General features: G+C 44.6%; 1 protein-coding gene across 2 annotated transcripts; it reads left to right on the top strand.

The window, feature by feature from the left end:
- Nucleotides 1–72,138: 72,138 nt before the first annotated feature.
- DCTD (dCMP deaminase) lies at nucleotides 72,139–275,053 on the top strand. Of its 2 annotated transcripts, XM_078678925.1 has the most exons (6): nucleotides 72,145–72,294; nucleotides 80,897–81,008; nucleotides 103,282–103,417; nucleotides 216,513–216,629; nucleotides 226,536–226,632; nucleotides 273,860–275,053. In XM_078678925.1, the coding sequence occupies exons 1-6, from the start codon at nucleotides 72,239–72,241 to the stop codon at nucleotides 273,939–273,941; spliced, it is 600 nt and encodes a 199-aa protein (XP_078535051.1). In that variant the 5' UTR covers nucleotides 72,145–72,238; the 3' UTR covers nucleotides 273,942–275,053. The 2 variants fall into 2 exon arrangements, with proteins under 2 accessions (XP_078535052.1, XP_078535051.1); XM_078678926.1 differs by lacking the exon at nucleotides 216,513–216,629 and having other exon boundaries at nucleotides 72,139–72,294; nucleotides 273,860–274,076.
- The last annotated feature ends 13,305 nt before the right edge of the window (nucleotides 275,054–288,358 follow it).

Below are 288,358 nucleotides of genomic sequence, written 5' to 3'. Positions count from 1 at the left end.
TGGTTCAGATGCTCCGTCCATCACCACCCCCTTTTGTACCGCTTTGGCCGTCATAAGTGTGGCAGGGTATGCTCAGACGTGAGTCCCTTGCTCACTTTGCCACTGGATTCAAGCAAGCCGGGTTGAAGACAGCTGGAATGCCAGAAACTGGTCCTCGGAAGCTTGTTTCTGGTCCAGGGAAGGCATGGCTTGGCAGTTCGGGCTGGACTGTTCCCTTGAGGCACACGGTCAGACTGATTTGCATATAGCCATGTCTGAACTGGGGTGGCAGAGTGGGCTAAGGAACGGTGATGGATCAAATCCAGATCTTTTGACTGGGTGTGAGTGTTTGATTGGTTCAGATGCTCCGTCCATCACCACCCCCTTTTGTACCTCTTTGGCCGCCATAAGTGTGGCAGGGTATGCTCAGACGTGAGTCCCTTGCTCACTTTGCCACTGGATTCAAGCAAGCCGGGCTGAAGATGGCTGGAATGCCAGAAACCGGTCCTCCGAAGCTTGTTTCCGGTCCAGGGAAGGCATGGCTTGGCAGTTCGGGCTGGACTGTTCCCATGAGGCACAGGGTCAGACTGATTTGCATATAGCCATGTCTGAACTGGGGTGGCAGAGTGGTCTAAAGAACGATGATGGATCAAACCCGATCTTTTGACTGAGTGTGAGTGGTTGATTGATTCAGATGCTCCATCCATCACCACCCCCTTTTGTACCGCTTTCGCTGCCATAAGTGTGGCAGGGTATGCTCAGACGCGAGTCCCTTGCTCACTTTGCCACTGGATTCAAGCAAGCCGGGCTGAAGACGGCTGGAAAGCCAGAAACCGGTCCTCTGAAGCTTGTTTCCGGTCCAGAGAAGGCATGGCTTGGCAGTTCGGGCTGGACTGTTCCCATGAGGCACAGGGTCAGACTGATTTGCATATAGCCATGTCTGAACTGGGGTGGCAGAGTGGGCTAAAGAACGGTGATGAATCAAACCCAAATCTTTTGACTAGGTGTGAGTGTTTGATTGGTTCAGATGCTCCGTCCATCACCACCCCCTTTTGTACTGCTCCTTCCCAGACGTGACAATCATGGACAGATTTGTTCTGGCTAGGCTTCGGTCGGCGCTTAGAGCTCAGTTCCTGGAATATCCACTGGAGCCTCCGTCCTTCCCGCCACTCACGATGATGATAGGGAGTAGCAGGGGGGTTCACTTAATATCCCAACTTTACAGTGCATGTGCTGACTTAATCACACTAGACGACACCAAGGTGCGGAGAGCATGGGAAACAGACTTGGGCACCACAATATCCGACGAACAATGGACGGCTTGCTGTAAAGTGACGAAAGCAGTATCCTTAAATATTAGACACAAATTGATTCACTTTAAGTTCCTCCGCAGAATATATGTCACCCCAAACAGAGCACATAAGATAGACCCCGCCAGATCCCATCATTGTCGGCGTTGCCAATTCCCTCACGCAGACTTCGCACATTTAGCCTGGAAGTGTCCTCACATACATACCTTTTGGATTGAAGTTCACCACGTATTGGGCAAGATGATGCAGGTGCCGATGAACGCCCTGCACGAGATTGCACTCCTGGGATACGTCGTCCAACTCCCTCTCAAGGTTCGCAGATTTGCTGCTATCGCTCTACTCCTGGCCAAAAGAGAGGTAGCAATACACTGGGGTGGTAGGAGGGTTCCAACCAAAAAAGGATTGGATGCAGAGTTTTGCCTCCTGCTCTCTGAGAAGTGACCAGTATGCCAACACAATCCCCCGTCCTCCAGACCTAGGGACGTTTGGGGTCCCTTTAGGACCTTTTTAACAGCACAACAGCAAGATCCCACCACGCAGGAAGAACAGGGTATCGTCCCAGCAGGGGTTGGCTAGTCTGACACGCACCCTACAATGCTACTCCTGAGAATAATGCGCCCACTACCTGTGACTTGGTCTACCTCTATTTCAGAAGTAAACTATCGGGTGGAGGGAGTGGACGGTGTATAGACACGCAATTATCATGTCGCTCAAGAAGAGCCTTGAAAGCATAGTATGTACATTTTGGCACGTCACATTGCCTACTGTGTATCGAAAGTACCCAACATTGAACTACCTTGTGTTTGGGCCTGTGATGTTAGCTCTTTGTAAGCAGTGCCTTGCTTTGTCTTTAATAAAATGCTAAATAAAGTTAAAAAAAACCTGTGTGTAGTGAGATTAACATACACATGATATGAACACGAGGGAAACTGCTTTTGGACATGCATGCACTAACGTGAGATAATGCATGAAAAAAGTCATATTCACATTTGCATTTTGAAAGAAACGAGAAATAATGCATGACTAAGCCGCATCTTGCATCTTACTTTAAAAATAAATAAATAATGCCGCTTTTGCCTTATGCTTCTGCTAGGAAAAACATGAACAGGGGATAGTGCAAAGGTGGGTGGTAAACAGTGAAAAGTGCATTATCACATAATTAATTAATGTTTATGTTCTATTTGCTATAGGATGGGTCTTCATTATTCTTAAGTTGGCCTCATAGATGAGGAGCTGGAGAAAGAACGAAAAAGTCATGACAGAGCAGACAGAAGTGCTGAGCGCTGCAGAGAAGGTGTAAAGGTTCAAGGCTATGCAGCCCAGAGTGCATTGTTCGCCTGCCAATGGATGAAACTAGCCGCAGGACCCGAGAAATCTTCAGGGATGTTGCTGAAAATTATGTGTGAAAATGTTGAAATGTATCAAGTATTAAATCGTTTGAATGAAATCAAATATTAGGTAATGTGAAAGGATGGAGAACAATAAACATGATCAAATTATGAATGCAGTCACATTGGTGTGTTAGACCACTTCCTAAAATCCACCAATAGGCTGTCGTATTTTGGGAAATGTTTCAACTAATGTGGGATGGACATGTAGGTTTTAGGGTATAACTGGGGTGCTTTTGGGGGTGTGGTTTACCCTTTAGGCCGGATGGAGAGAAGAGAGGGGTGATATGTCACTGTCCGTAGGTTTGCAGAGTGGCTTAGCTGCTTCTGTCCCGTTTCTGTCCCTGAAATCTTTGTTTCCTGACTCTATCTTAGGGGACCCCCACCATTACCTTGGCCAGGGGGTGGTATTCTACAGATCTTTCGGGTATGTTTTATTATTCTGACTCATACTTTGCATAATTATTTGCAAATGTATTTTTGTCTCTGAAAATGTATGTCTCTTCATCTATCCACTCCATCATATATATATTGTTTCACATTATTTTGTTGAAACTGATGTCTCTTAATCTATTCACTCCTTCAACTGCATATCATACATTGAATAGTGAGTTTGACAAAGGTTGCATTTGCTGATGTTTTCTCTCCCACTTGTGAATTTCATTGTTTGCATTTGTGACCGTATGCAATGAGCATTTAATTGATCATTTAAGATAAACTTTATTTTTCATACGAGAGTCTGTGAATATTTAGCTGACTTGATAGTTAATTAGATAGTACTATCATTACTATCAACTATTCAACTAATTGGTCCATCGACCAAGAGGACAGAAAGTTTATGTATAGGTTTAGGTATGTAAATGTAAATGTAGTATACTTGTAAAGCGCACAGCTGCCCCAGCAACGGGGCGTCCCGGCGCTGTATAACTCTGGGGAACCCGTCCTGGCTTTCCCTGTGGGATGGTCCCTTGCTGGGAGTCCCCAAGGTGGAGCCAGGCATCCCCGGAATTGGTGGGGCCGTTGTGGAGATTAGGCAAGCTAATGCCCAGAGTTGCTGAGTGGAACCCCTGATTAGAGTAAGCACCGAAGCGAGAATTATCGAGTCTGCTGACCAAGGTCCACGACCCTGCCGCGTCGGGAATTGAACCCTGGTCCCAGGCTGACTTCTGCTCTCAGGCCTGCCGCCTCTAACCAGTGAGCCACACTACTCCACAGGTATGTATTGAGAAATGTCAAACATGAATCTGTGAAGGGAACTCATTTTGACGTCATTATAAAAATTGACCACCGGCGCATCAGGGATTTGCGTGAATGTGTATGGGCCATTTGAATGTTATTGAGTATTGATCCCTGATTAGTTGTGGCGAGCGCTTGATCAGTTTTCTGGTAGCAGAGGACGGTTTAATTATTGATTAGTTTGGTAATGATTATTGATTAAATGTTCTTAACGTGAAAAATTAGTGTCCTGTTCTATGTTGTCTAGAAGTTCAGGTACGGAGTTACCTGAGGAATCCCAGGAATGGAATTTAACCTGAACTAGGCAGATGAAGAGTGTGGATAAAGCAGAATTACTTTGGCTGTTGTAATAAAACCAAAGCTACGAAGGGCTGTAGGTGTTATATTGAGGGAAAATTGTGTATGTGAGTAGAGTGTCTGAAATAGCGAATGGTCCACTTCCGAAACTCTGGCCTTATCCCCAGAGGAGTACCAAGACCTCTTTTTACATCAAAAAGTCTGGCTTGTGAAACTTTAGCCTTATCCCTAGAGGAGTACCAGGGCCTCCCTGGGCCTGATTGAAAGGTAAAATAACGCTTGTCGTTATTCTTACTTTAAGTGAAAGAATTTCTCTTTGGAAAGATGAACATTATCTCTTTATTTGGCAGAACAGACAAGGTAGCATTGTTTTGTGTTGTTGCTAACAGAAATTTTGATTAAAAAAACGTAGAAAATATTGCTATATTCTTTTGTAAAGGGAGTGTCAGTAGAAGGAGTAATACCGACGTCAGAAAAAGCTGCACTGGCATTGGTCAGGCAGCGGGCATGTACTGAGCACTGATTGGTTGGTTGGTGTGAGCCGCACTGAAATTGGTTGAGATAGCAGATACGTAGAGAGCCGTGATTGGACGGTTGGTGTGACTTGAGCTGGAATAGGACGAGAACTGACAAATAGAATAAGTATATATACGGAAAGGTTTCCTTGTTTGTTTCTGAGATACATTCATGTAAAGAGTCAGAAAAATGAAGTTGCTTAAGAAAATAAAGAATTTCTTTATAAAAGACAATCCAATTATGACTAAAGATGGAATTCCTATTCCACCTCCAAGAACTCCTGCTTCTTTTATGATGTTGGAGCGAGGATATCATACGTATATGTAGTTAGAGAATTGGGTGGAATATACGAAGGATGATGGAGTTATAGCTTTCACACAGTATGCTTCATTTAATGTACGGATATTGCATAATTTGAGAAAACAAATGAATTCACTAGAGCCGTATCCCAGACTTACACAGTACGAGCATTAGAGGAATGGGAAGTGGAGGCAATCGAAAGAGAGAAATATAGAGGTAACCGAAGATACAGAAATATAATGTTTGGATATCCATTTGAGAGTAGGGAAGATAAGCTGAAAAGATGGAGTAGAGCTGTTATAACAGAAAGTTTGTACCCAGTTTTAGTTGCTGATGATCAGACAGGAGGCAAGTGTAAAGAGAAAAAAAAATATATAGAGACTTCAAGTTTAAGGGATGATCCGAATGATTATGATGATTATGAGTTGTTAGAGGATATCATATTGCTGGGAATGCCCAGAGATAGAGATGTCGTCACGGAGGCGGCGCTGGAGCACTGGGTACAAGCCGAGGTGCACACACCGGGAGACCTATATACTGAGGGGCTATTGGTTCCTTTTGAAACTTTGGCTGCAGACACGGGACTTCCGGCAGGGCAGTTCCTCCTGCATGCAACAATCGTGCACACCATTAATGCGCGCCTGGCGTGACCTCTCCAGAGAGTTGCTGACGCATTCGCTGGTGCAATACTTGCATGTAATGGGAAATGGCTCCCATGTGGTCCATTGGCTAGCGCAGGCACTGCTTGCCCATACGCAGTGCTCCTCTCAGAGCCTGCGAGACAAGTGGGCGGTGAACAGGGGACGAGCATGGACAGATAAGGAATGGGCGGTAGTGCTAGCCGGCGCCACGAATTTCCAGCACAACTCCCGATTCAAGCTTATACAGCTTTATATTATACACCGCGCATATCTGTCGCCTGATAAAACTCAATCGATACTTCCAAATCGCGACATCCGCATGCCCGAGGTACGCACTTGTAGATGCAGACCTCTTACACATGCTATGGTCCTGCCCTGCATTACAGACATATTGGCACTGTGTGACAACTTCCCTTGCGGAAGGAGTTGGCAGAGAAATGCAGCATAAATGGGAGACGTGCATATTGGGTCTATATAAAAGGACGAAACAAACTAAAGTCTCCTCTAGATTCTGGGACCTTGGGCTTATCACAGCGAAGAGATTAATTACTAAGCGCTGGAAATGCAGCAAACCCCCGCAAGTGACGTACTGGCGCAACTCTTTTGATAATTGGGCGAAAGCGGAAAGTGCAACCCTTCATAGGGAGGAAACGGCGGGACTACGAAAATACCACATAGCACAGTCCTGGGATGACACCCTGAAGGCTTTTCACCAAGCATGCCTTCGAAGAGGGGCTCATTAGGCATGCCCTTACTAGCCTTGCCTGGGGGAGTGGCGACACCGGGGACTGTGGGCCTGTGCGATCTCTTTGTCCCTCATGCCTCTCTGCGGAACACTTTTGTAACACTGCATTGATGTGTAGCTGACCTGGATACCAGCAGCTTTACTCCCACTGCGCTGTGAGCCTGATGCTGGTGTTGCACAGGACAATAGCCCTTCCCTCCTCGACAGATCCTGAACACAGTAACAGCATGTTTCCTGGCCCCCACACAAGCTATACCCCATGATTAATGTCACACTCTTGCAGTAGCACAACTATGATTTCATTATTAGCTTATTATTCTCTTTTTCCCTCCTTTTTTGTTTTCCTTGCTTTAATTATCTTGTGTCTCATTATGGTTTTAGTTTTAACGGTTGTTATAATGTTATGAATATTGGACAATGTACACACTGCCCCATAACTACTTGCATATGTCAATAATGATGTTTCGGACGATCCGTCCTATGACTGTTTAAAGTTGGAGGCCAATAGAGGCGCATAGATAAGATCACATCTTTTGCATTGCATCACTAGGGACCATGGTGAATGGTTAATAAGGCCATGATGCTATATACTCTCGGCAGTTCATCTTGGTTTACGAACTCCTTTGGTCATCCTGCACCTTGGGCTTTGTTGTGGTTTACTGTTTCCCGCTGCATCCTCCTTTCCTAAATGGACCTACCACTAACCGGATACAGGATTCCTCAAATGACACGTCCTCGTGTGCATCTTTGGTTTGTATAGTATGAAACATGTGTAATACTGTGGAAAACTATAGTTTATGCTTAATATTACTGGTTGGCTACCAAATGTAATGTTACATTTCTACGGTTATTTATATGGTATGCACTGTGAATGCAAAAAAAAGAAAAAGCAACAAACAAATTAGTTGTTAGAGGATATCATGACCAAAAGACCTCCGCCATATGAAGAAAATTCAGGGGAGGTGACTCTAAGTGCCCCACAAATGGGAACCCCATTAACTCCACAAGTCACAGAAACAGCTAGAGTAGTATGAGAAAATGAAATTAATTTGCTGAATAAGGCAAGAAAGAGCAGGTCCAGAAAATGAATCCGTTAAGTCTGAATGCAGAAGCATTGATGGCACCAGTAACAATTGGTCCCGTAGTCCCATTGCATGGAGAAAAGCAGAATCTGTCAAAAGTACATACGTTGTCAGTTGCGAGACGCAGTGTCAGGAGTGGAATGGTGACAGTAACGAATGAGAGTGGACAGGCTGATCCGAATACTAAATTTTTAGATCTTCCTGTTTGTGAGATGATAATAGAATCCCCTAAAAGAAGTATACAAATAGAACCAAGGAGAATAGGGCAGAGTGTCACTCCAATGGCAGGGAGTTAAGCAGGTCCTTCACCAGAGGAATTAAATAATTGGATAAAGAAAATGACTAAGCCGAAACCTCAACCACAGAGTATAAATGTGAGTCAATTAAAAGTAGATTTGGAAGAGATGATTATCGGGACAATAAGCCCAGACAGATTAGGGATTTACCGACATGAAGAACTGTTGTTTTTGTGTAAAAGTATTACTTGGAGAGCGAGGAATCTTCATGAGAAAATATCAGAAGCTACTAGTGAGTATGGAATAGACATAGAGAAGTCAAAGGTATTGCAGAAATCATACAGATTGGCCTTTACTGACAATGATCTAGAGAGTTTGAATGCGTTTGCAAAAAGGTTGCAAATAAAAGAATTGATGAATATTTTGAAGAAATGGGGAGATGTGGAGCAATGGAAAGGTAGATGGACGAGAAAGAAAGAAGAAGCAGCTTGTAAAGGAGCGTCTATGTTTCCATTGAAAGAGAATAAGCAAGTTGAAAGGGCGTGTCCCATGAGGGAGGTTACAGGTGGTGGATCTGTTCACGTACCTTAGACCAGACAAGATATATTATCTTTTACAAAAGTTTTTCCCAGGTCAAAGGAGAAACCAGGTGAGTGGTACAAACAGGTAGAAAGTGTGTGAACGTTTCAAAGGTTTTGTTAAAGGATTTAGATGGGTTGTTTGAGATTGTCCTTCCAGCAGATTTGTGGACAGAGTGTAAGATCACTGTCAATTGGCCAACAGAGGAAAATCCTAGAGAACCTAAAACAGGTGCACCATCTGAGGAGGTGATGAAAAACTATAATCAGGTAATCACTTTCTTAAAAGGGAAAATTTCCCCTAAGGAAACAGATTGGGTTATGATTGACAGGACGACCCAAGAACCAAAAGAGTCAGTGCATGCCTACTATAAAAGACTGTTGCAGGTATTTAAACAGTACAGTGGGTTCAAGAATATTGAAGACAAGGATATGGGACATTTTGTGTATCGTTTTGGGTTTGGATTGAAGGTGGAAATTAGTAATATGATTCAGCAGCATTTGATTTGTTGGCAGAGCAAAACAATTTACACAATTTTGAGGTATGCAAAGTATTGTAGTGATGACATTGATTCGAGACATAAAAAGTTAAGATAGAAAATTATGTGGGCTCAAGTAAAGGTGGCAGAGCAGCAAGGAACAAATAATAGTTCTCAAACAGGTTATGCGATGAATGGTCAGAATCAAAATGTTCAAGTACCCAGTGGGTGTAGAGGAAGAGGTAAAATGAGTAGAGAAGAAGCTAAAAGGAAATGTCCATGTCATACGTGCGGAAAAATTGGACATTTGAAGAACGACTGTAGATCTGCTCAAAAGAATAATGGGGTAAATCAAAATTTAAATCCGCAGATGCAGAATGAGGTGGTTGTGAACCAACAGCAGCAGCAGCAGGTAGTTACTCCACAGTTACAAGTGCCATAAGCTCCTTCGCCAAATAATGTGAATGCATAAGTGCAGAGGTACAGTGCGAACACTGGATTTTACGAAGGTGATCAAGTTGGTAAGAATCAAAGTGTGCAAATGGTTCGGCAATACTGATTGCAGTGCAGTGAGAGTGATTCAGACTCATCTCAATGAAGGTGCCTGAGGGGGGAGGAAGACTGCGTACTTGGCGCATCCTTGGCGGTAGATCAGTCAGGTCCATTTGTTGCCAGAAAAGTGGAAGGTAATGATATTACATTCCTAGTGGACACTGGTGCTACACATTCTACTGTGAGAGAAGCAGAAATTCCGTACCTATCCCTCTCGGGAGAAACTATCCAAGTTGTAGGAATCTTGAATAAGCATATTAGAACACCAGTCACAAATCCAATAGAAGTTCATATCAGAAATTTCAGAGACATGCATCGGGAGGGAGGATAGGAACCGTCTCCTCTAACTGGAGAGTTGCTAATTGTTGAAGATGCATAGTATCTAAACGTGTTGTGAGTCTGCGCGGATAGGACATCTCTAAGGGAAACACTCTCTCAGGGGATACTGGCTCACACAAATCAAGAACTGCTGTGGTTGCCCAGTGGTCACTGCCCTCATATTTTGCCACCTCAAAGCTCTTAAAGAGGCCAAAATTCCAAAGGGATGTGAATATATAATCAATAGGGCCCAAAGAGTGGCCCTGCCGAGATGTCACTACAGCTGGTGAATCCTTTTTAAAACGTCCGTTTAAGTAAATCAGACCATGACTTGTCAGCCTTTCACTCAGCACTTTGGCCTCTTTTTTGATGGTACCTGCTGGAAACTGTGCTAAGGGAATGTTGTAGGAATCCAACACTTCCTCCAAGTGTTGGTCTAGCTGTACAGGGAATAAACGAGGATTTACTTCCCCCGCCATTATTATCACTGCTTCCGGGTATTTTGCCATCAAATGCTGGAAAGGGGATACAAATAATTCCAGCCAGTGATTCATTTGGCGATGATCTTCTTTATGAATATATACATTTATAAGTAAAAAATAACTGGGGACATTTTTACCCACAACCATTTCCACAACAGATAACTGCAGACCACTTGAAACATTTATGACCTCCAATGGCATCTTAATCACCTTGGTCGATATTAATGTTAGTCGACCTGCAGATGCTCTCCCCATACCCCGGAAATGACCTTTGCTATTCAGGGTCATAAAGCCTTCGACTATCTGGTCCTCTCTTAGCCAAGACTCCTAAAGGAATACCAGATGAAAGGGTTTCAAACTTTCTTCCAGTTCGCCGCTGTTCCTCAAGCGTTCAAACCCATGGATATTCCAACCTAGGATTCTTAGATTTTGAGAGGACTCCTCATTCTAGAGTGGAGTGGGCCTTATATTCCAATCTCCTTCCTCCGGCAGGTGTTGCAGTAGGGAAAACCTATTTCTTTGAGGCCCTGAAAATTGTCGAAATTGTGACCAGCAAAAAAATCCAGGCAGAAAAACAGTTGTTAGTTGTGGATGAATTGGAAAAGCAGCAGGACCATTTACCCAACTCCAATTGGATTTTATAGAGCTACCCCCCTGCAATAGGCTGAAATATGTGTAGCCAAATTGCTTTTGAGAGAACTGATTCCTAGATTTGGATTTCCAGTCACTTTAGAGACAGATAGAGGAACACACTTCAATAATGAGATAATTCGGATGATTTCTGCAGCATTAAAAATTGAAAAAAAGCTGCATTGTAACTATCGACCTGAAGCATCTGGAGTGGTCGAGCAGATCATTGGCACTATAAAATCTAGGTTAGGGAAAGTGTGTGCATCCACAACACTGAAACGGCCTGATGCTTTACCCCTTGTATTAATGAGTCTTAGAAGCATTCCTGACAAAAAAACAGGATTGAGTCCTCATGAGATCTTAATGGGAAGAGCAATGAGACAAGCCTTTATACCAGCGGACAAACTGAATATATCTGATGACCTAGTGCTTGATTATTACAGAGGATTGGCTGGTGTGTTCTGTGTCTCGCCAGGTTGGAGAAAATGCCACTACAACACAGCGGAATCAAGATCATGATCTGAGTCCTGGTGAATGGGTTCTAGTCAAGAAACACATGAGGAAATCGTGTTTAGAACCCAGGTGGAATGGACCTTTCCAAATCATACTGGTGACAACAACAGCAGTGAAGTGTGGTGGCCTGCCAAACTGGATTCATGCGAGCCATACCAGACGAGTCCCAAGTCCACTTGAAAGAAGAGCAGCAACTGGTAAACCAAAGTCAAAGACCAGAGGCTGAAGTGTGTGAAGCTAAAGAATCTGGAGTGACAGATTTTGAAGAACAAACAGATGATGAGCAGCCAAGCACAAGTCAAGTAGAGTGGGCACCATCTACTGGGTCTTGTGAGACTGTTGTTGAGCCAGAAGAAGGTGAGTTCACAGTTGAACCAAGAGAAAGTGAAATTACTGTTGGATCAGCAGAAAGAGAAGTTATTGAAATCCGCCACCCTGATTGACAACCTCGCCAACCTCGGCCTCCGACAACTCGTCACCGAACCCACCCACGCCGCCGGCCACACGCTCGACCCCGTCTTCTCTATAAGCACCCACATCGTTTTCAACCACACCAACGAACTCCACTGGACCGACCACCGCGTCATCCACTTCACCTTCAAGAAATCAACCACGCATCACCACACCCAACAGCTCCCTCGCCGCTGCTGTAGCAAAGTCACCGAAGACCAGCTAACCTCCACCATCGCCCAGAACCCACCCACCGCCCCCACCGACACAGACACTTCAGACAGTAGATCAATGACTGCGCCAACACCCTCGCCCCGTCCAAGAAACCCTCCATCAACCACTCCAGCAAGAAAGCCGCCTGGCTCTCCGAAGAACTCAAGACCTCCAAACGTACATGCCGGAAGTTGGAAAAGAAATGGCTCCACGACCGCACTCCAGACCGCCACGCAGCCCACAAGGACGCCATCCGCAGACATCACCACCTCATCAGAACAGCCAAGAGATCCTCCTTCAAAGCCCGCCTGGACAACAGCGCACACAACAGTAAAGAGCTTTTCCACATAGTAAAGGAATTCTCTAATCCCAGCGCCAACACCAACGACATCCCGCCCTCACAAGACCTGTGCAACTCACTGGCCGCCTACTTCCATCGCAAGATCGCCGACATCCACAACAGCTTCAACACCTTGACCACCCCAACTACGGCAGAACCCACCCCGAACACCACCTGCACTAACTAGCTGACCTCCTGGTCCTGCGTCAACGACGACAAGACACGCAAGATCATGAACTCCATCCACTCAGGATCACTGTCAGACCCCTGCCCACACCACGTATTCAACAAAGCAGACGCATCCATCGCACCCCAACTACGGAAGGTCATCAACATTTCCTTCGACACAGCGACTTTCCCTGATAGCTGGAAGCACGCCGAAACCAACGCCCTACTCAAGAAGCCCAAGGCGGACCCCAAAGACCTCAAGAAATTCAGGCCCATCTCCCTGCTCCCCTTCCCGGTGAAGGTCATTGAGAAAATCGCCAACATACAGCTGACCCGCCACCTTGAGGACAACAACATCCTAGACCCATCCCAGTCCGGAGTCAGATGAAACCACAGCACTGAGACAACCCTCATCGCCGCCACAGATGACATCTGACGCCAACTTGACAACTGCGACACTTCTGCCCTCATTCTCCTGGACCTGTCAGCCGCCTTCGACACGGTCTGCCACTGCACACTAAGAACACGCCTCCAAGAAGCCGGAATACAGAAGAAGGCCCTGGACTGGACCACGTCCTTCCTCTCTGGCAGAACCCAGCGAGTCCGTCTCCCACCCTTCCACTCCGAAGCCACTGACATCATCTGCGGCATACCCCAGGGCTCATCCCTCAGCCCGACCCTGTTCAACATCTACATGGCCCCCCTCGCACAAGTGGCCCCCCAGCACAACCCGAACATCATCTCATAGGCCGACGATACCCAGATCATCCTCTCCCTCACCAAGGACCCACACACCGCCAAAACCAACCTCCACGAGGGAATGAAGGCTGTCACCGAGTGGATGAGAAACAGCCGCCTGAAGCTGAACTCAGACAAAATGGAGGTCCTCATTCTGGGCCCCACCCCCTCTGTGGGTCGGCTCCTGGTGGCCGTCCCCTCTGGGAACAGCTCCAACATCCACGGACCATGCACGCAACCTAGGATTCATCCTCGACTCCTCCCTCTCCATGTCAAAACAGGTCAACGCCATCTCCTCCACCTGCTAGAACACCCTCTGCATGCTTCGCAGGATCTACAAGCGGATCCCGACCGAAACCAGAAGAACTGTGACTCAAGCCCTCGTCAGCAGCAGGCTGGACTACGGCAACACACTCTACGCAGGAATCCCGACCAAGCATCTATGATGACTACAACGCATCCAAAATGCCTCCGTCCGGCTGATCCTCAACCTCCCCCGCCGCAGCCACACCTCCTCCCACCTGAGAGACCTGCACTTGCTCCCCGTCAACAAGAGAATCACCTTCAAGCTCCTCACCCACGCACACAAGGCTCTCCACAACACCGGATCAGCCTACCTGAACAACAGACTCAACTTCTACACCCCCTCCTGCCAGCTCCGATCCGCCAGCCTCTCCCTTGCCGCCGTCCCTCGCATCCAACGAATGACCTCCAGTGGCAGATCCTTCTCCTTCCTCACCACCAAGACCTGGAACACCCTCCCCACCCATCTACAGCAGACCCAAGACCTGCTCACCTTCAGGAGGCTCCTCAAGACCTGGCTCTTCGAGCAGTAGAACCACCCCCCCCCCCCCTCAGCGCCTTGAGACCCTCACAGGTAAGTAGTGCGCTTTAAGAAGTTCTTTGATTGATTGATTGATTGATGTTACTAAAGAAACCCTGAATACTAATATAGAACCAATGGATTGAAGCATTCTCCATCATGATAAATCAATTCGTGATTTCTCGTTAAATGTGTTTACTAAGTTGTTGTACGAGTATATTAATACCATGAATGTGAGTGATTGTTATGTGTGCATGCAATTACCTTTGTCTGTCTCAGAGGGGGTGACTTATCATCACCTGCCTTTAATATATGGTGTGTCTTGCAGTGTTCTAACCAGCCTCTTTTACCTGACAGGGAAGCTCGAGTATCATTATTCCAACATAGATTTAGTATTTCCAGAAATACCTGTTATAAAGGAGCTGAATAAGGTTTTAAGTAGTAAAAATGCACGTTATATGGGAGAGCATTTCCATATTACCAAGACCCTAGATATAGAAAATGCTTATAAAAACAATCTAACATGTAGTTTGCCGGTTGAAGAAAAGGTATTTATAGAGATGGTAGAGAATAGAAGGGAAAGCTTCCAGAGAAAAGCTGCTGAACAGAAATCACATGGGCTTTCAGAGAGGGAAATTATGAGAAAGGCGAGACATACGCTGCAATGTCCCTGGACTGGTATCAAAAGGGAAAAATCTGTTTACTTAGATTAAAAACTAATTATAACAATTATTTCATAGGTACTAGTAAATGTGAGCATACTTTCCAGATTACTGGAGGTTGGGGATTGAAGGGTGGTACTGATCCTGTCTTCCCAGGAGTCTATTATGTGTGTGGTAAGAAAGCCTATTACAGGTTGCCTGCACATTGGTGTGGTAGTTGTTATTTTGCAATCATCTTTCCAAAGGTCTACCATGTAGACAGAAACAATAACAGACTAAGTGAAATAAAACAAGGACTTACACATAACAAGAGAGTGAGTTTCTCAGAAATAGTAGGTGATATTTTTGGTGCACTGATACCCTCAGTTGGAGTCGTTCTGAATTGCCATAAAATTCTAAAGTTGTCCACAGTGGTTGATCTTTTATCAACAGATAATGCTGGTGGGTTCTTGATGTTTGACACAGAAATGGTTGCAATCAGATCAATGGTTTTGCAAAATCGATTTGATATCTTATTGGCAAAAGAATGTGGAGTCTGTGGCATGTTGAAAATCCAACACTGCTGCAGTTATATCCCTGACAAAAGTATAGGTATTGAGGGATATATTAAGAATATTATGAAATTACATGAAGATTGGACCCAACTGGAGGTTGACCGTGTCTGGGAGAGACTTGGTAAAAGTTTTCTCCTCTGTAGGTAAATGGTTTCGTACTTTTGGAAGAAGCTTAAAAGGGAAAATAATAATGCCAATCATTTCAGCAGCCGTAGTAGCCTTAGTAATAATAACAGCATATAAATGTAAGTGGAAGAGTAGAAGAAAAGAAGTGACAGAATCAAAGAATCAAAGAAGAGCAAGAAAAAGAAAAAGAGATGAGATAGAACTAGAAGATATGAAAGGAGAGTACTACGATATGATGAAAGATTTAGACGAAAGTGCCATAAAAAGAGAGAATACTGAATTTTAGATAGATGAAGATGGCACTTGGTATAGTGGATATTTTATGATGGCTCCTAAAAACCATCAGAGGGGGGATTAACGGAGCAGGATTTCGCAAGAAAAGAAAAGAAACCTGCTCAGATTGACACCCCCATAATACATACTAACGGTGTGCAGTGAGATTAACATACACATCACATGAACACGAGGGAAACTGCTTTTGCACATGAATGCACTAAAGTGAGATAATGCATGAAAGAACTAAGGGCCCGATGTAGGTAGCCCTTTACCGATCGGAATCGGCCGAAAATACCGATTTTCGGCCGTTTCCGATCGGTAAAGGGCTATCGAGATGTAGGGGCACATTTTCGGTAATTTTACCGAATCGTTATCATTTCCGAATCGGTAAAGTTACCCAATCGGTAATATTTACCGATTCGGTAATGATGACGATTCGGTAGAACTACCGAAAATGCCATGTAGGTAGCCAATGTTCCATCAGCACATGGCCTACAGAATCGGTATTTTACCATGGAATACAAATCCATGGTAAAAAACCGATTCCTGTGTACATGCACATCTGTGCATGTACACATGTGCCATGTGACAGACAGACGTGCCCTTAGGGCATGTCTGTGTGCCACATTGCACACATGCCCGTTTTGGGGGTGCTAGAGGGTGTCAAAGTGACACCCCCTGCACCCTTGTGAATTCTTTAATTACCGATTCGGTAAATACCGAATCGGTAATGCCTAATCATTCCTATGGGCTTCAAAGCCCATAGGAATGAATGGGCATTACCGATTCGGTATTTACCGAATCGGTAATTAAAGAATTGTTAAGGATTCGGTAACGAATCCAGATGTTGGGACCTACATCCCATTTACCGATTTTTGAATACCGATTCGGTAGGATTCGGTATTTCAAAATCGGTAAATGGGATTTACCTACATCGGGCCCTAAATCATATTCACATTTGCATTTTGAAAGAAATGAGAAATAATGCATGTCTAGGCCGCATCTTGCTTTAAAATAATAAATAATGCTGCTTTTGCCTTAAGCTTCTGCTAGGAAAAACATTAACAGGGGATAGTGCAAAGGTGAGTGGTAAACAGTGAAAAGTGCATTATCACATAATTAATGAATGTTTATGTTCCATTTGCTATAGTGATTTGGACGGGTCTCCATTATTTTTAAGTTGGCCAGATAGATGAGGGGTTGGAGAAAGAACGAAAATGTCATGACAGAGCAGGCAGAAGTGCTGAACGCTGCAGAGAAGGTGTAAAGTGTCATGGCTATGCAGTACAGAGTGCATTGTTCGCCTGCCAACGGATGAAACTAGCCCTGGGACACGCGACATCTTACAGGGATGTTGCTGAAAATTATGTGTGAAAATGTTGAAATGTACCATGAAGTAAATCGTGTGAACGAGTAAAATATGAGGTAATGTGAAAGGATGGAGAACAATAAACATGATCAAATTATGAATGAAGTTACAGTGGTGTGACAGACCACCTCCTAAAATCCACCAATAGGCTATCGTAATTTGTGAAATGTTTTAATTGATGTGGGACGGACATGTAGGTTCTGGGGTATAACTGGGGTGCTTTTGGGGGTGTGGTTTACCCTTTAGGCTGGATGGAGAGGAGAGAGGGGTGATGCGTCGCTGTTCGTCGGTTTGCAGAGAGGCTTAGCTCCTTCTGTCTCGTTCTTGTCCCTGAAGTCTTTGTTCCCTGACTCTATCTCATGGGAGCTCCACCATCACCTTGGCCATAGGGGTGGTATTCTACAGATCCTTTGGGTTTGTATTATTATCCTGACTCGTACTTTGGATTATTATTTGCAAATGTATTTTTGTCTCTGAAACTTATGTCTCTTTATCTATCCACTCCGTCATATATATATTGTTTCACACTATTTTGCTTAAATTGATGTCTCTTAATCTATCCACTCCTTCAAGTGCATATCATACATGGAATAGTGAGATTGACATAGGTTGCATTTGCTGATGTTTTCTCTCCCTCTTGTGAATTTCCTTGTTTGCATTTGTGACCGTATGCAATGAGCATTTTATTGGTCATTTGAGATAAACTTTATTAATCATATCGAGAGTCTATGATTATTTCGCTGACTTGATAGTTAGTTAGATAGTACTATCTTTAACATCAAAGGAAAGAAAGTTGATGTATAGGTTTAGATATGTATTTAGAAATGCAAACACAAATCTGTGAAGGGAACTAATTTTGACGTCATTATAAAAATTGACCCCCAGGGCATTCATGTCTGCAGAGCTTTATAGGCAGGGAATGGAGAACTGGATATCACATCAAAGCTGCACTGACCATGTTAGGGAGAGTTTTGCAGAGGCACTCCTATACTTCAATTTAGCCAAACAACTCTTCTTTTCATATTTTTGACATCTGTTCTTCTATTACAGAAGTGCCCAGGGGACGGGGGCAATAGGTGTTTGCATCCACTTCGTGCACCCTTGGGTCACTTTGATATCACAGAAGGGGCCGCAAATGTTTGTACGACCCCTTCTGTAATACAGATAGTGCTGGCGCACAAGTAGTGCCAGCGCTATCTTAAGATGGCATTACCTCATATTTTTGCCTCTGTGCCGCATTGTAAAATGGACACAGGTGTAGAGACAAAGATGCCTTTAGGAAACGCACTGAAAGTGTGCCACCAAATGGTGGCACACTTTCAGTGACCCTCCTAAAGGCAGCCCTCTGGAGGGATGAAAGAGGGTCCCATGGACCCACAGACATCCCCTTGCTGGTGGGTGCAGTGATTCACTAACTTTGGGAGTTTTCCAGACGGCCGAGTAACTGCCATGCTGATAGACAGTTTTTCAAAATACCCAGTAGTCGAAGTAATTGCATCTATGTCGTTCTCTCACCTGCAGCCAGTTCTTGAGAGGACATTTGCACTCTTTGGGTTACCCCATGAAATCAAGACAGACAATGGACCTCCATTTCAAGGAGGAGAATTCAGAGATCTACTTGCCCTACTCGGAGTCCACCATCATCGGATCACCCCACTATGGCCGCAAGCCAATGGCGAAGCTGAACACTTTGCAATGGCTGAACAGTCTGACCCTGAAGTTGCACTTCAGCGTTTCCTGCGTGAGTATCGCAGCACCCCGCACTGCACGACACAGAGATCACCCTGGTCCCTGATGCTGGCCGGGAAACCACCGGCACACCCTTCCTGTAGCTGATGGTTGGGAACCAGCGCCATATGACCCTAGCAGTACTCAAGCATGACGAGTAGTAAATAATAAGAGGGCTAGCTGGTGGAGGAGAGCTAAGACTGCGTCATTATCCCAGGAAGTACTGTCTTAGTTCGAAACCATCACAGCGGAGGGAAATGCAGAACAGCATATGAACCTGGGCCATGGACCATTTGAAAAATCAATGACACAGCTCAGCGATGAGAAGAAACAATTACAAGAAACATATCCTGGTTCAAAAGAATCCGATGCTCAGGCAGAGAGCGAGACTGTCCCAGACCTGCGAAAGGAGGAGAGGAGCCGGTTGAGGGCACCCCATCGCACTCTGACGAAGAGCCAACCGTGGAAAACCATCCTAAACCTCCTACCCCAGGGCCTAACGTGAAAACTACTGGTGACACCTTGCCACATCACAGCCATGCTGAGGATCAAAGGTCCCGCCAACAGAAGTTCAATCTGAGGCCCAACCCCAATCCCAGTCAAAGACTTAAAGACTTTGTGTGTTAAATTGTTTTATTCTGGTGAAACACTAACTTGAGAACGGATATGGTGATCGGTGCACCGCGCAGACGGGACCCAGATGATAGCCCAGAAGGGCTTGCATACTTTGTATCACTCTCTGGCCAGGCGTGGCCAGAGAGCTTAAATAAACAGGGGAGGTTGCTTTGGACGTCTGGCCCACACTATTGTACAGAGTGGTTGTGTACTTTATTTAGCTCCGCAGGTCATGGCCTTTGAATGAAGAGAGGTACTCCACAGTCAGTATTAAGTAGAGATGATCTTAATATTTCACTTTTTGCTGACAACATTTTGATCCCACTGACTAACACTAGGGCTCCTTCAGACCAACTTCAGGCATTCTGCACTGTCTCATGATTCAAACTGAACATGGCTAAGAGGTGCTGGCTTTGGCATCTGTCCTATTTCATTTTAACCAGAAGGACTATTAAAATCTGGGGTTCAACTCGGGTTCCACTTTAGGGATGACACATAGTGCAAACATCCCACCCCCGGTAAGGGAGATTAGGAGGGATTTTCAGAGCTAGCATGGAAGCTCCTCCTCTGGCATGGTTGTATTGCTTCCATAAAAATTAATGTACTGCTGAGGGTGCTATGTTTGTTTTAGGCTATCCATTTGAGGATTGGACAGGTGATTATCTCGCAGCTTCAACACGCATGCTCAGAGTTCATCAACAGAGGCAAATATGCATAAATAACAGCAAAGTACACACAGTGCCAGTCCCTCCTCGCGAGGGGATTTATCTAGGAAATATCATGGCAGAAACCAAAGCCCAGAACCCTCAGCCTGTCATGTTCCCCTATTATATGGGAATCTCAACTATTCTGGGATGAGCTGGAAAAAAACTGTGTCTCACGCATCTCCCAAGCACTTATACACCGTTGTTTGTGAACCCGGACTTCACGCCTGGCTTAAACAGGGAGTCATTGACATGTTGGAAAGAAGCGAGATGTATTGATATAGGAGCTATGTTCCACAATAACAAAATTAAGTCCTTTGAGCAAATGAAGGATTATGTAATGGGGGGGAAACAAGTGGTTCAGATATGACCAGGTGAGGCACTGGGTCAAGCCAGGGAAGGTTAGGGAGGGCGCTACGCGCCTCAAGGGTCTCTCCAGCGCTAGGCTTGAGGCGCAGGTGGGATACGAGAAAAAGCTGAGGATTGAAATCCACCTGAGAAGTGGGATAGCATATTTAGATTCTCATACCAAGCACTTTCACATGTGCAGGGTAGGGAAGCACTTCTTCAATGGGATTTCACCACTCACAGGCTCCATCTAATGAATAGTGACAACAAAGACTGCTACTGGAGTGGTATGTGAGCAGGTCAGATAATTGACACACATATATTATGGGAGTGCCCAGAACTATCACCATTAAGGACAAATGTGATGTAGGATATTGAGGACATAACCAAAACTATAATACCCAGTCTCCGCTTAGCATTTTACGAGGTTGGATGGTCAAGACAATGAAAGAGAGACAACTGCACTTAATGAACGCCATTTTGCTGGTGGCAAAATAGTGTATATTAGTGGTTTCGGGAAAGACACAGCCACATTCCATTACGGACTGGTACAACAGACCTTGACAGATATTGGGGATGGAGAAGATCACGGCTGCACTTTAGGATGAAGACACAGATTTGAATTGACCTGGGGACCACTCCTACTGCTATTCGCTAAACATTTCAGGTTGTGGAAATGCTTGAGAACGCTCACAGCTCTCCAGATTGTAGGGCGATGAGTAGGTCTTACTGACTAATAGGACACATAAGGTGCAGATGACTTGGCTCTTTTTGTACTTAGGCTGTCCCGTCATGCCAGCATTGGGGAGGGAGAAATTTGAGGGGGGTTTAATTTCCGTTGCGTTTTCTGTGGTACTTTTTCTGTTCTTGATTTATACTTTGCTGCATTTTGAACAATCAATAAAAATGGTTTGAAACTTTTGAAAAATTGCAACTTGAAAATAAGGTTTTGCTCAACTATTGTGCAACTTTAAATACTATTTCTCTAAGGCACCGTTTAATAAAAGAGTTGGATGCTTGCCTTGTATTTAAAGAAAGACAAATTAGTACACCTTTAGTTATATGGCCAAATTTGCACTAGTGCAGATTTACAACTTTTAGGAATTATCAAGGATTTATAGAAGTAGGTCTGAAAACAGACTCTTCGCAAATGTTTGTGATATCCCCTTTTGCATCAGTGAATATGCACATGTATATTTGCTCATGCGAAAATCTGCAGAGCAATGGCAAATTCAATTTCTCTACACCCAGTTTTTTTCACCACGAAAAGCGTTTTACTCCTGCCTTTGTCAAGAGTAAATATCCAACCTTTTCCAATGTGGAAAGAAATTTGAGACAAATTGGTGAATCACCTTACACATGTAAATTTGTAGGTGTTCACAGACTCAAATGGCATTCCAAAGCTGGAGTTACCTCCAAACACTGTATGGCCCTGATTAATATGCTGTACAGCACTGCCTGGGAGGTCAATCTGCACCAGTAAAAATGGTACAGTGTGGAAACACCCCGTCAATCCCATTCAATTATAAATGAATCTCCATGGAATAAGGATACCCATGCAGATCGAGTTTTACTGGGTGGCTACACGCAGAATGCCCATTTCTGTGGGGATTAACACTCACATTTACCACTTCCTCCAAGCAGTTGTAAATGGGAGTGTGAGGGCTGTTACAAGGTGAGTTGGAGAAGGATGATCACATAGGGCCGACAGGGCAGCCTGTAGTCTGGCAAGGGGGAACTATTTCGTGCTCCTATGTTCCAGACCTGAGGGTTGGGCCAGGCTGCAATGTAGCCAGTTTCCAAAGTGTTTTTAAAGGCCATATTCTCTTTCTGGTAATATGACACCCATTGTTCTTGCAAATCAGGCTGCGAGAACATAGGCTCACTTATGAAAGAGCATAGCAGAATTCCATTTCTTCTTCATTTTTGTTTGGATAAATGCTAGAGAAATCATTCAAAGTAATTGTTGCCGCTGTTTTAAAAATCTAATTTAATGGTGGAATAAGATTTTTGATAATTGGTTTAATACCAGGTCTGCCACTCTCACACGTTGAGAGGCCAATACACATTTGTGGCTGGAGGTGATGCATCTGTTGACCAGAAGACTGTAGCCTGGCCTCTGAATACAGGAAGGTAGAGTTGTTGTCAACAACTGGACATTTACCAAAGTTTAGCCATCCAGAAGAGGTTCAGGACAGCTGAAAAACAAAGGACACCTTAACACTAAACACTGCTGATCTCAAAAGGGGCTGACAGGATCTGCTCGGATTCATTCCCAGAGCCCTTCCAAACACTTTGACTACAACCCCAGCAGGAGGGAGAAGGAGTTCAGGCCCTGATAGAGGTTAGCCAAGCTCATCTAACTTAGGAACTGGCTAGGGGCCTGCCTAGCACTCTTCTAAGGAATGATGGGTTTAAACATATTAAATGTAGGGTTTCTGGAAATTGTTTTACAGTAAAGTGAAAAGGAATTTTGTGACAGGAGATGGATACAGGGTGAGAACGTATGCAAGTATAGGGAGGAAAAATCCTCCAAATCACTAGTTAGTCTAAATCATGGGTACTCACGAACATTTTCCCGGGCCGAAAGGTTTGGTCTTTGGTGTGACCGAGGACCGCAGTAATTCCATTAGGGTGGTGGATGGGGTTGGGGGAGGCGTAAAGAGGATGTAGTGGAAGCAAAGCAAGTACATCTTTTGGCTGAACTGAATTGCATAATGTGGAACTGGACAACCTGGGGTGCAGTACACCCTAGTTACTTCCCTTCTTTAATTGAAATTAACCTTTGAAAAAATGATTTCTGTTTATTTAACATTTTTGTAATGTTATTGCTGATTACAATGAAAAGCAGCCCAGTGCTGCTGTTGCCCATGGGGCAGCGCCTAAAGATCAGGGGGTATGTATGCAGCCCCTGGGCCGTACTATGAGTATCACTGGCCTACACGATAAGACTGGCACCTCACCACAACCTCCCCAGACATTACTGGCCTTGGGAAGACTACACCTTAATAAAAAAGGCCACACTGTGAGAAAGAACACTCTTGACTTCAAGGGTGCGCAGCTGCTGCAGCAGACTGGACCCTGCAGGAGCCCTGATTTCAGAGAGATCCAGTACCAAGAAGCCTGTCCTGTAGACCTGGAAGCTGCAAGATTGACCAGAAAGAACTCTCTCAGCTGATGGAAAAAAGTGGGATTCCGGGATTTTTTCAACTTCTGCAGGACCAGGACAAGGTGATGATGCTTGCCGAGAGAGGGTGCACATATGTCAGGCATGAAAATCATGTCTGTCCCACTTGGAACTTTTTGTTGTGCTGAAAACAGATTGAGCACTACTCTGTAGTAAAAGTATCTGGTGTTTTGGAACCCTGCCTGACTACAACTTACAACCTTGCCCTGCTGCAGAATTTTGAGAACCAAAAAAGTGACTAAGCTTGAAGGTAAAACTTTGGACTGGTGCAACGTGGCATATCCACCCCAGTGACTAAGCTATCTTGGCAGGTACCAAAACCAATAGTTCAGGAGGAGCTGTATGACAACGTGCTCAACTTTGAGGGACCCTCATGTGCCTTAACATTGCTGACCTGACAATGTTTTACTTACATTTCTGAGAATAGGTCCTAAGGTAAATACTTTGCCTGGGATGGCTCACTTTGTTTATCTGACCTCTGCTACTGTGCAGTCAGCATTAAATAATCTCTAGTTCCTCGTCCACAGAGGGGTTTACTTTTTCAAAGCATTTTTGCCTTAAAACTTTAAAAATTAACATCCCTGGATCCCCTTATTCAATTATGATGATCTTGGTAACTTTTTATTAAGTTCTTTTTTCATCAAAATTGGTTTGAAAATGTTTTTGTGTTGTGTTCCATATTTACGAATTTATGGTATGGCTTGAATCTAACACACATTTGTCTGGAGAATTCCCTATTCTTTGTACCAAAGTTAGCAGGCGTTCAGCAGAGTTTCTTTGGGACTTGTTTTGAAACCTATCCAGGATGTGTTTATTAAATTGGTAATTGGTCCCCCTTCCTACATTAATAACCCACTTTCTAACAGAAATGAAATCACTTGTCAGCACCCTCTTGCATCACATACAACATATCAGATGCAGCTGATGATCTCGTCGGACTGGTTGCATGATCGAAGAAATATTTATCTATAATGGGTGCTGCAGTATTTTATGAGATAACGAAGGAAACAAAATATACTTTCCGATCCTGCTGAGACAAATGCAGTGTTATATTCTATCTGCTGTGCCCCTTTGATATGGGAGAAGGACAGAGTGTTTATATTCATAAAGAGTGGATTGACACAAGGAATGAAGACATCCATATGTGAAGATGTTCCTGCTGTGACACTTTCTGAGTGCCAACGAGAAAGATCACACTGTACCTCCTCCTAAGCTAGGACCTTCAACAAAAGATGCCGGCAGCTCCAATGTAGGGCAAAACTAGAACATAATTTGAAAAGGATATTGTGAGAAAACCTTTTTTTACTATTTTTCCAACGAAGTTGAATATAAGGGGGAAGGAAAAAGATAAACAATGGGCCATTTACATCAAAGCATGAACGTTATTACTGAGGGCAATTGGCCAACTGCTTGTTAGCTATGTATATTGTGTTTTTTAATTAACAAAGATTTAAAAAATATGAATTCTTATATTTTATTTTTAAGTGTTAGCTCATAACACAATAGCACATAGTGGTATGTGTTCTATCGTGTGAATGTGCCATACATACGAAGCATATGGTGAACTCTAATGAGAACTAAGAATAGGCTAAGGCCCTTTGTAATGTACAAACACAGCACAAAGAATAATTTGCATCACAAAGACAGACTAGTGTACTATATGAACTGAAAGGTGTTAGAGCTCAAAAAGGGACTCAACAAATAAGTAAATGGAAATTTGCACTTCAATCAAGGATTCAGAAATAAGATTATCTACAAGTGTAACCTTAGTGAACGCTAACAAAATTGTACAATGGGACTAACTTTGAAATAACTACTAATATGTGCAAACTGATCCAGAAGTGCATAAAAGGCAGCCTTGATTACAATTATGAGACAGATAGAGTGCCCAACAACATTGGAGGAAGGAGATAATATGTAGTACAAAAGGCGGCATGATGTGTGGCTAGACTAATGAGGAACTCTACAGGATCCACAGGTTCGCTAACAGCTTCCTACAGGACCTCTTCCAAGAGCTTGAACTCACAAAGGCTGTGCAGAGAAAGCAGCCATCTCCAACTAATATCCATGCCAGTGTTATTTTTTTTACATCTACTAATCCTCCTGGAGCTAGGAGACCGCAGTGGACAACGCAGGAGGAGTATTTCAAAGTGTAATGTCACACTCCACGCCTCATTTTCTGAGGGCCAAACTATGTTGAAACACACATGCTGAATTACTCGATGTTAAGAAGGATTTATAAAGCAAACCAAGAAGATGATGGACGGAGCGCTGAAACTTTTCAGACACCCACTCCAGTCACAGATCTGGGTTGAATCCATCATTTTTCTTTAGCTCACTTTGCCAACCCAGTTCAGACCCAGCTATATGCAAATCAGTCTTGAACCTACTCCTTATGGGAACAGTCCAGCACGAACTGCCAAGCCAGTACTTCACTGAACCATGTCTGCCGCAACTGCCCCTGATGGCTACAGCTCGCCACCAGGAATAAAATTAGCCCAGGGTTTTCATAATTGGCCCAAAGGGACCCATATTATGGCATTATAAAGAATGGCAACCTTTGACCAGATTGCTGATGTATGAAACGTCTGTCTACAGAGACAGGAACAAGACAAAAAACTCATTAGAAGGATGATTGCAGACAGTATCAACCATTTTGAAATAAAGGCTTACATTATTGGGCCAAAGGAATTAGAATTCCTTCAGAAAAAGAACCCAAGGACACCGGTATTTTATGTCCTACCGAAGATGCAGAAGGACCCAAATGAACCTCCAGGGCGCCCTATTATATCTGGGTGTGACTCCTTGACAGAACCTGTTGCCAAGTATATTGATTATTCCTTGAAACCATTCATTGAAAAAATTCCAGCACACCTTCAAGACACAACAGCTTTTATCAATAAAATAACATCTATTGAATTCAATGAGACCAACCAACTAATGGTAACGATGGACGTCGTGTCTCTGTACACACAGATACCTCAAGACCAGGCACTAGAAACATTGTAATTTTTTCTAGACCAAAGGGATCAACCAACGAGAGTTCCAACGGATTTTATTATGAAACTTGACAAATTTGCTCTGCAGAAGAACTACTTTCAATTTGACACTGAATTCTATTACCAGATCAAAGGGGTAGCCATGGGCTGCCCCTTTGCACCGGAGCTGGCCATATTGTTTATGGGTCTATATGAGAATAGATTCATACACAATGACAATCCTTTTGCCGAACACATCACAAAATAATGAGGTATATTGACGACGTGTTTTTTATTTGGTCAGGGACACAGGAGAGGCTGAATGAATTTGTGGCCTGGCTCAATGTGAGGTCAATGGATATAAAGTTCAGCCACACGGCATCAAACAAAAGTATCACCTTTTTGGATGTTCTAGTGTATGCGACAGAAGGGACATTGGGCACAACGCTTTTCCGCAAACCAACGGATAGAAATAAAGCCCTACATTATACGAGTCATCACCCCAGGAGCCTTAAACAAAATTTGCCATTCGGACAGTTTTAAGGATTCGAAGAAACTGTTCTAACAAGGAGGAATATTTTATTCATGCAAATGGTTTAATGGAAAGACTTCTGGAAAGGGGCTATCCAAAAAAGCTCTTAAAACCTTCTCTAAGAAGGGCATGGTGGGTCCCTAGGGAAACATTACTACAGAAAAGAACAAGACAAGATCAAAAAAGGATTGTTTGCGTTACTACCTTTGGCCCTAATACACACCAATTACGGAAAATAGTCATGCAAAATTGGCATTTAGTCAAAGATCTACATGATGACCCACGGGAACCACCTCTTTTTGCATATAAAAAGGAGAAAAGCGTGGCAAATTACATCGTGAGGGCAGCACTGCCCCTTGAACCAAACAAAACGTTAAGAGGAATGATGAACTTACCCCCAGTGGTTGGTTACCACAAGTGTGGGAATTGTGCTTGTTGCGAGACAACAGAGGAAGGGACAGTTTTTTCCTTTGACAGAATTCATTGGAAGCATGAGACTTTTACGAATTGTCAATCAAAAAATATTATCTATGGAATTTGGTGCCCTTGTCCCAAACTATATATTGGCAAAACAACACAGGAAGCTAGGCAAAGAATCACGCAACATAAGTCTAGGATACGAAGGCAAGTACCCAATGCACCATTAGTCCACCATTGGCAGTCACACCAACATAAAGAAAACGAACTACGATGGACCATAATTTCGAAAATTGAACAGGACCCACGTGGAGGCAACTTAGAGGCCAGACTGGCACAACGTGAAGCGTTGTTAATAATGAAGTACAATACAGCTATGACTGGTCTCAATGAGATCTCGGAAATCTTTAGGGGCACTCCTGGCTAGATATGCCAAACCCTCTGTATCTTGGACACATACTAATTGGTCAGGTGATTTTGTCAATCCCTCATCATACTTCTGAAAATATTGAAACAAGTCCGAGAGGTCTGTCCGAATCACTCCATATGCCACAAAGCAGAATGTTCACCAAATTAAGTAGGAGTTTGTCCATAGGTGATCAAATGCCTGTCTTAATTACTAGATGATTATATCTAAGGACAAGCGTTTCTTCACTAGTGCAGAACAGCCTTTGTGACTGTTTGATAAAGCTTTAAAAGGATTGACAAGCTCTTAATCCTCTGCAGTTTTCAAAAAAATCGCGATCACGTGACCGCGTCTAGAATCAGAAAGCGAGGACGGCTTTCCCAAACACCACTCCATGGGAGAGAATGAGCGGAGACGCCGTCTCACACGTAAGCCGCCTTACAACTTGTTCTGGTATGCGCAGGAGTTCGGAGTCGATAAAAATATTCAAAAACCAAAAACTGATCGTCACTCCATTTTCCCTAACAGGAATTTATATGAGTTACAAGCGAGATGTCCCCCCGTGTCTAGACGTAGTGCGATTTACATCGAGCCCCCGGCGGAGACCGATAAAAGTGAAAACTGGGTAAGACGCCATTGCCAGCAAATTCTGTTATTTATGCGTTTTAAAATGTACTAAATGGGTAAACTGACGAGTGCAACATTACCCTGTTTCAGGAAGCTTCATTTCAGCCACAACATTGACCAGGTCAGTGCAATCCACATCCGGGTGGCACATTCTAGCTTATGGACAAACCAGGTGGTTCTTTGTTTGTAACATGTGTATCGTCACTGTGTTTGTAATTGAAGAACTATTGAAATAATCACTACACTTCCCACACGAGATACCAATTTTACAGGATTAAAAAGGTAGGCATGCTTGAGTTGGTGGTTAGCTTTGTTCTTGAAATACCACATGTTAGGTGATCTAATGTAGGTGACTTGTACATTTTTGTCTTTTTAGCAACCTTTTGGTCCTGAGGAGATTCCCACAATAGGGGATTCGAAACGCATCGGCCACTTCTGGCTGTTTGTCATTGATTAACAGTTTAAAAACGCTGCTTGGATGAGATAGGACTAAACCCTGACTGATCTTGTCTTCACGTTATTTAATTTCTATGACTAGATAAACACGACTTATGACTTTATATGATCAAACAATTTTGTGATAAAGGGCCACATTTCCAAAGGTTTAGAGTTTTTGATTGGGTATGAAAGCCGAATGCCTGGAGAGAGAAAGGATTATGTGTATGTGTTGTTATATTGTAAATTTGTAAAAAAATTCCTGTGCAATTATAAAAAAAACTGTATGTCCTTGTATATATGCACAAAAATACTGTCTTTTGAAAAAGAATGAAAATATTTGAACTAGTGACTATAAATGACTAAAATAAACTACTGACCTAAGTAAAAGCGGTGTGGTATGTTTTACTCGTACCATTGTCTGATATAAAAAGTGTCAACTGTAGTCCAGCACTGGCATATGTGTTGTTGTTTACATTGATTTGACTTAGCCTTGCTGGTTAAGAGTCAAGACCCTGTGTTGTTGCTACATTATTAGTAGGGCTCCCGGTTTTATGGTATTTATTTTTTTGACATTTCCGTCTGTATTTATCCATATTTATTTTTTGCTAATTTAACCTGTATTTATCCATATTTATTTTGGGTTTTGTGGAAAAATGAAGCTGAAATTAGTATATTTCCACGTTTATTTAACAAATAAATATGCACTCATGCTTGAATGCCTGCCAGATTTCAGTGATATGAACACCCGCAGAAGATAAATCAATGCACTTATATGAAAATATGCACATTTCAGTATCAACCTTGTGCATATCTACTTTTGTTAAAGTCTCTATACTAAAATCCCTTTCTTTTTTAACACCCTCACTTATCAATTCACACAGCTATTGGTCTAGCGGTCATGGCAGACAGTATTTAGAATTTCTCAAAAAGTAACCCAATTTCTGTTTTTATCCACATTTAAAAATAAATACAGGTAAGAAAATAAGTGTTTTCTGTCTATATTTATCTGTAAAAATCAGTAAAAACGGAGGATAGAGAATCTCAAGTATTAGCCACTGTTAAAAAAAATTACAATCAACTTCCCATAAGTCTTAAATATTGGACCTGCCATTCTTGGCGTGGTTTCCCCTCCCAACTTTATGCCCTCAATTATCCTGTTTTTTTCTGACTTTGCTGCCCACAGGACTCTGCACACTTTACGCCTGTTAACCAGTGCATTCCTGTCTCCCTTAAACATGGTGGAACTGGCTTACACCCAATTGACACATTTAGTTTATTTGTAAGTCCCTTGTAAAATATTACTAGATGTACCAGGAATCTGCAAATTAAATGTTACTAGTGGCCCTGTAGCACTGATTATGCCTCCCACTTAAGAAGCCCTTTTAAGCATGTCTCAGCCCTGCCACTGCGGCTTATGTGTGCAGTTTGAAATTGCCATTTCAACCTGGAAAATTAAACCTTTTGCTGGGTGTAAACCTTCCATTTTAACACATGTAATTCACCCCTAGGGTAGGCCCTACACAGCCCAGAGGGCAGGTTGCAGTGTATTTAAAACCTTGGACATGTATGTTTCATTTTTACATTCTGGTAGTGAAAAACTCTTAAATTTGTTTTTAACTACTGCAAGGACTACCTCTCTAATAGGATCAATCACCCTAGGGGGTATCCAAGAGCTTGGAAAACATTAGATTATCTTAATACATTAAATAAGTTATAACTTTCAATTGGGAGCAAGTGGGAATATCAAGTTTGGTATCTTAAGAACTGTTATTTTAAAACCCTCTTTAATGGTAAAGTCGGATTTTAATTAACAATTCTGAAAATCCTACTTTTAGAAAGTTAGCATTTTTTTGTCCTAGCCATTTGGTGCCTGCAACATGTATCCTGTGTCACATGACTAGGTATAGCTGGAAATTGGTCTTTTTTGTTTATTACTTCCAGACAGTGAGACAAATGGGGAATAGGTTCTGGCAGGATGGACTGTTTCTCTTGGACTGAGGACTACCAGAGTGACTCCGAGCGCAAATTGGCTGGCCTCCTGATCAGAGCCTCAGGGACAAAAAAAGGTTCCAACAATCTTGAACCTTGCACCTGGACTCTGCCTGCTGTGAATCCTAAGCCCCCCCAAGTGGTGCCTCCCCAGTGCTTGACTTTTGGGAGTGAGGAAGATGGTGTTCTGAAAGCCCAGTTGTGGTCCCCATTGGAACGGACGTGAAGCCTTGCAAAGCCTTGTAGCACAGCTGCCAGCCTCATTGGAATTGTCACTGAGCGATGCAATGCCTCGTTACCCAGCTGCCAGGTTCATTGGAACTCACGCAGAACAACGCAAAGCCCCACCAGCCTTGCCGCACAGCTCACCAGAACCGATAACGAGCGATACAATGCCTCACTGCACAGCTTCATTGAAACGACCACTGGGCAATGCAAAGCCTTGCAAACCTACATCCCTACGACCACACCATGGACATAAGGTACAATCTTCAGTGGGTCAAACTCGGGCCAGGAGTAAGACCATTCTGTTTTGCGGGTCACAAATTAAGATTTTTTGTGACTTGCAATTTGCGACTCACAAAAAGGAATACACTGATGTGTCTCAGACACATTTAGTGATTCCCAAATGGGTCGCAAATGACCTGCCTCATCAATGTTCATGAGCCAGGTCGCACTTTGCCACCCATTGGGAATTGGCTACAATCACAGGGATGGTGGTCTGCTGGAGACATGTGTTTGCTTTTTGAATAAAGCACCTTTTTTTTCCAAATGCAGCCGGTTGTCCATAAATGAAAAAGTAATGCTTTTAAAAGAAAAAAATGAAAAGTTTTCTTTTAATTTTTTAAGGGCAGGCAGTGGTCCGTGAGACTGGGAAGGGGTCCACTGGGGACCCTTCCCCGTTTGCGAGTGGCTTACCACCTACTTGAAGTAGGTGATAAACTGTGATTGTTTGCAATGCATTTGCTGTCGCCAAATAATCGTACATTCCCCTGTGATTCACTGATAGGAAGGGATGCACTTGGCCTGCCCCTTCCTAATAGCGACTTGCCAACCCTGTTTTGCGAGTCAGTAATATGTTACCGGCTTGCAAAATAGGGTTTGCACATGCTACAACCTTTTTTAGTGGTCGCAAAAGGCCTGATTATCCGTTTCCAACTGCTAAAAACAGTCATATATCTGGCACTTGGTCCTGTGTTCTGCCTGCGCTCCATCATGTTCAGCTTGAACTTGTGACTTTATCCCAGTTTCGTACAACCAGATAACCACAGTTGGGGCTTGATGTGTTTAAGAAGTATCTTTACCTAAATCTGTAAAATTGCATACCCCCAGTTGTACGGATAGGATTTTTGTCGTTTTGGTCTCAAATAATGTATTAAACTTTACTTTTTTTTAAATTGGTGTAGGATTTTTCTTGTGCTGCTTTTTCACTTTATTTCTGTTCAAAGTACTGCATAAATACTTTACACAATGCCTCTAACATTTAATTCTGACTGCTTTTGTGTCAAGATACCAGAAGGTTGAACACAGGGTATTTGTGGTTTGCTTGTATTTCCCCCTGGCAAGAACTGTGGTTGCAATCAAACAACAAAAGAGGGTCCCTGATATAGCTAATACTAGGTAGAGGAGGCAGGGAAAAAGAACAATCAAGAACAGAACCTCTCCTAGACACACAGTACTTATAAAGGTGGTACATCCAAATTTTAGTATATATCAACACTGTCCCAAATCATTAGAAAGTCATTATTCTTATTTATTTTTTATCAGCTTTAACAAAGGCAATATTCATGATCATATTTACAAAAATTCACAGTGAAACATATACATAATCAGTAAACCTCCAAGTATCCTAAAGTCACCATCCATTCTCACACTCAATCCCACAATCATACACACTACCCAACATAGTGCAACAATTAAATAACAGAAAAACAGAAAAACAACAAAACAGTGAATATAAATAATCACAAACGACCAAACTAGCAGGCGCCGACACACGTTTTGGAAAGGAAGGTGATCCACAGTTCCTTCATCAGCGCGCAAATATACTTTCAAATTGTAATTGTAATTCTGAAGCTTATAAAGCACATGGTTACACTTACCAGTGTGTCCCCGCGCTGAATAAACCGCTGAGGAACCCGTCCTGGCCTGTTCCTGTGAGGCACCCAACTCCTGGGCACCCCCCTGGTGAAGCCAGGCATCCTTAGCGATTAGGGCCGGTGTGGAGACTAAGCAAGTTATTGCCCAGAGTTGCAGTGTGGGACCCCATGATAAGAGTAGGCACCGTGCCAAGAATTATCGGGTCCGCGGACATTTGATCTCAAGACCCTGTCACGACGGGAATTGAACCCTGGTCCCGGGTTAGACCTCTGCATCAGGGTCTGCCGCTCTAATCAGTGAGCCACACTCCTCCACATAAAGATTCCTTCTGGAGTGTGGAATTTCTTCAACAAGTAGTCCAGACAATAACCAACCAAAGGGGGCTCAGTCTTGAAAAAAGCTATGTACAATATATATTATTTTCAAAAATCCACATAAAGCAATGAAGGGCACTAGGTCCACTACACGTTCAGGGGCCTTAAGGAAAGTTCTGAATGTCCCACTTTCTAGGGATTTAAACGGGCCTTCCCATGATGGATCACCCGAATAATGACTGGAAATAAGGAGAAGGATAAGGGCGTCAGAGTACAAAAGTCATCCGCATTCCTTCTAAAGAGATAATGGACGGGTATAAGGCAATTCCCATCACATCAACACCGTCACCGTCCGGAGACTACGAGGTACGGTCAGTGCCACCAGATATATGTTTCAATCCCGCTATACTCAAGGGCTGGTAAACTTCCAAGGCTCAGATAGATCCTGAATCGTCTCTCTACACCTGCAAAAGTCCAGGAGCACGAGCTGTGGTTGCTGCTTGAGCAGGGCTTCACCCCCCCCACCAACCAGCAACCCAATTTCTATAGTTTTCTATTGTCTTCTACACTCATAATTAATAAACCTTTCTCAATGCTGTCATAATTAACAAAATAATTTTTCAAGCCTGAAAACCCCCACCTCTAGGCGGTTATAGAAAGTTTGTGAGTCCAGTTCAACACAAGGACTAATATTCTCAAAAAAGTACAAAAGCCTCTTTGAGAGGACAGTATAGGGCGGCAGCAGGCCAGCATTTTGGGGGTGAGGGGATGTACACTGTCTGAGGGAGGAAAAAAGAAGTAAGAACCATTTGAAGATCGCTGGTAAATGTGGTAAAAAGTGTGGATGCAACATAAGATGTGGCAAAGGCCAGTGTAGGGAGCCGGCTCTGCATATACTATACCAAAGAAAGGTATAGTGTACATAGAGTCCAGTAACGTCCCCGAAGGTATGGCAGAGATTAAAATAGATAATAGCTGACTCTCAATTTAGTTGTAGCTGGGCTGAGCAGTTAGGCTTATCAAAGGGTAGTGTGAATGCATTTCCTGTAGACAGGCACACATACTCAAGGATTAACTACAGACAAATGTTTTGCAAAATTATTACTGAAGTTACTTTAATTTTAGGAACCAAGTTGAATTCAGTTACAGGTAAGTAACCTTTTCGACAGGTAATAATTTAAAAAAGCAGTAGAAATACATTATGGTCTTGAAAAAAACATTGGTGTTGGTAATCTGAAACAGAAACATCTAGTACTTGAAAACGATTAACAGTTGATTATGCAATAGATAGAATCAATGAAATCCTCCGAATGGAAAATGGGGTTATGTATCAGCAGGTAAGTATGCAACTTACTTTTCTAGTCCTCAGGAGTTTTAGCCCGGCCCTGGGCAACGGTTCGTTTAAGGTAGGCACTGCATCACCCCCCGGCACGGGGGCGGCCAGGTGCAGGGTTCACCAAGCAGGGCACGTCTGAGTTTGGGGGGCAGTAGGCAATGGCTACGTTGACCACCCCTTGTGAGCCCCTTTTCTTTGGGGGGGGAGTCACATCTTCGTTCCTATTGGGCCTAATTCTCCAATTCAAGATGGATAATTTCTAAGACAGGGGTTCACCTCAGCTCCTGGTGACCCTCGGGTGTGCCAGGTTTAGGCAGATACTCCTACTCTGCTTACTAATTTTCCCACCTGTCCTGTCACCAAGATTGGGGCCTGGACAGGGGGAGGGCATCTCCACTAGTTGCTAGTTGGATCTGCCTAAATCAGCATATCACAAGGTGAGAGCTTTGAGGGTCACTGCCAAGTGTTGCTGTTCCTACCAGGGGAAGGTGTAAAGCACCTCCACCCAAAGCGGGCTTTATTCCTGAGTTCTGGGAACACAAAGGCTCTCACCTCATGAGGTCGGAAACCTGTCTGGTTGTGACTGGCTGGCGGGGATCAGTCAGCCATTACACTAAATGTTGGTCGTTTTTAAGGGGGCATCTCTAAGATGCACTGTTGTGTGCATTTTATAATAAATCCACCACTGGCATAAGTGTGGGTTTATTATGCTGAGAGGTTTGATACCAAACCTCCATGGTTTCAGTAAAGCAATCGGGGAGCTGTGGAGTTGGCAGCAAGAAACTCCCAGCATGTATATTCAAAATGGGTTCACTGTACTTACAATGACTGTGGATGGCACAGACACCTTAGGGTAGTGTTCTTCAATCTGTGGGGTGCGCCTCCCTGGGGGGGCACACACTCCACCCTAAACTCCTACCATCGTTTCCCACGTCGCAAGTCCGTGGGGGGGAGGGGTGTGGGGGGACATGGAGGGGCTTCGGCGGTCACGGAGGGTTGGAGGGGAAATGGATAGGTCACGACATGCCCATGCTTTTTTTTAATTTCAAGGGAAAGTTTGCCTCCCTTCTGGAAAGAGATAACCGTCCCGGGAATGAGTTAATTGCTAGAGCTGGAATGGGTCGGCTGCAGTGGGAGGCAGGGAGTCTCCTCTGCTATGAAACCGAAAGCAAACGAACAGACAGTCTACAGTGGACTGTCTGTTACTTTGTAAATTGGGATACCCTAGCACACGTAATAATCAAGATACAACTTTTCAGAGATAAGTAAATAACACAACACAATTGATGGATTATATCAATTCTTTTCTTCTCTTTTAATCAGTCTTCCCGAAGTTCGTGTTTCACGTTTTTCAAAGCCAAGTCAACACGTGTTTCGTCGCTTCTTGTACAAAGTAGAACATGCGACTTGTTCACTGCTTGGTTAAAACATATATGATACATTGTGAGAATTTGATATGATAAAATAAACTTTGAAGCACAAATTGTAAGAAAACTATCAACTGTGCACCCCAGGGACATACACCAAGTGTTATTCATGTGGTCCAAAAGTTAGAATACAATGCAAAAAGAAATTATTTCAGTAATGCATGCAGTGCAACATTGTATGCTAACAAAAATAAGTATGTCAGCATTCAACAAGTGCTCATGAATTTTATGTTGGTTATGTGTTTGGCATTACCAATATATGTGATCCTGCCTATCACCAAGAGCACTAATAATCACTCGGTAATGAGAAAATCGTATTCTGAGTGGAACCAAATCCTTACACTCCCTATTTTTAAACACCGAAAAGCAAGTGGAAAAAGCATAGTATAACTCTAGTAACTAAATGGAAAAAGCCATACACAGATCTGTACGTATGATCATTAATAACTTCTGAAATTGCAAAAAACAAGAGTTGTATCTCTGTAAGAACCTTTCAGTCAAAGAGGTTTCAAATAATCATAAAATTCAAATTATCATAAAATTCAAATCGAACAAATACCTCTCATATGGCGATAATTCCAGGCCACATGGTCCCGTGGCGTGAGTTTACACTTTAAATGTCCCCAAAGGTACAGGAAATATTAGTCAAAAGGCTGATAGCCAGGAGTGCAGAATCTAAACATAAAAATGAAATGCCCAGTATTACTAATAATTTCATCCCAAACACCGTGAATTCCAATAGTGGCACAAATTAAAACCAAACAAAAACCGTCTCAAATGGTAAATTAGAAAGAGAATGGTGCACATTGCACGTAAGCACAGTAATGATACTATTGTGCCAATTATTGTACACTGTCCAAACTCCTACGCGCTTCGAGTTTTAGACAAGCATTGTATAGACAGGTAGAATTATAGTCCTGTTTATATTATAAAACTGTTGATGTAAACATAACAAAAAGATAACAAAAAGCGGGGCAATCATCGTGTTAGTATGTACTGCCCCGTTACCGCAATCGTTGCCACTGGAAAAATATATACTAGTAGGTAGACACCCAAAGTCAACATCGGTGGTGCCACCAACAAATAGCGCCCTATAATGGCACTAATCCAAAGTGTATGTTGTATTAGCGGAACGTGATAAAACCGCATGACCCATTCTCCTTACCTTATTTCAAAGTGACAGGTGCCTGTCTCGCGTTCTCTGTCTTCACGCCGAGTGCTTGAGTGCGAGTCTCGGTATTCGTGCCATTGTTTGGGAGTAAGAGGTTTCCCAGGAAGAGCTCGTGACCACGTTGAGCGTGATTACGTGTGAAAATTATTGCGGGCGCCATCTTGGAATGGTGATATCGGTACAAATTTACTATTGAATCTGTGTTTTGTTTATAATTAATCCGATTTGGGCATTAAAAATGTGCATCATTGAAAGGTTTATCTGAAAAAACAAGGGGCCCCCTGTAATAAGGATATTACCCTAACAAGGACAACAATTTATTTGAAAAAATATATTTGCACCGGGCACAGTGCTAGCTATTTAGTTGTGCAGCAGTCATACCAAAGATATGTGAACAATAACAAACGTCATGCTTATCTTATGTAAAAATATATCTTTTTTATTTCTTTTGCTCTTTTTTTGTATCTGGTGATTGATATCAAATATTAGAAGAATATATATACATATACATCAAAAAAATATGTTTTTCTTTTTCCTATTTAAAAAGACATTTCATATCAAATCCTTTTCTATTGTAACCACAAAGACAAAATGAAGTTAAGGCCAATTCAGTGCAAACAAGAGATAAACACAACTGAATTTGCTATTTCATTTATCAGATACTAATATATAGATGTACAATTATTAGTTAACAGTTATCACACTTGTAAGCTGAACATATCATGGAGAGAAAAAGACGGGTTACTAAACGTTATTGTCACCAACGCGTTTCGGGTTTGAGCCTTCCTCAAGGTGTTCTGACCAGTGGTATACTACAATAGAAAAATAATTCATTTAAAAAAAAAAAAACATACCATGAAAACGACTGCTAAGGCACCAACTGAATAAACATATATAGTTTAAGTTATATTCCCAACCCCCCATATAGTCGAGGTAGCTATAAAAATTAGGTTGACAGCCCAATCAAAAAGATGCAAACTTCTCATTCATACTAACAAACCCCATACAAACTATTACAGCATCCATACTCCATCTTATTATATAAGGACCCTAATTTGTCCAATAGGTCTCACGTCTATCTATCTGGAGCCTCTTGAACTAATTACAAAAAAAATCCAAATGCTGATGTAATTGTCTCTATCTTAAGGTAAGAATGAAGGATTATATTAGTTTAGCAAAGAGGTCAGATATTGTAGTGAGGCCAATCGTATCACACAGGCTCACTATTCACTCCCCCTTTAGAATAACACTAGGTTAAATATCTGACTTATTGTCTTTTTTCATGGATACCCAAGGTGCCCATATCTTCTTACCTAAGAGATCTCAGTTATAACTGGAATTAATAGTTCAAAAAAGTACTTTATTCGGTTAAAAATCAATAACCATAAAAGCAACAAATAGAAAACATTTACAGTGATAGAAAAAACAGCTATTTGTGTAAGGAGAAGTTATCTCAGTTTTTGTAGTTCACGATATACACAATTTTAAATTTCATCCATACAAATTGATTTCCGGAATTTAAAAACATGTTTAAAAAACTCTAGTAGTGATGCAACAATAAAAACAGTGTCCATTTTTTGCAAATCTAAAAAACGCTGGGCAACACCTATTTAAATTCATCTCTTTTAAAATAGGGATAATAAATTTCCTACGAGGCAAAGTATAAAATTTACAGAAAAATAAAACATGAATATCAGATTGCACGGATAATTCATCACAAGGGCATAGACACAGTTCATTTGACCAAGAGTTCATTTCAGGAAAAGTCAGTAGCCTAAAAACAATATTAAATCTAAAACGTGTGAGAAGAAATCTTTCATAATTAGACAAAGGGAGGCTAAGGTATGGCTGTAATTTATCTCCGGATAGGATCAACTGGTGCGAGGAAACCGTCTTTTTCTTAGTTTCCTCTAACAGTCTTTTTACCCTCAGGTGCTCCATACACAACTTTTTCAATAGTTTTCTAGAAATATTTACCATTGTAGATGGATCGTCATAGTATTGTAAGCGGTCAATTTCTGTCAAAAACATTCTGACGTAATTTAACCACTTGAGACCATTTACATTTTCAAGTTTTAACACATCCTGAAGTATGGCTCGATTTAGTACACACTCATTTGTAGTCCATACCCTGTGCCACTGGAGAATGGGCTGAATTCTAATTGTATCTGAAATATACAGCTGCCCCAGCTCCGCGTGACAAATAAAAGTCGCAGTACTTTCCGGTATAGACAGGATATGTGGCATAAACTTGTTTTCAACTATTTTGATGGATTTTATATTGGAATACCCCCAAAGGTCAGCTCCATACAAAGCCACCGATACACACGTTGCATTATAAATAGTTAAAATTTCCTTTATCGTTTTTTTCCCCAGTTTTTTTATAAAAACTCTTTAAGGCCATTGTTGCCTTTGAGAACAAGAGCGTTCTTGCCTTCACCGCACTTGCCCAAGAACCCGTCTCATGGAACAGGATTCCTAAATAAGAGAAGGTAGATGTTTTTTCTAATGGAGCGTTATTTATATACATCGTTTTCATTTGCTTCTTAGTACTCATTCCACAATTCATGTAAAAAGTCTTGCTACAGTTAATTTTTAAGTCCAAACTGAGCATAAACCTATTAAAGGATATTATCAATTTTTGCAGGGCCATGGGGGTACAAGCCATTAACACAGCGTTGTCCGCATACAAGAGTGCAGGGATAGATCTTTTTCCAACCATGGGCATATCCCTGCACTCTTGCAGCAGACGAGGCTCCAGGCCGTTTATGTAGATCAGGAATAAAAAGGGCGCCAAAACGCACCCCTGGCGTACACCACGCCCTATCCCAAAAGACCTTGTGCATTCCCCCCCTTTTCCATAGCAAACAGTAGCAGTGGCCCGTGCATACAATTCCCTCAAGAAACAAATGATCGACTCTTCCATGCCCAGCCTTAACATCAGATCCCATAATTTATAGTGAGACACGCAGTCAAAAGCCGATGTAAGATCAACAAACGTGAAATAAAGACGCTCCCTTTTTATCAATATATATTTCTGCTGGACAAGAAATAAATTTAGGCCCTGCTCAGTTGTTCCTATGCCCTTTTGGAACCCGAATTGTAGGTCACTTATTACCCCATTTTCCTCTGCCCAGTTTTGTAATTTAGCTAAAATGACTCTGCCGAGGATCTTTATAGATGAGTCAAGAAGGGATATTGGCCTATAACTAGCACAGTTTTTTCTATCTCACTTCTTATAGATGGGAACAATGACTGATGTAAACCATGATGGACCCCTTGCTAATGCTGCGTTAAAAAGCTGTACAAGCATTGGGCCCCAGATTTCACTGCTAGCTTTATACAGATCTGCCGGAATCCCATCTGGGCCAGCCGCCTTTCCCCCCTTTGTGGCTTCCAGACTCGTTAGGACTTCGGGTAGAGTTACCATTAACTTTTGCGCTTCGTCCCCTTTCTCATTTATTAATTTAAGTCCTGTATCAGTGGTTTCATCTAAGGACATGTAAAGGGTGGAGAAATGTGCAACCCAATCGTCTTCATCAATCGCAATTTCCATGCGAGCTTTGGTGTTATCATAGGGGAGAGGGGCATTTACCACCCTCCAGAAAGCAGATATATCTTTAGATTGTGAGGCTGCACACAATTCTTCCCATGCCGCCCTTTTTATGGCATTTTTCCTGTTTATCAATGCCCGATTGTAACATTTCCTTAGGTTACTTATCTGAGAAGTATCCCGGGGCACCTGGTGGATTGCATGTTTAAGATCTGTAAGGGCCTTGGTACATGTCTTATCAAACCATCTTTTACTATTCTTAGGCCTATTCCTTAACTCCACCGTCAGATTCTCTTTAATAGTAGATGCAATGATGTTAAAATGCGCTATTATACTTTCGCTCCTAGAGTTTTCATCCAGGCAGACGTTAAAACTATCGGCGCAGGTGTTTACCAGCTTTACCAGGAAATCCTCGGGGACTACCTTGCTCCACTTAAGTGTATACCCGTTTTGCCTTCCTAGGACCACATCCGGGGCAGCCTGCATTGGGGCTGGTCATTTTGTCGTGCCACGAAGGGGTTCTCAAACTCAAGTAATTGTGGTAAATGATCACTAATTGGTGAGTCAAGAATCTTAAAACTACCTATCCTATGGCCATAACCATTTGAGCAGAGGCTAAAGTCAATAGTGGTGGATGCTCCCCTACCAATAAATGTTGGCACAAATGGTGTTGGTCGGTGTGCCATTTCATTTGCGTATCCCAAATCATAATGAAATAATAACTCATTTAGCAGATCCCCGGTTTGAGTATGATTAAAATGTGTAAGATTAATGTCCTGCTCCAACATTAAACCACAAATGCCTTTTTGGCCCTTTTTGCATAGTGGACAGTTAAAATCCCCCCCCATAAAATCATTACTTCCTTCTCCTTACTATCTATTTCGCTTTGTAAATCATTACCTAGCTTTTTCAGAATATCCCGAATCGCATTACTCGGGATATTATTATAAAAGTTTACGATAATGATACTCGCTCCCCTTTTAGAATCTATCACTAATTTATGGTAGAAACTACATTTAGAATAAAAACGTACCTTCTCATAAACTAAACAGTTTGAGAGATACGTAATTAAGCCCCCCTTGGGTCTCCCATAGAGTTCTCCTATTGCTGGCGTACAGTATGTTTTATAGCCATTTAGATGTATGGGTTCTATGGCCCAAGTTTCTTGAAGGGCTAAGATATCCAGGCCATTTGTGACAGTTTCCCAGGAAGGATTTACAATTTTTTTGTTTTAAACCTGCCACATTCCAAAACAGCAAAGAGCACATATCTTTAATTTGCTCCACAACTGACTCGTCCATACTAACAATTCCCATTTCCTTCCCATGTTTTACAGATATTGTTTTACTATGGGTTTTAGTGACTACGACAGTTTGTTTACTGTTGTTCCTAGTGTCTGCTCCCTTTTTACAAATATTATTCTCCTCCCCCTAATTATTTCTCAGTTTTTTAGTATCAATGCCATTTAATAACCTTTTATTGCTTGTCCTTTTTACGCTTATATCAGGCATTTCCTGCGATACGCTACTATCCGTTGGTTTAGAGGGAATGGATAAAAAAGGGGAGGACTGTGGGGCCTCTTCATGCACTGTATGTCAATCCACAGCCTCTAGTTCACTAAACCGGTTATAACAAGGGACAATGGGTGGGACATACTGTGGTCCCAACCATTCTCCATAGTGCTGCTGGTCACCATGATGTATTCTCCCAGCCCTTCGCTGAATTAATGTCCAACCATCTTCTGCTCGCCCCCCCCCCAGCCATTTTGGTTAGAATCCCTATGCAGGTCAAGCCCCAACCCTCCCCTGGCATAGTTGGTGCCCCTCATCCAACTCCATCTATTATCTGTTTGCTGTACTGGCGTATAGAAATAGGAGAGTGCTGTGGCCACGATTGTTGCTCCATTATTTCTAGGTGCCCCCAGACAAATATGTTCCACAGTTCGTGGATCTTCAAAAGTTATGACCACACAATCTCCTTGAGTTCTCTTTCTATTATATCCCACCCATGGAACCCTCTGTACCATTAAGATGTTACTAGTTATTGTTGGTGGAAGAGGGTGATTGGAACTTAACCAATGGAGCACCTTGTTTTTGAGTGCCCAAAAGGGTTCCGTGACTTGAGGAGCCAATTCGGTGACCCCAGTCAAGATTACCACGTAGGGGCATGCTTCTGGTGGTAAGTTGATGTTTCTACGCTTTTCGGTCCTGTCTTATTGGACTTTATCCGGGCTATGAGTGGGTACATTGAGGCTAGCTGGTTTATTTATCTTAGCCTCAGTGGCCGGAGTGGATTTGGCACAAGTTTTACTTGTTACGGGGTGAGTGGGGTTTGGCAGTGGGGTTTTCGGAGCTACTTTTTTACCTTCAGTTTGACATTTTTTAAGTATTTGGGGTTTGTTAGCAGGTAAAGTTATGTGGGCTGCTTTTTTAGTCTCGGTAGTATACCGTGCTTTTATATCCTTATGTAGCTCATTAAGTTGGATTTCTATCACCGATAGCTTCTCTTCTAAAGGAGTAAGTAAGGATTTAATTAATGTCTTCAATGTGGTTATTAGAAAATCTTCCCTTTCTACACTGATACCTGTACTATTGGCTGTGGTATTAGCTGTAGTACTGTTAATAAAAATATCAGCTAAAGTGTCATCTAACACGGAGTCATCTGGAATAATCAGGGGCAAGGTTCTAGGGCCAACCTCTTCCTTCCCTGACTCCTCCCCAGGGACTTCCCTCGCGGCTTCTTCACTAGTATCGCCTCTAATTTTGCTCACAATTACTGATGTTGCCTTCTTAGTAATAGTATTATTATTTTTGGTGCGCTTAGTTTTTGGGATTGTCCCCTCCCTTTTCCCTCCCATCTGATAGTTGCTACTTTCAGCCCCAGTATCTATCTGTGTGGCAGTCACAATGTTCCCCGATGGTGCCAAGTCCTGAGAGTCATAAGAAATAGAACCCTGAAGAGCGGGCTGGGTAGAGGTGATATTAGGAACCTCTACATGTGTCTGCAAAATGGTGGAGTTACTTAAGACGTTTTCCGGACTACGAGCCACGGCAATGTGGCCAATAGACGACCTCTTAGCAAACGCCAAGTCTTGAGAAACCCTTCTCTCCAGTAGCACAATCCCTTGATCTATCAATGAGTTCGTGCGTACTATAAAATCATCAAGAGTTCCCGTCAGCTTTCTCCCTCCGGCTGCAGCCTTACTTCTTGTTTCGCGAGTCATTATCTATTTAATCAAAACGCAATTAAATAAGAAGGGAATATGTCTTAGGAAGGCTAATTGTATAAGGACAAAGTGATAAGATCCAACCATATACAGATATCGACAGTCTAAATGTACCATTAGTTCAAGATTAAAGATGAGCTATAATGCAATGTCAATAGCTCCCAATGAAAATCAGAAGCTTACAGTTCCAGGGTCCGCTAGCGAAGTTGACCAGGATCTCTGGCCCAGGCCAGTCTCCTCAGGCCTCTGAGGGCCACAGAGGGCCCGCCCTTTGCCCGGGCTTAGCCCCGGGCGCTCCCGCGACGCTGGTGCTGCCGGTGGCTTCAAAGACGCCTCCGGGCGCTCCGACGGCACTTCCGGTTCTGGGGCACCTGGGAGATGAAGTCTCCCCCGCTCGGCGGCCGCGTTGGTAACGGCAGCGGCGGGAGGGAGACAGGGCAAACGGCAAGACCTCGAGTAGCTGTGGCACGTAAGTGCAGATGGCCCCTTAGTTAGCAGCAACTGGAATTAATATCTATATGCTGGATGTTCTAAAATCTTCTGTTAACAGAGAGTAGTGCAGTCCAAGGGCTCGTCGTAAAAACAAGTACGTATTTTCATCTGTAAAGATTGCCAAATAGAAATGAATTTAGTGTCTCATATCATTGTGCATGGGTTCCCAGAATTCTCACTACCATCTATCCTAAATGGATGCTTACCCGATTATATGGCTGCAAGGGACGTGAATATTCTTTCTATTTAAGGTCTTCATTATTTGAACATGAAAACTTATGAAATGGTCATCTCACATCATGTACCTGAAATAATAGAAATATAAAGATATTTTATTTGCTCTGAAATTGGACACTTTCCTAATTAGATCTAGGACTAGGGAGACTTTTTGTGTGGTACCATTTAAACGCTTACCTCATGGATATTTTCCAAACTCTTTCATAAGCTGGAGTTGTTTCCAATATATTCGTGTTGCTTAAAACCGCTCATAAATGGTCCCTTGTGTCCCTGGATTCCGAACAGATTATTATGATACCTAGGGCTAGATGTAGGTAATTCCCATTTACAGACTCTTAAATACCGAATTTTACCGATTCGGTATTTAAGAGTCTATAAATGGGAAGGGGGCAGATTTAGGTAATTTTAAAATCTGAATTACCAAATCTGTAAAATTCGGTATTTACCGATTCTGTAAAAACAGAATCGGTATTTACCATTGATTCCTATGGGCTTTGAAGCCCATATGGATCAATGGGAAATACCGATTCTGTATTTACAGAATCGGTAAATACCGAATCCTGCAAGGGTGCAGGGAGTGTCACCCCAAGTACAGGCTTGTGTGACATGTGGCACACATACATGCCCGCAGGGCATGTCTGTGTGTCACATTGCACAGGTGTGCATGCACAGATGTGCATGCACACCTGAATTCGGTATTTTACCACACAATAGGATTGTGTGGTAAAATACCGACTCTTAAGGGCCTGTGGCACTGTAAAGTGTGCCACCTACATTTGTAATTACAGAATCGGTATATTTACCGATTCGGTAATTTACCGAATCGGTAATTTTACCGAATCTGTAAATATACCGATTCTGTAATTTGCAGCCCCCTACATCTGAAAACCCTAATACCGGTCGGAAACGGTCGAAATCGGCCGTTTCCGACCGGTATTAGGGCTCCTACATCTGGCCCCTAGTGTATAAAGAGGTATTGGGAAAGATCAGCCTCTTTTGCCATGTCCCTTAACTATTAAACCCTTCTATACAACCTATCAATTCGTTCTTGGACTTAAATCTCTTGGACTTAAATCTTTTGTGGGTGCCTATATGCATATAGCACAAAATCTATGCATATCTTTATCAGTGCATATAATGGCACATGGAGTCTCATCCTAAACTCTGCGCTGTACAAAGTGCTTGCTAGACAAAAAATGCCAAGAGTCATGGCTCGTACTTATTAATGTGTACGATGCGCATTTGTGGTATAAATGAGCAATACTGAATGTAACAGCTTGCCTGCAAGCATATAGCGTAGCTAAAAAAAAATTGAGATTTAACAAAAAAAGAACCATGTCTCGCCTCGTGGCGTCATTAGTTATAATGCTTGACAATGTAGCTACACTTTGCGATTCAAATGAGGCGTCCTGAACCTGACATCTTTGCAATAAAAGATTAGCTACAAAATATGATTTAGTCAAGGAGTTCTTAACCTTCAATAACAAGCATTTACAATGCAACGGTTTCGCCTTTGGAGAAGTTAGAGCTATTGGCATTGTAAATGACAAAATTTGTATTTATGTGTTGGTTTTGAAAACAGATAAATAAATGGCATTGTCATTTACATTGCCAATAGCTTAATCTCTCGCAAATGTGAGAACTATTGTACCCTACGGACGAGCTCAGCAGACAGCAATTACTACCACACACACACACACCCAGAGCCACACACACACACCCAGAGCCAGCCACACACACCCAGAGCCAGCCACACACACCCAGAGCCAGGCACACCCAGAGCCACACACACACACCCAGAGCCCCCCACACACACACAACCAGAGCAGTCACATACACACACCCACTGGAGCAGTCACACACACGCACACTGGAGCAGTCACACACACACACACACACTGGAGCAGTCACATACACACACACACACTCTGGAGCAGTCACATACACACACACACACACTCTGGAGCAGTCACATACACACACACACACTCTGGAGCAGTCACATACACACACACACACACACACTCTGGAGCAGTCACATACACACACACACACTCTGGAGCAGTCACATACACACACACCCTGGAGCAGTCACACACACACACACACACACAGGAGCAGTCACACACACACACACACACTCTGGAGCAGTCACATGCACGCACACACACTCTGGAGCAGTCACATACACACGCACACACTCGGGATCAGTCACATACACACACACACTGGAGCAGTCACACACGCACACATTCTGGAGCAGTCACATACACACACACATACACACACTGGAGCAGTCTCACACACACACACACACACACTGGAGCAGTCACACACACACACACACACACACACTCTGGAGCAGTCACACACACACACACACTCTGGAGCAGTCACACACACACACACACACACTCTGGAGCAGTCACACACACACACACACTCTGGAGCAGTCACACACACACACACTCTGGAGCAGTCACATACACACACACACACACACACACTGGAGCAGACAGAAACAGGGGGCTTGGAGAAGGTTCATGATGGATGGACTGAGGCATCAGGCAGTAGTTGGGGGGAATCTGTTAGTGAAGGTTGAAAGTGATCACTGCCGCATGTCTTGTGCCCACCAGGTCGTCCACCAGCCTCTGCAGTGTGCATGTTGACGTGCATACATCTAGGAGCCTATATCGCTGCCGGACTGTGCCGTCTCCTCGGCACGCCGCTGGTGATGCTCCATGGTTGGCCTTTTCTGCTCCGTAAACAGGCTCCACGGGAGAGGGTCGGGGAGGTGTGTGGCTCGCTGCCGGCGTGTGCTTGTAATTGCCGAGCCTCCTGCCTGCCTGCTCTGAAAGCCAAGCCAATCCAAGCCAAGAGAGCCAATTCGTTGGCTTGCCCGCCTGGTTAATGGTTCAGTGTATCCACCTCAATCGGTACTACGTTCAACTCTGGAGATAAGCAAGAGCCAGTCTGTCGTTCCACTTCCATACAACACGGCTCTTCTTTAGCGGATGAGATGGCGAAATGAATGAATAGCTTGCCACTCGTTTCTGCGGTGGTCGGTGGCTTCTGTATGCGCTTAGGCAAGGACACCGCAGCATTCGGTCACCTCAGATTGAGTCAGGGTACCACTAAAGAGGCACGTTCACGTGAAAGAAAAACACAAACTGGCTTTGCCAATGCTTTTTCTAGGTGCAGACAAAGCCGGTCGTGTGTAATGCTGCAGTGCTAGGACACATGGCCTTGCTGAGAGTGTATAAGATGCTGTTCGCTTGGATTGGGTGACTGCTAACCAACCTCTTTCCTCGCTGGTCAGGTCTCCGAGTTTATGTCAAGGAATTCAATAAAAAGGACGTGATGTTGTTTACTTTTTAAACATTCAAGCTGCTTTTACAAGTGACTGCACAACACAAGCGCGTGTCCCCCCGCCGCCCCCTGGCTCTGGATTGCTGCAGTGCTTAGCTGAGCTCAGCATGGCCTTGAGTGTCCCTCAGGCCGCGCTCCTCTGCAGACACTGCCGCTGGGAACCCTGCAAGTTCAAGGGCAGGACACCCGGCCTCCCACGACACCTACTTTTACATAATGACATTTCTTGACCCCCTTAACATTATATTCTTCTGACTAAACTGTACTTTGCGCACTGTTCCTGAAGAAATGGAACAATTCCTCCACAACTGCCCTCATTTGGGTGACTCCATGCTAGCAGCCCTGCATTTTAGATGCGCACGGACGGTAAACAAATACACATGTAAAAAAAAAAAAGCCTCGCTTACCCCTCCCGAGCGACTCTCTGCTTGAGGAGGAGGAGGCGGAGGATGAGGAAGATGATGAGGATGAGGTGGCGGCTGCACGGTGCAGGCAGGGCAGGAGGAGCAGGGCGAGGGTCTGCAGCAGGCAGAAAGAGGACAGGGCAGCCCCGCGCAGCTTCATGGCAACAACAGCACAAGCAGCGGCCCGGCTCCCGCAGCTGCTGCAACTTCAATGAAGGAGCATTCCTCTGCCTTTTTTTTTTAATTTATTTTTTTATTGATTTTATGTTGCAGACAAAACCATCTTAAATTGTTTACACTTTACATGGATGAAATACATTATACCAGAATCCAAAAAAGAAAGAGAAGAGCTCAACAGTAAAAAGGAAAAGAAAAGAAAAAATGCAATACAGCAAGAGAATATTTAGGTTGTTTCCTCATGAATCCATTGTTGTATCGGAGCCCAGATTTTCATCCCTAGTTGTTTTTTCTTTCGTCCCTTTGTTGCATATATAGCAGATTCCAAATTAAATTTTGCTAATAAGCGAGCTCTCCACGTAGAGAACAATGGTGGTTCCGGATTGATCCATTCGTGAGTAATACATGCCCGAAATTCGGCCATCATGATAAAGATCAAGTGTTGTGCTCTGTTTCTACAGTCTCTATTGATAGTCCAAATAAAATCAGTTCTGGTGATAATGTTAATTTTCTCTCTGTGATTTTTTCAATAAAAAGTTGAATCTCTGAGATAATACTTCGTAATTTAGAACAAGAAAAAAACATATGTAGTGCATCTGCTCCAATCTGTGTACATCGGTTACAAGTTATACCAACAGTAGCCCCCCATTTCATGATTCTAGCTGGTGTGTGATAAAGATCAAACATAACCATATAATGTTGAGTTCGTGATCGTCCTGTGATTAGGATAGCATTGGCTGTCTTAATTGATTCTTTCATCATCAGGTCATTTACACCCAATTTCTCCTCCCATTTACGTTGAATCACTAAGAGATCATCTGAAAGGAATGTTATAAAAAGGTTATAAAAAAACCTATTTTTCTTTTAACGTAAAGATTCTCTATCATCGGGATCATTTTTAATCCCTGACGATCATTAAGGGAAAAAGATCTTAAAAAACTAAAAATCTGTAGATATTTAAAATAATCATGAATAGTGATTCTAAATTTCTGTTGTAGTTCAGAGAAGGTAGATACGGTGGTGGAGTTAGGCGAGTATAGATCATTCAGGTAGTATATACCACTAAGATTCCATCTTTTCATCACCGCATCTCTAAATATGGGAGGAAAACATTGTGGAGAATTTAAGGGAGTATATCTCGTAATTTTTGGAATCCCCGCCAGTTTTTTTATAATTCTCCATACTTTATAGGCTGCCGATATAATCTTGAATCTTGTCTTTTTATAGTAGCTTGGTTCTATTATTCTTAAAAATTAGTTATTCGCTTCCATACCTAGAACTAATTCATATATCGATGGGGAATGTGCATATGATATGGGGGTTTTATTACCCACAATTAAAGGAGATATAAATGGATACACTGTGGCCAAATAATAAAATAGAAAATACGGAGCTGCCCATCCACCTCTATCCCTTGGTAAGATCATTTTTTTATAAGCTCTCCTGATGCCTTTATATCCCCATAAGAATCTTCCTGTCATTCTATCAAGTTGTTTAAAATAGTCAAGCGGGAATTCCAAAGGAATAGTTCTGAATAAGTATATAAATTTTGGAAGAATCAGCATTTTTAGCACATTGTTCCTGCCATGTAAGGATAAACGCAGATGATCTATTCTTTCCAGAGTTGAATTGGCCTTTCTCAGGATAGGATCAAAATTAAGATTAGGAATCTTCGAGATGGGAGTGGTTAATTTAATCCCTAGATAAGTTGCTTCGGAAACTATATTATTAAGAAGCGGGGGATTTTGACCCAAGTAGATTATTTGTGTTTTAGATAGGTTTAATTTGTATCCAGAATAAAAACCAAAATTTGCTGTTAATTCTTCGATTCTAGGAAAAGCCCTTTCAATATCCCTAGAGAGTACTACCAGATCATCTGCGTAGGCAAGGGCTCTATATTTGATACCACCCACTTCCACCGGAACTATGTGCTCATCATGATTTAATTGATTAAGGAGGATATCAATATAAATAGCAAAAAGGAGAGGGGAGGATGGGCATCCTTGTCGTGTTCCACGTTGGATAGGGAATAAAGCTGATTTCGCAGTCCCAATTTTTACAGCTGAGGTTGGGTTTTTGTACAAGGCTCTGAAGGCGGTTATAATCTTTGGACCGAAGCCCTTTACACTTAATAAATCCCAAAGATAGGGCCATGCCACCCTATCGAATGCCTTTTCGGCATCCAATAGGGTGATCCCTATTGAGGTTTTAGTTCCCTCAGCCCAATCCATGATAGCAATAACTCTCCTTACATGATCTGCAGTGTCTCTGCTTGGGATAAACCCATGTTGCCAGCGAAATATGATTGTTACAATTATCTTTGATACTCGTGTGGCTAATATGTTTGAGTATACTTTGCTGTCAGTGTTTATTAATGAGATTGGTCTGTATGACGCTGGGTTTAATGGATCCTTATCCTTCTTAAGAAAGGTCATTATTAATGATTGGGCCCAGATATCCGGTGGAGAGCCTCTCTGTGCTTCATGAAAAGTAATAAGTATGTCTTGTTTTATGAGGTTCCTAAAAAGCTTATAAAATTCCAATGGTATACCATCGAGTCCCGTTGCTTTTCCTATTGCTAGCGATGTTAGTGCCTTTTCAATATCTTCCCAGGTAATTTCCCTTTCTAAATCTAATCTTTGATCATTAGAGAGAGATGGTAAAGCATTATCTCTAGCAAAGTTCATACATTGTTGTGATGAATAAATATCATCTTTATATTGATATAATTTTTGATAAAATTGGCGAAAAACTTCCAGTATTAAATCTGGGTTATTATGTATCTGTCCTGTTGTATCTTGAATTGCATCTATTGTATTAAATACTTCTTTTTGTCTGGTTCTCTTAGCCAGAAGTTTCCCTGCGTTTTCAGCCATCTCATACAATTGAGATCTATAGGTTGCTATTTTTTCCGCCAGATTGGAAGCAAATGATTCATATAAAGCAGCTTTATGAATTGCCAGGTTTGTTTCAATATCTGATATTGATTGATTTTGACTAATAGCAGTTGCTAATTTTTTTCCCAGAGTAAGATATTTTTGTAACCTTGATCTACCTTTTCTCGTATAATTTTTTGTTTTATAATAACATATGATAGTGACTCGCCTCTAATCCCCGCTTTAAAAGCATCCCATATATTCTGAACCGAGGCAGTTCCTCTATTAATTTCAAAAAATTCTTTTATCCACTTTACCATCCTGTCTACGTATTCAGAGTCAGCTAATAGTTTTCGGTCGAATGTCCAGGGCCTTACATTGGGGATTGATAAGCTAGTTTTTATTTCAATTACGATAGGATTATGATCCAATATTATTCGTGGATATAAATCAAATTTAGTATCACATAATAGTGTCTTCTTAATAAAAAAGTAATCAAGGCGCACAAACTTTTTATGGGGAAAAGAGAAAAAAGTAAACCCGGGTATTGAAAAAAAATGTTTTTTATAGGCAATATCAAATAAGCCATGATCTGTTATCAGGGAATGAAGAGCTTTAAATGATTTTTTTTTTTGCCCCTTGATAGTCTATAATGTTACGTAAATTTCTATTAAGATCTATATGAATATTGAAATCTCCACACAATATTAATGATGGAGCCCAATTGGCTAATTCTAAGTTTAAGGAGTGCAGTATATTTGGATCATCTGTGTTTGGGGCATAGATCGAACAGATGGTCCAAATTTTACTATCAATTTTTAATTCCACTATCGCCCATCTCCCATTTTGATCTGCTTTATTACGAATCAACATCCCCAAACCTTTTTTAATTAGAATTGCCACCCCTTTTGTCGTTGTTCCTTGTGAGGTGCAGACTAACAATTTCATCCCCAAGTCTTCATACGATTGTCTATCATTCCACATAATATGTGATTCTTGAATACATAAAATATCTAATTTCATAGACTGTATGATTTGTGCAGCAACACCCCTCTTTTTCTTATTATTTAAACCACATATAATCCAGGAGCCTATTCGTAATTTCTCCATTCAGTCAATATTATTCAATCTCCCCTTCAGTCCCCCCTCCATGCTTAAACAATTTATAATAAATATGGCTACATAAATTTTATTATTCATATTGTGTCTCCGTATATATCTCAAAACATCATAAACAAGTAGAGAACAAAGAAAAGCAAATTAAAAGCAAAATTTCCATGTAAACCACCTTTGGTAATTTCTGGTTTCGTTTGCAACCCCTTTTTTTTCCCTCCCCAACCTCCCAGAGCTCACCCCGAGCCCACCCCCCCACTTTCCCTCCCCCAAACCATCCGGGCAAAGGGACTTATTAGTCCCTCTCATGATGATGTAATAGGCGTTTCATGTCTCGCGTCCCGTGGCTCCACCTCATTTTTTCTTTTTTGTTCCAAAACAGATCCCATCATCCCACCATGACTAGCATACTTAGTATCTAAGCAGTGCGCTACCAGCAACGAATATACAACCATCATGCCACACTAGTCAGTATCTAAACCAGAAAACAAAGTTGATGCTGGTAGAAAGAAAGAAGAGAACATAAGCACAATACCTAAAGAAAAGAAACCGAAAATTTATCTTTTTCCCCAACACGTGAACCGATGTGGTATTATGCTTAGACTTATGGTTATATTGAATCTTTTTGGAACATATTAGACCATTAACTTAGAAACCGGCTACAAATTATATATAGACCCCTCCCCTTTTTTTAGAATACAGTAGACTCTGCTCTCTCTCCTTCATAATGAGAGTAATAATTCTTTAGCTGCCCCCTCTGAAGTTAGAAAATGCGTGCGCTCTTTATAAGTGATTTTGAGCTTTGCAGGATTTAACAAAGATGCCTGTGCTCCTTTGGCCAGGAATAGAGGAATAAGCTGGCGAAGTTGCCAGCAAAGCTGAACTGTGACATGACAGTAATCAGGACGAACAAAAAATTCAACATCTTTACCCTTGCGTTTTCTATTAGGCCTAGCCAGGTCATATAGGGCCTCCCTAGCTAGAAAGTTATTCAAAGAAATCAAAACTGCACGAGGTTTAGAAGCTGAGTCTTGTTGTTTTTTTTTAAAAGGGAATCTGTGCGCCCTCTGTATCTCAGTTTCCCATCTCCATTGTTTTAAGTCAGGGAAGGCTTCTGAAAAAAGGTCTATAATATACTGTCGTGGATCCGCCCCTTCTTTTCCTTCCGGAACACCAAGGACTCGAAGGTTGTTCCTGAGTGATCTATTTTCCAAATCGACCAGCTTCCAGTTGATGTCTTCTTTTATTCCTTCCATTACCTTTATTTGAGAGTTTTGTTGAGCCATTGTATCTTCCAATTGAGAGATCCTGGTTTCTGCTTCCGTTACTCTTACTACTGTATCATTGGATACTTTCATCACTCTCCTCAAATTATTTTGCAGTTTTCTTACTGCCCCTTGAGTGCGAAGATCCTCTGCTTTTGTCTCTTCTCTGTGATGCAACATAACTTGATAAAGAACCTCCAACGTTATCTCAGGTACATCAGGCCCTTCTTTGGTTGTTATGGGCGCAGTAGAGGTAGAGATAGAAGGAAAAGTAGACCCATTATCTTCTTGTATTGGCCTATTAGGAGACTCCTCAGGGTCAGAGTCATCTGAATTTTCTGAAACATTTTGGCCCGGATCTGAAAAAGATTTTTCAAGATCCCGTAAAGATTGATCCCCCCTTAGTACCTCCAGGTCTTCCATACCATCAGAGTCTAGGGCTTGTGAGAGATCAGTCATTGAGTAAAAATTTCGAGCGGAGTCAATGGAATCTACATCCTCAATTATATTAAGTGAAACTGAATCTGGCTGTTCTAATGTCTCTGCTGTTTGCCCATTTTCCATGATAATTGTGTCATTAGTAGATATCTCGTAATCAGGTGCTTTATCTTTCATTATATTTATATTGTCGGGGCTTTTTGAAGAATTAGCTGCAGTACCAACTTTTTTTATAAACATGCCAGGAATTTTTGGAATAGCACCTTGCCTACAACTCCCAGAATTCAGTGTGTTTGGCTCTTGTAAGTTGGACACTACTTCGGTAGATACAGCGGTAGATAAAGTAAGCATTTCAGCCACATTTCTAGTCATGCATGGGGTTTCACTACACACTGCGTTAGTTGTACTCACTATGGCAGCAGATGATGAGTCTGTTACTCCCCCAATTACTTGAATATTTTCCTGTATAGCTGCTGTGGCTGCTCTTGTTTTTGGTTTTTGTTGCCTTTGAGCGCCGACTGCGGGATTCTTTGGCGCCATCTCTAACTCAGGAGACTCCTTTTTACAAAAAGACTTCTTCTTTTTGTCTGACCCCACAAACGAGCTGTTTTCCGTGCTCCGACAGTCCCAGTGAATTACACCGCACAGGTGTGCCGCTGGAACAGAAGGAGGGGGAGGAGTGCGCCGGGCGCAGCCACGTCGAACAAAGGGACCGTGGATAGCCTCTCCACGGGTCCGGTCGCTTTCCTACCCCCGCAGGTCAGCGTTCGTCTCCGTGAGTAAACTGTAATTTCCAGCAGCAGTTAATTCCAGCAATTAGATCAGGTTTCCTCCGTATCGGGTTGCACTAAATAGCAAGCCGGTATCAGTGTTCTTCACCCAGTAGAGCCTGCAGGGACGCGAGCTTCCTTCACGCCGCTCACTCGGACACTACTGCGTCCGCCATCTTGCCCCGACCCGTCATAAGGAAAATACACCTTTGAGCATTCCTCTGCCTCGCAGCTCGGACAGGGATTTTTTTTTAACTGTAGAAGGAAGTGAGGTTGGACGGATGTGGGCGGGGCCAGCGTGTCCTGATTTTGACTGCCAAATAACAGCCTTGCGTATGCGAATACACCTCAGCTCCAAAGTAGAGACCAGAGGGGCAGCTAATTGTAATCTCCCCGTACAGGGGCGCTGCAGGCTGCATCGGCAGATTGATTTGAGGCGGATTTTTGAGGTTTCTGTCTCTATTCTGCCTGACATATATTGACAGTATGCGTCCCAGCCCCTCTGACATTTTTTATCAACGGCGTAGCTCAGACGTCACCCGAGTATCGAGAGGGGGGGGTAGCCCTGCTTGTTAGCATTTGACAGGGAGGAAGAGGGAGATTAAAAAATATAAATCGAGGGATTGTATTTTCACCATTGACTTCTATTCTACTTAAGTGAGGCAATTCCAGGCGGGTTAAACAAGTCAGGTCCCGGGCCGGCAGCCAATCACAGCGCGGCCCGGGAAATGACGTCACGGGGGTGTCCCGGGCCTGCAGCCAATCACAGCGCGGCCCGGGGAATGACGTCACGGGGGTGTCCCGGGCCGGCAGCCAATCACAGCGCGGCCCGGGACACACGGCAACAAGGGGCGGGACTTAAAAAAAGAGTCAGAAACGCCCACGATTCACGTTCTGACCGGGGAAAAAGTGATTGACACTGATGTCTTCCAATGGCTAGCCTCCATTTATGGAGCTAGCCAATGGAAGACAGAGGGGGACCAAAGCCCCATATGTAGGACATAAGATTTCACCCTGGGCGGAGCACTGCTTACGCAGTGCTACGGCCAGGGCGAAACTTAAAAAAGGTATCATCACGTTTAGTGGCATTATTCATCGCAATGCCTGAAATGTATGAAAACATGGCTATGCCTAACAATTAGACTGGGGTTTTTAAAAGAACATAGCAACATTGCTATATTTAACGATTGAACTGAGGCATTCTAAACCTTGACAACGTGCTTGTGGACACCTGTGCGACCTGAAGTTGTTCCAAACTACCTAGTCTGTTGCAACCCCCTGATACAAAGTTGACTTGCTGGAAAACAGAGCTATCGCTGAAGCTCGAACCTATACATTAAACTGCACATTTAGTATGCTCACCTGTATTTTTTTTTTAAAACGCACTGCCGGTTACGCTGGCTCAGCAGTGGGCCAATATTTAGAACCGCCCAATATTTCGAAGGGTTTATAGTAGCTTACGCTGCCCAACAAAAATAACGTAATAACGTCATCCTTATTCGCCTCACGATCTGAGAGACGGGTATCATTGAAAGGTTACCATGACATTTTTTTAGTCAATACTAATTCAAAGATTGTGAAAACGGCTAAAAGGCGAAATCTCCTTTTGAGGTGTGATGCGAAGGAGGGTATTAATAACCCTTAACTGTATCTAGTTTCCTATCGTCTCATAGTCTTCTGATAATAAAAGGGTATTACCACCTAGTTCTTGAATATTGATTATGAGTATGTTCTGTCCACTAAATAAATAGATTGTCAGTGACTATGCAGTGTAAGTGACATAGTCTCATTGGTGCATTTGACAGTCTTAGTCAAGTGGTACATATGCATAATTAAAAAGTACTGTAACATCAGATTACACTATGATTGTCTTAGTCAGGTGGTACATATGCATAATTCGAAATACTGTAACATCAGATTACACTGTGATTTCATTTTGTACAAAACAGTATTCATACATTATAAATACCCTGAGAGGTATGTTATCTGCCCAAGAAATAATGCATCTCGTGATCGATGTTCATCCCTAGTTCAGTCGCTTGTAATTTGAGTAACCAAGATGCTTCTTTCCTACGTAATTGTAGTTCCCTATTGCCCCCCCCTTGGGTGTCTGGGCATGTACTCAATCCCAAAGAAATCCTTATGTGGTCCTTGTGCATGGCAGTCAGCAGTGTGTGTTGAGATTGGGTATCTAGCTTCACCCTGTTTAACTGCCCTCATGTGCTCCCCAATTCTGTCACGTAGTGGTCTAATGGCACTCCCCACATATATTTTGTGGCATCTACACACTATTATATAGACTACAAAGTTCGTGCTGCTGTTAATATTAGTTGTGGTAGAGTATCGTTTTCCTTCGGGCCATTAAACTCAAGTTTTTTGTTTAGCGCCCATTTGCACATTGAGCAGCGGCCACAACTGTAAAATCGAATCGAGAGATCAGTCAACCAATTGGCGTCTCTTCTTGGTGTGGGGTAACTGGGACTAAGGATGTTCTTGAGGCACATTCCTCTCCTATATGTAATCTCCGGTTTGTTCCCAATTGCACCAGTCAATGTGTTGTCCTCTTTCAGAATGTGCCAGTGTCTATTCACACTCTTACTAAGGACACTTGACAGGTCGTTGTAATTTGTGATCATTCTGATTTTTATGTCTGTTTGTCTTTTTCTAGTGTGCTCACTCAGGGTATCTTTTCAATCAGTTTGTTCAATCCTCTCCAGTGCCTTACCTAGAGTACCTCCAGCATAACCTCGTTGTTTAAACGTTGTGTCATTGAGTCCGTACAGGCTCTAAAGTGTACTTCAGAGCTGCAATTGCGTCTTGCTCGTACGTATTCTCCAAAGGGGATCGCGTCAATCTGATGTCTGGGGTGGGCACTTGAGGCGTGCAAGATAGCATTGCTAGCCGTGTTTTTACGGTATAGTCTGCTGTGAATTTGATCATCCTTGATATATAATTCTATATCAAGGAATGCTATCTTTTTTTTACTGTATTCGTAGGTAAACCTGATGTTTGACGTGTTATTATTAAGATGGTTGACAAAGTCTGTTAATGTTGTGATATCTCCTGTCCAGATCATCAGGCAATCATCGATGTATCTGCCCCAAAATAAAATGGAGTCAGACCACCTTGAGCCAGGGTGGCCCCAGATCCACCTCTCCTCGAGCCAACCCATGAAAAGGTTGGCGTACGAGGGCGAGAATCTGGAACCCATGGCCACACCCTGTTTTGGTATATACCATCTGTCTTGAAACAGAAAAACATTATTATCAAGAATCAGTTCTATCATTGATATGAGCATCTCGGTATGTCCCCAAGTGCTTTCTGATCGCGTACTCAATATTTTTCTTATAGCTGTCAATCCACACTCCCTTCTAATGCTAGTATAAAGGGCAGTTACGTGCAAGGTTACCAATGTCATGTCTTTACTCCAAGAAATGTCAGAGAGGAGACCCAGAACGTGTTTAGTGTCACGTATAAATGATGGTAAGTTACACACTAAAGGTTTTAGAAAGATGTCTACATACTGAGACAATTTTTCCGTAGGTCCCTCGATCCCTGATATTATGGGCCTACCAGGTGGAAACTGAAGGTTTTTATGTACCTTAGGCAAGGTGTAGATACACGGATATTTAGGTCTGTCAAATCTCAGAAAACTGTATTCTTCTTCATCTAGTAGGCCCATTCCATATCACTGTTTGAGATGCCTGTTAATGTGGTCACTTAAACTCCAAATTGGATTAGTCGGAAGGGGTTCATAGCATTCTACATCCGCTAATTGTGAGAGGATCTCTTTCTCATAGTCTGTGTTAGTCATAATAACAATATTTCCCCCCTTGTCCGCCTCCTTAATGATTATATTTGTATCATTCCTAATCTCTTTCAGTGAGAGTCTCTCGCCTCGTGTCAGATTGTCATTAATTACTCTATGTACGTGTCCCTTAGTGTCGTGTTTGTCCAAGTCATTCAGTACAAGTTTATAAAAAATGTCAATGTTGTTGCCAGAGTGTAGTGTGGGAGTCCATTTCGACTTGTTCTTTAAACCACTAGGTATTTGTTCATTACTGATCACATCTAAATCACGCATAATGATATCAGTAGTCACAACCTCATCTTCGCAATTAGTAAGAGATAATAAAAGTCTGGTGTTTAAAATTTCTTGGATAGTGATTTCACTTAGCACACATTTTTGCTTTTCAACATTCAGACCTTTATTAGAATCCTTATTTATCATGAAGTGTTTTTTAATTTTAATTTTCCTTTGGGGACTTTTAAAGTGTAAACTCACGCCACAGGACCATGTGGCCTGGAATTATCGCCATATGAGAGGTATTTGTTCGATTTGAATTTTATTATAATTTGAATTTTATGATTATTTGAAACCTCTTTGACTAATAGGTTCTTACAGAGATACAACTCTTGTTTTTTGCAATTTCAGAAGTTATTAATGATCATACGTACAGGTCAGTGTTTGGCTTTGTCCATTTAGTTACTAGAGTTATACTATGCTTTTTCCACTTGCTTTTCAGTGTTTAAAAATAGGGAGTATAAGGATTTGGTTCCACTCAGAATACGATTTTCTCATTACCGGGTGATTATTAGTGCTCTTGGTGATAGGCAGGATCACATATATTGGTAACACATAACCAACATAAAATTCATGAGCACTTGTTGAATGCTGACAGACATATATTTGTTAGCATACAATGTTGCACTGCATGCATTACTGAAATATTTTCTTTTTGCATTGCATTCTAACTTTTGGACCACATGAATAACACTGGGTGTATGTCCCTGGGGCGCACAGTTGTTAGTTTTCTTACAATTTGTGCTTCAAAGTTTAATTTATTATATAAAATTCTCACAATGTATCATATATGTTTTAACCTAGCCGTGAACAAGTCGCATGTTCTAATTTGTACAAGAAGCGACGAAACACGTGTTGGCTTGGCTTGGAAAAACGTGAAACCCGAACTTCGGGAAGACTGATTAAAAGAGAAGAAAATAATTGATATAATCCATCAATTGTGTTATGTTATTTACTAATCTCTGAAAAGATTGTATCTTGATTATTACGTGTGCTAGGGTATCCCAATTTGCATTGTTCTGTTGGTTTTCCACAGATTTTTAGGGAGGCAGGTGGTTCTCCCGATCCCTGTAGCACCGTCACAAATAGTACCATTTGCAAAAATAATTGATAGTGAATATCCCCTCAGCGCCTACAGACCTATTACCCATACCACCATCCCTTTCTAAAAACTGTCTGTTACTTTCTGTTCCGTTTCATGGCAGAGGAGACTCCCTGCCTCCCACTGCAGCTGAAATGACTGTCCCCGTTTCTGTGTGCTTGGTGAAGTGGCATAAGACAAAAATATGCCCCCCCCCCTTCAGAATGTGTGGAGAGGCCCCATAGTTTCACATTTGCTTATTGGTCTTGGGCTGAATTTGATGCCACCTGAAAGGATGAGGGGCCCCTTGCACTGCAGGCGTTGAAGGGGCCTGTTTTGCGCCCCTGGCTTGGTGAAGTTAAGCTGCTTAGTCTGGGTGTATAATGTAGGTAGGGACTGTTCCATTTGCTGGATAAGAATGGGAAGCATTGGGGCGAAACACTGAGATGGGCAAATGATTTGCAAGATACAGTTAGAAAGAAAATGAGGAAGGAAATGGCCAAAGGTCTGCTGAAGGACATTTTGATGTCTGCTTGTTGAGTGAGTTAATCATTTCACCCCTTAAGGTGGTGGTCAAAAGAAGAAAGTGTCCATACAGGCTGACTGACAACCTATCATGGCCTGAAGCACAGTCACTCAATGAATGAATGAGTACATCTGCCAGCAAAACTGAACAATGAAATACATGAACCTGTCTTGGATAGTGGGGATGCAGTGCAGCTGCTGCTGAAGCTGCTGCTGAAGCTGCTGCTGCTGAAACAGCCAAGTGCAGCATACATTCCACCTTTACCTTGTTCTGGTTCACTCAGCAGGTGTAGTTGAAGGGCTGGAACACGGGGACGAGGTGTTTCCAAAGGGATGTTCTGTGTCAAGACTACTTTTATGGCAGTTAAGTACTTTCAGGCAATTGTTTACAGTGATCTCAGGATCAGGACAGTCGATGCACTACTTCGACAAGTGCTCTTGGGAGGTACGTGAGGCAAAGGCTGGTGCAAGTATCCTGCAGGTGTTTGAAAAACACCCAAACATTTTTAGTCCCAGAGAAAACTAAGAACTCAGACCAGCAGACGAAAGCTCAGCTCATAATTAATGTGAAATGGTGGATGAGTGAGTAAGTGAAGGGATGGGTGGATGGCGGAGTGGATTAGTGAAAGGGTGAATGAAAGGGTGAATGGATGGATAATGAGAGAAAGGATGGATGGGTGACTGGGATGATGGATGAGAGAAAAGGTAAATAGATGGATGTATGGATGGCAGGGTGGTTGATGTGCGAGTGAATGGGTGGATGGATGAGTGAAATGATGGATGGATTGATAATTGAAAGGGTAGAAGGACGGATGAATGAAAGGGTGGCTGTCAGGATGGATGGATGAGTGAGTGAAAGGGAGGTAGATGGACAAAAGGATGGGTAGATGAGTGAAGGAGTGAAAGGGTTGATGGATGAGAGGAAGGATGGATGAGAGAGGATGGATGAGTGATAGGGTCAATGGATGGATTCATGAGTGGATGAGTAGATGGGTTGGCCGGTGGATGGAAGGCTGGATGGGTGGCTAAGAGAAAGGGGGATGGAGAGAGAAATGGAGGATGGATGGATGACTACAAGGGCCAATGGGTGGAAGGGTGAGTGGTTGGATGGATGAGTAAGTGAAAGAATGGCTGGATAGGTGAAAGGGTAAATGGCTGGATGGATGGACGAGTGTACGGATGGATAGGGTGAAAGGGTGGATATAGGGATGTATGAGTGAAATTATGGATTGAAGGATATATGATGGATAGGTTTGCAAATGGTTGAATATGTGTGGCCATGAATGGGCACACAGATGGAAGGACATGGTGAAATGAATGAATGGTGAAAGACTGAATGATGGATGAAAGAATGATTACACCTTGTAGCCCCATTATCTTCAGAACATTGACTTTCACATTTATATGAGTCATTGTCTTTATATAATGTGTGTGATGTAAAGCACTGCGACACCCTGCCGTACATACTTGGGATGAGTAGCACTATAAAAGAAATCAAATACGCATGAGGGACGGTCTATGCGAAGATGAGGGGCACCATTGGAGGGTGGTAGCAAGGCTGACTGGCCGCACCGCAAATCAGGTGTTTCCCTGGGAGGCTGGAAAGGTGGGGGCGGGTTTGTTACTGGGGGCTGACACTGCAAAGTTCCTTGTAGATCCAGCTTTTTTTAGGCAACAATAAAAGCGGCATCACCTATATTCAGGTGTGGTTCACCAGGGTCTAGTGACTAATGACCTGCTGAAAGATTGAGTTTTGGGCTGTGTAATAAGCCTCTGTCATTTAATCACACCCACTCACAAACCTGCAGTATCTATACACACGTATTGTGTTGGACATTATTTGCCGGATATGGCCCGGGACATGAGGGTGGCAGTCGATTATGTGGTGTACGAGATTCCAGAAATTTGTCAGGTGGTGGTGGTGGGGGGCGGGGGGGGGGGGGCTGACATGGAAAAGGAAAAAAAATCCGCTGGGGGGGCTCAACCTACAAAAGTTTGAAGACCTCTGCCTTAGGGGCATATTGCTAATGCAGCTATGCCCTCACCTCTGGTATGGTGCACCCTGCCTTAGGGCTGTAAGGCATGTTAGAGGGGTGACTTACCTATGCCACAGGCAGTATTGGTGGGCATGGCACATAGGTATGTCTGCCATCTCGACTTTTGGGTCGGCACCTAAACACTCAGCCTGCAATGGCAGTGTGTGGGTGTTAAGATGAGGGGTCTCTTAAGGTCGCATAATACATGCTGCAGCCCTCAGAGGCCCTTTCTGGTTGCAAGGCCCTTGGTACCAGGGGTACATTTACAAGGGAATTACATGTGTCCCAGACGTGTGCCAATTGTGGAAACAAAGGTGCAGTTTTGGAAAACAACACAGTTGCTGGGCCTGGTTAGCAGGGTCACAGAACACACTCAGTCAAGTTGGCATCAGGTATCTGGCAAAAAGTTAGGGGGTAACCATGCAAAAAGGGGCCCTTTCCTACAGCCAGTTTTATTGATTGTGTGTGGTCAAATTATAGAAACAGTTGCTCCGTATGATAGTGTTTGGGTTGAAATAAAATTTTCAAACCAATTGTACTATAAATGGGGATAAGGTATCTTAGTATGTGTGCGCTGGGGAAAGGGATTCAGGTTGGTGCAATATAATGAACAAAATAATGGAACGGCTTGTCTCTATGTTGGCAAAAACAAATCGAACTAGAATTTACAAAGCCAAAGGCTTTAATTTGCCAATTGTCATCCTCAGTCTTTTAAACAGCTAAAGATCAAAGTTGGCTCAAGCCCACCTGACTAGTAATCGCAGGCCTTCACAAATGCTGTTTATCACATTAAAGCTGGCCCTGTTAGCTTTACCAGTAATGACGAACAAAAGCGGCAAAAACGATAACATTGCCAAGCTATCAAACAAGACCTACACAGAAAGAATTAGGGGACTATTCGTACTCAAAAGGCAAAGGTAAATTCGGAGACCATTTGGAGTGTGTGGACTTAGTGTTTCCCTAGTACTTCCTATCTACAGTTACTAGTGGCTCCTTAGTAGTTCTTATCGATTCTTACATAGAGAACACAGAGTGTGTTTTCTCCTGCAGATTGTAAGGGGCTGCACATCATGAGACAATTTAGTCCTTTGAAAGAACTCTCTCTGGTACCTGAGCATGCATAGCTTAGCTGACATGGAGAGGAGATGACACACACTTTGTTGATGATCCCAAAGCCATTTTCACCACTTGCTTGAAAAACGTGTGCCTAATGACCGACCCCTTGTATGCAACTATCCCCACTGGGTTTGTCTGGTGATACCTGCCCATGCCTCCACTCTCACCATTGGCTGAGGCGAAGCCCCAGACTGCATACATCAGTTACATTGACCCTTTTGTATGTGAGGGTGCTGTTTTAGTTAAAACCAAATGCCGCAGCCATCAGCAGCACTAAAGGTTTTTCGAGGCAGTCAAGAACATTTTATAGAGACCAAGCCAGTACGTTTTGACAAAAATTACAAATCGGGTTGATAGATTACAGGTCATGGTGTTTGGCGATTGATGCAAGCACACATGAGTAAGGAGTACTATATATTGTTAATGCAGAGTTAGGGGGCAATTTGCATTCCATAGGTGGATCAGGAAGCAGGTGTAGCTTTCCTGTCTTGTTGTCTCTCAGTACGGGGGGAGTTAGACTTTCACAGCAAGCTTGAATGCAGGGAGAGGAAGAAAATCTAATAAATATGCAAATACATTGCCAGCATCTTGTTGGTTTCACTAAACTTCCCATATGCCAACATTTTGCACAGGGCCAGAGATGAAGCATTAATAAGGCCCTGGTGTCCTACTAGCAAAAGACACACTATTGATGGATGGAATGCAGAACAAATAAAAAACATTCACCTCCAGTCAAGAGATCTGGGTTAAATCCATCATTCTTTTGCTCACAATGCAACCCCAGTTTAGACCGGGTCATGTGCAAATCAGTCTAGACCCTGCGCCTCATGGGTAGTCGAGCCCGAACTCCAATCCAGGTCATCCCTGGACCGGAAACAAGCATCCTAGGACCGGTTTCAGGTTTCACCCCTCATCAGCCAGGATAGCTTGAATCCAGTGGCACAGTGAGCCCGGGCAACCCCAGTAAAGAGATCTGGGTTAAGTCCATCATTATTTTGCTCACCATACCACCCCAGTTTAGACCTGGCCATTTGCAAATCAGTCTAGATCCTGTGCCTCATGGGAACAGTCCAGCCTGAACTGCCATGCCTGGTCCTCCCTCGACCGGAAACAAGCATCTTAGGACCGGTTTCCGGGTTTCATTCCTCATCAGCCAGGATAACTTGAATCCAGTGGCACAGTGAGCCCAGGACCTATGTCTGGGCATACCCAGCGCACTTAGGGTGAGAAAGCAAAAGACACACAATTGATGGATGGAATGCATATCAAATCAAAACATTCACTCCAGTCAAGAGATCTGGGTTAAATCCATCATTCTTTTGCTCACTATGCCACCACAGTTTAAACCTGGCCATATGTAAATCAGTCTAGAGCCTGTGCCTCATGGGAACAGTCTAGCCCGAACTGCCAAGCCAAGTCATCCCTGGACTGGAAACAAGCATCCTACGAACGGTTTCAGGGATTCACCCCTTATCAGCCAGGACAGCTTGTATCCAGTGGCACAGTGAGCCCGGGACCCACATCTGGGCATACCAGGCCTGTCCATCAATAGTTCTTTTTCCATTTGTCACCCTGGTGTCCTACTACACTGAAATCCAGTTGTCTCTTGTTCTGATCTGATAATCATAGAAAGAAACCCTTTTTTATAGTTCGGTTTTGAAACTTACATTGTCTGCCACTTGCCTTGACCTAACCCATACCTGTGACCACTACCGTTAGCCCCTGTTAAACAATACCTTGCACCTCCATGCCGATAATCACAGTGTTGGTAACATCGCCCTATGACAGCGGGATATTCAGGCAACTCTGGATTGGCTTCTTTTATTAAAGGAAGCCAAGCATTGTTGAATGCAGCGCTAGCCATGTGTTTTGAGAAGGCTAACATGCCATCTGCTTTCTGCTTGAAATGTTTGACCTGAAAGCCGTCATATCATATTTAGGCATTATTAGCAGGATCGAGGTGAGATTTTCCAAGGCGGGGATGTTAGAAGAACAGCAGTCTTCATTTCCCCCCCAGAATTCAGCAGGCAGAAGAACTGGTTTGAGGTGGCTTCATTTTTCGAGTACCTCTATATGCAGTTCTGCAGACACAGCCTTTGTGTGGAGTGATGCTCTTCACAGCAGGGAAATATCCAACCTGGAGCACCAACAATAGAGGCATAAAGAGGTGAGAAATATCTGCTCCTGGCTATGAACAGCCACAAAGAAAGAGACCAGGAAGGAGATGAAAGGGTGGTTTTAAGTAAAAGACCCTTATCGCTCTGAACAGATTTCAGCCCCCTTTGCCCCTCTATTTACCAAGTTCCAGTACTACAGGTCGTATTAATATAGGATCCTTCTCTCCTTTGGTCTCGCATCAAGGCACAGGTCTCCTCCCTCCTGCATCTCTAGTGATGCCCTGCCTGGGAAAACAACATCACCCTCATCTTGTGCACAGGAATAGGCTCAAGACTTTCTAAAATGGAACCTCCAGGGTTTAATCACCCTGCTTTGTTTATAAGTACAATGCGTTAATATAGCAAAATTCCTCATTTGACTAAAGGCATTTATTAACAGAGATAAATTAAACAAGTTAATATAACATACACACGTGATGCACAATTTGTAGTAGGCAATCACAATTAGCCAGTATAGATGAGTTATCATGTTGCAATGAATTTAGTTAGCTTAAACAATGATGCCATTTTCAATGCCAATTTTACACTTTAGGGCTAATCGGACAGTTCACCTATTCATGCAGTTGTTTTCCATGTGATGTTTTTCTCTTTCTTCCTTCTGCAGATGCTGCAATTTTCCAGCAGCCTTCTGTTAGCTAGTGAATAGGCATGTTTTATGTGTGAGACAAATGACAATAAGGTTCTCACTGGGAGTAGAGGAAAATGGTAGGAAGCTCGACTTGTGGGAAGAGTTATCTGAACCACAAGATTCTGTTCAAAGTATTGAGTCAAGGACATGGTGACTCATCTAGCATCTACTAATTTCCACTGCCAGAGTGATATGGCTTCATGCCTATGCATTCCTATTCCCTCATAAGAAACCTTTTGGTTTTCTGAAGGGGGCACCTTACTTTGCTTAAAATAAAATGTTATTCTAACCAAACCCTCTTTAATTTAACTTAGGGATTTTCCTTTATGGAACATACTTGCTGCATATTCTACATTCTATTTGCAATTCAGTGATGCTGACGCCCCTTGATGGCTGCTCAGCCATGGAGCAGTCGGAACCCAGATTGGACTCTTGCTGTTTGGTGCAGGACATCTGGTATCCCAGGTATTGGTGCTGCACAGCTCTGGATGGCCCTAGTGTCTTCACACTCGATTGAAGGGCAGATCTGACCCTTCAGAGTATGGGTACCTCTTCCTTGTCATCTTCGGTGTGTCCTGGGCAGGGGAGCTGCAAGGCGGTTGGCCGGACTCTGTTCTTCAGTGCCTGCAGACCTCAGCGGAGTTGCTCTTCTACTCCAAGGGAGATTGGAGGTGATTTCCGAAGTGCTGTAAGGCTACTTAAGGCTGTGGTAAATCTCCAGCTTGCAGGACGAGTCACTCTGTTGCGATAGTCAAGAGAGTTAAGAGCAAACAGGATTAACTGCAAAACGTTCACAGTTCTTCTGCAGTTCTCACCAGGCAGTGACTCTCCTTTGCTCTTCTTTGGATTCATCGAATCGTAGTTCTTGGTTTCAGGGGTGCCACCTAAATTCTCAATTTAGGGGCGTTAACAGGAGTGACAGGTAGCAGCCAATGGGCTGCCTACCTTTAGGGTATACACCCTCTATATATGACCCCTTCTGGTGGGAAGTGGGCATAACTGTGACACAAGCAGGCGAATTCCCTTCAAAATAAGATTGAAGAATATGAAATGGTGGTGTTCACATCAATTAATGTACCTTAGGGGTGGTGCTGGCATGGTGTGGGACACACCTCCTAAACATTACTAATTTTCCGACAAGTTTTACTGCCAAAAGTAGGGTCTGGACAGAGTGCGGGCATCTCCACTATCTGGAAAGGCCAGAGCCACATAACAAAGGCAGTGGAGTCTTTGAAGAGTCCTGCCCTGGAATGCAGATCCTGCATGGAGGAGGTGTTAACATCTCCACCCATAGCAGGCTTTGTTCCTGACCACTGAGAGTGCAAGCTCTGACCTCATGGGGTCGGAAACTCGTAATGAGGAAATGAGTATAGAAGGGGCATGGAAATGAGTATAGAAGGGGCATGGAAATAAGTATAAACAGAGTGAAGAGGTGTGGAATCATGAGGTTGGAAGGTCAGACAAAGGAAGTTTGTGAGCTAAGCAAAGAAGTACTGTGAGTGGATTGAGATGTAGTAATAGAACTCTGAGGTAGGGGCAGTGTGAGAGGCATTTATGAGATTAAGGAAAGATCCAAGGGTGGGAGGAGATATATAATGACAGGGTGTACATTGAGGGCAAAAACAGTAGGATCAGAGTGAAGTTGGGACAGTGCCAGGCTGCGTGAGAGGTCAGGAAAAAGTACATTATTAAGGCTAAAGTGATGGTTATATGTACAATGAGGGTGTAAAGTAGAGGAGTAAGGTCAGAGTTAGAGTGCAGGGTCAGAGTGAACACTTAGGATCATAGAGGACCCTATGATTGGTCAGTAAGTGTGGGGCAAAGGAGAAAATAATAGTAGGCATGTTGCCTGAGATTTGCATTATCCTGAAAGGACATACACCTACCTGAGATGATAGTCACTTTGGAGGTGACCCTACAATATCTCTGCTGCATTATTCGGCAAACTGATTAACGAGGAAAAGGCAGAGTGAGAAGGCATCGAATCTCTTGCCTATCATGCTAGTAATTGTGCCATTATTAATGTGCAATACAGGCTTAGTAAATTGATGTATGTATTGAGTGGGTTCATACATGCACAATACAGCATGGAACCATTTATGCATATACTGTCTAGGTCAACGGGTCCATTTAGAATATGGTAGTCTCCTGTCACTGATGCTTGTATTGCCTAGGGTGTTATGCATGTAGAAAGTTTCATGAGCTCGGGTGTGTACACAGGGCTGAACTGAGGATGGTAAGCTTACCTTTATCAATCAACTAGCAGCCCGTCCCGACGTTGTCAGGGTATGAATTGCTGACGGCCAGTAGTATATTGTTTTGTAGGATTTCGTTTTGATAATATTTCTTATCTGTGACAGGCCTGGGAAACGCTCTGATTCGCAGTGCACTGCTGATGCACTTAAGAGTGCGCGTTCAGTAGTGTGTGAACTCGAGTTTCCCTACTTTATTTTTCCTTGCAATATTATATAGCGCGAACTCGACAACATGGCATGAGGACAATATACATTACAGAAGAACACATTCATTTGAGGTAGGCACGGGGAGACAAAGCGATTTGACTGGAATCACAGGATGTTGAGCTGATGCCGAGAGTCGATCGTAGCTCCCCAGCTCTAAAGTTCGCAATTCTAGAACTTGTGGCGGGAGGTGTGTCTAAAAGTGTATGTCGGTGCTGGCCATCAATGAGAGAGACCTGTGCATTTTTCAAATCGGTGTTGAAAAAATATGAGTATGTTGCTGGAGATGTGGGTCGCCGTTCCACCAATGTACTTACCGGGGAGGGTAAACACCCATTATTCCACAACTTTCTTTCTGTATAGCATCACTCTGCATACTTTCATTACGAAAGTACCATGACTCCGCAATGCCATTATAACGCATGGCATTACATTTTATATGCTTTTACCACGCATACATTTACAACGAAATTTGTTGTAAATGCATGAATGGTAAAAACATGTTTTCTTTTTAATGTTTGGATAAGGTAAGTATTGGTATAGGGGTATATGTTTTGGGGTACTGAGATATATGTTTTGGGATGTTTGGGTATTTTAAGGGTTCAGATATAGTTTTGGGTTATGGGGTACAGGGGTAGTTTTAGGGTTTAGGGATATGTATGGGTTTTGGGGTACAGGGGTATTTTTAGGGTTCAGGGCTAGGTTTGGGTTTTGGGGTAAAGGGGTATTTTTAGGGTTCATGGGTAGGTTTGGATTTTGGGGTACAGGGGTATTTTAAGGGTTATGGGCTACGTTTGGGTTTTGGGGTGCAGGGGTATTTTTAGGGTTCAGGGGTAGGTTTGGGTTTTGGGGTACAGGGTTATTTTATGGTTCAGGGCTAGGTTTGAGTTTTGGGGTACAGGGGTATTTTAGGGCTCAGGGGTAGGTTTGGGTTTTGGGGTACAGGGGTATTTTAGGGATTCAGGGCTAGGTTTGGGTTTTGGGGTACAGGGGTATTTTATGGCTATGGGGTAGGTTTGGGTTTTGGGGTACAGGGGTATTTTTAGGGCTCAGGGCTAGGTTTGGGTTTTGGGGTACAGGGGTATTTTTAGGGTTCAGGGGTAGGTTTGGGTTTTGAGGTACAGGGGTATTTATAGGGTTCTAGGCTAGGTTTGGGTTTTGGGGTACAGGGGTATTCCCGGAGCTGGAATGTACGAACCTGGGAAGAAAAAACAATGAAATATTGGGCACAACGCTCTCTTTTTTTGTTCCATAATCCCGCGCCCCGCACACGCCCACACCCCCAGCACATGCCGACAGCACACGATTTGAGACATGGCATGAAGGGCGGAACGTACCAGACGCCCCCAGCGTTTGTCACGCCCCCAGCACACGCCCACAGCACAACGCAGACACGCCCACAAGGGACTACTTTGCTGGCACGGTTCTTTTACCTTTTAAATGTATATGGTGTCCGTCTGCATAGCCTATATCCTTCTGCTGCAACTTCCCTTTCCAACGCTGTATTGGGTGTTGTGATTGGTGCTGTGGTTCCTGAGATTACCCGCCTCAAAGGTTTGGGCTCTCTCTTTATTATATTAGTATAGATCAGTCAGGGTTTTGAAGCGCTCTACTCACCTGTGAGGGTCTCTAGGTGCTGGGGTGGGGATTGGGGGGGGGGGTGGGTGGGGGTTAGTACATGTCTGCGGTCATCCGATGAGCCAGGTCTTGAGATCCTTTCTGAATAGGTGCAGTGTCTGGCTTCAACTGATGCAGAGGGGGAGTTCGTTCCAGGTCTTGGCTGCGATGTAGGAGAAGGATCTGCCACCTGCTCTGGCCCAGTGCATGCGTGGGACCATGGCTAGAGCTAGGTCGGGGGAGTGGAGGTTTCTCATGGGGTCATGGAAGGAGATTCCTTTGTTGAGGTAATCGGGCCTGGTGTTGTGGAGGGCTTTGTAGGCACATGTGAGCAGTTTAAAGTTTATTATTTTTTCGACGAGTAGCCAGTGGAGGTTGCGGAGGTGTTAGGTGATGTGGTCATATCCTGTGATGTCAAGGACAAGCCTGACTGTGATGTTCACTAAAGATCTGGGGTTTGCGCAGGAGTGTTTTGTTGATTCCAGCGTAAAGCGAGTTTCCGTAGTGCAGTCAGCTGATGATGAGTGCGTGGGTGACGGTCTTCCTGGAGTCGGGGGTGGGGGGAGAGGATCCATTTGAAGGTCATGCGGAGTATGCGGAGAAATGCACCTTGCATTTACACTTTCGAGGTTTGCTGGAGGATTTTGGGGTTGGTGCTGTAAAGTCTCAACAGGGCATGTAAAGGATTGTTTGTAGCGCCTTTAAGAGGCATAGGTGTATGAGTTGTACATTCTACTGCATGACAAATCAAGGGTGCGTCCAGTAACATTTAGTAGATGGGCGTGATGTGTCACTAAGAATGACATACATAAAACGCGACAGTGTCACACATAAGCCCAATCAATCATGGAAATGTCACACATAAGCTAACTGAAAACTTGACAGCACTGCACAAAGTAACGAGCAAATGACATGCATTTTGCTTTCTTAAGACTACATAACTGGTCGCAATAACTACTTAATCACCAATCTTAGGGTCCGGATAACGTGTACTTGCCGTAAAGCCCTGCAAAGCACCCCTCGGAGTAGTAAGCGCCATATAAATACAATTACTATTACAAAAGCCATTCAGCTGTGTGCAGCAATCTAGCAACGGAAGTCTTTCATTCATATTATTATCTCGCCCATCATCGTCATCATGTGGGAGACTGCCTGTTTCGGCCGTTTTATTCAAAGCGAATAGGGCTTGCTCAACAACCTGAGTCTGACTTGAAACTCTTTCGCGCGTTTGTAGAATTGTCTCTCGCTTGCTTCTTTTGGGCCGTGGTAGAGCCAGCATGAGCGACCATAAACACCAGCAGATGGGCCTAGACGCCTGCCAGCATCAAAACGGGTAATGCGCTCGAGAATCGCGTCAGGGATGAATGATTCAATAATACACTGAAGAACCCCGTTTTACCAGAGCTTGAGCTCCGGCGTTTACGGGGTGTGAGGCTACTTTTAAAGACATGTGTACGCGATTGTCAGCTGCACATGTGTTTTTACTTCCGGCTTTTAAGAGTGAATAAAGTATATAAACATTAAAAAGCTAAACTGACAAATGTAAAATGCTATGTAAATGTCAAGGAATTTGAAAGTGGAGGCTAAACATTAAGCTGGTATCTTTAGCTTGCACAGAACCTAGTATAAATGACTGGTAGCTTCCAATAATTCACTGTAATATGCCAATAAAAAAGACCATTCCGTAAGAGTAAAAAGGCAAAGCAACATGCAAGAGTTTAGCATATGGCTTCATCTTTAAAAGTCAATTATTGAAAATTTTAAATCAAAGTTTTGTGTTTCGTTGATTAGTGAGGGAAGTCAAATGTTGTCCTTGGTGTGTTTGTTGTGTTTTGTTTTGTAGTTCAAATTGCTTAGATTGGGTACTAGAGCTTCCAACAGTGATTCAGTGGAGCTTCACAGAAATCAAAGGGTTAATAACTTGCTGTTTAAGTCATTGTTGTTCTTCTTAAAACACTGGAGGTGAAAAGTGGAGGTAAAAAGTGCAGAGCCCTTTCAGACTGGAGCAAATACATATCCAACAAATTAGATGTATTTTAGCACTTTAGGCCAACAACAGCATACTTTGATGACAGACAGCAATCCCTCAGATTGCAGAGAACTAATAGACTCCGGCCTTTGTGCAGATCATACCGGTGCTGGTGTCAGACAATATTTCCTCAGTAACAGAGAGCTGCTAGGCTCAGGCTTCAGAATTTTATTTGCGAAATGTGTTGGCACAAAAGCATCCACTTGGGCATGTGGGTGGATTGTAAAATGCCTTTCAATGGGAAATGAACTGGCACAGAATGATCTTTTTGGGCTTGAACATGAATTGTTTGTGTACTTATGATAAATGAATTAAACACTTCACGTTCAAATATCATCAAGGGTTTGGAATATTATTAACGGTAGCCACTTGCCCCAACTGTCTTTATATAATAATAATAAACAGCTGCAACTACTGGATGCTGCTAGACTTCTGAAGCAGGAAATGGTGAAGTTAAAGTCTGCAGTCTTCACTGAAGGCTAGTAGGTCCTCAGGAGGGATGCTGCAACAGTGCAACAGGGGTGGGGCTTCAAGGTACATCTGGACCAGGACAGGACACAGGTGTGTGAATCATTCTGCGGTGGTGGGGGTAGGTTCAGTGCTGAGGTTGAGGTGGATGGCTGCCAAGAAGCGCCAGCCCCCCGCCTTTCTCTCTTGTCGTGAATGATCCATAATGTTTTATTTTTTGTTGCTATTGGATAGTGATGAAGTATGTCAACTTTGCTCACCTCTACCTGTATATTCTATGCCATTGTTTATATCTGGCACCGTACATGGTAACGTCATGTGTCATTTTATTTGTATGAAGCCCAAATGATGTAGTTTTTAAACGACATGGGAAGTGCATGGGTAGGAATTATGGTTCCCTATAAAAAAAACTTTATACCTCTGAGTGTTATGGCCAAACCACCCCTTATTCTGTGTTACAACTGACACAGAAAATCTCCTTCGGGCTGGACTGTACCCATGAGGCTCAGGGTCAGACTGATTTGCATATGGCCATGTCTGAACTGGGATGGCAGAGTGGGCTAAAGAACGGTGCTAGATTAAACCCAGATCTTTTGACTGGGTGTGAGTGTTTGATTGGTTCAGATGCTCTGTCCATCACCACCCCCTTTTGTACCGCATTGTTTATATCTGGCACCGTACATGGTAACGTCAAGTGTCTTTTTATTTGTATGAAGCCCAAATGATGTAGTTTTTAAACGCCATGGGAAGTACATGGTAAGGAATTATGATTACCTATAAAAAAATATATACCTCTGAGTGTTATGGCCAAACCCCCCGTTATTCTGTGTTGCCACTGACACAGAAAATCTCCTGACATTATACCCTTTTAGGAGCATGTTGAGAACTACGGATCTTTTACATTCATGGACAAAAGCAGTAGGCAGGTATGTCTCCTTATTGTTTGGATACAGAAAGTTTAATATGCCTGTTCCCGGGTGCTAATGCCCTGCATCAGTTGTACAGGACACAGGCATATCGTGGGTGGTTACACGTTTTTCCACTGTGCCACTGAAATAACATTAGATCTTTCTTGTGATATAAAAGTATGCCTACCATTTAAAATACTCTTTGTTGAATAATATGTGTATTGTAGCATACATTCAGCACACTAACCAAATTTGTTGCGCTTACTAATCCTTGTTATTGTTTTGCTTTTTACTGTGATGCATGTGGGTGTGCACGTTTAGCCTGGGAGAACTACTCTATGCCAGTAATTCACTTGCTGCAGAAATCGGGATACCTCTTTTACTGTAGTGATGCCTTTGTTGTAATTCACTGTTATATCTGTAGTGTTGCATTTGAATATTTAGTTGTGTATTGCTGTATTTGGTTAACTGTTGTGCTAGTAGTCTGATTGTGTAATACTTAATTTGGTGTTGCTGAGATGTATGTCAGTACAACGCGGTTGTTTTCAACCCGGTACTTTACATCGCAGATTTTACAACGCAAGTCGTTACAACAACTTGCGTTGGAGGGTGTGGATTTCGGAATCTTATAATTTTATATTCCAACACCAGTCCCCGTAACAGTAGGGAAGGTGTTGGAATATAAAATTACAATATTCCTTATCCCACAGCGCCATCCAGCGCAAGTCGTAGTAACGACTTGCGTTGTAAAAGACGCGTCGTAACTGCACTGCGGGGTAACATCTGCGTTGTAAAGGATGTTCCCCGTGTTGCTGTGCAGTTCATTGATGTCCATAGGCAGTTACTTGATTTTCCAATCTATTTTGTTTTATCTCTAACCTTTTAACGTCGAGCAGTTCTGAGGCATTACCAATCTGTGGTAAACCTTCCCAACCATCTACCTGTCTAGGCGGCTTTGCCATTGTGCCTGTGTGACATCTTGCTTTATTGTGTCCCTGGGACACTTAAACAGAGGCAACCCTCTTGCTTCAAATGCACATTTTCCTATTGTCTCCCTCTTCTGTGCCCACATCTATGTATTTTCATGTCTGCAGTTCCTTAGACAGTCTGACTCTTTGCCAGCCTGTGCCCACTTAAAAAAGTCATGACCTAGTGTTCTGCTGGATGACAATGCTGAACTCTTTGTAAGAGGGACTATACGACTTCAGCAGTGATGGGTGCCCTTGTCCAGTCAGCCTACTTGCATGCCTTATTGCCCTGCTTTCAGTATCTTGAGAGCCAGGATTTTGCCTATGATGAACAGTAGAGAACCACTCTGAAACCTGCTGCAGAATCATGTTGATGACCCTGTCTTAAAAAACAGGCTCTAAACCTTTGCAAGCTTTAAGCTGGAGCTAGCAGCAAGATGCAGCAACTTCTCTCCCTTGTTAAATTCTATTTTAATTCAGATTACTAGTTTTATCAGCACTTTTCATAGCTGAGCTTTTTTGTAGGACAGTGATTTCATGTGTGTCATATATTTTCATAAAGGCTACTTTGCGCATACTGTTTTTTATTAATCACTTTTACTATGGGTAGAAGCCTGGTTAGAGTAGTTGAGCTCTCTTTGCATCATGTTTACTCATGCTAAACCTAAAGTAATGAAAAATAATGATCATGCACCTGTTCATTTAAGTGAAATCATGGGAAATAGTTCCTTGCTGTACCCTTACCCCAAAACAACCAATGTTAATGTTGTTCTTGATGAGTTTATCTTTCTGAACGCATGGTTGGCAAAATTTGGTTCTTAACGTGGGTATGGTGATCACGGGTATAAAATAAATCCAGTGTCTACGGCAGGGGATGAGGATAGTAGGGCAACTGTATATTATCAGAAATACAGTTCTGCTCCTCTGCTTTGTTTGTACGCGAGTCCTGTACAAACATTGATTCCAGCATTACCCTGTCCAAAAACTTAAGGACCCTGACCAGGAGCAATCCTATAGAAAGTGGTAACTGGAAAGCAGAGTACATGTAATGTAAAACAGTATACAGATCTTTGTTCTACAAGACCACAATTTGAATGAAGCAGCAATACTCTATTCATGCCTGTAGATAACAGTTGGATTAAGATCTACTGCTACCAATGCTTTCCTTGTAGAAGGGGAGAGTGAATGCATGCATGAGTTGAGTGACTTCTGAGAAACCGTTGTCATTACTCACTGAATTATGTTGTCGAAGAGTTGTGTGCTTTGAACTGGTCCATTTGAAAGCACGACTTTTTTTGAAGCTTCATTTGGATAAAAATGTAACTAAAAAACCTAATGGCACCTGATGGGGGCATAACTGTTAAACTCGCTGGGTGTTCACCTACCCATATGTCTCTGGTGCGGAATCCATCTGAAGATACTGAAGATTTGATGCCTTTAAACTGAAGAAAACGTAAAAGGGTTCGCAGCTGATTCAATAGCATTTCTGGCATGTCACTTGCTTCCAGGGCTGGATTGACATCCTGTTCTTGTATCTTGAGTAAAGAGTCTACAGAGAACATGCTCATCCACGTGCTCAAGGCTGTAGATGTACATTGATGGCACGTTTTATTGAAGGGAAAATATTTTGGGTTTAGTAGTTCAACTGAGGAGGCTCCATTTTGATATTTAAGCACTTGGATGGATTTTTAGACTTGTAGTTGTCTGTTGGCAGCTAGACAGTCTATAAAACACTGAATTCTAAATGTATTTTTAGATTATTAGATATAGTATTTTTCACAAAGTGCAGGAACAGACATAATAATTACCGAAATCGCATTAGAACAAATGTGTCCAGAGCAAGACCAAATACGTATACACAGAAGAGCTGTTGTTAGACATGACATCTTTTTGCGTGTTTCCACTGTCTTTTTGATTTCTGACCTCCCGGTTTTGACTCTATTTTTGCTGGTTTAGTGTCTCTGCGCACTTTCTCACTGCTGTTCAGTGTTAAAGTGCAAGTGCTCCTTTTGTAATTTATATTATGGATTGGTGTTTCCATGATTGGCACATTTGACTTACTGGCAAGTCCCTAGTAAAGTGCACTGAGAGTGCCAGGGCCTGTAAATCAAATGCTACTAGTAGGCCTACAGCACCGATTATGCCACCCACAGAAGTAGCCCTGTAAAAGTAACTCAGCCCTGCCACTGCAGAGTACGCGCACAGTTTATAACTGCCATGTCGACCTGGCAAGTGCAGCCACTTGCCAGGCCCCAGCCTTCCCTCTTCTTACATGTTATTCACCCCTAAGGTAGGCCCAAGGTACCCCTGTGGGCAGGGTGGAGTGTATGTGAAAGGTAGGACATGCCCTGGTGTGTATGACATGTCATGAAAGTGAATACTGCCAATTTTTTTTCACTATTGCAAGGCTACCTGTTCCCATGGGATAGAATGGGGAGTTTGCCTATAACATCTTATAAACATAACTACCCCTGGGAACAAGTTAGGGAAATAAAGTTTAGTGTGCCTGAACTTAGAATGTTAAAATGCATCTTTTAGTGAGGGTGATTTTTACATTCTGTGTTTGAAAATACCACTTTTAGAACGTAGGTATTTTCTTACTCAGTCATCCAATGTGCCTCTGCTAGGATGCGTATTGACTGTCTGACTTTGGCTAGATTTGACGGCTCCCCAGGGAGCCAAGACGCACATCTTGGGAACCACTGCTCTACAGGCTCTGCGCAATTACATTTTCTTTGATGGCCAGAAGGAACAAAGTGATTACTCATAGTAAGCTTTGTTGGATTCGGCCTTCAATTTTGTTGGCCTGTGGTGTTTTTTATGGGAGAAAGCAACCAAACACATGTAGAAAACAATACGTGAAAAATATTTGCTCTTGTCAAATTTATTTATGAAAAAGAACTGCGTGAGCCATTTGTAACTTCACAATTTGATCTGGTGTGCATACAAAGATTTTTTTTGACTTCTTAAAATCGGAAATTAGAAAAGCTCAGAATATCATGTAATCCAAATAAACGTTTTGAAATGCAATGCTTTTTGGTGAGGTGTATGAAGCACACGGCTAATTGAAGAGACTCTTGGTACTTTGAAAAAATAGTGGTATACATTTGTCCACACCTGGTATTACTGTTTGCACAGTGCTACATTCATTATCACCAAGCTTTCAGAGTGACTGAGAAAGCAGTTTCGAATCTGAATCACTTAACTTCTGCCTATGTTCCTTTTTTTACACGGTTATCTTTTAATATTTTCACCAGGCTAGCTTTATAGTGAAATAGGAAGCCCCACAGACATTGAGCAAAAAAATCGGATTCATATATTTTTTTTATTTAGAGTAGCGATCGTGGTTTATGAAACATTTATTTGGTAAAATTATAACCTTGAAATTGAATTGGATATTAAGTTGAAATAGCGTAGTCGGTATAAGGAAATCGGTTAAAAAGGCAGAGGGAGGTATCTTAAACAACAGATGATTGAACGATTGAATAAGAAACTCCAGTGGTTAAAGTGAGTGGTTGAAGAATAATAGAGGTGACATAAGACAAGGGCGAGACCTAGTTTTTAATGCAGAAGTGGTAAGGATTTACAAAAGCGCAAGTAGTAGGCATTATCTCATACACTCCCAGGAAAAACTAGAATCGACAAATAATTGTCAAGTTGCAGAATAGCATGAAGACATAAACATTTTGTTATCTTTGCATGAAAGTAAATATTGTATATGCTTGAGTTTAGTAGGTTTATGTAAAGTTATTTGCATGTACACTATTATGTACTATGCAAAAACATACTGCGATATAAATTATGAATATATCTTGCAATAGTGCTAAAAGCGAATAAAAACATTAAAAACGTGGTAAAGGGGTTCACCAGTTTTGTTAGACTGTAGATTTAGTATCAATATGTGGTCAATAGGAGTGAAAATGGTTAGGAGGATTTAAAAAACACTTCCATATAATGAGCTATATTTGAGAGCCGGTGATGATGATGGGTAGTACAGTGGTAATTAATTAGAACCTAGAAATTTGATGACGAACTATACTAAGGATCACAGTGATTGAAAGTTGTGCTTGGCTGCAATTGAAGCGTTTAGCCAAAACTAAATAAATGATAGAGATCACGATTGTGGGGTTCTTAAGAAATGTAGGACCTAACACCACGACTCCGTAAGAAAAGCCTTACAAAAACAGACAGGATGAAAAGGTTGGCGTCCCAAGCTCCTGTGTAAGAAATATTGGTGAGATGGGAGGGAAACCCATGATCGTATGGAGCATTCGAATTATTTGGAAAAGTCATAATTCTCATACTTGTCAAATGTTGCCTACAGATCAAGCAAAAAAGAATTTCATTTGATATTAGTGTGACGGGAACAAGCGAGGTGCTTTGTAACTAAATTCAAACGGGCTAAGACCTTATTAATGAAGGGCGAGCTAGTTAAAAAAAAAAACAGTTGGTGATAGACAAACCATTCTAAAACCTTTGAAAGGCTAGTAATAATAATTGCAGTGCTAAAATTGAAAATAGTGTTATGTTTAAACATATTGAAGTGAATCAGTAGATATTCTATTTATGCTGTTGTATAGAACGTAATGAATGCCAGGAGAAATTTGGGATGTTGTCTGGTCAGTAGAGGCAGCAGCTGAATTGGCATGACAAAGAAACGTCAGAGAGTAATGTCTTCAAATGGCAATTTGGAGAGGAGTGGAAGCGTGCAAAAGGTCCAAATACTTTGAATGGGTTGAGGAGAAGCAAACATAAAGGTACATATAAAGTAGAGCTTAAACGTTTGATGTGAAGTAGTGGGTGATCTTGGCAGACTCTCCTGAAGACTGCCTACCCAGATTCCAAAAGTGGTTTTAGCTGATTAAGGACTGAAGACAAAAATGAGTGAGATGGGATGGAGCAAGAGATAAATTAAGTTGCATAAATAATGATTTTCAGCATAGTGCATTGACAGATCATTGATTGAGGGTAAGCCAGAATAGCAAGCACAAAAGAGTGACATTTTCTAACACCTTTTCAAAGCTTATTGAGCGTATTGCAGATGGACTTGAAAGCTCTTGTAATCCATAGATGCAGGTTTGTGAGAGCAGAACCTGATTCTAGTTTGTGGGAAAGCTAGTTAGTTTGTTAATTTAAGGTAAGTCAATGAGCGCATCCTCAAGGAGGAAGGGAAGTTGGTGGAGTGTAAATGGTAATGTTTGATTGATCGTAGGTCTTTTCGAGAGCAAGATAACGAAAATCAATGTCAAGCATGCAATTAAAAATCTTGAAGGTTGTTAAAGATCCACAACCACAATGAGTGCAAAATGACCAGAGACTGATTAGTCGCTGGGGACCAGCGAAAAGAGACTGGCCCATAATTCCTTCAAGAAGATTAGTCGGCTCAGTTTTGATTGCAGCTATTGTGAATACTCGCCGTGTAAGCTAAGGCCTAAAAATAATGTAGATTATTTTATGCAAGGATGGATCTTTTTAATGTTTCTCAATCCTCATACTTATTCAGAATGGAGTGTGTGCAGGGGATTTGATTCGATTTTTGATATGTGCTCTTATTTTTTACAGACTTGGATCCCAAAACGTATGCAAAAAACGTGAAGATTATTTGGAATGGCCTGAATATTTCATGGCAGTTGCATTTTTATCAGCACAGAGGAGCAAGGATCCAAGTTCTCAGGTAAGGGGATTGTATGCTGCAGTTAAACTCCTCAGTTGCAGGATTTGTCAGCCCAGGTAGGTTTGTATCCAATCGGACTGAATAATGCTACAAATAAAGCATAGTGTTATGTACCATATTGACATGGTTACTAAATAGTTCTATTTTTATAGTGCTCTTGGGATGACGTAGTGCTTGCCCCTCCTGACCCAGACCACTACTCAACCACGGAAGTTTGGTTCTCTTGTTCGCTAGGTAATTCAAGGATACGTCCTGATCTCAGGACTTCAGGAAGTATCCTTAAAAAATAAAATTAGTAATGCCACTGTATGTGCGCTGAGGCTGTGCTAACCAGTAAGGTAAATGTCCGTGCTACCACAATATATCAAGCCATTTTGTCTGCCAAACCCCTTTTCAGGAGAAACATTTTACTTCAAAAACATTGGTGTGCATCCCTGCATACCTGTATGAAATGCTGCAATTTTGCCTTATTTAGTTGTCTCCTTTCTGTTCAGGCAAAAGCATTAGCATTCAGTATAACTTTGTGCATGGCAGTCGGCACGCTGTGGGAACTATTTGTATCCAAGGCAGGAACACAGATACTGATTCCTGATTGTTGTATTGTCAGACGTTTGTCCTGAAGGACCGTGTGTCTCGGTCTTAACTATCTTTGCAAAATACTCTCCTAATTTAATAGACTTTCACAGGTATGAATGCCTGTGCCCCATTACCTTTTGGTGATCATATGTTTACATCACACTCACATGTTCTGATGGAACATGTGCTGATTTGCAGCTGTTATGAAAGATGAATGTATCCAAAATTACTTGTAATTTATTGAAATCAGAAAGATGTCTAAGGTAAGGGTTCTAGCAAAAACCGAAATTTGCACATCTTTACCTTAGTATGGTCAGTTTTGTGTTTTCCTCAAACTGCTGATGATGGGCACGGTATGGCATGCCCAGTTATTGTCTTGCTTCTGTATTGTATGTTTGTAGAGCTAATTTAAATTCATCTGAACATCCTCTTAATTTAAAAACCTTTGAGTGGCCTCTCATTCAGTAATCCCATATCTTTACAGGGGATAGTTGCATTTTTGTTGCAGCTAGCTACTGAAAGGTGCTGGTAGCACTTTTCTGAACTTAGCTGCTTAGTTTGGTTATTTTTTTTTGGGGGGGGGGCGTGGTTCCGTGCATGGGAAAAGGGCAAGGGAATAGCCTAATCCACTATTATTATTATTATTATTATTCTGAGTTTTGTATAGCGCCTGGTTACCAATAGGCATCCCAGCGCTTACCAGAACATAACACTACTAAGAAGATGCAGGGATTAAACGGAAAACAAAGAAGTTTTTAAAAGCTTACGGAAACGAAGAAGACTAGCTTCCGAGCGCAGATGTAAGGGCAATGAGTTCCACAAGGAAGCCACATTTATTGAGAACCTTCTGCCACCAGTTCTCGCCTTTTTCACCCTGCCAACCTGAAGGAGATGTTGGTGGTCAGAGCGAAGTGAACGAGAGGCCTTGTAGGGCTGGACCATCTCATCCAGAATGGGTGGACCGACTCCGTGCAGAACTTTGTGGGCAATGCAGAGTGACTTAAATTTCACCCTGTCCCTCACAGGGAGCCAGTGCAATGCCCTCAACGCGGGACGGGCAGATTGACGCCTAGGGAGACCCGTCAGGAGCCTGGCAGCCGCGTTCTGCACCTGCTGCAGTCTGTTCAGGGTAGATTCGGGTGCGCCCAGGAATAGCGCATTGCTGAAATCCAGCCGCGAGATGATAAGTCCCTGGATGAGGAGCCTTCGGGTGGCCACTGGGAGCAAGGGCAAGATCTTCTGGGCTGAGCGGAGCAGGCCAAAGCACACGCCAGCGGTCTTTTTGGCGTGGGTTTTAAACGATAGGTCCTGCTCCAGCCATACCCCCAAGCTCTTGATCTCCTGCTTGGGGGGAGGCATCGGACCCAGACAGTCTGGCCAGCTGCTGGGGGACAAAGATGGAGAAGAGTTCCCCAGCAGCATCAGTTCCGTCTTGGAGCCATTTAACTTTAGGGCTGAGCTGCACATCCACGTGTAGATCTTTTCAAGACATGAGTGCAGCCGGTCGGGATGGTGCGCCGACTGGGAAAGGCCAACCACCAGCTGAGTATCATCAGCATAACTGATGATTTTAATACCCAGCGGCCGTACCACACTCTCCAGGGGGGCCATATAAACGTTGAATAAGGTAGGGCTCAATGAAGAGCCCTGTGGCACACCGCACTGGAGAGGGGTTGACGATGATTTTTCCTGTCCTTCCCACACCTCAAATGTACGACCTTCCAAGAAGGAAGCGAACCATTTGAGGGCCAGACCCGTGACCCCCACCCCCGACAGCGGTTGGAGAAGCACCAGATGGTCCACGGTATCAAAAGCAGCGCTGAGGTCCAGGAGGATCACTGCCACTGATCCCCCCGAATCCAGCATGCTCCTCGCACTCTCCACGACCGCCAGTAGGGCGGTGTCAGTCCCCTGACCGGGGCGAAAACCCGTTTGGGAATCGGCCAGGAGGGAATTGGCTTCCAAGAAGTTCGAAAGGCGACTGTTCACCAGCTTCTCCGCCACCTTACTGATACCCGGCAGCAAGGAGATTGGCCGAAAGTTGGCGAGATCGGCGGGGTCGAGGTTAGGCTTTTTCAAAAGAGCCTTAACCACCGCCCCTTTCCAACTAGGGGGAACTACCCCATGGGCGAGAGACAGGTTTATCAAGTCCGTCACAGGGCCGACGATGGTAGATGACACCTGTTTAAGATACTTAATAGGTGCTGGATCTTTCGGGGAGCCACTCTTCATAGACCTCAGAACTGCCAAAACTTCCTCCTTAGTAACCGGACCAAGGGAGGCCAGCTCCACTAGACAACATGCTCACAGGTTTCAGATTTGCAAGTGTTTGAAAATACTCAAAATTGAAAATACTCAAAATTTTCCAAATAATGCTTCGAAACCTACACGGATCTTAGCTTTCTAGATTTTTTGATTTGTTTTTGCATGCCAGAGTATCCGAAGGTATAGTGTGCAGGACAGTTCCCGGAATTCTTTCGAGAGGCAAGTAAGACAAGGTTGCCACATTTTATCAAAGGGGGGAGGCAGTCTGTGGCTAGTGCAGTTAGCTTTTCCATTCACAGCAGTTCCCATAGGTTGCTTAGCCAGTCTATATGTGTAGTGATGTTATTGGTACCCCATCTGGGAAGAAGGAGCTGCTTGGCTGCACCCAATAAAGCAATTGTGCGACCTCTGCTGCATCGTAATGGCTAGGTAAGCGGGTTAGGGAGGCCCAGGAGAACGTAACTAGGGAACCTAGTAACCTCAGTGTCAAATATCGCATTCACTGAATCCAGGAACCCCCCCCCCCCCCAAAAGGATTCCATTTTGGGGCATTCCCATAGGAGGTGGGTAAGGGTGCCCGCTGGCCACATTGGGGCCAGCAGCTGCCACAGTAGGATCCCAGGTGGCAATCCTAGCTGGGTGGGATACTAATAATTTGCAGTTTTAAAAAACATTACTTTACAAGTGGTCCTAAGGGCTGATGTTCATGCGCGGTGTAAAATGTTGTTCCATTCCCTATCTGTAAAGGGGCATCCACACTCACCCTCCCATGTAGCCCATGCAGGTGACTATTGGGGAGTCTGGGGTATGATAAGAAAGTCATAAATGCCAGACAGGAGTTTTTGTCTTGGGTGCAAGTGAGAAGCCAATGCTGAAAAGACGTGAGTAACCGACAGGCGTGAGGTCTGAGCCAAGGCTGTCACCCAATGTGCCTCGGTCAAGTACTGCCATCGTGCTGTGTCAGGGGAGTTATAAGCCAGTTGTAGTGTTGGGCAGTCCATAAGTCCCTTAGTATCGAAAAATCCCCAATTCGCTTGGAGTTGACCTCTTGCCAAACCTGAAATCCCGCTCCCTTGGCCGCAGACGGGAAGTGTGGGTTGCCAATCACTGGCTTCTGTGGGGACAGGGGCATGGACAGGTCGTGTCTCAGTTGTACTGTGTCCCAAACCCCAACTGTCGCCCTCACCACTAGTGACACATAAACTCCAGATGGCCAATGGGTTTCGGTAACCAGGGGACCTTCCAGATATGGTTTGCCGCAATCAGCTGATCAATAAAGCTCCAGTGTTTTCTCTATGTGCGTCTGGGACAGTTTCACTGTAAAGCGCAGTTGCGCAGCTTGATAATAGCGGCGCAAATGTGGTATACCCAGCCCCCCGCTGACATTGAGAGGGAGGCATGGGTTTCGGCCCAGATGAAGTCCCAGATAAGAGTGCGTAGCTTATCCAGCATAAATGGAGTAGGCTGGAGAGGGAGGGTTTGCATTACGTATACGATTTTGGAGAGGAGCGCCACCTTGACCGCAGCTATATACCCGAGCGAAGAGAAGGCCACGACTCTTCCAATAGGTAAGGTCTGATCCTGTGATCGCTAAGACGTTGCCATAGTAATGGGTAGCTGTGGCTGCAGTTGTGGAGTCGGTCTGTAGTCCCAAGTAGGGCAGACCATGATCTGCCCACTGGAAGGGGAACTATGTGCTAAGCCGGGCCTTCGCCAAGTCTGAAACAGTCCTGTTGAGGAAGGAAGATTTTGGTAGGTTAGTTTTAAACGCGGAGGCTCTACTGAATGCAGCTAATTCAGTCATAACAGCTTCTAGGGTGGTGTCTGGGTCAATGAGGGTCAGGTGCACTCCGTCCGCGTATAACATAATCTTATGTTCCCGTCCACCAATCTGAATGCCTTTTATTCGGGGGTTGCTCCGGATCCGTTCCGCGAATGGCTCCATATAAAGTGCGAAGAGCAAAGGTGACGAGGGACAGCCCTGCTTGGTGCCCCGGGTGATCGCAGTTGTTTTTGCTGATTTTTTTGGACCACCTACTAACAATATACTTTCCTTTGAATGAACGGGTCTGACATACAATGTGTAGCTGAAAATTTCACATTTCTATTTTTCATTTATACTTTCATTAGTTTTTAGTTCAACTATTAGTTTTTTGTAAAAACTATGAATTATATACACAAGTGACCCTTTTGCTGAATTTGAAATGTAGTCTGCTTTTCAAAAATGCATTGCTCTCAGTGTTCACCGGTGGGTATGATACCTGCTTCGACCACAAGCTGCATTAGATAGTACATTTCTCCTATTTTAGTTGATTCTAACACTTAGAAAAATGCAAAAACTTATGTGAAAAAAATATTTCTATAACAACTCTGCTCGTTTCTAATAGTTTGGAAGATAGTGCAATTTCTTTTATAAATGTGTTCGTAACAAGCAATTTTTAAGGAATTGAATGCATGAAATGTACAGCAGTGTCCCTTTCATTCATCTAATAGCCTAGCGAGAAATTTGCAAGAGTGTGAACATCAAAGGAACTTATACATAATAATTATGTTTGTCATAATTAACTTTAATGATGAGCTACATAAGTGTATTTCTGCAGAAACGTCTCTAAAATCTACTGAATTCAGGTCTTTGAAATGATCTATTGTGGATAGATATGGCAGTAGAGATTGAATTGGAGCAACTCCAAGAACTCCGAACCACTGTTCCCCATAATAGCAACAATAATGTATCTGACATTCAGGGAGTCAAACTGCCATTAAAATGCTGCCTTTTTTGGTGGCGTGTGTTAATTCACTGGCCCTTGTAAGCAGAACGCAAACATTGGGGGCAGGAGCACAGTTACGACCCTTACTTGCTCTCTTTTCATTTGCTCTCGGAGAAAAAGAATCCCTTCATAAATCCAGGTAAGGTCCTCAATAGCATATCCAAGACCCTTATCCATCACATATTTTAAATGTCTTCCTTTATAGAGATGCACCAACACTTTCGCCAACCTCTGAATTGGAAACAGGTAACTTCAAAACTGTTGAGAAGCAATTAGTCCTATTACAACTTGTTATATACTTAACCCAGGTGGACTATGTCAAGTATATAACTGTCTTGCAGCTCAATCTATCAGGGCTATCCACCCAGTTGAACTAAATGGCACACAAGACAGCAAATGCTGGCAAAAAAAACATGCACAACATAACATAATAAAACACATCAACAAAAGAGTGACAGCAACTACAAATTCATAAATGTATGATCCCTCAACGAGAGCCACAAAAAGCAGGATAGGGTGAAAAGAAAATGAAAAAGATTTTTTTTTCTTATTTAAAAAGAACCCTCACTCGCCGACCTAGTCGGTGACGTGCTTCATCATTGGGTTCTACTGGAGCAACCAAATGTCACCCCAGTATGCTACTACGCCTGTAATACAGCGGAGCTGGATTTTTTCTATATCAAGAAAGTGCCAAAAGAAAATGTGCTAATGTGAGTGGTCCTAGGACTTTATGAACCCCAAAGGAATCCATGTGCCTGAATGCTAGATAGCGCTCCAAGCCTGTGAATGTTCTGTGATGTCATCTAGAGTGTTGATAGGCACTCTGCCCTGGATGTTCTGTCAGTGGCAGTTGCTGCTTGTGCCTTGGCTGTGCCAGCTGGGACGGCTCTCTTTAGCCTACAATAAACTCTACAGTTGCCTACTCCAGTGGTGTCCTTCATACATCATTTCGGCTTATATGTTCTTTTTGTTATCATGGTGTTTTAGCGCGGTTGTCCATTCCGTCATCTGTGAAATAGTTTTTTCTAGACTGGAACGTGTGGGTTCAATCTCTAGTGGAAGAGGGGATGAATGTTTTGGTCGAAAATCCTGTAATAGTTTTGGATGGAATTATTATTGTTTAACGGTGCTCACTCCCACTGTCCCTATGCCCCTGAAAGGATTCCTTTGTAATAGTTAATTTTCAGAGCTCATGCAACAAACAATAATCACTTCCTAGTTAAAAAAAAAAACGACTGACTTCATGGTCCTTACCAATTATCACGTACCTCTCAAATATACTGTAGGAAGCTATATCTCCATATAGCGCATCAAAATGAGGTACACTGTGCAGAGAGTCCAGGTAAAGTGCAAAGGCCAACTCAAATGCTCACATTTTTGGTAGTGTGGGCGAAGTGTGGGCGAACAGTTAGGCATTTTAGAGGGTAGTGCTAAGCATTAATGACGCACAAAAGCGGCAGCAAATGAGGTAAGTACTTTTCGAGTTATGAATTTTTTCAGTTTTCAGAAATGGGTACATAGGGTATTTTCTGGTTCAGCAATGTTATCCTATGGAGGAAAAACATGCATTGCATTCAGGCACTTAGCAGCGACTTGCGGGGCTGTTCTCCTGGATTTGAGGTGAGTATGGGGCAGGGTCCAAAGCCACACCAACAGGTCACCTTGGGAGGTTCTGGGGAATCCAGGTGCCAAGGGGTGTCTCGCATCTGGTGTCCCATTCGCTTTAATGGGAGAACGGTCCGGTCAAAAAGAGGCTGCAAGCTGGGACTGGGGTACCCCCAGGGGAGCTTGACTCTTGAGATCGACAGGCACACAGGGACACCCTTGGACCTCTTCTCCTCAGGCTGTGGTGCCCTGGTACACTAATTTCTTTTTTGGGCCGGATCTGGTGCTGGAGTTTCTCATGGTTAGAGGGGGACTGCAGAAAGAGGCTGCAGGTGGCGTCTGGAAGTCCAGTCTGGGCAAACCCAGTGTGGGCTCGCTCTTGTGGGTCTGGGGACCATCTGGCACAATCACCTCCCATGGACTCCGTTAGGAACACGAGTGAGAAGAGCAGTTTCTTCTTAGCACACCGCTGAAGACTGCACGTGTTCTGCACTCCTTGAGGCCAGCCTTCCGAGTCGGAACTAGCTGCCAGATTCCTCCTCAACCACAGCCACTTAGCACCAGCTCCTCCTCCATTCATACTGTAAGCCAGCCCTGCCCCCAGCCATTTACTTGCATGAAGCTATGCTGATTCCACCCTGGTCCACAACAATAGCTCCCACTACATGTGTGCTCTCTAAGTCAAGAAAATAAACGAGCCGAAAGTGAAGGTGATCTCCGCCTGTGGTGGATGTAAAATCGGGCGTTTTTAGTACTAAAGAACTACCTACATGGGAACAATGTCCTTCATATAAAATGACACTTCGCAAGGGCGTGAGTTATAGATGGGGAAAAAAAGGCTGTGCCCAATATGTAAGAGGGGGCAGCTGGCTCATAATGATCATTCATAATATGTTGATGAAAATCATATAGGAATGGTTGTCTGAGCTAATCCCAGGTGAATGGTGTGCAGAGTGGACTGCGAGGATAGGCAGATATCCTAGCCATAATGGGTGCATTTGAGAAAATTAGGCTAATGTACCACATTAGCGCCCCATCCGCGCCGAAGGTGCGCCAAAGGTAAGCCCGTCTGCGCTCGTCCGCGCCTGGACCGCACCCAGCGCCAGACCCCCTGGCCCCCGCCGCTCCCAACCCTCTAGAGTCACATACGATGCTGCTACTCTCCACGCCCTCAACCCCGGACGCACCCCACTATGCTGCGAAGCTACCCCAGGATGTACCCACGGCCCATTCGCCTGCCTCTCCTGCAAGTTCAACTGCTTCAGGACCCTCACCAAACCCACTTCCTCCACACACAGCTCCGAACCCATCCGCCTGAAATGCATCCTACTGAACACTCGCTCGGTCCACAGACACGCAACAGAACTCTGGGACCTAATCGACACTGCGTCACCTGACATCGCCTTCCTTACTGAAACATGGATGAACGCATCTGCTGCCCCCGACATCGCCATAGCCATACCGGACTCTTACAAGATTATTCGAAAAGACCGCACCAATCAAACTGGAGGAGGCATCGCCATCGTCCACAGAAACACCATCAAAATCACAACCAGCTCCGATGACAATCTTGCTACCGCCGAACATCTCCACTTTCAGATCCACACCGACCCCAGGACCACCCTTAGAGGCACCCTCATTTACAGGCCTCCAGGCACCCGTTCTCAATTCAGCGACGACATCACAGACTTCGTCAGCCCACACGCCCTCGCCTCCGAGAACTACATTCTTCTAGGAGACTTCAACTACCACCTTGAAAACAGACTCGACAGCAACACCACCACCCTTCTGGACAACCTGGCCAATCTCGGACTCAAACAACTTGTTGACACCCCCACTCACACAGCCGGACACACGCTCGACCCTATCTTCACCTCCAGCAAGCACATCTCCTTCGATCGCACTACAGCTATCCACTGGACGGACCACAGCTGTGTTCACTTCAGCTACAAAACCACCCTGACCCACAACCGTCCACAACCCATTCCCCGGAGAAACTGGAACAAAATCACCACCGACCAACTCCTCACATCACTCAACCAAAACCCTCCCACCCTAGCAATGGACCCAGACCAAGCGGGCACCAACCTCAGGCAATGGATTACCCACAGTGCGGACGATTTAGCACCCCTGAAAAAGCACCAGTTGAAATCGTCCAGCAAAAAGGCTCCCTGGTTCAATGATGACCTTAAAAAATCCAAGAAGCTATGCCGCACCCTGGAGAAGAATTGGAGAAAAAACCCAACCTCACACAACATGGCTTCCCTCAAGACAGCCACCCGCAAACACCACCAACTGATTTGATCTGCCAAGAAATCAGCATTTAAGGACCGTCTCGACAACAATTCTCATAACAGCAAGGAACTCTTCAATATCGTCAAAGAATTCACCAACCCTACCGCAGCATCCAACGACATCACTCCCTCCCAAGACCTCTGCGATTCGCTATCCTCCTTCTACAACAAAATTGCCGACATCCACAACAGCTTCAAGAATACTCCCAGTGATCAACCCGCCCCACCCCCTTCAGATCCCACTCCTCCAACTAACAACCTCAGCGCCTGGAACCCAATCACCACTGAAGACACCATTCGCCTCATGAAGTCAATACACTCTGGCTCGCCTTCTGACCCCTGCCCGCACCACATCTTCAACAAAGCTGACTCCATCATCGCACCCCAACTCCGCGATGTCATCAACTGCTCTTTCAACTCTGCCACCTTTCCAGAAATCTGGAAACACGCCGAACTCAGCGCCCTTCTGAAAAAACCCACAGCAGACCCCTCAGAACTGAAAAACTACCGACCCATATCCCTCCTCCCTTTCCCGGCCAAAGTCATCGAGAAAGCCGTCAACAGCCAACTCGCCGCCTTCCTTGAATCCAACAACTCCCTTGATCCATCTCAATCCGGATTTCGAGCCAAGCACAGCACCGAAACCGCCCTCATTGCGGCGACCGACGACATCCGAGCACTCCTGGACAACGGAGAAACAGTGGCCCTCATTCTACTCGACCTTTCCGCCGCCTTCGACACTGTCTGTCACAGCACCCTCATACAACGCCTCAACAACATCGGCATACAAGGAAAAGCCTTGGACTGGATCATCTCGTTCCTAGCTGGGAGAACTCAGAGAGTCCGCCTCCCCCCATTCTACTCAGAGGCCACCGAAGTCATCTGCGGCGTACCTCAAGGATCCTCACTCAGTCCCACCCTCTTCAACGTCTACATGAGTCCTCTCGCCTCTATCGCGCGTCAACACAACCTCAACATCATCTCCTACGCCGATGACACCCAGCTAATCCTTTCCCTCACCAAAGACCCCAACACCGCCAAAACCAATCTTCACGAAGGTATGAAAGAAGTAGACGAATGGATGAAACAGAGCCGCCTAAAACTCAATTCAGACAAAACGGAGGTGCTCATCCTAGGATCCTCCCCCTCAGCTTGGGACGACTCTTGGTGGCCTTCCGCTTTGGTCTCAGCACCCACACCCACAGACCATGCACGTAACCTTGGCTTCATTCTAGACTCCTCTCTCTCAATGTCCAGACAAGTCAACGCCGTCTCGTCCTCCTGCTTCAATGTCCTTCGCATTCTCAAAAAGATCTTCCGCTGGATCCCCCTCGAGACAAGAAAGACTGTCACCCATGCACTGGTCACGAGTCGACTGGATTATGGCAACACACTTTACGCCGGAATTACAACAAAATTACAAAAAAAACTCCAGCGCATCCAAAACGCGTCAGCAAGACTCATACTAGACATCCCGCGCCAAGAGCACATCACCGGACACCTAAAAAACCTCCACTGGCTTCCCGTCAACAAAAGAATTACTTTCCGCCTTCTTACCCACGCACACAAGGCCCTTTATAATCTAGGACCCGAATGCCTCAACACCCGACTGTCCTTCTACAATCCCACCCGCCAACTAAGATCATCCAATGAAGCCCTCGCCGCAGTCCCGCGCATCCGAAAATCCACCATGGGTGGCAGATCCTTCTCCTTCCTGGCTGCCAAGACCTGGAACTCACTCCCCACCCACCTCCGCCTTACTCAGAACCACATCTCCTTCAGGAAAGAACTGAAAACCTGGCTATTCGACAAATAATGAACCCCTCCCTCTAGCGCCTTGAGACCCTCTGGGTGAGTAGTGCGCTATATAAATGCCCGAACTTGAACTTGAACATATATTTAAGTGTTGCTAGATTATCTCTAGAGGACTGAACCCCAGGGGATGTTGTCATTTAGTCCAGACACATATGTGGCAAGTCTATAAATCCAGCGTTGCTCTTTCTCAAAGAGGCGTTGTTGTATTTTGGGCCCTGCACGAACCTGTTCGATGACGGTCCACTCTATGTCATTGGGGGTGTGATTCCTTTCTAAAAAGTGATCTGTCAGTTTTGTAGCACTCTTTCTGCATCGGATAGTACTGCGATGTTCGCATATCCTTTGTTTAATCTTCCTGCATGTCATACCCACGTATGATATGTTGCAGGGACATTTGATGAGATAAACAATGTTGTTGCTGTTGCAATTGGTGTGTGCCAAATGGTGCCATGTTTTTCCGGGCTCCAGAGACAGTGTTTTTGTGTTGCTGGTTAGGTGGCACACACTGCAGTTACCACAACGAAAATGGCCCGCAACATTAGGGAGCCCCCATGTTTTTGTAATTGACTGGATCTTGTTTTGATTGGTGTCTTTAGGTCGGGTATTCACTAGGGAATCTCTTCGGCTGCAGGATTTTTTGAATGAAAACAGGGTTTTTTTCCAGTGGAGATTTCCTGTGTTTAGGATAGACCAGTGCTCGTTGAAAGACCTAGTCCTCAGATTTGATGCTGTGTTATAGGTGGTTACGCATGTGAGTGGTATGTCTTTATCTTCAGTTCTTTTGCCTTCCAACAGCGCCAGGGTTGGTTGCGCGCTCTCTTTTTACATTTCTGGATTATCTTCTTTGGATATCCTCTGGTAGTTAGTTTCTCGGTGAGTATCCCGGCTTGTGTATGGTAGTCATTTATTTTACTGAAATTTCGACGGGGTCTCAAGTATTGGCCATAAGGTACATTTTCTCTAAGTGGACGCGGGTGGAAACTCTCAAACCTCAATAGATTGTTTTCAGCAGTGGGTTTATGATAGGTTTTGGTTTCAAGGCGGTTATTCTCTTTGGTTATGGTAATCTCTAGAAAAACCATGGTGTAGTTGTCTATGGTGTTAGTGAATCTCAAATTTTGGTTGCAGGTGTTGATCCAAGTGATGAATTTGTGGAGTGTTTCTATTGGTCCTTGCCAGATGGCAAGGATATCATCAATATATCTCTTCCAAAAACTGATGTGGTTATGGAATGGATTTTGGTAATTCAGTATGAATTTCTGTTCGAAATCATAGACATAGAGTCCTGCCACGCTGGGGGCAAAAATGCTTCCCATGGATGTCCCCCCTGTCTGTAGGTATAGGGAGCCTTCAAATTCAAAGTAGTTCCTTTTCAGTGCAAGTCTTGCACATTCTAGGATAAATTACTTGGTTGTATTGTAGGTCCATGGACTTTCATTGAGAGTTTTTTCTAGGACTGATATGGTATCGTCCTGGGGTATGCTTGTATCCAGGCTTTCAATGTCGAAACTAACCAAGATGGTGTTTTCATCCACAGTGATGTCGCAGACTCTTGGTATCCTGTAAATAGGTGGAAGTTGTTTGTACAAGAGTTTTCAAATAGAAGTCGCAAAAACGGGACAGAGCTTCCAGTAGGGAATCAATCCCGGACACAATCGGTCTTTCGGGGCGGAGGGATCTTGCCTTTGTGCATTTTGGGCAGGATGTAAAAATATGGGATCCTGCCCTCCGAGTTGCACAGGAAGTCCGCTTCCTGCTTAGAAATTTTGCCCGCCGTTTCTGCAAGATCCACCAAGTTTTTAATTTCCAGTCTGAGTTCATTGGTTGGAATGGTTTGTAAGGGTCTGTAGTTCCAGTTGTCATTTAGAAGTCTGAGGCACTCGGAACGATAGGTTGCTTTGTCTAGGACTACCACTCCACCACCCTTGTCGGCTGGTTTTGCTCACTAGGTTTTGCTGTTGCTCGGTCCGGCTCGAGTTTTGCTCCTGGTGTAGCTGCCGACCGGGTCGGAAATTAAAAACTTGGTGGATCTTGCAGAAACGGCGGGCAAAATTTCTAAGCAGGAAGCGGACTTCCTGTGCAACTCGGAGGGCAGGATCCCATAGTTTTCCATCTTGCCCAAAATGCACAAAGGCAAGATCCCTCTGCCCGGAAGACCGATCGTGTCCGGGATTGATTCCCTACTGGAACCTCTGTCCCGTTTTTGCGACTTCTATTTGAAAACTCTTGTACAAACAACTTCCACCTATTTACAGGATACCAAGAGTCTGCTCAGACTACTACGCGACATCACTGTGGATGACAACACCATCTTGGTTAGTTTCGACATTGAAAGCCTGTATACAAGCATACCCCAGGGCGATACCATATCAGTCATAGAAAAAACCCTCAATGAAAGTCCATGGACCTACAATACACCCAAGTCATTTATCCTAGAATGTGCAAGACTTGCACTGAAAAGGAACTACTTTGAATTTGAAGGCTCCCTATACCTACATACAGGGGGGACATCCATGGGAAGCATTTTTGCCCCCAGCGTGGCAGGAATCTGTCTATGATTTCGAACAGAAATTCATACTGAATAACCAAAATCCATTCCATAACCACATCAGTTTTTGGAAGAGATATATTGATGATGTCCTTGCCATCTGGCAAGGACCAATAGAAACACTCCACGAATTCATCACTTGGATCAACACCTGTGACCAAATAAACCAAAGCCTATCATAAACCCACTGCTAAAAACAATCTATTGAGGTTTGAGAGTTTCCACCCGCGTCCACTTAGAGAAAATTTACCTTATGGCCAATACTTGAGACTCTGCCGAAATTGCAGTAAAATAATTGACTATCATACACAAACCGGGATACTCACCGAGAAACTAACTACCAGAGGATATCCAAAAAAGATAATCCAGAAATGTCAAAAGAGAGCGCGAACCAACCCAGAGAGGCGCTGTTTGAAGACAAAAAAACGGAAGATAAAGACATACCACTCACATGCGTAACCACCTTTAACACAGCATCAAATCTGATGACTAGGTATATCAACAAGCACTGGTCTATCCTAAACACAGGAAAGCTCCACAGAAAAAAACCCTGTTTTCATTCAAATAATCCCGCAGCCTGAGAGATTCCCTGGTGAATACCCAACCTAAAGACACCAATCAAAACAAGATCCAGTCAATTACAAAAACATGGGGGCTCCCTGATGTTGCGGGCCATTTTCGTTGTGGTAACTGCAGTGTGTGCCACCTAACCAGCAACACAAAAACACTGTCTCTGGAGCCTGGAAAAACATGGCACCAATTGGCACCCACCAATTGCAACAGCAACTCCGTCGTTTATCTCATCAAATGACCCTGCAACAAATCATACATGGGTATGACATGCAGGAAAATTAAACAAAGGATATGCGAACATCGCAGGACTATCCGATGCAGAAAGAGTGCTACAAAACTGACAGATCACTTTTTAGAAAGGAATCACACCCCCAATGACATGGAGTGGACTGTCATCGAACATGTTCGAGCAGGGCAAAAATACAACAACGCCTCTTTAAGAAAGAACAACGCTGGATTTATAGACTTGCCACACATGTGTCTGGACTAAATGACAACATCCCCTCGGGTTCAGTCCTCCAGAGATGATCTAGCAACACTTAAATATATGTGGTCCATTAGCCTAGGTTTCTTAAATGCACCCATTATGGCTAGGACATCTGCCTATCCTCGCAGTCCACTGTGCACACCATTCACCTGGGATTAGCTCAGACAACCATTCCTATATGATTTTCATCAACATATTATGAATGATCTTTATGAGCCACCTGCCCCCTCTTACATATTGGGCGCAGCCTTTTTTTCCCCATATAGAACTAGCGCTTAGCTATCACGCCCTTGCGAAGTGTCATTTTATATGAATGACATTGTTCCCATGTAGGTAGTTCTTTAGTACTAAAAACGCCCGATTTTACATCCACCACAGGCGGAGATCACCTTCACTTTCGGCTCGTTTATTTTCTTGACTTAGCGAGCACACATGTAGTCTTTTGGAACCGCCGGGCCACCGTTCCCATTGCTCCGGCGGTTTCCATAGTATCCTAGCATCACGTCAGCCACGTGGCGCTTAACCACGCTCAAACCCGGAACTCACCGACTCATAACGCTACCGTCTGCAGTCTCCCACTGCTACGGGGAGCATAGGACGGCGTTTAGGCATAACTGCCTTCTTCTTTCCACAGAAACAGTGAGTCTAGAGAGGCCGAGTGATTTACCGGCGACACGGGCTAATCCATCAGCGGTTACTGTGAGTAACGCGTTGTCGAGCACCCTGCTCTCCGACGCGATTTTCACCCGTATTGAATTTAAAATTTTGTTTTCCCTTTTTTCCCTTTCACCATAACAGTACTTGTTTCATGAGGAAGATGCCTGATCCTCGCCTCCATGAAGCATAAGAAACTCGCAGTTCGAGTAAGATTTTACCCTTTGTCCTTGTACCCTCCTCCCGCAGCCGTCATCCTTTTACGATGCTTTATTGACTACTCATTTAACAATGCATGCTATGGAAACGTTTACACAACTGTACGTGTGCGTTGATAGCCACTTTTCTAATGAATGTAAAAGTGACATAATTATAAATTCACACCCACTTTCGCACGAATATTGATCAGTGTGTATTTGAGTGTGAGAAAACTTAATCACAGCCGATTGAGCCTTTCTTCAGAATATACCTTTTACAATCCCTGCAAACTTGGATCACAATGCTAGCTCGTGCCAGCATTTTTTGCCACCATATAGTATGCACTCTTTGGGTTGTATTCCGCCAGCATGAAGGGGAGCGCATAGAGCATGTTGAATACTGAGAAACAATACTACGTTACAGGCTGGTTTGTGATTGTTCTCTTTTTTTCACAGGTTTCTCCGTTTTTCCTCGCCTATGAAGGCTGTGAGGACACAAACTGCAAGCATACAGTTAGGTGTTAGGAACCGAGGGTTGGATACACCTTAGCGAGTGTATACCGCCCAGGTTCTGCTCACTTGGTCTTGACGAAAACCTGGTAGATTCCATCACAGGTGGAAACATGTAGACCTCTATTTTACATTCACATAGATACTGTTGGTCAATTTAGCCAACAGAAGTATCCCGCAACTGATTTTAACATTGTCCAGTAGCTTCAGAATAAAACATTTTTTTCAAGAAGTTATACTCGGTCAATTTTTAACCTCACTTTTTTTTTGCACCACATTCACAAAAAACAACCCGCTCCACTGTAGTCAGGTGTCGCAGCACACCCGGATGGCACTCGGCTGTCCGGGTACCCGATGATGAAGCATGTCACCAACCAGGTTGGTGAGTGAGGGGTCTTCTAACAAAAGAATATTTTTCTTCTGTTACTTATCCATCTCCCTACATCCCATTCAGGACCATTGACTTGGTCCAATGGTGATACTCCTTCAATTGTTTATATAGATTAGGGTCCAGGAGTACCTCCCTCCATTTTCGTTGAAAATCCCTTACTCTCTCTTTTTGTTATTACGAAAAAATCAAAAATCCATTCACACAGACTCGTCTAGCAAGCTATGGTCAAACATTGGCTCCTACTGTGCCTGCACCAGGATCCTCTTGTCTTGCAACACCCTGCCAATGTGCTTACTGAAGTTCAAGGGATTAAACAGGGAGACAGGTTCCTTAAGGAAGAAGGCCATCACTTAGGACTTCTATGGACTAAGAATTTATGACATCCACAGTATCTGATCTTCAGGGGTTGCATAAAATGTTAAACCAAGCCCTATATCACAAATTTAGAACCAAGTACCACCTGTACTACCACCGGGCTTATTTATTTAGTCTCACCATATCCCCTTACACTACACCTCAGAGTCATTTACTTGGTTCTCCGATTGATCTTTGAACCGCGCTGAGAGGGTCGGATATATGGAATACTATCTAGTTATCTAATGAGGACCAGCAACGGGTAACTGACCTATAGACTTGTAATTAAATTAATTCATGTATATAACTCTCAAGAATAGGCTATATAAATACAAAATTATCACAGCAAGACCAAACCTCCTGAAGAAATTCAGTAGTACTAGAATCAGGCAAACCAATAATTCAGTTAGAGCTTTGCAAAATAGTAAGATTATTATCTACTGACCAGAGATCTCTATATTAGAATTCCCATCCCTCATTAATACTCAATTGGAATGCCCAATCAATCTTTGGAGACAAGGCATAGAGAGACTGAAACGGGATTTAAAGATGGTTAGATTTTATCAGTAAATTGAGAAAGTAAATCAATATCAGGCATTTGAATTTAGGAGTGCAGAATATTCAAATGAATCTCTTTTGGCCCATCAATTACCAAAGTTCTAAAGGAAGAGTTCAGGAAGGGGCATGAATTGTATAAGCTCTTCCCCAAAGAGGGAAAGAAGTCTGGGAATAGCGCACACAGCATATGCATAAGCCAAGAGACCCCACAAGTCCACAAAGGAGCAAGATCTCCTAAGAGAAGGTCTCCAACTGCAACTGCAACAGCAACTGCGTCTGCGTGCATAACTTTCTTTTCCCACAGCGTATATTAGTCCACCAGTTCCAGGGTGACACCTCCTGGGTCACCTCATCTGGTCAGACCACTCAGTCCATTGGTCAGTTCTTATAGGGTGATTGTCATGCAGTATAAAGAAGACACATTTTGTGGCAAATTAGGTGGTAATTATCACGTAAGCTGTCGAACCATTCAAGTTATGAACCATAGTCTTTTAGCAAAGGCACAAGAGTGTCTCATGGCAGATGTTCCCAAAGTAACAAATTAGTAGCGAGTACTAACATGAGCATGGGGAACACTTTCTTTGAAACATAGTTTTGTCTTACATTGCAAATTTGTGAAGTCTTTCCATAAGAACGGAATCAAGCAATAGAAAGAAAATGCAGGCCCAAATTGAATTTTGTTCAAAAATACACAATATAGAATGATGGAAATAGACAATACATTGAGTCTTTAGAACTTTTACATATTGCTTTTGAAATCATTGCACTCATGAAACATCTTGGTATCATTGTGATTAACAGGTGTAACTATAACACATTACTTAATTTTCGAAATACCAACATGTAAAATCATTTCAAAATCTGAGGAAGCAAAATCGTTTCGAATAATTCTCATTAGTACATGTATGAAGATTATTCTGTAGAAGTTTCAGAGAATTTGGAATTATTATAAACTTCCAGCAACCTTCTTTCTTTCACCGCTTGGTGCACATTTTCACGTATGCAAAACATGGAGTTCAAATAGTAGAGTCCTGAAATACACACATAACGTCATCTAAATTACATTAGTTTAATGAATTCTTCACATTTATCATTAATTATAGGAGAATGGGTAATTCAATCGCTATAACATAAGAGTCGTCACATTCACATTTCTATCTCATTTTAAAAGAATTCACTATTGCAATTTAGTAAACATGAACCTGTTATTCAACGTGCAGTTTTGTCTAATCTACACGCTTCTGCATGCTTTTACTATGCAGTAATTCAGTCTTTTGATGATCTAATTCGCATTATTCCCAAACATATAGTGAGCACAAGATCGGTTTTCTGTGTCAACTAGGGATTTAGCAGTTTATCTGCTTCATCGGGTGTAAACCCTAGACACAAGACTAGTGCCTTTTAGGCCTAGTGTCCATAAATGTTTGCCTCTTAATTACAGAGCCTTCCTCCGCAGTCAATGGTAAGCAAAAGTAATTTGAAAAAGTGCCCTCAAGTGAATAGAAGGTGGCATGTTTGGTGCTTTATAAAGCAAAATGAAAAATTGCACTTATATAGCGCATAACTACCCGGAGGCCTAGCGGCGCTTTTGACTGATTACTGTAGCGAGCTCCGGGTGATTCAACACGCTTTTGCGAACAGATGGGTTTTCAAGGCCTTTCTGAAGGACATCCGGTTGCTATTCTCTCGAAGAGATAACGGGAGAGAATTCCAAAGCTTGGCCGCAGTTTGGGAGAAGGAGCGACCGCCCCAACGGGCTTTGTTAGTTTTAGTTGTAGTTGCTAGATGTAATACGCTGGAGCGCAAGGCTCTAGACGGGGCATAAGGTACAACTATGGGATGCAGGATAGCCGGGCCAGTACGGTGGAAGGATTTGTGCAGAATGCACATGGCCTTAAACTGCGCTCTAGCCGCTACTGGGAGCCAGTGAAGTTCTTTTAGAGCTTTCTTGGCTGATTGCCAGCGGGGAATATTATACAGTAGTCGAGCGGCGCAGTTTTGCGTGACTTGAAGCCTGTTGGTCACTGCTGCTGGGACTCCTATGTATAGGGCATTTCCATAATCCAGGCGGGAGAGTATCAGGGCCTGAACCATGACCCTCCTCGCCTGGAATGGAAGCAAAGGAAGCACTTTGCGGAGCATTTGTATTAGCCCAATACATGTGGAGGCAGTTTTGGTGGCTTGAACCGAAAAGTCAAGCGCTTTATCAAGCCAGATTCCAAGGCTCTGTATCTGAGGTTTAGGAGGGGGAGGAGGGCCAAGACATGTGGGCCAGATAGATGCTAGGGCGGACGGAGAAGGGTTGCCCAGCAACGTGATCTCCGTCTTCTCCCCGTTGAGTTTGAGACAGGAGGATTGCATCCACTTAGCGACAGCCTCTAGACAGGGACCTAAGGTGTTCGACGACCCCTCAGAGTGGTCCAGAGAGACCACCAGTTGGGTATCGTCGGCGTAGGTGACAATACGCACACCAAAGGGATGGACTATCTTTTCTAGAGGTCGCATATAAGCATTAAAAAGGGTGGGGCTTAGGGAGGAGCCCTGGGGGACCCCACAACTAAGTGGATGTTTGGGGGAGACAGTCTCGCCTTCAAACACCTGGAAGAATCGCTCATCCAGGAAGGTCAGCCATTCCAGGGCCGCGCCCGACACGCCCAAACCATCCAAACGATGTAATAGTATGGCATGGTTGACTGTGTCGAACGCGGCACTGAGATCGAGCAATATGATGGCCGCCTTTCCTCCCCGATCCAGCACAGCTCTGGCTTCTTCCGTCACCGCTAACAGAGCAGTTTCAGTTCCGTGCTGAGGACGGAACCCCGTCTGAGATGCGCGGAGCAGATTGTTGGACACTAAATAATCTACTAAGATGTTATTGACGTGCCGCTGCAGCAGTTTGCTCATCCAAGGAAGCAGGGAAATTGGGCGATAGTTGGGCAAGTTGTTCTGGTCCAATGTGGGCTTTTTCAGTAAAGCTTTAACCATCGCGCACTTCCAAGGAGCTGGGATGGAAGTGATGGAAGCATTAAGGACGTCCAAGATGATCGGACGAATGGCGTCAATGACCTTTATGAGAGTCTGCGGGGGTGCTGGATCATTGGGAGATCCAGAAGTAATGTTGGGAATCAATTTATCTAATGTGATGGAATCAAGAGGTGTGGAAATTTGTCCAGCAGACAGGGGACGGGAAAGTCGGAATCTTTTGTGGTAGTGAGTTCCGTGTCATCATTACCTGTACTGAAAGAGGAATAAATGACATGAATTTTCTGGGAGAAAAAAATAGCTAAATTATTACAACGGGTTTGTGCGCCGTCAGATGACAGTCGCTCCTGAGAGGGAGAGATTAAAGATTTACCTATTTTGAAGATTTCTTTAGGGGCGTTCGCAGCCAGATTAATTTTCAATTCATAAAACTGGGCTTGTGCGGATTTCATTTCATTTTTGTAGAGCTTTATTGCGGCTCTGTACTCTGCCTTCTTCAGTTGAGAACCGTCCTGCCTCCAGGCTCTCTCAAGTTTGCGGCAGGATTGTTTCCTTGTTCTAAGGGCGGGAGAATACCAAGGAGTGACTTTGGGTCTTATTATGGATTTCAGGGAATTCCTCTGGAGAACCTGATCAAGGGTCCTGGAAATCCAATTGTCAAAATTGACCGTGGCAATATTAGGATTGGTCGCCTTCTGGGGTGGATGTTTAGTGAGAGCCGATTCCCATTCAGAGAGCGGGAGCGAGGCCCATTTTCTTCCCCAGTGTTTATTGTGATTTTGTGAGGTGGGGGGAGAGCTTATGGACCATGTGAAGGGTATTAGAAAAATGATCAGTCCAGGGCAATGGAATGGGTATCTCGACAATTAGGCTATCTAGATTACTATAAATGTGTGATCTAGGAGGTGTCCCTTGCTGTGAGTCTAGTGAAAGCCTTTTTGGCGCAGGTCAATAGCCTGAAGGTTAGATCGAAGACTATTGGCTACTGAATCATGGGGATCATCTAGGTGTAGATTTAAGTCACCCAGCAAGGTAAGGTTTGCCGAGGTAAGTACTAAATTGGCGGCTATATCCGTTATATTAGTGACAAAATTACTAAGCGTACCAGGTGGTCGATAAGCTAGGATGCCAGAGAAGGTGGTGGTAGGAGAGAATTCTAAAATGAAGTGTAGGCTCTCGCAGGCTGGTATGGTGGATGAGGTGACGCGACATCTGTAGATATCTCTATAAATGATGGCCAATCCACCACCTCTGCCTGTCTGGCGATCCAGTCGCTTAAGAGTATAGCCTTGGGGGGTGGACCATACTGTGGTCGGGTCACTTTCTAACTGGAGCCATGTTTCTGTCAGAAAGAAGGCATCGGGATTGAGCTCTTCAATCAGCATGGCCAGTTCGGTGTGATGCTTCGGTAAAGACCGACAATTGAGGAGAAACATTCTCCACTTATGTAAGGGGTGAAATATAATATAGTTGTACAGTATGTGTGCAATTTCCCCATTATCAATAATCCTGTTCACTCCCTTTGCCAATAATCCTGTTTACTGTCCACATACATTTTCTATCACACACTTTTAAAATAATGTATGTGCCCTTGTTCCTAACTATCAACGAACATCTTTAGGTAGTCATAATTTGTATCTAGATAAAACATTTGTAATATTTTTTAATAGTTTCATTAAATTCTGTTCTCTCTTAGGTTGGAGCTTGCATTGTGAACTCTGAGAATAAGATTGTTGGAATTGGATATAACGGAATGCCTAATGGTTGCAGTGATGATGCTCTTCCATGGTCAAGGACAGCAGCAGATAAACTGGATACAAAATATCCTTACGGTAGGCCAATCTGTATGGGCTCAGTTATTTAGTGTTTAAAATGATTGCTTTAGTTATCTTGCTTCAGTCTCCTGCTTTTAGACAAAGATACATTGTCAGACAATACTCAAAGCTGCAATTGAAATTCCATTCTGAAGCACCATCAAAAAAGTATTTGCAATGCAATAGGTCTCGCATTTACGCACCTTTTAGCTGTTGGCATTGTAAATGACAATGCATTCTATTTATGTTTTAAAATCCAAAACATAAATAAAGGGCATTGTCATTTACAATGCCCATAGCTCAAACTTGCGTAAACGCAAAACCTATTGCATTGCAAATGCTTGTTTGCTAATGGCACAGGGAATCTTGGAATATTTGCTTTCCAGCTTTAAATCGTGAAGCTGGAGTCCGATATCATCACAGTTTTAAAAGAATGAAACTAACATTTTTTTTTGCATTTTGATCTTAGACATTACTGGTGTGGAACCCTCCCAGAATTTTTGAAGTCAAACATTTTCTTAAAAAAAATAGTTTACGTGTTCTTTAAATATACAATTTTTCATCTCAAATACAGACTCTCAATGTTGGTAGGCATTTTTTTAACCAATCAAGATCTTAAAACTTAGAAAGTTGGTTTGCTCAAGAGAGCTACTTGCAAGTAGTTGGAGAGCTAAAAGTATCTCACAAGCTAATTGTTGGAGAGGTTAGGGATAGATTCAGGGGTTTTAACATGTGATCTACCGTCCTGATAAGAATAGGCCATCTCATCCGCCCCACAAAAAAGTATAGCAATAGAGACTGGCAGTATTGGGATCACAGTACACAATATGACTGCAAATCAAGCTTCTGGAGTGTGGTCCCATCAATTCACCTGACTGGAATTAGGGGGTGACCACCCGGCGGAAACAGCCGTTACATCGCAACTTTTACAACGCACTTCTATTACAACGCAACTTTTACAACGCTGGATCCATTACATCGCATGCCTTTACAACGCATGACATTACATAGCAGATGCTATTACAACGCATGCCATTACAACGTAAGTATAGGTAAGTATATAATTTTATTTAACATTATTTAATTATTTTATTTAATATTAAAAATAAATAAATATATTGGGTTTGGGTTTTGGGGTACAGGGGTATTTTTAGGTTTCAGGGTTGGGTTTGGGTTTTGGGGTACATGGGTATTTTTAGGTTTCAGGGTTGGGTTTGGGTTTTGGGGAACAGGGGTATTTTTAGGTTTCAGGGTTGGGTTTGGGTTTTGGGGTACAGGGGTATTTTTAGGTTTCAGGTTTGGGTTTTGGGGTACAGGGGTATTTTTAGGTTTCAGGGTTGGGTTTGGGTTTTGGGGTACAGGGGTATTTTTAGGTTTCAGGGTTGGGTTTGGGTTTTGGGGTACAGGGATATTTTTAGGTTTCAGGGTTGGGTTTGAGTTTTGGGGTACAGGGGTATTTTTAGGTTTCAGGGCTGGGTTTGGGTTTTGGGGTACAGGGGTATTTTTAGGTTTCAGGGTTGGGTTTGGGTTTTGGGGTACAGGGGTATTTTTAGGTTTCAGGGCTGGGTTTGAGTTTTGGGGTACAGGGGTATTTTTAGGTTTCAGAGTTGGGTTTGGGTTTTGGGGAACATGGGTATTTTTAGGTTTCAGGGTTGGGTTTGGATTTTGGGGTACAGGGGTATTTTTAGGTTTCAGGGCTGGGTTTGGGTTTTGGGGTACAGGGGTATTTTTAGGGTTCAGGGCTGGGTTTGGGTTTTGGGGTACAGGGGTATTTTTAGGTTTCAGGGCTGGGTTTGGGTTTTGGGGTACAGGGGTATTTTTAGGGTTCAGGGCTGGGTTTGGGTTTTGGGGTACAGGTTTTTTTTTAGGGTTTAGTTTTAAAATACAATCTTTTATTTTAATTAAAAAAATTAATTTTAATAATTTTATTATTTATTAAAAATAGTTCTTTATTATTAAAAGTTCTTTTAAAAATAAACTTAAAGTAATATATGTACTAAATAATTATTTGAAAACAATTTAATTTATTTAATTAATTAAATTTAAATTACTTACATTTAAAAAAAATATATATACTTACCTATACTTACATTGTAATGGCATGCGTTGTAATAGCATCTGCTATGTAATGTCATGCGTTGTAAAGGCATGCGAAGTAATGGATCCTGCGTTGTAAAAAATGCGTTGTAACGGAGTGCGTTGTAATATATCGCGTTGTAACGTCATACATCCCCACCCGGGCAAGTATTTGAGTTTACTGTACAGTCATGCTTTCAATGGAAGATACAACTCAAAAATACACACACAGTTCAACACTATGGTTGATTAAAGTTGAGGTTTATGCTATGGGAAAAGCACTGGATTTCTTACTTGCAGCATCACTCTGTGTACAATCTCCTGGTCACAAGTATGCATCCCAAGAATGACAATCTCTCAAGTCAATAGTACACAACATTGAGAAACCTTGCAAAAAACCCTGTTTCATAAACATCAACAGACAATTCAGTTTTGTGGTGTAAGCTACTAACACAGCCAAGCCAGGTCGGTTGACTAATGCATGCAAGCAGCGTTCTGTCTTGGAACTCATGTCCCCAGGTTAAAATCCTGGCAGATTCACGCAGTCTTTCATGCTTCCAAAGTTGATAAAAATGGGTACCACTTCACAGAGTAGTAATAATACATTATTTGCCAATAGCGCCAAGAGAATACTCAGAGGTGAACATCAGCTCTACAAATACATCTTATATAAAAAATAATTGGGTTTCCAAAGCATGTAAGCTGTAACAAAATACGTCAACTGAACCCACAAAAGCCTTCAAGCCATTTGCCAATTTCTCCACTACCAGTAACACAAAGTTTTTGCAGAGTGGCCGTACTACATATATACAGAATACACTGCATCAGGGACCACCTTTTCTTAATTTAAGGCTGTTGTTTCCAGTCCGGAGCACCGGCACTCAATTGTCAAAAACATAACTTATGACAGTGCACTGCATGGTGATGCTGTTGGTCTAGTTTAGAGCTCAGCACAACAGTTGTTTATTGATTGAATACACATTAAAAATGTGCCACCTGAGGCATTCTCCTAGCTTTGGAGGCGTGGAATGATCCTAATTGTCGCAATTTTAGGAGTGTGATGGTTAGTTGTTGTGTTGGTACGGTCACTGGAAATGCTGGCTGGGGCAATCGGTGGTGCAAGCTGCACTGGCCTCATGACAAGGGCCCTAGAACTTTTTTCACAAATTAAGAACTGAGGACAGCGCCTGACTCGCTAACTCTTCTGGATTACCTCTGGCATGCTACTGATGACAAAAGTCACTAGCTTAAAATATCTTAACCCGCCAGTGCCATTTGACACTGTGAAACTTAACAAGCCAGCTAAAAAAAAAACACACAAAAAAAGACTTGAGGGCTATGTGTGCCTTACCAATTCGGTTTGGTTGTCCTATATCTTAAACTGCAAGGTGTTAAAGGGTCAGTAGAGCAGGAGGCGGGCAAGTGGTTATAGGCACAACAACACAAGGGAAGTACGGCCCTGGCATTTATTTATTTATGAAGTTTTATATAGTGCGAACGTGGCCCACGAGGGTGTTGTTCATTGCAGATGCCACAGTACAGGAAAGGCTTGGGGAAAATTAGTGCCACAGAAGAGAATGAGGAGAGGAAGGTTGCACAGCATTAGGGCACAAACCACTGGAACCCCAGCTTTGCGAGGCAGCAACTTTACTCATTTTGAGCTGGCCGGTGGGAGTTGGCACAATGTAGGTTGGTCTATTGGTTTAAATGGGCTCTTTAAGTTGAAAGGAAGAGTACATATTTCTGCTGCAATACATGTAACGGGCCAGTACTAGCACTTAAAAGGAGCAAAGAAGCACTCTAAATAGCAAGAACCTGCACTTCTATAATTCTATTTAAAGCACTGGGTGCTTCCAGGATTCCCTCCTCCATGTACAATGATGAAGAGATTTCCCCCTTGCATCTCTACTGTGTAGTAATAACACACAGTACTGCAGGAACTTTAAGGATGAACTACAGACACGGTTAGCTCCGGTACTTGCACCCCTAGGGGCAAGCACTTTCCCTATAATTTGGGAAGGGCTGCGTAGCATTATTGTAGCAATTCTGCCGCTGTTCTGAGGGGCTAGTAGAATCTCCCATCCTCTCCCCTGTCCACAAAAACATAAAAGTGTTCGGGTGGGGGAAACATGGCACAGTGAAAAGGGCAGCCCGTGGTCTTTCCGGTACTTACAACTCCAGGATCCGGTCCCCTCGTCGGACACCGGCGCGGTCGGCAGCACCCCCTGGTAGAACGGCACTAACGTGCTGTAGCGGCACGTACAGCTCTCCATTGCTCCGCGCAGGCCACCCTCGCTCACCTGCCCGCGCACATTGAAACTGTAACTCGAGTCCGACTTTAGGATGCGGACTACGCTAGGGCCTCTGTCACCCGTTCCCTCCGTGGGTACCAGTGGGCCCTCCCCGTCCTCAGCGGACCCTCCACCTCCTGGTCCACCATCTTCACTTGAGCTGTGGCGGCTTGTTTCAGGGGTAGACCGGAAACGACGCCGCGAGATCTACACCCGCTGCTGAAACGCTGTAAAGAAAGTGAAAGCGCGCGGAAACGCCGTGCCCCCCTTGTGCTGAAGGGCCGTAGGGAGTGAAAGGTTAAAGCGCGCCATGGGCCTGATGGAGACAGGGAGGGAGCGAGCAAGAGGGAAAGCGAAAGCACGCCATGCCGTGAGCGTGCACATCGGCTGTCCGGGCTCAAGCTAAGATCGCCAGAGAAGACACGCCATGAGCTTGCACATCGGCTGTCTGTGCAAGTGCACATCTCCTGTCCCCCTTCAGAAACCAAGTCGACGACAATAGATCTCGCCAAGGCAAGCAGCACATGCGCTGTGTCGCTAGGCAAGACCTAAAAAGGCCTGGCCCAGATTTGCTTTATATGTATGAGCAGAGGTACGTGGAGGGGAAATCAAGGAAACTTGGTGGTAGAATGCTGTAATTCGTACTCCTGGGAGACAAAAATGTGTTACAGCCAGTGAGAATGTACGAGAGGTGTTAGTAAGGCCTGATGCAAGGGGAGAGCAGGGATTATGGAGTTTCCACTTGGGCCTTGTAATTCTGTGACGATACCAGTTGCTACATTAATACATTTCTTTACATTTGTCCCAACGCAAGCTTCCAGTTGGCTGTAGTTTCTCGACTTTCCCCATAGCTATATCCTATTGACTGATTTCCCCAAATGACGCCTGTCTCACCCATTTCAAACTGTGTAAGATATTTGCATGTTTCTGTTCTCTCATGGTGTTACACAGAGGTCAGTTCAACTGTCTGTGTCTGCCATGGCCCATTCCTTTCTCCAAAGCAAATAAAATTGCCTAATTTAATAAATGATTGACATCTCTTCAGAAAACCATATATTGAAAGAATATAAAACTTATCTTGTTCTGGCAACAACCTGAACTTAAAAATGTTTAGCACATTTTCTGCTTTTGGGTACAGTCTACTGACCAACCCAAATTACTTCATGCGAAGATAAGATGTTCTTCAAAGAAACATTTTATCTGATAACTGTTTTCCTGCCTCCACCTGGGATGTTACTCTCATCTCTACTAACTTTTCCTTATCAAAGTAGATTTGTCATAACTTCTCCGGACTCATTTTTCCCCTTTTTCTCAGTGCAGTTTTAAGGTAGTTTGTATCCTGGGTGCAATTTACTGCCATGGAAATCGTTCACTAGCATTTGTGAATGAATTACATGTAGCCATGAAATTTTACATGCACCTTTTCAATGATGTACATGTTACCAAGCGCAGTATTAATAAAGTACAAGAGGAATAAATAATAGTCAACCCATCCAGAACACCCTATAAGTTCAGTCAATATTGTGATCAGAATTCAGACGTATATCCAAGTTCTTATATTGTAAAAAATAATTTCAACAATTAAAACCACACCTTCAACAGTTGTCTTTTCTCTCAAAACATTTTCTGGCACTTATTTTTCTCATTCGTCTTTTTGCCTCACACGCACCCAGTGATCATCAGAGGAGAGTATTTGCTACATTCACTTTAGTATATGAGAGAGACATGAGTTAGATTGGATGGGTGGATAATGGAGGTCCAGGGATGGGTAAGGAGAGAGGGTGTGCAGAGGATTTTTAGAAGAACATAAATGACTAAGCCAATGTGAGGATGTGTAAGATGAGGCAAAAACTGATAAGGAGTGATAAGACGAGAAATGAGGTGATGGGCAAAAAAAGAAGAGCCTCGGCACAGAGTAAAGGAGAGGTTTAAGGAGAGGAACTTATTTTCTAAGAGGAGGGTAGGAAGGAATGGAGAAGACTGGTAATGAGTGAAAACTGTTGACTACTGGAGGACAGGATAGTTGGTGATTGCTAGTGTGGCGAGGAGATGAGTGAAAAGACTGGGGGAACAGACTGAGTGAGGAGGATGAAGGATGAATGGGGAAGGAGAGCTGTTGTGGTAAGAAAAAGACGATTGAATGATTAAAGGAAATGAGAGGATAGGTCAGTACCCAAATAGATGTATGAGGAAAATGAGTAAAGTGAAAAGGTACAGTAATGATGGCTAAAAAAGGGAGATGTGCAAACGACAGGACATTTAGAGGGCAGGGAGAGAAGAAAGAATAGGTGAGTAGAAGATGGAGCTGGCAGTAAAGAAAAGACATACATGATGAGGGGCGAGATATGGGTAGAGGAAGAGAAGATGGGTAAGGAGCACACTGATTAGTAGAAAAGGTGTTTTGAGCAGAGTCAGAGAGGAGGGGCAGGTCAAGGAGCAGAGGTGTGGTTCGCTGAGTAGAGTGGTTAGAGACTAAAGTGGAGAGGAGAGGATGTGATCAGTGAGGAACAGGATAAGTGAGGGAGAGGATAGATGGCTTAAGATAGAATTGCAAGACTGGGGGAAGAGGATTTTGTATGCAATTATGGAATGGGGCAGAGGAGCATGGGAAGTGAAGGCAAAGTGGTTAGAAAGGTGAACAAGATCGAGGTGATCAAGGTAGGGTGTCATGAGATGAATGGGGAGGAGTGCATTAGTGTGGAAAAGGGGACAGGACGTTGCAGTAGCTTAGAGCTTAGGAAGGATGTATAGGTTAAACACAGTTGATCGTATGGGAGATCTAAGGATAATAAATGAGTAAGTGGAGGATCAGAAGTTCTGATCTGGTGTGTGAGTACTGGATGGATATGGTTAGGAATAGTTTAGGGAAAGAGAAGAGGTTTTTTATATGCTCCTCTTTTGGTGGGACCTCATCTCTTTATATGTTAGTTGCCTTGTTTAAAAATTCATTCTTCCAGCTAAACCTTCTATGTGAACTTTCGTATGTTGATTGGTGGATGCATGTTTAATGAGATGTGTGTGTATGCGGGCTGTGAACAAAATCTGAATGGAGCAAGATAGAAGTTGTATGGGCATGATCTTTATTATTTAATCTCGCTGTTGGTAGGAGGGAAATGAACAGGCACAGTCCAATTTGAGGGAGCAGTTGTCTGGCTGTGTTGTTTGTTCTTTTTTGTTCCCCTCCCTGTGGAGCACGACTACACTCACTCGGAAGGACGGTATATTTTTTCACAAGTTGACAAGCTGGAAAATTACATTTTGAGTCCTGGTACATCAAATTAGCAACCTTTCATGAAGATTGCAAGTAGACTTCTGGGTTTGATGCCTGCATGACAGAAAATCCATAAATAAGTACATCTTAGCACAAGCTGTACTACAAGAATGTCTGTTTCAAATGCCCTATCTTTCTGAAGATGCCATTTTGTAATAGATTACAGGAAAGCTGTTCCCAAGTAAAATAGTATACTAGTCCTCTATAAATGCAAGCCGTTGTACTGACCAGTATGCATACTAACAGTTAAATCCCAGTTAACTTTACATTATGATTTCTAAAGGGTTGTACATCATGACATTTAGTATGTATATCACCCGATTTTAACTAATGTGTCTTGTTTAGTGGCGTTTAAAGCATAAATGGGAAGGGGAAAAATTGCTTGAAGCCCACCCTCTTGCCTCATTTCCCTCTAATTTATGGCATACAGAGATCCAAGCCACCTCTTGTTGTATCCATGCTTCTAAATGTAATTGGCTGGAGCTGAGACTCAGTTTCTTTGATCAGATAAAAAAAGTGCATGTGTGGGAATAATTTGTGTAGAGGATCCTGGGTTAAAAACTTATGCCCCTCATATTTTTTGGGGGGAACTTACAAGTTGTGACTATAGACATTCTGGTACTTGACCAAAGGAGAAGCCCTGGGTATTTCCAGTGATTTAAAATGTGAAAGGTAGCCTCTGTGCACACAAGGTGACAATTTAGGTCTTTCAGAATTCCTTATCCAGATCCAAACCCTGGGGCACTAACCCTACAGGCTTGCCCTTTTTCATTGGTGTAGGAGTAAAAGGAAGCAATGTATAGTGAATGAATTAATGCACACGTATATAGCGCATGGCTACCCAAAGGCATCCCAGCGCTTCCTGTGACACCTTATCATTCACCACTGCTCATGGAAAGAGAAAGGTCTTCAACTGCTTCCTGAACCTGAGATAGTTATGTTCAAGACAAATATGGTAGTAGCTGTGACAGAAGGGTTCTGCCCTCTTTTACTGTGAATAGGTGGTAGGGTGCTGGATTTGGGTTACCAGTTCTACATGCAGACAATGTTTCAGATGTAAGAATTGATCCTCTAGATCCAGGGAATGCCTGATTAATAAAACTCTATACAGTTGTGGTGGATTCTGCGGAACTAAGTATCCTCATTCGTTAATCTTTATTTCGGCAATTTTGCCATAAAAGATACAGCATAAAATCAATGCAGATGAAAAAAATCAGACATCACTGCTACATCAATAGCGGGGTAGCACACAGGTACAGGCTAGTGGTTCTCAAAGACAAGGCCCCAATACACAACAATAGAAGCGATTTAACACTAACGGCTAAAAATCTTGCATAAAATGACATAATACATAAACATTTGTTACACTAACTGGTGCATGGTCTGGATCAAGATTGGAGTGCCCTAGAAATTAGAAACATTCTCTTATGCCATGCTGTTTCGAGAAATTTGGCCACTGCAAAGACAGTTGCACTTGAGAGGTCAGTCTTAAGTATTCTGAAGGCCTCGGAACAGTTAGCAAACCCTAGATTTTTACAAAGTGGAATTATCCAAAACCTTCTAGCAGCAATGTAGGCAGGGCAAAAGAAAACTAAATGCAATTCGTCTTCTAGGCTACAATTGCAGCCGGGACAATTTTCCAGGGAGTGCTGATTCCATTTACTGGTGAAGGCTCTTAGCGGGAGTGTGCCATACCGCCATTGCAGGTATAATTTCCTGACAAGATTCTGGAAAATGTCGTCTAGAACAGTCTCAAACTTGTAGCAATCTGTGACCCCAAGGAAAATATTAGTTGTGAAACCTGGGCGTGTACCCTGTGTGTGGGATGCAAGATTGCATGCGTGGAAAGTTGCCACCAGATGTTTGCGAGATAGTCCCTGACTCGCCGATTCAGGATCACTCCACAGGGTCGGAAGACCCAGCCGGGCAAACTCAGTTTTTAGATATTTAAACCACGGGATGTTCTCTATAGTAGGAAGAGCAAGAATTTCCTGCAGTTCCTGCCTATAGTTGGCTAACTCAGGAGTGGACCATAATCTTCGCCAGAAAGTTAAGGGCTTTACACCCAGTAGTTCGTCCAGAGGTTTCAAACCCAGATCCAACCTAAGAGGCAAAAGGGGGGTGCTAGCCGGTAACTTTAGGAGTTGTCTAAGAAACTTACTTTCAGCAGTGACTAGATCTTTTTTGCACACATGGCCCCAGAGTTCACTACCATATAGAATCGCACCTCTGGCCTGGAGTCTATAGATCTCCAGCGGGGGGCCTATCGGTCTAACAGATGATTTATTAGAATTAACTAGCCTGATTATTCCCCCTGCTATTTGAGCTAGTTTGAGCTGGGACTTAGCTTGATGATCACCCCATTCCAATTTGTCGTTCATGGTCACACCCAGATACTCAAAAGTGTAGACTCTTTCTTACCTGTTCAGGCCTATAGAGGGGTTAGGGCGTGTTTTTTTGTGGGGGTTAAAAATCGTATACTTGGTTTTGAGAGCATTAATTTCGAGACCATGCTCTCCACAGAATGCCTCAAAACCCTCCAAGATACGCTGATTCCCCATTGGGGATTTCGACAGCAGCAGGGTGTCATCCGCAAACATAATTGCGGGCACCCTGCTGCCGCCGAGCCTTGGTGCGTCTGTGTTGTGGATCTTATTTAGATGATCAATTACCCCGTTGACAAAGAGGCAAAACAGGGTGGGTGCTAGGACACATCCCTGCCTTACCCCTCTGCCAACGGGAAATCTTTTTGAGAGGCTGCCCATCCTCCCGCACCTAACCTGTGCATAGTTGTGAGTGTGCAAGCGAACAATGATATCTAAAAGATCGAGGGGGATATCCAGGTTGGAGAGTACCGTCCATAGTTTACTCCGCGGAACCAAATCAAAGGCTGCGCGGAGATCAACAAAGACGGAGTAGAGTGTACCGTCCTGCACCCACACCGTCTTCCAAAAAAGGAGGGCCAAACGAAAAATGTGGTCCGTAGTTGAAACCTTACTCCTGAACCCAGCCTGGAACGTGCTTAGGATTGAATGATCTATCATCCATTCCTGCAGGCGGTCAAGTATCAGCCTCGCGAAGACTTTTTGTGAAACGTCGATGAGGCTGATCGGCCTGTAATTGGCTGGGAGCAGAGGAGAGCCCTTCTTAAAGATAGGGACAATCTCTGCCCCCAGCCAAGTACTAGGGACCGCCATTCCCCCAAGGATTGCATTGAAAACTTTCAGTAGGTAGGGGGCCCAAACCCTGGGTTGATGCTTAAATAGATCTCCCGGGATTTTATCTAACCCGGGAGCTTTACCCGATGGCAGCTTAGATATTACATTAAGAACCTCCCCCAGCGAAAATTGCATTGCCTCGACACCCTCCGAAGTGTTAGAGTACGCGGTTGGCCCACCAGAAAATGGGAGGTGATCAATCGGTAGCCCAACATGGAGCCTAGCCAAACCGGGGATAACCTCTTCATAAAGACTACGAAAATGGTCCTCCCACACCCCAGCCGCTATATTGGCCTCCATGGCTGGAGTCGGCTCGGCAGACCCTGTTCTCACTATCTGCCAGCATTTACGAGCGTCTCTGGTCTGGAGAGAGGCCAGCATGTTTTCCCAGTTGGAATGGTCCCATTCCACCTTTGCATGGTGGATTACTTGCTTCAATTCCGCCCTCCTGAACTTGATAAGCCCTTTGTCCCTGGGGTGCTTCAGTACAGCGAGGAGGTCAGCCTTTGCCCTCCTACAAGCTGAGTTGAACCAGGAAGCTCTTTGCCCCCTGCGGGGCCCTTTCCGAGCAATTGGATTTAGAAGTTCCGCAAGAGTGTCCACCAGCTCCGTGTGGAGGGTGCCCAACTTGGGAAACAATTCTGCTGGGGAGGATTGAAAAATAAGGGCCCGACGCGTTCGAATGTGGGGAGAATCCGTGCATAGAGCTCGGAAATGTGGGCGGGATTGTCCAGGAGCTTGGCCCACCTCACTCTGCGCCTGTCATTAGTTAAAATTAGTTTTGGATCCAGAGATCCCTCTGCTGGCTGATCACCCGTGGGACCACCGGGCGAGACCAGCGAAAGAATCAGCGCATTGTGGTCGCTGTCAGTTCTTTGCACTACTGCAAAGTCAGAAACCTTATTCCAGTCAGATGTCTGAACAAGGATATAGTCCAGGTGAGACTCCTGCCCTGGTTTATTTAAGGTGGGTTTCGAAGGAGTGTCACCCTTGGTACGGCCATTACAAGCCCTCAGGGAATTGCTGAGGGTGAGTGCCAAAATTTGGGTTGCTAAGGGTGACCATGGCTTTGCTGGAGGGCCCTCTAATTGCGGAATTCCCCACTGATCATCCTTCTCCAGAAGTGCTCCCTCCAGAATTAGGGTTAGCGGCTCAAACTGACAGTTGAAATCACCCCCCAAGAGGATCCTAGCAACCTGAGGTATTGTGGGGAGAAATAGAGAAAGCTTGTCGAAGGTGGGTGAGGGCTTCGTTATTCCCATCGGTCTGGAATACACATTTATCAGCGCGAGTTGAATATTGTTTGGCCATTCCAACAGCACGCACTGAACATCCAGAGAGTTAGTTTTAAGGACCCTAGCCTTGCATCCCAAATGGGATGCCACCCATATGCAAAGACACCCATATGCTATTGCTCCGTCCCGTGTCGAAATCTCGACCAGTCGGGGTTGGGACTAATCCACTATACCGATTCCCTGCCCCCCAGAATTAGGTTTGTAGTCGCAAATAGTTTGTGCTACTCTTCTGTCCCTAAAATTGACCACCACGCAGTCCCCTTCCGCTTGCTTGTGTCCGTAGCCCACCCAATTCACCCTTCTGGCTCCTATAATGTGTCCATCAAGGCCCTTCGCAAGGGGTCTGTTGGACTCAAGCCAGTGCATAGTTTTGTTTAATAAAGCTTGGGGGGATTCATTGTGACCGGCCTTCAGTGTGGGTACATTTATAAGGACAGCAACATACGGGTGGCAGTCATGGGGCAGGTTCACTGGGGGAGATTTAGGGACAGTTTTGAGGGGTACGGCTTTATGGGCAACGTTTGATGGTTGTGTTTGCGGGTATGTAGGGGGATGAATAAAACTGAGAGTTTCGGCAGGGCGGGCCTGAGAAATGGCTTTACCTTTGCCTGACCCCTTAGGGGTTCCCTTTGTTTTTACTGGGCCGCTCCCCCCTGACAGCTCAGCCCGACCCGGCGGTTTGGGGTGCTTAGGGATACTAGCAAGAGCTTGCGCTCTTTGACCAGCACTCCCCGAGGGAGCCCCCAGTGACACTGCGGGTGCACTGTTAGTCGGCTGAGGGGTTGCTACACTGGCCACAGGGGTTACATCAGGCAAGGCGTGCTGGGACACCGTGGTAGTACTGTTTGGGGAGGTCCCTCCCTGCCCCTCCTCCCTAATCTTGGAATGGAGTTTGATAGGTGCTTTCAGCGAGAAGACGCTATCCAGGGTTGATTGTTCAAGCCTGTCTAGCCTATCTCCCAACCCTACTACTCTGTCGGCAATCGGGGACAACAGTGATTTCAACAACCCCTCGGTTTGTGTAAAGGTAGCCGGGGCACAGGAAGACAAAGGCTGGTGGGTTGGAAAGAGAAGGGCACTTACATTTTCTACGGTGGAACCCATCCCCTTAATTAGAGAAGAGGAATTTGTTGGACATTTGGAACCTAAGCCCTTTGATCCCTGTTTCCGTGCTTTTTTGTACAGTTTCAGGGAGCTCCTTTTAAACGGGCTAGCAATCCTTTTCCTTTTCCTTTTAGTATATCCCGAGATCTTAGGGACCGACAGCGGTTTACCCAGAGACTTAGGGTTTCCCGCTGGAGGAGGGGTGGACACAGGGCTGGTTGTAGTAGCAGGGGAAACAATAGGAAGGGGTGCCTCACCGCCATCAACCTCGGGAGCGTGAGTAGATGATGCAGCCAAGCTTTCCAATCTGTCAATACTAGCCCTCAATGAAACAAGCCGTGGTTCGTCGGATACAAGAGGTGAGGTTAAAGCGGGAGCAGAATTGCTTATGGGTGACTCTACCAGAACTATAGAGCCCAAGGATGATCTCTTGGACGGATTTAGCTCCAGCGAAAGCCGCTGCTCCGTCATAGCTATCTCCTTCTCTATGACGGCTGCTACCCGTGTAATGAATTTGTCCATGGTACCTATGACTCCGCTTGGACACCCTCCGCCACCTCCCCTCAAGCTCTTCCCTGAGCGGGTGGTCATTAGCTCGAGCTATAAAGGAAGAGCAGGTACTCTCACTAGTGATAGTAAGACCACCAACACTGTGTGAGTCACTGATGACAGAGAGGTGGCCCAGCCCAGCCTCAGACAGCCCCTGACTGCCCGCCCTTTGCCCGGGCTTCGCTCGGCGTTCCGCTCGCGTTCCGCTACGCGCCCAGCGTGATGTTAAATAGGTAGCGTTGCGGGCGGGGGGCGTGGCTTCGAGGGGGCGCGGCCAAGATCTCCGTGGCTGTGCAGGGACTCCTGGTTTAACGAGTCCCTGCCTGTCACCGCCCTTCGCACACACGCAAAAGCTCCTCCACTCCACCCGAGTCCTGGATAGCGGCAGCACCAACAGCGCGTCAAGCCCCTCGCCTATAACCGCGCTGCGGGCGAGAGGTAGCGGTTATGGCGGTATCCCTCTAACGTGAAGGATAAAGGGCAGCACGGGAACGTCAGGTCAGCTCTCCCACCGTAAACCTTGCTTCACTTGCTTTTAAAACTCAGCTGGGTGGGGGGCGTGGCTTCGAGGGGTCGCGGCCAAGATCTCCGTGGCTGTGCAGGGACTCCTGGTCTAACGAGTCCCTGCCTGTCACCGCCCTTCGCACACACGCCAAAAGCTCCTCCACTCCACCCGAGTCCTGGATAGCGGCAGCACCAACAGCGCGTCAAGCCCCTCGCCTATAACCACGCTGCATTTACAACTGGTTTGTTTACCTGTTTAGGGGGTAAAGCCCTCTACTGCTTGGGGTTTGTGAATTTAGTAGGTTGGGATGTAACTTTTGGGACATTGGGAGTACGCGATGTCACCAAGGCTGTGGGTGGCACAGCCCCACTCACCAGTCCCTTAGTTGGTCCATCATTATTACAAATTGCAGACTCAATATCCTCAAGCCTTTTCTCAACCCTCTTCAGCCTCTCTATTATGGGTAGGATAAAAGACCTTATTAGGTGTTCCATACTATCCAGTGAGACGGCAGAAGGTACTTCCTTTATCAGGGAGTCAGCAGGGATAACAGTTGGAACAGTAGTGTTCGTACCCTTTGCAATTGTTGCCAATGGTAGGGGAAGTGCCGAGTTTAACATATTTACTGGTGCGGCCACTGTTGCCGGGGCAATTCTGGTACTATACTTTAAAGGTTTCCCAAAGTCGGAATGACTGATCTTGGGCTTTTGCGGGCCCCCCCCCCCTTCCGTCTTCTTTTGCTTGGTGGAGGGCCATGGACCTTGGGAGGCACCAGTTTCTTCGACTTATTTTGAGCAGGTTTGCCCCGGACGGGGGTCTGGGTGGTCGGGTCGACATCTATGCTAATGGGACTAGGAAAAAGAGTATCACTTATAGGCTGGTCAGTGAGGACCAGGGGCGTGGGAGTGGAATCTCGTAACAGGAGTGGGACACTCTCCAGGGATAGAAGTTCTTCAATGCTACCCGGACATCCTACACGGGGGGCAAGGGCGTGGAGCGGGAGGTCTGTGGAAGCCCTGTTTTTCATGCATTCGACAGAGCGACGGGACTCTGCCAGAGAATTTTCCCTGTCTAGGTCAATGGGGACCCTTGTGAAATAATTGTCAAGTGTGCCATTATTCGTCCCCCCCGTCTTTTCTGGGAGAGCTTTGTCGGGACTAAGGGCCATAACAGACAAATACACCTACTGTAAGGTCAGTAGATGAGGTGAAAGAGCGTAGGCCCAGCCCGGCCTCACTCGGCCTCTGAGGGCCTAAGAGGGCCCGCCCTTTGCCCGGGCTTAGCCCCGCGCTTCGGCCCACGCGCGTCCCGCGTGCGCGTGGCCCAGCCCACTTATGTAGGATGAGGAGGTGGGGTCGGGAAGAGGACCAGCTGTGGCAGGTTGATGGCCGCACTGCCCGCTGGTCCTCGCAGTCCCGCAGAGGTCCGGTGTTCAAATCCGCTAGCCCACAAGAGTCTCCTCTGGCGAGCGGCTCCCGCGAAGCGGGGGCCGCGAGAGGTGGGGGCGAGTTCAGGGAACAGCAGCAAGAACACAGCACTCCCGCAAATGGAGCACTGCAGCAACCCTCAGGACAGAGCAAAAGATCCAACGACGCTCACTCCCCTCGGTGAATTTAGTAGAGCCGGGAGGTGGGGGCGGGAAGAGGACCAGCTGTGGCAGGTTGATGGCCGCACTGCCCGCTGGTCCTTGTAGTCCCGCAGAGGTCCAGTGTTCAAATCCGCTAGCCCACAAGAGTCTCCTCTGGCGAGCGGCTCCCGCGAAGCGGGGGCCGCGAGAAGTGGGGGCGAGTTCAGGGAACAGCAGCAAGAACACAGCACTCCCGCAAATGGAGCACTGCAGCAACCCTCAGGACAGAGCAAAAGATCCAACGACGCTCACTCCCCTCGGTGAATTTAGTAGAGCCGGGAGGTGGGGGCGGGAAGAGGAACAGCTGAGGCAGGTTGATGGCCGCACTGCCCGCTGGTCCTCACAGTCCCGCAGAGGTCCGGTGTTCAAATCCGCTAGCCCACAAGAGTCTCCTCTGGCGAGCGGCACCCGCGAAGCGGGGCAGCGAGAGTTGGGGGTGGATTCAGGGAACAGCAGCAAGAACACAGCACTCCCGCAAATGGAGCACTGCAGCAACCCTCAGGACAGAGCAAAAGATCCAATGACGCTCACTCCCCTTGGTGAATTTAGTAGAGCCGGGAGGTGGGGGCGGGAAGAGGACCAGTTATGTCAGGTTGATGGCCGCAGTCCCGCAGAGGTCCGGTGTTCAAATCCGCTAGCCCGCAGGAGTGTCCTCTGGCGAGCGGCTCCCGCGAAGCGGGGGCCGTGAGAGGTGGGGGCGAGTTCAGGGAACAGCAGCAAGAACACAGCACTCCCGCAAATGGAGCACTGCAGCAACCCTCAGGACAGAGCAAAAGATCCAACTAAGTATCACCTTCAACTCAAATGCTTCAGATTCTGTGATATTCTCTTACATCAAAACTGAACCTTAAGGCTCACTCCATGTGCTGTAGACAAATGCTTAGCTATAGGTATACTTAAGAGAGTGTTTAGTCTGGGATCTGTATGTGTGTAGGAGGTCTGTGCAAGATAGCTGCATGCATCCGCAGCTGGGTGAGTGGAGTTCTAGGTTACTGTTTTGTGCTAGATTTTCAATTTTACTGAACTGTAATAAATGCCAGGTTACAACTGTACATGAATGTGTCAAGAGGAACAATAATATCAGTCTCATAGGGACTTAGAACCACAACAATAGGTAGCTAAGTGCCTGATATATGATGTCCCTGGCATGTCTTGTATTCCGCTGTGTAATTTGTGTCATATCCCTCCATCTGAAGATCAATTGCAATCAGTCGTATGAGTGTAGGAAGGCCAGCTTCTATTTCAAAACCTCTTTGTTTAGTGGAAAGCTCTGTCTTGCAAAGTGATAAGACTAGCATTTCGAAATAATCTATGTCCCAAGAGACCTCAAACTGGAGGAATTAGGGTGTAGATGGGCACATTGACGGACACAGTAGTCATGCCTGGTTTAAGGATCCATTGAATTCCGCCCTGAGAGTCTAGGTTGGCACCACTGGCTTCTGCAGTTGGGACCAGGCCTCCAGTTATTTATTACCTGTAACATTTTGCTGATGGAGAAATTGGGTTGTAATCTGAGGATCCCTCCCTTATGTGAGAGATGGTATGATCTTTCATGCAAGCAGATGTTCCTAAACACTTCATCTGGAAACTGAAGGGGTGATGGTGTGGTGTACAGTCACATTGCCAAGGAGTCTGTGACAGCTGTCTGCACATGCCCTATCAAACCCCTCTGCCCCACCAGCGATGTGGGTCCCAGTCCTGCAAGCTGGTTCTATAAAGACAGTACCTCTGAGATGACTAGTAGCTTGGCTGGAGGTCTGCAGGTCTTTTCAAGTTGGGTATTTAGACACTGTCAAACCTTTGCTTTCTGTAAGCTTTCTTCTGCTCAGAATCCAGCTCTTGGCATGTAAATCCCGTTATCTTTTGCCTGAACAGACTACTGATTTGGTATGCATTGACTTAAATTATCTGTGGTCTCTTACACATGCATGCAAGAAATATTAGTTATCCACAAAAAGTCACTTCCAATTTACCAGTGAATTATTCACTCAATCCGCCTATTAGACTGTGCAAACATTATGATAAAAAATGCTACTTATGCCACTTGAAGAATAGATTAAGATACATTCCATTTATATACCTCTTCAAGCAGGGATCCAAAATATGTCCTGTGTTGTTAAAGAGGCAATATTATACCATTTGGATTTCATTTCCTTAGAGATAAGTGAGGAAGTGTCCTGGTCTTTCTTTGCAATATAGATATCCTGGTAGTTGCATGATTGAACACCTGCATGATTCTTATATGTCTATCCTTGTTGCAAAAGGTAAAATACATAAACCCTCTGAAAAGCATGTAGTTTCTTGTTTTGGCGTCCAAGCTTTTGTATAGCAGCAAGGTCCAGCTTATACTGCTTTGTCTTCACAACTTGTATGGCCATTGCAGAGCTGGACTCCTCCAGACCTTTATTAAATATGTGTAATGAATCTTCCAAGCATTTAACTTGTTTAATGTTGTGAACCGACATCAATATCTGTGTGTTGCTATGCTACTGATGTGGTTGTTTATCATTTAAAAACTGCGTTTGCCAGCCTTCTTGTCAGGAGACATTGGATGGCTTTAGTGATTAAGTGTTTGAAGGAATTGAGAAGAAGTCCTTTACTAGACTATTCTTAGTTGTTTTTATAAATTCAGAACCGTTAATTAAAATTTTGAAGTAGACATCTATACCAAACATTGTAGGAGTACATCATTCTAACAATATAATTGCTCAGCAATATCTTCATTGAATTTATAAAGTCTTTCACACATCAATGCAACTTTTATGTGATCAGCCATGGCAAATGTTTGAAGTCCAGAATAAGAGAGAGAGACAGACAGAGAAGACCAGAGAATTGGACGTACCCGTGGCTGCTCGTAACAGGGAGAAAGCTAAGATCATCCGAAGCCTCTTCAACCCACTACCCGTTATCCTGAATCGGGGGGGAGCTCAACAAAATAAAGAACAGCACGGGGAAGGGATCATCCTTTTCATTTTAAGGGTCCCCATTCAAAAAATTGACTAAGATAATGGTCTGAAGTCCCCATATCCGGAGGGCAAACTACGAGACGTAAGGGCAAGTGAACACCCCCTGCGACTCTACGTAATCTTCTATGATAGATCGAGTCTTAGGTCCAGTTGAACGAGGAAACGGCTATAACCCAATAGAAAAGATTCAGATCCTCTAACATAAGGAAGGATCTTTGTCTTTAACCCCAAACGATTCCGAATTGTCCTGAGGAAGGTGTGCCAACATCCAAGGGCAGTTACACCGAAACGCGTCGACGCTTTTTTGTCTTGTAGAATTCAAGCCCAGGGAATCCTTGATGTCTTGAACATCGTAACATGGGATTAATGTCTAAAGTACTGTAAGGGCGTTTTGAATCTCAAAATTGTAACAACAATAGATGTTGTTTTTAAATAGGGGTTTTGCTTTCTTTTTACTTTACTATTGAAAGTACGTGTATGTTTTAAATAATGTTTATTAACTTTGATAGGACCATGTTGACACCTTAGAATATGTATTCTTTTCCCTGTTTCATCTCTGTATAACAACGTATATGTTTTAATATTGTTTTTATTGACTGCACAATATAATGATTTTGTCTTTGTATGTATTATGAAATTGATTTTGCAATGAATTCCTTCCTTTTTACTCATACATTTTTAATAAAAAGACTGTGAACGGTATAAATTAGTTGGTGACCAGTGATTCAAATTTTACCTGTAGTATGAAGTGTGAGTGAAACAGCTATCCGCTAAATCACCCTTTCCAGGGATTTCTTTATTTGAAATGTTTGAAGTCCACCCGGGTGTGGCAGAAGGGTGTGGCAGAAAGCAACCCTTAGGAATTCACAGGGCAGCAAATCCTGTATATGTGCATAAAAACACAAGATGTGCTACTTTGCCTTAGGGGTCCACCTAGGAGTAGTAGAGGATCAAGCTGCAGAAATGGGCATTCCGCAGTCATCGTAGGCTAAACTATGAGGTTCAGTCCATGATTCCCCTAAATATTCTATACTGTCTGAAGGATCCACTCAGGAGGAAACGGTGGAGCAGGGCATAGGAAGGGGCATTGTACTAACTGTCATGGTATGAGGTCCCAGGAGTGCCAACGGTGCAGCTAATTGAATCGGCGTACACCACACATACTTTGGTATCAAGCAGCAGACACAGCACATCCCACCAGTTAGTCTGATATTGAGGATCCAAGATAGAGCGGGTGATAATCAGTGATTCTGTTAAGGCATTTGGTTACAGGGTGCGCTTCAAGCAAGGATGTGGAGGCGTAAAACTGACCTGTAAATCTGTCATAAGGCCCTTTCCAGGAACTTACAGTTGCATACATGGAAGACGCCATTTAGGGCTTAAATGCTAAAGGCGGCCTGTTGACGTCCTCAGCACAACCTCAAATGTGAAAACAGCATTTATTTATTTATTTATTTATTTATGGGATTTTTAATGCGCAACTAATACCCTAGGGTGTCTAGGCGCAATGAGATGCTCTAAGATACACAAAATTCAGAACAGGAACTTATTGATTAAATAACCAAGTTTTCAGGGCCTTACGGAAGGCAATGAGTGTTGGTGCTGTTTTAATATACAAGGGGAGTGTGTTCCACAGTATGGGGGTCGCTACCAGGAAGCGTCTATCTCCCCATGTGGCCGTTCTTGTTCGGGGAACATGCAATAGGTGGCTTGCTGCTGATCTTAGATTCTTTCCAGGTATGTACACCTGAAAAGCTTCCTGTAAGAACTTTGGTCCAGTCTGATGAATGGCCTTATAGGCGATGCAGAGAGCCTTGAATTTGATTCTGCTCTCCACTCTTAGCCAATGTAGATGGCGTATGGCTGCTGAAGTAGAGTGTCGCCAAGGAATATTAAACAGAATCCGTGCTGCCATATTTTGCACGGACTGTAGTTTGTTCAGGATGTATTTGTGAGTGCCAAGGAAGAGGGCGTTTCCATAATCCAGCTTCGAAAACACTAAGGTGGTGATCAGTGTTTTCCCTGCCGAAGCGGGTAGGTATGGCATGAGTTTTTTTTATTTTCTTCAGCACGAAGAATGCAGCAGAGATCACCTTGTTGACATGATAACCAAAAGATAGCCTGTTATCAAAGATCACTCCCAAATTCCTAACCTTGACAGCTGGAATCGGGGGGGAGCCCATCTGACTGGGCCACCAAGTTGGGGACCATTCGGGAGAGATCTTACCGAAAGTCATAACTTCGGTTTTCTCTGCATTAAGTTTCAGGCAGTTACTGTGCATCCATGATTGTACATCCAGTAACCCCTCCTGAAACGTAGCTGCTACCACTGGACCGTTCTTATGCACCGCCAACACAAGCTGGGTGTCATCTGCGTAGGTAGTTAATCGCATCCCATGTGATTTAATAACCCTCGCCAAGTCCGCAACGTAGATATTAAAAAGCGTGGGACTTAGCGAGGATCCTTGAGGGACTCCACAGGGCAGTTCAGAAGTGGGCGAGTAGTAGTTGCCCAGTTTGACTGCCTGTTTGCGATTAACTAGGAAGGAGGCTATAAGGTCTTTAGCCAGATGACTAATTCCAAGGGCTGCGACACGGTCGACCAAGATGACGTGGTCGACCGTGTCAAAAGCAGCTGACAGGTCCAATAAGATGAGCACTGCAGCACCTCCCGAATCCATGATCTCTCGAATTTCATCCGAGGCCTTTATCAATGCTGTCTCAGTTCTGTGTCCCTTCCGGAACCCGAACTGAGTGTCATCTAGGAGCTTATGTTGTTCAATAAACTCAGAGAGCTGTTTATTCATTATTGCCTCCACTATTTTGGCAGGAAATGGAAGGCAGGCAATTGGCCTGTAGTTGGAAATGATGGTGGGGTCTAAAGATGGCTTCTTAATCAAAGGTTTAACAATAGCCTTCTTCCAGGTCTGTGGATAGACACCTGTCCTAAAGATGGAGTTGCATATGTTGGTCAGCGGCTGGGTAACCACATTGTATAGTTGGTTCATTATGGTCGGAGGACATGGGTCCAACGGGGAGCCTGATTTAATTTTGCCAACAAGTGCGTTGACCTGTTCTTCGGTAGCTGACTGAAACTGAGTAAAGGAAGGGTGCTTCAGTGCTGGTTGAATAGTTAAATCAGCGGTTCTTCCTACCGGCTCTTTAGAAAAAGTGGAGTAAATATCCATTACTTTAGTAGTAAAAAATGTGGCTAGGGCGGTACAGAATTCCTGCGAGTTCTCTATTGTGGAGCCAGTTGGAGGACTGGACAGAGAGTTCACCACCTGAAATAACATCCTAGCTGAGTTCTGGGCGTGCTCAATACGACCAGTGAAGAAAAGATTCTTTTGTGTGGTGATAGCTTTCTTATATATAGCCAGAGCACTTTTGTATTCTTGCTTAGCCAATGGACTATAGTGCTTTCTCCAGCGCCTTTCTAAATTTCTACAGAACTGACGCTGGAGTCGCAGCTCTTCTGTATACCACTGGGCAGATGGAGTGGTTCTATTGGGGCGATAAGTTTTTTCAGGAGCAACTTCGTTCGCTGCTTTTAAGATCCATTCCTGAAATTTAATGGACATAGTTTCAGTATCGTCTCCGCTTTCTGGAGCAGATGACAGCAAGAGATTTGAGAGATGTGGTATGTCTGCGTTTTTCCACATCCGCGCCCCCACTGGTGCCCTATCTTTGGTCTGAAGGGGTTTGAGTGGTAGCATCCGGATCCTAAAAATAATGGCTTGGTGGTCAGACCAGATCAAAGGTAGTGTTGCTACCAGCTCAATGCCATGGTCATTCGTAAACAGGCCATCCAGCGTGTGTCCGGCTTCATGCGTGGGGCCCTTCACCAGCTGCTGCAGTCCTATTGCCTGCATATCAGTGATAAGTTGGAGTGTATCTTTGTTTTCCAAGTTTTCCAATGGAAAATTAAAGTCCCCAAGAATTGTATAAGTCGGGGATTCTATTGCTGATTCCATAATTTCGATGAGTGCAGCTAAAAATTTGGTTCGAGCTCCAGGTGGCCTGTACACCAGGGTTCCTTTAAACGCCTGTTTGTGTGTAAGATTGATAGTAAATGCGAGAGCTTCGCAGTTGGTACTTAAAATGGGCTCAAATTTGGCGCGATAAGTGTCCCTATGAATAATGGCTAAGCCTCTGCCTCGCCCCGAGGCTCTATCTTGTCTAGCTACACTGTAACCTTCAGGAGTAGCTTGAACAAAGTCAGGGCCAGATGCATCATCTCCCCATGATTCTGTGATGAATAAGATGTCCAGTTCATGATTAATAATGCTCTCCCTAATGTCCAGACTATGGGGAGAGAGCGTGAATTAATGAGTGCAGCTCTAATATACAGTGTCGCTAAGCGAGGAGCGCTGGCAGCTATAAAGGGGTGGTCTATAGTATTTGTCGCAGACAGGGGAGGTGGCAGAGTATAAGAGCAACCTGCACATGATATGGGTGTGGATAATGAGTGTTTTAATAACGGAAGTACTTGACAAGACATACCCAGTCCTGTGTTCCATTCCTGCAGCTGTGTGGAAGTATAGCGTAGGGTAGAAGCAGTATGTAGGATAGCAGCAGGACCAGGGGGAGTGGCCCTGGGCCTGGATCGGCGCATCCTAGTCGAGCGAGGACTAAATAGCTCTCTCCCGGAAGTGGAGAAGAGCTAGACCGCGTCCCGACCCTGCCCCAAGATGGCGGCTGGTGCTCGTGGACGAGTGCCCTATTCCCTTCGCTCTGGCAGGTCAGGTAGGCACCAAAATACTGTGCAAATCACGCTAGGGTTAGTGCAATATTAAAAGCATTGTCATCACAATTAAAAAGACGTTTTTTTAAAATGTGTTCGTTTTTCCAGAATTCATTCAGCTTCTCTCTAAATTCGTTTCTCACACCCTACAGAGTAACTGTGCAATTTTTAGTCTAAAATAACAGCGCTAGTGGGAGTAATCCGTTCAAGTTTCAAGAAATGTGTACATGAGCATGCGATTAGCGCCGTTCTGTTTTCACTTTTGATTTATACTTGGGGACCTTACTTTGTTCCTTGAGTACCAATCAGCATGGGAGACATGGTAGTGGGAAGGGGACAGTTTCCCCTTTCCAGGTCAGTCTTTCCCAAGTTGCTCCCTGTTTGGAGATCACAATGGGCACACAATCCCCAAGTAAGGGTCCACTTAACTATACCTCCAGGGACATTTAATTGCTGGATGGGGAGCAGCCTCTATGGGCACTGTTCTTTTGCCCCTGGGCACATCTGTCTTTCTGCCACCCATTAGGGTGAATAGGGGGTGTATAACCATCAAATTGGATACTGTTTTAACACCGATGGGTAGAACATTTGTCATTACTGTTTGGAGTGCCTCTGTTTTTGGCGTCTTAATGTAATCCAATGTGGAAGATAGAACACATTGTGCAAAATGCCCTCAATCACACGATGGTAAGAGTAATCCCGAATGCAAAAGTGTACAAATACACACTATTCCTAAATTTAGTATCTTGTGTACATTTAAAAAAAATATATAGATATCCTTCATACCTATTTTACATTCATTGAACTTTACCATATGACTTTCTGCATGTTCGGTACACAATGAAATATCATTATAAGCTGCACCACAGTTGTTGCGTGCTTTTGGGCAATCCACACATCCGACCCATGCAACCAGAAGGGTCTGACAGATGGAACAGTGTATTGCTTTTGTATATTGGCTATCGGTGTAAAAGAATTATTAAGAAAAACGGTTGCCACTCATTGCTATGTTTTTTCCTTTCTGATTGTCATTATATTTTTATTTCAATTGTTAGTTATTTTGGGAAAACTGTGAGCAATCTACACATATGACCATTTGCTGAATTTGAAATTTTGTTTAGTTTTCAGGGTTCAATCTTGGTGTCACATCTGTTTACACCACAAACTTCAATTAGGTTGAAAACACAAAAAATAGGAAAAATGAACTACCAGTAAGAAAAATGAAAAATGGTGGCAAAAAATGTTTTTCTTTTAAAAGGAGAAAGGGAGCAGGCCCTTTCCAGGGTGAAGTGTGTGTCTAGAGAAAACAAAATAGCTTATATGACGCGCATCCTTTAGCATGTTTCTTCACTTGTGATACTTTAATGTTTACCCTGTCTCTAAAGAATTCTAGCATATTGTAGCCTATAACAGGAAGAAAAATGCCATTTGAAAATCGGTCAAATGGGTACATGTCTCTTGATTCAATCTTTTTTTAACATTACACTATTGGGAACTCCACTGAAGACTGTGGAGTGGCATAGAGCCAATCGGGTATGGTAGGAGGCTTCTACTCCAATATTAAATGTTTTGTCTTTCTGTTTTTCACGTTTAGTTTATAGTAATTTTTTAGTCTATATTTTTCACCTTCCCTTTTGGAGACTAATCTGACAAATAAACGACCTCTACCTCTTTATTGGCTTTTGATTGAAAAAAGGGTTTTCACAACATGAATAGTCCTCAGTAGCAATCTGTAAGTTTATATTTGCTGTGTTAGAGAAATTCTTGCTTTCCATGTCCAAGCTAATCATCACTTATAATTGTAAAAGTGTGAAATAAGGAACTTATGACCTTTTCCTACACCATGTGCTTCCTTTGCTTTGAGAATGCTAATTCGTAACTTATCATATTTAATCGTCCTGCATCCTTTTACCCAAGTGATGGGCTTTAAGATTCCCCTTTGGGCAATGCTGAGAAGCTTAGGCGATTGGCTATAAAAGTTAAGGCATATTTCAGTAGCTTTTATTCACCTACAACTATTTTGGAGAGCCGATAAGACTCTTATATAGGGCAGATTTTCCAACAGCAGGCATGAATCACAAAATGCCATGTGTAAAAGTTATAATACTACATTTGACATTTAACAGGCCTCACTTGATGATGCATGTGGTATTTCCTTTAGCACTTTTTCCCCATAAACAGCAGCAGCCTGTCCTTAGGGCCAGAGGAGCTTAAACCCCCCCCCTCATCTTCTCCTCCTCCTCCTCCTCCTCCTCCTCCTCCCCCCCACCACCTTATATCTGATGTGAAAAGTGTGACCAACACTCTTCGTGTTGAGGTCAGGGAGCCGGGCACTATACCTGCGATATATGCACATGTTCCTGGTTGCCTACTTTGCTGGGACAAGATGTCACTGTCCTGTGAGCCTGGCAACGCATATTGATGACCTCCCTCTCATGACTGGGGTGGGAGAGCACCACTGATAGCCTTCAACCAGGGTGCTTCAGTTTGAAACCCTGAATTACCCAGGGCCGAGTGTCTACCACTGAAAACCTTGTCTCAAAGTGGGATGGGGTCAGCAAGTCTCATTGACACCATCAGACTCTGACGAGTAGGGGGCTGCTCCTTCTTTCATTGGCTGACCGAGGCCATCCAATGAGAGGAGGCAGTATTCCCAACCCTCCGGGCACCTCAGAGGCTTCCCTTCTGGTACCAGTGACACTGCAGCTGGTACGTTTTATGTCTTTTTAGTGTTGGATATGTGCATTTGTATATGTATGAATGTGTGTGTATTAGTGAGTCCGTACTGTGAAAGGGTGTGTGTGCATTTGAATGTGGGTGAGTTCGCGTGAATGTCTGCGTTTGTGGGACCCCCTGATCCCCACCCTAAATCTCAGATTACCGACCACCACTGCCCATAGAGGAACACCTTCCCATAAAACCACATAAAATATTGGCGTGTTCCTTTACATTTCTGCCTGTTAATAGGCTTTACATCCTTCAGGTGGGTACATGTGGAAGGATTTTGGTTTGGGTATCGCATGCATATTGCTGGTGAGTACCTTGCATGTGTTAGTGAGCAGTTGATAGCATTTACATCTTGGCCATGCAATAATGTCCACAAACACTTCACCCATCCCTTCAGCTAAATTTATACCTGTGCATTTTGGCCATGTGAAAATGTACCCAGTTCTTTAAATTGGTATTTGTATTGGTAATTGCTGTGATGTGTAAAGTGAAGAAATTATCCTCGTATAGTGAGTCTAGGTGGGGTGTTTCTTTACTTTTCTGACTGTGAATAGGCTTTACACACTTCCTTCAGAAGGGTACATCTGGAAGGATTTTGGTTTAGCTATCACATGCATATTCCTGGTGAGTACCGTTGTATGTGTTTGTGAGCAGTTGCTAGCATTTTCATGTTGGCTATGCTAGGAATGTGCACAAACCCATCCCTTCAACTAAATTAATACCTGTGCGTTTTGTCCATGTGAACATTTCCCCAGTTCTTTAAATTGGTATTGGTAATTGTTGTAGTGTGTAAAGTGAAGAAATTATGCCCATATAGTGAGTCTAGGTGTGTAAAATAATTGCGATTCTCCTATTAACATGACCAGAGAATCTGGATTTCATTAACCCCTTAAGTGCTGCCGTCGGCCAACGGTCGTCACGGGCACTACCTCCCCAGTGCTGCGTGCGACCGCTGGACGTCCAGTTCAGCACCGGATAATGGACAGCGCAGCACTGGGGAGGTTTGTTTACTAGCTCCCAAGTGGTTAAAGACACGGAGGCTGACATTATGCATTTATCCTTTAATAGCAACTCACACAGCCGCACTACATCACAAAGGATAAAGTTCTAGAGTCATAACAAAGGATGTATCTAGGAGATGATCTGCCTCTTTTAAAAGAATCGCAGCAGGAAGAACTTCAAAAGGAACTGAGAGATCCGGTAACGGGAAACAACTTCGTGAGATGAAACATCAAGGAAGGAACTTCAGCAAGTCAAAGGCCAGCCGGTTAAACGGAGTTGCCTGAAAGAAAGAAATGAGTAAGAACCAAGAGCCTGAAGAGTAAATTCATCACATGGTCATAACAAAGATTAAAACCATTTGAAGCAATTCATAAAATCATGCACAAATACAATACATCAAATATGTAGATGTAATAAGTTGACACCCCTCAAGTTGTGAAAGGGAGGAGGGAGGGATAATGTCAGCCTCCGTGTCTTTAATGAAATCCAGATTCTCTGGTCATGTTAATAGGAGAATCGCAATTTCATTACAAGACCGGAGGCTACATTATGCATGTTCGTAGCCCCGAAGGACCACCTCAGACATATGCTCGATAGGCTTACAGTAATGACGAGCAAAGGTATTAGCATTTGACCAGTCAGCAGCTTTCAGAATATCATCCAACTTACCACCTGACCAGGACTTACTGGCCATAGCTCCTCTGACAGAATGAGCTTGGAACTTAGAGAGGTCAACACCAGCGAGCTTCATGGTAGACTTAACCCATCTAGCAATGGAGGTGGAAGAAACAGGTTTGAAAGGTTTCACAAAGGAAACTAAGAGTTGATTTGCGCCATTGGGGCGCAGGAGAGACATCCTAGCGTCATATTCTTTCATGCAAGCAACCACACAAAGTTTAGGTAAGGTGTCAAAACGAGGATAGAAGATAAAATCTGACATCGTTTTGGTTCTTCTAAGTAATTCGAACTTGACACCAAACATATCATAACATCTATTAGAAATGTCTAAACTTCTGATGTCAGAAACCCTCCTACAGGAAATTAAGCACAAGAGTGTAGCAAGCTTAAAGGAGAGAAACTTTCTATTAAGGGAAGAGTTATCTGGCCAGGAACAAAAAAGGTCTAAAATGCACTTGACATCCCAAAGGGTCTGGTATTTAGGCCTAGGGGGTCTCCTTAGTCTTATACTCTTGAGGACCCTACAAATGATAGGATTTTTACCTACCGATTTACCGTTGATAGGAGCGTGACCAGCAGAGATTGCGGATCTGAAGCAGTTAATAGAGCGATAGGAAAGGCCTCTGTCAAATTGTTCGACCAGAAAATTAACGATATTCACGACAGGAGTCTCCACGGGATCCAGACTCCTTTCCAGGCACCAATGAAACCATTTCTTCCAAATGCTGTTGTATCTAAGGTGTGTCCCAGGTGCCCAAGATTCTCCGAGGAGAGAGAGAGCTGTTGACGAAAGTCCAGACAGCTCGTTAGATTGCCTGACACTTTCCAGGCAAGAAGGTTCAAATTCCCCTCGAGAATAAGACGGTGATCTTCCCCGTCTGCGTTTGAGACCAGGCCTGGAGAGGCTGGGATGAGAAAGGGAATGTCGCATGCTAGTTCCAGGGCTGTTGGGAACCAGGCTTGGGACGGCCAAAAGGGAGTTATCAGGATCACGGAGCATTGCTCCGATCTGACCTTCTGAAGGACCCTCTGAATCATGGCGAAAGGAGGAAAGGCATAACCCAGGAAGTGGGACCAGGGTTGGAGAAACGCGTTCACAGCAAGAGCGCCCGGGTCTGGCATCCTACTGAAGTAGTTGGGAAGTTGGAAGGTGAGCCTGCTGGCGAATAGATCCACGTCCATGGGACCCCAAAAGAGGGAGAGGGAATTGAAGACGTTCACGTCGAGTTTCCAGTCCGAGAAGTCTATAAGGAATCTCGAATTCCAGTCTGCTGAAAAGTTCGATTTCCCGGGGAGATATTCCGCCCTGAGGGAGATTTTGTGTTCCAGACAGAACATCCAAAGTCTCCTGGCAAGGTTGGAGAGATCCGCAGATCTCGTCCCTCCAAGGCGATTGATATAGGCCACAGCGGAGACGTTGTCCATCTTCAGAACAACGGACCTCCCTTGGATGGAGTGTTTGAAGCTCATAAGAGCGTATAAACCAGCCATCAACTCCAGAAAATTTATGTGTTGGGAGGATTCCGATAGGGTCCAAACCCCACCGGTGTCCTGGTCTCCAAAGCGAGCACCCCAGCCATGAAGACTGGCGTCTGATTCTAGGACAAAATCCGGGGATGAGCCAAAGATAGCTTTGCCGTTCCAGGCATCTAAGTTCTCTAGCCACCAAAAAAGCTCTGTTCTCGCATCCGGATCTAGAGAGACAAGGTCCCCATACCACAGACCTGAATTGAGGGCTTTCCTTTTTATTCTCTGAAGTGCGCGGTAGTTCAGAGGGCCGGGAAAAATGGCCTGGATGGACGAGGAGAGGAGCCCAAGAAGTCTGGCTAGTTCGCGGAGAGTTAAAGACTCTTGTTTCAGAACAGATCTGATCTCCTTCCGGATCTTGGCAATCTTCTTGGCCGGAAGAAGGAGGAGACATTTCGTGGTGTCTAGAGTGAAGCCGAGGAATTCTATAGTTCTGCAGGGAGAGAGCATGGATTTGTCTCTGTTGATGATGAACCCAAGGCTCTCTATCAGGTTCATGGAGGTTTCTAGGTCTCTTAGGAGATCTGAACGGGATTGGGACATGATAAGAATATCGTCCAAGTAAATGATGAGGCGGATACCCCTCTCTCTTAGAATTGTAACGACACACTTCATGATCTTGGTAAAGCACCAAGGGGCAGAAGAGAGGCCGAAGGGAAGAGCTTGGAACTGGTAGAGATGTTCCTTCCAAGCAAATTGAAGGAAGGGTTGATGTTCCTTGTACATGGGAATCGTGAAGTAAGCGTCCTTCAGGTCTAACTTGGCCATCCAGTCCCCTTCCAGAAGGAGATCCCTCAGGAGGTGGATACCCTCCATTTTGAAATGGCGATAAACTAGGAATTTGTTGACTTCTCGAAGGTTTATTACGGGTCTCCAACCCTTGTCCTTTTTTTGAACGAGAAACAGAGTGCTTATGAACCTTGCATCGGACCAGGGAACCTCCACTATTGCGTCTTTTTCGAGCATGGAAGCGATTTCTTCCTCCACGATCTTTTCTTGATCTTCTGAGAGGACAAAGGGGTGGGGTAGGTGTGACTGGAGGGGAATCTGTAAGAAGTCTATCTTGAAGCCCATGACGGTTTCTAAAACCCATGGGTCTTGGGTAATTGAATCCCAAACATGATAAAACTGTTTTAGCCTGCCCCCTACTATGGGGATAGAAGAAGGAGGAGTAGTACTTACTTGTAGAGTTGGAGGTGTTGGGAGCGCCTCGGCCTCTTGAACCACGGTTTCTCGGGCCTCTTCCTCTTTGGGGGAAGAAGGGTTGTCTAGGGGGGTAGAAGCCCCTTCCTGTTCCTCTGAAGGATGAGTAGGGTCGTTGGTTGCCTCGGCCGGAAGAGCGACCCCTTCTGCCGGCCTGGCCAAAAAGGTTGGTGTTGAAGACCCGTCTCAGGTTGTTCTGGGCTCTATCAAGGGCAGTAAAGGTGGATACGTATTTGCCAATTTCTTTGATTATGTCCTCTCCGAAAAGGAGGCCTTTGGGGTTCTGGGAGGGTTCTTTCTCCGCCATGTCACCTAATTTGGGGTTGATTTTGTTCAGGATAGATCTCCTCCTCTCAATGTTCAAACCAGAATTGGCGTTGCCAAGGAGGACGATAGCCCTTTGGCTCCAGCCTCGAACGAGGTCGACGTTCAAGGGGGTAGAGGAGAGGTGGGACTGCTCCGCCATATCTAGGATTCTAACCAAGGGTCCCAGGACGTCCAGGAGTCGGTCTTGGCAGCCCTTGAGGGCCCTCTCCAAGCCTTTTCTGGGGTCACGTCCTAATTTAAATAGGAATTTAATGAGGCTAGGGTCTAGGTTTGGAGTTTGGCAGACTCTGTCATCAATGGTAGGTCTGGGGGATTCAGACCTCATTGTGTTTCTGGTGTTTCTATCCAGAAGGTTTCTCAACCAGCGTGCCACAAATTTGGAAACATGATCCTGCGGGAACCATTTAGAGCTGTTGGGGTGAGAAATGTTTAGGGGGGAAAACATTTCCTCCCCAATAGGGTTTAGAATAATATTCTTTGGAGTAGGTTCCGGATCGAAATGGGAGTTGAGATCATGTTGGACCTCATCCAGGTCAAAGACGAACTCGTCTGAGGGGTCTTTGGAGGAGTTGTCATCCAAGGAGGAGGGAGAGGAGTCAAGACCAACATTTGTATTTGTTTGATTAGCACTATTCCAAAGTGTGCCGCGAGGGGCACCGTACACATTTGTGCCGCCATGGGCACCGGTCAAAGGAGTGTCCCGAGGGACATCAGGTTCAAGTGGGGCGCGGTGGCCTCCCATCCAAAGTGAGGTGCTAGGACCTCCTATGTTTTGAAAGGCGCTAGGGCCTGTAGTGCTTTCGCAATGTTTGGTCTTTTTGGGTCTCTTACCGTGTAAGGGGAGATCCTGGGGGTCACCTGGTCTTTTAGAGAGCATGACATCTCTGAGGGAGGACATCATGCAAGACTTAATTTCTTGTTGCAGAAATTTTTTGAGCGAATCGTCAATGGGGGCAGGTGAGCTAGCAGTGGCATCATCAGAATCCACGTCAGACATGGTGTGGTGATGAAAGACTATTAACAGGTAAGATAATAATCAGATCCCCCTATTACTCCTCTTTTTTTTTTTTTTTTTTTTTAATTGTTTTTTTTTTTTTTTTTTGCAGGTGAAGCCTCAGGCTATTCCCCCTTTTTTTTTTTTTTTTTTTTTTTTGGTAATTAAAAGGTAATTATTTATAGGTAAAGGGGTACAATTATGGTGAACAGCATAATCAAAAATGAAATAATGGGGAAGTTAAAGTTTAAGGCTACAGCAGAGTATTGTTGAAAAGAAGGGAAGTATTAGTGAAATGAAGGGACGCTTAAAAGCGTGTTTAGAAATATTCCTAGATGAGTCAGGGAGACGAGCGCAGTGGTCGTAGGTCCCCGGCGGCTGAAGCAGAGCAACTGACAAGCTAAATCAGTCGTGCTCGAGCTCAGCCGCCGGGGGAAAGGAAAGTGGCTTGGCAGGGAAGGCACGCAACGCGGGTGTCGCGAGCGTGCTTTCCTCTAATCCAAAAGTCAGGAAATGGATTGAAATCTCAGGCGCGCCTCTGCCGAATGAAGCGGAGATCCGCGTTTAAGGCGGCGGAAGGACAGTAAGAAAGACGGTATAAGGGGAAGCGCGGTCGCGCGTTTTATAGGGGAGAAGGGGGGTGGACAACCATAAATTGGAAGTCCATTAGTAGGGAGGGTGGGATGGGAGGGGGGAAGCCTGCGCCACCCACCACCATCAAGACCTGTGCTGAGGCACAGACTTAAAGGAAGAACATGGCGAGGTTGCCAGAAAAACGCTGAAAAACAGTTTTAAAACGCTGAAAATAGGTCCAAATAGGCATAAAAGTACCTGGGTTATACAATACAATGCAAATAAAGCGACATAGAGATATAGAGTAAAGCAAAATACAAGTCTAGGCTTAAAAACAAGGAGCAAGTAATAGTAGTGACTTATCTGCTGGCGAGCCGCTTTTAAAAGAGGCAGATCATCTCCTAGATACATCCTTTGTTATGACTCTAGAACTTTATCCTTTGTGATGTAGTGCGGCTGTGTGAGTTGCTATTAAAGGATAAATGCATAATGTAGCCTCCGGTCTTGGTGTGTAAAATAATTTGTAATTTTATTATTACTAATGTTGTTTGACCTCAGTCATTTTCTTTATCCATAGTATTTCACCTTGCAAGTTTCATGTCCAATCACGTGTATGTTGTCCAGTGCATTTCGGGATCACTCTCCCTTCTTCAGGGGCCACTCTAACAAATATAAACGACAACAAAGGGGGAGGGAAATGTCACAAAACCATTATGTTTGATAAACAGTGTGACATTATTCACCTCTTCTTAATTGTATCATTAGGAGACTGAGAAGGATAATTATAACTGTGATGATAAATAGAAACACCCGTGTCTGAAGACATTAAGATGTGCTTAAGTGATCGGAAGGTAAGGTTGAATAAGAAACGCGTGTAAAGACACCATGTCTATTACGTAAAAGAATCCCAGAACAAAAGGTTGCTCTGATAAAACCCGCGTCTCCCACACAAATGGTGCATAGCCGATAAGTGACTGCGACTATCTCTGTCTCCCGTTCTCCGAATAAATGCCCAACTGTACTGATGAAAACTCACAGCACAGAATGGTTCTGAAACACACCTCCTAGTTTCTAAATGTCGTAACCAAACTCACTCCAATGCAAGCTCTGAAAATAATAAATAACCTTGAGGAGAGATGAAAAGAGAGGCTCGCGCATTGATTAGACAAATGTAATATATCTCGCTTTATATACATACCTGTAATCTTCCTGTTGGCAAGCCTATCTTCCCAGATGGAGAAGGCTACAATAATGGGGACGAGCTCAAACAGGGTGATGCCTTTTTGTAATTTGCATCACCTGCCAAGGAGCATTCCTTCAGGCTGCAGCCCAGGCTGCATCTAAGATGGCTCTGACCCCTCCCCCTCCCCCCCTCTCCCATGGTGGCATCCGTAAACGGTACCATTTGCCTGGCTGTGACCCCTGTTTCCTGTTCCCGCCATATGAGAATGCCGTTGAGTTTGATAGGAAGTTGGTCCACTCTGTAGTGTTCTGTTAGGTTTACTGTCTAGTCTTTCCAGAATCCTTTACACTCTTTGTTCTTTCCCTTCTTCCCTTGAATTCTATTTGGAATGTATTTCGAATTGCCAACTGTTTTTACTGATGATCTGCTGGCTGTGTGAGCTGCTGCGCAGCACCTGTTCTATTAAACCTGCTTTTCAACTACACCGCCTATGAGTAATTCACTACAAAAAACGTGGCGACGAGGATGGGATTCGAACCCACGCGTGCATAGCACAATGGATTAGCAACTAAAAAAAAAAAAAAAAAAAATAAATAAAATAAATAAATAAAATTGCCTTCTACTCCTTCTGTCCCTGTCCTACCTCGTAGGAGCTCTCGCACTCGAGTCACTCCTGCTAGGTATCGTTAACGTCCTTGCTCTCCTGTAGTTTCAAGATTTTGCCATCTTCCCCTGTTTTTCTCTCTTGCTCTTCCCTTGTCCTAGTTCTATTCTGTCCTTTCCTTTTTCTCCTTTTTATTTAGTAGAAGAGAGGATAATGTAGTGTTCTGTTAGGTTTACTGTCTAGTCTTTCCAGAATCCTTTACACTCTTTGTTCTTTCCCTTCTTCCCTTGAATTCTATTTGGAATGTATTTCGAATTGCCAACTGTTTTTACTGATGATCTGCTGGCTGTGTGAGCTGCTGCGCAGCACCTGTTCTATTAAACCTGCTTTTCAACTACACCGCCTATGAGTAATTCACTACACACTCCTGCAAGTTTCTTTCACTTCCTGTGTGAGCCTGACCCTATGTACCGTTTTTTGTGAGGGCCCTTATCAGTCAGGCTAGATGCCTTGCAAAAGTTCTGCCTGCTGGGATCAGTCTGCAGAGTTTGCCCAGTAGCTGCTGGATCTTTTCCAGCGTTGCTTTCAGTTTCTGGATCAGTTTCTCAATTGTCTGTTTAAGTTCCTCTCCCTTAGCAGGTGGAAACCCTTAAATGCCCTGTACTGTATCTAACTCAATACCTAAGAAGGTCAGGCGGGTAGTCAGACCTTCTGTCTTATGCCTGGGGGAATCCTAGCTCTTTGGCCATTTAATATTCGCAGATGTAATTCAATGTGCTCAACAAAAGTTGTACGTTAAGCACATCGAGTGTATCCTATCAATACGAATTAAAGTGGCCCGTTTCTCTGACCAACTCTGTTCATTTCTTGATTTACAGTTTCCTAACATTGAATATTTAAACTGGCATAATGAGTTGAAAACAAGCAAAATGCTTGTATCAACATAATAGCCCTGTGCTCATGTTTGTTAATTGATTCCCTCGGTGGCCTCTGTCTGAAGGAAGTTCTATGAATATTTCCCTGGTAAATGGAATTAGCTCTTGCTTTATTTTGCAATCGCAACTTCAGCAGACAACAGATGTTAAACAAGCTTTGACGAAGACATTTGGTCTTGTCAGTGCCTGAGCTATTGGCCTTGTCAATGTGAATGTCTTTCAGCCATGGCGTCTAGCAGCATATATGCTGTTCAGCATGACTGAAAGTTTCCGAAAGCCCATAATCACACGATGTTGAGCCGATACGGAGTCTCTTCACCCCATGTTGAGTTTCTTGTCCTGCTCCTCCTAACACAAAAAGCGCTATGACCTGGCCTGCACTGGCCGCATCATAGCGCTTTTTTCAGTGACTTTCAGCCATGCTGAACAGCAGATGTTGTGCTAGACAACATAGCTAAAAGACATAAATATTGACAAGGCCAATAGCCTGGGCATTTCCGAGATCAGTTGGCTTTGCCAATGCTTGTCCGGTGTTGACTGGGTCTTGCTGAACAAATGAGGAAGTGATAGTGATAAACAGCTGATGAGGTTTGAAATGAAGCGAGGATGTGATGTAACATTCAGAGGGGAACTTGGGAGCCAGGTTTGAATCTTGGGGTCGGCTGAACACTTTGTGATTCTGAGCAAATCACATATGCTTCCCCCTGCTATGACAATGAATGTGTCATTTTGTAATATAATTGGTGAGCACGTAAGGCCTCATTATGAGGTTGGTGGTCCAACTGTCGAAGTACTGCGTCCTTGACCACTAGGAGACTGGTGCGACTGCAGCCTTCCGACCTCGTATTGTGAGTTTCCAGAGGGGTCGGTGATGGGGCTGCTGCATTCTGGCGGCTGTGGGCAATGCATTCCCATATATATCTATGCATGTGTGTATATTCCGCTTGCATATGTGTCGAATGCACAGATTTACATGATATATGTGGAAAAATACCACATAACATTACCTGGGTTCAGCCTATATGTGGGGCAGTCCTGGCCATGGGTATATGGTACAAAAAGACTCGCCTGTTTATGGCCGAAGACTGGGTTATATTGCTCTGGACGAAGATGCTTCTGCGCAGGGGGGACCTGGAGAAAGGGATCCACGTTGAAATCTGCCAGGAAGAACTATAAAGGGATTACTATGCACCCCTAATCCCTTGTTCCTGCCGACCTTTAGGCGGTGGTCGGACTGCCGCGGTCTGCTCGTCAGGAAGTGAACTAGTATTACGGATGGTGGTGTTGTGCCTCCGTATCCCCCAATGGAAGCTGCCTTCCCCCGACCGCAACCCCACCGGTTGGTGGTGTGCTGTTGGTGCTGGCAACTCACTGCCATCAGACCGCCGAACTTGTAATAAAGCCTTTAAAGTGCTCCAATGCTATCGGCTGGTGTATGACAAGATGGAGGACGGAGCAAGTGCTCCAATACCATTGGATCGTGAATGAAAGAAAAAAAAGCAGCAGCGATGAGGGATGTAGTTGGAGAATGGGTCAAGCTAGGAAGCAGGAGGGAATGGGCAAGCAACAACAGGAGAAAAAAACCTTAATTGAAGCCGGGTCAGCGATAAAAATGAATGTGTAATTGTGTAATGTAACTGGTGAGCACTTAAAGCGATCAAATACCATCTGCTTGTTTTTGCGCAATGGCAAGACGGACGACAAAGCGAGCGCTTCAGTACCATCTGATAGTGCAAAAAAAAAAGTCCTGTTTGTGTTTTAACAACTTTTTTGTCAAACTGCTGTTTATTGAAATGTATTAACCATCGGCAAGGCAAGTAGCCTCAAGAGTTCTCTCTCAAAGCTCCCCCCCCCAAATCTGATCCCCTGAATGTCTGGGTTTGCCAGGAGCTGAGCCGCCAGTGGCTGAACACTCAGGGCAAACAGCAAGGGGGACAGGGGACATCCCTGGCAGGTACCTCGACCTTGATCAAAAGGGTTTGAGCTCACTCTGTTTACCTGAACCTTAGATCGTGGGTGTACATAATTAGCTCTGATCATATTGATAAATGCATCCCCAAAGCTCTTATTTATTTATTTATTTATTTATTTTTGTGTTTTATAGAGCGCGAACTTGACCTGTTAGGGTAACAGAGCGCTTTACAGGAATCATAGGATTGTACAAAAAGACTTAGAATCATGAGAGTTAAAAATCAATTAGGAGGTGGCGTGGTGCAGAATACATAAGGGATAGGACACGTATTTACAGATTACATTTACAATTACTCAAGACGAGACCACAGGTTTCTTGGTGGGGTGACTAGGGAATCCGAAGGGAGGCAATAGCCAGACATATATCAGGGTCATAGTGGTGGTTGAAGGCAAAATTTAAATGAGGAATTTATCCACAAGGAAGGTTTTGGTATCCTTTTTGAAACAAGACATAGAAGGCATTCTTCCGATGGCGGTGGGAGAGAGTTCCATATTCTAGGAGCTGCCCCAGAAAAAGCACGATTGTAAGTTTTTTGTTTTTTTCCGAAAGTGAGCAAGTTGCAGCAGGAGGTCTCTGGTGGATCCGGAGTTTCTGATTCCTCCAGAAATCACAAGTTTCCGTGCAAGATATGCAGGGGAATTTGAGTATAAAGCTTTGTGTGTAATGCAGGATAGTTCAAACTGTATTCTTGCCTCAAGAGGAAGCCAGTTCAGAGCTTTCAGGTGTGGGGAAATGTGGTCGAATTTCTTTGTGCCGGTAAGTAGCCTGGCAGCCGCATTGAGGCAGGCTTTTAAAGGTGCCAGGGAGATCTTGGGTAAACCCAAGAAGGTAGAACAGCCATACTCCAGTCTAGAGATGACTAGTGCTTGGATTGCCATTTTTAGGTCGGGAGCATTGAGGAGGGGTTTCAATTTCCTTAGGTACGTCAGGTGGAATCTGGGTGATTTGGCCATCGAGTTGATGTAGTCCCGCATGTTCAAGTTGCTGTCCAGGGTGATTCCCAGGGATTTGGCCGAGTCCAAGGTGGTCGGTGGGCAATTTAAGGCTGAGATAGCCTTGATCCATATTTGCATCTCAGGGTTGGTTTTAGGAGGGGAAATTAGGAGAAATTCTGTTTTCTTTGCGTTGAGTTTGAGTTGATTGGAGACGAGCCATTGGACAGTCAGTTTCAGGGCTTCGTTCAGGGAGAGGATCTGCTAGAGAGATGAGGTTTTGATGTAGATCGGAGTGTCGTCAGCATACATATGGTAGGAGATATTGGCAGTGCGTAGTACTAAGGCAAGCGGTACAAGGTAAAGGTTAAAGAGGGTGGGGGACACTGTTGGGGGACTCCAACCGTTACCAGAGCAGATAGGTTGCCATAGATTAGTAATCTCTGTAATCAGTTATGGAGGAAGGACCTAAACCATTCTAGAACAGAACCTTCCAATCCCATCCTGAGTTTGAGGCGTTCGAGTAGTTTTTCATGGTTGACCGTGTCAAAGGCTGAGGATAGATCTAGGAGGACTAGGAGACATGTTTTGCCTTGGTCATGGGCATGGAGGGCATCATCTATGATGTGGAGCATGGTGGTTTCAGTGCTGTGCCCAGGTCTAAATCCAGTTTGGAAGTAATCGAGTAGGTGGAAGTTGTTGATGTGTTGACCTAGCTTCTGTTGCACACACTTCTCCAGCGCTTTGACTAAGAGGGGAATGTTAGAGATGGGTCTGAAGTTGTCGGGGGAAGCATGATCTAGCAACGGCTTTTTCAAAATGGGGAGGCCTTGGCCGGCTTTCAGAGAGTCTGGCATCGATCCCTGCCGAAGAGAGGCGTTAATTATTGCAGTCCAGCTAGGAATAATGGATTGGGCAATGGCGGCTAGGCAGTTGGAGGGGAGCGAGTCATTAAAATGATTGTTCGGGTTTAAGGTAGATAGGATTTTAGAGATGGAGTCTTCGTCATAGACTTTGAAGTCGGTCCAGTGAGCTTGATTTTTAGGTGAAACCTGTGGGGGTGTTGCGGCAGGAGGTGGCAGGTTAGGAAGGAGTTGAGAGTATGTGGGAGGACTGAGTTTGTTACCTAAGGCTATGATTTTGTCAGCGAAGAAGGAGGAGAATTCCTCAGAGGATATTAGGGACTTGGCGGTTTCTTTCGATGTTTTGGCCAATTTATTAGATAGGTGTTTGACCAGTTCGAAGAGCTTGCAGGGTCTGTTCTTGGCCTTCCCTAGTTCAGATCTGAAGAATTCTTTTTTTGAGTTGAGGCTGTTCCTGTTGTAGGCATTTCTAGCCTGGCGGAGAAGATTTAGTTGTGCGGCAGAGGGATGCTGCCTCCAGGTTCTTTCAGATTGCCGGAGGGATCTCCTCTCATTGTTGAGGGATCCCGTGAACCAGGGGTTTCTGTCTTTGATGTGGGTTCTTTTCAGTTTTAATGGGGCAAGATCCTCCAGAATGTTCGATATAGTCGCAGAGTAGTGATCATTGAGGTCACTGACCGTTGTCATATGCGGGAGGGTGGGGGTCAGATATGCAGCGAGCCTCAAGGTTCGAGGCATGTGGGCTGCTGAATTCATATCTATAGCATAGATCGCCGCCTAGTGTTGGGTCCGGATGATTGCACATTGTTGTCCTGGAAGAGTCTTCGAAGTATCACAGAATAGGTGGCTCCTCCCCTGGACTACAGTGCGCATGGGCATCGACTCCATCCCCAGATTGTTTTTTTCCGCCATTGGGTTCTGATGCCCAGGAGACGACGATGGGGCCTATGGGGCCACGGAAGATAGCTCCGGCGAAGAGCTATGCCCGGTTCGGACATTGACTAAGGCTCAGGTCGAGGGATCGCCACATGGCCTTACCCAAGATCTTACCCCTAGATCCACGGTCTCGCTTCCGGGCCCGACTACGGACACTTCTGCGGAGCTGCCATTAGTCAAATCGAAACCGAAAGGGAAAGCCTCGGTCTCCACAGACACTTCTACGGAGCCGCCATTGCTAAAATCGAAACCGAAAGACAAAGCTTCGGTCTCGACAAAAACGAAAGTGATGGAGGCGCCATCGACACAGAAAACGCCTGTCGCCTTGGTCGGCTCCACGTCTTCAGACATGTCAGTGCAGACGAAGCCGAAGAAGGTTATCGAATCGGTGAAGTCGCTCAAGGGCGTCGAGCCGAAGACTGGGGCACCGAAAACGCTTGTCAAAGCCGCCGACCCAAAAACGTCGGCGCCAACGGCCGTCGACACAGTCAAGGGACTCGGAGCTCCGAAAGCTGTCGATCCAACCCGTCGGTCCGAAAAGGCCAAGAGTACCACGGTAGTGTAGTTCCTATTATCCCAATAGGCTCTGCGCATTGGAATAATACCTTCAATAGTATAGGCCTAGACAGACGTTAACTAGGTCTACTACTGTCGATATTAGACATAAAGTTTTGGGTTTGCCAGCTAGCTCAGAGTTCACTAGAAACTTTCTCGAATGTTCAGGAAGGAATTAACTTCCCTGATTAGACAAGAAGGGATTTAGTTTCTGACAACCATAGAACATGACAACTTTGCTCTCCCCTAATCAAGAGTGTATCTCGAGAGTCGTGTGAACAAAAGGCAATTTATTTTACTCAGTCAGTACGTGCATTCTTAGTCTCATCAGAATGTAGAGAAAAGGAAGAGACGGGCGTGTTCAATAAAAAGGTGTTATTTATTGATCAGTCTCTTTTCTCGTACAAGAGAAATGGATCTATATTATTGCAATACTTATGGTTAAGTAAAGTGCATACATTAGAAGCAGAAGTATAAAATAATACTGTAAAAACATTGATATGGTTTCTAAGCCATATGAAGGTTTAAAATGAATAAAATATATTACATACACATATACATTTGACTAAACGTACTCAACTGGTGTTTCTAAATAAGCCTACCCCGTGTACCTGACCTAAGTCTAATACGTGGGCGGGAATAGAAAGTTACAGTTTAAGTTAAGTTTGTTTTTGCCAAGTGACTGACTAAAGAATTCTCTGTGAGGGGTTATTCAGTTCTGTACCTGGAAGTTAGGATGAATGAGGGATGGTATCTCTCTTCTCTGCTCTCGATATTCCAGGCTGCCTGCGAGGGCTACCCGGAAACGCCGGTGCTGGTTTTCTCGGCAGGAGAAAGCAGCGCGTCTCGTTCTCAGCGCGTCAGGAAGGCGGGGCTGCGCCAGCGGGGTCTGCTCTGCTCTGGGCTTCGGCAAGTATGGCTGCTCCGTCTCGTCACCACCGCGTGTGTTTGCATAGGGCAATATCGATAATATTTATACCTTTAAGGTGCCGAGATTGACGTAAGGTTGGACATAGATACGTCAATAAGGATGTCATACGACCAGGTCGTTAGCACATTCTTTTGCTGAAGTTCTCGGTGAAATCAAAACAATGGCCGCAGGGTTTTTCCCAGGTTGTCATAGGTTTGATTTGTTATGAGAACTCCGTATGCCTTATCAGGGGCTGGAGGAATATCGCTTGTCTAATTAGATTGCAAGCGTTATGACCTAATCAGATAACACGTTCCTGTGCCGTAGTGTGGCTTCGTCAGATAACGGTATCTGCATCATGGGGGTTTGCTGCCTCATGGGCCGACTGCTAGTTAACTTGTTGGTTTGTTAACCAGAATAGGGTCAGGAATAGGGGGATCGATTCAGAACCTATAGGAATACATCACACCCACTCCACGCTAACTATGGACATATTTACTAATCTATGCATAGTAAAACATAGTACAATATATTTATAGAGTATCGTGTATACCTTACCACCCCAAAATACATAAATGCATTTTGAAATTTTCAAATATACGGAAGAAATGCAGTCATATGTATAGTATGCACTCAAGCTGTAGAATAATGCTAAAGTAATAACGCATTTGTATACATTAATGCTATTTGGTATATGAGATTTACACATGAAATGGCTCTTAATACAGAAAAAAGGTTCGAGACCACTTCATCACAGAATATAATACAATGAACATACCAGCGGGCAGCTAATGTCTATAAGCTATAAGTCTATAAGCTATCTAAGTTTAGAAATCTTAGTTCCCCAAGAATAGTTCTTACTTTAAGCAGAAGATAGTGTCCCGAAAAATATGCAAAAATATTTTGGGGCTGCTGAAAAAATTGCTGTCCGTGAACTGGAGGGAAAAGTGTTCATGTGCTTTTAGTATTAAAGTTGAAGGCCAGATTCAGGGAACGCTGTGTACGAGTTTGTTCAAAAGTCTCTATTTCTGTTCTGGTGAGAACATCATATCATTTAGGCTTTCGAAAAAGTTGTCAACAGCTTCCTGGGAGAGTTCCACTAACTCGGAAATAGGTGTAACCATGCATTCATGCGCATGATTGTCTCCATTGACATTCTGATTTGAATTGCTGACAGAAGGTCGTACCTGATCGATGCTGCTTTCATCTTGAACTTCACTACCCCTTAATCGTAGTGGTGAAGCTTCCACGAATGCCGTCATCAGGATTGGTAGCCGTTGAGGGCAGCACAAAGCATGAACCTTGATAGGGCTCAACAATGTTTCTGCATCCATTGGCGCATCCGATTGTAGCGTCAGACAGGTGTCTAACACGCATTCTTCTCCGCATAGCAGGCACCTTAATACAGGTAAAACACATCGTTGCCACATAGGTCAAAAAGATAGAAACCAAGTCATGTTCAGGTCTCTAAGCCGGGATAGTCCCAGGATTCTTGATATCCGGTCCCGGTATCCAATGGCTAGGATTGTTTCTTCCCTTGTCGCAGGTGTTTTGTCTGTGACATGGTTTGCCATAACGAAAAATAAGGACTAGGAATAGGATTCCTGCAATCAGTCCTAGAATGAGGGGAAGTCCGACAAAAATCGAATGGACGAAATCTGGAAAAATACCCAGTATGGCTTTGAATAGTGTTAATGCCATCGAAAATACTGTCTTAAATACTTGTGAGACCCCACTGGTATCAGAAATATTTAAGATTTCATTCAGGATTTCTGCGAAATGTATGGGGGAATTAGTTGATAACAATGAATGTATCTCTGCAGTCGTCCTTGCGACTTGGAGATCATACGTTTCTTTTGATGACGTGAGCCTAGTAGGCGTCTGAAGAAGCACTGTTTTCATTCTGCTTAAAGTATCTATTCGAATAGAAGTAATTTTCAAGTTGGGCCATGCCCTTGCCTCCCTGTCTGGAAAGGAGCTGGGGAACAATGAGTGTCCACAGCACTTGACCTTTGCAGTCGTAGTTACGAGATAAGGAGTCCCGGGCATAAGACTACAGCATCTGCGGTCTACAATTAGAATGTAACTCCCATTATAGAGTCTTTGAAAGAATGGTTCTATCTCTGTTGCAGGTGCGCCTTGCTGGTGACATGAAAGGTTATTTGAGTTCCCTTCACAGGCTCCGTGCAAACTAATTCCGTTACACAGAAGTGTACCGCTTAGTGACATTGCACAATTATTGCCACTAAGAAACACTTTCTGTCCTTTATTACTGACACATGCATGTGAATAGGGCAGGTTCCATGTTGTTTTTATGTACCCTTTTCCCAATTTCTCGTACATGCCAGCCTGTATATATTTTTGGCAGTATTGAAACCTGAAGGTTGAAATTGGAATATTTATTATTCCATGTATTATCCATTCACTGACAGGTCGTTCTGACATTGTCACTGGTAATCTCTCAAGTTTCTCAATGCTCAGGATTGTATAATCGGCTCCCTTTTGGGCCATACTGATTTGTCTATCAGTAAGGTTAAAGATATAGAATAGTGACTTTGTGTTGATTAAACGCCAAGGCACATAGCCTGAACGCAGATTTTGTAACGTCCAGCCAAGCTGTACAATAGAACGCAATTGGGACTGACCGTGTTGTAATAACAGTAAGTCTTGCGATAATATGTCGGTTGCTGAAGACACAATGCTGTCCAAAGAAAAAATTCTGGAGGACAGAGTCATTAACCCATTGTCCACTACAGAAAGTGATTTTTCCAAATTAATACGGTCAATTTCCCGTATTCTCTCTTCTGTTTCAATTTGAGTAACCTTCCAGGCCTCATTGTATGCTGCATATACAGAGGCTGCTATGAATCGCTTTTGACGCTGTTTGCGTGGTCCCATAGTGAAATCACGCAAGTCAGCACCATCAGTAAGTAAAGTTAGGTGTTGCCTAATTTCTGCCAGTGTGGAAGTTTGTAGCCATTGAAGGCATAATTTGCCCACACTGTAGGTGGTTATTATCCCTGGGTGATGTCTTTGCGGATATCTAGGGTCTGGCCTGGTCATTTTGAACCCCTGTGTTTTGTTCAGGAATCTGTCTTGACAGTTATTAGTATCTGTGGGCCAGATCAACCACTGTTTCCAATCAGGATGTGTTCTGTTTTGGTTTAATACATAATTTACGTCTATCTCCTCATCTGTAGAGGTATTGCTGTACATTGTTGGTTTTGGAATAGACGGTTTATTTAAGTCTTTAATTTTGGCTAGGCCAAGACAGGTAGTTTGTTGAACAGTGTCATTTAAAAATATAATTTGTTCTGGGATCATGCAGGCTCTAAACAATGATTCTATACCCTGTACTTGCCATTCTTTTGTGCCCCAAACACTTTTCAATTAAACATTTTTGTCCCAATAATCAAAACCAAAAGTATCCATTTGTTCAAAGAATGAGTCCGAATATATCAATTTTGTGTTTGTTATCATGGTCTTTGTCCCTGTCTTATTTGACAATTTGAAATAAAATGTTTCAGCATTACTTATGTTAAAACCTGAAAAGTATGAATATTTGTCGTAAACGGTTCTTGAGCTCCCTTTTGGAGGTGTTGCACAATGTTCCCATTGATTATAATTTAAAACATTTCTAGGTTGTGCAGATCTATGTAGAAAATGGTTACCATAATGGTTATAACAGTACATACTATCATAATTTGTAGAACCCTGCAAATAATCATGTTTGGTAAATTTAGCAGACATTACTAAGTCAGACATCATATTATTAATGCTTTCAAAGTCCCAATCATCAGCAAATGAGCTTGGTTTTACAAAGTCACTCAATGAGATCTTAATTTGGTGTGGATATTTCAGTATTTCAACCGGACCATAGATTTCGTAGTCAGTGTTGTCCCATGCTACCCCACCCGGTATAGGATTGGCTGTGAAGTTGGCTGAAGAAAGTTCTCTTTTCTCGACGTGTGAAGATGTGTGTGGTTTGAGGATCAAGTTGATTTTCTGACTTGCTGTGTCCATTTTAGCATATTTTCCCTCAATGAAGCGTCCCAAAGTTAGTATCATGATGAGCCAAAGTATGAGGATAAATGCACCAAAACCCACCCAAAATTCGAGCCATGGAGAAACCAGATATGTTTCTTTCAGTTGTTTCAAAAGTTCTTTAGCTTTATCTTTAAAGGTTTTTGATGATGGCTGTGTCTTTGATTCACTGAAGCCTTCGGAGGAATCATCGAAGTTTATGAAGTAGCCGGATGCAGTTCTGTCAATTGTTCCAATTGGTTCAGGATCACTGTTTCTTGCATTTGCACTTGGTACTTCATTATAGATTGGTGTGTCTCTGCTAAATGTTTTTATTTGGGTTTTCAGAGGTCTAAGTTCCATTGCATTGTTGCATAGTCCTTGTTGTTCTTTTGTAGGTGTTTCGAATGTGATGAGCCTCTTAGTTAGGACCTCTGTACTGGTAGCAAACCTTGGTGTTCTGCTACTTATTGGGAGTCCACTTGGCCTACTATTTGTTATCGGCCACATGATTGTGGTTTTACCAGGTCGATGGATACAACTCGGTTCTCCTTTTTACCAGCAAGTGGCGGTAGTACAACTGATCTTGTCCCGTTGATAGATAAGACAGGAACTGCTTTTCTGTAAGAAGGCCCAAATTCCTTCTTTACCGCGATCTTTTCTCTGACTAGATCCCCGACTTTTGGAATCCAGACAGGTCTTGCTGGGACAGGTGGTGGTTCTTCAGTGGTTGTTGGCTGTTGTTTCAACTTTATGTTGCTCAGGTCTTTTCTTGTTTTGTTTAAGTCCTGCAAAATAGCCAAACGGTCTTTGATATCAAAGCTTTTTTCTTTCACCACTGAAGTCTGACTATCAAGGTCAGAGATCAACATCCTAGTTCCAAATAATAATTTGTACGGACTGAATCCCTTCAGAGAATTTCTTGGCAAGTTATTTAGACTACGTTGGACACTTATTAAATGTTTGACCCACCCAGCTCCCGAACCTAATATCCTTTCCGTTATAGATTGCTTTATGCCTTGGTTTTTTCTTTACACCATCCCGTATCCCTCAGGAAGGAAGTGAGAAGATTCCCGCTGTGCTATGCTCATTTGGCCATGTTTCCCCTCAGGCTGGAGGGCTAAAGTGAAAACAATGGTCAAACGTAGCATGCTCTTAGCGTATATGCCATTTAGACTCGCAAATCTTTGTATAACAGTCCAGACGTCAGCCGAGTGCTGGTGATCTACACTATAAGTGGAAACTAGCCTGTAAATGTTAATCGCAAGCCTTGCTTTTTACTCTTGATTTTTTCTGGAGTAAAACTACGAGGTATTAAACTGTTTCTCTCCCCACTGCGATCTCTGTTGCAGTTTGGGCAGTTTTTTACAAACATGGTGTGACGCAGGCTCATGCCTGGCCACCAGTACCGTGATTGTAATTCTTCCAGAGAAGCTTTTAGTTTGAGGTGTCTGAGACCCTCGCCCATATGTGCGTCTGCGATTAACAAGTTTCTCCTGTCCATGTTTGGAATCACTCTATCCCCCACTCCAGGGATTCGAGCAAAAGGGACGGAGTTTGCATCGATTATGTATGTATAATTGAGTGGATAGTTGATCGGTAGCGCTGAGCAGTCGCCTTTTGATGACGTTTTCACCGCCAGCACTGTTTCACAGTCAATGTATTTTAATGTACGCTTTTTTCGAACTACGGGAGCCGATTTAGTGGCTGCCGCTGTGGCTGTTTCAGCCAATGAATTCCCTGCAACGTGAACGCCATCACGCTGATGACTCAGTGAGTGTATCACGTGAGTCTTTGGTAGTTCTTTTTGTAAAAGAGCTATTTGTTCCCAAAGCAGTTTCTGCTTTATTGTTGCATCTGTGTCATCTTTGTAACCGTTTTGAATCCATGTCTGCAAATCCTTGTTATATGATTTGACGCAGTAATATGAATCTGACACTATAAGTGTCGGGAATTCGCGATCCGCATTATCTAGCGCCATTTTCAATGCTAATATTTCAGTCTGTTGTTCTGAATTAGTTTCTACTGAGTGTGTTTTTGTTAATAGAGGTTTTAGTTTACCTCCGCGCCACACTTCTTTTGTAATCCCACATGTGGGGTTGTATGCCTCTTCTCCCCAAACGGGGGGTTGAGCATGTCCGTCTGCATAGATTACACAGGCGTAATGTCGTAAAGGCAGAATGTCGATTGGCAGAGGGAATGTTCTTTCATATTCAAAATTTTCCATTTCTTCTAGTTCTGGATCAAAGTAATAGTATACTTTGTCCGTTGTGATTGAATTCACCCATTGTATCCATTCCGGATTTAATGTTGTTGTTGGTAAATTACACGGTGTTGTTAGTGCCTCAAAGGCTGATTCAGCTGTTCTGACTGTGATATGTCTACCGTCAGCTTGATCTTTTTCTCTAGCTATTGCGGTTTGAACTGCATGAACAATTTTTTCTTTGTTGCCGAATTTCTGTTCAGCTTCTGTGTACAAGTGTGATTTGAATGCAATTGGATCTTTTAAAATCTGGTTTTATCAGATCATAAAGGGGTTTGACCCTTTCTGCGTAATTTGCAATATATGTTCTTCCGAAATTTAGGAAGCCTAGAATTGACTGTAGGTTTTTTAGTGTTCTAGGTGCTTGGAGGACGGCACATTTTTCTAGAAAATTGTCAGCCAGGCTTTTACCTTCACTTGATAATTCATATCCTAAGAACAGGACTGTCAGATGGGCAATTCTGGATTTTTTAAAGTTGAATTTGTAACCCTCTGCTGCGAACCCAAGTATTATGGTGTTCACTCTCTTCAAGTGAGTCTCCAAGTCATCATCTGTTAAGTATATGTCGTCGACATACGATAATGCTTCGTCGTCATATATTTGTAGTAATTCTGTTACTCTCGCTGAGAATACCCCCGGGCTGTTTTTGTACCCCTGGGCAACCGACAGAATTGTTTTTGAGTGCCATTTATTGAGAACGCAGACAAATATCTGCTCTCTGGTGCTATGTTTTGACAAAAGAATCCATTAGAAATGTCTAATGTTGTTTTGTATTTTTTGCGCACTATGTTATTCATTAGTGCAGCACTATGCGAATTTTGCACTGCAAAAGTTTTGCAACATGAGTTAAGGTGTCGGTAATCCAAAACTAGACGATATGAATTGTCTGGTTTGGAGACCGGAAACAAAGGGTTGCTCATTTGTGAGGTGCAAGTTTCAATCACCCCCTGGTATTCTAGCTGATCTAGAATTTCTTTTACCTGTTTTTTAGCTTCTTGCTTAATTGGGTACTGCCTTTGTGCAGTAGGTTGTGATTTTAACTGGATTTTGTGAGGAGGAGAGTCCTCATCCCATCCTACGTGATTTTTATATAAAGCAGGAGCTTGAGCTACTGCCCACTTTCTGGCAAGTGTATATTTTTTATGAATTGGGATGTGATTTGAGAAGGCAGGCATAATTATTTCTTCGCCATGCGGGCACTCCCTGACAAACTCTGGTGGCCAGTCTTTTTCAGCTAGAAGGATGTCATAGCCCTTGGAGAGATTATCCCAAAATAGTCCCCTTATTTTTCTAGTCTTATCTCCCTCTATACGTAATGTTATTTCGTATATTTTGTGAGGTTTGCTAATTCTGGTGTCTGCAGTTTCCACTTGAAGATATTCATTCGTGTCCACTGTCTCCAGATGATTCATAAGGACTTTGCGAGCTATGCTCACTTCTGCTGCGCTGTCTAGCATTGTCTGAGCCCATTCTCCGTTTTTCAGTTGTGTCCTCAGTATTCTCGGCATTGTTAACTACCTTGATACTGGCTACCTTCTTTTTTGGAAATTGTAATTTCTTTTTTAGCTGAGCAGGTTCCTTGTCTTTGGACTTGGCGTGCTCTTCTCTTTGTTCTGATCGTCCTCTTCTTTCCGATTTCTGCGAGGAAGTCTGAAAAGATTGAGAGGGACGTGTATCAATGTCTTGATATCTATCAGGTTTTTTTATATTATCCCTATTTCTAAGGTTATATCTTTTCCCAGAGGGGTCACTCTGCGGTGACCTGTGTCTTTGGTTCGGAGATTTTTCTCTTCGCCTAGGAGACCTTCCTCTGGACTGGAATTTCTTTTCTTTAGGATTGGATTGTTTGCTTCCATCCCAGCTCTTTTTCTGTGATGTTGAGTTATTATTAAAAAATATTTTTTCAGGACTTTCAATCAGTTGTGGTTTTACTGGTATTCCACCTAAACTATCTCTACCTAGTTCCTCATAGGATTTTTCTATGATTCTGGCAATTTCAGCTGGTTGGTCTGCTATATCTGTCTCCTTTAACCTCTGGCGGATCGCCACGTTTGCTGCTTCACCTTTTATGTTGGCTAATAATATAGCCGAGACCTGCTTGAAGTCTTTTAGTAATTTCATACCAAGAGTTAAAGCGGGTTCTGGACCGTATTCGTCTTGAATTTGTTTTAGCACATCTGGTATTACCGAAATGGATGGAACACCGTGCGTTTTTGTGTAGATGGAAGCGAAGACTGTACCCCAAGTGTCACAGTCCTCAATGTGTAGTGCGATTCCCATTGGAAGACAGATAGTCAGAATCCTGTGTTTTTCTAATGGAGTGGTGTCAGGAAACACCGCCTCTATTTGGGTGATTTTCTGTGCCAACCAGAATGGTATTTGTTCCCGTTTAGCCGGTACTTTACCTAGGCAGGATTGTATGTTCTGTGGTGTAATTTTATTTGTGTTCCCCTGGTAAGGGGTCAGCTGTGGAATTTTAATCGCTGGCTGAATTGTTGAAGTCCACATCACATACTGGACTAATTGTCTGTGTATTTTTATTAGTTGTTTTAGCTGTGTTAAAAGGTTTGCTGCAGACATCCCATCGATGTCTGGATGTGGTGTGTATCCGGCTAGGACCGGCCACGTTGCTCCTGGTCTACCTAAAGGACCGAGCCTGGTGATGTGATTATTATGTTTTAGGGCGCCATCAAATAAGAGCAGGTGCTCTTGAAATTTGAGTGGTACTTCCACCTCCTCGAAAGGAGTGTACGTTTCAGGAGGTTCCTCTATTTTGTAATAGTGGAAGTACTTTGTTACAGCATTTGCTGCTGGAAAATGTATCCATGAATAGTATACCTCTGTCTGCCGATATTCGTGTGCCTCAATTACGAATATGACTGTGCCACCTCTAGGTGTCAGTCCGTTTTCTATAAGTTTTAAGGTTATAGATTTCCTTTTGATGACCGGGATGAGTATTATCTCCGGGTCTGCATTTTGTAGTGCAGTATCAGCTTCTGCGAGTTCAGTTGCTAATCTAACTGCCTCTCTTTCCTCATCACTGTCTACCATTTTACATACAGGATGGTTATTTCTTTTGTTTGCAGATCAGGTTTCTTATGGAAACAAAGATTAGATGCACAATATTTTGGAACAGTGTATCCTTCAACGTTGACTATACCAAGAACCATACATAGGAGTTCCCTCCTGCGAGGTCTGGCGGATATGACCTTTCACCCACTCCAGACGTCTTTGGAGTATAATGGGAAAAAAGGGGTCTGAGTGAGAAAGCACGACTGAGTTACTCTAAATGTCTTACGTTAGTTTTATCGCCCTTTCCAAACACGTTGGGCGCCATGTAGTGTAGTTCCTATTATCCCAATAGGCTCTGCGCATTGGAATAATACCTTCAATAGTATAGGCCTAGACAGACGTTAACTAGGTCTACTACTGTCGATATTAGACATAAAGTTTTGGGTTTGCCAGCTAGCTCAGAGTTCACTAGAAACTTTCTCGAATGTTCAGGAAGGAATTAACTTCCCTGATTAGACAAGAAGGGATTTAGTTTCTGACAACCATAGAACATGACAACTTTGCTCTCCCCTAATCAAGAGTGTATCTCGAGAGTCGTGTGAACAAAAGGCAATTTATTTTACTCAGTCAGTACGTGCATTCTTAGTCTCATCAGAATGTAGAGAAAAGGAAGAGACGGGCGTGTTCAATAAAAAGGTGTTATTTATTGATCAGTCCCTTTTCTCGTACAAGAGAAATGGATCGATATTATTGCAATACTTATGGTTAAGTAAAGTGCATACATTAGAAGCAGAAGTATAAAATAATACTGTAAAAACATTGATATGGTTTCTAAGCCATATGAAGGTTTAAAATGAATAAAATATATTACATACACATATACATTTGACTAAACGTACTCAACTGGTGTTTCTAAATAAGCCTACCCCGTGTACCTGACCTAAGTCTAATACGTGGGCGGGAATAGAAAGTTACAGTTTAAGTTAAGTTTGTTTTTGCCAAGTGACTGACTAAAGAATTCTCTGTGAGGGGTTATTCAGTTCTGTACCTGGAAGTTAGGATGAATGAGGGATGGTATCTCTCTTCTCTGCTCTCGATATTCCAGGCTGCCTGCGAGGGCTACCCGGAAACGCCGGTGCTGGTTTTCTCGGCAGGAGAAAGCAGCGCGTCTCGTTCTCAGCGCGTCAGGAAGGCGGGGCTGCGCCAGCGGGGTCTGCTCTGGGCTTCGGCAAGTATGGCTGCTCCGTCTCGTCACCACCGCGTGTGTTTGCATAGGGCAATATCGGTAATATTTATACCTTTAAGGTGCCGAGATTGACGTAAGGATGGACATAGATACATCAATAAGGATGTCATACGACCAGGTCGTTAGCACATTCTTTTGCTGAAGTTCTCGGTGAAATCAAAACAATGGCCGCAGGGTTTTTCCCAGGTTGTCATAGGTTTGATTTGTTATGAGAACTCCGTATGCCTTATCAGGGGCTGGAGGAATATCGCTTGTCTAATTAGATCGCAAGCGTTATGACCTAATCAGATAACACGTTCCTGTGCCGTAGTGTGGCTTCGTCAGATAACGGTATCTGCATCATGGGGGTTTGCTGCCTCATGGGCCGACTGCTAGTTAACTTGTTGGTTTGTTAACCAGAATAGGGTCAGGAATAGGGGGATCGATTCAGAACCTTTAGGAATACATCACACCACTACCCTCGACTCACCACGTGGTGGTGGCTCGAAGGGCCTGTTGAGTCGACGAAACCATCCGCATCCTTCACAAAGCAGGTGTCGGACTCGTTGCAGCGCATTAAAGACAAGGCTTCCGCGGTCGATCCGAAGGATGCTTCCACACCGACGCCAGCCTCCAAACAACACAAGTCGACGGCGCCGATTCGGTTCACGCTGCCGCCAAAAGTGGCGCCGAAGGAGTTCGAGCCCAAGCAGGTTGTCGAGCCTTCCATAGCGGTCTCCACCGGCCCGAAGCCTACCCCTGCTGTTGTAGGCACGAAGCATCGACAACCCCTACTCGAGGACCAGTCGGAACGGTTTATCGACGCCAACACCGGTAAACTGTCCATTTACAAGCGGAAGATCACGCCAGCACAGCCTATGGAGTCCTACACTATTTCTTTGAAAAAGAAAAAGGATTCCACGGATTCCCCAGTTCTTGTACAACTAATTAATCCCCGTGCTCAGGACACTGCTCACCTCTCGCCCACTTACTCAGATGTGGAGGCTGGGGAAGGTGACTACGACGAGTACAACTACCCTGCTGACACTGATCCTGAAGATCAGCATGACACATGGACAGATGCTGCAGACCCAGGGGATCCACAAACTGCCCAGGACACTCAAGTGTATGCTGTCAAAACCTCCCCCGCTGAGGATTCTGCAGCATTTAATGCACTAATTGAGAGGGCAGCAAAAAATCACGATGTACAGCTGCATGCTGACCCTATTGAAGTGGACTTTTTGTTTGATACCTTTTCCACCTCTGAAAAGACTGTCAAGACTCTGCCAATGCTGAAGGGTGTCTTGAAACATGCTGCAGACATTTTTAAAGAACCCACACGTGCCAGGGTTATAAACCCCAGAATTGAAAAAAGTACAAGCCAGCACCTGGCGACCCTACCTACATCAGGGGCCAGTTGCCGTTAGACTCCCTGGTTGTTTCTAATGCCCGGAAGAGGGCAAATTCACAGACTACTGGTGATGCTCCTCCCCCTGACAAGGAGTCTAAAGTGCTCGAAGCATCAGGAAAGAGGGTGGCGGCTCAAGCGGCAAATATCTGGCGTATTTCTAACATGCAGGCACTGTTAGCCAGATATGACAGGGCACACTATAATACCCTTGAAACACTCTTACAACACTTGCCAGATGAGTATAAAGAGGCAGCGGAGATGCTCATTCAGGAAGGGAAGCTCATCTCAAATGCTTCAATTAAGTGTGCACTGGACGCAGCGGACACAGCGGCCAGGGCCATTAACACCAGTGTAATGTTGCTGCGTCAGGCCTGGCTTAGAATCTCCGGGTTCAAGCCGGAGATACAAACCACCATCCTCAATCAACCGGTCAACCCTGACCACTTATTTGGCCCGGAGGTGGACACCACCCTGGAAAAAATCAAAAAAGACACCGAGACTGCAAAGTCTATGGGGGCTCTTCAGTCCCAGCAGTTCAGGGGTAGTACTTTTCGTCGCTCAAGCAATAGAGGTGTTTCCAGAGGCCAGATGTCCCAGCAAACACAGTACGCTAAAGGTGGTGCATAGACCTCTTACAACAAGCAGAGTAGAGGCGGATATCGCGGCAACAGCACCAAGGGCAGAGGTCGTGGAAACAACAACTCCCGATCCTCCGCAGCCAACAAACAGTGACGCCTTGTCACTGCCCCCCGACCATAGGACACCTGTCGGGGGGAGACTCCAACAGTTCCTGCCAGTCTGGAAATCCATCACCACAGACAGGTGGGTCAGAAAACTTATCCAGTACGGTTATTGTCTGGAGTTAACATCCACTCCACCCAACATCCCCCCAAGGCACCGTCCTATGTCAACAGAGCATTTGCACTTATTGCAGCAGGAGGTGCTCGTCATGCTGCAAAAAGGGGCAATCGAGCTCGTGCCAATGGAACAAAGAGGCTCAGGAGTGTACTCCCTGTACTTCTTGATCCCAAAGAAGGACGGGTCCTTGCGACCCATACTGGACCTCAGACCCCTAAACCAGTACATTCTATCAGAACACTTTCACATGCTAACTCTGCAGCAGGTTCTTCCAAGCCGGAGATACAAACCACCATCCTCAATCAACCGGTCAACCCTGACCACTTATTTGGCCCGGAGGTGGACACCACCCTGGAAAAAATCAAAAAAGACACCGAGACTGCAAAGTCTATGGGGGCTCTTCAGTCCCAGCAGTTCAGGGGTAGTACTTTTCGTCGCTCAAGCAATAGAGGTGTTTCCAGAGGCCAGATGTCCCAGCAAACACAGTACGCTAAAGGTGGTGCATAGACCTCTTACAACAAGCAGAGTAGAGGCGGATATCGCGGCAACAGCACCAAGGGCAGAGGTCGTGGAAACAACAACTCCCGATCCTCCGCAGCCAACAAACAGTGACGCCTTGTCACTGCCCCCCGACCATAGGACACCTGTCGGGGGGAGACTCCAACAGTTCCTGCCAGTCTGGAAATCCATCACCACAGACAGGTGGGTCAGAAAACTTATCCAGTACGGTTATTGTCTGGAGTTAACATCCACTCCACCCAACATCCCCCCAAGGCACCGTCCTATGTCAACAGAGCATTTGCACTTATTGCAGCAGGAGGTGCTCGTCATGCTGCAAAAAGGGGCAATCGAGCTCGTGCCAATGGAACAAAGAGGCTCAGTAGTGTACTCCCTGTACTTCTTGATCCCAAAGAAGGACGGGTCCTTGCGACCCATACTGGACCTCAGACCCCTAAACCAGTACATTCTATCAGAACACTTTCACATGCTAACTCTGCAGCAGGTTCTTCCGTTGCTCAGTCAAGGGTATTTCCTTGCAACGTTGGATCTAAAAGATGCATATTTTCACATTCCACTACATCCGTCACACAGAAAATACCTCAGATTCACCATTCAGAATCAGCATTACCAATTCAAGGTCCTCCCTTTCGGAGTGACCACAGCGCCCAGGGTGTTCACAAAATGCCTGGCGACAGTGGCTGCGCACCTCAGGAGACAAAACGTTCACGTATACCCTTATCTGGACGACTGGCTTGTCCAAGCAAAGTCGGCCCACCAGTGCGCTGCCAACATGTCCCACACCATTCACTTTCTTCACGATCTGGGGTTCTCACTGAATTACCCAAAGTCACACCTTCAGCCTGCCCTAGTGCGGCAGTATCTAGGCGCGACTATAAACACTCTAACGGCCACAGCGCAGCCAAATTCACGAGTGTTCATGCAGTTGATAGGCATGATGGCCTCCTGCATCTTCATAGTCCTGCATGCCAGACTACATATGCGTCCGCTTCAAGAGTGCTTAGCACGTCAGTGGAATCAGGCTCACGGACAGTTGAAAGACCTAGTGTTGGTGACCGGTCGGGCATACAACTCTCTGCATTGGTGGAATCCACACAACCTTTGCAAGGGCCGACCGTTCCAAGAACCTGTTCCACGGATCATCCGAACTACGGACGCTTCTCTCCAGGGTTGGGGAGCTCATGTACTCCCATACACAGTGCAGGGACTATGGACGACACAGCAAAGGAAGATGCACATCAACCACCTAGAGTTGATGGCGATCTTCATGGCACTGAAGGCATTCCAGATACATCTGTGCAACAAAGTTGTGTTGATCCGGACGGACAACATGACTGCCATGTATTACATTCAGAAACAGGGAGGTACACACTCTCCACAGTTGTCTCATCTGGCTCAAAGCATGTGGAAGTGGGCCATTCAGAGGAACATCTTCCTCATGGCGGAACACTTCCCAGGCAAGGACAATCAGATGGCGGATCTGCTCAGCAGGTACAGCCACCAAATGCACGAGTGGGAGCTACATCCATCAGTACTCCGCCCGTACTTCCAGCAGTGGGGTCATCCAGAGATAGACCTGTTCGCCACACAGGAAAACGCCAAATGCCAAAGCTTTGCCGCCAGGTTCCCGCACCCACAGTCGCAGGGTAATGCGATATAGATGAACTGGTCCGGCAAATTTGCGTACGCTTTTCCCCCAGCACCTCTAATACCGCTGGTGGCGCGAAAGCTAAAGCAACACTCGATGACGCTCATCCTGGTTGCTCCAACGTGGGCCCGCCAACCATGGTACACCACGTTTCTAGAACTTTCCGTGGTACCGCATCAAAGGCTGCACCTCACACCCAGACTTTTGACGCAGAGCCATGGCGACATTCAGCACCCAGATCCGCAACAGCTCAACCTGGGGATCTGGCTCCTGAGGTCTTAGAGTTTGGCTTCCTCAACTTACCTCCTGCCTGCATGGATATCATACGGGAAGCAAGAAAGCCCACCACCAGAGTATGCTACGCAGCCAAATAGAAGCGGTTTGTCATTTATTGCGTGGACCACCACATTGACCCGCTTGACGCGTCCACGCACAACATCATTTGTTATCTGTTGCATCTTTACAAATGCAATCTGGCATATGCTTCCATTCGGATACATTTATCCGCCATAGCGGCTTATCTCCAGAACAGGCAGCATCTCTCTCTTTTCCAAGTGCCTGCCATTAAAGCTTTTCTAGAGGGGCTCAAACGAGTCATTCCTCCCAGGACCCCACCAGCTCCTGAATGGAATCTTAATGTGGTACTCACCCGACTGATGGGTCCACCTTTTGAGCCTCTACATTCATGCGAGATTCAGTTCTTAACATGGAAAGTGGCTTTCCTAATAGCCATTACATCACTGCGACGTGTTAGTGAGCTCCAAGCGCTCACTGTACAAGAGCCATTCATACAAATTCACTCCAACCGGGTGGTGCTGCGCACTAACCCTAAATTTCTTCCAAAGGTGGTTTCACAGTTGCATGTCAATCAAACTATTGAACTGCCTGTGTTCTTCCAAAACCCAGAGACAGTGGCTGAAAGAATGCTCCACACTCTCGACGTCAAACGAGCTTTGATGTACTACATTGATAGGACCAGAGATTTTAGGAAGACGAAACAACTCTTTGTTGCCTTCTCAGCACAACACAAGGGCAATCCCATTTCCAAAGCAGGTATAGCCAGGTGGATCGTTAAGTGTATTCAAATCTGCTATCAAAAGGCTAAGCGCACTTTAACAAACCCCCCAAGACCCCACTCCACCCGTAAGTTGGGGGCCTCCATGGCTTTCCTTGGGAATATACCTTTGGAAGACATTTGTAGAGCAGCCACATGGTCTACCCCACACACATTTACAAAACACTAATGTGTAGATGTGCACTCCAAGCAGCAGGCAGCTGTAGGGCAGGCTGTTCTAAAAACACTTTTTCAAACGTCTGCAGCTGGCACAGGCGGCCGCCGCTAATGGAGGGACTGCTGTATATTCTATGCTATAGATATGAATTCAGCAGCCCACATGCCTCGAACTGAATATGCTACTTACCAGTATGCATCTGTTCTTGGCATGTAGGGCTGCTGACATTCATATCGCCCACCCTCCTCCCCGGCGCCTGTAGCAGCTGCAGAATTTACACTTACTCTTAGCATGGTCATCACTCACAGTGTTACACTCCATCTTCTCCACAATGGCTAAAAACAATCTGGGGGTGGAGTCGATGCCCATGCGCACTGTAGTCCAGGGGAGGAGCCACCTATCTTGTGATACTTCGAAGACTCTTCCAGGACAACAATGTGCAATCATCCGGACCCAACACTAGGCGGCGATCTATGCCATAGATATGAATGTCTATTAATTTTAAGAAAATGACCCGGTCACTGTTTTTGTTCTGCAACTTTTTTATTTTTGGCAGAATCTCACCCTAAGGTATTCTAATCCTTGGGTGCTTTGCATACTATTTATTGAATGATACAGAAGTTTTCAATGTTTGAAAAACGTCCGAGGTTTACTCGCTGCCATACACAAAGGCACAACTATTTACAAGTGCTGAAGACAATTTTTGCAATACAAATAAACATTGAAATGCATTTATCAATTATACAAAACATTTATCAAAACATCATAGTTATCAAACTTCATGATAGTACCCTACCAACTAATTCAGCCAGGCCAGTATATTACAATTTAACTCAAAGTTCGACCTGGTCACGCAAAGGCATTCGACTTAATTTTATTCACTTGATTTCATGGAAATGTTTTTTTTAAAGCCTTATGTGGAAAAAACCATTCGTAATTAAAGTGAATGTGTGGGAAGCCGACGCGGTTCCGAGCCTGTATTTTATTTATCAGGCTCTTCTTCAGGGCTTTAGGATGGGTACCTGTATAAAGATAAGCGAGGGACATACTTTAGTGTGGGACCTTCACGTATGTTGTCACTAGTTAAAAACTCTTGAACAGTTATTGTTACCTTCCCGCGGGGATTATGTGAGTCTAATCCATTTGTTCAGACTCCTGACTGAATATTTCGTTTTGCTCTGCAAAAAAAACAATGACATTGTTTCTTTTTACCGTCATGGGGGACTGTGCATCGTAGGTTCAGGGGGATGCTTGTGAAATAACTTACATATTTATCGGGTTTCATTTTACTCGATACATGTCTTCCAATCTGCAATTATTATGGCGTGTGCTGGCAGTCTCTGCAAAATTGAATTAAGGCAGTTTTAGAAAAGGAACTAAGGGATCTATCTGCGGGCAAAGACCGCCGCTGGTTAACAAGGTTATCTTACACTTACTTCGTTTTAACCACAGTGGCGCGGAGCACCGGGCTTTCGTTAAATGGGGCACCGCCTTTTTTCAATCTTTTTCAGAGTTGCCGCTTGTGCTGCAAAGATGAGGGCAACTCGGATTAGGGGGCATATTTCCCACGTTTAATACTTTATATTTGCGAGCGCGGGCGGCATTTACCTGCAGTTATCCGTTTAGATGCTTACATCTACCAGATTCTCACACGAATGGTTGAGTGTTGCAGTCACGTGATAATTTAACACCAGACATGTGACCTGGCGGTTATGGGACATGTAGTCCAATATCTGAGTCATTGTGGAGAACATTAATTTTCGTGATTTTAGGTATGTCCTTTGACAGTGGTCTAATTACATTTGACCCGTTTACTGATTTAGCATTCTCCGTATTCGTTCAATCCTGCACTCACGCAGTCGTACTTCATAATCAGATAGGCTTCTCTCCTTAGTAGTAGTGCTTCTACATTCCCCCCTCGAGGTGGAGCTTTTACCCCTGATAGTACGGACCATTTTAAGTCTCTTTCTGAGTGTCCCAGATCTATGAAATGTTGGACCATTGGTGCGTTCAATACTTTTTGTTTTATCCTTGACCGGTGTTGGGCCAGTCTTTGTGCAATTTGTTGTGTTGTTTTGCCAATGTAGAGTTTGTCGCAAGGACAAATTATTACATAAACAATGTTTTTGCTTTTGCAGTTTGTGAACTCCGTATGAGTCCATCTGATGGTATTATGTTCAAACATGGTGCCTTCAATGGTGCTGGCGCACGATATGCAGGTTCCACATTTGTGGTGGCCCATCACTGGATTTAGTTTCCATATGGTGCGCAGGTCACTTTTCACTTGGGAAATACCCAGGTCTGCCCTGATTATTTGCTGTCCTATGTTTTTGTTCTTTTTCAGTGCAAACATAGGTTTGGCAAACGGAGTGTCCAAATTGGACAATACATGCCAATTTTTTAAGACAATCGATTTAAATTTGTTGGTGAGTGGACCATAAGTAGTAACACACACCAGTTGTTCTACTGGCTTTTTGTCTTTTTTTGTTAGTAGCACTTCTCTGGGCGTGAACCACGCACGCTTGGTCGCGTGTTTTAACTTTTTTTGGAGTACCCTCTTTTTGTTAGTTGGTCACACAGCATTTCTGCATGTATTGGGTAATCCTCCTTTCTCGAGCAGTTGCGTCTAATTCGCAACAACTGGCTGTATGGTAAATTTTCCTATAGGCTTTTTGGATGGAAGCTCCGGTAGTGGAGGATGGTATTCTTGTCTGTCTTTTTACGATATAGAGTTGTTGCCAACTCGTTGTTCTGATGGAAGACTTCTACATCAAGGAATGTTAAGCGTACGTTACTATTGGCCATGCTGAATTTTATATCAGGATGCCTGTTGTTCAACCATTCGTGGAACTCAGTCAATTGTGCCTTAGTTCCTCACCAGACGTCATCGATATAGCGATACCATCTTACGATGTGTACGCTATAAGGATTATTCTGAAAGATAAATCGTTCCTCATACAGGGCCATGAAGAGCACCGCCATCTCTGGGGCATAAGGACACCCCATGGCGGTGCCCTTCACCTGCATGTAGAAGGTGTCCATGAATCTGAAGAAATTCCTTTTTAGTGCTAAACCAGCCAGCTCGATTATAAATTTGGTTGGGACTCTGTGGGGTCTGGGCCTTGTGTCTAAGAAGAATTCAATGGCTTCTAGTCCTTCCTCTTGGGGAATTTGTGTATATAGTGAGTTGACGTCGAATGTCACCATCAACTCATTTTGATCATCAAAGGGTAAATTTTCGATTTTAGTAATGAAGTCAGCCGTATCTTTTATATAAGACTTGACCTCACTCATGAATGGTTTTAGGAACACATCAACATACTTGGCAAGTGGCTCTAGGATGGACTCACACCCGGAGACTATCGGTCTTCCGGGTGGATGCTGTAAGTTTTTATGCACTTTTGGTAGGAAATAAATTACTGGAACTCGTGGATTTTTCTTGTTTAAGTAATCAAATTCCTTTGGGCCCAATATGCCTTCGTCCAATCCTTGTTTTAGTTTTATTTGTATTTCATTTTGTATCATGTTAGATGGATCTTCAGTTAACTTCCTATACCATTCTGTGTTACCGATTTGACTATTAGCCTCTTCTACATATTTCTCCTTTTGCCATACCGCTAGGGCACCCCCTTTATCGGCCGGCTTGACAACTATTGATGTGTCTTCACTGAGTTGTTTAATGGCTAACTGTTGGTCTTTCGTGATGTTTCTTTTATAGTAGTTCTTTTGTTTCCCTAACTGCGTGAGTGAGGAAAGAACGGCCTGCTCGAATGACAAAATTTGTTTTGGGACCATTTGAGATGTAGGGGTAAAGGACGACTTATTAGATAAGTTTGATGGCTCAGGGATCTTAGTGTTCTCTTTGTCCTGAAAAAAAGCCTTTAGTCTGATTTTTCTAAACAGATCTTGAGCTTCTATTTTTAACTTGACAATATCTGTGTTTGTGCTAGGGACATTTTTGATCCCGAGTTCAAGGACAGATTGTTCATGGATGGTAAGTATTTTTGGAGAAAGATTGATGATGGAGGAATCTTTTATGATTTGTAATAGTTCTTGTTGCGGGTTCTCATGTTCCATGTTTGCGGTTGGGGTTTGAACCTGACGCGGCCCCTTCCCTCGCCTTTCTCTAAAAAAGTGTTTTGGCGTTTCGATGTTACTTCTCTGGGATCTGAATCGCCAGATGTCTCAGAGGACGAGCTCTCCGAAAACGTAAGGAAGCGATGTTTGAAGATCTTTGTCTATTTTTTCTAATAGTTCCTTTGCTTCAAGAGTACTATGGTTGTCGTTAATGGCCTTTGTTAAAGCGTCAATTTCCTCCTGTTCTTTTGCACAAATTCTTTGCGCAGTTTCAACTGTGTGGACCATTAGGTATGAATGTCAGCAGCCCTACATGCCAAGAACAGATGCATACTGGTAAGTAGCATATTCATTTCCTATGGTCCAGGTTTGTGGTGTCTCTGATCCGGCGTTTGGGAATCACTGGTTGCGGTGCCCTTGTCCTGTGGGTGCCAGGTAGTTGGAAGGTGATGGCGTGGTGGTCAGACCAGTCACATGGGTCGGTAGAGATAAGCTTGACTGCTGACTCTTTAGAGATGATCCAATCAAGAGTGGCCCCTTTCGAGTGAGTTGGGTCAGGGCTTTATCGGCCAGGAGGTCTTTGATGGCGTTGACACGTGGATCCTTGGGATTGTTCCAGTGCAGGTTAAAATCACCAAGGAAAATATCTTTAGTGTTGGAGGAAATCTTAGCTGTGATGATTTCCATGAGGTGGTCAGTGAAGAAGTCGTTCATGCCTGGGGGGTGGTAAAAGACGTGCAGGTTGCACAGTTGGGTGGAATTGCTGCAAATAACGAGGGCGAGGTATTCGCAGGATTCAGTGGTATCCACCAGGAGTTCTGAGACCAGAAGGTTAGAGTGGTAGAAGCAGGCGATGCCTCCTCCTTTCTTGTTAGAGGGCCTGTCCAGCCTTGCAATTTATAGTTGGGAGGGACTAAGAGGTCTAGGAATGGAGATGAGAATTCGTTGAGCCATGATTCTGTTAAGATTGCTAAGTCGAAATTGTTGTTCAGGATGAGATCAGCAATATCAGCGGCGTGCTTGGCTGCCGATCTGCAGTTGATTAAGAGACCAGACAGAGAGGGGTCGGAAGGAGTGTCGGGAGTCTGGGCAGACCGGGGAACCGGCGCTAGATTACTTTTGACCACAATTCTGTTACGGAGTGTAGCTGGTTTGTTGGGGTTGATAGTGACCGTGCAGATAGCATGTTGGGCGCTCACTTCAAGTGGAGAAGGGGTAGCTGAGGCAGCGTTGTAGTCGAGGAGGATGGCAAGTATTTCCATTTCCGTGAGGTCTAGCGGACTTGGAGTGGAAAGGGTAGTGTAGAGTTGTAAGAGAAGACAAGGTCAAGGGTTTCCTCCTCTGAGAGGTGGCATGGTTGCTTGCGAGGCCGAAGATGTCTCAAGGATATCGGAAGAGGGTGTTTAGGGAACTCCGTGATATGCGGGGGTGGAGTTTGGCAGGGGCATGAGGTTAGCGAAGCAGAGTTCTGCGAGGTGGAGTAGGTTCATTAGAGTCAGGAAGAGGAAGTGCCAGTCCACCCTATCAAAAATCTTTTCTGCGTCCAATCCCACTAGGACCGCTGGTGTTTTGAACTTTGAGACCTTTACTAGAAGGTGCAGTGTCCTGTGTATATTTTCATGTGCTTGTCTCCTTTTTATAAAGCCGGATTGGTCAGGGTGGATAATATGTGACATTAGATTCTCTAAGCGAGATGCAAGTATTGCCGAATAGAGTTTAGCGTCCAAATTCGTGAGGGCATTCGCTCTATAGGAGGCACACTGTTGTGGACTCTTACCAGTATTTGGTATCACCGTAATCAGGGCCTCTGCCGTAGATGGTGGCACCTTTTTCCTTGTCGCTATTTCATTAAATAGTGCAGGCAGGTGAGGTATCCATTCCGACGCGTAGGTCTTGTAGAAATGAGCGGTCAGCCCATCAGTCTCTGTAGATTTGTGAGGTTTTAACGCCATAATTGCTTGCCTCACTGCCTCTTCGGAGATCGGTGTGTGTAACTGTTCCTTCCAGGCTGCAGAAATCTGGGGGAACGCTAGTGGGGCCAGGTAGTTCTAATGAGCTGTGCTGTCGGGGGTTGCCTTATAAAGGTATTGGTAAAAGTCCGCAAAGATATTAGCCTTGCCTATATCATGGTGTTCCGGCTCCCCATCGTCCTAACTTAATCCCCCAATATACTCCTGTTCTCTTTCTTTCCCGGAGTTGTTGCGCCAAGTGTGTGCCCACTTGGTTTCCTTGTGCATATGTGTTGCGGCGCAATCTTAACAGTGTAAATTAAGCTCTGTTGTATAGGTTGTCCCTAGTTTCCCTTTTAGTGCACTCACTTGACGCTTTAGACCCAGAGTGAGGTTCTTTTTATATTCAGATTCCGTCCGACTAAGTGTGGCCTCTAACTCCACCCTTTCCTTCTCTCTCTGCTTGTTCAGAGCAGAGATCAGTGCAATACACTTTCCACACACTACAGTTTTGAACGCATCCCAATTGTTCAGGAAAGACTTTGCATGCAGCTCATTTATCTGAAAAAACTCCTTGATTGGTACCCACAATTCATCCCGTAACAATCTGTCCTTAGTCAGAGAAACAGGAAAGTGCCATCTTGGTGGGCCCTGCACTTTCCATCCCCCGACCCACTGAATGGAACACTGTAACAGGGATGTGGTCTGACAATGTGAGGGGAAGAATCTTAGCATCTAGAATAAATCCCTTTAACCCTGGGAAACAAAGACATAATCTAACCTTGAATATGTCTGGTGAGCGTGTGAGAAATATGTGTAATCTTTCGTAGAAGGGTTAAGGGGCAGAAGTCTCAGGGCGTGAAATGTGTATTTTAATCTTTTAAGAGAAATTTTCTCCCGCAGCTCTGTGGGGGTGGGTACTATCTTCCGTCGGGTGCCAAGTAAGATTAAAATCCCCCATTAGCACCATCTGTCCCTCGGCAAAGCCCCCTAATATGTCCAGTAGTGAGTACACAAAGGCTGCCTGGCCCGAGTTAGGGACATAAGCTGAGACGAAGGTGACAAATCTCCCACCTGGCTTCCACTTTACCATGACCACCCGTCCTTCCCTATCTGTCTTTATCCCTTCCGGCTGAAATTTGATATTCTTGTGAAACATTAACGCCACTCATTAGGTTTTATACTAGCGGATGATCTTTACATAAGTGAGTAGCTTTTGTGCCGTAGCCTCAGTTCATCCGATCTCTTTAGATATGTCTCCTGAAGAGCCACTTCATCAAATTGATAATCGATCAAATTTTTCAAAATGTTTTGATGTTTAAGCTGAGAATTCAAGCCCTTCCCATTCCAGGAGGCGGGCAATATCATCTCTCTAGTTTACCCCTACCTCCCGACTGTTCTATCTCCTGGTGTACCCCTGCCGTCTGTTCCCTTTGTCTGAGCTTCGAGAGACTAGTCCCCCAACCTCCTTCACATCTTCTGTTGTATCAATGGAAAGCATCCTTCAACTCCCTGTCCCTGCTTCTCCACCTCCCCGTAAGATTAACCCCCAAAGGAATTAACCAAGCAACCATCAATAAAAGTAACCCTGGATAGCGGGACCACCAGGTTCCCCGGAGAGTTTCTCCAGGTTTCGGCCATATTGGCTGGGAACTCGGCTCAAGCCCTCTGCCAAGCTGTCTTCTACAGCTAAATAAAACGTAGCTCGTTCATACTGAGTGATCTATTTGGTCTAAGTAAACTGGTGGGTCTTCTCAATGGCGGGTGGTCGAACTGCCTCTGTCCCTGTTCACCCTCGTGGGTCAGGTCTAAGTTAGGTTGTCGGTATACATGTCTGCCAGAATCTAGGCTCCTTCTCCTCCGTCCCGCTGGTAGCCAAGCTGGTCTCGTCTCTTCTCCTTGGGTCAAGTCTTGGGCTGGTGGCCCTTGGAGATGGGTCTCTATTGTGGTGCTTTCACACTTGCAGTCTCTCCCGTTCTCTTAAGCGTGGGGGACTCCTCCTCTGCAGAAACCGGCAACCCCAAAATCTCCAAGCCTTCCCTAAGCTCTGTGATGCGTTGTTGCTTTTTATGGAACTCAAAAGCCAACACAGATGGGTATGTCCAGCGATACCTCACATGATCAGCTCTCCGTTTCTCTGTGAGAACCCTGAAGGTTTGCCTGCGCTGTAGGGTCGCCTGCGCCAGTCTTGGAATAGTGAACATGTGAAACTCTGGAAGGAGATGTCTTCTTTCTTTCTGGACTCCTATAGAATCGCTTCTTTGACCTTGAACAAATGGAGTTTGACTTGTATGTCTCGGGTGCATCTTCGCTTTCCAGGTGGCCCAGCCCTCTGTGCTCCTTCTATTTTAACCTTCAGTTACTGTGGCCCTAGGACCTCTGCAAAGAGACCCTCTACAAAGGCTTCTAGGTTGGGGCCCTCTGCTCCCTCCGCCAGGTCTCTGATGCGAATATTGTCCCTCCTTGACCTGTTTTTCAAATCTTTATTCTTTAACAGGGCCATCTGGAGCTGTGTGTGGAGGATCCACATTTTGTCTGTGTCTGTCACTCTTTTTTATTTAGATTTTGCTATTGGGCCACCGTCTCGATCAGCCTTGTCCCTATGGAGTCCACGCTGTGCTGTAGTGCAGTCATCTTCTCCGTCAGCTCATCCTTAAATTGTGCCATAGAGGCCTGGAGGTCCCCTTTTAATTCTGCGCACAGTTCGGTTTTAAAGTCCTTTAAAGATGCTAGCAGGTCTTCCTTAGTCAGCGCCATGCTGGAGTCCGCGTTCCCCTGCTAGAGCGCTTATTTCTTCTCCGCAGGGGTAAAGAAGTGAGAAACCTTGGCTGCTGCCTTTTTGGTGGTATAGATGCGATCTCCACCATCCGCAAGGGAACCACTGATCCCTCAGTTCGACATCAGGCATGGGTTGTTGCCCAGGATTGTCCTCACTCTAAAACCACTTGTCACTTCCCCTAAGGGGTCTCAGGGAGCCCCCGTGTATTCCGGCCTCTTCCTCAGGCTCCTCCTTGGTCGCATCATGTGGAGATTCCCCTGCGGAGCATTTCCACTGCCATCTTGGGGTCAGGCGGCATGGGGAGGGGGGAACCTCACCACACTCGGAGCAATCCCTCTTCTCATATGACACCCTCTTGCTATGGGGATTGTAGGAGGTTACACCCTTATTGTCAAGTCACGGTCGCACTCACCCCCTCTGCCGCTCTCCAGTTCCTCACTGCTGGCGGCTGCTGCCTTTCCTGGGACACATGCACTTCTTTACGACCTTCAGCTAATCACGATCACTCACTCGCAGCCGGTCTTCTCCGCTGGTGTTCAGGGACATTGGTCGCAACAGGACGGTGCCATTTTGAATATCGCCGCCAGGCCAGCAAATCTGAGGCTTTCCCCTGATCTGTTGTGGGCGGCTTACTCCTGCTGGGCACCTTATAGTCACCACCGCGTCTGTACCATGCTCCAGTAAGTTTCGGCTACATTGGGGCTCTACAACCACACACGACAGCTCACCAGCGGCGGAACCAGGACAGATCACGTCCGCCCAGCCTTCCTGCTTAGCCACCTCCCCCCCCAGAACCTGTGCATGCATTTTATCGTTATTTGTGTTTATGTTGACTTGGAAGCCGGGCTGAAAGCACAAGTACTCCTGTGAAGTGCTTGAAAACAAAGAAAAAAATACCTCTGCAAACCAGCAGCAGTGTAAGGAGTCCTGTTCTTGGTCCATGTACTAAGGGAGGGCCAAACATAAGAAGATCGCATCACGCCTGCTTGCCATGATGAATGGAATTAAAGAAAATGAGTGATGCTTAAGTTTACCAATAGTAGGAGTTGGGCGGTTTAGAAGATGAAAGACAACACGTCCCTTCGATACAGTGCAATATTCTTTCTAGCCGAGACCTAAAAAGACTGCAAACAATTTGTGCCCCGGTGAAGTTACTTGCAATGGATGAATTTCAATCTATTTTATTTAGTGATTCTAGTGTTTTTCAAAGCTTTTTATCATTTGGCCTCAAATGTTTTTTCCTATTTGTAACTTAATGCTTATTTCATTACGTTCTCCCGTAACGTTGCTTTGTTTGAAAATAAGGGACATAAATGTGTGTATATAGTTGCTGGTGGTGACCCCACCGCACCATACCCAGCCTCAGCTACGATGCAAACTCTCTCCACGCTCTGAAGACCAACGCTGCAACCAGGCCGCCCCGAAACGCACCCACGGACCCTTTTCCTGCCGCAGCTGCAGCTTCACCTGCGACAGAACCACCAAACCATCAAGGACCAGACCCAACCACCTCCGCTGCATACTCGTCAACACCCGCTCCGCACGCAGACACGCCATCGAGCTCTGGGACCTTCTCGACGCCACTGCCCCGGACGTAGCCTTCCTGACCGAGACGTGGTGGAACAACTCCTCTGCACCAGACATCGCCATTGCCATCCCAGACGGCTACAAGATTACCCGCAGGGACTGGGCCAACGGCATCGGAGGAGGAATTGCCATCGTCCACAAGTCCACCCTCAAGGTCACCACCCACGCAGACGACACCCCCAACAACGCCGCCGAACACCTGCACTTCCTGCCGTTGAGCATTTCCACATGGGCTACACTCTACATTTCGCATCCCTTACTTGGGACTGCTCAACAAAGAGGCCATAGAGGTGAGCATGAAAGTATGGGGCATGGGACTCTATTTCCTTTACTTTGTGCTCCTTTTAGAAGGTTGGAGGACTGAAACTCGTCCTAGATCTTTACCTTTTGAACTTATTCATTCATCTATATACGTTCAGGATGTGTCTGAGAGCCAGATACTTCTGGCCTTAAATGGCGTGAAGACTGGTTGGTGTTCCTGGCTCTTTGGATGCCCTATATCGATCTTCTGATTCTTCTTCCGCAGACATTATCCGAGATTCACAGTAGGATTCTCAGAATTATTCTTTCCCAATACTGCCATTTAGGCTGACCATTATTCCACACGTCTTTATGAAAGTGCTTGAAGCTGTGGCACTTTCACTGAGACTGTCTGGAGTCTACTTATCTCTGCTGTTGGAAGACTGACTGGTGAAAGAAGAGGCTCTGGTGTTAGTCATAATCAAAAGATGGTGACTCTTCTCCATTACTTAGGCTTTACCATCAAGGCCCAGAAGTAATCATCTCTACCTCAAAGAGGCTAACTTTCATAGGAGCAGACCTAGAGTCGCTCTGCATGAGAGGTTTTCTTGCTCTGAGGAGGATCGTATATATTTAGAACATAATTCTGAGCTTTTTGACTAGGGCTCTGATCCTGGTTCTGATGGCCTTCCACTTGCTTAGCCTCATGGCCTGGTGCATCCTGTTGGGGACGCACGCCAGACTGTGAGGGTCATGCAGTGGTGTAAATGTAAATGTAATGGGGTTTTTATATAGCGCACCTATCACTCCAGGGAGCATCTTGGTGCTTCGAAAAAAGGCTGGGCATAGAAAGGAAATAGAACTGGGTCAGCTATCTGACAGATTCAAGCAAGTTTATACTACAAACTAGGTTTTTGCATAGTGCGTCAGGGAGGCTAAATATCCAGGTTTTTAAGGATTTTCTGAAGACTGATTCGGAAGGAATTTGCCAAAGAGGCAGCGGTAGTTTGTTCCAGGTTTTTGACCCCAGGACAGCCAAAGCCTTTCCTCCCTTTGTCTTTAATCTAAAAGTGGGGATGGTGAGAAGGTTAGCTTTTGCAGATCTCAGATTCCGTGAAGGTTTGTAACGCTCAAACATGTCCTGGATGTAACTGGGTCCTCTTCCGCGATAGGTCCTGAACGTGATAAGAAGGATTTTGAACAGCACCCTCTTATGTATAGGCAGCCAAAGGAGAACATCCATTGCTGCTGTTGCCAATGTCCTCCTATGCCATCTCAACACTAATCTCGCAGCTGCGTGTTGAACCATTTGCAGTTTATGACCAACGGACCTGTTAGTCCCTGCATAGAGGCTATTGCAGTAGTCAAGTCGCGATGTAATAAGCGCTACCGCCACCATTTTCCGTGCTGAGAGGGGTATCCGGTCAAAAAATTTTCTCAGACCCTTTACGATACTAAAACAGGTTCCTGCCACTGCCACTGCTTGCTGTTTAAATGATAGCGTTTCATCAAATTTTATCCCTAGATTTCAGACTACCTTAATGGTATTGCGGGGAGCGGAGGCATCTTCCGGCCACCATAGTGTGGGGCTGAAGATATTGTTATTTCCGTATGGCAGAATTTCAGTTTTCCCTGAATTGAATTTAAGGTGATTGTTTCTCATCCATTCAAATGTAGCTTTGAGGCAGTTCTTAAGATTCATTTCAGCCTCGGTGTTGTTATAGTCCAATACCAGGATGAGTTGCGTATCATCCGCATACGATACAGTGTTAATTTTGAAGGATGATATCAATGCAATCAGGGGTGCCATATATACATTAAAAAGCATGGGGCTCAGACAAGAGCCCTGCGGAACCCCTGAGGTGAGCTGTTTTTCTTCCGATCTGAAATGGCCTAGGGTGATTACTTGTCGCCTGTTTGCCAAAAATCTTTTTACCCAACCTAGTACCTTTCCTGTTACACCTGCCGCGACTAAACGGTCCACAAGAATGGTATGTGAGACCGTATCGAACGCCGCGGACTGGTCAAGAGTACTAGGACGGCCTTCTTTCCCTGATCCAATGCAGCTCGTAGTTTTTCGGAGGAGAAGATGAGGGCTGACTCCGTAGAGTGATGGGCCCTGAAACCCGCCTGGTTAGGGTGCCAGATGTTATTTGCCTCCAGAAAAGCAGTGAGCTGTTTATTTACGGCTTTCTCTGTTAATTTACAGAGAGCCGGGAGCAGAATAGGGACCTTTATGGGGTCAGCAAACCCATGCTAGGAAAAACTCTGGATCTCTTTCTAAACAGGGTAACCTTGCTGCAGCTGCTTGTGGAAGACAGAGAAGTACTTGGTGATCCCATTTCAGAACCAGAATCCATCAGGGCACACAGCAGTATTGAAAAAACACAAAGAACCTACCGGTCTAAGAACAGTGAGACAAAGATTGGCAGAGAAACTAAAGTGTCTGGGTCAAAGAAAAACCATATTCACAGATTGTGAAAGAATCCCATCAGCCAACCTCAGTGGCATAACTTCATCATCTCGGATTTACTGTTGGTTGCACGACTTGTGCAGCCAGCAAAGACTGATGGAAAACTGTGCTTACGCCATAACCCAGTGATTGGTACAGCCACTACTCAGTTTTCAGTCAGTGGTGCTGAAGATTTGCAGTGCAAAAAAGTGGAAAGAGAAATTGGGCAAATGTTAAAATTGACTACTAAGATACTACAGAAACTTTAATAAACACTATCCTAGTGTCAAATCTAAAAACAGTGCGCTGACAGTTTGAAAAAATAACTATCAAAGGCGATAAAATGGAGGTCTACATGTTTCAGCCACATGGACTTCTTTAATCCCGGCTTTCGTCATGACCAATATAACAACGCTACCGCAAAGTATAATATGAAACTGTGCAAAAATAAATATAACAACTTAAATGGTTGGTGCGATACACCCTATCATGCCCTGTGAGTCCCAAATGGTGGTCGAATATCACAGGAAACTCGAGTTTATTCCTTAGAAAACAATGTATAATAGTGAATTGTTATAAAAAATGACCCAGAACACCTAGTAACACTATCGCTCAAGATCTCATATTTTGGCAATGGCAGTATTGTCCAATTTATCACTTAATTACAGCATTAGTAATTTCAAAGAAAGATTTGTACTCACCCATCTTTATGTGGGAGTACTCATCACCTCACCTGGCAACTGCTCAGGGGAATGAGGCACCGCTCTATATTATGGGTAAACACAAACATCACAAACAGAGAAAATATCTCTGTGAGTCAGTGTCCTTTTTTAATCATAATCCTTGTCAATTAAAAAGAAACTGTCCATGGCCCATTTACAAGGTTCCTCTGCCCTCGATATACGTAAGACTTCACACGTGTATTTTATATGGACAAGATCATATGTCCTATTAAGCCTCAATATCATTCTATAATAGACGAAATCTTATGACTGGCTCACCCCTAACATTACTATAGATCGTCATAGTCTCTCATGACGAGGTTTCTAATGTGCAGCTAGAGCAGGTTATTATCTAGAATACTACATAACACTGCCCCACCTCGTATATGGATTTATCCCAGGGGAAATCTCTAGGCAGAAAAGCAAACGCTACACTCTACTTGATTCCCCTCTTAAGCATTACTAAGTTCGTACCTGACTAAAACAACACACAGACCAAGCTTACAAAGGGGACCTCCTTTCTCCTTACCTGTCCGTCGGTACCCCGGGCTTTCCTGAGCCGAAGGGGAGGTAACCGAACGGACAGGAATGACCCATTTAAATAGCACTTACTGTGAGCCATCATTGGTTGAGCGTAGTATGCGATGAAACTAAAAACGACACGGAGCAGCAGCCGCGGCTTGTTGTCAATGCATAATCGCGTCTCGCACTCACTTCCTGGTTTGCACTGCGCCTGCGTTAATCGTGTGGCGCGTTCCCTAGTCACATGGACGTGTGGCACCTGGGATACGTAGTTTATCAACCTCAGTGACCAAATAAAGGATGTTCAGTAATGGTGCATAATAAAGTTTTAATACAAAACTGATGCCTGATATGGCAGTATAGATGACACTATGGGCATATTTCCTCATAACCAATTACAATTGTAAACACATGACTAGGTTCTCGAGATGGCTAATATTCCACTCGTTAAATGTACAAAACTCTGCATGATATTTAATATATCTGCATGGTTTATTATGAAACGACATGGAAATTTAGGAAACTTCAGAACATGAAAACCCTTTGCTCATAAATACAAACAGTCCCATTAGTATTATTTGTTGGAACACAGACCCGGTGGTCACATGTTTGAATAGTCAGAAAGATTTAATAAAAAAACAGCCATATTTAGTAGTGTATACTCAATTTATCACCCTATAAAAACCCAGAGTCTAGGTAGTGAAACAAACTGAGACATGCTCAATGTGTGGGAAATTATGGGCTTGTAACTGAAAAGTTCTCTAATGAGTGATGGAACAGAATTGTAACGTATGCAACACACGTGGGAAACAATTCACAGTGTAACCCACGGAATCTCGTCATTCAACCCCTGACTGTCGCATTTAAGTTTAAAAATCCATTTCAACTCCTTAACAAACAGGAACTTAGCAACATCACTAAGATGGGGTGGGATTAATGGTTGCTCAAGGACAATCCACTTCATGTCTTCTGCCTTGTGTTTGAAACTTAAGAAGTGATTGGTCAGGCGTGTAGATTGTTTATTGCACCTGATCGTGCTCTTGTGCTCACTGATCCTCTGTTGTACCTTGCTTGTCATCATGTCAATGTATCTTAAAGAGCATGGACACTTGATCATATAGATCACCCTTTCCGTATTGCAGTTCGTATGTTTCTTTAAAATCCACGGCCTCCTAGTAACAATATTGACAGTTTTCGTTGTCTGAGTTTGGGGGCATGCAGTGCAGGTCCCACAAGGGTAATGGCCTTGGACAGCAGGGAGGTCCCAGAGTGTATTAACTGAATCCTGTACCTGGGCTCTTGGTCTTGTATGGACCAGACTGTCTCTCAAGCTTGTTCCTCTCTTGAATGAGAAAAGAGAGGGCAGGAATGGTCTCATTTGCCACATTTAAAATCTTCCAATGTCTCCACACTGACCTTTGCACTTGATTAGATAATACACTAAGTGTATTCACAAAGGTCAATCTCCCCAAGGGTTGTTTTGCCATTGGTATCTCAAGAAGGACATCCCGATTGTTATTAGAGGCCCTTTTCCATGCTTGTTGCACCAAACGTTTGGGATATTCACGGTTCTTAAGTTGTGTGGACAGAGCCTTAGCATGTAGTTCAAAATCCTGTTTGTCTGAACAATTTCTACGTATCCGTAAAAATTGGCCAACTGGCAAATTTTCAGAGAGCCCTAGGGTGATGACTCCCAAAAGTTAGTAAAGAGTTTTTTGCCATCGGCTTTCTGTAAAGTTCGCTCCCAAGCTTGCCTTGTGATGGAAAAATCAGGATGTCTAAAAAGGGCAACTTTACTTTACTGTATTCTACCGTGAACTTCAGGAACCTGTTTTGTTGTTAATCCAGGCCTGACACTCCAAGATCGCTGTGGCAGTGCCCCGCCAAACAACAAAAATGTCGTCAATATATTTCTTCCACAGCAACACCTAATGTTGAAAAGGGTTGCTGTGGTCAAGAACACACTCTTGTTCAAACAAGTGAAGATAGAGATTGGCCAGACTGGGCGCAAAAATGCTGCCCATTGATGTTCCAGAGATTTGCAAAAAGATGGTATCTTCAAATCTAAAAAAAAATTTCAGTCATGGCCAATCTCGCACACTCCATGATAAAGTGTACCGGTATGATGCTGTCGAGGTTATTGCACCCAAGAGGCCTCTTATTGCCTCGAGGGTCTCTTCTTGTGGAATGCAAGTGTAAAGGGATTAGACATCGAAACTGACTAAATAATCAGTCTCGATGTCAAAATCAATGTCTGGTAGCAATCTCAGGACATCTTTAGTAACCTGGAGGTAGGTAGGCATTTCTTTTACCAGTGGCCTTAGAAAGTAGTCAACAAAGGTTGATAACTGTTTTAACAGAGAACCAATACCTGAAATGATGGGACGACCAGGAGGTGGTCTCTGGACTTTGTGAATTTTAGGTAAAACGTAGAAGTATGGCATGGTTGGATGACTTGTAATCAAAAACTGCGCCTCTTGTGCAGTGATCCAGCCTTCTATTTTTGCTTCTTCTACGAGATACCTTATTTCTGCGGCTAATCTAGATGTCGGATCTGCCGTCAATGGTCGATATGACTTGTCGTCACCCAGCTGTCTAAGACTTTCCGTGCGGTAGGTGTCAGTGTCTAAGATCACCGTCGCTCCCCCTTTATCAGCGGGTTTGATTGTTATTGAATTGTCTTTGGCCAGAGTGTCCATAGCTACCTTTTCTCTTGTCGAAACATTCTGAAAAGTGGGATGTTTGGAATCAAAGAGGGCCATCACATCATGAGTAACCTGATGTGTCAAGGGAGTGAAAGTCGAAGGTAGCTTCAAACCAGTGCTAATCATACGGGATTCTGTTGTCCCAGATCCGACCTCTTCTTCTTTCGATTTGAAAAAGAAATGTAAACATATTTCCCGGAAAAAAAAATCAAGTTCACATCTCAATTGGAAAGGGTCACCTCTATTTGTGGGAACAAAGCCCAAACTTTTGTTCAAAACCATTGTTTCATCATCAGTCAAAGAACGTGAACTCAAATTGACTGTTATGTCATCTTGTCCGTGCTCGACCCTGCTGGTTGTTGTTGACCCCTCCTGCTGTGTGTATTGGAGAACGATGGTTCTGTGTCCCAATGTACCTGGGGCTGCGCTCTACTCCTGCCTCGATTGCTTCTCCGGCCTTGTCCTAAAAAAGGCTGGTTGTCAAAGAATTGTGGGTGTGGTGGAAAATGGGGGAATTGTGGATGTTGATAGCCCCATTGGGCTGGAGGCCACCACGGTCCCAGGTGTTGATATGGACCTTGTGTACCTCGCCTTCGGTTGAACCTATTCTGTTGGCCTCTACCCCTATTATGGGATGTACTAGAATTGGAGGTATCTGAATCACTTGAGCCTTGATCAGAGCCTGATGTAGAATAGTTAAAACCATATCGCTTCCCTCTTTTGTTGTATTCTGGTGGTGTATATGGCTCGCTTGTATATGGATATACCTTAACTAGCGAAAAGCGAGCTAAGTCCCTCTTGAACTTGTCAATCTTAGTCAGAAGGATATTGTCTTTATACTCTTTGTTTGATTTATTAGTCTCTTCCAAGTTCTTTTTAAATAGAGTTCTAGATATGGTAGTTTTAATTTGTCCTTCTAGGGTCTGTATCTCAATCAGGATGGCGTCCGCCACCCTTTTGGCCGTGCTGATAATCAGGATCAGCCAATCATGTGTACATAGCCACGCAATCAGCGACCAATCCCTTAAAAAATCTTTGTCAGTCAAGAACAATCTTGGGGCATTGGTAACAACCCTGTCGGTGCACATTTACCTCGCAGATACTCTACCATTACTGCTCCGTGGATAAAGGTGCGAGAATGGGTTTTCTTCATATTTGACAGAGTTAACCAGTCATCTTGTGTGTTAGTCAGTACCTCAGGTAACACATGCTAGGATTATCTGTAAGTATAGTGTGTAATACGTCATCATCGAAAGAAAGACCTGCAAAATCAGCCAAGGTCAGGAGTAAAAACTAGTCACAAGGTGAGCGGAAAAGTGCTCCTCTTGTTATGGAGTAACTAAAAAGGGACCCGCAGCCGCAGCTACTCTCACACACCTAAGCAAATACTTTACATAGAGGGTCCTAGGGATTATCAATATTTAAAGACCAGGCAGTGTTCTATTCCCATTCTGCAAACTGAAAAAACACAAAGAACCTACCAGTCTAAGAACAGTGAGACAAATATTGGCAGAGAAACTAGAGTGTCTGGGTCAAAGAAAAACAATATTTACAGATTGAGAAAGAATCCCATCAGCCCACCTCAGTGGCAGAACTTCATCATCTGGGATTTACTGTTGGTTGCACGACTTGTGCAGCCAGCAAACATTGATGAAAAACTGTGCTTACGCCATAACTCAGTTATTGGTACAGCCACTACTCCGTTTTCAGTCAGTGGTGCTGAAGATTTGCAGTGCAAAAAAGTAGAAAGAGAAATTGTGCAAATGTTAAAATTGACTACTAAGATACTACAGAAACTTTAATAAACACTATCCTAGTGTCAAATCTAAAAACAGTGCGCTGACAGGTTATAAAAATAACTATCATAGGCAATGAAATGGCAGGTCTACATGTTTCAGCCACATGGATTTCTTTAATCCCGGCTTTCGTCAGGACCAATATAACAACGCTACTGCAAAATATAATATGAAACTGTGCAAAAATAAATATAACAACTTAAATGGTTGGTGCGATACACTCTATCATGCCCTGAGAGTCCCAAATGGTGGTCGAATATCACAGGAAACTTGAGTTTATTCCTAAAAAAACAATGTATAATAGTGAATTGTTATCAAAATGACCCAGAACACCTAGTAACACTATCACTCAATATCTCATATTTTGGCAATGGCAGTATTGTCCAATTTATCACTTAATTACAGCATTAGTAATTTCAAAGAAAGATTTGTACTAACCCATCTTTATGTGGGAGTACACCTCACCTCACCTGGCAACTGCTCAGGGGAATGAGGCCCGCTCAATATTATGGGCAAACACAAACATCACAAACAGAGAAAATATCTCTGTGAGTCAGTTTCCCTTTTTAATCATAAACCTTGTCACTTAAAAACAAACTGTCCATGGCCCATTTACAAGGTTCCTCTGACCTCGATATACGTAAGACTTCACACGTGTCTTTTATATGGACAAGATCATATGTCCTATTAAGCCTAAATATCATTCTATAATAGACGAAATCCTATGACTGGCTCACACCTAACATTACTATAGATAGTCATAGAATCTCATGACGAGGTTTCTAATGTGCAACTAGAGCAGGTTATTATCTAGAATACTACACAACACTGCCCCCCCTCGTATATGGATTTATCCCAGGGGAAATCTCTAGGAATAAAAGCAAACTGTACACTCTACTTGGTTCCCCTCTTAAGCATTACTAAGTTCGTACCTGACTAAAACAACACACAGACCAAGTTTACAAAGGGGACCTCCTTTCTCCTTACCGGTCTGTCGGTACCCCGGGCTTTCCTGAGCCGAAGGGGAGGTAACCGAACGGACAGGAATGACCCATTTAAATAGCACTTACTGTGAGCCATCGTTGGTCGAGCGTAGTATGCGATGACACTAAAAATGACCCAGAGCGGCAGCCGCGGCTTGTTGTCAACGCGTAATCGCTTCTCGCACTCACTTTCTGGTTTGCACTGCGCATGCGTTAATCGCGTGGCACATTCCCTAGTCACATGGACGTGTGGCACCTGGGATACGTAGTTTATCAACCTCAGTGACCAAATAAAGGATGTTCAGTAATGGTGCATAATAAAGTTTTAATACAAAACTGATGCCTGATATGACTATTATGGCAGTATAGATGACACTATGGGTATATTGCCTCACAACCAATTACAATTGTAAACACATGACTAGGTTCTCGAGATGGCCAATATTCCACTCGTTAAATGTACAAAACTCTGCATGATATTTCAAATCAGCATAGTTTATTATGAAACAACATGGAAATTTAGGAAACTCCAGAACATGAAAACCCTTTGTTCATAAATACAAACAGTCCCATTAGTATTATTTGTTGGAACACAGACCTGGTGGTCACATGTTTGCATAGTCAGAAAGTTTTAATAAAAAAACAGCCATATTTAGTAGTGTATACTCAATGTATCGCCCTATAAAAACCCAGAGTCTAGGTAGTGAAAAAAACTGAGACATGCTCAATGTGTGGGAAGTTATGGGCTTGTAACTGAAAAGTACTCTGAGTGATGGAACAGAATTGTAACGGTACGCAACACACGTGGGAAACAATTCACAGTGTAACCCACGGAATCTCGTCATTCAACCCCTGACTGTCGCATTTAAGTTTAAAAATCCATTTCTGCTCCTTAACAAACAGGAAATTAGCAACATCACTAACATGGGGTGGGATGAATGGTTACTCAAGGACAATCCACTTCATGACTTCTGCCGTGTGTTTGAGACTTAAGAAGTGATTGGTCAGGCGTGTAAATTGTTTATTGCACCTGATCGTGCTCTTGTGCTCACTGATCCTCTGTTTTACCTTGCGTGTCGTCATGCCAATATATCTTAAAGAGCATGGACACGTGATCATATAGATCACCCTTTCCGTATTGCAGTTCATATGTTTCTTTAAAGTCCACGGCCTCCCAGTACCAATATCGACAGTTTTCGTTGTCTGAGTTTGGGGGCATGCAGTGCAGGTCCCACAAGGGTAATGGCCTTGGACAGCAGGGAGGTCCCAGAGTGTATTAACTGAATCCTGTACCTGGGTTCTTGGTCTCGTATGGACCAGACTGTCTCGCAAGCTTGTTCCTCTCATGAATGAGAAAAGAGGGGCAGGAATGGTCTCATTTGCCGCATTCAAAATCTTCCAATGTCTCCGCACTGACCTTTGCACTTGATTAGATAATACACTAAATGTATTCACAAAGGTAAATCTCCCCAGCTGTATTGCCCTTTATCTCCTATGCTATTCGCGCTAATGGTTGAGACGCTGTATGTTGCGACTGAAGTCTTGGGTAGGGATATTCCTTTACATGACAGGGAACGTGTATTCTCTACATGGAGATGGTATCCTTGTCTTCCTGAGCGACATCCATATGGGTGTCCAATGGAGTGGTCCTCTGCCAGACAACTTCGGAATGCTCTGGTGTCTGCATGAATTGGCAGAAATCCTGTGCTTTCCTAGTGTCCCCAGAAATCAATGATACTAGGTGTCGGTTCAGCGCCTCGGTATCCAGTGGAAGACCAGCATTCTAAAATATTTGGGGGGGCCAAGATATTCTATACAGATGTCGACATTAAAGAGGGCAATCTTGGAGGCAAAATGCATGGCCTCCAAAGCAAAGTAGCCTTTTGGAGTTCACTGCAGCTCCCTATCATGGCCCGAATAACGCTGACCATACAATGAGTTCCTTACTACTTTGTTACCCTCCCAATCTGGATACCGGGAGCATGGTTTAGATCCCTCAATCTCCTGCTATGGGAACTGATATGGGACATGAATTGCACCTGTGTGGTGCTGTACATGCTCCAGAGGACGCTCATCAATCAATCAATCAGTCAAATTGTAAAGCGCGCTACTCATCTGTTAGGGTCTCAAGGTGCTGGGGGGGAGGGGGAACTGCAGCTAGTGGTCGAAGAGCCAGGTCTTGAGTAGTCTCCTGAAGGCCGGGAGGTCTTTGGTCTGTCGTAGGTGTAGGGGGAGAGCGTTCCAGGTCACAGCGGCGCGGTGGGAGAAGGATCTGCCCCCGGAGGTGGCTCTGTGGATGCGCGGGACGGCAGCCAGGGATAGGTCGGCGGAGCGGAGCCTCCTGTTGGTTACGTATAGGGAGAGTCTTCTGTTGAGGTAGGCTGGGCCGGTCTTGTGGAGTGCTTTGTGTGCGTGGATCATGAGTTTGAAAGTGATTCTTTTGTCGACGGGGAGCCAGTGCAGGTCTCTCAGGTGCGGGGTGATGTGGTCTCTGCGTGGGACGTCTAGGACCAGGCGTGCGGTGGCGTTCTGGATTCTTTGGAGTCTACTGATGAGTTTGGACGGGGCTCCGGCGTAGAGGGTGTTTCCGTAGTCGAGTCGGCTGCTGATGAGGGCGTGGGTGACTGTTTTCCGCGTGTTAGTTGGGATCCATCTGTAGATCTTGCGGCGCATACGGAAGGTGTTGAAGCATGAAGAGGAGACTGCGTTGACTTGGTTGGTCATGCTGAGCTTGGAGTCGAGGATGACCCCCAGGAGTCGTCCCACGCCAAGGGGTTGGGCCCGAGGATGAGGATCTCCGTCTTATCCGTGTTCAGATTGAGCCAGCTTGCCTCCATCCAGTCGGCGACGGCCTTCATACCCAGGTGCAGGTTGGATTTGTCGGTGAGGGGTTCCTTAGTGAGGGAGAGGATCAGCTGGGTGTTGTCGGCGTAGGAGATTATGTTGAGGTCGTGTAGTCTGGCGATGCGAGCGCGGGGAGGCATGTAGACGTTGAACAGCGTCGGACTGAGGGAGGATCCCTGCGGGACGCCGCAGATTGTTTTGGTAGTTCCGGATTGGAACGGGGGGAGGCGGACTCTCTGGGTTCTGTCGGTGAGGAAGGAGGTGGTCCAGTCCAGGGCCTTTTTTCAGATCCCTGCGTCGTAGAGGTGTGTGCAAAGTGTGTGGTGGCAGACAGTGTCGAAGGCGGCGGAGATGTCCAAGAGGATGAGGGCTGCTGTCTCGCCGTTGTCGAGTAGGATTCTGATGTCGTCTGTGGCGGCGATGAGGGCGGTCTCGGTGCTGTGGTTGCTGCGGAAGCCAGACTGTGAGGGGTCCAGGATGCTGTTGTCTTCTAGGTAGCGGGTGAGCTGGGTGTTGACGGTCTTTTCGATGACTTTTGCTGGGAACGGAAGCAGGGAGATGGGCTGGAAGTTCTTGAGGTAGCCCGCGTCCGCCTTGGGCTTCTTTAGTAGGGCGTTGATCTCGGCGTGCTTCCAGCTCTCAGGAAAGGTGGCGGTTTCGAAGGAGAGGTTGATGATGTTGCGCAGGTGGGGTGCGATGAGGCTGTTGGCGATGTGGTGGGGGAGTGTGTCCGATGGGGAGCCTGAGTGGATGGTGCTCATGGTCTTGATTATGTCTTCGGTGCTCACGTTGGTCCATGTGGTCAGAAGGTCGTGGTTGGTGGGGTTGGGTGTGTTCGTCATAGTGGGGTCCGTTGGGTTCATCCGGGAGTTGAATCTGTTGCAGATGTTGGTGATTTTGTGGTGGAAGGAGGAGGCGAGGGCGTCGCACAGGGCTTGCGACGGCGGGATGTCGGTGCAGGAGCTGGGACTGGAGAGTTCCTTTACGATGCTGAAGAGCTCTTTGCTGTTGTGTGTGTTGTTGTCGAGTTGGTCTGTGAACGAGGCTCTTTTGGTGGTCCTGATGAGATGGTGGTGGTTGCGGATGGCGTCTTTGTGGGCTGCGCGGTTGGCCGGCGTTCTATCGCTAAGCCAGATGTTTTTGAGTTTCCGGCAGGTGTGTTTAAAGGCTATGAGCTCCGGGGAGAACCAGCTGGCTCTCTGGCTGGTGTCTCTATCGGCGGGTTGTCGCACTGGTGCTATGGTGTTGGTGCAGTTTTCCATCCAGAGTCTGAGGGAGCGGGCCCCTTCCTCTGGGTCGGTGGGGCTGGTCGGTGGGTCGATTGCGAGGTGTGCTTCCAGTAGTTCTTTGGTGACTTTGCCCCAGCGTCGGCAGGGGAACTGTGGGATGCGGTGGTGGATGACGGGTTTCTGGAAGGTGAAGTGGACGTAGTGGTGGTCGGTCCAGGTGAGCTCGGAGGCGTGGTTGTAGCCGACGTGTGGGCTGGAGGTGAAGATGGCATCGAGCGTGTGGCCGGCGATATGGGTCGGGGTTGTGACGATCTGTTTCAGTCCGAGGGTGGGGAGGTTGTCGACCAGGGGGGAGGAGTTGCTGTCGTTGATGTTTTCCAGATGGAAGTTCAGGTCACCGAGCAGGATGTAGTTGGTGGAGGTCAGTGCGTGCGTACTGATTAAGTCGGCGATGGAGTTGCAGAATTGGGGGCGTGGGCCGGGTGGTCTGTAGATGAGGGTGCCTCTGAGGGTGGTTTTGGGGTCAGTGTGGATCTTGAAGTGCAGGTGTTCGGCGGTGGTGAGGGTGTCGTCGGTGTTCGTGGAGACCCTGATGGTGTTCTTGTGGACAATGGCGATTCCTCCTCCGACTCCGTTGGCGCGGTCTCTGCGGGCAATCTTGTATCCGTCGGGGATGGCCATTGCGTTCAGCCAGGTCTCGGTCAGGAAGGCGATGTCTGGGGATGCGGTGGTGAGATGGTACCAGAGCTCGAATGCGTGCTTTGCGTGCGGAGCTGGTGTTGAGCAGGATGCATCATAGTCGGCCGGATCCCGTTGCTGCCGGTGTTTTGGCGTCGCTGGTGCAGGTGAAGGTGCAGTTTCGGCAGGTGAAGGGTCCGTGGGTGCGCTTGGGGGTGGCTTTGTAGTAGTTGGGGGTCCGTCTGTGGTTGAGAGCGATGAGGGTGTTGGTGTCGTAGTGGAGTCTTGCTCTATCGATGGCGTGTGGGCTAGGGGTCCTGGCGCTGGGCGCGGTCCAGGCGCAGACGGGCTTGCCCGAGCAGTGGCCGCCATTTAAGCAGAGGTGGGGAGGGGGGGGATCAGCTGGGAGGCGGGTGGGCAGAGCAACGAATGGGCACCGGGGGGCGGGCCCGCAGCGGGGGCAGCGGCGGGAAACTCGGCCGGGGCAGAGCCTAAGGGGGAAAAAAGAAAATGGAGTAGGCACCGAGAACAGGAGGGAAAACGGGCGAGGGGCAACAGGCACGCAGGGTACAGAGAGAAGAAGGCGGGCAGGGCACGAGCAAACCCGCGGCGCCGCCGGTATGCTGTCAGGTGCTAGGGCACCGGAGCGCGAACAGCAGGAACGAGATGGCAGGAGGAAGGCATAGCAGTGGTGGCGCTCATGAGCCCATCGACCAAGGGAGGCCTTGGTTTCCTAGACTAAGAACTATGCTATCTCACTGCTCAACTGCAGAGTATCGCCCGCTGGCTGGTGGAACTCAGCTTATACTAATGGGGGTAATTAGAGACCCCATGCTGCAAGGGGTTGTTGCTGGTTGTAGTGCTAGGGGTCAAGCTTACGTGGTCCGCAATCCAAAACATCTCTGCATTGATCTCTAGTGCTGTGTAGGGGCTTGCCATCATGTGGAGTCGGCCCTGCTCTATGCCCCTGCAACACCTTTCGTGGATTTACCAAAAGCCAGAGGAGGCTTTTTCACTGCCCGACCACTGATATTGAGGACAGAGGCGGGTGTGGAGACACTTGGGGACTGCTACTCTGAGGGCTCCTTATGAACACTGGGGAGGTTGACGATCGAAAGCATCTTCCTTGGCATCCAATTCTTAACCGATTGGGCGCTGGCCCTGGCAATAAGTCATTTTCTTGGTGCTCTGGAACTAAAGCCCTCTGTCCACGATCTTTTGCAGACCCTGCTGACTTTCGGCCAGGGTCCCGTCCTGGTCTCATGGATATATAAAACTGTGCTGTCCACGAAGGAAGATGACTTTTTGGCTCTGAGAGACAAGTGGGAGGCTACTCATGCACTGTCTCCCGTAACACTAGGTTTAGATGTATACAATTTGAGTACTTGCACTGCACATATCTTACACCCCACAGATTGAACGTCATGCTCAATACCACTGACTGGAATTGCCACAGATGTGCCCTAACTGACACAGACGTCCTCAACATGGCGTTGAGCTCCCACTCCTAAAGCGTTTCTTGATACGAGTCGCTATGGATCTGGAACGCACACAAAAAACCCGAGAGAAAAGCTGGTAATAGATTTCTAGACCTGGCCCTGGGAACAGCCTGCAGAGATATTGCAAGCCTCTGGGAGTCTTCACATGGCGCCCCCTCCCCACCCCCATAAGTGTATGGTGAACAGAGGTGAAGAACTGGGCTGCAGTTGAAGGTGTGATTGCCCGGTACTCTCTTGGCCCTTGGCCACACTTTTACCTTCCAACCACTTAGGGATCCCTGGTGGTGCCCTCCACCCTCAGTAATGCTCTGCCATGAAATTCTCTCTGGCTATATACCCCTGCCGACTTTTCACATGTTTCCAGAATCACAACCTTTCTCTTCCGTTTTTAGTCACAAATAGTATCTTCACCATAGCAGTGTATGCCATCATAATATCATAGCATGTGATCCATATACACAATCAGCTACTTTGATGGCTAGACAATGGCTATTCTGCATGGGTCTGCATTCTCTATAGGACCGAACGATACAAACTGCTTGAGGATACTGCTCTAGTTTATTCAATCTTTTTTTAATCCGGTTTATACACACAAATTGGCTCTGCTGTTTTAATATCTCTAAAATGCTCAGGGTGTCAGTACCTGGCGCACCTCTTATTATGCATGCACCAGACTGAATGTATATATGTATTTATATTATTCCTAAGGTACATCTTCTTTCATTCGTCCTGAAGAGGCCTTTAGTTTCAAGGCCGAAGCGCGTCGACATTTCTATTGAGATGATTCTATCTAAATCTCAAATGTTTTTGTCTTATGAAAGACATTATCTGATACACACATCCATATCTGTTTAAAACAACTCGAAGACTGAAGGAAAACTTCTTGTTGACACTTTTATTGTTTTTATTTCACATGCTGTTTATGTACGCGTAACTTGGTGTGATTATTGCCCTCTTAATGTTTTTTCATTTCCTTTATCTGTGTATGTATATTTAATGAGTTTAACACCTCTACACACCCTAGGTACCTTCTCCAGGAGTGAATGTTTGTAGGTCTATATGATAAAGTTAAAATAAATTATGGTTTACAAAATTGAATGTACTTCCAGTGATTCATTTTACTCACTGTATAAACTATTGCTGCAATAATTTGTTGCTGCATTATACTACTGTTCTCATGCGTGCAGCACTGCATGCTGAAGAATATAGAGGGCTATGAAAGCAACCTCTTGAAGAACTGTGGATGGAGGTGGTCACTAGTTTTTTGGAAAATTAGCCCTATGCCATTATCAGGTGAGATGGAGCCTCCTTTTTGACCAACACAGACTGCACGACTTGACGCCTGAAGACACAGGAGCTGTCTGGGCGATGCATGGAGGAGGTGGGCACTCGCAACTCCTGTAGCTGACCTCTGCCCTCCCTCGTTCCTCCTCCTTCCCCCTTCTCTTTTTGTACCTCTTCGAGGAACCACATCAGCAAAGTTACTGTATAATGCACCAAACACAATAGTGATCGATGCTGGATAGATTTTTATGTGAATTGCTATACTGTTCATAAGTTCTTATTGAAGTGGCAGAGCCAGGATCTGCCCAGCTCCCATGGTTATTGAACAGTATTTTGATTGGGTATTGACGTTGGTATTTCGGCACAGACATCTTTTGACGTTGGTATTTCGGCACAGACATCCTGTAAAAGAAAAGAAGGTAAATGTTACTATAGATGTATTAGCATGACATGGTTTGAAGGCTGTGTAATACACTTGTATCCTACTGCAGAACGTACACACTATACATTTACATATACATTGCGGATGTTTTAAAAAAAAACTTGAGCAAGAAATCTTGGCAAATATATGTTACAGTAGATGGGGCAAATGCATTTAACATCTTTCACAATTCTTTTCACTATTTGTACAATTCACTGCTCATTAATGGATGCACTTACTTTCACAGTGTTTTAGGGCATCATAATCAGTCTTCCTGCAGTCATAATGATCATTCTGAATTTTCAGTGGGTCTGATGGGGAAGTACCCTTACCTTAAATGTAGACTGAGATGAACATCGTACATAGTCAAACAAAAATGTAAATCAGTGACTGTTTGACAGAAATGATCAAATCGACTTATTTTTATATACCAACCTCTGAAATACTTCTGAACCATGACCAGAAAACCCACCCTTCAAAATCTAGCACATCATCAATCGTATGCAAGTCCTTAATATCTTTATCGATTTGTTTTATGAACTGAATTGGTAATCTTCAGAACATAAGTGCACCATTCACCTTCAATTATATTACAAGCACACTGCTTTGTAGCTAGGGCAAAATCAAAAGCTGTTCTAGCTTGCAAAATTAAAGCTCGGGGATTCACTTATTGAGTTGTAATTAAGCCTGAGACAGTTGTGCCTCCCCCAACACCTTGGCGACAAGTCAGATCTCATGAATTGACAGTCCCATTCTTTAGCTTGTTAGACTTGGAACAGGCCTTCACATGGAACTCATGTAAAGTAAAATTATAAAGAACGACAGAAGATCACTAACTGTCTCGAATTGATCATGAGCACAATTATGATAATAGACCAAAACAATCTATCCTGAGTCAATCGCTATCAGAAGCAAAGAAACCAGTATAGCATGATTAGGTTAAATCCACCCGGATTAAAAGTTCAATGATAGGTTTAAACAACAATACCAAGAATGCATATCTAATAAACAAATTGTGGTGCACAGTAAGACAGTTTAAAAAAAGCCCCAAGTGAAAAACCACTACCTTCGAGAAAATAGATGACAAAAACAGTGAAGGTCAATGGTATATTGTTATTTACAAGACTGCTTTTGTGACAAATGATATAGCACAACTCTGGGAAGCTCCCACAGTGGTCATATAAAAGGTCTGACTTTATTAATGTTGACGGTGTTTCGACACTATGCCTAATGTGAGGGTCTCTTAAGGACCGGTGATAACCTGGGGAGTGAATTTCTTTGGGAGAGCCCAATTGCGGGATAGCTCCAGGACTCAACTAGGCCCCAGGTGGCAGGCCGAGGGATAGAAGGCCTAAACTCACATATATTGGTGATCACGAATCACCACAGAGTTTGAAAGATATTTTGAATGAAACTCACTGGATAATTCGGTGAGCGATATTGCAGCCTGAGGCCCCATGTAGGAAAGGAGAGTCTGGTATGTGTGGATTGCAGAGGAACTCCCGATCAGACAATTGTCGTGTTCAGAAAGACTTTAGCTTGGCATCAAGATGCCAAAAAATGTGAAGTCCATGGTGTCTCTTTATCTCCTACGCAGTACAAAAAATTGAGAATCAAAATGTCTGAAAGCAGGTTTGAAATATGCAGGATCCACTCCATCCCTTGGGCGGCAGCACATAAGCTCAGTTTCTGAAATCATAAGTGTTCAAGTCTAGTCCAATCCTCAGTGGCACTATGAATAAACAGCACATAAAAGGCAAAGATTATTTGTTAAATTTCATCTCGGGTAAAGACTGGAAAAGTGATCAGAACAGTGCGTTTATGGTTCGAACACATTGTGTGCCAATTGCAGACCTCATGGACCAGTCGCTTGGCAGTGGATGATTTATGAACTAAATAGGGTACGATCTGTTGGTTAGGCAAACACATTTTCAAGTCAATAAAAGTAACACAGTGGGTGCAGTTGCCCCATTCATAAATGAAGGAACTGTGTAACTGTAAATCACATTACTTCCAGTTAGAATCAGGATCTATGATACTATCCCATTGAAGACATTGGGAAGTACAGCCAACACATAGAAAGATTTAGATTTTGCTTATACGGATCCAAAACCTGTTGAAAGTATTATGTTTGTAGATTGACTGATTGTTCTGGAAATGCATAGTGTGTCTGTGCAGTTAACCTCTTCACTCCGGACACAGCCACACAATAAATCAGTCAGGTACTCAAATAAATTTGAGGTACTGGCTCCCAGTACCTCAAAGGATCCTGTTCAAATCACTGTGCATTGTGTTTAGAGCACTGCATGGACAGGGTCCTAAGCCGCTCCAGGGCAAGTTTCAGTCCGTCGAGCCTATCCAGACCCTTCGCTCCTTCTCCACCAACCTTTTTAGAATACCCAGGGTAAAGAAAGTGACCCTGGGAGGAAGAGCTTTTAGCGTGGCAGCAGCTCGCCTTTGCAATGGCCTCCCCCTAGAAATCAGGAGAACACAAAGTCTGCTGCTGTTTCGCAAGAAAATCAAGACCTGGCATTCCTAGGGTATAATCCCCTGGGGCAGTAGTAAGAGTTCTCATGTTGGTATGCCTTCTTTTCTTCTCACAGCTGACAGTCTCTTTCCGATTAATCTCTTAGTGCCAGGATGCCCGTAGGGTTACAGTGCGCTTTACAAATGCCTAATAATAATAATAATAAACAAGCTTGAAGCAGAAAAATGGCCATACTGAACAAGAGCTCTGGTAGCTAGGTTGTTTCCCTTTACTGGGGCAGTAGGAGGGACTGGATTCTTATGACACCTTTGTACTTGGGGGTGCATTTGCAGAAGTGCATCGTTCAACATTTCTGCTGTCTCTTAGTCTGTAGTCTGTTTACAGTGCATTGTGTTGTTCGAATCAAGTAGGCTGCAGCACTTGATGGCAATGTTGATGATAAGCAGGACTTACTATGGGTCTCGTCACCTGGTTTGATGTGCAGAAATCCGCTGCTGTATTATGTGTGCCCAGTAGTCCGGTGGAACTTAACAGTCTATATTCATTCTCGTAGGCCATAGAAATTTGAATCCGAGCCCAGGAGCAGATGAGACTTCAGATCTTTGCAGTATTCTAGAGTCCCATCATCCAATGTATACAAATCAAGTAAAGGTAGATACACAGAAGAGGAAGTAGGGAGGACCATCAGTCTACCATTAATATTGCATATGAATCACTTTAATTTAATATAGTTTTTTGGGGGCTAGGAGTGGCTCAAACCGATTGGAGTGACAAGGTAAGGGCATAAGGCAATTTGAGCCCAATCTCCTCCCATTCGTGTACATTTTGTTTTTCAGATTTTGTTGCATCTCTCAACCTTTCCAGAATACTGAGGATGATAGACACAGTGTAAATGTTACAACGAGATACCCAATGCACACAGCAAAGACAAGTGGAACAAGGTGTGTAGACACGTATATACTTCAAAGCAAAGCTGACACAAAATATAAAAGCATTCCTTTGTTGGGTGTAAGCAGTTTGGTCTCTTTTAATTTCTTGAACAAGCCAGCCGACACCTGTTTCGTCGCAATGGAAAATCTTTCCGCGACTCCTCAGGGCTGGGAAAGATACAAAGGACACCGATGGAACATATGACATGATACATATACATGTTGTTCATTGCAACCTGTAGGTGGTGGAGAACCCTAACCGAAAAAAAACATTTTTTTTATTTTATTTAAAGAGTTTTATATAGCGCTGGCTAGACCCGAAGGTATCAGAGCGCTTTACAAGAGAATCAACAATGTAACAGGAAGAGATCAACAATTACACAATACATAAAAAAAATAGGTAATACAATTAGGAGAAGAGAGGAAGAGAAAAGTAGTGGAGGGGGAAGGGGAGGTGAGAAAGGGAGGATAAGGGAAAAGACAACAAGGAGAGACGAAAGGATGTTTGTCTAAAGACAGACTGGGTAGGTGACGACCAAGGAGGGAATCCACAGCTCATCTCCCCTATAGCTAAACCAGGTAGCTCCATCGGGCATCAGACAAAATAGTTCAGTCTCAATACATTGAGAGAGGAGAATAGGAGAGACATAAATAGAGGGAGGATGCGGGAAGAGACGACAGGAGAGACTAAAGGAAGTCTGTCTAAAGACCGACTGGGTAGGTGACGCCCATAGAGGGAATCCGCGACCTGTCTCCCCTATAGCTAAACCAGGCAGCTCCATCGGGCATCAGACAAAATAGCTAGATCTCAATTGACGAGGGAAAATTCAAAGATAAACAGGGTGGGAACTAAGGGCCAGGACAGGTGAGGGCAAAGGTCAGTAGCAGGAAGGTGGCGAAGAGTAGAGCAGAGAGAAAAGTTTTATATAGCGCTGGCAGACACGGAGGTACAGTTGCTTCAAGAACGTAGTTACATAATTACAACAGTTTCAGGAACAAAAATGAAGGAGAAATAGGAGTTTTTTTTTAAAGAAATGGGTTAGGTGTGGGGAGAGGAAATGTAGGCAGGGGAGAGAGAAATTAGGGAAAGTGAGGAGTGAGGGAGGAAAGAGAAGGGGGAGGGGTTGGGAAACGCAAGGCCATGAACCTATGCGGCAAACCAGTGGCGTAGATAGGGCTTTTGACGCCCCCAAAAGGGGATGCCTGGGGCGAATCGCTCCGCCCTAGAAATACCACTGCAGCAAACATCTTTAAAAGCGGAAGACCTCCTGGAGAATGAGAGACAGTGCATCTGGGTAAGCATATTGCAACCCCATGATCGGCGAGGGAGAACTGTTAATTATTCTAACCCCAAGAAGAGCCTGGCAGTGGCAATCTCCACAAAACCTCATAAGCCCTTTACTTTACATTACGTGGTGGTATTTGTACAGTACACAATTTGCCAGTGTTTTGCCATCCCAGAACATTCGTACTGCTGGGACAACTTTAGTGCGATTCAGCTTGTGAAGGTGTGCAGTCATCAGTGTGAATGGGCATGTTACTATGTTTTGTGAATGTGTCAACTTCAGTGTGTTACTGGGGAATCTTCTTGGTGCTTGATGGCTGAGATGGGAGGGCTGTACTAAATTACTTGCACATCTTCAACAATAGCTGGCATTTCCATTGCCTACCAAATGCATGATGCACAGCTGAGCTGCGTACGTTATCTTGACGAATGTACTATATTGCACCATTAATCTGAAAATCCACAGCATTAGGCTCTTTCACAAGGAGGGCAAGTCCTTCAGTACAATAAGTGACATTGATTACAGTCATTTACTCTAGACAAATTGCATTCATCTTACAAGGCCTATATTTCTGTATTTCGATAATAGGAATATCATGATACAAGAATATTGTCTTCAAAATATCGAAGACCAAAACATCGAAAGGTAAGTGCATATAGAGGAAGTATAAATTAAATACATATGACATTTTTGTGGTGAATCATTAAGGGACTGTAGAGTTAAATGGAGGGTTCCAAAACAGATTTTCCCTCCAGTGTATTTTCCATAGTACACTGTTATCGACATAGCTCAGAAACAGCTGAATATATTTTGATTACATTTCCCAGGAATATACATTATAGTGTTTGGACGATCCTTTTTAGGGCCCGGCTATAACGCGCTGAAAGAGCGTTCACGCCAGAGAACTATTGTCGGCGTCTCAGCAGTCTGAGACGCCGAAGGGAGACAAGACCTGGCCGCGCGCAGCGTTTTTCCATAGGATAACGTTGTGCGCGCGGCCAGGTCTTGTCTCCACGGCATGCATGGCAGGCCGGATCGTGTCGCGCGCCTCTCTGGAATGCAGGGGGAGTCTGCAGAGAGGCGCGCGGCGCTGATAAACAGCCATGCTTTTTTTTTTTTTCGTGCCTTCTAAAGTGATTGTGGTCAGATGTTTTTCGTATGGGTTGAGCAGACTGTCGGTAATGAACCAAGTAAACTCACCCCTGGCTGTTTAGACCCGGGCCTCCCAAAACAACCCTTCAAAGATTGTAAACAAAAGAGTGAGGAGGTGGGGGTTAAAGAGCGTCGATAAACATCGTGGGCTTCATCCTTTCCGGGTAAACAGAGACAGGTATATTTAGGAAGGGAAGCAGTTAATTGGCAGTTTCTTGCGCGGCAGCCCCATCACTTCCTCTGGCTGATTCAGACAGGGATGAGTAGGCCGCCGGCACCTCCAGCACAGGAACACTCGGGGATTTTACTGGCCCTCGGCCAGGCCGCTTTCAGGATATGTGCAATATTTGCAGCCGAAAAAAGGGCTGACAGGGCGAGAGCGCAAGGAAAGAAACAAAAAACCACCCAAAGAATGCTGCGCTTTCACAAGGAGGCTTGACTCGGACCATATATGGAGGGGCTTTGAAATGCAGATTTTTAGTCGCGCTTATGACTTTGAACGTGGGCCAAGGCGGGAGACCGAGAATAGGTCGCATCGCGAAGTTTAGGCGGCAAATTTAAAGAAAAAAAATCAAACCTTTGATGTGTAAATGAAAGTGGGGTCTGCGGTCTGCAGATTGCTTTGGGCTCAGACTTCACTTGAGGCACAGAACCTACGCAATTTTGTTTATGCTATCCTACATAAGTTAGTTAAATATATGTAACAAGCTTGACTAAAGCACATTGCAGTTTATGCGATATTAGTGATGCACGGCACACCCGCGTGCAACCACTATAGGCGGAAAGGGCTTTAGCAAGGCTCCCTGGATTGTGCTGGGCGCAATAAAAAGTTTTCCTGCGAGGACATTTACCGCCCGGACAAACCTTTGAATATCTTTATTGCTTTCTGTAATCGTGGCTACCTTTCTGTCTCAGCAAATACAGATGAGCGCTGTCATTACATAGCAGGTGTGACTTGGGCTCTTTGACAATAACATTGCGTTAATATAGTGCTTAGTATCCCTGGCGAGGCGTTGAAACGCTTTACGCCGCGCAGCACACTAGGTGAGCGCCCCAGTTAGTAGTCGGTCCATTAGTATTTTGGGTTAGTTTTTCGTGCTAAAGGAAACCATTCCATACATTTAATCCATTTTCTTTATGGTGCAATATTGCAACGGTCTAGCCCTCCTGGACATAGGTGGAACGCCCCTGACGTGGAAGCCTTCCAAGCTTGACCAGGGCTATTGAGAGGTGAGCCACAGGGAACTCCTAAAAGGCCTTTTGACAACTTGCCTCTGTGTCAGCCACTGGATGCCGAAGGGAGACAAGACCTGGCCGCGCGCAGCGTTTTTCCATAGGATAACGTTGTGCGCGCGGCCAGGTCTTGTCTCCACGGCATGCATGGCAGGCCGGATCACGTCGCGCGCCTCTGTGGAATGCAGGGGGAGTCTGCAGAGAGGCACGCGGCGCTGATAAACAGCCACCACTGCCATGCACACACAGACACCACCACTCCCATGCACACACGGACACCACCACTGCCATGCACACACGGAGACCATCACTGCCATACACACACGGATACCACCATTGGCATACGCACACGGATACCACCACTGCCATGCACACACAGACACCACCACTGCCGTACACACACGGACACCACCACTGCCGTGCACACACGCACACCACCACTGCCATGCACACACGGACACCACCACTGCCATGCACACACGGACACCACCACTGCCATACACACACGGACACCACCACTGCCATGCACACACGGACACCACCACTGCCATGCACACACGGACACCACCACTCCCATGCACATACGGACACCACCACTCCCATGCACACACGGACACCACCCGGGCTTTCATTTGTAAAAAATTAAGTGAAAGGGCACTCGTCAGGAGGCTACTGTAGTTAGCCATACATATTACGCGACTTTGAGCTATTGGCATTGTAAATGACAATGACTTTTATTTATGTTTTGGTTTTTAAAACATAAATAAAATACCTTGTCATTTACAATGTCAAGACCTCAAACTCGCGTTCATTTACAATGCTAATAGCTCTAACTTTTGCAATGTCGAGACCGTTGCATTGTAAATGCTTGTTGCTATTGCAAGTGAAGTCATGAAGTGGTTATGAAGATATAAGGGTCAAAATCGTAGTGATATCTGTTGTCGCAGAAGGATCACAGTAGTACCATGGTACTACCACAGTACATGGAAATGGCAAGTCATTATGTGATTGATTAATGACTGCCTTTATAAATGTTAACGCCAGCCATGTTGTTTTTAGGTACAGTTTACCTGTGCTCTGCGTTTTGCCCTTAGATGCTGGTATGTATTAATTTGGATATTTTTCCCATACATATTACCTCTTTACTAAAGTGTTAATATGTAGGGAAAAGTATGTATAAGTTTCTATATATGTTTGTTTTAAAAATGTATGGAGTACTGCAGCACTACATCGGGAGAACCACAGTACCAAAAATAAATAAATAAAAAAATATGTTTAAAAAAAATTAAATACACTGTAGTAGCCTAATTGCTGATTATGGAGTAGTGTGGCTCACTGGTTAGAGGCGGCAGACCCGAGAGCAGAAGTCGGCCCGGGACCAGAGTTCAATTCCCGACGCGGCAGGGTCGTGGACCTTGGTCAGCAGACTCGATAATTCTCGCTTCGGTGCTTACTCTAATCAGGGGTTCCACTCGGCAACTCTGGGCATTAGCTTGCCTAATCTCCACAACGGCCCCACCAATTCCGGGGATGCCTGGCTCCACCTTGGGGACCCCCAGCAAGGGACCATCCCACAGGGAAAGTGAGACGTTCGCGGTGCACAAGGAATTCCTATTGTGGTAGTAAGTGCGAAAGGGTTGTGTGTGTAACAGAGGAAAAGGAGGAGGGATGTGAGAAGGTGGGTGGGATTTGGTGAAGGAGACATAATAAAAAGAGTGAAAAGAGAAGTGACGCGAACAGGCAAGTTTGTGAGGAGGTTTTGAATGCATCGTGTAAGAACGACTAAAATGCATGCTAGTCCTTCATGTGTGATATGGCGGACTGAAAAGAAGGGTAGGGTAGGGCAAGCGAAAAGGGTAGTCTGAAAAGGAAGGGAAAAGGGAAGAATAGAGGAAGGGGATTAAAGCACGGAATATGTGAGAGAAAGCGTAGTAAAAGGTTAGGAGAGAGGCAAGGTAGCGCTTTATACTAGCATCAGTCCAGATCTAGGGATGCGTACGTTCACAAAATTACTACACAACAGACCAGCCACATTGTGGCAACACCCGAACATGGTGATTTCCATGATGGATTTAATTTTGAGAAACAATTTCTTCATATTTGACAATGTGTGGTACAGGCAAACAAGGGGAGTGGCCATGGGATCCAAGTTTTCACCCTTATTTGCGAATCTTTTCATGGGTACTTTGGAAGCGGATCAGATATGGGAACCCAAGGGGGTCGCAATTTGTCGACTCCATAATATTCTGGGGTCGACACATTGATGATTGCATCCTCCTATGGTCTGGTACCCGAGAACACCTACAGGATTATTATACGCATCTCAACACCAACACATGGGAAATGAGGTTCACCATGGAATCCAGCACAACAAAGGTTTAATTTCTTGATATAGAACTCTATGTTAAACAGGACACTCTACAGAGCAGGCTTTTTAGGAAAAAAACTGCATGCAACGCAGTCTTGCACGCCACCAGCTCACATCCCCCACACCAGATACAGGCCATACCCTATGTGGAATTCCTTAGGGTAAGGAGAAACTGTAGTGAGGATACTGAATTTGGGAAATGTCTATCGGATATGAAAGACAGATTCTCCAAAAGAGGATATCCTGCAACCACACTGCAGAATGCAGCCAACAGGCTCAAGAAAGTAAAGAGAGTCGACACACTGAAATCACAAGTTCGGACACAACAATTCGACAAATCTGTACGAATGATCACTGACTTCAATGATCTGCACCATTCAATTCGCAGATGCTTCATGAAAAACTGGGGTATCTTACCAGCAGATAAATCCATTCAGGAATACATCTCTGACTACCCACAGATTACCTTTAGAAGAGGTAGGAATTTGAGGAATAGGTTGAGCCCCACGATACCGCGCAGCGTCACGACCTCCACCTGGTTAACTCCACACAATCTTGGCATCTACAAATGTGGCTTCTGTTCAATTTGCAGATGGGCTAAGCCCGGTACAAGACATTTTACCAGCGCAAATGGAGACAAATATGACATCAAAACCAACATCAACTGCACAACACGCTTCGTGATGTACATCATTGAATGCATTTGTGGTAAATTCTATGTGGGCAGCACTATCAGACCACTAAAAGATAGTATTACCGAACACATGAGGGCCATCCACAAACAAGATCCCAAATATCATGTTGCACTGCACGAGGCCGCGTGCCAGGCACAGGATATTGAGAAAAAGGTTGTTTTCTTTGGCATTGATACAGCACAACCAAACGTACGGGGGTAACAGAGAACTCAGGTTAAGACGCCAAGAAGCGATGTGGATAATGCGTCTTTGGACAGTAGAACAGGGTCTTAATTATGACCATGGGCTACAATACGTTTTGGGTGATTTAGAATCACTACCTGTTCTACTTTCTGGTAACACATATGACCCCTGGTTTCCAGGGGTGGTCACCCCATCACTTTAAGTGTTATGTCCACACTGAAACTGTGTACCAATGAATAACCATGTCATAATGTATATATATCCTTCCTTCTACATGATAAGATGGACCACCTATGTATATAACTATGATCATATGTCCTTTGCACAGAATTAGAACACTCTAAGATCAAGTGCTTACTAATGTTGATGACTATTAGTGTTTTGATATAGACTACAAGATCTACAGCTCACAGGTGTTTATAAGTATAAATGCCGTGACACAAAATGTAACATCTCGTGAATAATTAAGTACTACTGTTAACCATATGAGTTCCGTGCACTAATTTGTTAACGGCTGATATTACCTGAACGTTTCTTTTTTTCCTTTTCACCCGGTTTGAGACTCTTTTTTTTTTTTTTTGTCCTTTTTGAATAACAATGTTTTAGGATACTTGGGCCACACATTTGGCCTCAAATGTAACTTGATCTTTCTGTTCAACAATGCTATACTCACGCTTATCTATTTCCTTGTTATCTATTAATGCATCTGACAATGCGATACCAATGTACTTCTAAATTGAAATTGTATAACTTAGAAACAATCAGTCACTCGTTTTGAAATATTATCACTGCGCTATCTGTGCTTTAGCCATTATAATAATGTGTTTTCCACTAGACCTCCAATTTTGAAAAATACGGGGACCCCTACTCATAATATATTCACTACCAGTAGGGACTTATTTTGCAAAATGCAAAGTAAAAGAAGGAGGTCTAGTGGAATTTATTTTTTGAAAGCAAGATAGTAGTGAAAACCTGTAAATTACAAGCCAAAACCTAGGGGGTGCAGGCAGCAAATTATCTTAAATATTGTGACATGTAAACATTATTTATAGAAACCAAACATAATTTATGTAAACAGGGTAGTGTTTAATTTATTTAACTTATTTTCTTCATGTTTTTGGGATTGCCAGTTTAAAAATACCAGTTATCAATACAATAATTAACAACATACAAATTATAATACAAAAAAATACACAAACAAGTGAAAGAAAGAAAGACCCAAATGACTCCGTTGTAAGGGTGGGCTAGTGGAGTTAGCAAAGCGGTGGATGGTAACTCTACGTGCGTTTCGGCTGTTGCCTTCTTCAGGAGTCCGTCATTTGCAACAGGATAAAAATTAAGTGACAATAATGGTTGACCATCAAACTCTGTATGATATTTTTTTTTAAATATCACGAGACTTCTCCATCAAAGAACAGTGTACTAGGGACTTTTTTTCCCCCGGTATAACGATGGTGCCGACTTATAAACCAAGCTATTTGCGTTGTCGTCGATGTCCTCTAAGACGGCTGAAAGGGGATAGTTTTAGCCTTAATTGAGGAGGGCTAGGTAAAGACAATTTGTATTCCTCTTTGAGGTTCTTTTTGGACGTATTGATATTCGGTTTGTTAGTAGATCCACTATATCGGGGAGATGTGAGACTCTTCGGACTAATCCGGTTGCGGCCAGTGGTCATCACACACCAGAACCCCACATAGAGCCACGACGAACACAATCGTGAGAGAGTTATAGCCGTATACAATCATCACCATTTCCAAGTTGTGAACCACTCAGGGTCGAACTGACAAAGTAAAAACGAAGAGTCTCACATCTCCCCGATATAGTGGATCTACTAACAAACGAAATTTATGTTGCGCCCCTGTGTTTATATTATAGGCGGGGTTGAGATGAAAAGTTATCCGCTCCCCTGAAGCATTTTCTATCGGCCTGCGTGGCTCCACAGATATCGTTAACAAGCACTGGTAATTGTTAGTTCTTAAATCTTTTTGTTCCATGTCATAATTAGTGATATGTTTCTGGTTTTCTAATGGTAGAACCTTTTGTGTTTATTTCACCTCTACAACATCTGGTCACTAAGGAGCCACTTTTGGCTTTTCGCACATGTAACCGACTGAAATATGTAAGCTTGCTTAGATATACAGGATCCCACACCAGAGGTTTCCTTTCATCTGGTGAGATTTCCCGCTCACCAACTTTCTTTACCACGGTTGTATGTAACGTGATTTTTACATTTCTGCCGATTCCCACAAACTTCTTTCTCTTGAGGAGGCTCATACCTTCACCTTGCTTGTCTCCTCATCTCCTCTGCAGACTCGTTTTTGTTTAACACCTGACACTTCATCAATAAAGTCCCGGGAACTGCTGGGTCAGAATTATCACCGGCGGAGCGGTGAGCGCCTTGCCTCTCTTAACCTTTTACTACGCTTTCTCTCACATATTACGTGCTTTACTCCCCTTCCTTTTTTTCTTCCCTTTTCCCTTCCTTTTCAGACTACCCTTTTCCCTTGCCCTACCCTACCCTTCTTTTCAGTCCGCCATTTCACACATGAAGCACTAGCATGCATTTTAGTCGTTTTTACACGCCGCATTCAAAACCTCCTCACAAACTTGTGTGTTCGCGTCACTTCTCTTTTCCCTCTTTTTTATATGTCTCCTTCACCACATCCCACCCACCTTCTCACATCCCTCCTCTTTTTCCTCTGCTACACACAACCCTTTTCGCACCACGATAGGAATTCCTCGTGCACCGCAAACGTCTCACTTAAATGGTTTTTTCGGTTTGGGTTCTCCACCACCTACAGGTTGCAATGAACAACATGTATATGTATCATGTCATATGTTCCATCGTTGTCCTTTGTATCTTTCCCAGCCCTGAGGAGTCGCGGAAAGATTTTTCCATTGCGACGAAACACGTGTCGGCTGGCTTGTTCAAGAAATTAAGAGACCAAACTGCTTACACCTAACAAAGGAATGCTTTTATTTTTTCTGTCAGCTTTCCTTTGAAGTATACACGTGTCTACAGTGACACACCTTGTTCCACTTGTCTTTGCTGTGTGCATTGGGTATCTCGTTGTAATTGTACTGTGTGTTGGTTTCCACCGCACAATTTTGGGGGTTATAGGGCTTATCCCCTCACCCACTTGCACCGCATCTTAACCGTTTATTGTTTCACACTATTTGCGTTCACAGCCAGCAGAGCGCCCAGCAATTTCCCTTAACCGAAATACCTTTTTGTGCGTATATTACCACCGTGTAAATGTTGTTGAATCCCTAAAGCCTTGCATTGCTGTTGCATATGAGTAGCCACAAATTTGAGTTACTTTGTCACTCTGTGTGTAGGGGGATCGCTGATTTAGCGATAAAGTCTTGTAGTTGTGGTTTGGCTACAGTGATCGTATCATCTCCGGTACATTGTAGCAGAGCCAACAAGAAGGAAGGTTGAAATCTTGATTGCATTAACACAAAACCTGCAGGGAAATATTGTATTTTGTAGATTGAGAGTGAAAGTGGACTCTATGCGGTTAGCTTCCTCCAACCTATTACATGCCCTCTTACTGAGACATCCACACAATAATTTATCCCAAAACATTTTCTGTAAAGAAAAATTGCCAAACCCATGAAGGCTACATTGCTGGGATGGATCCTACTTCTGGGGGTGACAGGCCGCAAATGTAGGCATGAAGGGAAGGTCTGGATTCTAATGACGTCCTTATGGTGAAAGTGCAGGAGCTCTTCAGTCAGCAGGTTCTGGTGCCTTTTGGTTCAGTGGTCTGCTTGCAATGTCAATCGTTGTTCCAAGCTGAGAGTCCATCTTGTTTGATGGCTGTTTTGTTGAGTGGTAGGACTGTGTATAGGCCATGCCACCTGCTTCAGATTTCAGGCTACCACTGGTAGATTTTGATCTAGACCCGACTGTAGGATGTAACAGGCTTCATTCATGCTGATGGACTGTGCAGCTTGAACCTGAGCTTAAAAGCTGTTGAGACAGCAAATCGGTTACTTGCAGTATTCTAGAGTCACATTATCAGATAAATGCTAGGAGGGGTAGCAGAAAGGATCAAGAGTCTGGTATCAAAATATCATCCAGACTTAATTTTGTTAATATAGTCACTCCGAGCCAAAAGACTACAGTACTAAGGTTAGGACATCAGGCCGTTTAAACCTAACCTCTTCCCATACTTTAGACATTTTGTTTTTCATAGTGCCATTGTGTCTCTCAACCCTTCCAGAAGAATCATGCTGATAAGGCTCATGGAAAAATGTTGTTGTATGCCTAAAGAATTGCATAGTTCTTGTGTTATACGGTTCCTACAAATTTAGTAGGACTGTGTATTAGATCAACAAAACTTCATAATTCAGGGACTGAGTCTTCTTATATCATCATTAAATGTTGGTCTGACTAGTTCACAAAACCACATCTAAACGTCTAAACCTCCAGAGTAATAGATGCTGTCTGCATCCTCAAACATGACCACTCTTATTCCTAAGCATTTCGTGGAAACCGATCAAACCCTTTAGTTTTGTCACTTTTGAATGCCCAAGGTTTCACAAAGAGAAGAAGCAATAATACAGTTTCAAATGTTTATTGATAAGATCTAATCTTTATAAATAAAACATTCACTGCAATTATTAGACTGAGACACCTCAGCATTGTTAGAATGTTGAAAAATACAAATAATTCAGCCATGTTGATTATTCCTAAAATTACTCCTTTCTATCACTAATTCCCCTATACTAGCAAGAGCTTTGTGGAAGTACCCTTCTGCCACACCCTGTTGGAATAATCTAACCCCATACCTTGGTTAAATATCTCAGGAAGCCAGCCTCAGCGCATTAACAAATGCACTCCATCTCAGTGTGCAAGCTCACACACCTCGGTCTGCACCCACATCTTTCTTCTTAGAATGTATGTCAGGCTTGCAGAGCTGTCTCTCATTCACAGCTCTTCACGGCATCCATGATGACTCCTGCTTGAAGTACCTCTAGCTTGAATTCAAAGCGGATGCTGTTTAAATAATAAAACACCTGCCTTATTTCATTCTGCAAGAGATGCAGAAAAACCTCTTTACTTAGTCTGGGTAAAAGAGTTGTCTCCTATGAGGACAAAATAAAGCAAGGACATTGCATTTTAGAATGTGTCTCAGAAACTAACAGTGCAGACTAAAGAACAACAATGTCTAGCTATAATAAATACGTGTGTGGCATTTTCTCATGTTGGTGAAAAACATGTTCAAACAACCGTCTCAAAACGATGCTAAATTAGAAGGCAAAACTAAAATGGAGACTGAATGTAATCGCTTTAACACCCATCCCCCGTGTCGGAAGGATAAAATTGTATAAAAATAGCAATAACACAAAGTTTGTGTAAAAAGCCTTGCATTTTATATGAACACTTTAATAGCATAAGCAGACTCAAAGGCGATAAAATATGGGAATTCAAAAACACATATTCTACGAAAAAAAGAAAAAACTAATTTAAAAAATGCCAAATTATGAGACTAAGAGGCATCTGAAGAGGAGGACGGCATCTCTGAAGTGTCCACAACATCCATGTCCAGAGTGTTTTAGGGCCCAAGAGGGAACCTGCACACACAAACATCACATCGAAAGAGGCCTGAAAACCAAGATCCAAGTTACAAAGATAGTCATTACCAGCCCATTCAGCAGATGCCAAAAGCGACAGTGCCAGGAGTACAGCATAAGAAGAGGGTCCTGATGCCAGGAAACCTGAAGTAGAAGGAGCATCTGGCATTGGTGAATACAGCTCATAGGAGGCATCTTACAGCAAAGGAAGCAGCCTCATTTGACAACGCAGCTGATGAGACCGAAAAGGATGCAGAAGCAGACTTCTATCTGGAGACTGCAACAATTGCGTAGCACTGCATATGACAAACCTACACTTGAACAAACACCATAGACCGCAAAATATTAAGACTGATTGGTGAGCTCTGCTTGCGTAGTTTGCTGAGTTTTCCGCACTCTGCGTTACGCGGAGCTCACAGAGTTCCGGGGAGCAGAGGTTTTTTTCCCCACGCTCGTGTTAGTCAACATCAAGTTGGCGAGCTCTTGCGAGGAAAATCCACCTCCTGGCAAGATTTTTCCTCGTTCATGATCGTCAACATCAAGTTGGCAAGCATGGAAAATCAACCTCCCGGCGAGATTTCTCAATGTGGGCAGTCAGATTTCTCATTGCAAGAGGTTGCATCTGCTCGCGACCGCTCGCGTTGAGAAACAGTCCGTTCGCGTTTAGAAAGCTGCCGCTCGAGTAAAAATCTACTCGAGCTGCAGAAAGAAAGCAGCACCCACTTGTGATGTGCATTGTGCCGTTCGCGAAAATTGCACAGTGCAGACTAGCACCTGGCACTGAAAATCACAGCGAACGGCATTTATCTAATGCACTCTGCCTCTTGTGGAGCTCCTTATAGTGCGGCAGAGTTTTTTTGCACTTCCCGAACTCCACCCAGTCTTACAAAATACAAGCTGCACTCGCTAAAACCATATGAGCCAAGAGGACAGAGACCAGTTTTCATTCAAGACGACGAACAAGCTCACCGAAATTCTGTGGCAGTTGAGTTTGTAAAAGAGACGCCACTTCTGACGTGGATCGTGCTACTGGGGGAGCAAAGGTGTCTCGGGCAGATGTAAGCGCGACCTCAGTTTAAAACAGCAAGGCTTTCTTTCTGCTTAAGTCTATCAAAGCGTATAGTATCCAGTGGGGCCTGGCGCCACAAAGTAGCTTCGCTAGTAATATGAGATTTTGTCTAATCTGTTGATCCCCTATGTACCCACACGCCAGTTGCGCTTGGCCGAGCAACTCCTGGCTACTGTCCCCCGGGTTAAGCGCATCAGAGCTGGGGTTCGGTCGTTTCGGTACGTTGCCGCCAAACAATGGAATTCACTCCTGGTGCAAATCCGCCGGCTAGATTGCCTTCTGTCTTTCTGTAAAGCTATCAAAACTTTTCTATTTCCTACGGTCTAGCTTCTGTGCTCTTCTGACATGGCTGCAAGCGCCGGGACGCCTCTTCGCTGAGGCAGCTGTTGCGCTATACAAGCTGTTCTAATAATAATAATAATAATATGGGATGATATAAAACAAGCGTACAGCAAGTTACAACTCTGGAAACAGTGACCACATTAAGGACACCTGATTACATCCTACAACAACTTTGAACATTTGAAATTAGATAACTCCCTTAAGATAGCAAAAAGATAGTTTTGATCGATTGCACGGAAACACTTTTTAAAAAACATGCAAAATTAGCCATAGAGACATTACAGTGACCCAAAGAAGCTCCACAGTCACGAAGGCTAACAATAGCCTCTTTGTTCTCAGATATGCATCTGTCCTGAAAAGGAAGGAGCCACACTTTGTGCAAAAAATATGTTTGCCCACATCTCATATCTGACGACTTGAAAATGCCAATGACATGATGTGAAATAAAACATGGAAATCGGAAGAGAAGTTAGTGGGTGAATAAGCTAAACCTCAGACTGAGTTTCAGCAACCGAAAAGGAACTTTTTCTAAACGCTCGATACTAAGCATTGAGTAAGTGGCTTCTTTTGTAGCCATTATTGTTTGTATGTGTGTCAAATTATAAGACATAACTCAGTTGCATTTTAATAATTCCATGGCACTCTATACGATTTCAGAACTTGCAGAGTCCAACTCAATTGCAAAATGTATCACAACTGACTCTGGCAATGTTGAAGCATAGACAAAGTGAGTCCCTTTGTCACTATCAATCTGGAGGGCGATACCCAAACTAGACAAAGTCTTAAAGTAGTCTTTCTGGCTGCAGTTATTTTATACCATCTCAGCCATATGTTAAAATTGGATCACTCCTGAAACCATACAAACTAATACCATTACATAGACCCAAGAGGCACATCGGGGCATCTGGATTAAATCGATTTTAACATGGAAAATTTACGCTCACCATGCAGGGTTGGCAGCTAGGGTGGCCTTGATACCTTGACCAACATGTCTTTAACTGGTACATGTATGGCAATACTATTGACCAATGGAAGGAAAATAAGGTGCAAGCTCATGGGTGCCTGTGGCATCTACCTGGGGTAAACATTTATTCTCGAAAATGTTGTGTATGAGACAGACAGCATAGCCAGCAACCAGGGTTCCCTTATTTCTCAGGCAGGTCCCATCAATCTAGTATAAAATGTCAGGTCTGGTGTGCCTGAACCAGTGTACCTCTTTCGGCACATTCATTCCCCGAGAATCAAGGCAACCTTTGCCTCCCTTTCTAAAGACTCTTGCTCTTGTGTCATGAATTTAAATCACTCTTCTACCTCCTCATTCGTGGGATACCCTTGGACCTAATCAACACTGGTTTTATCCCTCTGTTACCTGCTCAGGTGATGAATCTTAAACTTAAATATTAACAAAGAAGTGCCTAATGTGGACGGTAAGTGCAATCAGACTTCAGATTTCAAGTTTAAATCCTACTGAACTGTCGAACATGATAAACGAGCTGAACACAAAGCCACCCTCCACCCAAGGATCCTGAGGGAGAACTCTTTCATACCTTTGGAGCTTGAGGTAAGGAGGTCCAGTCCAACTCTGGTCATAGCATCTGGCCAGGTGCAGGCATTCCTGCTGATAGCACCAGGTTTTGTCCACAACATTTTCTCATACACAATAAGGCAGTGTAAACTAAAGAAAAATGAATAATCTGCATTACAGAGCCAGTTGGCTTGGAGTTCAACCAGAAAATGACCGGTGAAGACTAGTTCAACAAGTGTAGGCAAGGAACATATTTCTATTCTGCCACACACACGTTCCTGGTAGTTGTCAAAGTTTAATAATAAAAAACATAGAAAATACAAGCAGTTGCCTATAAATGTATTCAGTTATTTCTCGCCTTGAAAGCCAAGATGATAAACACCTCAAAGTCCCAGGTAGGCACTTCCTATGGGCAGTGTTTACATGAGCAAGAAGCCATTGGTGAAAGAGTTACAGTAACCAGGGAAAATGCATTTTAAATCTTTTAGAGTGATGTCTGAGGTCTCAGTGGCTCCAGCATTAGGAGAGTCTCCTGGCCTTGTTGCAGGTCTTCACTGGTGAATTGGTCAGTCTAACCTTTTAGCCATATGTTAAGAGGGTCCCTGACTCATCCTCACTGGACATTAGCGCCTATCTGGGCAACAAGACTGCTGCAGGGCCTTTTGTCATTGTCGGGGCAGCACATATACATAAATGCGATTGAGCTGCGAGCAGTGGTTATTGCTGTGAAGGCATTTGTCCTTCAATATTAGCTAGCACCATCTAGATTTTGTTAAGCAATACCATCACTATCTATTATGTCATCAGACAGGTCCATATGGGGGTCCAATAGTGGCTTACCTAGCATGCTCACCATATGGGAAGATGGATGTTGTTATTCACCTCATTGGAGGACCCACAAATGGGAGCTGCAACCTAAATTGACAGACGGTATCTTCTCCAGATTGTGGTTTCTATTTGTGGAGCTCTTCGCCACAGCCTTGAACAGGAAATCCCCTTGTATTTTGTGCCATACAGATCATTATGAATGCTTCCCTCAGCAATAACTTGAGGTTCAGCTATTTTGACACAGGTTCAATCAATCTATCAGGAATTTGTAAAGCGCACTACTCACCCTTGAGGGTCTCAATTTGCTGGGGATGGGTGTGGGCAGCTCTGTTGGGGTCAATGGAAGTGCCAGGTCTTGCGCTCCTTACTGATACTAAAGTTTGTATGAGTAAAGGAGGCACTCCGCTATCCTTCCAAAGTACATATTTATTACTGAGCTCGAGATAGAATAAAATGTTCATGGTTTTCCATGAGGGTGTTGCCCATATATTCGTGCTTGTTCCAAAGCAGAGGTTACACCTTGGAGTTTGTCCAAAAGCCTCCTTGTCTTCCACCTCCCGAGAGAGCGCATACATATTTTGCTCTCTAAAAAGAGATTTCGACTGTTGAAGGGGGCAATCGAGGAAATTCGTTTCCGACAACGTGGAAAAGGTGTTTCTAGTCAAATTTCTTCCTCATAAAGAAGAAATGTGGGAAATGGAGACAAGTTATGGATCTCAGACAGCCAAACAAATATGTCAGGAAACAGCCATTCAGAATGCGGCTGTTGCAAGAGATTCTCTTGTTGATAAAGAAAGGACACTTTATGACGTCTCTGGATCTCTTAGACGCATATTTTCACATTCCAATTCATGCCAAACATAGTTGAATCCTAAAGTTTGAGGTGCCAGGGTGCCATTATCAATTCAAGATCCTTCCTTTTGTCCTTTGCTCAGCCCCCAGAGTATTCACAAAGTACATTGTACCGGTAGTGACTTTTTTGAGAAGACAGAGCCACCAGTTTTTTCCCTACCTGGACCACTGGTTTGTAAAAGGGTCCATGTTCCACTCTGCAAGAAGATGTACGTTGGGTTGTCGTTGGCTCTTCAAATCTCTGGGGCTGCAGTTCAAAGTAGAAAAGTCATTTCACATCCGAAGTCAAATGCAGATATTCCTTGGAGAAGTTTTGGGCACCAAGGTCGTGAAGGCATATCCCACGCCAAAATGAATACGCAAGATATTACAGATGGCAGCTCAACTTAAGGGAAAAAAGTCCACTTCAGTAAGAATGTACAAGTCTATGCTGGGAATGCTATCCTCATGCATCCCATTGATTCCAAATTGTCGCTTGCATATGAGGCTGCTTCAGGAAGAACTGGATGCCCAGTGGATTTAGATTAATGGCTCATTCAACAATGTCATTCTCATCACACAGGCAATGAAGAAGGCTCTGTCATGGTGGGGAAAAGAGCTCAATAATTCTCCGGGCCTATCCTTCGAGGCGATGCGCTCCAGCTACATTATGAAAATGGATGCTTCTCTCAACAGTTGAGGGGCACATCTCCAAGACTTGGAGATTCATGGGAAATGGTCTGTCCAAGAAGTGCAGATGTGTATAAATCTTCTAGAGTTGAGGGCAGTGTTTTTAGGAATGTAAGCATTCCTCCCCAAGATTTGAGGCTCTCCTGTTCTAGTAAGAACAGACAACACCACCACTATTTCTACATTGCTGAGCAAGACCGTACCAAATCACAAACGCTGTCGGTTGAGGCACAGGAAATCTCTAAGTGGTTGCTAAAGCACAAAATAACTCTTCAAGTAGAGCATGTCCCGGGCATAGACAACGAATCGGTAGATTCTCTCAGCAGAACAAGCAGCCAATGCCACGAATGGGAACTGAATCCGGTGCAGCTGGAACAACTATTCAAGGTATGTGGCAATCCAAAGTTGGACCTTTTTGCGACTTTGACCAACAAAAAGTGCGTTTAGTTTGCCAGCAGATTTCCTCAAAAAGGATCTTGGATGAATGCTCTCCACCTGCAGTGGACAGGGATGTTTGCTTATGCGTTTCCACTGTTTCCTCTCGTTCTAAGAGTAATATGCAAAATGAAGAAGGAGCCATGGCATCACTTCTAGTAGTCTCGGCATTTAGTATTCAGAACTCCTATTACTGTCAAAGTCTCCACATATTCTCTTTCGGCCTTTCAACAATCTACTCTCCATGAACAACGGCCAGATACTACACCCACCAATAAAGTCTGAGTTTATCGACATTGCACCCCACGACTGGGAGTTCGGAGCTTTAGATATTCCAGCAGAATGTAAATGCATCCTGCAGCATTCAAGAACTTTTTCCACAAATAAGGCTCATCTTTCAAAATGGAAAAGATTCTGCCACTGGTGCATTAGGAAGGGCCTGCATCCCTTCCATTCGCCACTGCAACAGCTGTTGCCATGTTGGCACAGTCTTCCATCAAGGTTCACCTGGCAGTGATTTCCAGGTCTCGAAGAAAGTCAGGGGAACTATTTCTTTAGTCAACAAGGATAGTAGAAGAATTCATGGGAGGCCTCCTCAGGTATTTTCTACCTATAAAACATCCTGCAGTAGCTTAGCAGTTGAATATGGTCCTCGCTCAACTCATAAAGTCATCTTTGAGTCGATCCTGAAAGCAGAAATGAAATACATCTCATGGAAAACTGTGCTCTTGCTAGCCCTAAACAGTATATTCGAGGATGCACAGCTGTAAGTTTGACCAATAACTTAGAAAAGTTCAGTGAGATAGGGTGCTCTCACAGGAAGCGTGTCTGTCCTAAACGCTATCAAATACAAAGAAAGTCGTGCATACATGCATATGAATTCATCCCTGTATTGAGGCACTCCACTGGATTCTTCAAAGACTCCCAAACAATGTTTGTTAAATGTTGAAAAGTTTGTTTATTTATCCATAACATTTGATATTTTCAGCATATCATATGTACGACACGATCATCATGCCATCATTCCAGATGATTATATGTATTTCTTTTAACTCCAATGCATTTCGGGCTAGTTGGCCCTTTTTTAAGGAGTTCTACAAAAGATGAAGATATGGCAATCAAAGCGAAAATATTATACACTAACTAGGTTAATTACGCATTTCGTGCACTTAAGTCAAAAAATACATGCAACCGCGTGAAGTGATTGGTGAGAAAAACATACAGGCTAAAGTCTCGCTGTAAACATAAGTGATACAAGGGAAGTGGTGTAGTGATGAGGAAAAACCAACGGTCACCAGAAATATATGGTGTAGAGTTGAAAGCAAAAAACTGGGTCCGGAGTGTTCCAAGGTGAGTGAAAAAGCAAACAGAGTATAAGAGCTACTTACAGCTCCGCGGTTATTGAGAAAAATGTCGGTACAACTGTAAATGTAAACAGAATAGTGTAAGGTCCTGCACAAAGTGAGAACAGGGTCTCGTCAATCTCGTTAAGCTATGAGGTAGTGCAGAGTGACTTACTGGAAAGGTAAATCGACGTGTTCATGCTACGGGTCCATTGGAGGAAGCATCCTACGCGAACGCCGCGAACGCGGTGATGTATCGGTGTGTGGGTTAGGTGATTGGTGAAGTTAGTCACGTGTCATTAGTAAAAGTAGATGACAGACTGTCACGGCAGCCATCTTGAGTGGGTTAAAAGTACGGAAGTGAACATGGAAGTAAACACGGAGTGTGTCACAAAGTGACTAATAAAGTTAAATAAAGATGTAGTGGGTATGCATGCGGTGTGGGGAAATGGCAAAAAATTGTATAAACAAAATAAAATAAAATTAAATAAAATAAATTAAAGAGATGCTGATGAAAACTAAAGAGGGCATGTGTAGGCAAAGATACACTACAAGGCGATAAATCATACTGAATTCAGATAAACAACATGATAAACAAGCCACAGCAAAGTAACAGTATCAGAAGGCCACGTTATGTGGTTAAGTGGCCAGTGGATGGTATATCTGACCATAAGTTATAGATAACAGCTAAATTCAGTATGTCATTCAGCCCGAAGGGTTTAATTGATTGTAGACGATAAATCCATATCATCTCACGTTGCAATAGAAATTTGCGGTTGTTTCTGCCCTCTGTTTTCCGAATGATTTCAAGTACCATGAATTTTAATTGGGCAACAGTATGTTTATGCTCATTAAAATGAACAGCGACGGTGGATTTGTCATTTCCAGTTCTTATGTTAGATTTGTGTTCATTTATACGCACTTTGATTTTTCTCTCAGTTTTCCCCACATATATTTTTCCACAGGGACATTTCAATGAATAGATAAGATTAGTGGAATCACACGTGGCATTTACTTGCAACTTGATATTATTTCCTTTCATCGGATGAGTGATGGTATTCCCTTTGATGATATTATTGCAGTTGTTGCAGTTCATACAAGGGCGTGTGCCTTTATTTTCGGTAGTAGTCATGGGTTGTTTGTCTAGAATTTCTTTGATGTTGTTACTTCGCGTGTAAGCGAATATAGGAGGATCCTTAAACAAGTCTTTAAAATCAGGCTCTAGTTCCAAAATCGGCCAGTGTTTTAAGATGATTTTTTTGTACGTAATACTCATGGTTGAGAATTTAGATACTAGTACCATTCTGGTGTCTTTTGGTTGAAAGTTTTTTTTTTAGAGCCTCTTGTCTGCTGATCCCTTGGACTCGTGTTTTTGCATTCTCTAATATGATTTTAGGGTATCCTCTTTCTGAAAATCGCTTGCTCATTTCGTTGATGCGTTGTTCGGCCAACTGTTCATCTGATGTGATGCGTTTGGCTCGCAACATTTGCGAGAATGGCAGATGTCTTTTCAGTGATCCCTGGTGAAAGCTGGAGTAATGAAGAGTATTATTTCGGTCCGTTGGTTTGCGGTACAAGTCGGTTTTGAATCCGTCGGGTGTTCTGGTAATGACTACATCTAAAAAATTGATAGATTCCTCGCTCATTTGCCAAGAAAGTTGGATTCTTTCATTTTTAGTGTTCAAATCAGTGAGTGCGTGTTGCAAATTGTCTTTAGAATCTTTCCACAAGATGAATAGGTCGTCTATGTATCTAATAAATAACTTGATTTTGCTGTTCAAGTTGTTATCTCCGTAGATATGTGTCTCTTCATATTCTTTCATGTATATGTTCGCATACATAGGCGCTGCACAATTCCCCATGGACATTCCTGATAGTTGGAGGTACCAAGTTTCATCATGTTCAAAGTAGCTGTGGTATAGTGTAAAGATCATGAGTTCCATCAAGAATTGTTGCATCTGGGGGTCAATGTTGCTGTTGAGGATGGCCTTTTCAATTGCTTCAATGCCACCGCCATGCGGGATAGAAGTGTATAATGCACTGACGTCTGCAGTACATAACACTAGGTGTTCATCGGTCTGAATGGGAACTTCCGATAATTTTTGCAAGAAGTCGGTTGTGTCCTTCACATAGCTTTTCATGTTGGCGACTAGGGGCTGGAGGTATCTATCTAAGAACTTCCCCACGGGTTCGTGTAGAGATCCTTTCGTAGACACAATCTGCCTGAATGGCGGGTTTTCAATGTTCTTGTGGATCTTTGTTGTCATGTGTATTGACTGACTTTTTGGGTATTCTTGAAGCAAAAACTTTTTGGTGCGATCATCAATGGTTCCTGACTCATAGGCTTTAATAACAATGGTCTTGCTAGCCCTCACCTATCAGCTAGTAGAGTCAGTGATATTCAGGCGTTCACAGTTTCGGAACCATTACTACAGTTTAAGGAAGACAAGGTGGTGTTGAGCACGGACCCCTACTTTTTACCTAAAGTTCCAACTTCATCTTATCTAAATGAACCAGTAATTTTGTCCCATACTTCAAAATCCCTTTGTCTCCTGCTGAAGGAGCTCTGCACTCTTTGGATGTAAAGCGTTGCATTCATGGAACAAAGAATTTCAGGTGGAACAGCTTCTTATCTCTACTGCGCCTCCAAAAAAGGGCTATGCTCTCTCAAGGAGCAGTATTGCACGATAGATAACGTCAGCTATCACTATTTACCACAAAAAAGCTGGAAGACGCTTTTCACGCAAGTTCCAGTGCACTCCTCAAGAGGTATGGTGACTTCTACAGCCCTGTTTTCTGGTGTATCACTTCCTGATATCTGCAGAGCAGCAACATGGTCAAATGTACATACATTCACCAAGCACTACTTCTTGGATTCGGCATGGAAAAATGATGCAGTAGTAGGACAAGTCCTGAGACATCGGTTACTTTAAGGTACAGCTTCATTCTTATGATTTTTTCTAAGGCTGTGATAATTGGTTCAGAGGTATTCTGATTTATATTTTCAAAACGTATGCTATATTATCAAAATATTGATTATGGAGGACATTAATCGTGCACTTCCTTTAAGAAGTGTCTTCACCTAGTCCCTTAAATTTGAACGTTATTACTGCTAACTACTCTGATTCAAGCATGTGAATCTATGAAAGATTCAATACTGGAGAAAAAAACAAGTAAGTTATCTGCATGCATGTTCAGCTATCTTGAAATGTTTTCCTAAATGACCACTGATGTTTGTCATGATGTAACTGTTGGCATTTTGGTATATTTTTGTATGCTTTAATTATCTGTTTGATTTACAGTTTCAAGATAACATAGGACCGTTTTGGAATAGTACATTTATATTCTAAAAACAAATAGAGCGCAATTCCACACAGACAAATAGAAGAGATCTCCTGGTAGCACTGTGCTGCTGCAAAACCCTCAGCAAAGCAATTTTATTTTTAAAATACTTAAAGCACCTGTTGTAGAAAGGGAGCAATGGAAAATGGAAGAGGAATGTGCAGCGAAAGGAGAGCAAGCAAGGAAAGACATGCACTTTCATGGAGAGCTGAAACAATAAGAAAGTGATCTTAATGCCAGTGGAAGGATACAACTCACTCTAATACAAGATTAGAGAGAAGGGAGTTTGAATAATGGGAAAGGAACTTAGCCAAAGTCGTCCAATCACGCTCAAACAGGCGGATCCAAAGCCTACTATTTATTTTGTTGTTATATTGTAGACGATAGGTCTTCAGCAACCAACACCTAAATCTGTTTGTAGAAAAGACCTAAAAAGATATAACCAACATCGATTTTCAGTGGAATATCCCACCAAGACCGTTTGTCTTGCTTCAACACAAGGCATACCTGGGTAGTAAAGCTAATGAGGTTACGTGTTTTCAGGGGGGAGTCCCCACTAAGCAAGATTTGAAAATTGAATCTGACAGCCTAGAGTCATGGGGTTAGTTGCCGTCTGTTGTGCAAGTCCCACACTAACCAGAGAAGAAATTGAAACGTGGCTTGTGTTTTTATAATTTGTTTCCGTTAAACTAAAGGGACCGTGGTTTGGCGATGATGATATACTTGATTTGATAAAAATGGATTTGTTTGGTGTAAGCATTCTCGCTGTGCAAGAAATGAAGGTGATGGAAAAGCTCCTTTTAAATCATGTTACAGTTTATGCGCAACCATAATTTTATAAACATATTGTTAGGCATAAACACTGTTTAGGAAGTACAGTTTAGGAGAATGATAAGTAAAAATGGGTTGTAAAGATTTATTTTCTGATAGAGAAGTGAAATGAAGGAGATACCTAAACCCCCATTTTGTGTTGTAATGTTAATCCTTAATTTCGATTGTAATTTAAATGCTGAATCCTCGGTGCGAATGTGCAGACCTCACTGAAGGATCTGTACTCCAAAGCCCGTGCCCTCTGCCCTTCTTTGCCATGAGGCTGGAACGCGTTCTAAAATGAATTCACTTGGTTTGTTCAGAGATTGTCAATAGATAAACGATTAGTCAAAATACTTACTACTATCTCCATTTTATGTTCCTTCCTATCCCTGAATCATATTGAGCTATGGTTTTCAAATGATTGTGTGCTTTGTTCTCACTCTCCTCCACAGTTTGCCATGCTGAGTTGAACGCAATTTTGAACAAAAATTCTGCTGATGTGAAAGGATGTACCATGTATGTTGCCTTGTTCCCTTGCAATGAATGTGCAAAACTTGTCATCCAAGCAGGTAAGCACTGTGCCAGCTTGTGACTTGCTTATGTAATGCGGCTTCCTCTGCACAGCCAGGATCACAGATGCCCCTGTTGGTTTTAAACCCTATATTAACTTCACAGCCCAGAAGCGATTTGTCTTGTGTTTATTTTCAGTGCCAGGTTTTAGAAGCCTAATTGGATCCTCTGTGATTCTTTGCATGTTTTTAATTTGAGATTTCAAGTTTCTTGCTCTTGAGCTGCCACGGAAGCACTGGTATTGAATACAATTACTGTCATTTTAGTCTCCTGACATATTGTGGATAGCTTAGTGCAAATTAATTCTATTTGCGCATGGCACAAATTCTTCCGGAAACATGAGACGGAAAACCATGGTAGATATTTGCAATTTTCAGATAAATGCTACGTACCACAAGTGACGACAACCTCATTCATATTTTTATTTTCATTATGTATGTTGACATGGTTTTAAAAATTAGCAGTCTCAATTTTGTACACATTTGTGAGAACACTCTGTCTAGTTTTTATTGATCCTGCAAACAGTACAAAATATCAGCGGTCTGACCATGTACTACTTATCCCCAATTCGTGTCTTTGAATTGCAATGCTAACTAATGAGTTAAAATTGCCCAACGCTCAAGTATCCAAGCCTCTCGTTATTGATTGATTGATTAGAAGTGTGCACCTGTAAAAGGTTCCCTGTGTATGCAAATTTGTAAATGTATTTCCACGACAAAAAGGTAATGTGTTTTTTGTTTAATTTTATAATTTTGCAATCTTTCTGAAATTCAAAGTTTACTAAGTTTGCCAAGTCAATAAAAATAGTGGTAAGAAGAGTTCTCTGAAAGTGGGACTATCGGAGGAAAGCTTCCAAAAAGCCAAACTTTGAAAAGGTTTGTAAAAAAAAAAAGTTGTGACAACCCTCTGCGAGCTATGCATTTTCCAGCTTTGATTGCAAAGTTTGAGACTACTCACACCACCTAGTTTTCGTCCCAAAATACCCTTCCCCTTATTAATTAAGCCCTTCTGGAATCAACTAATTGTTCTGTCTCATAAAGTAGGGTACCCACACTAGGGCTTCCAGCTCTCCTGTCAGAAGATCTCTTTTCTTAAAACTGTTGCTGAGGTTTGTTTACTTGCTGCCTTTTCAACCTCCCTATATCGATTTTGCTTCCATGTTACAAAATAAAGTTTGAAATGTATAAAATACAATAAGAATCTAAGCAGATTTATTAAATATAGTCAAGCGAAAAGTGTAATCATTTCATTTATAACTTTATTTCGATTTGTATGAAATCACAAAAGTTAATACACATAAACAAAATGTACGATAACAACTGTGACAAAATTGCTCATAATATTATAGAGAAGGATAGACAGTTAAAAATCTTGCACCTTATTTAAATATTTTTTTAATTATTGATATATATTTTTAAAACATTAAAACGTTAAAAAACCAAGATTAAAGTCCTATGTTTGACTCTCGGGTTAAGCCGCGGAACTTTTAATCTAGAAGGATAGGGAAAATGGGTGTTTCGGGAATTGGGGAGGCCTCTCTATGGGTGGACCTTTGCTTCTCCCTCTTCTCTTTCCAGCGAAGCACCCATACCCAAACTAGGAATTTCACTACTGCTACCACAACCGGACCGGCCACTGAAGTCGTAAGGATACGATGAGCCTCGCCGCTGGACCTAATGCCCATGTTAGCACAAATTGGTTTCAACCCCCTTACTCTTGGTTTGTTGTAAGCTGGGCAAACAAAAAGGATATGACCTATTGTTTCTGTACTGTCCACACAAACCGGACAATGGCTGGATTGTATATTTCCCCACTTGAATATGAAGTGGTTGATAGGGAGTGTTCCCACTCTAAACTCTTCCTATCTCGTGTTGATGAAATGGTATCCCAATACAGCTCATATTTTGGTTCCAACTTGGAATCTAGAAAAACTCTGCACAGGGAAGTGCCAGAGAAGGCCTGGATACGTTTCCTGTTGATCATAGCCCAATAGACAGCTTTAAACTCTGATTTAGATGGACATGTGCTATCTGCTGGGGATGACCACAAGTGTACCAAACCCATATCTCATGGTATGTTATGTACTGTCCTTAACCACCCCAGTTTCCTGTTGACATCCATGTCCCTAACTTCCAGCTAAGCTTGGGCAAAGTGGGCGAGTTCGGGGGTTACCCATACTCTTCTCCAGTAGGCAACCAACCTATAATGAGCCACATCCCTGATGGTGTTACACACTAGATCCATAAACAGTGGAGCTAAAGGGGTCGATTGTGGAAGGCCAATAATTGATTGTAGAAATTTATTCTGGGCCATAACTAGGCTGCCCGCATTTGCATAACCCCACAGCTCAGCTCCATAGAGTATCGAGGTGCCAATTTTAGATTGATAGAGCTGGAGCACAGGTGCTATTGGTTTGGTGAGGGACTGTCTATGTTCCTTTGCTAGGGCTCCTGCAAGTTGGGCATGTCTAACTGCTTGTTGAGTAACCTGCGGCTTCCAGATAACCTTCTTGTCTATTAAAACACCCAGGTAGGAAAAAGTCTCCTTTTGCTCAAGAAAAGTGTAATCCATACCATGATCAACTTTTTTATGAATGCGTGTTACACTTCTGTAAGAAATTAGGTTATTAGTTGCAGAGGATGGGAGTCCTTCAAAAGTAAGTCTGCAATTGTGTTTTTACTGGGAACCAATTGTAGCACCTGATTCTCTCAGGGTAGCGAAGTAGAGCAGTCCAAACCCTACTTAGGGAAGGTGGTGTGGGCTAGTAACCCCAGCTTGGTGGTATGCAACAGCAAACCTCAAATAATCATTGTCCAGACAGTGATTTTTGTTTATAAAAAGGAAAAGTACTTTGTTCTCTCACCCACTCACACACACTACTAAATACTATACAGTAAATTACAAAAATATGCATTCGGGTCATCCTTGTAGTGGCAACAGGCGGCTTCTGCACCTTTGACTATATAGGGGGATTGAGGAACTCAGCACTGCCCCGCTGAGCTGGCCAATTTCGAATGGGTAGAGCACAACATAATCTATCTGCACAGGAAGTGGCATCGCTGGATTTCCCATTAGCTGTGTAGGGTCTAACTTGCCTTGTTTCCCGATTGGTATTTGCGACTTTGGGAGGCATGTCATGCCTGTTTGGACTCCTCTAATTGAGTCTGTTTAAGAATCTCTTTGGTATAAGTTACATTTCTTCATACGATTTCTGATGGTGCGGCTTGGTAGACCGGTTCACCGTCAGCACTTTGGCTCTGTAAGTCTAGCATCGACAGCCGCCTTTTCCGATTAATCTCAGTGTGGTAGCTAATGATGTTGCTGCTCAGGGTTGCCCTAAACGCCCCACAAAAAATCCTAGGGAGGACACCAAAGCCTGATCATATAGGCCCTGTATTTGGACTGTACCAGCAAGCCAGGTGTCTAGGCGAAAGCTTTAGCTTTCACTTTCCCCGGTTGTCTCCTTCGCCAGTTCGATTGATGAGGGATCCGACCAAATTTACCTTATCAGTTTCAAAGTTGGGGACCAGAAATTAATCCAGCCTTGAGAGGGACCTGTGGACACCTGAGTAGAAGGTGTAACTCTGGATCTAGTGCCCTCCAGTAGCCATAAAGTGAGACAGTACAGTCAGTTGTGTAGACCATTGTCCTTGAAGGCTGGAATGGTCTCTCTCCCAGTCAACCACATCATTGTAGCTCCCCCAATAAACGTAGCCTAATGGACAGCTGTACTAAGAGTGCCCTTATGATTTTAAAGCAGCTCAATAGCGGGGGTGTAGGCAGGAAGATCAAAGCAACCTCCAGCAGGCCTGTGATCGCAACACATCTACCTTGTTTATTGCACCATGTGTGACCCTTAAAGGCCGGGAAGCCCCTATGAAGAAGAATCAACAACCCCGCGATCCCTTGGCGAAGCCTGCATGGTAGACTTACGTAAAGCCCATTCTGGCCAGAAAGGGACATTTATTGCATAGTAGCTGGGCCTCCTGGAAAAAAAGAGAATATGTGGAGGGTACCAATGTGTTGCTTCTAAAACTGCACTCCGCTGAATGCGTTTCAAGAGACCATTCACATTCAATGACGGGAGCTTAGATTCTGATGGCCTAGTATCTCTGCCATTAGAATGTGTCTGGCTTTCATTGACTGCCAGTAAATCTTTGTATCCTTTTCAAATCTCTCTGCCTGGTTCACAAGACAGTTTAAACCCCAGAAAAGTGACTTATGTGTTCAAATTTAAATGCCTAGTCTAACCCACTCCACAGCACTCTACTTTATGCAATCCACTCTATGCCACGGCACTGTATACCACTCTGCTGTACTCTACTTTATGCAAATCCACTATGTGCCACTGCACTGTACACCAATCTACTGTACTCCACACCACTCCACTTTACTATGCCACTCTACTCCATTCCACTCTACTGTAGACCACTCTTTGCCACTCCAAGTCACTCCAAGTCACTCTACTCCATGCCACTCCATTCTACTCTACTCCACATTGCTGTACAACATAGCTAAAAGACATTAGCAACGCCAGCGGCTCTTGTGTAGGCAAAACCTATATTGGCGTTGCCAATGCTTGTTGACTGAGGCCTCATCTTGCTGTTTGGTTTCAGAGGATGTTCTGTTGCATAAAAAATACATGTAAGATTCAAAGCTACGGTTTCAAAACTAATGACAAGGACACATCAGCTGGTCGATATTTGTTGATGTTTTTCATCCTAATCGGTTGAAGAGCCACAGCTGACTTCAGTTAATTGTTTGAAAAACATGATGGAATCAATGAATGTAGTTAAACATCTGCTTGATGCTGAGATGAACAATATTGTTTGTGAAAAAAAAGGTCCAAAAAAAGAAGAAGAAACTAATGCATGGACATAGCATTCATATCGCTTGGGTATCAGAATAACCTGAAACTAGCATCATGAACGATATCTTATCTGTAAGCGCTCGATAAATAGTTCTTTTGGCAGGCAGGAGTTCTGTACAATGTGCTCACAGGACCTCACAAATGCAGCAATCCAGCTAGAACAATATTTTATATTTGATGCATTTTTTGGGACCGAGAGATTATTTTAAGGATCCTGAACCAAAATAAAAAAAATACAAGTTGGCCATCTATTTTTTTGAGCTAGCAGGTGATTTAAGTTGATTTTATGAAATCATGGTTGATCTTCGTACATATGTAAACACCATGCTGTAACTTGTGACTTTCCGGTCCCAGTTCATAGACAAATCCTGCTTCAGCACATATTCGGAAGTTAAGAAATGTGCTGCAGTCACTCACCCTCCCCAAGATGCCTTTCAGTGATGATCCTATCTACAACCAGTGGTTCAGCTATAGCCACACTCTGGTCATCAACCTGTGCTACTGTTTTGCGATTTGAGTGTGTAGCTAAAATGCAAAGATGGCTCCTCGTTCTATTAGCAGTGACCAGGGATGGATAATATTGACCAAAAATGTGACGGGCTCTGCTTCCATTATCAGTTGCAACTATGCCAGCATTGAAGCCGGGTGTTTAGAACTGCCATCCTGCAAGTTTGGATTATGTGACTGGAATGGGCGATGAAAGATAGAAAGGTGGGTGTGACGGTGCAAACACTTTCTGCACAAACCGCCCCTATTATTTTATGTGTACGTGATGAGCAAGGTGAGATTCTTGTTCCAAGATAGCTCAGTGATTTGTGCGTTTGCTCCTGATGTCTGTTTGACAATAATCCGGCTTGGTCAACTGCGATTTTCATTGCTGTGAGATTGGGTACCATTATATTGTGCAATAATAAGATCTATTTATACTATATAGAATTGGCTAAATTGATATTCAGGATATCAGGCGTGCTCCATTTATGCATCCATGGTCTGGAACAACATCCTATGGATTACATCATGTTTGCTACAGTTTATGAGAAAGCTGACAACAACCCTCTTTAAAGAACATTTGATCACAAGAGACAATGGTCTGTCACCACTCTCAGAACTCGGCAGGCCCACCAATGACGTAGTGACTGTATCTTTACTTTTGACCCTGTACAGCGCTTCAAAGCTCTTCTTCGCTTAATACAAATACTTCACACATACAGCGCTTTATAAAAGTCATGTTGTTGTTATAATCTAAACTCATGGGGACAGTCTTGTTCCTACCATACCCTACTGCTGGATAGGTGCGGTGATTTAAGTTTTGTGCCAAATCAAGGCAACAGATTTTCCTGGACGATTACACTTTTCCGACCCCCTCCCAACATCCTGATAGATGTGTTTATCCTTAACGGTCCATGCAGGGTTACAGCCTTTCAGAAATGAGACTGTATCATCCAAAGATTAAATTGCTGATTTACGTAATGACCTCCTTCACTCTTAAAAGTTTGTTACTTAAGAGGCACTTTTGCACAGACTACTTTATTCTGATAGATACTTCTTTCCTCCTATTCCTAGCCTTGTGAATTTTTTTCAGGTACCCGAGTGGATCTGGAAAACATTCCTCCAGTAGTAGCTTCCAAGTGCCATTAGGTAGTGCCATGCAACTCCAGCTGCTTCTCTACCTGTGTAGGGAGTAACCACGCCGTCCACTCCTGTGCATTTACTGCAGCTGTTTGGCTACCTTACTTTTTTTTTTAATTCAAATCATTTTTATTGCGGAAAAGGAAAACAAAGAGAATACAGTACAATAAGGCTTCAAATACATAGATTGAATCAGATGCGTTGCTCGACAACAATACACAAAACTGAAAGAAAATCAAATCACGCTTGTCTGGTGCTGCCTGTAACAGGACTACATGAGGATAATTACACAGACAAAATAAAGAAATAGAAAAAAGTACAGTTACATGACAATCCAAGCTATCAATAATGAGGTCAGGCACAGGACTCCGCAGTGAATAGGCCCGTCACGGAAGTATGCAGCATGAAGTATTACATCACGGAGGATTAAAATGAAATGAAGACATATCAAGTGATTTCCAGAGTCTCTTATTGGAAGGTCGGCAGATTGCAGCGCCGGATTATCTGCTCCTCTCAGGAAGGAGAGCCAATCCTGCCAGTTTTTAAAGCTAACTTCTGATGTGTTTTTCCATTTACACAAAATCACCTTACCCGCCAGTGTTAGCATCAAATCCAAGAGTTGGCGATCCTGTGTGTTCGGTAATTGTGGATCAAAAGCTCCCAATATAATGGCTACCTTACTGACATTAACTTGTACAGGGATAATAGCTGTCTTCATCAATGTCAGCTAAATTATTCTTCCTCCTTTTGTATGACCATATTTTGTGCATTTGTCAGTTATAGTTTAGTGACTTACTAAGTAACTGCACTCAGAGCCTAAGTTAGACTCTCCACATTTACCTACATAGAATTTTGGGATAAAATCTATATGTGTGAGATTGAGGAACACACCAAATATTAAATAATTAATAATTTCATAACCTCAATTTGACACGAATCGTATAAACTCCTGTTTTTATTGGTCAGTTCTGACAAGTGCGAAGGTGGACCTTTCCATTACCAGTTTGTTGATAATGTTTACCCAATCTCCAAAATGATGTGTAAATATTAGTTTCCTCATCTAAGTTGTCTTTGTTGCTCACCTTGCGCCTGTTAACCCAGCTGAGCACACAGACTTTCAGTGGTCTGAATCAGTTCTCTGATTTCTATTTAGTTGTGCTGGGCTGTTTCACTCTCAAAACTGCTGCTCTTTAGACTCTGATGTTGATCCACTGTAATCCTCTGTACAGAAGTCTCTATAGCTACTCATGTATAGGTGTCCAGAAGATGGCAAAAAGTCTTTCTTTTCCCTGCTTCTGAAGTCTTTTAAAGCAATCATATATATATATATATATATATATATATATATATCAATCTGGTTTGAACAGTCCCTGCACCTCCTGCAACAGCACGGCGAACAGAGACCACTCCGAATCCCAAAATTTCAGGCAAGATCTTATTTATTCAGCCAAGTTAACAGAAACTCCCGGTCTATATATATATATATTGTACATCTGTGGCTGAAAAAAATCCAGCTTGACGTCTTGCATTGATTAATAAAGCAAATGTGTGCATTAACTATCAACACACCTTGAAACGGCACAGTTCTTCAGCTGTGACAGAAGCTTTGTCATAATATTGGAATAACCCCTTCTCTTCTGCAGTTTGCCACATCCTTTAATACTGCTGTAACAGAGGACACTACACCGAATTCAAGGAAGAGTTTGGATTGACAAGAATTAATTGTTCTTCAGTATTGGATCATGTATAGATGTAGCTGGTGTTGGCTGTTTGAATGTTCCCATTCGTCAACGTGGCCAGAGAAATTGAGTTTGTAACACATTCTTATGAATATACTCTTTTTAAAAGTCAGTTCAATATTTTGTCCCCCAACCGTTCAGTGCCTGTCCCTCAGTCACCTAACCTTCCTCAGATTCTCAGTGGGAATCGCCAGAGCTCTGCCGTATTCACACCTTTGTGAGGAATCAGAGTTCGCTACTGACTTTAGGCAGCGGCTGGACATTTTGATTTCTAGTACTGAACCAGTTTGCGCATCTGTTTTTAAATGTTTCAACTGATACATATAGAACAGAAGAAAAAGGAAGAGGGCAAACACAGTCATTGACACATTTAGATTTTCACCCTTACTATTATACAATTGCGACTTCTGCTTAATTTTCTTTAGCATATGGAAAAAGATCTATAACGGTAGTGTAGGAACCTGACCAGGCAAAGCAGAAGGCTAAAGCTTCCCCTAAGCCCACTACACACCTCCAGATCCTAAGTTCCAGCAGGGGGAGGCAGCAGAGTTCAAGGTAGGGGATCCCTTCCAGACCCAACTACTCTGAGATGACACTGATTCTCTTAGGAGTATTCCTCTGACTGTAGGTCTCTTGCTGTCTGTCTCCAACTTGGGTGCCTTCTTACCCAAACATTGATAGTGACATCTAAGAACAAGATGTTGAACTCATTAGAGCCCAGCCCTTTCACTTCTGGATGAGATTTTGTACTTGGTGATCACAATAACTGAGTACACCCAGTCTTGTGATCCACTTGAACGTATTTTGTGCACCTGGCAAAAATGCGATTTCAGCAAGGGGCATTCCTCCTGAATTTGTCAGTAAATTTGACATAGAAGAGGCTGAGGGTAGACTCTGTTCACACAGCCAGTCAACTAAAGACTGTTGAAAGGACTACGTTGCATGTTTCCTCCAATTAGGAAACGGCACTGCAGTTCTTCCCAACCTAGTGACAACTGTTTGACCAAATAATTCCTGTATGATCAAATACCCTACTTGGACGTCATCCTTATGATAGCTATCACATTGGGCAGGAAGGTGGGTGATACTGGTTACCTCGGCTGAGGAGCAGTCCTCAAGTTCTATCTTGGAAAAAGTCACACTCCAAAGTTCAAATAGGGTCTCTAACTTCCACCCGAACTATATTTTTATATTTTTAAGTTCACCTGAACGCAGAGGGAAGCATGCCTTTCACACTTTGGTTATAAAAAGAACACTCGGCATGAGTACAGAACAACATTTTCAGAAGCTACAAATCTTGTACTACTTGGTGAGCTAGTTTACAATAGCTTGTAATCTAAATGAATGTGACTTTATAAAGGATGCACAAACCGAACAGAAATCGTTACAGTTAACTTTTTCTTGTCATAAATGTATAAGCTTGGATAACTTACAATTACTTGTTTGCAGGAATGTGAACACAATAGTTTTGGTTAGCAGCAACCCTTTGATCCTCTGTATAAAATCTTTTGTCTTTTATATAAAACTGTCTGAAAACGGGAATTAAGCATTGGAAATTGGATTTTCATGTGGGCTAGCTGCATGACACACTCTGTATTTTCTAAAAGACAATTTGTCTGGTCATTCTTATTCTTTTTCTGATTTTATTTTATCATGTCTTTCCTAAGGTATCAAAGAAGTGATTTTTATGTCGGACAAATATCACGATAACCCTGAAATGAAAGCTGCAAGACGGATGTTCGATTTGACTGGAATTGTGTACAAGTAAGACTAGAAGCACTGAACGTGTCATTGCTTTAAAAGTTGCTATCTGTGTGTATAGGGATGTATTATGCTATGTGCTGGACCATTTTAAGCAAAACAACTAATCTGTCAGATACACTGAGTTCATGCAGGTGCTATCCTCAAGCCCAGAAGTCAGTTGGACGACAGTGAGTTCTAAGGGGGCAAAATTGATGATGTTACTCGGACTGCACTGCGGTCTTTTCTTAAGGTGTGGCATCCATGTAATACCAGCTACTGAGCAATACTCCCATGGTATATAAATGTCAGTCTGTTGCCAGCTGTTAGTATAATTTTGTTTTTTTTATTTACTCTTACTGGGTTGTGTTCTGAAAAGCTCTGACTATCCTAGCTCTCACTGCCCCGTCTCATTCTTATGTAATATATTTAGTTTAAAATAACTGCGTTAAGTTAAATTAATTTTGAATTTAATTTCCGCCCTACCCTTGATTAAGAAAATATACGTATAACACGATGAATGTTCAACAACGAAGTTTTACTTAGCTAAGATTTACAGCCGACAAACACACACCAACGACAGCAAAAACATTATCAATCTTATATTAGACAGGCGTGCTGTCACCTGCACGACTCCATCCAGGGCTATTCCTTTGATTAGTGACGATCTCTCCCCACTTCCTCCAACTACTACCTTTTATATTCTAACAACAACTTTGTCACATAGCTTTCTCGCTGTCTTCTTGGTTAACATTTAACAACAGGTCTGTCTCATCTGCAGTCTTCTTATCGAATCACCTGCCATGCTTATACGTTAATTATTATGGAAGTGACATGTCTTTGCTACATCCGTAGTTTCCTTCCTACACGATCTCTTGCCACGGCTAATATGCTACTTTGGTTAGAGTTTAAGCAACATGTGCTTGTCAAATACACTATCCTCCCCACTTGCACACAATCCTTCTCTACGTGCTCAGATCCATTTTTCAATAGAGTGTATTTACTTAGCTGTGATTTCATCTCTATAACTTTGGTTGTTCGTAAATGTAATTAGTTCACTATACAGTAAGGAAATTCAGTCTTTTTACTTTACCAGAGCCTTTCTGAATCTAATTTGATTTTCACTAGTTTGTTAAAGGAAAATAAAACAGCAACAAAACAAGACTACCCATTATTGAAATTTCAACCGGCCATTGGAGACTGTGGTAGCCAAGGTAGAGCCAAATGAAAAACTGAAGTGAGACTGAGATGTATGATGTGTTTTCATTGAGTACATAAAAGTACCAAAAATAAACATTCTCAAAGGCCTTTTAAACAGTAAGTCCCTCATTACGAGTGGCCCTTTATTTGATCTGGCAGTTCCAGTCCTCGCAGAAACTGTATCCTTAGGAGTCCGAAAAATCGTCTTGTGACAAGTTAGACCTTGAGGTTCTGGCTATGAGTGGCGAATAAGCACATATATCGGATTCTAGGCATTAATTTCCCCTGTTTATTCCTTAATCTTTTTTTTTTTCTTTTTTAAGTTTCAAAAAACCTTTATTGAATCATAAAGCATGGTACATCAATGCATAAACTTCGAGTGAAGACATTAAGCATTATAAAGCATATATAGGTCATCTTCCCATGCTGTATCGAAGTAGGCATTAAACTAAATGGAAATGGATAATCAAAGGTTACCTTAAACCCTCCCTCCCTCCCCTAACATAACATGGATGAATTAGCAGGAAGCAAATGTCCATAGTAGTCCGGAAGTAGTCCACATGCATAACAGATGTACAAAGAGCGATGTAAGGGTGTCGTCCATCTTCTGTACCTCACCCTCCCAGTTGCCAGTAAGGAGACACAATAATCAGGTCACAACCCCAACATATAGGAATCAGTATTAGGCCCAGTCCCGCTTGAATACAGAGTGAGCAACACATGCAAATACAACCCCAATAGCCGGTAAACAGTAGCAAAGTGTAAGCAGATACGGAGTTACTCAGATGTTGTAGTGAGCAGCGCTGCAGTGGGTAGAGCCTCCCCAACCTGAATGTCCCCGTCTTCTGCACTCAACCTAAGAAGATATGCCGTGAGTGGTGCCCATATGTCTTTCGGCTGTGAGGTAAGGGGAAGGAGCTCAGCATAGTCGTGAAGCCTCTCTTGCCAAGTGGACAGGGAGTGAAGCCAGCACTTAAACTTGGGGGCGCGGCCTCTGCCCCAGCGGCATGCGAGTAAACGCTTAGCAAGCAGCAGACTCATGGCTAGAAATGTTTTATGTATGGTGACTACAGATTGCGTTAATCCCAACAGTGCCATGAGGGGACAGGGGGCAATTGTCACACCGAGCATGCTCGTGAGTCCCTCAAACACCTGATCCCAGTATCCAGCAATTTGGGGGCAAAGCCACGCTAAATGTATGAAATCGGCTCCAGCGGCGCCGCATCGAAGACAGCAATCAGTGTCCCTTAAGCGAAACTTATATAATTTGGCCGGTGTGTGATAGAGCCTGTGAAGAAATTTATAATGGAGCAGCCACAGTCTATTGTTACTGGTAATTGCGTGTGTTTGAGTGCAGCTGGTTTCCCACTGTTCGTCAGTAAGGGGCGAGTCCAAGTCTCTATCCCATTCCAATCTAGGTCTAGCAGGGGAAGCGCTGGGCGCATTCAGCGCGTGTTTATAAAGCATGGATATGACGTGTCGAGGGGCCTCAGGTTGCACCAATGCATGAAGTGGGGCGAGTGTATCAGGTTCAGCGGGGAAAGAGGGGGTCAAGGCTCGCACATTCTGCCTCAATCTGGTAAATATAAAGGTATCCATGACAGAAGGTGTCACTTCCCCGAAAAACTGTTCCGCCGTGCGGAATATACCCTGTACATACAAGTCACCCCAGCAGCTTATTTTAAATTTACGCAACATAACATGACATATTACTTCACATGTAACTTGTAGCCTGGGGTCATTAAGCAAAGTTAAATTGGGCGAGTAGACGAATGGGTTACCCAGTCCATTGAGAAGACGGTCCCATGCTTGTACAGTGCAGTCCACAGTGGAAGGGTCACGGCTCCTTTGACTGACATGGGTATGAATATAGCCAGTGGGGACAATAGGGCCCATATAACCGTCCTCTACGGCCAAATGAGCCATATATGGTGGAGGGTGATACCAGTAAACCGCAAAATGGGCCTGCGCGCAATCATAATATCTCTCAAAATTGGGGACTTCGAATCCACCCAGTTGGAAAGGGAGCATAAGAGCGTCGAGGCTGAGTCTGGCTTGTTTGCCTCCCCATATAAGGCGTGAAAGCTGGGAATTGAGGGTGCGGAAAAAAAAGGCGCCAGGGTTGTATGGGATGTTAACAAAGAGGTAAAGCAGCTTGGGTAGTATGTTCATTTTTATCAGCGCAATGCGGCCCGCCATGGAGAGGGGAAGGTGGAGCCATTTCGAGATGTTGTCTGTAATCTTGTCCATTGCGGTGCCATAATTGTCACACATCATTGCTTCCTTGTCCCTGAGTACATGGACACCCAGATATTTCACCTCATCCTGCTCCCACAGCAATGGGTAGTCGAGCGGGAACATGTGCGTATTATCTGTGAGTGGAAAGACAGCAGATTTGGACCAATTGATCTGAATTCCAGTGACACCTCCAAATTTAGTAATTTCGCGTAGTATCGGGTTTAGATTCACGCTGGGTTTCTCAATGTACAAGGTGATGTCGTCGGCATATAGTGACACCAGGAGAGGCCGGGAGCTATAGATGAGGGAGCGGTGGTTGTGTTTTTGCCTAAGTATTGCAGCCAAGGGCTCAATTTCCAAGGCAAAGGGGATGGGGGATAGTGGGCATCCCTGTCTGGTCCCTCGCTGGACATGAAACGGAGCGGCTCTGGACCCATTGAGGAGTACAGTAGCAATGGGCTGATGATAGAGGAGTTTCACCCAGTCCAGGAAACTGAACGGTACCCCCATATATTGTAATGTACCTAGCAAGTAGTCCCATTCAAGGGAATCAAATGCCTTGGTGGCATCAAGAAAGACCGCAACGGCATCACATTTGGGGTTGAGATCTTGGATCACGGCATGGAGTGGGCGGAGATTGTGGGAAGTAGCCCGATTGGGCACAAACCCTGCTTGGTCAGGAAGAACTAAGCGTTCCATGAGGAGATTGAGTCTCGTGGCTAATACCTTGGCTAGTATCTTAGTGTCATTGTTCATGAGGGAGAGGGGACGGTAGGAATCGCAGTGTGAAGGGGACTTGACGGGTTTAAGTAGGGAGGTAATAAGCGCCTCCCTCATGGTGTAAGGCAGGCTGCCCTCCAGGGCCGCGTAGTAAACCTGTTTCAGGACGGGGGCCAAAATGGGGGCATATAGTTTATAAAAATCAATAGGGAGGCCATCAGAACCTGGGGCCTTGCCGGAGCGCATACTCATAATGGCGTCCGTTATTTCCTCGAGTTCCAGGGGGGCATGTAAAAACTTCTTTTGTCCCTCACCAAGCCACGCCAGCGCGACGTCGTCGAAATATGAGGAGAGGTCAATAGGGTCCCCTCTGTGTGATGTGTACAGTGCATGGTAGTGGTCCCGGAAAACACGGAGGACATCAGGGAGGTTTCTGTGCATGTCCCCATTACCATCCTGCACCTCAGTGACATAAGTGGTAAATCTGGGGGGCCTGACAGCGTTCGCCAGACCCCTCCCCAGTCTGTCTCCCTCTCCGTATATACGCGCCATGTATGGGCGCCCCAAAAACTTGCTCTCTGTGTCCGCCACCTGTGTGTATTCAGAAATTTTGCAACGTAATCGTAGGAGAGTGTCGGGGTCATCTGGGTTGAGAGCCCTGGCCCCCTCTAGTTCCTTTAGCTCAGTTTCTAGTTTGTGCAGGTCAGTGCGCAAAGACTTTAACACTCCGCCACCCCTCGAGATGCACCATCCCCGGACAGTAACTTTAAAGGCTTCCCAGACAGTGGTCATACTATCCACCGAGGAGATGTTGCGCTCAAAAAAGTCGCGAAAATCTTGTTCGAGTTCGGCCTTAAAGGCCGCATCTCGAAGGTGAGCAGGATTGAGACGCCACGACAAGTAGGGGGAGACATTCAGGGGTATCTGGAGCTCTACAAGGACAGGAGAGTGGTCCGAGAAGGTGCGTGCAAGATGTTCTGCTCGGGCCAGCCAGGGAGCTAACCCAGCAGAAAGAAATACATAATCGAGTCTTGCCCAGGTAGCGTGCAGGGAAGAGTAATGTGTGCCTTCTCGTAAGGTAGGCTGGAGGTGTCGCCACGTATCTATTAGATTGTTATCTGCTACGACCTCGCACAGGGTGCGCTGCATGTTAGTGTAATGTGCGGGGAGCGGGCGGGACCTATCAACAGAGGGCTGCATAGCAGTGTTAAAAACCCCGCCCAGAGCAGCGTGAGTAATGCCTAATGTGTGTATCTTGCTCCACAATACCCTCAGGGCAGACGGCTGGTCTGCGTTGGGGCCATAGAAGTTGCCAAACAATACATCGTGCGAGCATAGACGACCCCATACTAGACAGAATCGACCCTCTTTATCAGTGTCGCACCCTGCAGGTATAAAGGCCACTCCTTTTTTAATCAATATCGTGACCCCCCTAGCGTAGTTAGAATACTGGGAGAAGGTGCGACTGGAGGCCCATCGAGTTGCGAAGGCAGGGGCCCGGCCGGGGGGAAGGTGCGTCTCCTGCAAAAGGGCAACATTTACGCCCTGCCTGTCAAGGTACCCTAATATCTGTCTGCGCTTCCTAGGGTCGTTTAGTCCTCTTACATTCCAGGATATTAACCTGATAGTCTGCGCCTGATCAGAGCGGGTCATCCCGGCTGAGGAAAAGGGTATGGCAGAGAACAGTAGCGCAAGTAACGAGTAAGTGTAAACAAGTGGAACAACACAGTATTAACAATACATAGCATTTGAAAGTGATGTAATAGTGGTACTCCGGACTTAGGACAGATGTTCCCCCCTCTCCCACACTGGCTACCCCAACTCGCCAGGAATAAACCATCCCTCCCCCCATGACCCAACCACTGAGAAGCTGCTCCCAACAGTAACAACCCCAACCAAGAAAAGTCATGAAGTCTCAACGGGGAATGCCCTTAGAAGGAGGGCCACTAGGGGCTCCTGCCCATAATACTCCATCTCCCTATCTCACCCATCTACCACCACCTGGGTCTCGGGGGCGGAAACAACGGGGCGGAGAGGAGCAGACCAGGGACAATAGAAGTTCTTCGGTCAACAATAGAGTAATACATCACCAATCAGCAGGATGTCGTTGTGGTGCCAGGAGGAGAAATCACTCAGCAGGACAAGTCCATCTTGAAAGAGGCACCTCAAGAGGGTTCCGACAGAGGTGAATGAGAGCGGGACCGGTGTCTGACAGCAGCCTCCCGCGATTCCGACCTCCTGTCATGCTTCAGGTATTCTTCAGCTTGATGAGGCGTTTGAAAGATGTGCTGGCGGCCTCGATGGTGGATCCGCAGCCGTGCAGGGTAAAGCATTGCATATTGGATACTACGGGACTGGAGCTGCTTCTTCACTGCCAGGAACTTGCGCCGAGCCTCCTGCACCGCCTGTGTGAAATCTGGATAGAAGGATAGCGAGGTGTTTTCTCTGTCTCGGTAGTTGAGAAATTTCATGATAATCGGACGAGGCGTTGCTCCCGGAGGAGGTTTGGGCGCCAGTGATCGATGTGCCCGTTCAATAACTAGGTGCGCTGAAAAGGAGTCACGGCCAAAAATGTCACTTAGCAGGCGTTCCATGTAATCTTCCAGGCGGCCAGTGTTTGTGGATTCAGCTAGGCCAAGGAGGCGTACGTTGTTCCGCCTGGAGCGCGCCTCCAACTCCTCATTTTTGTCCGCAATCACCTTCAAGAGTTTGTCCATCTGCGTCACTTGCTGTCGTGTTGTGGTTGCTCCATCCTCCAGGCCCGAGATTCTATGTTCAGCTTCTTGGAGGCATTCTTCGTGCCCATCCAACTTGGCCACCACATTGTCCAGCCTGAGATTCATGGAATCAATTTTGGAATCTATTGAGGTCAGGCTTTTTTGCATGGTGACCAGCAGGGTTTTCCAGCCGTCGTCCTGTGTCTCTGGGGGATCCGTCTCGACCGGAGTTTTGGAGCTGGCACCCGGTGTCCTGCGGCCCTCAAAAGGCAGCTTCGACTGCCTGGGTTCCGTCCTCCCCATCCTGGAAGCTCGGGTCAAGCAGGGCCGCTGTAGGTCAAGGTCCCCAACAGCCAACACACGTTCCCCCACCCGGCCGCGCAAATCCAGCGCTTGTGTGTTCTGGGCGAGGGGACAGCGGGCGCGTCGTCCGGGTCAGCAGTGCCATGAGGCGCCGACAGCGTGAGGGACAGGCTCCAGAGTCACTGATGGTCCAGGCGCGGGCAGCTTAAGCGAAAGGGCAAACTCATCCCCCAAAGGATCCAAGGGTCTGCAGTGGCGAAGCGCGTGGGAGGGTCTGCAGTGGAAGTAGCTACAAGCAGCAGAGTCAGTGTAGGCAGCAGTGTGTCTCGACTCCCCACGGTAGGCCCCAGGCCGGCGAACAGGGCCCCCAGAGGCAAGCATGGGTTGAAACACTTCAGGAAGGCCACTAGTTCAACAACAATGCCAGGCGAGCAGCGGTCGCTCCGCCGGGCGCCGCGAAATGGCGGCCGGCATGCGGGGGGCGGAGGGGGAGCATGGGCCCGGAGGCCAACCCCACCGACGCAGTGCCCACCGGCTGGCGCAAGTGTGTAATGCCGTGGATTCGTTGGAGCACACCCCAGCAGGCACAAGGAGTCCGCAGCCACCCACCGGGTTTGCAGGAGTCACGGGGCCCCGTTCCACAAGAGCCGCCAAAATGGAGGACGAGATTCCCAGCTTCGCAGTATGCGGCCGTAGCGCTGCAGGCGGCTATCCGTGCTTTGTCCCCACCTCTCCCGCTGTCTTACCCGAGAGTCCTCACATGCGGCAATAGCTGTGAGGCGGGGGGGGGCTTCTCAAGTCACCACGTTTCCCTGGAGCACCAGCCGAGGGTGATGTGGCTGATGGCGGCAGGAAGGGGGGGCAAGGGGGGCCCCAACAGCACCCCGGCACCGTCCTTTGTTAATCCGGGCTCCGGAGGAGCGGCAGCAGGCACAGCGGGGAACCGCACCGGTGAAATCGGGGCCGCGCACGGGGAGGCAAGGCCGTGTATTCAGAGCGGCCCGCTAGGCCCCGCAGCACCGACCTCTAGTAGACAGCAGCAGCCGCCGAGGAGCACAGTCAGTTCCGCCACCTCCTCCCGCGGCAACTGCAAGTTCACCTCTCCAGTGCGTCGTGGGCGGGCACACCTCCAAGACTTCCACCGATTGTGGAGGAGAACCCCCACTTTACTAAGTGTCTGGCCATGGTAGCTGCTCACCTCAGGATGAGCAGTGTTCACATGTTCTATTACCTAGACAATTGTCTGATCAAGAGCGCCTCGCAGCAACATTGCCTAGCTCACACGCATAACACCATACATCTTCTTCACAGCCTAGGATTCACAATCAGTGCAACCAAATCCCACCTCCAGCTCCACCATGTGCAGCTCTTCCTCTGGACCATTCTCGACTCCCGAGTGGGGTAGGGTGCAAGCATTCCAAACACTGCTACCTCTTTTTCAGCCAGATCGTCATGTAACGGTCAGGGCAGGGCATTTATGGGCTTGCCTGGCTTGGTGGTATCCTGCGTCGCCACAGTTCCTCACACCAGTTTACACATACATCCATTGCGTAGCGGCACAATTGTCTCAAGTGGAGTGTTATTGGGATGATCTAGTGTTAATTTGGTGCCGCAGTCATTGCTCTCTGCAGTGGTAAAACGCAAGCAACCTGTTGCAGGGATGGCCCTTTCTCGATCCAGTTCCGCTGGATACCATCACTAGGGATGCCTCACTCACCGGCTGTGGAGCGCACCTACAAGACCTCAGCATCCTCATCCAGCTGATGGTAGTCTTGGTCCGAACAGGCAACAGAGCTGCCATGTTTTGCCTACAAAAACGGGGCACACACTCACCCCAGTTGTCTGCTCTAGCACAGAGTATTTGGCATCTGCTCATTCAGCACATCCCCGGGATGGACAACAATTTGGCAGACCTACTCACCAGGACGCATCAACAAGGCCAAAAATGGAAACTCCACCCCCAAGTCCTACTCCTGTACTTCCATCACAGAGGGTTTCCAAAAATAGACCTGTCCGCCACGGGTAGGAAGCAAACATGTGTAATGTGCATTATTAAGATGTATACCATTGATAATGGTTGATGTCGTATTAAGAAAAGCAACAACATATGTTTTAAAAAATAAACCTTTGCTCCACTTCTAAAAATGCAAAATGATCAAGCTTCTCTTCAAGGATCCCACAGTCCCTGAGCAGCGGACTATAGATAAATGGTCAGTGATATTTCCTAATGCTTTTCTGCCTCTCTCACTCTGCCCATTCATGATTTGGAAGCTGAGGCAGACATCCCTCACTCTCATCCTAGTAAGTTCAGCCTGGGTACACCGTCCATGGTTCACTACCCTGCTTGCGCTTTCCCTAGTTCCTCTCAAAAAGCTCCCAAACCAGCCAGACCTTCTTTGTCGGAACCAATGCACTCTCAGGTATCATATCCCAGCAGTAGCTCAGGCTTGTTCCTGAGGTCTTAACATTAGGATACCTTGACCTCCTCACAGTTTATGACCATTCTGAAGGAGACATGCAGACCAAAAACTAGAGCCTGCTACGCGGCCAAGTGGAAACGGTTTGCTACTTTCTCCCTAAACATGTCAACCCTCTCACAGACTTTGTGAAATACATTGTCTTTCACTTCCTTCAGCTACAAAAGACGGGCCTTGCCTATACTTCTATCAGACTCCATTTAGCTACGGGCCACCTACCTCCAAATGGACCGCACACTTCACTTTTCAGGGTGCCAGTCAGTAAGGCTTTCATGGAAGGCCTTAAACGGGTTATCGGACCACGGACACCACCTACTCCATTGTGGAACCTCAACACAGAACTCACTAGGTTAATGGGGCCTCCTTTCAAACCACTTCACCCTTTCCCATTGCAGTTTCTTTCCTGGGTGGTGACTTTCCTTGTAGCCGTAACTTCCCTCAGTTGTGTCAATGAAATGCATGCTCTTCTCTTTGAAGAACCTACTACATCAGAATAGGTTAGTCCTAAGAACTAACCCCAAATTCCTATCTAAGATAGTTTCTAACTTTCATGTCAAACAAACAGTACAACTCCTGGTGGTCCTAGCACATCCATAGTCTGTAGCTGAATGCGCTTTGCATACTTTGGGTGTAAAAAAAGAGTGATCATGTACTATATTGACAGAGCAAAACCTTTCCGTAAGACACAGCTCTTTGTGTCTTTCTCCAAACCACACAAGGGGCATGCTCGTTCTAAAACAAGTGCATGCTGGCTTATTAGGTGCATACCGACCTGCTCTGCAAAAGCCAAAAAATTCTCAGTGTCCCTCCCAAATCCCATTCCACATGTAAGAAAGGGACTTCTGTGGCTTTTCGTGGTAACATTCCTCTGGCTGACATCTGCAAAGCAGCTAGATTGTCTTCTCCTCACACCAAACATTACAATGTGGATGTCTTCATCCACCAGCAAGCTCATGTTGGCCAGGCTGTCCTACGTACATTTGTCCAAACCTTTTGCAATATCCTCAGGCTAACTGCTGCTTTTGGGAGGACTGTTTTACAGTCGACGCACAGCATGTGTATCTACAGCTACACATGTTATGAACTGAAAATGATTCGAGGAGACGTGAGTGCCGTTGTGGAACTTCGATGGACGGTGACGCTATCTAATTTAGGGCTTTGAAGATAGCAATCTTTACGATAACATTTGAACTATTCTGGAAAATTCGACGAGACGCATTTAGAAGATTGATTGACTACTACTGCCTAGTTTTACTGATATCTGTCAGGAGAGACTACACTATTAAAGGGAGAAATAACAAAAAAGAAATAGACTCGTATTTGTGGAATCAAGATAATAAGTGCTGTTCTGAGACAGGATTTCCAAGTGGAAATGAGGTTCATCCTGCTTAAACTGGAATTATGAGGGATTCTGCACTCAGCCCACTTTAGGAATCTCTGAGTCATAAGAGAATTCTGTTGGATAAGTAACTACTACTCTGAAGGAGGTCTTTAATGTGTAGCTGCGATAGGCTACAGCAACGGTTCAACTGGAGAAGAACCAGGGTGTAGAGAACATTATTTGATAATCTGGCGGGTCCTGAGGAAGGTGGCTCTTACTGCTATCTATTGCCACCGAAACGCGTCGTCCAAGTCTATACAAAATCCTACATTTTGTAGTGACCCTTTTTTTGGCCATTAGACAAGAACCAACGAAACGTGATAACATGCACAGATATTTTGTGGTATGAATGTGTGTGAAGTATGTATGTGTGGTTTGACTGTTTGTTCTCAACCTGGTCACATATAGATTATTATATGAAATTGTGAATTATTCTTCATGCTGTTAAATCGTGTATATAAGGAATGATTTTTTGTACTTTTTAATGATAACAATATCTAAAAAATATAACAAAGAAAAAAATAATTTAAACGACAAATAAAAAAGAGAATGGAAATAAGAGATATGTAAATTTGTGTTTTGTTATGCTCATGTTAGAATTTAAGAGGCTAAAACCCTTAAAGAAATAGAGAGGTCACGAGGGAGTTTGTGTTTAGAGTAGTTGTTATATCAAATTTCTTTCCCCTTTTCTCCCTGACCTGCGAATTAGTACCTTAGAGGGGGTCCCATTACTTTCATAGATGAACTGAAAATGTTACTTACCCTTTAAGCATCTGTTCGTGCAATGTTCATTCGTCGTCACCGTGAAACATCATTAGGTAAGCTGCTGCCCACTATGTGGTCGCTTAGCCATTTTACATTGTGCTGGCTCCACCTAACCTTACTCTCCCTTTGTACCAATGCCATAGTTACCGAGTGCCTGCATTCCTACTCCGTACCTTGCGACCAATCGCCCAAAAATATTTACGGACCTTATGGCCAATCTCCTACAGCAAGCTACCACCAACCTTTGCCATAGATTGTGCCCCTAACCGCTCTTCATTTTCGGTTGGGACCTTCGACAAATTGTTGTGCCAATTCACCAACGAAGCACTTGTGGCCAATTTAATATTAAGCTGCATTCCTGTCAATCTCTGCAGTCATTTCCTGTCTCAGGCATATATTATTTTGTCCTGATGATGATCCGTAGATTTTCTAATAGGGAGCGAAACGTTGTTGATCTATAGTACCATGACTATCACAATGTTTTATTAATTACAATAGCATTTGTACCTGAATTGATGTGACTTTATTTGTTTAATTGGTCACTTGTTAATGTCTGAGCTTTGCTAACTATTTTTATGGCATCCTGTGTTTGTTTCCCACTGTAATTGTTTGTGTTCTCATTTTTCCGTTTGTTTAGTAAAATAAAACTTTTTTTATTACTTTGTCTCGCTGTCATAGAAACTATTTTAGTTCTATGTTTAATTTTATGTAATTATCTGTAGGAAGGGACTGTTGTTCCTCTATAAATTCCATTCGATGCAAAGCATGTGTATCTACAGCTACACATGCTATGAACTGAAAATGTTACTTACCCTGTAAGCATCTGTTCGTGGCATGTATTGCTATAGATTCACATGCACTCACCCTCATCCCCGGTCATCTGTGTTTTTTGCAGATTGTTTTATTCTTTTACCTTTACTTTGCATGGCCATCTCTACTATACCTTTATGCTCCAGCTACATTCTCACCCTCCGTGTGGAAAAAACTATTGAACAATGGAGCTAATGCCCATACACATTACCAGATGTAGGTAGAGTCACTATACCTTACGAGTCACAGACTTTTTAAAATAAAAATAAGTTGTACAATTCAGAGCCCAACACTGAAAGGCAGGAATATGCACAGCATGCGACTCTACACCACTACATACCATGAACTGATTGTTACAGGGTAAGTACCATTTTCCTCAGACTGAACCCGGAAACTTTTTGTCACATTTCAAATTTCCCGGTAAGCTCAATAAGTTGAAGCAGAATTCCGCTCCATCGCACCACTCGCAGTCCCCCTGAGCAAGCGGCTGGGTGGTGTCAACAGTCTCGATATCATAACACTTGCATTTGTAATGCGCAAGTTCCCCCATAGGCATCTTGGCACTGAATAACAGATGTTTATTGATCATACTTTAGAAGTTAACTGTCTTTGGAGCTGATTCCACAGCTGGTTCTGACACTACCTAAATTTCCGGGACCTTCATCCATGTCACGTCAGATCGAAGGGTTCTGCTCTGCTAAGCTCTGGCTCTTTGGTTCTTACCGACTCCCTCTGGCGTGTCTTTGCGTCCCAAGTAGCCAATAGGCTTTTCACCTTGATTACCGCTGGTGGATTCGCCCTTGGGGCCAGCTGGTCCTTCTGAGCCCCTCTTGCCCCTGGCTCCTGTTCTGATGTCACTTCAGGTGCACAAACCAAGCCGAACCCGGTTACATCGAACTGATATTGACCTCGCCATCTTAGGGGGTGCCCCCAATTGTCCTCTTCGACGTTGACTTGATTTCTTTGCATTCCTTTTTGGCACAGACTCTGATAACGACTGTGATCAGATATTATGTTTGTTCAGCCCTATCGGGATGGTAACTGGTATGAGGACTTGCAGGCAGCCAGTGGGCTAGACACCTTCCGAGAGACATCACTGAGCCGGCCACTGAAGAATTGGCATGCTATGTGAAAGACATGTGCAGGGCGGGTGTAGTTGTGGAACTCCAATTGCTCAACCTCTAGGTAAAAACAAATGGTCTCACCAAGGTCATTCAGGCAGGTCATACTTCTACTGAGCCCCTCCTGCCCTCCAACGAAGTTCTGACGGGCACCCTTTTTGGAACTTGGGTCAAGCCCTACTCTGGTCCAATTGTTAATCGACAAATTGCCAGAAGCCACCTTCCTGTTCTTGGCAACCCGGCTTTCTTGTCCCAGCACCCTTTCCCCGACAGTTGTGTGGTGCAGGTTCCAGCAGCCGTTCCAATCTGAACACTATTCCTACTACTCCCTTTGATAGGAAATTGAAGAGGGTGGCAGAGGTGTCCCTTACTGCCACCCTGGCCATAACCCTCTGGGGTCCCAGTAGTTGTGTAGTGGAGGCAGAAGTGCCCACTGTGACAGCAGGCCACTCAGCCCAACATGCCCACTTCCCCAACCCCACCACCCCAAGCCCTACCTGCTTAACTTTTTTTCCGTGTATTCTCACGGGGTCACAGACGCCCAGTGGGAGGCAGAATCCACTGATTCCATCTGGGTTGGCACATCGACAAGTTGGCTCTAAAAATTGTTCACAGAGGCTATGCCTTACCCTTCCTTTTGTCCCCACCGCACCCTCTACCGTCCATCCAATGACTGACAGAGGACTATCTCTCTATTTTACAACAGGAAGTGTAAGCCCTTTTTGTCAAAGCGGCTGCTGAGAGGGTGATGTCAGAAGTAAGGCATGGTTGTTATTCCCACTACTTTATGGTGCCCAAGGGCAGAGGTCTTTAGCCTATTCTCAATCTGCGCCCACTCAGTGCCTCCCTCCAGAAAGAGAATTTCAGAATGCTATCCCTGGCCCAGGTCTTGTCTGCCCTCAACCCTGGAGACTGGATGATAGTGGCGCTGGGTTTGCAGGGTGTCTATTTTCATCTACCCGTCCTGTCTGCCCATCGTAGCTTCCTGTGGTTTGCGGTGGAAGGGAACATTTCCAGTTCGCTATTCTCCCCCTTGGTCTCACCAGCACCCCTTGGTTGTAAACAAAAGTGATGGTGGTGGTTTAGGCTGCCAGTCTTCCCCCTATCTGGACAACTGGCTGCTGAAGGGCGGGCTGTCCCAGGAAATTGTCAGCCACCTCCATACTTTGGCGACTTACAGTAAAACATTTGTCTTCTTTGGGGTTCACTATCATCGTGCCAAAGTCGCACTCCACCCCTTCTCGGATGCTCCCCTTTATCTGAGGCATTCTGGAAATGGTTTCGTTTTGTGCTTTTGCCTTGGGATGAGAGAGTCAAGGGCATTAGATCCTGCTCTTTTAGCCTCTGTCTTGGATTTCAGTGAGGTTGACTCTGAGGCAGCTGGGACTGATAGCCTCCTGCATCTTGCTAGTCGAGCATGCCAGGTGGCATATTAGCCTCTGCAGTGGGATCTGAAGTTCCAGTTGATACAACATCAAGGGAACTGTTGGACTTGGCCCTTTTTGCAGGGTCATCCCTGAACTTTTTGCCTTCCTCCTATATTATTTCTGACCTGTTGTTGGCTATTTTATGACTCTGGGCACTTTACCACTGCTGATCAGTGCTAAAGTGTAATTGCTCTCCCTATTGTAAATTAATGCATGAATTGGTGATTCCATAATTGACTGGTTTGGTTTACTTGTCAGACCCTAGTACAGTGCACCAGGATTGCCCAGGGCTTGTAAACCAAAGGCTGCTAGTGGGCCGGAATGGGCAGTTACATTATTACATTTTATAATCCTAACTGACTCCGGGAACATGGTAGAAAATCGAGTTTAGTATGCCTGAACTCAGAATGATAAAATGCATATTTTAGTGAGGTTGGTTTTAACATTCTGTTTGAAAATACCACTTTTAGAAAGTAGGTATTTCCTTGTCTAACTATCCAAAGCCTGCCTCTGATAGGTTGTGTATTCCTTGTCTGGAGTTTGAGTGACAGGGCTGGGGGATTTCAGGAGACAGGGTGAGTCCGCCCGGTGGTGAATAGAGAGATCTGCATCTAGAAGGGAGGGAGGAATTGCACCTGGGACCTGAATAGGACTGTGCCTGCCCCCCACAGTGCTGGCTCCACCCCCTGTGGTGCGTCTGCCCTGCACTGTGAAAGTAGAGAAGGAATCATGTCAACAGAGTGCTCCAGGGCTGTGCCTTTCCTCCACAATGCTGGCTCCACCTCCTCTGGTTTAGACTAGACAAAGGCCCCTCTGCCCTCGGAGAACAAAGGATTTTGGGGTATAAATATTGGGATCCTGATCCCAAGAAATTAGATCACTTTTGGACAAACAAGAAGAAAACTTTACTGGGCAGAGGAACCTAAAGAAACTGAGGAGAGACTATCCCTAAGCTGAAGTGCTGCTTGGGGGATTGGCCTGCAGTGGTTGACTGACTGCCAAATGAAGGGGAAAGGAACTTTGTGTACTTTATTTTCAACTTGTATGGATCTCTGAGGACTTGGAACAGAGCTTGCCTCCTGCTGAAGTCTCAGGGACAACAGACTTAACCCCCAGCTCCCCAGAGTTGGTTTGAAGGGCCTGCTGCTGTTTTGGGGCCTTCTGAGGTACTGCGTGTCACAAGGAGCTGGAAGCACGACTCAAGAGAAAGAAGCGCGTCGCTGCTGCTGGCGTCACATCTTGGATGTCGCCGCTGTAGCTGTCGTATTGCACCGCATCGAGAGAAGTGTCTCACAACGAAGAGGAAGCGTGTCGCCATCGCTGCTGCTGCCGTTGCATCTTGGATGTCGCTGCTGTAGCTGTCGTATTGCACCGCATCGAGAGAAGTGTCTCGCAACGAGGAAGAAGCGTGTCGCCGTCGCTGCTGCTGCCTTCGCTTCGTGGATGTCGCCGCTGTAGCTGTCATATTGCACCGCATCAAGAAAAGCGCCTCGCATCCCCGGAGAAGCGCGCCACCATCGGAGCTGCTGCCGTCGCATCTTGAATGTCCCCGCTGTAGTTGTCGCATTGTGCGGAAACCTCTCGCAACGTCAGAGAAGAGTGTCGCAGTCGAGGCTGTTGCCGTCGCATCGCTGAACCAGGGTGTCGCTGCTGCATCCGACGCATTGGATCGAGACTTCTCTTATCTGAGAAGCGTGCCGCATCTGGAAGATCTTAACGTTTTTATTTCTTTGCACCGTAACTTTGCCGCATTTCCATCGCTGCAACATTGCTTGTTGTGTAAGCGTCCCGCATCGAAAGGTGCATTGACTTAGTGTTTGATCTTAAGAACTGATCAGAACTAAGTTAAAACTACCATCTTAAGTATAGTATTGTGGATTTTTGGCGTTTGTGGTCATGTGTTGAGTCTATATAAAGAATACTTATTTTTAATATACAACTGTGTGGTGGCCATCTATAGTGTTGTCACTTGATTACTGTATGTGATCACAAATGCTTTACACACTGCCTCTGAGATAAGCCTGTCTGCTCGTGCCAAGCTACCAAGGGGGTGAGCAGGGGTCATTTTAGGAGTGTACCCCCTTACCCTGACTAGAGGCAAGGGTCCCTATTTGTCACAAGTACCTACCTGTGCAAACTTGAGACCCCCAAATCTAACAGGGACCTTTCTGACAACGTTCAGATTTCAGAGGAGACTGCTAAGACCTGCCATGGTGGTTACTGGAACACAATTGGGTCATTGGCAGGCCTCGCCTCTCTCTCTTCCCCACCCAGAGCGGGCAGTAATGACTGATGCATCTCTTCTGGGTGAGGACAGCCATCTAGAAGATGAGTAGATCAGAGACCTCTGTTTCCCCTGCGGAGTCCCGACTCCACATCAATCTTCTTGGAACGGAGGCCATCCATTTGGTAATGAAAGCCTTCCTTCCTTCCATCAATGGGAGGATGGTACAGGTGCTCACAGATCACACTACTACCATGTGGTTCTGCAAAAAACAGGGTGACTAGGGTTGTGTACCCTCTTCTAGGTATACCCCCTGGCTGGATTGTTGAATCAAAGCTAGGGCAGACAACCTCAGCTGTCATCACCTAGCAGATCATGAATGGCAGCTACACCAGGCGGGGGCCCTAGGTCTCTTACACTCATGGGGAGAACCTTGGCCCGATATGTTTACCACACCTGAGAACGTGCGATGTCAGCACTACTGCATGTTGAAGTTTCCAAGGCGTTTCTTGGTCTGAGACACATCCCGCCTCAAGTGGAATTTGGGACACCTGTATTCCTTTCTGTCGATACCACTCCTGTCCCGAGTTCTCAAAAAGATGAGGACTGACTAGACTCAATTCATCCTAGTGGTTCTGGATCGGGCACAAGCAGTATGGTATTCAGAACTCCTGGGATTAGGCATTTGTCCTCTGATCAGGCTGCCCCTCCAAGAGGACCTGCTGCCACAAAAAGAGCGATACAAAAGGGGGTGATTGATGGAGCATTTGAGCAAATCAAACACTCACCCCCAGTCAACTGATCTGGGTTTAATCCATCACCGTTCTTTAGCCCACTCTGCCACCCCAGTTCATACATGGCTATATGCAAATCAGTCTGACCCTGTGCCTCATGGGAACAGTCCAGCCCGAACTGCCAAGCCATGCCTTCCCTGGACCTGAAACAAGCTTCCGAGGACCGGTTTCTGGCATTACAGCCGTCTTCAGCCCGGCTTGCTTGAATCCAGTGGCAAAGTGAGCAAGGGACTCACGTCTGAGCATACCCTGCCACACTTATGGCGGCCAAAGCGGTACAAAAAGGGGGTGGTGATGGACGGAGCATCTGAACCAATCAAACACTCACACCCAGTCAAAAGATCTGGGTTTGATCCATCACCGTTCTTTAGCCCACTCTGCCACCCCAGTTCAGACATGGCTATATGCAAATCAGTCTGAACCTGTGCCTCATGGGAACAGTCCAGCCCAAACTGCCAAGCCATGCCTTCCATGGACCGGAAACAAGCTTCCGAGGACCGGTTTCTGGCATTACAGCCGTCTTCAGCCCGGCTTGCTTGAATCCAGTGGCAAAATGAGCAAGGGACTCACGTCTGAGCATACCCTGCCACACTTATGGCGGCCAAAGCGGTACAAATGGGGGTGGTGATGGACGGAGCATCTGAACCAATCAAACACTCACACCCAGTCAAAAGATCTGGGTTTGATCCATCACCGTTCTTTAGCCCACTCTGCCACCCCAGTTCAGACATGGCTATATGCAAATCAGTCTGACCCTGTGCCTCATGGGAACAGTCCAGCCCGAACTGCCAAGCCATGCCTTCCCTGGACCGGAAGCCCTAAGTGTGGCAGGGTATGCTCAGATGTGTGTCCCTTGCTCACTTGGCCACTGGATTCAAGATAGCCTGGCTGATGAGGATTATGAATCTGAATCCGGTCCCAGGATGCTTGTTTCCGGTCCAGGGAAGGCATGGCTTAGCAGTTCGGCTGGACTGTCCCATGAGGCACAGGGTCAGACTGATTTGCATATGGCCATGTCTGAACTGGGGTGGCAGAGTGGGCTAAAGAACGGTGATGGATCAAACCCAGATCTTTTGACTGGGTGTGAGTGTTTGATTGGTTCAGATGCTCCATCCATCACCACCCCCTTTTGTACCGCTTTGGCCGCCATAAGTGTGGCAGGGTATGCTCAGACGTGAGTCCCTTGCTCACTTTGCAACTGGATTCAAGCAAGCCGGGCTGAAGACGGCTGTAATGCCAGAAACCGGTCCTCGGAAGCTTGTTTCCGGTCCAGGGAAGGCATGGCTTGGCAGTTCGGGCTGGACTGTTCCCATGAGGCACAGGGTCAGACTAATTTGCATATAGCCATGTCTGAACTGGGGTGGCAGAGTGCGCTAAAGAACGGTGATGGATCAAACCCAGATCTTTTGACTGGGTGTGAGTGTTTGATTGGTTCAGATGCTCTGTCCATCACCACCCCCTTTTGTACCGCCACAGAAAGAGTGCAGAGTTTTAGGAGTGGGCCTTCGTAATCTCCACTTTCATGCTTGGTAATTGAGTGGCGACAGCTGAATACCTTCGATCTTCCCCGGAGATGGTTGATGTCTGCTTGGCAGCCAGGTGTCCCTCGAAGAAAACTTTATACCCATGTTGTTGGAACAATTTTGTGGCTTGGTGCAGTGCTCGTCAGATGACCCCCTCCAAGTCAAACTGTCTGGTGTTTTATTTTTTCAGTCTCTTGCCCAGGAAGGCTTTGCTCTGGGCATGGTTACGGGTTGCCTTTCCGCCTTATCTGACTTCTTATGGTTGCATTATCTTTTTGGAACCTTAATCTCGTCCTGACTTATCTGATGTGCACGTTATTCAAGCTGCTTCGCAAGTGTCTCCTACGGCTCCTTACTATCAAGCCCCTGTTTCTCATTGCCTTTACTTTGTATGGTGTATAAGTGAGCTTCAGGCTCTCTGTGTTAATCTACCGTACAATTTCTCCTTTCCAGACAAACTGGTTCTACGGACACAGGCATCCTTTCTGATGAAATTTGTCACTACGTTCTACATTTGCCAAACCACCACTCTGCTAGTGTTCTATGCTTTAGGCGTTCCAAGGAGGAGAGACTTTATCGCTGAGATCCCAAGAGTGCACTGAGCTTTTATATAGAGTGCACCAAAGACCACTGGGTGGACGATCCGTTCTCTGGAGTGAAAAAAGGCAAGGGGGTGCAGAAGAGAACTGTCTTCCAGTGGATTGTACTCTACATAAAAATCTGTTACGCACTGACAGAAACAGTCTTGGAAGGACGTGTGTGCTCATTTTACAAGAGCCAAAGCTCCTGACACTTCATTAGCTTTCAAAGTCCCTGTCCTAAACATCTGCCAAGGTGGCTACGTGGGCATCCCTCCATACATTCACAAAGCATTATTGTCAGGATAGTCAGGCTCACTGAGAGGGGAATTTTTCCCGCTCTGTCCTGCAGGACTTTCTGGTTTGAGTTCATTCACAGACCAACCTCCAATAGGTACTGCTTTGGTATCTATTCAGAATGTGAGGAATCTGTGTCTAGAAGATTATATATGTCTTAAGTCCTACCAATCTACGAGCACTCTCAAAACAAATCTTGAGGAACTCAACAAGACACTGAATGAATTTGAATTGTCATTAAAGCAAAGCAAATTCCATAAACTGAAAGAAGACACTGCCAATTGTAGCCATGAAAGGGTGTATCTATACATCAGGGAGGATTATGTATCAACAAGAAGAAACCCCGGCGACAACACAGACAGCGACCAATCAGATACGGGCTCAGACCGCTCAAGCTCCAATATAGGAATTAGGGCCATCAACAGAGGAAGGCAAAACTATTGAAGGGGATATAAACATGGACAATGTGGTAACTGGGGACCATATCAGGGACCCCAGTGTACCCTGGACCTTTCTTCTACTGTCCACCATCACACATACCAACACACTAGGCCCCCGCCTACCCATAGAACCCGCAAACTGGACCCTTGAGGCAATAACCCGATAGTCACTATGAGCCTTTTTTAGGTTTGGGCTGACAGAGAGGGAGAACGAGGAAGAGGAATCTGGTCCAGTGGGCTTCAGCTTAGGACCCCACCAGAGTGTGAAGAGGAATCTGGTCCAGTGGAATCAGCTCAGGACCCTACCAGAGTGTCAACCAGGAATATGACGAACTCCCACAACAACCAACCGGGCCAGAGCAACCATCGAGCCTAATTGTTCATCTAACAGAGACCCCACTAACTAAATGCCAGATTGATATCCTTGAGAAAGGTCTAGGATTTGTACGCACAGCGAAACTTGACAAGTTCAAGTTAAGCTGGGAGGCCAATGAATTTATAAGAAAACTGAAGCTAAAAGCCTTTTTTGCAGACAAACCCGAGGAAGAAGGATCACACAGGGATACAGGCCTAAAAGTGAAGTAATCCTTTACCCTGCCGCCCCTACTATCCCTGTTGAGATTCTTTGTTTTGAAAAAGCAGTATTGAAAGAAATAGGAGAGATCAACCCTGCAATACTTCAAATTTTCCATAACACCACAAGAGAGCAAATGCAGGCAATTAGAGAGCTCTCAGACAATAAAAATGTAGTCATTAAGCCAGCTGATAAGGGTGGGGCCATAGTTATCCAAATCACAGAGGCATACCTGACTGAATGCCTCCACATACTCAATGGCATCAGAAACTATGAACCCCTAGCCAGGGATCTCACCGAGACAATAAGAATACAAATTGGCAGAATGACTAAGGAAGTCTTTGCCCATGACTGGATCTCCCAGAAGGAAAGCGACGTCCTGATGAGTAAGTCTCCAGTAACCCCGTACTTTTACACAATTCCCAAGATACACAAGGATCTGAACACACCCCTGGGACGTCCCATCGTCTCAGGTATAGTGTCAGTCCTTGAACCTCTCTCGAAATTTGCGGATGTATTTTTTAGACCAATCATACAAGGCACTGATGCATACCTCAAAGACACAAAAGATGTGCTAAGAACCCAGCAGAACATACCTTTTAACCCAGACAAACGGTTGCTGATTGGACTAGACATAGAAAGTCTTTACCGAGTCTTCCACATAAAGAAACATTTGACATCATAGAGTACGTCGTCTTCGAGGTAGACTGGGAATATCAAACCCCACGCACCGTAGTTATGGAATGCTGTAAGTTAGCCCTGACAGAGAACGTTTTTAAGTTCGAAGACACCTTATACCTACAGAAACACGGGACCAGCATGGGAAGCACTCTTGCTCCTAGTGTAGTGGGTCTTTATGTACACCATCTTGAAACAAATAAGATTCTAGTTACACAGAACCCCTACATCACCAACATTGCACTTTGGAAAAGGTATATAGATGACTTACTGGTCATTTGGCTAGGTGATAAAAATACAGCAAGAGAATTTCTTCTCTAGCTCAAGAGATAGAACGATTTCCTTAAATTTACACACAGTGTATCAAGAACCGAACTAGTCTTCCTAGACCTAAATATTTTCTCAGATGAAGGTGGATTGAAAACTACTACCCACTTTAAACAAACGGCAACAAATTGGCTTCTCTCTTTTGACAGATTCCACCCGAGACCCTGAGGAAAAATCTCCCTTTTGGAAAATTCTTAAGACTTAGGCGCAGTTGTTCCAATGTTAGTGACCGCAACAAACAGGCTACAGGCCTGGCTACCAAACTAGAAGCAAGAAATTATCAGCACAGGATTGTACAAAAAGCCATGAAACACGTGAAGAACAATAGGGAGGCCCTACTGGTACTTCCCCCAATAAAGGAAAAGGAGACTCGCCTGCTATGCATCACAACTTACAACTGTGTGTCTTACCAAGTGAGTAATATGTGCCAATTCGTGTTGATGATTTTGAACAGTGGGACCACCCCTTTGCCAAAACTGATGTTCTCTCATAGAAGTGGTCGCAGTCTAAGAGACATGTTGGTACACACTTGACCACATATACCTAGGGATAGGTTGTCTGGACAGGGTTTTATTTCTCCTCTAAGGGGACACCACCCCTGTGGCAACTGTAGTGTGTGCCATTTAACACATATGTCTAAGACAATCACTTTCAACAACAATACAACATGGTAGATGCAGCGTTTCACAAACTGCAACTCGGAACTGGTGATTTACATAATCACCTGCCCTTGTAACTTGCATTACATAGGGATGAACACACGCAAAGTGAAGACAAGAATCTGCAAACACCAAAGTAATCTCAGATGCCAACACGCAGTAACTAAGATGATACCACATTACATTGAATACCACCACACAGTAAATGATCTATGTTAGGCGGTCCTCGAACAAGTTAGCCAAGAGTCCCAACTCTGAGAAAAACAGTGTTGGTTCTTCAGACTATAGTCTCTTGTTGGAGGCCTGAATGAGAATATCCCATGGGGTTAGATCTTATGCCACTTGACTTTCCTTTGACATACCTTCAGGACACAGGAGGGCACCCACGTAAATATCAATAAATCGATTTATTCTATTTTCCCCTTTGTCTATACACCATCCGATAGCAGGCGCGTACTGACTGGCATGAAATATTGAGCATTAAACCACAGAATAAACATCAGTCGAATTCCGCCTAGCATCAACTATCCAGTTTAGCCCATTTCTCTGTGTAATTTTATTTATCCCTCACATCCAATTTGTTAGGATTTCACCCTCTCTAAATTATAATCGCGGCTTTTAAAAAAGTTATAATCAATTTTAAACCATCCTTTTTCCTTTACCGCCACTGGGCAAGAACTCGCGGATGAGCAGTTATCAGGTTTGAGATGGGCAGTCTAGTCTTCTGACTCCTCTAGGGCGCTTACGGCCAGACACCTCCCTCGGACATCTTCGGAGCCAAGGGTGGATGGCTACCCCCAATCGAGGAAGTAGCCTTCAGGAACTAAGTACAATGGAGCCGAGCAGAAAGCTTTACTCGGCCTCTGGGACTTAAGACTAACAATGCAATTCTTCTGCAATTACTGCCAAAGCCCCAGAAAAATATGTATATTTTTATCAACAGAGTGTGACTACACTCCTCCCCCGTTTGGGCTCATGATGCCTGACTGAGGCTAATTACGCTTATGTAATGTTGTGTGTGTTTTGAGTTGTTTTAGGTGTGTTTATGTATATTACTCACAATATCTCTCATGGTTTGCTCACTTTCTGATAAGAAAGAACTATTTCACCGTCTTCTCACAGTGCACGAAGTACAAAATATAAAACTAAAATGAGGCCCATGGGGCGTGAATTTTTTAATTCTCTTTTTTTTCTCATACCATCGTAGATAACAAAAAAACAGACCAATTAGGTTCTGTATACATTATCTATACTTGATCAATCTTTATAATCACTTGGGAACAAGGTATTTGATGACTGAAAGAGTGGTAACAGGGAGTAACCCCTTCCCTGTGATGAAAAGCCTTGGGGTAGGGCTTGAAACTAGTTGAGCAGAGAAACTGAGGGACATTAGCCCAGCAGCTTCTCACCATCCCCATTTTTTGTTTCGAAACCTTTTATTGAATTTTGTATCAATAAAAGAAAAATACGGCTGACCTATCCAGTACATCAAACAGGTCAAGTGTTACAGATGGCTACCAGGTATACACAGCTTGTTAAGGAGGACTCTGCCCAATAGTTGATAGAGCTTCTAGGTCCCAATCTAAGCCTTTAACATCGCCTAGTGCTTCCCTTGATCAACTGCCCTGTTGTGGGACCTCTGCTCAGTTGTACTTAAGTGTCTTGCCCGAACTGTAAGCCCAAACCTGGACAATAAGAGAAGACCAGATAGAGAAACCAGAAATGAAAAGCAGAAAAACGAGAAAGAGAAAAAGCAGAAAACAGAAAAACGAAGATTAAACCAAACAGGTGTATCATGGTGGATGAATTCCAGTGCGGGTTCCTTTGTGGGATGGCCTAGTGGGCTGGGGCCAGGGTCGGGTGCCTCTCAGACTATGTATCCCTGCTGGGCTCTCTCTTTAGTTAAATGTGGAATAGGGGTAGGGCCCACGATCTAGGGCTACTTGCAAATTAGGGTAGTCCCTCTGACATATATTCCACCAACGGTGACCAGATGTAGTCAAAGCCCTTCCTTGTACCTTCTGTAATATCCGTCAAGCGTTCCAGCGCAAGTGCTCGCCTAAGTCTAGCATGCCACTGTGTGGTGGACGGGGCTTCTTCCTTTTTCCAGGCTACTGCGATCGCCATCTTGGCAGCACCTAGACACAGCCACATGATGGCTCGGTCACCAGACGTTTGTCTTTTCAGTTTCGCAGCTCGAAGCCCCAGGAGGGTGTGTTCTATGGTCTCCGGGATGGGGTACCCTAGAATCGGTTTCATCTGCGAGAGAATCTTTCCAGAATGGCTTGATCCAGGGACAGTCCCGCCATCCCCATTTTTTAATCATACCAACTAGGGGAACCAATAAAGAAAGTTTCCCCCACTAACCAGATATTTTAATTTTTTCTACATAAAGGTAAAAAAAAATAAACCACTCCGACAAAAATGCATTCTGGATGAGCATAGATACTATGGGGGGGGGGGGGGGGGGGGGGGGGGAGCTGCTACTGATCGAAGAGCCAGGTCTTGAGAAGTTGTCTGAAGGCCAGAAGGTGTTGGGTCTGCCGTAGGTTGGTGGGGAGGGTGTTCCAGGTCTTGGCGGCAAGGTGGGAGAAGGATCTGCCGCCGGCGGTTGTTCTTCGGATGCGTAGTACTGTGGCGAGGGCGAGGTCGGCGGTGCGGAGCTTGCGGGTAGGGGTGTAGAAGCTGAGTCGTTTGTTGAGGTACGCTAGGCCGGCGTTGTGCGAGGGCGTTGTGTGCGTGGATGAGGAGCTTGAAGGTTATCCTCTTGTTGACGGGGAGCCAGTGTAGGTCTCTCAGGTGGGTATGATGTGGCTGTGGCGGGAGATGTTGAGGATCGGTCGTGCCGAGGAGTTCTGAATGCGTTGCAGCCGTTTCAGGAGCTTGTTTGATGTTCCTGCGTAGAGGGCATTTCCGTAGTCCAGCCTACTGGAGACCAGAGCCTGGGTTACTGTTCTTCTCGTTTCAGTGAGGATCCACCTGAAGATTCTACGGAGGATTCGTAGGGTGTTGAAGCAGGATGAGAAGACGGCGTTGACCTGTTTGGTCATGGAGAGGGTGGAATCGAGGATGAACCCCAGGTTGTGTTCGTGGTCAGTGGTTGTCTGGGCTGTTCCCAGCGATGTCGGCCACCAGGAGTCGTCCCATGCTGAAGGGGTGGAGCCGAGGATGAGGACCTCCGTCTTGTTCGAGTTCAGCTTCAGTCGGCTGTTCCTCATCCATTCAGCGACGGCCTTCATTCCTTCGTGGAGGTTGGTTTTGGCGGTATGAGGATCTTTGGTGAGGGAGATGATCACCTGGGTGCCGTCGGCGTAGGAGATGATGTTGAGGTTGTGCTGGCAGGCGACGTAGGTGAGGGGTGCCATGTATATGTTGAACAGTGTTGGGCTGAGGGAGGAGCCCTGGGGTACGCCGCAGATCTCGTGGCGGTGGAGCAGAAGGGGGTAGGAGGACACTCTGTGTTCTGCCGGAGAGGAAGGATGTTGTCCAGTCCAGGGCCTTCTCTTGGATCCCGGCGTCGTGTAGGCGTGTTCATAGTGTTTGGTGGCAGACCGTGTTGAAAGCGGCTGACCGGTCCAGGAGTATGAGGGCTGCTGTTTCTCCGTTGTCGATCAGGGTCCTGATGTCGCCGGTGGCAGCGATGAGGGCGGTTTCGGTGCTGTGGTTGCTGCGGAAATCGTACTGGGATGAGTCCAGGATTTTGTTGTCCTCAAGGTAGCGGGTCAGTTGCTTGTTGACGATTTTCTCAGTGACCTTCGCCGGGAACGGGAGCAGGGAGTTGGGACGGAAGTTCTTGAGGTCCTTGGGGTACGCCTTGGGTTTCTTGAGTAAGGCGTTGATCTCGGCATGCTTCCAGCCCTCTCGGAAGGTTTCTGTCTCGAAGGAGGTGTTGATGACTTTCCGGAGGTGGGGTGCGATGATTGTGCTGGCTTTGTTGAAGACGTGGTGTGGGCATGGGTCAGACGGGGATCCAGAGTAAACTGAGTTCATGATTTTGATGGCGCCTTCATCGCTGACATTGAACCATGCGGTCAGGCGGCAGGAGATCGCGGCAGTGGGGGTCTCGGAGGTTGGCGGGGCGGTTGTGGCGTTGAAGCTGTAGTGGATGTCTGCGATCTTGCGGTGGAAGTAGTTGGCCAGTGAGTCGCACAGGTCCTGCAAAGGGGGGATGTCGTCGTTGTTGGAGCGGAGGTTGGAAAGTTCCTTCACGATGTTGAAGAACTCTTTGCTGTTGTGTGCGTTGTTATCCAGGTGGTCCTTGAATGCGGTCCGCTTGGCGGTTCTGATGAGTTGATGGTGTCTGCCGGTGGCGTTCTTGAGGGCCGCGTGGCTGTCTGCTGATCGTTCGCAGAGCCAGTTCTTCTCCAGTTTCTGACAAGTATGCTTGGAGGCCTGGAGGTCTTCAGTGAACCAGGTGGCTTTCTTGCTGGTGTGGCTGTTGGAAGGTGTCTTGAGTGGGGCGAGGGTGTTGGCGCAGTCGTTGATCCACTGTCTGAGGTTGAGGGCGGCGGTGTCTGGTTTGGTGGGGTCGGCTGGTGGGCTCTGGGCGAGGGCGGTAGCTAGCTGCTCTTCGGTGACTTTTCCCCAGCAGCGACGAGGCATATGTTGGGTGCGGCGATGTGCAGTGGGCTTCCTGAAGGTAAAGTGGATGCAGCGGTGGTCGGTCCAGTGGGGTTCGGTGGTGTGGTTGAAGGAGACGTGGGGTCTAGCGGAGAAGATGGGGTCTAGCGTGTGACCGGCGGCGTGGGTGGGTGTTGTCACAAGGTGTCTGAGTCCGAGGTTGTCGATCAGGGTGGTGGAGTTGACGTCGTTGTTGTTCTCGAGGTGCAAGTTCAGGTCTCCGAGGAGGATGTACTCTGTGGATGCGAGGGCGTGGGTGCTGATGAGGTCGGTGATGGAGTCACTGAACTGTGGTCTGGGTCCAGGGGATCTGTAGATGAGGGTTCCTCTGAGGGTGGTGTTGGGGTCGGTGTGAATCTGGAAGTGCAGGTGTTAGGCGGTGCTGAGGGTGTCGTCGGTGCTAGTCGAGAAGCTGAGAGTGTTCTTGTGGACGATGGCAATTGTAAATGTAGTGTATTTTGTAAAGCGCACAGCTGCCCCAACGGGGCGTCCCGGCGCTGTACAACGCTGTGGAACCCTTCCTGGCTCTCCCTGTGAGAAGCCCCTCCTGGGCACCCCCAAGGTGAAGCCAGGCATCCCAGTGTTGTAGGGGCCGTTGTGGAGATTAAGCAAGCTATTGCCCAGAGTTGCAGCGTGGGACCCATGATTAGAGTAGGCGCCGAGGTGAGAATTATCGAGTCCGCGGACATTGAGCTCAAGACCCTGCCGCGTCGGGACTTGAACCCTGGTCCCGGGCCTGATCTCTGCTTCAGAGTCTGCCGCTCTAACCAGTGAGCCACACTTCTCCACCTACTGTTCCGTTGGTGCGGTCTCTGCGGGCGATCTTGTAGTCTTCTGGGATGGCTATGGCGATATCAGGTGCTGAAGCGGGGGTCAGCCAGGTCTCCGTTAGGAAGGCGACGTCTGGGGAGGTTGAGTCGAGGAGGGCCCAGATTTCGACGGCGTGTTTGCGGGCGGAGGGAGTGTTGAGGAGGATGCACCTCAGGCTATCTGTGCTCCCATATATCCGTCGGTCGCAGCACGCCCCTTTCCGTAGCGGGTTAGGAAAGAACCCTATGATGAAGCATGCCACTAAGGGGTGACCCTGGTGGGTGTGGAGTACTTAAAGAGAATTTTTTCTTACCCATTATGGTTTTCGACACAATATATTTTTGATAAGTTTCAAGTTTCAAGTTTAACATTTGTATAGCACACTACTCACCCAGGGGGTCTCAAGGCGCTTGAGGGGAGGGGGGTAGTTTATTAATCGAAAATCCAAGTTTTTAGTTGCTTTCTGAAGGAGAGGTGGTTCTGTGTAAGGCGGAGATGGGTGGGAGGAGAGTTCCAGGTTTTGGCCGCTAAGTAGGAGAAGGATCTTCCCCCCATGGTGGATCTATGGATGCGCGGAATTGCGGCGAGGGCTTGATTGGACGATCGTAGTTGGCGGGTGGGGTTGTAAAAGGACAGACGCGTGTTGAGGCATTCGGGTCCTAGGTCGTAGAGGGCTTTGTGTGCGTGGGTGAGGAGACGGAACGTTATTCTCTTGTTGACGGGGAGCCAGTGGAGGTCTTTCAGGTGACGGGAGATGTGAGTTTGGCGGGGGAGGTCTAGTATGAGTCTAGCCGAGGCGTTTTGGATGCGTTGGAGTTTTTTCTGTAGTTTGGCTGTGGTTCCGGCGTAGAGGGTGTTTCCGTAATCCAGTCGGCTTGTGACCAGTGCGTGGGTGACCGTTTTTCTTGTTTCGGCGGGGATCCAGCGGAAGATTTTTTTGAGCATGCGTAGGATGTTGAAGCACGATGAAGAGACGGCGTTGACTTGTCTGGTCATCGAGAGGGAGGAGTCTAGGATGAAGCCTAGGTTGCGTGCGTGGTCCGTAAGTATGGGTGCGGTTCCCAGGGCCGGTGGCCACCATGAGTCGTCCCAAGCAGAGGGGGATGAGCCTAAGATGAGGACTTCCGTTTTGTCCGAGTTCAGTTTTAAACGGCTGTTCTTCATCCACTTGGCTACATCTTTCATTCCTTCGTGTAAGTTGGTTTTGGCGGTGTTTGGGTCTTTGGTGAGGGAGAGGATCAGCTGGGTGTCATCTGCGTAGGAGATGATGTTAAGGTTGTGCTGGCGCGCGATGGATGCGAGTGGACTCATGTATACGTTGAAGAGGGTGGGACTGAGAGATGATCCTTGTGGTACGCTGCAGATGACTTCGGTGGCCTCTGATCTAAAAGGGGGGAGGCGGACTCTCTGGGTTCTTCCGGCGAGGAACGAGATGATCCAGTCCAGTGCTTTTCCTTGTATTCCGACGTTGCTGAGGCGTTGTATGAGGGTGTTATGGCAGACTGTGTCGAAGGCTGCGGAGAGGTCAAGTAGGATGAGGGCAACTGTTTCTCCGTTGTCCAGTAGTGTTCGAATGTCGTCTGTTGCTGCGATGAGGGCGGTCTCGGTGCTGTGTTTGGCTCGGAAGCCGGATTGAGATGGGTCGAGGGAGCCGTAAGATTCGAGGAAGGCGGCGAGCTGACTGTTGACGGCTCTCTCAATGACTTTGGCAGGGAATGGGAGGAGCGAGATGGGGCGGTAGTTCTTAAGTTCAGTGGGGTCTGCTGTGGGTTTCTTCAGGAGGGCGCTGGGTTCGGCATGTTTCCAGCTTTCCGGGAAGGTGGCGGAGTTGAGGGAGCAGTTGATGACGTCTCGGAGATGGGGAGCGATGATGGAATCTGCTTTGTTGAAAATGTGGTGCGGACATGGGTCGGTTGGCGATCCTGAATGGATGGAGTTCATCAGGCGGATGGTGTCTTCAGTGGTGATTGGGTTCCAGGCGCAAAGGTTGTTAGAGGGGGGTTTTGGTTCGCAGGTGGGTGGAGTGGACTGGTCTTCGGATTGGTTTTCAAAGCTGTTATGTATGTCGGCGATTTTGTTGTGGAAGAATGAGGCTAGGGAGTTGCAGAGGTCTTGGGAGGGGGTGATATCGTTGGTGTCGGCGGTAGGATTGGTAAATTCTTTGACGATGTTGAATAGTTCCTTGCTGTTGTGGACGTTATTGTCAAGTCGATCCTTGAGTGCTGCTTTCTTGGTGGATCGGATCAGTTGGTGGTGTTTGCGGGTGGCGTTCTTGAAGGTGGTCAGGTTGTCAGTGGTTGGGTTTTTTGGCCAGGATTTCTCGAGGGTGCGACAGAACGTCTTGGATTTCTTAAGGTCATCGTTGAACCAGGGGGCTTTTTTGCTACCTTGCGTGATTTGATGGTTTTTCAGGGGTGCAAGTTCGTTGGCGCTGTGGGTGATCCAATGTGTGAGGTTGGTGGCTGCTTGGTTTGGGTCCGATGACTTGGCGGGAGGGTTTTGGTGAAGCGATGTGAAGAGCTGATCGGTGGTAATTTTGTTCCAGTTTCTTCGGGGAATTGGATGTGGGAGGTTGTGGGTCGTGGTCTTTTTGTAGTTGAAGTGAACGCAGCTGCGGTCCGTCCAATGGAGAGCTGTGGTGTTGAAGGAGATGTGCTTGCTGGAGGTGAAGATTGAGTCCAGCGTGTGCCCGGCATAAGAGTGACTTGTTTTGGTTACGAGTATTACGATTGGAGATTGAGTCCGTATGTTTTTCCCTCTATCTCCTTTTTTTGACGTTTTTCCTATCAGAAGAACAAGTCACTTACATTCAGTAACGATCTTTCTTATAGAGACGAACCACAGATTCCTCCCTGATCCTCCCATCTCTGTGGTTTGACTCAGTTCAATCATAAGATCTCGAGCCTAGGAGTATGTACACGGTCTACTGATTTGCATTTGGGGCTCTGCGTCTGAGGACACGGACAGTCTCTAAAGCAAATGAATTCTGCGCGTGGGAGTGGGGCCTAAATAGCAAAATGGCATCAGTGCGGAACCGCAAGGCGTTCCCTTACTACTGAAAAGATTCTGGATCCAGTCTGACCCTTGGGGACTATTTAGGAGGTGAGGAATCTGTGGCTAGATATAGTCTCTACCAGACAGAGTGTTACAGAAGGTAAATAACTTGTTAAACGTACTGATTGGTTAGAATGACAGTGATGAAGCATTCATGGGCGTTGAAGCCCAAAGGTTACCTTCCCCATCCAAGCATAGAGCATTGACTGCTAGATGCAGTTATAACAAATAATGAAGACAGTAATGTAGGCCTAGTTTGAGCTCCGCAAGTCACCCTTTTTTGGTTTGTTGTGAATTTTTTATAGATATTAATTTTTTTAAAACCTCAAAATGAGGTTCAAGCAAATTAATGTATACATCGGCATTTATGGGAAACATACTTCGAATTTTGAGTTGACTGTGTATTTGCTTGACACTTAATCTATTTGCTTCAGCCGATGTTCCGCAAAGCATATTCATGATTTTTACAATTAAAAAGATTTTTGGGAATAGTCTGTCCCATTGCCATGCATTTTGTGTGCTCTAGAAAGTGCCAAATACCCTGCTCTTTTAGCACAACTTACAATATGCAGGACATAACCTGTAAATATGATATTGTCCAGAGGGCAGGGTTAAATTGTACTTGTATGCCCTGAATCTTTGCATACGGTGCTCACACAGCATGCTGCTATGCCCTGTCCCCTGTAATCTTGGGGTTTAGTCACTGACCGTGATTTCTGTATTGTTAACGTTTACGCAGCCTTTGAAGGATAGATCTAAAGGGCATGTCTAATATTAGATATATTGAAGGGGTGACTTTGTGTGTGTCTGTCTCCTTAATGCGGAACCAATGTCACATGTCATGTCCTTTAAACAGATATTTTGATCAGGCAGTGCAGAATTCAGGGGTGGTGCATGCTATTCAGCCCCTGCTTTCCCCCCCCCTTCTGCAGGCACCAAGACCAGCACCTGGTTTGGAGGTGGGAGGAGGGAGCATGCGCTGGTCAGACACATTGCAATCTGGCAGTAAAATAATGCAAGCTTTATAACGTTGATATATGGTGCTAAGTGGGGATCAATATTTCATTATAAGATACTAGTTGAATGTCTTTTATCGTTATGTCTTTTGGCTACAGACCAGCAAGAACACAAGTTAGGTTTATTCTTATGAAGTCCCAAATCGTTCATGAAGCTTCCTGAGCTGCAGACTGACATTCTATTCTTTACTTTCTCTACTATGGCTTGTGTTATAAACCAGAAATAGGAGAATACCGCATTTCAAAGTGTAATATTAAAATTGTTGCTCAAAACTTTGTTGTCTCAAAAGGTACGAGTCTGACTGACTATAACTATCCTTTTAAACTGGCGTTCTCTTGTGAAGCTAACTTGGAAGGTGATAACAGACCTTAGGACCTCATACTGAAAATCTTCTGTCACTTTGACAAAAATAGTTTGATATAAATATCACCTGAAGAGAAGTCCTGACCAAAAAGCTGGATGCCAGATGATATTTCTCTTGCCAGACAAGGGGGGTGCAAGCCCATAGACGTAGTTCTACACCAGACTGAGGATTTTGAATATGACACAAGGCCTCTATCCTGGACCGAAGATGAGATGGATTAACTATGTGTTAAATTCAATGAAGACAGCCAACTAATAGTATAGAAGGTCCATGACGGTGAATTACTATAATTAAGCGGTATTGTCTGCAGCTGCAGACAATAATGGCTAATTACACTTGTTTTGCAGGTTTGGGCCTGAGCCTATTGCTCTAGCCCACAACAAGGGTGGTAATTATTAACTGTTATTGCCCTGCAAGCAAGGACAATAAGGCAATTAGCACCCCTTACTCCCGATCCATGACTCAACATCACTGGATGAGGGACACACAGCTTTTCTCTTCTACCAAGCAGCAGGTCTCTTAACAGACGTCTGTTGGTCCTACTGGTTATGATTACTCTAATAACAATTAGTTCAGAGTTAATTTGGGTTAGAGCCCCTACAATATTCAAAGCAAGTTTGTCCACCAGTGTAGACAACTGTCTGTTTTTTACATCGTTCGTAGCCACAACTAGAGGGGGAATAATAACACCTCCAGTATCTAATACTGTCAGTCCAATTCCATGTTTCACTTGCTTCAGACCAACTGCATCATCCGTTCTACTCGTATGATAAACTCTAGGAACCACCAAAGCAAGATAACCTGATCCAGCCCAATTACACAGCAAATTGAAATAAGCAGTCGTACCACACATAATATATTCCTCTCTTATCGGCTCCTCGCCAATCAGAAAATTACCACTTACAACATAACTTCTTTCACAATCACTCAATACCAGGTTTAGCTTTGCGACCTTTCAAAGGTTCACAACGCACAATACCCAACTCACCTTGTCTCTCCTCTCCGCTTCCATTCCCAATCAAGGATGCAGATTTGACAAACTAAATTCCACTTTTTCTTTAATCTTTTCTTTAGATTTTATAGTAGCAAAACGGTACCCCAAAATAGACACCCCAAACATTTACCTGAATCAAACCTGCCACATCATGTTAAGGCACCTCCTCAACCTTCAGTTTAGCAGAATAAAGCAATTAATTTAGTAATTGGTTAAGCAGATTCAATGGACCCCACTCAATAATGACAATCTAGATCAATGAAACGTCTCATGGTTTTATCACAAAAATTCAAAATTAATCAGTTCAAAGCCATGTAGGCTCTCCCTTGCAAAGCTATACAGAGTCTGTTGAAATCAGAAAATATTATACGTTCCAATGGGCAGTAAACCGAGTAAAGAAACGTGCAGCATCCCTAGTACAACAGGAAAGTCTTCTGGCTCATCCTCAAAATCTAGGGTTTTTTATACACAATTCTTGAATAGAAAATAAGACGTTTCGCAAAATCATCGTGGTGTGAGGAACTGCATCATTTATTCAGCAAATCAGAGCACATAGAAAATAAATATCATATTGCTTTAATACTGTTAGAAATGGGATTTCTGGCTAGCTGAGACTTGCGTAAAAAACCACCACTCTAGTCAGGATAAGGGATTTACACTCCTAAAATAACCCCTGCTAAACGCCCTTGGTTGCTTAGCACGAGCAGACAGGCTTATCTTAGAGGCAGTGTGTAAAGCATTTGCACATAACCAACAGTAATACAGTGTAAGCACTACAAAAGGACACCACACCAGTTTAGAAAAATATCCAATATTTGAATATACTTAAAACAAGACCAAATACGATAAAAATCCACAATAAGGTACTTTAGAAATAGTTAATTTGCAAGATGTCTTTAAATTGCAAAAATACATTGAAAACACAGTTCGTATGAGTTGGTAGCTCGGTCCGAGCCTACCGCGATTCTGAAAACAACCGTGTCTCGCAGTTCCAGCTGACCACGTCGGTACGGGCCAGCAACAGCGTGAACAGACTCGTTAACAGTACCTTTCTTAGGGTGGCTCACATGGAGGTGCGAATCGGTCTTGGCATCCGTCACGGTTGAGATGCAAAGTGAAAGCGGAGCAAGGCGCGTGTCCTCTCGATGCGGGGCGAGCAGCGGCACTGTGATGATTGTCCAGATGGCGTCGGTGAGACTAAGGATGGTGGTGCAGGACGAGACGTGCTCGTTGCGGTGCTGGCAGGTTGCGGTGCAGGTGACAGAGCCGGTCGTGGCGTCCGTCACGATTACGGCGCAAAGTGGAAGCGGTGCAGGGCACGGTGTACTCTCGATTCTGTGTAGACAGCGGCTCGGTGACGATCGTGCAGATGACGTCGGTGAGACCAAAGCTTGCGGTGCAGGGCGAGACGTTGCTCGATGCGGTGCTAGCAGGTTGCGATGCAAGCGACAGAGCCGGTTGGCGGGAATTGGCTCTGGCTGAGCCGTAAAGCTGTGCGTGACGAGGCGGTCACGGGTGTCGAGCCTGTGGCATCCGTGTCAGTGAGACCAGGCCAGCGAAGTTAAGCGAGGCGGTGCGGGCTGCGGTGTACTCTCGATGCGGTGCAGGCAGGGGCTCAGTGACTACTGCGCAGAAGTCATCGATGAGCTTGCGGTGCTGGGCGAGACGGTGCGGCCTGCGGTGCCATCAGGACACAAGGCCAGCGACCGAGTCGGTGACAGATTTGGTTGCGGTTCCCTCCTCTCTGTGGCAACTGAAACAGCGGTTCCAGGAGCGGTACCCAGAGGTTAGTGACGTCTTTGCAGTCCCTGAGACTTCTTAACAGGAGGCCAGCTTGGTTTCAGGCCCTTTGAGATACTCAGCCCAACTAGAGAAAGTTCAGTCCAGTCCTTTCACTGCCCAAGGAAGAAGCAGCAGCTGCAGGCCAACCCAACAAAGCAACAACACAGCAAAGGGGAAGTACTCCTCCTGGCAGCTCTTCCAGCTCTTCTTTTTGGCAGTTTCCTTGAAGTCTTGGGGTCTGGGCCCCAATATTTATACCAGCAATTCCTTTGTCCTCTGCAGGCAGAGAGGCCTGGGCCTAGTTCAGACCAGTTTTGGGTGCATCCTGCCAGTGGGTACCTTCTTCCTTTGTCAGTGTGGGCCAGGGCCCTTAGACGCACCACAGGAGGTGGAGCTAGCTTTGTGGAAGGCAGGCACAGTCCTATTCAGGCCCAGGTGCTACTCCTCCCACCCATCTATGTGCATATAGGCCTATTCAGCCCTGTGCTGACTCACCCTGTCTCCTGGAATCGCCCCCAGCACCTGTAACTCACACACCAGACAGACAATGCACAAGCTAGCAGAGGCAGGCTGGGTGGTTAGGTCAGAAAATACCCACTTTTAAAAAGTGGTATTTTCAAACACAGAATGTTAAAAACCAACATGTTCCCTGGGTCAGTTAGGATTATAGGTTGTTATAATCAAACTGCCCACTCTGGCCTATGGGGAACAGGTAGCCTTGCAATAGTGAAAAAAAGTAGGCTGTAATTCACTATCAGGACATGCCACACACACCAGGGCATGTCCTGCCTTTCACATACAATGCATCCTGCCCATGGGGGTTCCTTGGGCCTACCTTAGGGGCACCTCACATAGAAAAGGGAAGGGTTAGGGACTTGCAAGTTTGTGCACTTGCCAAGTCGACATGGCAGCCCCAGGCTGGGCACAGGCTTTGCAATGGCAGGCCAGAGTTACACTTTACGGGCCATTTACGTGGGTGGCACAATCCAGTGCTGCAGCCCACCAACATCATTTGATTTATGGGCCCTGGCACATGCAGTGCACTTTACTAGGGACTGAAACATAAATCAAATAGGCCAATCATGGAAACGCCAATCCATAACACAGTTTACACAGAGAACATATGCACTTTAGCACTGATCAGCAGTGGTAAAGTGCCCAGGGTCCTAAAACCAACACAGACAGGTCAGGAAAAAGCAAAAAGTTTAAGGATAAACCTGCAAAAAGGGCCATTTCCAACAAATACCTAACCCATTTTAAAATAATTATTCAGCTCCCTCTATGCTAATGTCATCCACAAATGTTCAAATGACAGCTGCGATAATCATCAGCATGCGTGGTCTTGAAGAGCGTTGCAGCTTGCATCAGAGGCTGCTCAATTCTGGAGGAGAGGAGGGGCCAGCAGGACCGGGTTGCTCATGGCGCGGATCCGCACCAAAAGAGGGATGCCTCCTAAACTAAGTTGAGCTGCTCGGGCTAAGAACCTGGATGCAAATTCAAGCGCTGATACACCAGCTTCCCCTAATTAAAACATCAATATGCCTCTGCAGCGCTCCAAGACAGTGAAGCCAGAAGTCTACGCTAATACCAACGCCAAAATGTCCCTGAAAGGAAAACAGAGCATGGGTATTTAAAAAAAAAAAAGGAGAAATGAAAGGTGAAGGAAGGCAGGAAGGCAGGAGAAAGCTACTGGAAAAAAACGAGAGTCTCAGATATATCTCCCACTCCAGCTAAAGATACAGCCTCAGACTCAACCCCACAGCAGCAACAGAGCCTCACTGAATTTTTCCCCACTATTGCAATACCCGCTGATGACATCAATGAAGCAATGGGAGCCCTCCGTGAGCTGAAGGACCTGAAAGGGAGAATAATAGTTAGGAAATAATAAGCTGGTGCAGTCGACCTCTTAAGTAAGGCAGATGCGATTGGTGAAGTACTAACCGGATCGGCTAGCGCTTGGGGAGGCTCTGACCCTCAAGGGGCTCCAAGGGGGGGTCTGAAAGTTGCTATAATCAGAGGCATTTGGCGTTACCTGCGCAAACCGCCTCAATCGAGGCAAGTAGGCATCACTATTCTGCTGGTCCCTCACAATTCCAAACGCAGGCCTTGGTCAACATGAACGTCAGTGCGTTAATTGAAGGGGCAACAGGGCAGAAGGGAATGGAAGACACTTAAGAGCCATGCAACACATTTTTCCTAATAACCGATGGTTCCGATATTAGCTCCTCTGATTTAGAAGCTGGGAGGAATGCCCAGCTCTCCAGTTCAAGCCTGAGCAGCCAGCAGATGGGAACGGGGCAGTGGTGAGAAGGAAGAGGCTCTCCAAGAAGAACCGAGACCTTCAATCGTCTGAGAGGATTGCGGATGAACTAGTCAGGTCTAATGTAAAATCTGCTTTGAAATGGGACTAGTCCGCTATGCAGGAAGTCTACCCTGATCCTCCGGGGCAGGAGGAAGTCTCCACTAATGCAAGATTAACACAAATTGAAGAGCCTCCTCTGAAATTAATCTATGAATCCATCAATCAGCTCCAAGAAGAGACCCGACTGGATGGGAAAAAAAACAGCTGGCAACTAAAAAGCTTCAGGGCGCTGGGAGAAAAATGGCTAAAGCCTGTGTAGACATACAAACCAGATTGAGGACTGTAGAAGAGCACACTGCAATGCTAGAATATGATATGGCCAGAGGCTACACCTGTACTGAGTCGCAGACGGCACAACTGACTGACTTCCTGTGGAAGTGGAAGATTTTGAAAACTGGCAAAGGAGGAACCACTTGCGGATTCTTAGCATCAAAGAAGGAGCAGAGGGCATTGCTATTCAAACCTTTACATTGAAATTAATGAAGGGAGCCTTTCTCCAGCACTGTAACTGGGACTTAGCTTCCCACTGACCCTAAAGAACCCAGGTCAGTAACGTTATGGAGAAAACCCAAATCCAATCTTAATTTGCTTTGGGAACTATCTGCTCCTGGAAGAAGTATTTTCAAAAGTGTGTCCCAATACCAAACGAACATATGAAGACCAAGTTTTCTTTGCAAGACCAGACTTTTGTCACGTCACAGTGGAGAGATGTTGGAGATTAAAACATTTGATTCAACCATTCCAAACCTTAGGGGCTGGAACCTATTTGATGAATCCAGCTCGCCTGAAAATCATATATAAAAACACCACAAGAGCTTTCACTTCAGAAATCCAACCCAGTAAGTACATTGATAAACTAAAACCGAGTAAGATGAGTAGCTCCTCTCTAGTAAGGTCGCTTCGAGTTGGTGTGCCTGGTGCGCATGTCTCTCTCTGTCATATGAAGAGGGTTTGTGATGTGATATCTCTCAAACAGTTATAAAAGGGTGGTGGGATACGGCTGGTGGCGGGGGGCCGGTGTACAGGCTGCATCACTCAGACCTTTGGTCTGCTTGTCTCACAAGGTAAGTGGGGGAGGTGGGTGGGGGTTGCAAGGACAGAGGGGTGTGGGGGGGCAGGGTAGGGGTAGGGCCACTCTCAGGAGTGGGCTATGGGTTAAAGAGCAAAAAAACTCCACTATATGAGGAAACTAAGGAGGAAGGGGGGGAAAGTGTTGGAACAGGCTGAAAAAGCGCTGTAAGAATGCGAACTGCGACAATAAATATATGCAGGCTGAATGACCCGGCAAATCAACGGAAAGTCAAAGAAGAGTTACGGATGTTGCATGCCGATATAGTATGAATGCAAGAAACTCATATTGAGGCGACCAAGAAAGATCTTTTATAGCAGTTGGGGTATCAATTGGTAGCATGCACTCCACAAGGGACTAGAACCCGGGGGGTTGCTATCTTGATCAGTAAGGGGGTCTTACTATTCAAAAACAGTTTAACCAACAGATTTGGTCGATAAGCAATTGTAGAGTGTTAATTTCTGTGGTTTAAATTTACGCTTTGCTCAGTCTATGGCTCCACGGCGATAATCTGAGCCCACAGAATGGCCATTACCAGTCATATGGCGACTTGAATATCAGTGGTCTGGGGGGGCTATGGAATGGGAATCCCAGTAATTATACGGAGCGGAAAAAAGTGCACTGCTCCCTCACTCAACTGATGCAAGGTAACAGGCTTTCTGATGTCTGGTTTCACTTAAAACCTCAGAAGGGAGGCAGCCCCTACATAGAGCAGTAGCGTGTTTGGGTTACTTTTTGGACTCGCATCAGTTGCTCACGACCTGCCCTATCAAGAAATTCCCCCGGGTTATGTCTGACCATAACCCCTTGGTCTTACAAGTAACAAACAAGGGGGCAGATGCCCCGGAACGCACATTTGAGAAGGGTCTGCTTCTAGATCCTGAATATGTTCGCCATATCCACAAATGGCTGTAAGAATTCCTAGATATCAATCATGGCAGTGCTAGGTATGGGATGGTGTGGGATGCTTTTAAGGCCAGGGTCAGAGGGAAAACTCTGACCTATATACTGATCAGAACAAGAAAGAAATACAGCACTTAAACACGATCTCTAGCACAATGATAGACACAGAAGAGGAGCTGGTGTCAGGCTATAGCTAATGACTTAAGTATTGAGGGGATTCACCAGAAACTTTCTCTAGTAAAAGCATCCTCTGGGGAAATCGCTCAGCAAGAGCAGCAGAAAAATACCTGGCCAGGCAGCAAAGCTGCCATGAATAATGTGAGCAAGTTGGTCACTTGTTAGCCACCAGGCCAAGACAGAAAATTGCTGGGGGAGAGAATCCTGGAGGTTACAAACCAAAAGGGCGAACTGGTCTCCGGGGTTAGGGAAATACGGGAGGTATTCCAGAGATACTATGGAAATGTATATGGAGAGGAGTGACACAGGGAGGCAAGGTGTATAAAAGGGTATTTTGAGTTGCTCCGTACGGAGCAATTTTCACAGGCAGACGCGGAATCCCTCGAGGTTACATTTAGAGGGGAAAGAATACAGAGAGCTCTAAAAGACCTCCCCTCCGGTAAGGCTGTGGGCCCCGATCAAATCCCATTAGGAGTTTTATATAGTTTATTTTCATGTTTTGGGGGCTGATCTAATTTACATAATGTGCCAGGTACAGAAAGGAGAATCCCCCCCGAGTCGTGGGCGGGAGCCAACATAAGTTATTTTTCCAAAGAAAGGGAAAACCCCTAACAAGACAGGATCTTACAGACCCATTAGTCACATGAATAGTGACACGAAGATCTTTTCAAAAATATTGACCAATCGGCTGAGTGGTATCATAGAGAAGGTGATATCCCCTAGGCAGCATGGGTTTATTCCTGGCAGAGGAACGGCAGAGCATATTTGTAGAGTTATAGCTCTATATGATGGCACATCAGTTACTGGAGACCCTATGGCACTTATTCTACTCAACGCCAAGAAGGTGATCTATAGGTTATCCTGGGAGTACCTCTGGGCCTCTCTTGAGAAGGTGGGGATCGGAAAGGGGTTTCTTGAGGCCATACAGACATTATATAGAGCCCCGGGCCCGACTCCGTCTAATGGGTGGACAAACCGACCCTATCCTTATCACTCGGGGGACTAGACATGGGTTACCTTGTTCTCCCCTTTTATTTGCACTGTATTATAGACCTTCTAATCCGGAAAATTGAGACCAATATAGGAATCCAGCCCATCAGGCTCCAAGGCTTTGTGACCAAAATTCTGGGGTACGCGGACGATCTGGCGATAATGACATGTAACCCATATGAAGCCTTATGGGAAATGGAGATCGAGGCCAAACACTACGGGTGGTCTCTGGCTCTTTGCTTAATCGGTAGAAAACACAAATAGTCATCAATTGTAAGATCTACCTGCCGGATCCACGGGTGACGGAATTTGCAGTTTATTTAGGGGTCACCATAGCCTTGGAACTGGGTAAAATTGTGGAAAAAAATCTGTCCCCTGCGATCCAAAAGGGGAAGAAAGATTTGGACGGTTTCAATAATTTGCACCTTTCGATTGTTGGACGTTGTAGCATAATTAAAACATATTTCTCCCAAAGATCTTGTATCTCTTCAAATCGATACCCCTGGTGTTTGAAAGTCACTGGTTTAAAGAGGTGGAAAAAATGGTTAACAAGTTTATATGGGCACATCGAAAGACCAGAAGGGCTCTCAGATTCATATCCCTCCCTAGGGAAAGGGGTGGGCTATCCCAGACTTAAAAATGTATTCGTGGGCTGCAGTAACCCAATACATCCGGGGATTACTCGAAGGAAAGGTCTTGGACCGGTGGAAAAGTGATGCTCCCCCAGATGTATATGAATTGCTGCTAGAGAGAGAGGCCCCCAATTGGCTATTCAGAGACACCAAATCTAGCTATTATAAAAAAGTTACATTTATGATGTATGGGGCAGCAGTTTCTGTCTGGACTATTGTTAGGAAGAAGCTAGGGTTAGGTCGGATGAATATTTACACTCACCTTTTTGGTAACCCATCATTTCCAGACATACTCCAGGACTGGGTTATGTCACGATGGGATGCACTAGGAGTGGGGAAGATGGTGGACTTGTTCAATTCAAACGGCGTAATACCATTTGAGAAGGTCCAGTTGTTCTTCAATATTGATCGTAAATAAATTTTTTAATACCTTCAGGTTCGAAGCTACATAGCTAAAAAGAAAGGGGGGAAAAGCTTTCTCTAAATAACCTATTATGGAAGCAATGAGAAATCCATAGAGCTGTATTGTCACCCAGATTAATGGAGGGATGAGGCAATTGATGGCTGATGACTTTGATAAACATTGCGAGAAGTGGCAGCGAAAGCGAAGTATTGAAGGGGCCGAGTTTCTGGACTCACATATGCTGGGCCACCCCGTACTGAGATAGGCTGGGCTGCAAGCGAAGCATTATAAAATGATTGATATATTCGACCTGCATTACCCATAGGCAAGAGCCGGTAAGAGTTTGATATCCGCTACATCTCCCCTACTTAGCCCAATGTAAGGTTTGCTTTTGCCCCCTGACATTCTCCTGTCTTCCCAAAAACAAGGGACATTTACTTTTTTTCACCTGCCACCTTACTCAAGTGTGCAGGAACTGAATTGGTTTACCACCACCCCCCCCCTTTCCCAAGTATAACTTGCACTGATATGATGCACTGCTTATGACCTCACATATTAAATCACTGATGGCATGTGTATTCTATGGGGTGAAAGTTACACTTAGGTAAGAGAAGAGTAACAAGTTCACCCACCCTTCTGAACGGCTGGGGGGTGGAGGGGGTGGTCCTATGACAAACAGAAGACCAATTGTACAGGGGGTTACAAAAATCGAAATCCTTCCTCTCACATTTGCTTTTAATGTTATTTTTGGTGTTCAAAACATTTACAAAGAATACAATGAAATCAAACCCCTGGCCGTTCGCCAAGCCAGGGGTGATAGACAAAGGAATGAAAGACACTCCAGGAACTACACTATTTTGGGGGTGAGTTGCAGGAATGCTAGATAATCATTGGATGTTTTGTACCCCATTGCCACATTTTCAATAATAAATTTCGTTCTAGTTTATTTCTTATTTTCATCTTAAGTGTGTATCCTTTTCCATGTAAACTTTTAATGGCCTTAATCCCTTAATGTATTTGTTATGTGGTTGTCCTTCATCAAATTACATCGCCCACACTTTGCAGCTCCTTTGCATCTCAGCCTAGTAACCATATGTGAGCCTCTGAACCCTTGGTGACACATGCTAGTGGATACTGACTAGTTTTTCTTAGATTGTAACATAATTTGGTGGTTCATAGCATGAACTTCTTTGCTATGTGTGCAACCTAAAGGGAAAAAACATCCAAACCCATTAAGTACACTCAGCCTATCCCCCTTCGCAGGTCAATAAATGGCATACCATTGAATTGTCCAACAAAACCTTAGATCAGTGACAGAGGTGGAGTGTATAGGAGCTCAGTTATAAAAAAAGATTGGTACAGCCATTAGGCCAGGCCTGTTGGAGTCGCTGTTACAGACTTTTGGCTTTGTCAGTGCGTTTTGCCAATATCAAAAGCAGAAAATGGTTATTGATGATTCTGACTAGCACTGGGAAAAAATGATGATGCATGTGTCAACACGCATGCACACATATGCGTCATAATGCCATAGCTATTTTGGGGTTAGTGGGCATAGCTGGGTTATTTTCTATCTATCATTCAAATTTGGAGAATTTATATCTTTGAATTATAACTTTAAAAACAAAAACTTAAAAAGGTGCCAAAACTCATATTTATCTAGGAAGAGCACGCTGGCAACAACACGCTGGGGTGGTGCAGTAGCGCAATATGTGTGCTGGGAGGGTGTATAACACTCACAGTACTGGGGGATTTCAGTAAGGAAGCAGGACCAGAGGTAGAGAGCAAGAAAATGCATGCAGCCGTATGGTGTTGAGAGAAAAGAAAAATTAGTTTCTTTAATGGTAAAGAAGCTATGCTTCAGGGGAGGGACATATACAAAGAGAGGAAGGAAAGACAAAAAGTAAGCAAGTGAGATTAACAAGACTAGAACGGTTCACAATAGGTCTTTCAGTTAGACAACTAAAAGTTGTCTGTAGGCGAAACCTAAAAAGTGGATACGCTCATTCATCTGCCCAATATTGTGTAAATGAACTCAGGAGGCACCCATCCTTTTATGTCTTCTACACAGTCCTATTCGTTTATATTTATTAGACTGTGATAGTTTTATCCATGCTTTGTTTTGTCAACACACTGAAAACACTCGTAGTAGCGTACTGTTCTAATTTGAACATATGACGCTTTCCAGAGCTGCGGACTAATTGAAAAGTAAGAATTGTCACTATGTTTTTCCAGAGCAAACCGTCATCCTTGTAGTGTACTAACAGCACAGTGTGTTGCAAGCAGTTTTTTTCAGCGAGAGAAGGCTGAGGATGAAGAGTGTAATACAGAGGCCTCCATTAGGCAATGTAAGGCCTAATCTGCAAGCCTAGATTGCCAATCCCTCTAGTAGCCATTGTTGAAAAGTCAGGAGGCATAATGTATCACAAGAGTGTTGTGAAAGGCAGTAACATTACATTTGAGGCAATGGAAGAAACGGGAAGGGACCGAGGTTGATTTACTTCTGAAGATGTGGAAAGAAAAGGAATTGGGAGAGCTTGAGCTGTTGTTTAAAAGTAAATAAACCTGGAATGTCTATTACAAGACAAAAAAAGTAACACACTGAAAGATAGCTGTACTGTTGGAGAGAAGGTAGAACTATTGCCGGATCTTGGGGCGAGTGCTTGAGAATATAAATTGATTTCATGGGCACTTGCATATTAAAAATGAGTTAGTGTGGAAGAAATATAGGTGTTGTGATATTTGGCTGTGTGCAAGAAAATGCCCCTTTTTTGCATGCTCACCCCCATTTCTAGCTGAAATATATTGCTGGAGTTTAGACTGTGTACACTGTCCAGTACCCAGTGTATGTGCTCGGATTCCTAAAACATGTAGATATTGGCTAATCTCTGATGGGCATATTTAGCTCTCTGATCAGACCAATTTAAATGTCACCTTTAGATTGCAGCACTTATTGTGCCATCCACAATGTGGCACAGGGAAACTGTAGCCTGACTACTGCAATGTAAAACCTGCAGTGCAACACACTAATATAACCCTTTTTAACAGGTAAAACCCTCTTTTAAATTTCAGCAAGTCAGCCCTATCTAAGCCTTGTAGCCTGCAAGGTAGGGTGCATGGTATTTAAAAGTGGGACATGTAGAAAATTAATGTTACCTTGTCCCTACTGTGACAAGACCCTATAATATATATTTTCACTGTGGCAAGTCTAGCTTTTCAATATAGAAAACCGAAGTACAGATTAACTTGGCATCTGGAACTGGTGAGAAGGACCTGAGGATGATGGACCCCCTTCCACTTGAAATCCAAGGACTGAAAAATCTCCAAGGATCTTAAGGCTGATATCTTGGGTGGCTGCAGGAGCATACAAAAGCTGAAAAGGACATGCCTGGGACTTTTCCCAGCTGACCAATTGCAAACTAGACCTGTACTGTACTTTGCTGTTGCCCTCTGTCTGACGCTCTGAAAAATGTCTAAGTGCTCCCCCTTAAGGTCCTGGGAGCCTCTACTTTTGTGGCGTTGTTTGGACACCAAAAGACGTTTGGGCGGTTTAAAAAAACTTTTACGTGAACTCTTTAAGGGGCCGAACGCAAAAAGAATCCGACCGGCAGTGCCACAGCGTTGCATTTAATTTCAGGTGTTCTACACATGGAGAACTATTTTTCCTCTGTAAAACTACTAATTCGCTTTTCAGATTGGGACTTAGAATTATTTTATTAACTTCCCTTCCTCCAGGCCCTACCTGAGCCAAAAGACTTGATGTATCAGTCCTGTGCTCCATTGTGGTCAGCCTAAATTATACCTAGGTCGCGGTCAACTGCAACCATTGACTTCCAATGGAGCTTTTCACTTCTTGGTGCTTTTTTCACTTAATATATTTAAAAATTAATTTCTCTGGTTCCCCTTTTTGGACTTTTGTCGTTTCGGTCTCATTCTGCTTATTGTATTTTTCTCTCTTTAAATTGTAGTGGGATTTTTATTATGTTGGATTTTCGACTTTATAGGTGATTCAGATACATATAAAGCCTTTACACATTTTTTATACATTAAGCCTGTCTTCTCTGTGCCACAGCCACCAGGGATTATGCTTGGGTTTAAATTACTGAAATCTTTGGCTGAACCTAACAAGATATTAACTTGCGGTGGACACCAGTCACCCCCAACTAATAAACCATTTTCTAATGGGGGTAAAAAACACATTTTACATAAAAAAAATAGTATACATGAATTCATGCGAGAAGGCTGACTATTTGCTGGGTAGTATCGGTAACAAATCTGTAACGCTGCTGGATTTCTATTCTTTCAAAAGTAGGAATTCTCTATTAGCAACTGCGATTGTGTGTTGTGGTGAATCAATATGATGGTGTAAAATAATTGATGTGTATATATTGTTTATGTTTACATTCTATTTAATAGCATTTGTATTACTCTCTGTAGAGCCCCCCTCTTTCACACAAGCAATTACCACATCTATCTTGGAAGCTGCTTTTTATTAAAACTTGACAGAAAGGAATAAAACGAAATGAAGAGACACAAACAGCTTTGTTCCCCTAGATGAGGCAACTAAGATGAGATCTTTGACCCCCTAATAATGCATGGGCTGTGATTGCTGTACGGCACACACGTAGCCCACACAGCCCGTGCAGCTTTGTTTTAAGCCTTTCTTACCCTTGTTTCTCTCAGTGTGAGCCCGCTTAATTGGCTCGAAAAGAAAATAAATTCCAACAGGCGCCCCGGGATACATTTTTGTTCACTTTAAAGCCAAAGCAGGCAAAATGTTTCAACACTCTCCCGGTAATAATTATATTTTCTTATTATTTTTAGGAAATTCATTCCAAAACGTAACAGGATAGTCATCGACTTTGATTCAATTAACGGCGGTAGAAGTGGCCAAGTGCCTCTCTGAGTTGCATCTCATTAAATTTCAAGAAGATTGTGAGGATCCTTTTCTGCGGAGCTGCTAATGCCTTTCATCTTCAAGTAATGCATAACTTTCCAATAGATGCCATAGATCAAGGAAACATCTGAAGAATTCAAGGCCTGCAATCTCTTCATAAGGAATCGACATTTTTAAGCTATTGATTTATGGGTCTTCCGAGAGGCCATTTTTTTTTTTTTTAGATGAATTCTGTTACATGCTGCATGCTAGATGGTGTATTTACTTTACAGGCCTGATCTCTGTGCAGTCTAAAACTGAATTGGTGCCCTAGACGGCTGTTTTCTATTTATTCATGGGTTGTCCATGGCTGTTTTTTGCTTACTCATGAATAGAATAATTTAGCGGTGTTTATTTATGACTGCAGCGGTCGTTTCGGAGACTTTGGGTGCTCTGCACAAAAATTGGATTTTGGAATGTAAAACGTGCACATACAACTCAGTGTTACATGTCTGAAAATGTGCGTATAGCAATTTTTTCTATATGTTTTAGGGACGGAATGCAATATGCTATTCGTATCCTTTTTCATTTTTTTTTTTGCTAAACACTGTCGCAAAGTAAATTGATAGATGCCATATGGTGTTTAAGACCTACATTTCATTTGTTGCCTTAATTTGTGTAATTTTATTTTTCAAGTTAAGTTTTTTGCCCATCTTGTCACAATGCACCGATTGAGCTAATTGACACTGAATATGGAGAATTAGATTCCACTAAATGAATGTTTGTGTTTAGTAACTAAATTCGTATATTGTCTGATTATACATGACATATTTTGGATATAACTAGCTTGTTATAAATGTACTTTTTTATCCCGCAGTTTATCACGTTTATAGTGCAGAATAACTTGGGTAAGATCTCAAGAACATTTGACAAGAAGTCTTAAAGTTTATATCTTGAGAAACCCTATTTGATTTAATTACATCTGTAAAAAAATAAAATTATCATGTCGAACTACCAAAGATAAAAATAGACCATTTCATAGGTCTTAAGCTGCTCAAATTCAGTGGGTTCTTTGAGACTACATTTCGGGATTTTTTTGGCATTAGTTGACCTGTATGTTTGCAATTAAAATGTTATTTGAATAGACGCGTGTATTCTCGTTTTTCTAGCCTCATGCAAAATTCAAACGTACCCGAAAGGAAATTAGGATGTGACACTCTATTACAATGGTGCTGCTTTTGCCCATTCGCAAGCACAAGATGATGGACAGCGCCAAGAAACATTTCACTTACCCCCAGTCAAGAGATCTGGTTTAAAGCCATTGTGCTGGTGCTCACCATGCCACACCAGTTTGAACCCAGCCATATGCAAATCAGTCTTGACCCTGCTCCCCATGGGAACAGTCCAGCCCGAGCTGCCAGGCCAGGTCCTCCCTGGCCGGAAACAAGCACCCTGAGACCGGTTTCAGGTTGTCACCCCTTGTCATTCATGATATTCTGAATCCAGTGGCACAGCAAGCAAGGGATCCACGTTGGGGCATAGCCATAGCCCCTTAGGGTGAACATAGCAAATGCAACAAGTTGATGGACGGAGTGCGGAAACGTTTTAAGTACCCACCTCACTCATGTGATCTAGGTTGAATCCAGCGCTCCTTTGGTGAGAAAATAAATCGATGGATGTAACAAAGATCTTTGACTGGGGGTGAATATTTGACAATTTTCAGCATTCCGTCCGTCATCTTTTTGTGTTGCTGTTTTGGCCTATTCGCCATTATGAGATTCAGAATAAATGTGGCCAATGTTAAGCTTCTTACATATTTTAACCTAAAAATTGCTTTATTTTCTAAGTGTTGCCATACATCATTTGTTACAAAGGTTTTAACTGATCATGTACTTAAGTATTTTTCAGTTTTTGAAAACAATAGTCATTTTTATGTGACCCACTACATTGTCCTCAGTTTCCTAACTTCATGACACTTGATAACAAATTTCTCCTAAGGTTGCCTGCAACTGTTGTGCTTTCAGGCAGAGTGGGCTAAAAAACGGTGATGGATTAAACACAGATCTCTTGACTGGGTGTGAGTGTTTGATAGGTTCAGATGCTCCGTCCATCACCACCCCTTTTTGCACCACCCCCTTTTGTACCATTCAGGCAGTTTCATGGCAAAAGAGAAATAGGTATTGATGGTTAAGTAGGAGCGCTGAGGGGTATGTATTGCCCATCTCTTGGTACTATGATCGTAGTTTAGATGACTTAATTAATTCACAATGCCTTCTGTTTACTCCAGCAGTCCCGGAAATACCTCTTGTTAGAAATGGGAATCTCTGGTTGGCTAAGGCTTGCACCAAAGTCAGACAGAGACCACCACTCTAGTCAGGAAAAGGGAGTTACACGCCAAAGATAACCCCTGCTCACCCCCTTGGTAGCTTGGTACGAGCAGCTAGGCTTATCTCGGTGGTGATGTGTAAAGCATTTGCACAACACACACAGTAACAACACACTAGGCACACCACAAAAGGAACTCCACACAAGGTTATATAAAAATAGCCTTTGTATTATAATAAGAACACATCAGATAGTAATCACACCATATACACTGTGCCAGCTGGCACGGGCAATATTTACAAGGGATTATTTACATAGGACAGGGCCACGTGGGCCACTGTCAGAATTAGCACTTGGTAAAGGAATAGTAAAAAGTAAGAATATATATGAACTTAGAACACAGCCAGTAATCACTGGCAGACACTATACTCAGCGCCAACATGTAACAGGCACAATAACACCTAATACGAGAACTCTATTCTGCGCCAACCTCATAAGCTAAAATAGGATAAACCACAATCTCCTAAACATCAGGAAATATACTTAAGAACATAATCTGCAGTAGGGAATAAATCAAACCTAGACTACAGTAGAGAAATAACACATAAGACAGTAGGTAACACCTAGTAATCAGAAAAGCACATCTATGAGCATAAATCAAGGTACATGAATCATACTAAAAACATTACCTTTCCTAGTACATATAAAAATGACATTAGGGCCTTGCGCCCTACAAAACCTAATAGTGCCCAAGGCCAACTGGCCATCTCTAAGGGGCTCAAATGCCCGCTGTCCACAAAGTCTACTGCCTAAGCAGCGACCGTCACGGGGCGCACTTGGCGCAAACCTAAACGTGGCAGCTGCCCACTACTTGCTGGGCAGCTGTGAGTTCAATGAAGGCCTAAAAGTTGCAGCTGGCACGAAGTGCTGCGCAGCTGTGCAGACCAAGTTAGGGAGAAAGGAGTGCGTCTCACTCCTGGGTTCAAAGCACATGTCCCCTGAAATAAAAGGGTCCTAAACGGTGCAGCTGCCCACTACTTGCTGGGCAGCTGGGAAAGTTAGACAATGCGGCATGGGCCCTCGGGGCCCCTTTAAATAAATTGCGCAAAACATCGGAGCCATCTGGGCTCAGAGTCATGGGGCCAAAAGGCATGGAAGCCCCCACGGGGCTCTGTGGGCCAAATGAGGCAAACACGGGCTCTGAAACACTTGGGGACTCGTTGGAGCCACGGAGGATCTGGGGGCAATGATGCGAAAATGCGGGCAGTGCCCCGGGCCCCTGGGGACCTGTTAAACAATTAGGGCCAGTGTAGAGCCACCCATAGGCTCTTGAAAGGAATGGTGCCGTACGTTGGAGTGGCCCGCTGCCAAGTGGGGCCGCTCGGGAAATACACAGGAACACCCCCCCCTTCTTACCGGTTCTCGTCTGGGGATTCCTCACTGGGATGCGGCGGGGGCAGGCACCGGCAATGTGCCTCGCGGCCCTCCGTCTGAACAGGCTGCAGCGCCACGCTTCACTGGTCAATGCGGCAGCGCGGCACCTGCGGGGCTCTCTCTTCACCTCTGGAGGCCAGCGGAATGGCCACAGTGCCTCTCTTCTCAGCAGGCGGCACTTCTTCCTGCAGGCTGCGGAACGCGGGCTTCCCTTCCTTCCCCGGAAGTCCCGCCTACGGGGACACAGCCTTGTTTTCCTTCCGGGTCGCACTGGTGCAACACCGGCGGCTTTGGCGAGGAATTAGAACGCGGCTCTGGCCGCGGTGGTGAGATGCGGGGTGCGCACCTGCTTGGATTAGAAGTATAACGAAAATGTGGGCATAATGCAGGGTGGGCACCTGCGAAGGAGCACAAATAAGCGGGGTGGGCACCCGCATTAGAATTAATTAAACAAGCGGGGTGGGCACACGTGCTCCAAGCACAAGGCGAGGGGAATCCCCAGGCAGGGGGCATCCCTCGCACACCATGCAGCCCAGCGATGCAGGGCTGAAATAAAGCGCTCCCTCAGGAGAAATAAAGCGCTCACTAGGATAGCATTTTTAAAGTAAAAAACAGCGTTTCCATGCTGCCAAAGGTCCTGGAGAGTCCAAGGGAAAAAGTCAAAAGGGGTTCCAGGGCAAAGCAAAGTCCCCCAATCATCCCAGGCAAGGCAGAGGGGTCCCAAAGAGTCCTCCAGGCATCCGGGGCTGGGCAGAGCCCAGGGAGGCAAGCCTTCCCCTGAGCTCCAGGAGCAGCGCGCCCCTGGTAGTTTTAAGTCCGCAAACAACATTTACTTGGGGTCACAGCCCCTCTTTTATACACATAAATCCTTTGTCTCAAAGGTGCAGGCAAGGGGAGAACCAGATGCAACTGGTTCTGGAGCACTTTGTTTTGCTCAGCCCCTCTCCCTATTCACAGGACAGGCCAGGGACATCAGACACACCACAGGGGGCGGAGCCAGCATTGTAGAGGGAAGGCCCAGCCTTATTCAGGTCCCAGGTGTTCTCCCTCCCATCAACATGCAGATCTCTCCATTCACCACCGAGGAAGACCCATCCTGACTCCTGGAGCCAGGCACACCAGCCAGCTCCAGCCAATTACAATCCTGACAGTCAATTCACATTTAATGTACAGACATACCAACTTCTAGAAGTGGCACTTCTACACTAGACACAATAAATCCGCGCACATCATCGCACAGCATTTAATCTTACGAGTTCGCACATGCCAAACTCGACCTTGCACTCCCCACGCATCAGGAACTACCATGGACACACATAATCCCCCATGCATTCCTATGGGAGGGCAGGCCATCTCAGCACACACACTCAGAGTGCGAACGCACTTTACACTGGCCCACAGTGCTAAAGTGCGCAGAGGCCTAAAATCACTACTACCATGTCCGAGGCTAAAGGAAAAAGGTTGAGGGGTGAACCTGCCAAAAAGGCCCAAGTCCAACACCCCTCATATCTGAACTGTAGGAAAGAACTTAAAACCCTTTTCCCCCACCTTATTGTTATGGCAGTAGCAGCTGTTAATTCGTTTTTGGGAGTGTTAGGTGCAATTAGAGGAGTTGCCCACCATCCTACTACTGTCCTTATATACTTCCTCAGTCTGGCAGAACATTCAAAACGTGAGTGTGAGGGGTGTAAAATAAAGGTTTTCACAATCATTGCAGACCCACCTGTATTTAGGTATACAGTGACTTATTGTGAATGTTCGACCTGGTTCTCTCTGAAGGGTTACCCCCAAACCTTTTGCCTTCACCCCTCCTGTTTTGCTGAATTCATTTTTGTTGGCTTTAGGACTCTGTCACTTTACCACAGCTAACCAGTGCTAATGTGCTTGTCTTCTCTCCTTTGGACATGTTAAAATTGACTTACACCCAATTGGCACATTTATTTTACTTATAAGTCCCTAGTAAAGTTGGACTACATGTACCTAGGGCCTGTAAATGGAATGCTACTAGTGGGCCTGCACCACTGATTGTGCCACCCAATTAAGTAGCCTTTTTAAACATGTCAGGTCTGCGATTGCAGTCTGTATGCAGTTTTAAACTGTCATTTCAACTTGGCAAAATACACCTTTTGCCAGGCCTAAACCTTCCCTTTTAATAGATATTTCACACCTAGAGTAGGCCCTAAATAGCCCACAAAGCTGGGTGCATTGTATTTAAAAAGTTGAACATGCAAATATTTAAGCTTTACATGTCCTGGAGTTGGAAAAACTCTCAAATTCGTTTTTCACTACTGTGAGGGCTACTTTTTGGGTTCCCTTATTACATTCAAAGTGAGGACGTTTGGTTGGGAACTGGTAGAAATTTCTTGTTTACCCTCAAATGCATTGTAATTCAAAATCCTACTTAATAGTAAAGTCAGATTTTAAGTCACAATTCTGAAATTGTCACTTATTGAAAGTTGGCATTTTTGTGTCCTTACCATTTGGTGCCTGCATCCTATTCCTGGATCGCATGACTAAATGTAGTTGACAGTTTACCTTAGATTCTTCTCAGAGAGCCACACAGTAGCGGGAGTGGGTGTTGGCAGGAAGGGCCATCCTGAGCTGATGGAAGGGGCGGAGCGGTCACTTGTCACACTTGCACTTCAAAGAAACTGCCTCAGCTCACACACAACGACCTTCACACTAGGCTTTTGTGACCCTAAACCCAGTAGAGACAAGGCAGGGAGGCGAGAAGTTTCAGAAGCAGATGTGAGAGCAAGCAGAATCTGGATATGCGGCTGGAAGGACTGCCATGCTGCAAGGACTGCCCCGCTGCCTGAGGAAGGAAGACTGGCCTTGCTCATTGAACCCAGAACCACTAAAGTGGCTCCATCGGCTGGCTGGCCTCCTGTTCTGAGCTACAGGGACATAAAAAGCTCCAGAGACCTGCTGGTCAACTGGGCCTGCCTCTGCCCTGCTGCTGGCTCCAGTCGAGTAAATCCTGATCCCCAAGAGGTTACCTCTCTGCTCTTAGTCTCGGCTGGCAACAGAGTGTTGTACTCCTGACAAACTGTTGGTTTCCTCAAAGCTGACACAGCGCAACGCAACTCAATGCAGCGTGACGCAGGACCTTGGATTGCAGCACCGCGCAGCTCCAGAATGGCGGCCTCATCAGATCAGACAAAGCACAATTTAATGCAGGATCTCTCAATTGCAGTCCTCTCCTCCCCTCGTTGAAACCGACACAGCACCACTCCCCTCAACGCAGGACCTCACATCGCAGCCTGTGCAACTCCTCATTGGAACTGAAGCAGCATGACGCAACCTGATGCAGGACCTTGCATCACAGCTCCTCATCGGAACTGTTAGACCTGGAATCATTGGTGTGCGTTTCCCCTGTATTTTTGCCTTTACCTCATGTGTTTTTGCTGTGTGTTGGACTCTGTTTTTCTGGTCTAGATCCTTAGGGCACTTTGCCAGTGCTGTTCAGTGCCAAAGTGCAAGTGCTCCCTTTTTCAATTGTTGTTCTGGATTGGTGATTCCATGATTGGCATGTTTGATTTACTGGGCAGTCCCTTGTACAGTGCACTGCTTGTGTGCCCAGGACCTGTAAATCAAATGCTGCTAGTGGGCCTGCAGCACTGATTGTGCCACCCACATCAGCAGCCTGTAAATGTAACTCAGGCCTGCCACTGCAGAGCCGGTGTGCAGTCTGCCATGTCAACTTGGCAAGTGCACCCACTTGCAAGGTCCGAACCTTCCCTTTTGTTACATGTTAGTGCCCCAAAGCTAGGCCCAGGTTACCCCTGCGGGCAGGGTGCAGTGTATGTGAAAGGTAGGACATGCCCCGGTATGTGTGGCATGTCCTGTTAGTGAAATACTGCCAATTTTGTTTTTCGCTATTGCACGGCTACCTGTTCCCATAGGACAGAATGGGGAGTTTGCTTATAACATCTTATAAACAGAACTACCCCAGGGAATAAGGTTGGAAAATAAAGGTGAGTATGCCTGAACTCAGAATGATAAAATGCATCTTTTAGTGAGGGTGATTTTTACATTCTGTTTGAAAATACCACTTTTAGAATGTAGGTATTTTCTTGCTTAGCCATCCAGTGTGCCTCTGCTAGGATGCGTATTGACTGTCTGGCTTTGGAGTGACAGGGGCTGGGGATGTGCAGTGGCTCCACAGAGTCTGGGTGATCAGGGCTGTGCTGAATAGACCTGGGCTTCATTTAGAGTAGGGGAGGAGATTTACTTTCACCTGAATGAGCCTGGCCAACTTCCACATTGCCGTAGCCACCTCCTGCTAAGAAGCTGCACCAGAGAGAACAGAACTGGTTTTGACTGAGCACGGGGCTTCTCAGCCACTGGAGAACAAAGGATTTTGCTGTATAAATATTGGGGCCCAGACCTTTTGATTACTTCTGGGAATCAAGAGGAACCTTTGCCATGGAGAAGAGCTGGAGAAACTGAGTAGGAATACTGCCCCTGTGCTGTTTGCTGTGTCCCCTGCTTGAGGAAGATCTCCAAGGACTTGAAACTGAATTGCCTCCTGTTCTGATGTCTCAGTGACACAAAGACTTCACTACCAGTTCGCCTGAACTTCATTGCTGGGAGTTCTGACCTGCTAAGAGGTGCTTTCTGTTGCTTTGGACCTCTGGAGGATGTTTGCCACTGGGAGCTGAAAAAAGTAATGCAACTTCGAGAAGCGCGATGCATCTGCACCTGTTTCCGAGGCATCGCCGAAGAAATCGTTGCAGCGCCTGCGCACGGCTCGAAAAATAGCAGCATCAAGTGCACCGATCTCCGAAGTCCGAGATCACTGCACCAATTCTGACGCAAGGCCTGCTGTGCGGCTGCAAGAACCCATGCATTGTCCCTGATCATCGCATCAAGGCGCCAAGTCTGTTGTACCATTGGGGGGTGCAGTAAGAAACCGATGCATCACCTCCCCATGCAGTAAAACGAAAGACGCATCACCTCCTCTCCGGTAAGGAACCGACACATCACCTTCCCTGTGCATCAGTAATGAACCGATGCATCACCTCCTCCGGAGCAAGGAACAGACGTATCACCTTTCCTGAGTGTAAGAAACCGTTGCATCACCGTCCCGTGATCCTTTTTGTTTGTGTATGCGACGCATCCAAGGTACTTTGTGTGAAAAGTATTGCATCTGCAATTTGCTTTGAGATTAACTATTTCTACCATTTGAAAGTCATATTCTTATTACTGTATTGTGGATTTATGTCATTTTGGTCTTGTTTGGTTTAGATAAAGATTACTTATTTTCCAAACTGGTGTGGTGTCCATTTGTAGTGTTGTCACTGTATTACTGTATGTGTTCACAAATGCTTTACACACTGCCTCTGAGATAAGCCTGTCTGCTCGTGCTAAGATACCAAGGGGGTGAGCAGGGTTTATTTTAGAAGTGTACCCCCCTTACCCTGACTAGAAGCAAGGGTCCCTATTTGGACAAAGGTACTTACCTCTGCCAACTAGAGACCCCCATTTCTAACAGGAACCGACGCATTGCGATGCAACGCTCCACATCAAGGACATAGGGAACAATTCTCAGTGAGATTAACCTGGTCCCTGTATCCGGTCCTCTCTCCATAGCGGTCGGCCTGAGCTTATGGCTTTGTCTTTGTCCAGTACGACCAATTAACCACAGTTTTCGCTCTGTGCTTTCAGAGGCTATATTTACTATAACCCCTTGAAATTGCATATCTTCGGTTCTACTGATTGAATTGTCGTTTTGGTGGCAAATAATTTATAAAATGTTACTCTTAAGTTGTGGGGATTTTCTTGTGTTGAGTTTTCACTTTATTGTTGTATGTGTTCTGTATAAGTACTTTAACTCACAACAATGTCCCAAGGGCCATCATTTGAAAAAAAACTATTTCTATTCATTCATACAATACTATGGATCAATGTATTGCATATGTAAATCAGTTACAAAGAGGATACAGCCAACGGTAATCCATAAAGAAATTCTTTAATATTTTTCAAATGTGTAACAATTAATGGCAGCATAAAGTATGAAAACAAGTGCTCAATGTGCAAAGTAAAAACACAGTGCTCATGAAGTTGAAGTGAATGGCGCAAAAGTGATACAAAAAATAAAGACAATGGTGAAAAATAACAATAATCCAATATTGTGCATGAAAATAAATGGATTGAGGCTTTCATATAGGTCTCATTGCACAATAAATGTATTTTTCTGCAGAAAATCTGTCAACATATTTTCGAACTTTCACAATGCATCGGGACAAAAGGAGCATGAACATTTTGATTGTTGTCTGTTACTGTTCCAGTTGGTAAGGTATGTTCAATGAAGTCCAGTAATGGACAATGGCAAGGAATTAAAGGCACTGATTTATCCAGAGCAATACATGATTGAAAAATCTTATCCAGTCACCAAAGCTAACAGTGTTCCTACTATACATGCCATGGCTATGGTGGCATTAGACTGGGGGGGGGGAGGGGTTACTGTCCTGAAACAGGTAGTGGTCTCGCCAAAGCTTCTAACCGCCTGTCTGCTTGGAAATGACCAGTAGACCTCAGCATGGGCTGAGGTCACATTAAAAACCCATTCAGCAATGCTGGACATCCCTGCGATTATGTGTGTCAAGACTAGAGCACAGAGCCAAAAACAGGGTGAAAAAGAAATGTTGGAGCCTGAAAGAATGGCCTAACCTTCCAAGAGTAAAGTTAAGAAGACTGGGAAACCAGCTACTGAACAGCAAAAGACTCGGGACCCTTCTCCTCAGAGAGAGGACTTGGAAGCCCCAGAGGGAACTGAGTCCGTGGAACTGGACCCTTAGTAGGTTGAGCTTTTAGGCACAGGGGGACCGACTAGGGAACCTTTGTGCCTTGGACAGCAGGCCTGTCCAACTCTTGAAAGCCTGAGGCAGCAAGCTGCTGCATAGGAAAAGGGAGATGTCAGTGGTACCCACAGAGTCTATGGGGAGGAGGGAATCCTGTATACTGAGGCCAGAGACTCCAACCATGGTGCCACTAGGAGAGTGTTCTTTCCTCAAATGTACAGGGAGTTTTTACTCACTTTGGCTCATGACATCTCCCTAGCTGTGCATCTTGGCCAGACTAAGACTTGGGAAAGGCTAGTTAGCCACTTTGTTTGGCCCCAGATGGTAAAGGAGTTTGTCAGCTCATGTGTCACCTGTCAAGCCAGTAGTAAAACAGTTGGACATCCAAAGGCCCCCTTAATTCCACTAATAGTGGTTGGGGTTATCTGTGAAAGGGTAGGTGTGGACGTAGTGGGTCAATTGAACCTCCCACAGTATCGGGAAACAAATGTATACTGGTGGTGATGGTTCATGCCACCAGGTATCTTGAAGCAAATCCCTTTAGGTCTACTATAGCTCCTGTAGGAGCCAATGCCACTGTTGATGTCTTCACCAGGGTAGGAATTCCTAAGGAGGTGGTATCCGACCAATGGACAAACTTCAAGTCTGCATAATGCAAGCACGCGTGGAGTACAGTACAAGTATACTACTCCCTATCACCCACAAACGAATGGTCTTGTTGAAAGTTTGAACAAGACCTTGAAGGGCATGGTCATGGGGCTCCATGAAAACTCAAAAGGAGATGGGATGTCCTCTTACCATGCTTACTTTTCACCTACAGGGAGGGGCCTTAGAAGGCAGTAGGGTTTTCACCCTCTAAACCTCTATTTGGCCATCTAGTTAGGGGACCACTCTATCTAGTTAGAGGGTTGGGAGAAGCCTCTCCAAGAACCCAAGCAGGATATTGTGGACTATGTACTAGGCTTAATGTCCAGAATGGCAGAGTACATGAAAAAAGTTTCCAAACTTCTTGAGGCCAGCCAGGAACTCCAGAAGCACTTGAATGACCAAAACACTGCACTGGTGGAATTCCAACCAGGGCAGAAGGTGTGGGTTTTGGAGCCTGTGGCACCAAGAGCCCTCCAGGACAAATGGAGGGGCCCTTACCCCATTTTAGAAAAGACAGATGAGGTCACTTGCTTGGTAGACCTGGGCACAAGCAGGACCCCCAAAAAGGTGATCCATGTGAACCGCCTAAAACATTTCCATGACCGGGCGGATATAACCATGCTGATGGTTACTGATGAGGATCAGGAGACAGAGTGAACCTCTCCTTGACCCCCTCTCTTACAGCCCCAAAGATGGGATAGTGGATATAGTTGTCTATTCAGACACTCTGAATGCCCAACAGAAGGCTGACTTGACTGTAAGCAAGCCTTACAGCAGTATGCTAAGCTCTTCTCCTTAACCCATGGTCGGATAACTGGTATATCCATGATGTGAACACTGGGGACAGCGTACCTGTCAAAAATAATATCTATTAACAGTTTGATCAAGTCAAGGAGATCATCAAAGCTGAGGACAGCAAGATGCTGGAGTTGGGGGTGACTGAACCCTCTGAGAGCCGCTGGGCCAGCCCAGAGCTCCTAGTCCCCAACCCTCATCAACAGGGTGGAAAGAGAGAAATTAGGTTCTTTGTGGAATAAAGAGGTCTCAACTTTGTCACCAAGACAGATGTTCACCCCATAGCAAGAGCTGAAGAGTTGATAAACAAATTGGGTGCAGACAAATATCTAAGTACCTTAGACTTAACTGCATAGTTCTGGCAGATTGGAATGGCACCAGGAGCCAAAGAGAAAAAAACATTCCCCACACCTGATGGGCATTATCAGTTTACTGTTATGCCCTTTGGTTTAAAGAATGCCCCTGCCACCTTCCATCAGTTGGTGTGAGGAAAATTGAATTTTGCCTTGTCATGTGTGCCTACGTGTTCCCCATCCTATGTAATATGTGCATGATTAATATGCATATATCCCCTTATGATCGATTAAGGACGCAATTAGAGTTGTGTCCAACGTTAGTATGTCAGTTATCCAGTCCTCGTGAAAGCAACGAGTATTAGGCCTATGTTGCCAACGTTTTACATTATGCACGTTAGACTTATCGAACTGTCCCCGTTACTAGGCCTCAAAGGGCCCGGACACCAGATTCAAGCTCCAGTCTCCTGAACCCACTCCGAGGAGCGATGCAGCCCCTCCCGCATCCCTGACCCTTCGCTTACTTTCTGCCAAGCAGCGCGGTGCCCGGCCTGGCTCTGCCTGCCTGTCTGCCAAGAATATGTTATGCCTCTAGTTATCATTCCAGCTCTCCGTCTTCACATTCCTAAGCTAACGAACCGCATAAACATCTTCAGCTATAGTCTAGTCTTTCTGTCTCCATGCAAGTGAATTACTGAATTAGTATCCATAGAAGATTCATAGCACACGCAATACACGGAGAATATATGCATGCCCCAGCCTTAGTGTCAAGTAGCCTTTGCTCTGATGACTTTTAGATTCTATCAACATGTTCTCCAAACACAAGATACCAGATATGATATAGGTACATGTCGTCCTGACATCTTAGACTTTAGTCTCCTCTTCTAGTGCAGAAGTCAGAGCCCCCAGCTCTCCCCAGTTACACGTCATGGTCCGTTTGCGCGCACCACTAGGTTAAAGGTTCCAGCTGCCCAGGTAGCCCCCTCCATGTATCCACCCATTTATGACACTTCTGTGACGTTCTCATCACATGTCTTCGTGCACGCCCTGTACACGCCTTCTTTGTACGCCCATTTGTTCTTATCTTACGTTTGTCACTTGTTACGCCTACTGTATTCAATGCAATTGTAATGTTTTACTATATATATCATGTACTGTTAATGAAACGTTGCAGCTGCCATTCCATGCCATTCTATTTCAGGCTGTTCCGATCCTGTCCCTTCCCTTATGCCTGATTAAAGCCTGTTCGACTCAGATACCCCGGATCCTGCCTCTTATTTATTGAGCTATCTGTTTTATTTAATGCATAGAAAAATAGTACCGGTAATTAATTATTTATTTACCACATAATGGCGCCCGAATAGGTACGAGCCCCTTCCCCACGCGCCGGCGATGTAACGCAGGCCCCCTGACCCTTCTACAGCCGTGACGGAACTCTACCGTGCACGTGCAGATATTTCTGCTTCATCAAGTCTCCCTCAGGCCCACGGAGGAGACGGAGACTGCGGTCCGGCATCCAGACGAGGCGGTGAGGAATGCGGTTCGTCCCGACCAGAGCCCAAGCCGAGAGAGCAAGGTCCGAGGTATCCGGAGGCCCACCTGTTTCTGAAGCCCGAAGTTCGAAGCGCATGCGTAGTAACCAGACGTCGTAGCAGTCCAGTCCAGTCCGAGGCCTTCAAGTTTTGCTTCCCGGTGAGTACCGTTGCTGGGGGAGTATCTAGACGGGGTCATTAGTTTGTCTCCGGTCCGATGGGTTTGGGTACACAGATCCAGTCCGACGTGTCCATCTAGGTGGATACGGTATGACGTGTCTCTTTATGAGACCGGTATGTTCTGTACTGTTTTAGCAGTGCATCCAGTAATTCTAGTAAGTCTGTTCTCGAGAAATTCAAGTGTTATGTTTTTCAGTGTATCAGGTAGTATTCTGTTCGAACTGTTATTAATGTATTTCTATGTCGTGGTATGAGTGATTTGTTTGCCATTTCATTACTGTGATCATCGTGTATTGTGTTTAAGTTTAAGTTCAAGTACGGCTCAAATATGCCGCTGTTTTCGAAATTACGTCAGATAAAAACCAGAAAAGGGTTACTCGAAGAATCAGTTCCTGTCCCTCCTAGGGACAGTCCTGGACATTTCATGTATCATA

The sequence above is a fragment of the Lissotriton helveticus genome, chromosome 2_2, assembly GCF_964261635.1.
Source record: "Lissotriton helveticus chromosome 2_2, aLisHel1.1, whole genome shotgun sequence".
NCBI lineage: Eukaryota > Metazoa > Chordata > Amphibia > Caudata > Salamandridae > Lissotriton > Lissotriton helveticus.
Note: the sequence above shows the minus strand (reverse complement) of the source record. Positions and strands in the feature narration are given on the sequence as shown.

Excerpts from the sequence above, each read along its gene's own strand:
- DCTD (XM_078678925.1), top strand. The coding sequence starts at position 72,239 with ATGAGCGACCATAAACACCAGCAGATGGGCCTAGACGCCTGCCAGCAT. Across the intron at positions 72,295-80,896 it reads GCCTGCCAGCATCAAAACGG|ACTTGGATCCCAAAACGTAT; the intron begins GTAATGCGCTCG and ends TATTTTTTACAG. Across the intron at positions 226,633-273,859 it reads TTGACTGGAATTGTGTACAA|GAAATTCATTCCAAAACGTA; the intron begins GTAAGACTAGAA and ends TATTATTTTTAG.